This window comes from Trichomycterus rosablanca, chromosome 9 (genome assembly GCF_030014385.1).
Source record: "Trichomycterus rosablanca isolate fTriRos1 chromosome 9, fTriRos1.hap1, whole genome shotgun sequence".
In the NCBI taxonomy this organism is placed as follows: domain Eukaryota; kingdom Metazoa; phylum Chordata; class Actinopteri; order Siluriformes; family Trichomycteridae; genus Trichomycterus; species Trichomycterus rosablanca.
The window spans coordinates 5,786,797-6,075,154 of NC_085996.1; the positions used below are offsets into that span (position 1 = coordinate 5,786,797).

At 41.8% G+C, this 288,358-nt stretch overlaps 11 protein-coding genes, 1 long non-coding RNA gene and 5 other non-coding genes across 18 annotated transcripts; 4 read left to right on the forward strand and 13 right to left on the reverse strand.

Moving 5' to 3' along the window:
- Window positions 1-85,590: 85,590 nt before the first annotated feature.
- bcl11bb (BCL11 transcription factor B b) lies at window positions 85,591-90,238 on the reverse strand. Its single transcript, XM_063001898.1, has 3 exons — window positions 89,929-90,238; window positions 88,251-88,411; window positions 85,591-88,013 (listed from the first exon to the last, which is right to left on the reverse strand). Exons 1-3 carry the CDS (start codon window positions 90,236-90,238, stop codon window positions 85,998-86,000), a joined length of 2,487 nt encoding a protein of 828 aa, XP_062857968.1. The 3' UTR covers window positions 85,591-85,997.
- A 2,188-nt stretch (window positions 90,239-92,426) lies between these two features.
- On the forward strand, window positions 92,427-92,508 carry trnas-gcu (transfer RNA serine (anticodon GCU)). The gene has a single exon. It is a non-coding gene; the product is annotated as a tRNA-Ser (tRNA).
- A 19,929-nt stretch (window positions 92,509-112,437) lies between these two features.
- On the reverse strand, window positions 112,438-124,858 carry LOC134320493 (B-cell lymphoma/leukemia 11B-like). The gene is made up of 2 exons (XM_063001900.1): window positions 124,702-124,858; window positions 112,438-112,829 (listed from the first exon to the last, which is right to left on the reverse strand). The coding sequence occupies exons 1-2, from the start codon at window positions 124,763-124,765 to the stop codon at window positions 112,438-112,440; spliced, it is 456 nt and encodes a 151-aa protein (XP_062857970.1). The 5' UTR covers window positions 124,766-124,858.
- A 3,631-nt stretch (window positions 124,859-128,489) lies between these two features.
- LOC134319769 (uncharacterized) lies at window positions 128,490-133,110 on the reverse strand. Its single transcript, XR_010013570.1, has 3 exons — window positions 133,067-133,110; window positions 130,291-130,574; window positions 128,490-129,325 (listed from the first exon to the last, which is right to left on the reverse strand). It is a non-coding gene; the product is annotated as an uncharacterized LOC134319769 (long non-coding RNA).
- On the reverse strand, window positions 129,222-129,304 carry trnal-cag (transfer RNA leucine (anticodon CAG)). The gene has a single exon. It is a non-coding gene; the product is annotated as a tRNA-Leu (tRNA).
- trnal-cag (transfer RNA leucine (anticodon CAG)) lies at window positions 131,116-131,198 on the reverse strand. The gene has a single exon. It is a non-coding gene; the product is annotated as a tRNA-Leu (tRNA).
- On the reverse strand, window positions 131,575-131,657 carry trnal-cag (transfer RNA leucine (anticodon CAG)). The gene has a single exon. It is a non-coding gene; the product is annotated as a tRNA-Leu (tRNA).
- On the reverse strand, window positions 132,295-132,377 carry trnal-cag (transfer RNA leucine (anticodon CAG)). Its single transcript has one exon. It is a non-coding gene; the product is annotated as a tRNA-Leu (tRNA).
- Window positions 133,111-135,543: 2,433 nt separating the features above from the next.
- On the forward strand, window positions 135,544-160,614 carry reps1 (RALBP1 associated Eps domain containing 1). Of its 2 annotated transcripts, XM_063001738.1 has the most exons (21): window positions 135,544-135,742; window positions 135,894-136,146; window positions 140,487-140,610; window positions 143,254-143,447; window positions 143,526-143,682; window positions 146,548-146,672; window positions 148,391-148,553; window positions 148,649-148,712; window positions 148,854-149,008; window positions 149,104-149,225; window positions 151,273-151,353; window positions 152,552-152,639; window positions 153,576-153,671; window positions 153,774-153,846; window positions 154,290-154,420; window positions 154,510-154,577; window positions 154,951-155,124; window positions 155,739-155,828; window positions 156,892-157,043; window positions 157,140-157,245; window positions 158,771-160,614. In XM_063001738.1, exons 2-21 carry the CDS (start codon window positions 135,994-135,996, stop codon window positions 158,837-158,839), a joined length of 2,385 nt encoding a protein of 794 aa, XP_062857808.1. In that variant the 5' UTR covers window positions 135,544-135,742; window positions 135,894-135,993; the 3' UTR covers window positions 158,840-160,614. The 2 variants fall into 2 exon arrangements, with proteins under 2 accessions (XP_062857808.1, XP_062857809.1); XM_063001739.1 differs by lacking the exon at window positions 151,273-151,353.
- A 1,534-nt stretch (window positions 160,615-162,148) lies between these two features.
- Window positions 162,149-171,016, reverse strand: clu (clusterin). The gene is made up of 9 exons (XM_063001018.1): window positions 170,926-171,016; window positions 166,236-166,358; window positions 165,425-165,573; window positions 165,171-165,341; window positions 164,328-164,682; window positions 163,359-163,499; window positions 162,808-163,034; window positions 162,519-162,694; window positions 162,149-162,403 (listed from the first exon to the last, which is right to left on the reverse strand). The coding sequence occupies exons 2-9, from the start codon at window positions 166,327-166,329 to the stop codon at window positions 162,391-162,393; spliced, it is 1,326 nt and encodes a 441-aa protein (XP_062857088.1). The 5' UTR covers window positions 166,330-166,358; window positions 170,926-171,016; the 3' UTR covers window positions 162,149-162,390.
- A 10,000-nt stretch (window positions 171,017-181,016) lies between these two features.
- Window positions 181,017-196,468, forward strand: scara3 (scavenger receptor class A, member 3). Its single transcript, XM_063001020.1, has 7 exons — window positions 181,017-181,165; window positions 187,693-187,728; window positions 188,197-188,241; window positions 189,814-189,933; window positions 192,763-192,843; window positions 193,773-194,807; window positions 195,637-196,468. The coding sequence occupies exons 1-7, from the start codon at window positions 181,159-181,161 to the stop codon at window positions 196,077-196,079; spliced, it is 1,767 nt and encodes a 588-aa protein (XP_062857090.1). The 5' UTR covers window positions 181,017-181,158; the 3' UTR covers window positions 196,080-196,468.
- A 13,452-nt stretch (window positions 196,469-209,920) lies between these two features.
- LOC134320494 (uncharacterized) lies at window positions 209,921-216,731 on the reverse strand. The gene is made up of 9 exons (XM_063001901.1): window positions 216,515-216,731; window positions 214,588-214,793; window positions 214,370-214,504; window positions 214,178-214,279; window positions 212,817-212,918; window positions 211,900-211,998; window positions 211,635-211,736; window positions 211,310-211,371; window positions 209,921-211,146 (listed from the first exon to the last, which is right to left on the reverse strand). The coding sequence occupies exons 1-8, from the start codon at window positions 216,729-216,731 to the stop codon at window positions 211,330-211,332; spliced, it is 1,005 nt and encodes a 334-aa protein (XP_062857971.1). The 3' UTR covers window positions 209,921-211,146; window positions 211,310-211,329.
- Window positions 216,732-217,638: 907 nt separating this feature from the next.
- ccdc25 (coiled-coil domain containing 25) lies at window positions 217,639-223,423 on the reverse strand. The gene is made up of 10 exons (XM_063001021.1): window positions 223,351-223,423; window positions 223,206-223,249; window positions 221,754-221,801; window positions 221,629-221,668; window positions 221,446-221,497; window positions 221,286-221,361; window positions 220,608-220,711; window positions 219,740-219,942; window positions 219,395-219,440; window positions 217,639-218,142 (listed from the first exon to the last, which is right to left on the reverse strand). The coding sequence occupies exons 2-10, from the start codon at window positions 223,228-223,230 to the stop codon at window positions 218,113-218,115; spliced, it is 624 nt and encodes a 207-aa protein (XP_062857091.1). The 5' UTR covers window positions 223,231-223,249; window positions 223,351-223,423; the 3' UTR covers window positions 217,639-218,112.
- Window positions 223,424-225,449: 2,026 nt separating this feature from the next.
- On the forward strand, window positions 225,450-234,892 carry esco2 (establishment of sister chromatid cohesion N-acetyltransferase 2). The gene is made up of 11 exons (XM_063001022.1): window positions 225,450-225,541; window positions 227,753-227,816; window positions 227,896-228,721; window positions 228,798-228,882; window positions 230,313-230,349; window positions 230,486-230,636; window positions 230,716-230,847; window positions 230,937-231,026; window positions 231,108-231,251; window positions 232,647-232,831; window positions 233,522-234,892. Exons 2-11 carry the CDS (start codon window positions 227,764-227,766, stop codon window positions 233,652-233,654), a joined length of 1,836 nt encoding a protein of 611 aa, XP_062857092.1. The 5' UTR covers window positions 225,450-225,541; window positions 227,753-227,763; the 3' UTR covers window positions 233,655-234,892.
- Window positions 234,893-236,937: 2,045 nt separating this feature from the next.
- Window positions 236,938-241,112, reverse strand: pbk (PDZ binding kinase). Its single transcript, XM_063001023.1, has 8 exons — window positions 241,036-241,112; window positions 240,867-240,944; window positions 239,601-239,694; window positions 239,365-239,504; window positions 239,087-239,256; window positions 238,036-238,165; window positions 237,772-237,951; window positions 236,938-237,334 (listed from the first exon to the last, which is right to left on the reverse strand). Exons 2-8 carry the CDS (start codon window positions 240,937-240,939, stop codon window positions 237,099-237,101), a joined length of 1,023 nt encoding a protein of 340 aa, XP_062857093.1. The 5' UTR covers window positions 240,940-240,944; window positions 241,036-241,112; the 3' UTR covers window positions 236,938-237,098.
- Window positions 241,113-248,083: 6,971 nt separating this feature from the next.
- On the reverse strand, window positions 248,084-250,964 carry slc35d3 (solute carrier family 35 member D3). The gene is made up of 2 exons (XM_063001024.1): window positions 250,526-250,964; window positions 248,084-248,979 (listed from the first exon to the last, which is right to left on the reverse strand). The coding sequence occupies exons 1-2, from the start codon at window positions 250,962-250,964 to the stop codon at window positions 248,174-248,176; spliced, it is 1,245 nt and encodes a 414-aa protein (XP_062857094.1). The 3' UTR covers window positions 248,084-248,173.
- A 3,917-nt stretch (window positions 250,965-254,881) lies between these two features.
- On the reverse strand, window positions 254,882-286,435 carry pex7 (peroxisomal biogenesis factor 7). Its single transcript, XM_063001025.1, has 10 exons — window positions 286,085-286,435; window positions 285,529-285,586; window positions 285,072-285,222; window positions 284,770-284,847; window positions 284,031-284,139; window positions 271,012-271,118; window positions 270,295-270,408; window positions 268,920-268,975; window positions 263,210-263,309; window positions 254,882-255,763 (listed from the first exon to the last, which is right to left on the reverse strand). The coding sequence occupies exons 1-10, from the start codon at window positions 286,188-286,190 to the stop codon at window positions 255,692-255,694; spliced, it is 951 nt and encodes a 316-aa protein (XP_062857095.1). The 5' UTR covers window positions 286,191-286,435; the 3' UTR covers window positions 254,882-255,691.
- Between the last annotated feature and the right edge of the window lie 1,923 nt (window positions 286,436-288,358).

The window sequence follows — 288,358 nt, forward strand, 5'->3', positions numbered from 1 at the left end:
CTCGCTGACGTCCTGATGACAAGTGTTTTTAATATGCACGGGGCAATTTCGCTGCGCTGTCCGTCGAGTTTTGGCACGTTGAAAGGACGTGGGTGAGGAGTCGCTGATATTAAAACACACGTTCTTTATGATTATTGCGCCGTGGAGCAGAATGGATATTGCGAGAAACGTTTCCTCACATACTTGCTTAGTTTTTTCTTTTTTGAAGAACAATGAAGCTGAGAACCTGGGTTGGATCCTTGTTTCTGCTCACTGGCTGGGAGTCTAGCATGTTTTCCTCAATTCTACAATACCTAGAAGCATGCAGAAGGTAGATTGGCTGCTCTGAATGTTCCCTTGAAGTGAGAAAGTGAGAAGCTACACTGGAAATCCTGGAGGTTCAGGTAGATATGAGGAAAGTACTCGCACCCCTAGGTTACATCTAAGATCCTTGTCTCTGCTCATTGGCTGGGAGTTTAGCATGTTTTCCTCAATTCTACATCAGTTTCTTGGGGTACCTGGGTTTATTCTCAATATCTGGAAGCATGCAGAAGGTAGATTGGCTGATCTAAATGTTCCATTGAAATGATAAAGTAAGTAGTTACAGTGACATTGTTGTAGGTTCAGGTAGATATGAGGAAAGTACTCGCACCCCTAGGTTACATCTAAGATCCTAGTCTCAGCTCACTGGCTGGGAGTTTAGCATGTTTTTCTCAATATCTGGAAGCATGCAGAAGGTAGATTGGCTGATCTAATTGTTTCCTCAAAGTGAGAAAGTGAGAAGCTACAATGGAAATCCTGGAGGTTCAAGTAGGTATGAGGAAAGTACTCACACCCCTAGGTTACATCTAAGATCCTTGTCTCTGCTCATTGGCTGGGAGTTTAGCATGTTTTCCTAAATTATACAATACCTGGAACCATGCAGAAGGTAGATTGCCTGCTCTGAATGTTCCTTTGAAGTGAGAAAGTGAGTAGCTACAATGGAAATCCTGGAGGTTCAGGTAGATATGAGGAAAGTACTCGCACCCCTAGGTTACATCTAAGATTCTAGTCTCTGCTCAGTGGCTGGGAGTTTAGCATGTTTTCCTCAATTTCACATCAGTTTCTTGGGGTACTCAATACCTGGAACCATGCAGAAGGTAGATTGGCTGCTCAAAATGTTCCCTTAAAGTTAGAAAGTGAGTAAAGGAAACTGGTGGCTACAATGACATTGTCGTAGGTTCAAGTAGGTATGAGGAAAGTAATCGCCCCCCATTTCTTAAATCAAACTTAACGAAGCACGGTGTGTCATTTTCTCGAACGATCAGAAGGGTGTTTACGTTTCTCTGTAACAGCCTCGCCCTCGTCATCCTCCTCTGTACTTCTCATCAGTCGTCCGTCTCCGATCGTCACATCACTCCTGCTTCACTCCGAGGCCATGTCTTCAGACAATTTACATACCCTCAGAACAAAGGCCTGAAGAATAAGAGCGCCCATCTGAATCCCATTTCGGTGCATCTGACTGAGATGGTGAAGGGGAGGGGGGTACGAGTGGAGGGCCGCGGTCTCCCAGAGGTCTACTGGAAAGCGGAACTGGAAAGATCTTTATTCAGATCGACGTCGGGATTGTTTATCACGGTGACAGAAGCACGCCACGGCTGTGATAAAGTCGACGCTCCATCACGCGCCGCCTGACAACGCGAGGACGCGCAACCCCCGCCAAAAATTATTAATACACGCCAAGTTGATTTGCCACGTTTTGATTTGCTGCGTTCTGCTGCCGCCTGATTGTGACCCGAGAAATCCTGACCGAGGGGAGAGAGATTCTTCACTGAGTGACACGTCTGAACGAAGCTTCTTCTCTTTATTTGAGTCGTGCTTCTGTTTTGATCAGCCGTGTGTGAGATCTGAGTTCTGTCTGACATTAAAGGATGAAGATGTGTTTGGAAAAGCGTGCACTGCTATTCACGTTTAAGCCTCTATTGTTTATGTTTACGGTCCTTTACATGCATTGTGTTAGATATATTTATACACCAATCAGCCATAACATTAAAACCACCTCCTTGTTTCTACACACACTGTCCATTTTATCAGCTCCACTTACCATATAGAAGCACTTTGTAGTTCTACAATTACTGACTGTAGTCCATCTGTTTCTCTGCATGCTTTGTTACCCCCTTTCATGCTGTTCTTCAATGGTCAGGACCCCCACAGGACCACCACAGAGCAGGTATTATTTGGGTGGTGGATCATTCTCAGCACTGCATGGTGGTGGTGTGTTAGTGTGTGTTTTGCTGGTATGAGTGGATCAGACACAGCAGCGCTGCTGGAGTTTTTAAACACCTCACTGTCCCTGCTGGACTGAGAATAGTCCACCAACCAAAAATATCCAGCCAACAGCGCCCCGTGGGCAGCGTCCTGTGACCACTGATGAAGGTCTAGAAGATGACCGACTCAAACAGCAGCAATAGATGAGCGATCGTCTCTGACTTTACATCTACAAGGTGGACCAACTAGGTAGGAGTGTCTAATAGAGTGGACAGTGAGTGGACACAGTATTGAAAAGCGCTGCTGTGTCTGATCCACTCATACCAGCACAACACACACTAACACACCACCACCATGTCAGTGTCACTGCAGTACTGAGAATGATCCACCACCTAAATGATACCTGCTCTGTGGTGGTCCTGTGGGGGTCCTGACCATTGAAGAACAGCATGAAAGGGGGTAACAAAGCATGCAGAGAAACAGATGGACTACAGTCAGTAATTGTAGAACTACAAAGTGCTTCTATATGGTAAGTGGAGCTGATAAAATGGACAGTGAGGGTAGAAACAAGGAGGTGGTTTTAATGTTATGGCTGATCGGTGTATTTACATTTGAAAATAACTCAGTTGGTTGCTCCACATTATCTTTGTCCATCATGTTTGTAGTTTTTTGTGAGAAAAGTCGTGCCGCATTGAATGCTGGGATTGCCTTCAGTGCTGAGGAAGCGTCGGATGCCTGTCTGGCACCTACTGTACAATGTAAACATTGAAGCTCTTGATCACATAACTATTTTATGCATAATTACATGACTAAGCAGTAATATAGGTGTTTCTATTAAAGTGGCCAGTGAGTGTAAAACACACCTGGTTAACTGATGGTAAATATGCAGGTAAACACACACGTGTAAAAGATTTAAGGTATTAAATGATGTCACTTTTCATACAGTCAGGCCTGCAGATCCGGCAAACAGGGCGACCTGGGGGGGGCAGGAGAGGCTATCAGCACAAGCGATCGCGCTCTAAAACCACCGTCTCAACGGCATCACCTCACCCGTCGTAATGGTGCGTAATCAGATTACGCCTGAGACCAGAACGGCACGGAAGTTCTCAAAGCAGCCTGCGCCGAGGAGCACCTGGGTGTCTAACCACACACCCAGCTCCGACGGCCCTGCCGGTGGGTAGATTTCCTCCCTGAGCTCAGATCAGAGGCCTGGTTCAGGCCCGGCTGTGTGACGGCGGGGTGTAACGGGGACACGCTGATCCTGAGTCAGTGACAGGGCTGCGGTTAGACGAGCTCTGCACAGAACTGAGACACCAGGCTGCAGTGAATCCCACACAGGAAGAGCTTCAGTTTATCTACACAGCAGCCTGAGAGCGCAGCCGTACGGCCAACAGAGAGCTGGGGCACACCTGCTATACACACACACTTAAACACACACACACACACTTATACACACACACATGCTTATATACACACACACTTATACACACACACATGCTTATATACACACACACATGCTTATACACACACACAAATACACATGCTTATACACACACACACACATACACACACACATGCTTATATACACACACACATGCTTATATACACACACACTTATACACACACATGCTTATATACACACACACTTATACACACACACATGCTTATATACACACACACTTATACACACACACATGCTTATATACACACACACAAATACACATGCTTATATACACACACACACACACATGCTTATATACACACACACTTATACACACACATGCTTATATACACACACACACAAATACACATGCTTATATACACACACACATGCTTATATACACACACTTATACACACACACATGCTTATACACACACACTTATACACACACACTTATACACACATACATGCTTATACACACACACAAATACACATGCTTATATACACACACATACACACACACATGCTTATATACACACACACTTATACACACACACACATGCTTATATACACACACACACAAATACACATGCTTATATACACACACACATGCTTATATACACACACACATACACACACACATGCTTATATACACACACACTTATACACACACACATGCTTATATACACACACACACAAATACACATGCTTATATACACACACATGCTTATATACACACACACATACACACACACATGCTTATATACACACACACTTATACACACACACATGCTTATATACACACACACAAATACACATGCTTATATACACACACATACACACACACATGCTTATATACACACACACTTATACACACACATGCTTATATACACACACACAAATACACATGCTTATATACACACACACATGCTTATATACACACACACTTATACACACACATGCTTATATACACACACACTTATACACACACATGCTTATATACACACACACTTATACACACACACATGCTTATATACACACACTTATACACACACACATGCTTATACACACACACTTATACACACACACTTATACACACATACATGCTTATACACACACACAAATACACATGCTTATACACACACGCACACACGCTTATATACACACACATGCTTATATACACACACAAATACACACACTTATACACACACGCTTATATATATATATATACACACACACACTTATACACACACACACATGCTTATACACACATGCACACACACGCTTATATACACACACATGCTTATATACACACACAAATACACACACTTATACACACACGCTTATATATATATATATACACACACACACTTATACACACACACACTTATACACACATGCACACACACGCTTATATACACACACATGCTTATACACACACACACACTTAGTATATACTGCATACTGCATAATACACACTCAGTATATACTGCATACTACACACTCAGTATGTACTGCATACTGCATACTACACACTCAGTATGTACTGCATACTACACACTCAGTATGTACTGCATACTGCATACTACACACTCAGTATGTACTGCATACTGCATACTACACACTCAGTATGTACTGCATACTACACACTCAGTATGTACTGCATACTACACACTCAGTATGTACTGCATACTGCATACTACACACTCAGTATGTACTGCATACTACACACTCAGTATGTACTGCATACTGCATACTACACACTCAGTATGTACTGCATACTACACACTCAGTATATACTGCATACTACACACTCAGTATGTACTGCATACTGCATACTACACACTCAGTATGTACTGCATACTACACACTCAGCATATACTGCATACTACACACTCAGTATGTACTGCATACTACACACTCAGTATATACTGCATACTACACACTCAGTATATACTGCATACTGTATACTACACACTTAGTATATACTGCAAACTACACACTCAGTATATGCTGCAAACTACACACTCAGTATCAGTGGCGGCTGCTGGTCTTTCAAAGAGGGGAAGCTCATTGTCGGCTTACATCATAAAATTTGTCAATTTATTTATACATAAATTCTGCCCTCCGTTCCTTTTCAAGAAAATGGCCTGTGATCCTATCGTACCAAGTAGGCGTCTTTTCCAGGGACTTGACCAGTGTCCTGAAACAAATAGTATGAGTGTGTTTTATTTACACAATGAACAATGGAAATGGTCAGGTAATTTCACCAAGCAAATACCAAGAAATGGGTTGCAGCAGTTTGTCTTTCGACTTTTCTCGCAAAATCTGCGATGGGACTGAAGCTCCCAGTGATTAAGTAACATGTAGATCTCAAAATAGCTGTCAATCAAAACGGGATTCAGCCTTTCGACTGATCCTTCAATCATCTTGCAGAAGCTCCGCGTCCAGACCCGCCCACAGCTCTATTCACCCCCAGAGACGCTCAGCGTCCGGTGGCGGGACAAAATTGTGGCATTTATCCAATGACAGGCGAGTTTCGAAGCAATGAAAAAAACCTTTCCATGCTGTCCCATTGAAGTGAATAGAGGCTCATCTTCTACGGGCAAATGCATTGACGCTCCGGGAGTTAACAAAATCGAGTCAGTGGATTTGTGATAAGTAGCTGATTCTGAACGAACTCGTCTTCGAGATGAACGTGTTCTAACGCATTTGTAGTCAATGAAATGTTAACTGTACATATTTGACCATTTAATTTTTGACATTTTAGGGGAAGCTGAGCTTCCCTTGCAGTCTTAGAGAAATCGCCACTGCTCAGTAAATACTGCATACTACACACTTAGTAAATATTGCATACTGCTCTCAGTATATAGGGTTCAAAGTTTCACACATATGTAGCTTATTACTGACTCACATGTTACAGACATTTATAAGGTAAATTACGTCCTATTGCTAGGAAACTTGCTATACAATCCTTAATTTGTTTTGCTAGGGACCAGCTCATGAGAGAAACCCATTACCTTTAGCCAGTCATGCAGACACAAGGTGTGAGATGTTTTTGAAGTGTCAGATTGGCAAAAAAACGTAAACACACTGAAGTAATTACGAGTAAACTAGGATCTTCCCCCTGGCTTAATTTTATGAAATTTCGTCTAGGTTTGGAGGCCATCGTGCCGTCCTTCACTCTGTACGAGATCTTAAGAAGCTCCGCTCACTGTGGCGAAACTTTGAACTTTAAGTCCCTTATTCGGGCCGAGTGGATTCAGATGGTTGGCTGGAGCTCAAAGACGCGGCGAGTTCAGCATCAGACGAGTTAAATCATCCTCATGTGGTGCTGATGCTCCGGAGAGTCGAGCCATTCAGCCACCCTCCAAAAAGGAAAGGGACTGGACCACAAGTCGCCCCGCTGAGTCTGCACTCTTTTTAAAACAAAGTCAGTATTTTTGGACAGTGGGAGGAAACCGGAGCACCCGGAGGAAACCCACACAGACACCACCGCCACCGTGCATCCTCACACCGGACAGTGTGTCAAAATTCATGTACTACATGCGCTACAAATACGGTGGATCATTTCCTGAAAGCTTCATCAGGATGGGGTTCGGGTTTAGTACGTGTAGCTTTAATTCTCCCGAGAAAACTGCTCCCGCTTGTTAGAAGTAGGACCGTTTTTGTTATACTGGGTAGACAAAGAGTGTTTTATGCAGCCATCTGTTTCTGGACTGGCTGGACTGGGTTTCTCAGGCTCTGATTGCTGCCGCTGTGGCCGGGGAGAACTTTTTACAAATGTCTGTGGTTCGGTGTTTAGGAGAGCAGAGGGGAACAACTTTTAATAAACAATCTAATGGCTCCCATACGTTACCTCTCTCACGTCACGCTTTTATTAGCGCTCGCCAGTAGAGGCAGCAGCCGGGCGTTCGGAACGCACGGAGCGAGAGAATCAGCTGATAATTAACTGGCGTCTGAACATTTATAGGAAAATCATTAAGAGTTGATGGCCTTTGTAGTTGGCTCCTGACCTTTGAAGCACATCGCTGTTTGCTTGTTGCTGCATCATAAGTGAATTTCATTTGGGTAGTAAATAACCCTCGTAGCTAGTAAAGAAGAAAGGCGATGACTTTACTCTGATTTTCCACTGACGCTCTGACTGTGAGCCAAAAACATCACACGGTTCCCTCGACGACTTGTACAGTTATCACAATCAGACTCGCTTCTGTGGTTCATAATGCTCCAGAGAGTATATATAAATATACACCCATCAGCCATAACATTAAAACCACCTCCTTGTTTCTTCACTCACTGTCCATTTTATCTGCTCCACTTACAATATAGAAGCACTTTGTAGTTCTACAATTACTGACTGTAGTCCATCTGTTTCTGTACATACCTTTTAAACCTGCTTTCACCCTGTTCTTTAATGGTCAGGACCCCCACAGGACCCCCACAGAGGTCTGGCAGGCACACACGCCCGAGCCAACACGTCTCACAGACGAAATGTATGTTTGGATGAATGGTTCTTTTACAGACTCATCCTGCTCTCATCTGTTTTTAAAAGCCGCCTTCATTTCTGTTATTGAAACCTACCAGCGGTCTGTACGTTGAGCTAAACCCTTTGATGTGTCCATAATTAATTAATCAGTATTAAACGTTTTACTTATAGTCATTTATTTATTTATTTATTTGCAGTGAGAGTTTAATTCTGGTCACTAATTACATACACACTGACACCTAGAAGTAATTTAGAGGATCCAAAGTTTAAAGAACCAGAAAATGCCCACACACTGGAAGAACATCCAAAACCAGATCCATGGAGTGCAGCATCAACACTACTTCCTGTCCAAATGAATATACAAACACAGAATTATACTTGGCACTCTTGATACTAGAAAGATACAAGTCATCCACATTAAAACACATTAAAAAGTAGAGGGGTCAGATTCCTCTACAACCATCCTGTGTTGAGTGTTTATGTAAGTACCTTTCTGTGTGGAGTTTGTATGTTCTCCCCATGTCTGCGTGAGTTTCCTCCGGGAGCTCCGATTTTCTCCCACAGTCCAAAGACGTGCAAGTCAGGTGAACTGGAGATAAACAACAAAATTGTTTATGAGTGTGGTTGACATAACCTTGTGTGAACTGATGAATCTTGTGTGACTACCGTTCCTGTCATGAATGTAACCAAGGTGTAAAACATGATGTTAAAATCCTTATAAACAAACAAAACAAAACACATCACAATATATACTTAATAAAAATTACGGCAATCTGGTCCCACTGTGGTTTACAAGACAACTGTGGTAAAGCCTCCACAAGGGGGCATTTGTGTACAAGTTAATTTCAAATGTATGTGCCTGTTAAAATGAGTTTGTTTAATTATTATTTTTTTCTTGTTCTTCTACTTATTATTATTTTTTGTTTTGTTTGAAAAACCCTGACGTAAAGGACCCTGTATAGACTGTGGCAGCCGGAAGCCAAATTTGCCATAGATACTGTTGAAGCAGGATGGGGGCAGTGTCAAAACTGTTCAGTGTGCCCTAAAGAACATACTGTACACACGGTACAATCATTTTAGCCATTATATTACAAACACTTATTCAGCAAAAAGAATGATTGTTTATGGTTAATGTTAAGGTTAAGAGTACTCACTAATGCCAAAAAGCAGCCCTTGGGAAGTAAGTAGTAGGATTGAAATACAAATAAGGATTGGAATACAAATACAATAACAAATAAGAGCCCAACAGTGGCAACCTGGCAGATGTGGGACTTGAACCAATACCTTTGCTAGTACGGTACCTTAAGCACTGAGATACCACTGCTGGTGGTAGTGTGATGGTGTGGGGTGTGATGCTTTGTAGCGTGCCATTATTTTGGGAATGATGAATTCCACTCTCTCAATGTCTGAGAATAAACAGAAACTCCAGACGAAAGCCAGACGGGTGTGAAATTATAACTGAATACAGGACAGGGTGGCTGGTCATAACAATTACATGCAGTGATCAGTTAGACTTGTTACGAATGACATTATATTAATTGTATTTTGTTTAATATTGTATTTCACCTTCCCTATAGGTGGGCAGGGGGGGCAGGGATGCAACCCCCTCCATCCAAGTGAGCCATACAGACACATTAACAACCTGGCAGTTGGCTCATAGTCCTCACGCCAAGGCAAACTGAAAGCCAGGCCATCCAACCACACGTCATGGACAGAACTCTTATAATCTCCTGGACACTGTTACTGAAAACTCAAAACGACAACATAATGACAGCGGCAAAACGGCACGAGAGCGCAGGGCTTCAGAACCCGCCGAAATATCAGCCGAAATAATGCGCCGCTGGAACAAAACTGGCTCAGATCAGATGTTTGATGCCTGATGATGCCAGCGACTTATTAGCTGCTTTTATTTCAACTATAAGCATAAAGAATACAGGAGATATGTATGATACAGTATATATGATACTATATATGTGACAGAATATATGATACAGTATATATGATACAGTATATATGATACAGTTTTGCTATTTAGATGAAATAGTCTGCCTCATTGCAGACAGAGCAGAAAAGAAAACACGTCTTGATTTCATTTTCATTTACGGCTTTATCCTGGTCAGGGACGCGGCAGGTTCCACCCAGAAACACTGGGTTCAAGGCGGGAATACCCTGGACAGGGTGCCAATCCATCGCAGGGCTTCAGCCATCCTTCAGGCATAGCCAATCATGTCAATCATACACCGCCGTGCCACTTGGGCACCCAAAACTTGTTATTTGTAGATCTGTGTTCACACAGGCAGCAATGGGATGCCACAAAGTTGTTTTGGTATCATGTATTGTAAGGAAGAGGTGGGTCAGTGCTATAAGTTTGCTCACTTTTTGTGTGTGTAACAAAGTAAAGCAATACCCCTGTCTATCTAAACAAAATAAGGAATCTAGAGCACTGCTTGTGCTGGACAGGATCGAAAGATTGTTTTACAGTAACACTAAAGAAATGTAACAAGACACACAAGGAAGACTGAGTCTATTCAAGGAACCTAGTGACCAAACCAGGAGTTAACAAGGAGGTTTAACTGCTGCACATGTGACATTAGAAAGCAGCTGAACACACTCGGAGGAGAGCACTAACTCCTCTGTTTTTAGATAAATGAGCTAGTAGAAGTCCATGTTTGCCTGACCTCACACTCTTTTATGGAAAAGAGGAATACTACATGCTAATTATGCCATCTTCAACATGCAACCACAAATTATTTTAGTTTTGTCCAAACTTGCAGTCACGCAGATATAGGGGAACCCCGGAGGCTTTAACATCACTTATAACAATATTTACTCATGAACAGGGGGGCGGCACGGTGGCTAAGTGTGTAGCACTGTCGCCTCACGACAAGAAGGTCCTGGGTTCGATCCCCAGACGGGGTGGTCCAGGTCCTCTCTGTGTGGAGTTTGCAAGTTCTCCCCGTGTCTGTGTGGGTTTCCTCCGGGTGCTCCAGTTTCCTCCCACAGTCCAAAAATTTGAGACACTGAATTCCCTATAGGTGTGTGTGTGTGTGCCCTGCGATGGACTGGCGCCCCGTCCAGGGTGTTACTGTGTGCCTTGCGCCCATTGAAAAGCTGGGATAGGCTCCAGCACCCCCCAGCGACCCCAATTGGATAAGCGGTTAAGAAAGTGAGTGAGTGATCAAACGCTTCTCAATGTGTCTGTGTGGGTTTCCTTTACTTGTCTGTATTCTCTCACCATTTAAAACATGACAGTAGGTGAATTGGCCTGTAAAAGTGACATGAATGGATAGTTTAGTTTTGCTCCCAGTGTTTCCAGAATAGGCTTTGGACCCACTGCAACCCTAATTAGGATACTAAAGATGAATGAATGAACAACGATTATGTACAGTGGCCCACTAAACGATACAACACATAGATCTTACTGTAGCGCCCCCCCCCCTCCTCAGCACTCGGGTATTGTTTGTGAGTAATTTAAATCACTCACCCATCCACACTTCCTGCTGCTCTCCGAGGGGAGGGTGCAGCTAAAGTGGAAACGGTGGATTAATTAGGGAGACTTCCCTCCAGGGAGGCATTAGCCAGAGCAGCCTCCATCGAATGGGACGCATTAGCCGCCGAGCCCTCTGGCACGCTGCAGCCTGGGCTCGGCTCGGCCCGGGTAATTAATAAGTGACGAAGGCTTATTCGGAGCTCGTGGCCTCAAACGCTCTGCAGCTGTAGCGAGGAGAATTGGAATGAGGCCTCGTTCTGCCACTCCGAGTTAAATGCAGACTGAATTTTCGAAGCTCGCTAGGCTGAGTGCGATTTTCTCTGCTGGTTAATGCATCAATGAGGCGTGGGTGTACGCTGATACTGGAATTAGTGTTAAGTGACTCCTCTGGGGTGCCAAACCTAAACTGTATCTATTACAGAAAGACTCTGGGATGATAATCCCATTAACACCAAAGTAGGGCTCGGTCAGCCACTTCTTCCCATGCTGGAATATCTTCACTAACCAATTCAGCCTGATTAGGGTCGCAGTGGGGCTGGCACCATCTAGAAGTACACCCTGGACATGACACAGATCCATCACCGAGCAATTCAGAGCAGCTAATCCACCCTCTGCATGTTTTGGGAAGGTGGGAGGAAACCAGATTACCTGGAGGAAGCCCAAGCACACACGGTGAGAACATACCAAACTCTTCGCAGGCGGAATTAAACCCCTTACACGTCCAGCTGTGTCACCTTCACACCCATGTTTTTATTTCAGTTCATGTAAAATGTAGTTTTAGTTTGTTTAGTTTGAGTTTTATATATACACCGATCAGCCATAACATTAAAACCACCTCCTTGTTTCTTCACTCACTGTCCATTTTATCAGCTCCACTTACCATATAGAAGCACTTTGTAGTTCTACAATTACTGACTGTAGTCCATCTGTTTCTCTACATGCTTTGTTACCCCCTTTCATGCTGTTCTTCAATGGTCAGGACCCCCACAGAGCAGGTATTATTTAGGTGGTGGATTATTCTCAGCACTGCAGTGACACTGACATGGTGGTGTGTTAGTGTGTGTTGTGTGTTTTTAAATACCATGTCCACTCACTGTTCACTCTATTAGACACTCCTACCTAGTTGGTCCACCTTGTAGATGTAAAGTCAGAGACGATCGCTCATCTATTGCTGCTGTTTGAGTCGGTCATCTTTTAGACCTTCATAAGTGGTCACAGGACGCTGCCCACAGGGCGCTGTTGGCTGGATATTTTTGGTTGGTGGACTATTCTCAGTACAGCAGGGACAATGAGGTGTTTAAAAACTCCAGCACAACACACACTAACACACCACTGCTCTGTGGTGGTCCTGTGGGGGTCCTGACCATTGAAGAACAGGGTGAAAGCAGGTTAAAAAAGCATGCAGAGAAACAGATGGACTACAGTCAGTAATTGTAGAACTACAAAGTGCTTCTATATGGTAAGTGGAGCTGATAAAATGGACAGTGGGTGTATAAATAAGGAGGTGGTTTTAATGTTATGGCTGATCAGTGTACTTAATTAATATAGAATTCATTTTGATTTTGGATTTGTGGCATGTAGCCGGATGCGTCCTGTTTGAGTCCCTAAGGGAAAATAACGTTAAGAAAAGTTTTTCTCTGAATGATGAGTGTTATGAAACAGATCAATAAAAGCTTTTAATAATTCTGAGTGTCTGAACTTCCTCTAAATGTAATTAATTATTCTTAGCTGGTGAGAGTGCAGAGTCGATCAAAAGTTCAGTCCGGGGGTGAGGAGTTCCTCATTCCAACACAGTAACTGTCAGTGAAATCACATGGGATCATATGTTTTTTTTTTAAAAACATACAGGCACAGTAATGGAAGTAGATTTAAACCTTGCCTTGGTAAGCGTCTGTGAATAATTTGGCATGTTCTTCACATCTCCAGGTGACTGGATTTCACCCACCTCCCAACACATGAGGAAGCAGGACCGGCTACTTTTAATTTCCACTCGGTGTGATTGAAGTAAACAGGGGTGTGTGTAATACTCAGCTAAGCACTGGAACCTTTACCAGCTCTATTCCTGCCTCGAATCCTATTATATGGTCAAAAGTATTCGGACACCTGACCATGAGCATGATGGACACCTGATTTTAAAAACAGTGACCTCTATGTGATCTCTCACAAGACTTTGAAGTAGGTCTGTGGGGATTTGTGCCCATTCGGTCAAAAGAGCGATTGTATGTTCATGTTCATTGATCAGTTGATGTTCCGGTTCATTCCAGAGCTGTTCAGTGGGGCTGAGGTCAGAGCTCTGTACTGGACACTGGAATTTCTTTAAACCGAGCTTTTAGGTAAGCAGGTAAGGGTCTTCCCTAAACTGTTGCTGCAAACTTGGAAGCATATAATTTCCTTAATATACTTATTTAACTACACCTGAAAGCAACTGTTGTGTCTGAAACACATGGATTTAAAAATGAGATGCGGTGTCCCAATACTTTTGTCCAGGTACTAATCAGAATGAAGCTGTTTTGTATTAAATAAACGTATTATTTAATCTCAGGACCACAGAGGTCGGCTTTCTTCTAAACAACATCACACTGTGAGAGAATTGTGAGAGAACTGTGGTGGCTCGGTTTCAGAAAGCTGTCAATCATACCAGGGCGTGGCACCGGCGGTACAGTCGGGTTTATTACCGTGGCAAACATTCACACCACTACCTACACTACACTTATTACTTAATAATTCATTCACTTATTGTTGTAGTAACTGCTTCATCCTGATCAGACATAATCCTGGATCATTGTATGGTAACACTCTTTCATTTAAGCCTGCAATTACTCAGAGCAGCCAATCCACCTTCTGAATGTTTTTGGAACTGAAAGAGAAAGCAGAGGACTGAGGACTGGGACTCAGTGAGTGTCAGGACGGATCGAACCCCGGGCTCCAGGAACCATGTGGCAAACCCAGTACTGTGACAGTATACTGTCTAAGCAATTGAAGGATAGGGCCTTGCTCAGGGGACCAACAGTGACAACCTGGCAGTGATGGGGCTTAAACCAGCAACCTTTTGATTACCAGTCCAGTACCTTAACCACTAGGCTAAACATTAGCCATAACATTAAAACCACCTCCTTGTTTCTACACTTTTCCATTTTATCAGCTCCACTTACCATATAGAAGCACTTTGTAGTTCTACAATTACTGACTGTAGTCCATCTGTTTCTCTGCATGATTTTTTAACCTGCTTTCACCCTGTTCTTCAATGGTCAGGACCCCCACAGGACCACCACAGAGCAGGTATTATTTAGGTGGTGGATGATTCTCAGCATTGCAGTGACACTGACATGGTGGTGGTGTGTTAGTGTGTGTTTTTAAATACCGTGTCCACTCACTGTCCACTCTATTAGACACTCCTACCTAGTTGGTCCACCTTGTAGATGTAAAGTCAGAGACGATCGCTCATCTATTGCTGCTGTTTGAGTCGGTCATCTTCTAGACCTTCATCAGTGGTCACAGGACGCTGCCCACGGGGCGCTGTTGGCTGGATATTTTTGGTTGGTGGACTATTCTCAGTCCAGCAGTGACAGTGAGGTGTGTAAAACCTCCAGCAGCGCTGCTGTGTCTGATCCACTCATACCAGCAAAACACACACTAACACACCACCACCATGTCAGTGTCACTGCAGTGCTGAGAATCATCCACCACCTAAATAATACCTACTATGTGGTGGTCCTGTGGGGGTCCTGACCATTGAAGAACAGGGTGAAAGCAGGTTAAAAAAGTATGTAGAGAAACAGATGGACTACAGTCAGTAATTGTAGAACTACTTTTATATGGTAAGTGGAGCTGATAAAATGGACAGTGAGTGTAGAAACAAAATACAGTAAGAATTAAGAACGCTGGGTGATAGAAGCTATAATGGCAGTGACTTTCTCCATTCTCACCCAGTAATATCTCTCTCTCTCTCTCTCTCTCTCTCTCTCTCTCTCTCTCTGCATGCTGGGAGTGGGCGGGGCGAGTGTGAGTTTGCGAGAGCGGTGGTGTGTGTGTGGAAGTGAGTGAGTAATCTACACTACTTTTCTTTTTTTCTTTAAATTCTCACAGTCTTATTTGGGAGTTTATATTCTTTTTTCTTTATATTTCATTTACTGTGCACTGTAATCGGTAATTAGCTGAGCCCAGTCAGGGGGGAGTAATGGCGTCTCGTCGCGTGGCGGGGACGCCGTCTCTCTCCCGATCAAACGGTTTCAGGTGTGTTCCACCTGTTGCCGCCTCAGTGGAAGACGTACTGATCGCGGTGGGTGAGAAAGTGGGCTGTGAGCAGATCCACTCCGCGTCCCGCATGAATAAAGCTGTGGTTGTCTTTTTGAAGGATAAACAGCTGGTCAATGAGCTGATAGTGAGTGGGATTTGGGTGCAGGAGACTTTTGTGCTGGTGTCCCCCCTTTCTACACCCGTGACGAAGGTCACCATCTCTAATGTTCCCCCGTACATGTTCCATGAACCAATAATAAAGGAGCTGAGTCGTTTTGGCAAAATTGTGGGTGAGATCAGAGACATACCACTAAGATGCAAGAAATCAGGACTAAAGCACGTCCTGTCTTTCAGGCGCCAGGTGCTCATGATTCTAAACAGCGCGGACAAAACCCTCGAGGCCTCGTTCCGTGTTTCGGATGGTGAAGGCTCGTACCTGGTCTTCGCCAGTACGGATAGTTTGAGGTGTTTTCAGTGTGGCAATGTAGGGCATAAGCGCTTTGAGTGCCCATTGAATGAACGGAGGACTGTGCAGGAGAACCGGGATTCTACCGCAGCTGAGAATGGTGGCGCCCCGGAGAGGGACGCTGCGGATACCGCTCCTGAGGATTCAGGTGAGGGATCGTCCACAGCTCCAGCTCCGGAGGCGCATTGTGGAGTTGAGGTGAGTGAGCGTTTAAAAACTAGTGTTTCAGACAGAGAGGCTGGTCAGCAGCAAGCTAGCCAGGGTGAAAGTGTGGTAGGTGCCAAGGTGAGCGGTGAGGAGGGTGCTCAGGTGAGCAGTGAAGAGAGTGCACGGGGAGGTGCTCAGGTGAGTGGTGCGGTGAGTGTGCAAGGGGGTGCTAAGGTGAGTGATAAAGAGAGTGCTCAGGAGAGTGGTGAGGGGGGTGCTCAGGTGAGTGGTGAGGAGGGTGTTCATGTAAGTGGTGAGGGGGATGCTCAGGTGAATGGTGAGGAGGGTGCTCATATAAGTGGTGAGGGGGGTGCTCAGGAAGGTCTGAGCACTGTTGGTGCCAATGCTTCAGTGCAGATGTCTGTGAGTATATGTGACGCTCAGTCAGGTCCAGTTGTGTCCCAAGAAGAGGACATGGAGGAGGACAGAATGTCTGTGGTGTCTGATTCTGGAGGTAGTCAATTTGGAAGTGAGATGCTGTACTCTGTAGATCAGATCAACTCTTTTTTGGAAAAGACGAAGGGAAAAACTGTGGATGTGATTGATTTTTTTCCGGATTTAGATACGTTTGTGGCTTCAGCGTTGAAGGTGCAAAGAGATGTTGGGTATGACATTCTTTCCAAACAGAAACGGTTCCGTTTGAAAAAACACATCACTGCCATCCGAAAAGCTAAAAATGTGAGAAGTGGTTTACGGTTTGTTTCTGATCGTGAGGCTGTATAAATACAGAGCACATGGGGAGAAGTTTTATCCTGTCCTCTTTACCTGTTTTCTGCTTTATTGTTCCCTCTCTCTTTTTTTCTGTTTTAATGGGGGTTTTGAGGGTGGGTACTTTAAATGTAAATGGTTTTAGAGATAGGAGTAAACAGGCCCTTTTTTCTGAACTTTTTAATTTTAAGAAATTAAATGTTTGTTTTTTACAAGAGACGCACAGTGATGATAATTCAGTCTCTGAATGGGGTTTATGGTGGAAGGGGCAGGCTTATCTTAGTCATGGGACGAATGTTAGTGCAGGGGTTGCCATTCTTTTCTCTCAGTTCTCTTTAGTAACTGTTTTATCGGTGAATGAAGTTGTAGCAGGGCGTTTACTTGTGATTAGAGCCAAGGTTGATGATCATGTTTTTATTTTTATTAATGTGTATGCCCCTAATAGAGGATCAGAGAGAAGTGAGCTGTTTACTAAGCTAAGGCAGTTTTTACAATCTTTCTCGTCTGAAGATGTTGTTGTCTTAGGAGGTGATTGGAATTGTACCCTTGATTTTGTTAAAGACAGAAATGGAGAGGAGCCACACCCCCAGTCTGCTCGTGTTCTTACTAATATTGTTTCTGATTTTGAACTGATAGATGTGTGGCGAGAGAAACACCCCTCTGTTAGGCAGTATTCTTGGGTTAAAGTGGAGGCTAGGGGAGTGTTTGCAGCACGTCTGGACAGGTTTTATGTTTCAGACTGTGCACGTGATACAATTTCTCGATCTAGTATACAGCCCACTTCTTTTTCTGATCACCACTTATGTACTGTGGATTTTTCTTTTAATTTTCATACACCTAGACCTTGTCTGTGGTATTTTAATAAGTCACTTTTACAAGACAGAAGGTTCTGTGAAGATTTGAAGCTGTTTTGGGCTGAGTGGGTAGGAAAAAAAGGAGATTTTGATAATCTAATGCAGTGGTGGGACGTGGGGAAAGCTCAAATACGAGTTTTCTGCCAAGATTTTACTTCCTACTCTACATCCCGACTAAGAACCACTATGACTGCTTTAGAAAAGGACATTACAAGGATACATAATTCATTGATAAATCAGAATGTTCCTGATTTGCGGACAGAGCTCACCACAAAGTTGCAGGAGCTGAGTGACATTCTGCATGAAAAAGCAAAGGGAGCACTGGTGAGGTCAAGGTTCCTTTCTGTGCAAGACATGGACGCTCCCACTGCTTTCTTTTTCAATCTGGAAAAGCCCTCATCTGTACATAAGACTTTGATTTCAGTGCGTAAAGAGGATGGTATGATTGCCACAGACCCAGTTGAGGTTCGGAAGCTGGCTGTAGAGTTTTATTCAGACCTGTACACTGCAGATGTTCCAGATCTGCAAAGTGCAGATGTCCTGCTTGAGGGCTTACCTCAACTGGATGAACAGTATCAACTGGAAATGGACAATGAATTGACTTTTGAGGAGGTCACTGAGGCCGTATATCAACTCACTCCTGGGAGAGCACCTGGGATAGACGGCTTACCAGTGGACTTCTACAGAAGTTTTTGGGGAGTTATAGGGAGGGACTTTTATGAGGTGTTACTGGAAAGTTCCAGTGCTGGTGTTCTTCCAATAAGCTGTCAGCGTGCTGTTTTGTCACTCATTCCAAAAAAGGGGGATCTTTGCCGACTGACGAACTGGAGACCTGTGTCTTTATTGTGTTCTGATTATAAAATTTTATCTCGTTCAATCGCAAATAGATTGAAAACTGTTTTAGACATGGTGATTAACGAAGATCAGTCCTACTGCATACCAAAGAGATCCATTTATGATAATCTGTTTTTAATTAGAGATTTATTTGATTATGCTAAACTGTCTGGATCAGATTTTGGTTTTTTATCGCTTGATCAAGAAAAAGCTTTTGATCGAGTAGATCATGGCTATCTTTTTTCAACCTTGAAGGCTTTTGGATTTGGAAATGGTTTTATCTCTTGGATCAAGCTGTTATATGCGGGGGCATCTTGTATAATAAAGGCGGGTGGGGGTCTGAGTACTCCTGTATTGGTAGGAAGGGGAATACGTCAAGGCTGCCCTTTGTCTGGACAGTTGTACTCGCTCGCTGTAGAACCTTTTTTGTGTTCACTTAGGAAAAGGTTGTCTGGTTTGCAGATTGGGAACAGCATAGTTAAGATTTCAGCATATGCTGATGACATCACAGTAGTGGTACGTCATAAACAAGACATTTTGGCATTGGAAAATGCATTACAGGTTTATGAACAGGCCACCTCCGCAAAACTAAATTGGGGTAAGACTGAGGCTCTTTGGTGTGGTTCAGAAATAAGGGGTGACTCTTTGCCACAACTTCCAGGTAGTATACAGTGGAGCAGAACTGGTCTGAAGTTTTTAGGAGTATGGTTGGGCACTGATGAAGCAAAAACAAAAAATTGGGAAAGTGTAGTGGAGAAAGTCCGTGCCAGGTTGTCCAAATGGTCTTGGTTGCTACCCCAGTTATCATATAGGGGTAGAGTTCTAGTCGCCAACAACCTTGTTGCGTCTGCTTTATGGCATAAGTTCACTGTCTTGAATCCACCAAGGGGACTTATTGATGATATTCAGAGAGAGCTGGTGAATTTTTTCTGGGATGGACAACATTGGCTGAGAGCTGCAGTTTTGTACCTTCCTGTGCAAGAGGGGGGACAAGGGCTCATGGACATTCGTTCCAGAGTGGCTGCTTTGCGTTTGCAGGCTATACAACGCCTGCTGTACCATGAGCATCACAGTTGGACGGAGGTAGCCTGCGCTCTTTTGAGAACTGCTGGGCGTTTGGGCTTGGATAGACATTTGTTCTCTCTTTCACTGAAGACCATGGATTTAGGGGGCCTGACACCCTTTTACTCGGCTGCTGTGGAGGCTTGGCAACTGTTTTCCTTCTCAAAGGAGTGTGATGTACCATCTGCATGGATTTTTGAAGAGCCACTGTTTTTTAACCCGGTCTTTCCATCTCTGGGCCAGATTTCAGGCTCTGTGAGAGGTCGTCTGATACAGAGTGGAATTACTAAGCTCTGCCACTTAAGGAGAGGTATGGACTGGGTACCGGTAGAACAGTTGGCAGAAAGGGTCGGTTTTAGGTCTGTGCGCCTGGTCGGGCAGGTACTAGACCATTTAAAATCTGATATGTCTGCCTCTGTGTCCGAGTACCTTAGAACGACCCCTGTTGAGCAATGTCGGAGTGATGAGGCCATTTTTCCAGATATAGTGATGGACTTGGGCTGGGAGGATTGGCAGGAGGGACAGGGGACACTGCTGTCTTCCAAAATGCCTACACTGGGTGTCTTTAGCACTCTACAAAAACGGTCACTGTACATGGCTTGTGTTAAAGCTGTGCATTTTCACAACTTGCGAGACTTAAGAGAGACCAAATGGGCAGTGGTTGTTGGGGCTGGTTTTTCACCTAAGGGTAGCTGGCGGTCCCTGTACAAAAGACCCATTCAGAAGAGGGTGGGTGACCTCCAGTGGAGGATTGTGCATGGGATCTTAGCTACCAACAGGCACGTGGCACGGATTGATCCTTCGGCTAGTGACAGCTGTCCTTTTTGTGGGGCCACTGAGTCACTTTTTCATGTCTTTTTACAGTGTTCACGCTTAGACCCCCTTTTGAATTTAATTAAGAACTGGGGAATTGGATTTTTAGGTTTTTTTGACAAAAGTTTTTTTATTTATGGGCCCAAGTACTCTGTTACAAATAGACATAAAGTGGTCCTTTTAAATTTTTTGTATGGTGCCGCAAAATTGGCAATCTGGTGCACAAGGAAGAGCAGGATCAAGGGTTGTGGTGGTACCGATCCAGTTTTGATGGTCAGAGGTTTAGTGAGAAAGCGATTATTGATTGAATTTACATATTATACCATCATGGATAATGTAGATAATTTTTTTGACGTGTGGGGGGGTTGGGGGTATTTTGTGTGAACCTGGTGATTTTGGTGAGTTGGTGATGAATATCTAAATTACTGTCACTGTAATATGACTGCTTTAATCGTTGTTGTATAATTTATTTATTATTAATTTTATTTTTATTTTTTCTCCCTTGTCTCATTGGATTTTCCTTGAGCTGGTTTTAACTGCTGGTGTTATCTGAAAATGTTGATTAAAGGTGTTTTAAAAGTCAAAAAAGTCTCTCTCTCTCTCTCTCTCTCTCTCTCTCTCTCTCTCTCTCTCTCTCTCTCTCTTTCTCTTTCTCTCTCTCTCTCTCTCTCCTGAGCGAGTGCTTGAACATATGTTGAGGGAAAGCCTCCTCTCGTACCCATTTGCTCTTATTTGTGTTTGTGTGGTCAAATTTAATCACTGGAGCATCTGGGCCTGTTTAATAGGAGTAATTGTCCTTTCTGCACGCCTGCGTGTGTGTATGTGTGTGTGTGTGTGTGTGTGTGTGTGTGTGTGTGTATGTGTGTGTGTGTGCGTGCGTGCACGGCGTTGCTTAAACAGCTCGAGGTCACGCTCGGCGCGCATGCACGGACAGTACCGGAGCATGTCTGGGCGTCTATCTGAGCGGCTATTGTAATAGCCAACATCAAACACATTCCTCTGCGGTTTGCTAATTACGCTGCGGCTTAACTTGGCACCGGTGAGAGAGATCCACGCCAAAGTCGATAAATCTGTCCACAAAGGCTCGTCCTAAACGTAATAACAACCCCTGGCACCCGGACCTCCCAGAGGGCCAAACCGGCCTGCTCCAGCCGTTTTCGACAGCCCCCCCCCCCCTCGTCTTGGCTCGGGGCGGAGGCTCTTTAAAGCTGTCAGGTAAGAGCTCAGTCAGGACAAAACACTCCGACCTGGAGCTGCACCCGCACACCAGACCCTCTTCCGAAACGTCGTACGCTGGCCCGGGGCTCATCGGGCCCCCTTTTCATGCGGCCGTCCGCAGGAATGCACAAACACTTCAGCACCAGACGCTCACATGCTAATCACACTCGAGTGTTTGTTTGCCCGGGACGTTTTTTCCCCACGACGCTGAACAATGCTTTTACTTCATTCTTCATGAACACACAGGGTACGGCTGCTTTTAGAGGGGCGTAGCTGGTGATGTGGGTGATGCACAGCACCGGCGTCCTGGGAACCCGGGTACGATCCTCACTCTGTGTCATTGTCTGTAAGGAGGATCGTCCAGGTACTTCAAACACCACGGTGGACTGTGGAAAACGTGATTGGCTTCTTTAAATTGTGTGTGTGTGTGTGTGTGTGTGTGTGTGTGTGAGTGTGTGTGTGAGTGTGTGTGTGTGTTTATTGTCTGAGGTGTATTGGCATCCTGTCCAGGGTGTGTTCCTGTTCTTGCCTTTCAAACAAAAGGTTAAAAACTACAATATGATGGAGCTCATTAATCTGTTTTTATTTATTTTGTCTGACATAAAACCTCCTTAAACATTTACAATTTATAATTAACAAATACAATTTATCAGGCGATATGGTGGCTCGGTGGGTAGCACGGCTGCCTCACAGCAAGGGTTTGAATCCCTGACTGGGCAGTCACGGTCCTTTCTATACATAAAAATGCTTTTAAAAAATTTTATAATGTAAAAAATTATAATGTAAATAAATAAATAAAATAATAAAATGAATAAATATATAAATATAAATGCCTATAAAATATATTAAATAAATATATAAATGTAAATGTTTATAAAATATATTAAATAAATATATAAATGTAAATGCTTATAAAATATATTAAATAAATATATAAATATAAATGCTTATAAAATATATTAAATAAATATATAAATATAAATGCTTATAAAATATATTAAATAAATATATAAATATAAATGCTTATAAAATATATTAAATAAATATGTAAATATAAATGCTTATAAAATATATTAAATAAATATATAAATGTAAATGCTTATAAAATATATTAAATACATATATAAATATAAATGCTTATAAATAATATAGTAAATAAATATAAATGCTTATAAAAATATATGAAATAAATATATAAATATAAATGCTTATAAAATATATTAAATAAATATAAATGTTTATACAAATATATATATGTATATATATATATATATATATAGTAAACATATAAATGCTTATTATTGAAGGGTCCATTCTGTGTGGAGTTCGCATGTTCTTCATTTACATTTTCGGCATTAGCAGACGCTTTTATCCGAGCAACTGTATACAGTATACTGTCTAAGCAATCAATTGTTAAGGGCCTTGTTTAAGGGCCCAACAGTGGCAACCTGGCAGTGATGGAGCTTGAACCAGCGACCTTTTGATTACCAGCCCAGTACCTTAACCGCTAGGCTACAACTGTCCTATGTTCTCACCGTGTCTCTGTGGGTTTCCAAAGTCCAAAGAATTACTAAAATTGTGTCCTGTGATGGACTGGCAACCTGTTTGGGGTGTTTCATGCCTTTCGGCTAATTAATCAAACCCACCGCAACCCTGACCAGGATGAAAATTGTCTATAACACTTTATCTTTATTTTTCTGTATTAAGTCAAACAAAATCAAAACTAACAGAGTAAACGTTCTGTGTTTTTGTTTTGTCTGAACTTGTACATTGTCTTGTCTTTATTTACCGTTTTGTCCTGGTCAGGGTTGTGGCGTGTCCGGTTCTACCAAGAAGCTCTGGACTCCAGGCAGGAACACCCTGGACAGGGTGCCAATCCATCCTCCCTACCTTAGAAATAACCAATCATGTCTGCAAGCAATACTGAGATTCGAACCCTAGGTTGCTGCACCATAATCCCCGAGTGCCGTCGTCTTGTCTTACTTTGTTGTAGCCTAGCGGGTAAAGTGTTGAATTAGTAATCAAAAGGTCAGTGGTTCAAGCCCCACCATTGCCAGGTTGCTAATGTTGGGCCCCTGAGCAAGGCCCTTAACCCTTAACTGCTCAGAATGTGTACTGTCATGGTACTGTAAGTCACTTTGGATGAAGGAATTAATAATCACACTCACGCTGCAGCTGGACGTGATGAAACACGACAGTGTTTATGTAACTGGACGCAGTAATCACGGTTCTCGCAGCACTTTTCCCCTCTGCCCTGTTTAGTCTTTGTGTTTTGGTACTTTATGCATGCAGTGTTTACACGCCGAGCAGCAGCCGTGCAGCTAATCGCAGCCCACGAGCCAGACGAAGCACCTCGGCTCTACCTACCTACACCTCCTCAAACCCCATCTTCTGAACCCTTGAACCCGATGCTACCTTCATCCTTTCATTTTCTATCCCATCAAATCTCTACATCTGTACTAAAGGGGTGCGGATGATATAAACACTAAATATTAACGTCGGGCCCTCGAGAGGAGCCGGACTCTAATTAGGGGTCTCTGGTTACGCTAGCGTGGAGCTGCCCTGCTGGGGGACGGGGCCGCAATACCCCCCTCCCTTCCCCACCAAAGTGCCACGTTTAGCAGGGCCACTGATCACAGTGTGTGTTTGAGATCATTAACGCCAGCCCCTCGACCCGCGACTCCTCCGCTCCGAACGGGTTCCGCCGCTGCCCCCCGGCTGAGAGGCTAATTACAAATTCTGTTTCATGCCAATTACAAAATAAGGCCACGACATCCTGAGCTTCGGGCGCTAACGAAGGACGGCCGCGAGCGTGGAGACCAGTGCTTAGCATTAGCGGCTACTCGGTTTAATAGCTTTTCTAATGGTTCTACAGGACGATCCGGAAATCACCATTTATTATTGTTTGTCATTGTATTATACACCGATCAGCCATAACATTACAACCACCTCCTTGTTTCTACACTCACTGTCCATTTTATCAGCTCCACTTACCATATAGAAGCACTTTGTTGTTCTACAACTACTGACTGTAGTCCATCTGTTTCTCTACATACTTTTTTTTGGTCAGGACCACCACAGGACCACCACAGAGCAGGTATTATTTAGGTGGTGGATCATTCTCAGCACTGCAGTGACACTGACATGGTGGTGGTGTGTTAGTGTGTGTTGTGTTGGTATGAGTGGATCAGACACAGCAGCGCTGCTGGAGTTTTTAAATACCGTGTCCACTCACTGTCCACTCTATTAGACACTCCTACCTAGTCGGTCCACCTTGTAGATGTAAAGTCAGAGACGATCGCTCATCTATTGCTGCTGTTTGAGTCGGTCGTCTTCTAGACCTTCATCAGTGGTCACAGGACGCTGCCCACGGGGTGCTGTTGGCTGGATATTTTTGGTTGGTGGACTATTCTCAGTCCAGCAGTGACAGTGAGGTGTTTAAAAACTCCAGCAGCGCTGCTGTGTCTGATCCACTCATACCAGCACAACACACACTAACACACCACCACCATGTCAGTGTCACTGCAATGCTGAGAGTGATCCACCACCTAAATAATACCTGCTCTGTGGTGGTCCTGTGGTGGTCCTGACCATTGAAGACCAGCATGAAAGGGGGCTAACAAAGCATGTAGAGAAACAGTTGGACAGTCAGTAATTGTAGAACTACAAAGTGCTTCTACTGTATATGATAAGTGGAGCTGATAACATGGACAGTGAGTGTAGAAACAAGGCGGAGGTTTTAATGTTATGGCTGATCGGTGTAAATAAATAATACATACTAATACTATTACACTATTTTTATTCCACCTGGGTTTGAGGTGCTGTGACACCAGCCTGTCTTTCACATTTAAGATCAAGTTTGAAATATTTTGGGACACCCACCTTTCCCACCCCTCCACCAGAGCTAAAGTTTGTGATTACAGGAGCGCGGCCCCGCCCTGTATATCGCCTAAGACGGGCTCCAGGCTCCTTTCATTGCTCCTCAGCTCCTGCTTCGCCAGGTCCTGTGGGATCGCGCTTCATGTCCCGAGCCTTAGATGCTCGTCCCCTGGGTGCCTCGCCCCTCTCCCCTCAAACACACACACACACACACACTTTCTTGTTGTGCATATGCAAAGGAAGCCTCAAACGAGCGGTGCCCCCTGACAGGCTCATCAACGGCGCTGACAGAATAAGGACGAGACGATGATCTGAGGAGGCTTCGGTACTGAGGTGCAGATTCATCACGCCACCTGACGTTCCTCACTTCAGACCTGCGCTCGCGAGGGCGCCCCCTGAGACTCTCGCCTCTTAATCTGGTGTCTCTGTTCCAGTCAAATTTCAATTTCAAACCAGACGTTTTCAGGCAATAAAGATTTTTTTCTTTATAATTAAGTCTGCAGATGCCAGAGCTGAACATACACTATAGTGTAGATAGTGGGGTTATCATTTTATATATGCTCATGTCACTGAGGATATAAGGATATATGAAGTTCTAAAATAGGGTGGCTTGGTGGGTAGCACTGTTGCCTCATAGCAATAAGGTCCTGGGTTTGATTCCCAAATGGTTTGCATGTTCTCCCTGTATTTGTGTGGGTTTTCTCTGGCGCTCCGGTTTCCTCCCACATGCAGTCAGGTTAACTGGAGATACAAAAGTGTGTGTGTGTGTGTGTGTGATCCAAGCAATTGAGGGTTAAGGGCCTTGCTCAAGGGCCCAACAGTGAACCAGCGACCTTTTGATTACTAGTCCAATACCTTAACCACTAGGTTACAACTTCCCGGAACAATTAGACCTCAGCTACAGCTCTCTAACACATGACCTCACACTGTCCCTTATTTATTTATTTATATTGATTTATTATATAGGTGTTACTGTAACATGTCCAATGATTCTGAGGAAGTCTGACCCACTGTGACCCTGACCAGGATAAAGAAGTGGTAGAACATGAAAATTAATCACTATATGGACAAAAGTATTGGGACACCCCTTATAATTACTGAATTCATGTGTTTCAGTCACATCTTTTACATTTTCGGCAAAGCGACTTACAGTACAGTAACAGTATAGTGTCTAAGCAATTGAGGATTAAGGGCCTTCCTCAAGGGCCCAACAGTGGCAACCTGGCAGCAATGGGGCTTGAACCAGCAACCTTTTGACTACTAGTCCAGTACCTTAACCACTAAGCTACAACTGCCCATAAACACATGACCTCACACTGTCCCTTATTTATTTATTTATTGATTTATTATATAGGTGTTACTGCAATATGCCCAGTGATTCTGAGAAAGCCTGACCCACTGTGACCCTGACCAGGATAAAGAAGTGGTAAAACATGAAAATGAATCACTATATGGACTAAACTACGGAAACACCCCTTGTTATTACTGAATTTATGTGTTTCAGTAACAATCGTAGCTAACAGGTGTAATGAATCAATTATATAAAGGAAATTACATGCTTCCAACTTCGCAGCAACAGTTTAGGGAAGGTCCTTTCCTGTTCCAGTATGACTGTGCCCCTGTGCACAAAGCAAAGCTCTATAAAGACATTAAACTGAACCGGAACATCAACCGAGGCTTTATCGACCAGCATCAGTGATTCAAAATGAGAAGCTGAAAGGATCACACAGAGGTCACTCTATTTTAATATCATGTGTTTTTTTAAATGGGATGTCCGACAAGCTCATGGTCGGGTGTCCAAACACTTTTGGCCATATAATGGTCATATAACATCGTCCTGAATGGTTTAGGGACCACCTTTTTAGGTCCTTTTTCTTTTCAAATGACAAACAAGTTCTAAAGTTTCTGTAGACGCCCGTCTGGCTGATAGCACCGCTGATATTCGGACCCCCGAATCCCTGGATCTAAGCGGTCGTGAGCTAGCGCACTTTACCACAGCGCCACCCAGGGTCCCTATGTTTAGTTTAATGATCTAAAATAAATAAACATGACAAATAAGCAAAAATAAAGGAAATCAAAAATGCCTGCTGTTTTTATCACGTCATGGAGCCACTTTTAGTATAAGATGCCGATTTTACGCAGCAATTTTACCCCACAACACAAACGCGGCTCTTTTATTAGGATCCTATTAAACACAACAATCTGGCACGACTTAATAAAGCTCCGCCATGTTGTTCCCGAGCCAGTGCGACACTAACAGAGTTGACACAGGCGTCGCGTCTCCTAATGTCCCCCCGAGGAGAGGTGCGCAGGGGGAAAAAACAGTGGCTCGTCACAGCTGGAGCCGAGTCAGGCATCATTTGCCTTCTCACATGATTAATTTGATTTTAATATCTTAAATTGAGGGCTGATTAATTTTGATCACGTGCTAAAAAACAATACACACTCCATTAATTAAAAGTTTTCGGGGGAAACTCGGCGGCGCGGAGTTGAACCGCAGCAGCCGCGTCACGTGGTTTATCACATGGTGCGCGTGAAAGGGTCTGGTAATCGCCGGCTTCGTTCGAGGCTAATTGTCAATCATTTTTTAGGACTTTTTGAAAGTGAAAAGTTCACCTGGGGCGTCGTGTGAAGTCGATTTCTTTCTCTTGCCAAATACCTGCATAAAAGAGAGCGGCGTGTTTTGTTTCCCTTCAGACGAGAACCCTGTCAGACCCAGAGATAATCCTCTCAGAGCTCAGTGAAACATCTGAGAGGAACTCGCTCTGTGTTTAAGGGTACAGTATGGAGCGCTGAAGCGTGACCCCGAGCTAAATGTGGTTGGAATGCGCTATGGAAAAGGTGTGGGGTCACTGCAGATGTGGGGTCTTGGCCCTCTTTATCAGTACAGTAAAGCAAATCAGGGCTTAGTATGGCACAAAAAAACTCTACATTTAGGCTGGTCGAGTCCTGGCTTTCTACATCAGTCAGACAAAATAAAATCTATTATTCAGGTTCCTTACGATGATCTGGGGCTGATGGACGCCCTTATTACTCATACGTACATTTCTCATACACGTGTACAGTATAATGAAATTCTATTTCCTGCATATTCCGGCCAGCGTGAGGCGACCCGGAGCCAGACACAGCAGTGCTGCTGGAGTTTTTAAATACTGTGTCCACTCACTGTCCACTCTATTAGACACTCCTACCTAGCTGTTCCACCTTGTAGATGTAAAGTCAGAGACGATCGCTCATCTATTGCTGCTGTTTGAGTCGGTCATCTTCTAGACCTTCATCAGTGGTCACAGGGTGCTGCCCACAGGACGCTGTTGTCTGGATATATTTGGTTGGTCCAGCAGTGACAGTGAGGTGTTTAAAAACTCCAGCAGCGCTGCTGTGTCTGATCCACTTATACCAGCACAACACGCACTAACACACCACCACCATGTCAGTGTCACTGCAGTGCTGAGAATGATCCACCACCTAAATAATACCTACTATGTGGGGGTCCTGACCATTGAAGAACAGGGTGAAAGGGGGTAACAAAGCATGTAGAGAAACAGATGGACTACAGTCAGTAATTGTAGAACTACAAAGTGCTTCTATATGGTAAGTGGAGCTGATAAAATGGACAGTGAGTGTAGAAACAAGGAGGTGGTTTTAATGTTATGGCTGATCGGTGTATATATATATACAGTGTATCACAAAAGTGAGTACACCCCTCACATTTCTGCAGATATTTAAGTATATCTTTTCATGGGACAACACTGACAAAATGACACTTTGACACAATGAAAAGTAGTCTGTGTGCAGCTTATATAACAGTGTAAATTTATTCTTCCCTCAAAATAACTCAATATACAGCCATTAATGTCTAAACCACCGGCAACAAAAGTGAGTACACCCCTAAGAGACTACACCCCTAAATGTCCAAATTGAGCACTGCTTGTCATTTTCCCTCCAAAATGTCATGTGATTTGTTAGTGTTACTAGGTCTCAGGTGTGCATAGGGAGCAGGTGTGTTCAATTTAGTAGTACAGCTCTCACACTCTCTCATACTGGTCACTGAAAGTTCCAACATGGCACCTCATGGCAAAGAACTCTCTGAGGATCTTAAAAGACGAATTGTTGCGCTACATGAAGATGGCCAAGGCTACAAGAAGATTGCCAACACCCTGAAACTGAGCTGCAGCACAGTGGCCAAGATCATCCAGCGTTTTAAAAGAGCAGGGTCCACTCAGATCAGACCTCGCGTTGGTCGTCCAAAGAAGCTGAGTGCACGTGCTCAGCGTCACATCCAACTGCTGTCTTTGAAAGATACGCGCAGGAGTGCTGTCAGCATTGCTGCAGAGATTGAAAAGGTGGGGGGTCAGCCTGTCAGTGCTCAGACCATACGCCGCACACTACATCAAATTGGTCTGCATGGCTGTCACCCCAGAAGGAAGCCTCTTCTGAAGTCTCTACACAAGAAAGCCCCCAAACAGTTTGCTGAAGACATGTCAACAAAGGACATGGATTACTGGAACCATGTCCTATGGTCTGATGAGACCAAGATTAATTTGTTTGGTTCAGATGGTCTCAAGCATGTGTGGCAGCAATCAGGTGAGGAGTACAAAGATAAGTGTGTCATGCCTACAGCCAAGCATGGTGGTGGGAATGCCATGGTCTGGGGCTGCATGAGTGCAGCAGGTGTTGGGGAGTTACATTTCATTGAGGGACACATGAACTCCAATATGTACTGTGAAATACTGAAGCAGAGCATGATCCCCTCCCTCCGGAAACTGGGTCGCAGGGCAGTGTTCCAGCCTGATAATGACCCCAAACACACCTCTAAGACGACCACTGCTTTATTGAAGAGGCTGAGGGTAAAGGTGATGGACTGGCCAAGCATGTCTCCAGACCTAAACCCAATAGAACATCTTTGGGGCATCCTCAAGCGGAAGGTGGAGAAGCGCAAAGTCTCGAATATCCGCCAGCTCCGTGATGTCGTCATGGAGGAGTGGAAAAGCATTCCAGTGGCAACCTGTGAAGCTCTGGTAAACTCCATGCCCAGGAGAGTTAAGGCAGTTCTGGGAAATAATGGTGGCCACACAAAATATGGACACTTCAGGAACTTTCACTAAGGGGTGTACTCACTTTTGTTGCCGGTGGTTTAGACATTAATGGCTGTATATTGAGTTATTTTGAGGGAAGAATAAATTTACACTGTTATATAAGCTGCACACAGACTACTTTTCATTGTGTCAAAGTGTCATTTTGTCAGTGTTGTCCCATGAAAAGATATACTTAAATATCTGCAGAAATGTGAGGGGTGTACTCACTTTTGTGATACACTGTATATATATATAATTCATTATTACCAAGAAAGTATTAGTGTGTAGATAATAAACAATATAATACCTGTGATGAATGAACAAAAATGAAATAAAAACATCGGCAGAGACGTTTGTTAGTCCAGCTGCATGTTTAAAACTCATGTTACTTTCCCAGGCAGGGCGGTCCGGGTCCTTTCTGTGTTGAGTTTGCATGTTCTCCCCGTCCCTGTGTGGGTTTCATCCCACAGTACAAAGACGTGTAGGTTAGGAGAATTTGAGCTGCTAAAAATTTCTCCTAGATGTGAATGCGTGTGATGGACTGTCTAGGGTGTTTTTACTGCCTTTTGCCCAGTGAATTGGACCCACTGTGACCCTGACCAAGATAAAATGGTGGTAAAATAGACACTGAATGTATAAAGCTTGCCTGATTGCGGATAGTGTCACTTATGTTTATGTCAGACTGACCGTTTGGCCAAATTCCTTGTCAGCACACAGTAAAAGTTTTGGACATTCTTCCGAATCTTGGCATGAGACCACTGTTCCACGTACAGTTTAACAGGTTCAGCAAAACAAGCCCTAGTTACACGTGCAGTTATAACGATGCCCTCCATGCTTCTCTTTAAGAACGATCAGGTGGACTGGGGGACGTGTGGCACCAATGGCTCAGGAGGGCCTTGAAGACAGATCCGAATCGAACCCCCTGTTGCTTTCCTGTGCGAGCGGCTGCTTCGGCGGGAGGCCTGATGCGCTACTTCATTAATTGGTGAATAGATTGCTTGTTAAATTCTTAATGTGTTGCCAATGTGTGTTTGTCATTATTGGTTTGGCACGGAGCAAACGGCACAGCCGCCGCTTACGAGACCTTGATGGATCTCCGGGAAAAGCAAAATTTTTTTTTGGATTTTTATATTTTCACACCGGCTGCTTTTTTTACAGGTAATAGTAAACGAATAATACCAAGGGTGGTGCACGTGTTCCATTGTTGTGTGAGGATACTGTGACACGGCAAGACGACAGGGTAGAATCGGTGGCGTTTTACCTGTAGGACTGGTGCACTCCAGAATTAATTTCAGGCATAAGCGGGGGGCTTCGGGTTTAATGCATATTCAGTGACTTTGCATGTTTTAAGCTCTATGCAAATATTATTGGATTTCCGAAGGATTTGATGGATTTTCACGCACAAACGTCGGCAAAATAAAAATAGACTGAAAGACCGACGCCTTTTGTGGATTTGCAAGTATGAAAGATTTTAATGAAACCCCTCCCCAAACACACACACACACACACACACACCCCACCAGAGAAGAAAGATTGCATTTCAAACCATCATTAATCGCAGCACAGGCATCACCCAGCAAAAACAGGTTCAGCTCCCACTTATAACCCGTCTATTCTCCCCACGATATTACAAACCAAACTTCTTACAGACTCCAATGTCTGTAAAACAACGCACACTGTCCATTTTATCAGCTCCATTTACCATATAGAAGCACTTTGTAGTTCTACAATTACTGACTGTAGTCCATCTGTTTCTCTACATGCTTTGTTAGCCCCCTTTTCATGCTGTTCTTCAATGGTCAGGACCCCACAGGACCCCCACAGAGCAGGTATTATTTAGGTGGTGGATCATTCTCAGCACTGCAGTGACACTGACATGGTGGTGGTGTGTTAGTGTGTGTTGTGCTGGTATGAGTGGATCAGACACAGCAGCGCTGCTGGAGTTTTTAAATACTGTGTCCACTCACTGTCCACTCTATTAGACACTCCTACCTAGTTGGTCCACCTTGTAGATGTAAAGTCAGAGACGATCGCTCATCTATTGCTGCTGTTTGAGTCGGTCATCTTCCAGACCTTCATCAGTGGTCACAGGACGCTGCCCACGGGGTGCTGTTGTCTGGATATATTTGGTTGGTGGACGATTCTCAGTCCAGCAGGGACAGTGAGGTGTTTAAAAACTGCATCAGCGCTGCTGTGTCTTACTTACCCACATAGTCTGGTCATCCCGCCGTAGCAGAAACGCGTCTGCTGCAGGCACTGCCAATTATGCCCACTAGATGGCGCCCAGCCTATTGGTGGCAACGTCGAGTTTCTCGGCGATGGTGTGCTAGCGAAATATCTCACTGCGCCACCTGGGTGCCACTTACTTCTTACCTACTTACTTATTTACTTACCTATTTCTTACTTCTTCCTTTGTTATTTAATTTTCGTTCTTACTTTCTTACTTCTTTCTGACTTCTTTCTTGCTTACTTATTTCTTTCTTTCGTACCTCTTACTTCTTTCTTTCTTAGTTACTTTTTTCTTCTTTCTTACTTACTTACTTTTTTCTTCCTTCCTCACTTCTTACTTAATTATTTTCTTTCTTTCTTACTTACTTCTTTCTTTCTTACTTCTTTCTTACACACTTCCTTCCTTTCTTACTTCTTACTTACTTGCTTCTTACTCGCTTTTCACTTAATTACTTACTTCATACTTCCTTCTTTTCTTCCTTAGTTACTTTCTTACTTTTACTTACCTCATTACTTCTCACTTATTTCTTACTCACTTTTACTGACTTTAGTTGTTATTTATGAAATTACCTGATTCTGAGGTACATGTACTCCTCACTCATCACAACACCTCGTTCTTTGCTAACGAACCCAACCACGCGTAGAATGTGGGGCTGCTGGGAGCTCGGGCTCCGTGTTCGCGAGTGAGAATAAGAAGCGGTGCTGAGAAATCAAAGCTGGAAAATAAACATGCAGCTTTGTGTTCTGAAAATGCAAACGCTGCTCAGCCACATGTTGTTATTACTGACACTTACGGTGTCGTGGGGGTCGGTCTCGGTTCCACCTGTATCAGAGCTTCACATGTCATTTATTATCGCCATTGTTACTGATAAGTGTGAAGCAGCTTGTAATTAAGCGAGTTTACAGCAACTGTTCACATGAAACTTTTATATAAACTCTGTGCACTCTGTGTTTTACTCACTTGTTACAACATCTTCCGGTCTAGATTCAGTCCTTGGCTGTGGTTTTTGCTAATCTGTGTGGAGTTTGGTATGTTTTCCTCACACCTACCTACAGGAATGAGTCGATTCATGTTATGGTTCAGTGTAGATGCTGGAGGAGGCCAAATGCACCCCTCTAAAATCTAGGCTGGAGGGGGCTTTATCAGTCACACTGGCATATTTCCTGATCTCTCTGGGCATTTGAAAGGAATTGTGGCTTAAAGCTTGGTTAAAAGGAAGTCTTACCAGCTCAAAGAACCGGCAGTAATAAAAATGGCTGTGTTCCAAATCGCACCATGTCCTGAGTGCACTACCAGTATCATAGCCTAAACATGTAACAGTAATCGGCATGGAGGAAATGCATCCTATGGTTTGTTTTGGACCCAAGTGGTGCACTGTTACCAAGGATAAGGAATGGAAGAAGTACAACAGAGCTTTGAAACAACTCTGAGAGAACTGAATCAAATGGAAAATCTATTTCTAAAACAAACTACAGCTTGGCGTGCGGTTTTGCTTGTGTTGTGGATCACACTACTCTGGAAGGCCTGTGTGCATCGCCAGGCTCTGTATCCACGCTGCTTAAATTCAGCTTTCCCTAAACTTTAGAGATCGACTTTAGCCCTGCGAGACTATATATCACCTCTACATGTGCTTTAAATATGGTATAATTTAACATTATCACGGAAAGTGAGATAGATGGATGGGCAGACATATAGATAGATGATAGATAGATAGATAGATAGATAGATAGATAGATAGATAGATAGATAGATAGATAGATAGATAGATAGATAGATAGATAGATAGATAGATAGATAGATAGATAGATGGGCAGGCAGACAGATGTTATCAGACGTTATCAGAGATCACCGTTAGCCCTGCGAGACGACAGATTACCTCTACATGTGCTTTAAATACGATATATTTATACATTAGCACAGGAACTGAGACGCTCACGTATAAATCCCAGCTTTACTAGAACCCTGAACCCCTCTCTTTTTAAAAGTGGTATAATGTGATAAGTAGCCTGGGATAAAATTGAAGGTATTTTGTTATTCTGATATGAACAAGGACAGACATTTGAACTCTGGATTAGATTTATATTTAAAAAAGTTGTATTATTTCTTTGTTCCACGCCTGTATTACCTTGTGCGCTCGTTCAGCTTGTTTAGATGATAAAAAGCCGGGTCTTAACGCAGACCCCTTTTTTTATTTTGAAGTTGGCAGACAGAAAGTCTGACAAAAGAAGAATAAATAAATAAATAATAAAAAAGTAATTGTTTGGCGAGAGTCTTTTTTTATCCTCCTGTATTGTGCTGTCATCCTATCTTTGGATCAAAAGCCCTCGCAGGCTGCGCTTATTTACATTTTTTAAAAATCTGCATTTTTCATATAGATCTGTCTGCCACTGGTTTTAATATCGGCGGCGTTTTCCCACGACACCTTTTGTTTTATTATGCGTTATGAATTTCTTCTTCTCTCCCCTTCATCTCGCCGAATCCCTGTCGCCACGTTGAGGCTTATGAGGCCAAGTGTTTTATCAGGAGGAGGGAGATTTATCATTTCAATCTCATTTCAATAAATAAAATAATCTCTCTTCTCTTAGAAGTGACAGCCGCTAATGCTATTTTGTCCTCATCAGAGTGGGTGTGAGGAAGGCGAGGTGGGGGGGTTGGGGGGGGGGGGGGGGGGGACTGGGGGTCCACTTCACGCCACTTCTCTTCCATCATCGGGGTCATGACAGCCAGATTCGGTCGCTAATACGAGCACGTCGAAGATAAAAGGTGGTAAGATGGTATAAGTGGCATAAAGCACACGACGACGACCTGGTGTCACAAAAGCAAGGCCGTCCGCCCCACGTGAACGGTGCCACTCACTCACTTTCTTAACCGCTTATCCAATCAGGGTTCGGGGGGGTGTTGGAGCCTATCCCAGCTTTTCAATGGGTGCAAGACACACAGAAACACCCTGGACGGGGCGCCAGTTCATTGCAAAGCAGACACACACACACACACACACATTCACCTATAGGGCAATTCAGTGTCAGGATCGAACCCAGGCTTGCTGTGAGGCGACAGTGCTACCCACCGGGGGGGGGTTCATCGCAGGGCACACACACATTTGCACACCCATTCACCTATAGGGCAATTCAGTGTCTCCAATTAACCTGACTGAATGTTTATGGACTGTGGGAGGAAACCGGAGCACCCGGAGGAAACCTACATGCAAACTCTGCACAGAAAGGACACGGAGCAACCCGCCTGGGGATCGAACCCGTGACCTTCTTGCTGTAAGGCGACAGTGCTACCCACCGAGCCACCGTGCCGCCCCGTGAACGGCGTCCTCTATTTTAATTGCTACCCATTTCCCCCCCGATTTGTGCGTTCTGTTCATCTTTCCCCGCCCAGAGCGAACCGAGGGGAATGCAGGAGCGAGCTGACAGCGAAACAATTGCGTTTTAAATTGAAGTCCCAGCAGAGGATGTTCAGTTCCTTAACCTGACATCCGTTCTCGTGCTCCCGCCCCAGACGAGAGAGAGAAAAAAGATGCTTCAGAGGAGAGGAGAAGGGACCGTCCTTCTTTCTTTCTTTCTTTTTGTGAATATGTGTGTTTTTCTGTTTATCATTAGCTGACTGGGTGCTTCATCATCCTGCGAGAAATCCCTATCTGCCGAACATAAGGCGGCGAGACAGCGGGGAATCAATCTTTTGTGCTTGGGCAGATAAACACAGGACGCAATCAGAGGGGAGACGGAGGCATGAAGCCGGGCGCAGGACTCACGCCGCTGGTGATGGATCGCGGAAGTAAAAGTGTCAGGATGGCATTATGCAAATAGGGGAGGCATTCGAGCATCGCCCTGGTGATTATAGGAGATGGGGAGAGCAGCCCGTGGTCCCCCTGGCATCACTCCTGCCCGCCTTTTCCTCTCTCTCTCCCCTCCTTCCTCTACGATTCGTTTTCTCTCTCTCTCTCTTTCTAACCCGCCGCATTGTCGCGTCCTACAGGGAGTCCTGGGGGACCCGCTGCGCCGTGGATTAGCCGCTAATTCAAAGCGAAGGTGTGCAGCCGGGTTTACTCCGTGCAGTAATATGGGATACTGATACGTATACACCAAGGTCAAAGGTGGCGACGACCTTTCTGGAGCTCACAGATGAGGAGAAAAGTGCATGATCACATTTGGTGAATGTATAACCACATAAAAAAGATCAGGCAACTCTGTGGGGAGGAAGCTGTGATTAAATGAAGACTCCTCCACCTGGAGCGATTTAATGCTCAGTGTTAAAGCAGTCGCCTGCACTATTAATGGCAGGTGGGCATGATAGCATAATCCTCACCTCCTGCCAATCTATACAGCACACAGATACAGTACACATGGTTTTATTAAACCTTCCTTCCCTTGTCTGAAAAAAACAGCCTAGTTTACCATGTCCTCTCCTAAAGTCCTGCAAAAGTTAAGAAAGTTAGAAGTTAAGACGAAGGTTCAGTCTTAGAAATTCAACCAGCAAACGGCAGAACATTTTTTAACTGTATTTATTTATTTATTGCCATTTTATTTCTGCATTTTCTCCCCCTTTTCTCCCAATTTTAGCATAGCCAAGTAGTCCTCCGCCACTAGAGACCCTGATGGTGTCCAAGGAGGGTATATACAGTGTATCACAAAAGTGAGTACACCCCTCACATTTCTGCAGATATTTAAGTATATCTTTTCATGGGACAACACTGACAAAATGACACTTTGACACAATGAAAAGTAGTCTGTGTGCAGCTTATATAACAGTGTAAATTTATTCTTCCCTCAAAATAACTCAATATACAGCCATTAATGTCTAAACCACCGGCAACAAAAGTGAGTACACCCCTTAGTGAAAGTTCTTGAAGTGTCAATATTTTGTGTGGCCACCACTATTTCCCAGAACTTCCTTAACTCTCCTGGGCATGGAGTTTACCAGAGCTTCACAGGTTGCCACTGGAATGCTTTTCCACTCCTCCATGACGACATCACGGAGCTGGCAGATATTCGAGACTTTGCGCTCCTCCACCTTCCGCTTGAGGATGCCCCAAAGATGTTCTATTGGGTTTAGGTCTGGAGACATGCTTGGCCAGTCCATCACCTTTACCCTCAGCCTCTTCAATAAAGCAGTGGTCGTCTTAGAGGTGTGTTTGGGGTCATTATCATGCTGTAACACTGCCCTGCGACTCAGTTTCCGGAGGGAGGGGATCATGCTCTGCTTCAGTATTTCACAGTACATATTGGAGTTCATGTGTCCCTCAATGAAATGTAACTCCCCAACACCTGCTGCACTCATGCAGCCCCAGACCATGGCATTCCCACCACCATGCTTGACTGTAGGCATGACACACTTATCTTTGTACTCCTCACCTGATTGCCGCCACACATGCTTGAGACCATCTGAACCAAACAAATTAATCTTGGTCTCATCAGACCATAGGACATGGTTCCAGTAATCCATGTCCTTTGTTGACATGTCTTCAGCAAACTGTTTGCGGGCTTTCTTGTGTAGAGACTTCAGAAGAGGCTTCCTTCTGGGGTGACAGCCATGCAGACCAATTTGATGTAGTGTGCGGCGTATGGTCTGAGCACTGACAGGCTGACCCCCCACCTTTTCAATCTCTGCAGCAATGCTGACAGCACTCCTGCGCCTATCTTTCAAAGACAGCAGTTGGATGTGACGCTGAGCACGTGCACTCAGCTTCTTTGGACGACCAACGCGAGGTCTGTTCTGAGTGGACCCTGCTCTTTTAAAACGCTGGATGATCTTGGCCACTGTGCTGCAGCTCAGTTTCAGGGTGTTGGCAATCTTCTTGTAGCCTTGGCCATCTTCATGTAGCGCAACAATTCGTCTTTTAAGATCCTCAGAGAGTTCTTTGCCATGAGGTGCCATGTTGGACCAGTATGAGAGAGTGTGAGAGCTGTACTACTAAATTGAACACACCTGCTTCCTATGCACACCTGAGACCTAGTAACACTAACAAATCACATGACATTTTGGAGGAAAAATGACATGCAGTGCTCAATTTGGACATTTAGGGGTGTAGTCTCTTAGGGGTGTACTCACTTTTGTTGCCGGTGGTTTAGACATTAATGGCTGTATATTGAGTTATTTTGAGGGAAGAATAAATTTACACTGTTATATAAGCTGCACACAGACTACTTTTCATTGTGTCAAAGTGTCATTTTGTCAGTGTTGTCCCATGAAAAGATATACTTAAATATCTGCAGAAATGTGAGGGGTGTACTCACTTTTGTGATACACTGTATATTGCCCCTGTATGTGCAGTCCACTGATACCTTCTTATTCCCTCATACCTTGGTGGATTAACATGTGAGGCCAGTCTGGCACATGGAGAGTCACTCGCTGATCGCCACGTTCCTCCACTTCTGTACAGGCGCCTCAGGCTACCAACCAGGCTATCGAAGACCCCACCCCCTTTTAGTTCGGTCTTTTCCCATCCAGGAGACTTTAGCGGCCAATTTTGTCTGCTGCAGGCACTAGGTGGCGCCCAGTCGACCAATAGCAGGGCTGAAATTAGAATTCAGGAAGCTTAGAATCGCAGTGCTGATGCCACCCAGGCGGCGACAGTTCATTTCTTAATCGTCCTTACAAATAATTCTATCATGACACGATTTCCATGTGCACTACACGGTGCCCATTGTTTTATTCTGTCCTCTCGTATAATCCTAAATAAATAGAACGGACGGTTGTAGCTTTATACTTTATAATTATTCACTGAACATAAGAACAGCCATAACTCACGCGTGTGCTTAAATATGCTCCTGTATAACCTGCGTCCCCACAGTGGGTGGAACTTGCCATAAAGCCCTCTGTAAATTCATAGCTGGACCACCAATCAGTGGTGGCAGTGGTCGCAGTTGTAGCCTAGTGGTAAAGGTGCTGGACTATTAATCAGAAGGTCGCTGGTTGAAGCCCCACCACTGCCAGGTTGCTGCTGTTGGACCCTTGAGCAAGGCCCTCAACCCTCAATTGCTCAGACTGTATACTGTAAAGGTGTCTACTAAATGCTGAAAATGTAAATGGTGGGATTAGAAACAGAGACCTTCCGATTAACAGTGCAGAAGCTTCATTGCTGACAGAGCTAGAGGAACCTTCATTTCTTCATTATTTTGTTCCAGGAAGCTTCTCCTCCCGCAAAACTGCAAATAATTAATGACCCCAGCCAGCACGAATACCATCATGTGTAATAGTTTGTCCATTAGCGGCGGACAACCTTTGACGGCGGTCTCCCGCCGCGCTGTTTCCCCGAGACGAGGCCAAGCTGCCAATCCCGCCGCGTCTGAGTTTGGCACTCCATAAAGCGCAGACAATACGGCTCTGTTTCGGCAGATTGGATCCATTTGCATGGGACAACTCCTCTGCATATAGATTGATGGGTTTAATCAGCGAATCAGGGAGAGTGCTCGGCCATCAATCACTGTCAGGCTCGTCTTTTTATTTGCGGCCCGTGCTCGCTCTCATCAGCGAGAGCGGCTTCAGATGAAAGGAACCGAACCTGAGATAAAAAATAAACCAGCAGGTCCGTCGGTGTTGGAGATTCAGTGGGGCAGGTAAATGAGACGCAGAGCGCTCGTCCTCACAGACTCACAGACACGGCGGATCACGTCTGTAACACCGACCGTTCGGATTTATCATGGAGTTGCTTTAAGGTCAAAAGTTAAGGTCACAAAAAGTAGCAGGACTATTTTTATAGAGATGTAAAGCTCACTTGACTGTGGACAGTGTCACCCACATGACCGTGAGCTTGTCGGACGTCCCACTTCACAAACACGTGGTATTAAAACAGACTGACCTCTGTGTGACCTTTCCAGAAGGCATCTCACAAGACTTTGAGGTATGTCTGTGGAAATTTGTGCCATTCAGTCATGCTGGAACAGAAACGAGCCTTCCCTAAACTGCTGCTGCAAAGTTAGATCCCAACCTTTTGGCTAATCACGGTATGTATGGAGCCTGAGGAGGCTTTAAGTGACTGCCAGTTGTGCCACTAGCACACCAGCGCTAGGATTCTGAACTCCCCGAGTACTACCGGTTTACTGGGCACCCTGAGCAGGCGCAATTGCATGCTGGTCTGCTGGGTAGGAAAAGACTGGACTAAAAGGGAAGCGGGGTCTTTGATGCTGTGTAAGGACCTTGGTTAGTAGTCCGAGGCACCTGTACAGAAGTGGAGGAGCATGGCATGACTCTCCCTGCGTGAGACTGAGCCACAGAAGTATGGACAAATAAGAAGGGGAGCAGAAGAATAATTGGCTATGACTAAAGGGAGAAAATACATGAATAAAAATAGGAAAAAATGAATGGTAGCACAGCGGGATATTCCGCTAGCACACCAGCGCTGAGATTCTGGACTCCTCAGTGTTGCCACCGCTAGGCTGGTTGCCATCTAGTGGGCATAATTGACAGTGCCTGCAGCAGACACGGTCCTGTTAGGGTGGGATGACCGGACTAAGTGGGTGGGGTCTTAAAACGCTGTGTAAGAACCCTGGCTTCTAATCAGGGTCCTTACACAGCGTTGAAGACCCCGCTTCCCTTTAAGTCCAGTCTTTTCCTACCCAGCAGACCAGCGTGCAATTGTGCCTGCTCGGGGTGCCCAGTAAACCGGTAGTACTCGAGGAGTTCAGAATCCTAGTGCTGGTGTGCTAGTGGCACAACTGGCAGTCACTTAAAGCCTCCTCAGGCTCCATACATACCGTGAGTAGCCAGTAGATTGGGATCTAACTCTGCATCAGCAGTTTCAGCATGACTGAATGGGCACAAATTCTCACAGACATACTTCAAAGTCTTGTAAGAAGCCTTCTGGAAAGGTCACACGGAGGTCGCTCTGTTTTTATACCACATGCTTTTGAAATGGGATCCCCCAGCAGCGGAGGACAGATTGACTACACGCTAAACTGGGAGAAAATGCAGAAATAAATGGACGGTACCTCTGATTGATACTTTCGTTAGTTTTTAGCAAAAGTAAATATCAAAGCTAGCTCGTCTAGTTTCATCTGTTGTTAGAAATCAACTAACAGCAAAACAAACCGAAACTCTTCTGCGTGTCCAACTTTTTCCGAACTGTTGTGTCGCCTCTTAATTGAATTTGCAGCAATTAGCATCGACGAGCAGCAGCGCTACGTGTTCGCGATATTGTTCAACAGGAGGTGGTGTCGCAGGTAAAAGTTTTTGCGCTTGACACCACGTAGAGGTCCAGATCGTCTCACCCGTTCTCTAACACCGCGGCACCGTCTCAATTAACACCTTCCACCTGTATACGTGCTGCCGGGGGAGGGTACGCCTGCACAACAAGACCTCAATCAACACGGTGTCACCCGCAAGTGAGAATGAAAGACGTTCGTCTCGCTCGGCAGCTTCGGGAAAAAAAAGAGGAAACTTTTTTAACACTTTCAGTTTTAATTGGAGACGAGTTTTAATGCGATGTGTTGGCACGGCGCGATATGTAATAAGCGTTTGGATTTTATTTGTCCTCGGAATGCCAGGGTATTGTAATTAGAACTTATGATGTGTATTGTCATTGTCTTATTGCTAATTACACCATGCTAAGCATCTCCATCAGTCTCTTATAATTAAAGGGGTTTCATTTCAGTCTTTCTGCCCCCGCTGATGTAAGAATATCACCAGACACTCGCTGATCTTATCATCTGAAGTGCTCCAGGAACTCAGCCTACATCGTTTTAACCGGTAAAATAATCCACGTAGAAGGACGTGCCTGGGAGCATCTCTTTACCTTCATTAGGCTCCAAACAGCTCCGACCTATAAGGTCAAGGACTCCACAAGACATCTGAAGGAGTCCTGTGCTATCTGGTACCAGGACGTTACCAGCAGGTCCTCTGCATTCTGGTGCCACATCTTCTCTGGGTCGTCCACATGAGCCTGGAGAAAACAGGATTTAGTTGATCGGTCGAATGTCCAGTTCTGATGCCTGTGTGCCGTTGTAGGTGCTTTTGATGGTGGACGGTACTTAACATGGGCACTTTGACCACCCTGAGACAGCGCAGCCCCCATACACAGAAGGGTTTGTGTGTTCTGATGCATTCACTTCATCACCAGGATTAACATGATTGCCGATTGAGCCACAGTAGATCTTCTGCTGTCCTTTTGCATCAATGACTTTGGCCGCCCAGCAACCTGCTATGACCCTGGGACCCCTGTCAGTAGGTTGTGTGCACCCGTGTGCACCCCTTGCTATTTTGGAAAAACCTCGACCAGTCTTACTCTGGTGCCAAGGTTCATATTTGGATGAAATGCTGCAGTCATTCACCAGTGAAAGCAACTTTCAGTTGTGACTAAATACAATCGCAAGCAATTGAGGGTTAAGGGTCTTGCTCAGGGGCCCAACTAGGTGTTGGTGGGGCTTGACCCAGTAACCTTTTGATTACAAGTCCAGTACCTTAAACAATGAGCTACCACCGCCCCTATTCATCATTGTTGCCACTGTAACATGCAACATGCTGTAATATATTTTTTAATATCATTAAAGCATCGAACATGATGTTTAAGGCCTTGATGTACTAAGTTTGCTCATTTTGGTCAAAAACGTCACACAACGAGACCACAACCTATAGCAGTCAGGACTAGGACCAACACGTTTAATGCATTTGCATTAATTCTACTAGAAGAATAGGTGCCATCACCAGAAACTGATAAAGAAAATATCTGGCAACCCACAACCATTCTTTCTTCAAAGGTGACAAAGTAAATTCTTGTCCAAATTTTCTATTTTTATTTAGTCTGACCACAATACACTCTTTTTTAAAGATCTGATGTGTTTAAACACACACACACATTTACTCACTCACTTTCTTAACCGCTTATCCAATTAGGGTCGTGGGGGGGGGGGGGGGGGGGGGGGGTATTTGCTGGAGCCTATCCCAGCTTTTCAATGGGCGCAAGACACACAGTAACACCCTGGACGGGGCGCCAGTCCATCGCAGGGCAGACACACATACATACACACACACCCATTCACCTATAGATCAATTTATTGTTTCCAATTAACCTGGCTGCACTGATGCATCGTGTCGCCCGCACACATTTACATCTAGGGCAATTTTTTGTAGCTCCAGGTACCAGGACTGTATGTTTTTGGACTGTGGGAGGAAAGCGGAGCACCCGGAGTAAAACCCACACAGACACGGGGAGAACATGCAAATGTTCCACCTGGGAATCACACCCAGGACCTTCAAGATGTATGGTGACAGTGCAAATACATAAAAAACACCTCACACACACACTTACATCTAGGACGATTTTTTGTAGCTCCTGGTACCAGGACTCAATGTCTTTGGGCTGTGGGAGGAAACCAGAACACCCGGAGGAAACCCACACAGACACGGGGAGAACATGCAAATGTTCCACCTGAGAATTAAACCCAGGACTTTCTTGCTGTGAGACGACAGTGCAAATACATAAAAAACACCTCACAAACACACACACACACACAGTGCTGGAGGAGCAAGACTTGAACTTGTGTTCTTACGACCCTTATACAGGAATCCAGGTCATTTCTGAGGGTTCACAAACTTTTCTTGCGACTGTGTGTAATTTAAAGGTTGCACTAACAGGAGGAACGAGCGGAAAATTCAGGACGAGGGGAAAAAACACACAACAGAAAAACAAAATGCTTATTACGCTAAAGAAAGGTCATCTGGTGCTCATTAGGAAAGCCACCAAGTCGGCCGGAGCTTGATTAAACGCGAGCTGCTGCAGTAGGTATCAGTGATGGAAGGGGAAAAAAAAAAACACGCCGGCCCCATTTCACGACCACATCTCTCAGAATCCGGACACTGGCGAGCAACTAGTGCGTTTTATGACACTTTTATATTGGGTTTAAATAACTTCCTCCTTGAAGTCGCTTCGGCGAGGGGAACGCGAGTCGGTAATAAAGAAATCCGCAAAACTATTACTGGAGGAAGAAACTTTAATACCGAATATCTCTTAATGACAGCGTTCCAATTAGAGCGGCTGCATTTTTCCCCCTCTAGCCGCGAGTCAAAAAACTAAACAAATAAAAGCTGCCCGTTTTAGAAAGCTTATTAGCCTTCCAGTCCCACAGCAATTAAAGCATTACGGCTTAAGAACTTCTGTCAGCCTCCGACGGAAAACATTGAGGTGGTCCTGACTTTAGTGGTGGTCTGGTGCCGTGTGCACCAGCATGTGCGTGTGTTTTACAGCCGCGCCGTCCAACGCAAACACGTCGGCCGGCTCTAATCGGCCGAGTTTTGCATGTGAACGCGATAATAACGAGAGATTGTGAGTAAATGAGGCGGTCGGAGGCCGAGGATTCATTCCGTAATGCGCTCGTACACGTTCTGACTCATGACGCGCTTCGTTCTCGGAAAACTTCCAGTTGCACAATTTTCCACGACTGAAGTCCAGACTGTTTTTAGTGTCTGTTCTTAACAACGGAGCTAAAATAGACTGAAAGCCTGAACTCTGTTAGTGAATTCATTCAAAAATGAAGATTCAAGAGGCCTTATTGTCAGCTCAGTGATTTACAAGTACATACTGAAGCAAAACAACTTTCCTCAAAGGACAGTGCAGACATAAAGAGTGTGATAACTACAAGGACCAAAAATAATAAAGGGGCTGAGACCAAAAGGAAGGTGTGTTATTGGCCAGTACACAGTCCTGAGTAAATACATAGTGAAGAAAAATAATAAAAACATAAAACATTTTATATCAGTAACAGTGTAGAGTTTGTATAGCAGCTGTTATATTAAAGAATAAAGTGCAAAAATGTAAGTGATAATAAAGTCAGAGTGGTTGTGTGTATTTCTGGAGCTGAGAGTCTGGGGAGCAAGACTGTGTAGGTTGTGTGTGTGTGTGTGTGTGTGTGTATGTGTACATGATTGTGTGAGTGTGTAATTGCACGAGTTTGTTTGTGTGTGTGTGAGTGTGTATGAGTGCATGAGTTTGTGTTTGTATGTGTGTGAATATGTCCATACATGATTTTGTGAGTGTGTATGAGTGTGTATGTATGTGTATGTGTGTGTGCATTCATGATTGTGTGAGTGTGTATAAGTGTATGTGTGTGCATTCATGATTGTGCGTGTGTGTATGTGTGTGTGTGTGTGCATTCATGATTGTGCAAGTGTGTATGAGTGCGTGATTGTGTGTGAGTGTGTGTGTGAGTGTGTGTGTGTGTGTGTGTGTGTGTAATAGTTTAGTGTGTTTTAGCTCCTTGATGTGAACACATTAAGAGTTTCTGTTATTTTGTCCATCTTCTGGACCACGCTGTTTACAGACCAGCTTATTGTCTGGGTATCTTTGTAAAAAAAAAGTGTGTGGGTTCAAATCCCCAGCACTGCTATTAGGATGAGGATTAACGTCCTCTCCGAGGGGGTCAGTGATCCCGGGAAAACCCGGACCAACCGTGACCCTGACCAGGGTGAAGGGTGGTAAAACCTTTGCTCAGGAATCTTAATATTACAGTGACCAGACTGATGAGGAACCACAAGAGGGGGACAGCAGCGCTCCCTCTCTCCTGATCAACCTTAAAAACCTCAAACTCTTTTTCTTCAGTTTTATGTATGATTTTGCAGTGTGCCTGAGGGAATTTGTGCCATACTGGTCAAAAGAGTAGGCATTGATGTTAGATAATGACTGAATTCATCCCAAAAGTATTGGACCTCACTTCTGACACAGTCATGCTGATTCAGATAAGGGCAGATGAGGGATTTCCCCAAACTGTTGGCTCCAAGCTGGAAACATATGAGTTATATAAAGAAATTTAAATACCTTTTAGCCAAACTTGTGGCGGAAACACCTGAACCTGCTCAGTTTGGGCCATAAATTTCAATTATTGTGCCACAATATTTTCAAAAACAAAAAACAAACAGCTACAGAAATACTAAACATTCCAAACCGTCTCTTAGGTATCCCAGACGTCCCCTAATTAAAGCGATTAATACAGATCTGAAGTGCAGCTCGTCGTTCGGTACACGTTTCGACACGTTCGGTGAAGATCACGTCAGATTTGAAATTTCCAGTTTCCCAGCGCGCCACCTCAGCCGCATAAATCAATATCAGTGGATCCGTCTCGCCTTCACCGTAATTACACGATGATACGCTATCAATGGCTGGCAGAGCCGGCGGGAGTGCGGCGCGGTTAATGCCGAAACGTGGTGCGCGTCGCAGTCGGTCTCGGCATGTCGGGTTGGCGGGAGTCCAGGCGCGGGGCAGGTCCCGTCTCGTGTGTAACGCGCCCTTTCAGACGCAGACAAAACTCCGGGTGTCTGGATGCGTCCTGCTCTTTATTTCTTTTGCTGTCCTGACTGACCGAGCCAGTTCCAGAGCCGCCGGTCACGAACTCACGCGTCTTCCAGGTGCTGATCAGACTGGCAGCATAAATCAAACGTTCACCTTGTGAAGGCAGGAGAATGAAGAATTTTGGGGTTTTTTTTGCAATACCTGTGTGAGTGCGAACGAGCTGAGCAGTGATGAGACGCCCTGGTCCGTCGCCGTAATGACGTTCAAACTTGATTTTGTAAGTTTGTGTGTCTACGTATGTGTGTGTGTGAGTGTGTATGATTGTGTGAGTGTGTAAGAGTTTGTATGTGTGAGTGTGTATGTGCATACATGATTGTGTGAGTTTGTATGTGTGTGTGTGTGTGAGTGTGTATGATTGTGTGAGTGTGTAAGAGTTTGTATGTGTGTGTGTATGTGCATACATGATTGAGTGAGTGTGTATGTGTGTGTGTGTTTGTGTGTGAGTTTGTATGATTGTGTGAGTGTGTAAGAGTTTGTGTGTATGTGCATACATGATTGTGTGTGTGTATGTGTGTGTGTGTGTGAGTGTGTATGATTGTGTGAGTGTGTAAGAGTTTGTATGTGTGTGTGTATGTGCATACATGATTGAGTGAGTGTGTATGTGTGTGTGTGTTTGTGTGTGAGTTTGTATGATTGTGTGAGTGTGTAAGAGTTTGTGTGTATGTGCATACATGATTGTGTGTGTGTATGTGTGTGTGTGTATGATTGTGTGAGTGTGTAAGAGTTTGTGTGTGAGTGTGTATGTGCATACATGATTGTGTGAGTTTGTGTGTCTGTGTGTGTGTGTGTGTGCATACATGATTGTGAGTTTGTGTGTCTGTGTGTGTGTGTGTGTGCATACATGATTGTGTGAGTTTGTGTGTCTGTGTGTGTGTGTGTGTGCATACATGATTGTGTGAGTTTGTGTGTCTGTGTGTGTGTGTGTGTGTGTGTGTGCATACATGATTGTGTGAGTTTGTGTGTTTGTGTGTCTGTGTGTGTGTGTGTGTGCATACATGATTTTGTGAGTGTGTGTGTCTGTGTGTGTGCATACATGATTGTGTGAGTTTGTGTGTGTATGAATGTGTGAGTGTGTAAGAGTTTGTGTGTATGTGCATACATGATTGTGTGAGTGTGTGTGTGTGTGTGTGTGTGTGTGTGTGTGTGTGTGCATACATGATTGTGTGAGTGTGTATGTGTGTATGATTGTGTGAGTGTGTAAGAGTTTGTGTGTGTGAGTGTGTATGTGCATACATGATTGTGTGAGTTTGTAGGTGTGTGTGTATGATTGTGTGAGTGTGTAAGAGTGTGTGTATGTGCATACATGATTGTGTGTGTGTATGATTGTGTGAGTGTGTGTGTGTGTATGTGCATACATGATTGTGTGTGTGTGTGTGTATGATTTTGTGAGTGTGTAAGAGTTTGTGTGTGTGTATGTGCATACATGATTGTGTGTGTGTGTGTGTGTGTGTGTGTGTGTATTTGCATGCATGTTAAATCTAAAATATCATACAGGCAAAAGCTCATTAGGGAAATCAGTGTGGGGGGCATCATAACGGTAGACACTTTGCACCATTCGTATCGTAGTTTTTGTGCCACAGGGCTGCCCGCATCAAGGTGCAGGGGTGCAGGGGTGCAACCAGTGGATCCCAAAATGGGAAGGCGGGGGGCAGTACATAATGCAGGTGACTTATAATAAATTCCAGTGGAGCAAAAGATGTGAACACGGGGCAGCTGTAGCCTAGCAGTTAAGGAACTGGACTAGTAATTAAAAGGTTGCTGGTTCAAGCCCCACCACTGCCAGGTTGCCACTATTGGGCCCTTGAGCAAAGCCCCTAACCCTCAATTGCTTAGACAGCATACTGTCACTGTACTGTAAGTCACTTTGGTCAAGTCAAGAGTTCAAGAGAGGCTTCATTGTCACTTCGGCTATAAACGAGTACATACTGAATCGAAACAACGTTCCTCCAGGTCCAGGGTGCAACACAGAACAAAAAGTGCAAGACAGTACAGTACACAGGGCAGACAGACAATAAATACAAAAAGACATTTCTAATCTAAAAATTAATGAAGGGAGACAAGACTAGAGACAAGTGTTGGTCAGTACATGGTACTGAGTAAATGGTACGTGAGGTAGAAAAGCATGTTCTGATATACAGTTAGCAGCGTAGGGTTTTTTATAACAGCAGAGATAAGAGATAAAAGAATACGGTGCAAAAATGCAGAAACTTGTGCAAATTGCAATATAATAAAAGATAAAAGCATCTGCTAAATGCCAAAAATGTAAATGGGATGGGGGGTCTACAAAAAGGAAGGAGGGTGGCACTGCAGAAAAAGTTTGTGAACCACGGCACTGAACTGTTCCTGCATGTGAGTGTGAAACGTCACCGCAACCCTGACCACGATGAATTCTGAAATCATAAAAATGAATAGCCGAATAAAGATGACATTAAATTAGACGTAACCAGGCTTGTTTGATCGAGTGTGTGTGAGTGTGTGTGTGTGTGTGTGTGAGGGATAAATGTCTGATTTCAGTTGTTGATGTCTCTTTTCTACACTTCACACTTTTACTGCAGCCATTATTCATTATTTATTTGGTCGGTGTTGAAAATGCCGTGGAGGAAAGCCACTGTGTGTGTGTGTGTGTGTGTGTGTGTGTGTAGGAGACCGACGAGGTAAGTGTTAACAGGCGTCTTTCTGATAGACTGAACAACGCCAGCTGGCTTTGATAAGCTTTGAGTCTAAACACTAAAGGCCGTTTAAATCAGAGAACGTGAATATAAACGCACCCCAGTCCAAATATCCACCTTAAATTTATAAATTTAATATATTTTCAATTACTTTTACTTATTAGTTTTTTATCGTTGTTTTACACTTTGGTTACATTCATGACAGGAACGGTAGTTACTGCTTACACAAGATTCATCAGTTCAAGTTTAATATCAAACACCAGTCATGGACAATTTTGTATCTCCAGTGTACCTCACTTATTCGTTTACAGGGACAGTCGTAGCTCAGCGGTTAAGGTACTGAACTAGTAATCAGAAGGTTGGCAGTTAAAGCCCCACCACCACCACCAAGTTGTCACTGTTGGGCCCCCCAGCAAGGCCCTAAATCATCGAAAGCTCAAATTGTATTCCGTCATAAGTGTAAGTCGTTTTGGATAAAAGCATCTGCTAAATGCAGAAAACGTAAATGCTCCCGGAAGAAACCCACACAGACACAGGGAGAACATGCACAACTCCACACAGAAAGGACCTGGACCGCCCCACCTGGGAATCGAACCCAGGACCTTCTTGCTGTGAAGCAACCGTGCTACTCATTGAGTCACTGATGATGGTTGTGCTTTAGAGCAGAATTTTACTTAAGGAACTTTAGAATAGAAGATTCACCTCATGAGCTTTAATCAACTGATTAGGAACCAAAAGAACGTAAAACCAGCAACTCAAGCCCATCAAATTTTGTCTAAGAAATTTAACCCAAGCGCAGGAAAAGCGTTACCCACTGTGCCACCATGCCGCCCCATGTGGAGATTACTATTTATTAATGTATTTATTAGGATTTTAACATCATGTTTTACACTGTGGTTACATTCATGACAGGAACGGTAGTTACAGGTTACACAAGATCATCAGTTTAGGTTTTAATGTCAGACACAGTCATGGACAATTTTGTATCCCCAATTCACCTCACTTGGACGTCTTTGTACTGTGGGAGGAAACAGGAGCACCAGGAGGAAACCCACACAGACATGTGAAGAACTTCAGACAGAAAGGACCCGGACCACTCCACCTGAGAATCAAACCCAGGACCTGCTTGCTCTGAGCCACCATGCCACCCTGTGGGGGCAATTACTTTTTCACAATACTGTAGTTTGGGCAGGGTGGCACAGCGACATGGTTCCTGAGGTCCTGAGTTTGAGCCTGGCTCTCTAACATCGTCGGTTAAGTGACGTCTGCCTGGGTTCCTCCCAAAACATGATGGATCGGCGACTCTACAGCCCTGTGATTAACGGGCGTCCTGTCCGGTGTGTGTTCACGCCTTGTGGCCGGTATTTTAGAGTCGCATGTTAAAATCCAGACCAAAATAAAGCGCTCCGTAGTGCCATGTTTTAGACCAGTGGACGTTTACAGAGAGAATAAATGCATCTGGAATTTAATCCACTTTAAGATTCGCTACTATAGAAACAACTGGATGTAAAATCTCAGAAACATGGAGCTTACTAAATTCAGGAGATGGTTCCAATAATAATTAAATGTTATTAGCAGAGAAACATACGTTCATTTACTCTTATGTGCTCAGACCAAAGTTTATAAGCTCATGTTGCTGGGCGGAATAATCTGGACTAAAGATTAATGGGTTAAAGTTCCTGATCCTATGGTCAGCAAGTACTAGAAATGGTTCTGAAACTACCGTCCATTTACTTAAATCAAGGTGTTTTTTTGCTAAGTGACCTACAGTTCAAGTTCAAACCAAAAGGAAACATTGATGACCTTCCAAAGGCTGAAGAAGTACAGTAGATATACTTTATTTGTCATATATACGGATACAGGTGTACAGTACAATGAAATTCTTTCTTCGCATATCCTAGCTTGTTTGGAAGCTGGGGTCAGAGAGCAGGATCAGCCATCGTACGACGCTCCTGGAGCAGACAGGGTTAAGGGCCTTGCTCAAGGACCCAACAGTGGCTGCATAGCAGAACCTGGATTTGAACCGCCAATCTTCCGGTTGATAGCCCAAAGCCCTACCCACTAGGCTACCACTGTCCCCTCGCAGAGTAAAATGACCAGTCATGTCTCATAATTAAGGCCCTACCAATTGCGTCACAGACCGCGAAACGAGCCTTTTCCCGTGTAATACACAATTTGCTGTGAAATTCAAACTTTAAGGTTTTTGTTTAGCAATTGAACTTTTTTTTTTTTATGCATTTTCTTCCCTTTTTCTCCCCCTGACCGAGGAGATCGAAGCTAACCCACATCCCCTCCGACACGTGAGCAGCAAGCCGTATGCATCTTGCCACCCACACATTGATGAGCGTTGTGCCACCTAATGTTGCGTGCGGAGAGACACACCCTAAGAGCACTCCTTCCTCATCTCCGTGTAGGCGCCTCTAATCAGCCAGCAGAGGTCGTAACCGCACCATTCTGACAGAGAGAGACCCACTTCCGGCCTTAGTCCCGCCCATCTGAACAACAGGCCAATCGTTGTTCATATAGCCTCCCAGCCTCGACCGGTAAGGCAGAGCTGGATTCGATACAACGTACTCGAGATCCAGCTCCGGTTGCAGCGTGTGTTTTTACCGCTGCACCACCTGAGCGACCCTCGATTTAACATTTTTTATTCGTGTAGCGTTCAAGTGCCTCACGTTTTCTGGTTAATCTGCACTATGAGGCGTCCCAGCAATCCTACGGCAATTCAGTTAGCAATGTCTAAGATGATGTGTAAAGCAGCTAAAAACACGACTCGGGTAAGTGAGTCTGGAAAACTCGCAACCGATTCTGTGGACGCCGGGGGTTATTTGAGACGGAACGTGAAGCCTCGCACCGTCGCTGGATGTTCCAGGTTTACATTCAGCTATTAAGGTCGCTGTGCTGTGTTTTGTAGCTTCCATTTAAGACCATGAAAGTGTTATGAGGAATGCAGACGGACCCAAGGATGCAGAGTAAAAAACAGGATTTTATTAAATGACAAATAAATAAGAACAAAGAGAAATAACGAAAACAAAAAACAACTCAGGCAAAGTGCCGAGTGACGCCGCTGGACCGCTGGCAAACTGAATGAGAGGGGAGAACACAAAAATAACAAAACACAGGAGGCGAGGCGCGAACCCGGATCGCCTAGTCACGAGGCGTTCGCGCTGCTCGCTGCGCTATTAGAGCGCGGTTTACGGAAATAACGCTTGCGCTTTAGAGGAGGCGTAGCCGACGCAAGCGCTCGGGAAAAACAGTGAGATCCCTAAGGGAAAATAAAACACAAAAAGCAGGCAATAACAATCGGCCGGCGTGTCACCAGCGGTGGTAAGTCCGCTGGGAAGAGCCGGTGTGAGAGTTAAAGAATAAAGGATTCTGCTGAGGTGCAGATTCGAACCGGGAATACGGCGGGAGGCAGCAGAAGCCCAACCCACACAACCAAACCGGATCTGGGGAATCCGCTAGGCAGAACGGCCAAAGAGGAAGAGCTGAGGATGCGGTTGAGGCTAATGATAGCCAAATGCTAACCGCAATTCCCAGCAAGGAACGCTGCGCTGCAAAACAAAGACAGCGCGAGGGCTGTACGAAGTCGCACCACCTTTCCCTACCAGGTAACCAAAATCCTATAATACCTCCGCCTTTCGACGTACACACCCGCCGCTCTACAAAGCGCCCGGGGCTACCCAAAACTGTCCCTGAAAAACGAAGCGACTTGAGCAGTACTGTACCGAAATAAAGAGAAAGGTGCGACGCCGGCAACCAGATGACACCCCCTTAAATAGGGGAATCACAGGTGCCGCGCGTTAGCACCTAATGAGCTGGCCTAGTATTTAAGGCCGAGCTCTTTGTTGTTCTGTAACGCCTGCGACGCTGTGACCTGATGGTACTATCACCAAACGTCGCAGGCACCCTAACAGTACCCCCCCCTCTAGGGACAGCTCCCGAGGTCCCAAGACCCGCGGTTCGGTTTCTCCTGAACTCACGGATCAGTTCGGGGTCCAGGATCTGGCGAGCCGGTACCCACGAACGCTCCTCGGGGCCGTAACCTTCCCAATCCACCAAGTATTGGGTGCTACCCTGCACCCTCCTGCTATCCAGGAGGCGGCGGACCGTGAATGCAGGGGCACCCTGGATGATACGAGGGGCGGGAGGTTGGGGGAGGGGTCTAGCTCCCTCGCACGCAAATGGGCGAAGTTGGGAGACATGAAAGGTTGGGTGTGCCCTCATCCTGGGGGGCAACTCCAACCTGTATGTCACCGGATTTATCCGTCTGACCACCTTAAACGGGCCAATGTACCTGGGTGCCAGCTTGTGAGGGGCACCTTTGACGGGGAGATCCCTCGTCGACAGGAGAACTCGTTGGCCCGGCCGGAACATGAGGGCCGGCTGCCGCTTGCGATCAGCAGTACGCTTCATGGAGCGTTGCGCGGCTAGAAGAGCCTGCCTTGCTTTTCGCCAAGCGGCACGGCAACGACGGATGTGTTGACGCACAGTTGGGACCGCCACCTCTTGTTCCTGCTCGGGAAACAGTGGAGGAGGGTACCCAAACTGTGCCTCAAATGGTGACATTCCTAATGCGGCGTGGTGCAGGGTATTGTGGGCGAATTCAGCCCACAACAGTTTATCCGCCCAAGTGGCTGGATTCCCTGCAGTGAGGCACCGAAGCATCTTGCCCAGATCCTGGATAACCCGTTCCGACTGCCCGTTGGACTCGGGGTGGTACCCCGAGGATAAGCTTGCCGTTGCCCCTAGGAGTTGGCAAAAAGACCGCCAGGTCTGACTGATAAACTGCGGGCCCCGATCCGACACAATGTCGGATGGGACCCCATGTGCTCTCACCACATGTTGCAGTATCGCCTGGGCGGTCGCCATGGCAGACGGTAGCTTGGGCAGAGGAACGAACAGGCAAGATTTAGTGAACCGGTCAACAATCACCAGTACCACCGTGAATCCCCTGGATTTGGGCAAGCCCGTAACAAAATCCAGTGCCAGATGGGACCACGGTCTTGACGGTACTGGTAATGGATGGAGAAGTCCTCTAGGACGCTCTCTAGTGCTCTTATTAGTCGCACAGATAGCACAGGCTCGGACAAAGTCCTTGACCTGTATCTCCATCCCCGGCCACCAAAATCTTCGGCGCAGTAGCTCCAGGGTCTTAGAAACTCCTGGATGAGCCGCAAATGGGGACGCGTGGACCCATTCCAACACCTGATGACGGACTGTAGTGGGCACAAACAGCCGATCAGGTGGACCTCCACCGGGGTCGGGTTCCACAGCTTGGGCGTCCCTAATGACTTTTGATATGCCCCACACCATTGGGGCAGCAATCAGACTCGGGGGGATGATAGGCTCAGGCTCGGTTTTGGGTCCGGTCGACTCCCACTGCCTGGATAAAGCGTCAGGCTTGCCATTCTTCGACCCTGGTCTATAAGACAGGGTGAAGTGGAAGCGACTGAAAAATAGGGACCACCGAGCCTGCCGGGAGTTCATCCTCTTAGCCTGCTGGATAAACGACAGATTTTTATGGTCTGTCCAGATCAGGAAGGGATGCTTCGCCCCCTCAAGCCAATGTCGCCATTCATCAAGCGCTAGCTTGATGGCTAAAAGCTCCTTATCCCCCACCGGGTAGTTACGCTCGGCGGGAGTTAGACGATGTGAAAAGAAAGCGCATGGGTGGAGCTTCTTTTCGGGACCCACTCTCTGGGACAGCACTGCCCCAACCCCGACATCAGAGGCATCTACTTCTACTATGAAGGACTCCTCTGGGTCGGGCAACTGCAAAACCGGAGCAGTGGTAAGGAGAGTCTTAAGCCTGTTAAAGGCTTGCTGGGCCTGCATCGACCATTTGAACGGTCCCTTGCCTGTCAGGGCCGTCAAAGGAGCGGCGACGGTGCTAAAGTTCCGAATGAACCGCCTGAAAAAATTTGCAAAGCCTAAAAATCTTTGCACTTGGCGTACGGAACTAGGAGTTGGCCAGTCCTCCACAGATTTCACTTTAGCCGGATCCATACGTATGGCACCTTGGGAAATGATAAACCCCAAAAATGAAATAGATGGGGCATGAAAAACGGATTTCTCTAGCTTGACGAACAAACGTTGCTCGAACAACAGCTGGAGAACCCGACGGACGTGCCTAACGTGTTCTTCAATGGACCGGCTAAAGATCAGGATATCGTCTAAATATACATAGACGTATCTATCAAGGGCTTCCCGCAAAGCCTCATTGATAAAGCGTTGGAAGACCGCGGGGGCATTCATTAACCCAAAGGGCATCACCCGGTACTCGTAGTGTCCCGTGGGCGTAATGAACGCAGTCTTCCATTCGTCCCCCTGCCTGATCCGGATCAGGTTATACGCACTGCGTAAATCGAGCTTAGAAAAAATGGTAGCTCGCTGAAGTGCTTCAAAAGCTGTGGCCATCAGCGGCAGTGGATACCGATCCTTGATCGTGATGGCGTTCAGACCCCGATAGTCGATACAGGGGCGCAACGATCCGTCCTTCTTCCCAACGAAGAAGAAGCCTGCCCCAGCTGGGGAGGACGACGGACGGATGAACCCCTGATCGATTGCCTCCTTGACATACTCCTCCATGGCTTGCCTTTCGGGAGCCGACAGGGAAAAAAGGCGCCCCCTAGGAGGAGTAGTGCCAGGAAGCAGGTTGATGGCACAGTCAAAGGGTCTGTGGGGGGGCAAGTCCCGCGCCCGGGACTTGCTAAAGACCTCACGTAGGTCATGGTACACAGGGGGTACCTGGGTCAGATCGGGGGCCATCGCTTCAGACGATGGTGGCGCCGGCGACATACTCGCTGGCAGCAAGCATGCGTCATGGCACCTGGTTCCCCAAGCAAAGATTGACCCAGATACCCAATCGATCTGGGGATTGTGCTTTCTGAGCCAGGAGTGTCCCAGGACCACTTGGAGCTGAGGGACCTGGGTCACCAAAAAGGTGATCCGCTCCTCGTGGTTCCCCAGACGCATCGTGAGGGGACGCGTCTGGTAAGTTATGGGACTCCCAGCTACCGCTCGGTCGTCCACAGCGTGGACGGTTATGGGCACCCGTAGCGGTTGAAGCGCAATCCCCATCCTGTGCACCAGGCGGCGGTCGATGAAGCTCTCCACCGCACCCGAATCGACACACACCAGGAGGTCCGTAGAACCCGAGCCCCAGAGCAACACGGCATCCAGGAACAAACCATGTTGAGGGATGGTGGGTCGGCCCACCCTCGACTCCCCGCCTCGAGGGTGGCCTACTCGTTTAACCGAGCCCGGCTTCTCGAGGGGGGGTCGGAAGGTAAGGTGGGCCTTTGGGTCGTCCCTAGCTGCATGGGCTCGGGATCCAGGTCACGGGGCACCGGACGGGACGGTCCTGGGAATCGGGCGCCAAGAGGGTACGACGTCCGCTCCCGGGCCCGCTGTCGGAGCCTGGTGTCGATATTGGTGGCCAGGGCGTAAAAGGCCTTGAGTGAGGTGGGGAGCTCACGAGTAGCCAACTCGTCTTTGACCTTCTCCCCCAGCCCGCGGTGGAAAATGGCATGCAGCGCCCCCTCATCCCAGCCGCACTCTGCCGCAAGGGTACGGAACTCAATCACATATTCCGCTACTGATCGCCCCCCTTGCGACAGCTCTAATAGGCGTGGACCCGCGTCTCTTCCTCCCACTGGGTGAAAAAACGTGTCCCTGAGTGCCTCCCGAAAGGAGGACTCTGAGAAGCACTCCGGGGCATCCTGCTCCCAGAGAGCAGTGGCCCACTCTAAGGCTTTGCCAGTGAGTAATGAGATCACGTAGGCGACCTTCGAGCGCTCTGAGGGAAAGCGGGCGGGCTGCAACTCAAAGATGAGGGAGCACTGGAGGAGGAACCCCCTGCACTTTTTTGCCTCACCCGAGAAACGTTCGGGGGGCGGCAAAGGGGTCTCTGGTCCGGTGGCTGGGGAAGCGGGAGTGGAGGGCGACTGGCGCTCCGAGCTGACCGCCAATGCCGGCAACAGCTGGGCGATCTCGGCTATTCGGTTGGCGAGCTCATTAAGCGCCAGCTCGTGTCTGCCCAAGGTTACCCCCTGGTGACGCAAAACATCAGTCACGGGGGGCGACTCTGCTGGGTCCATTATTGGTCGCACCTTTCTGTTATGAGGAATGCAGACGGACCCAAGGATGCAGAGTAAAAAACAGGATTTTATTAAATGACAAATAAATAAGAACAAAGAGAAATAACGAAAACAAAAAACAACTCAGGCAAAGTGCCGAGTGACGCCGCTGGACCGCTGGCAAACTGAATGAGAGGGGAGAACACAAAAATAACAAAACACAGGAGGCGAGGCGCGAACCCGGATCGCCTAGTCACGAGGCGTTCGCGCTGCTCGCTGCGCTATTAGAGCGCGGTTTACGGAAATAACGCTTGCGCTTTAGAGGAGGCGTAGCCGACGCAAGCGCTCGGGAAAAACAGTGAGATCCCTAAGGGAAAATAAAACACAAAAAGCAGGCAATAACAATCGGCCGGCGTGTCACCAGCGGTGGTAAGTCCGCTGGGAAGAGCCGGTGTGAGAGTTAAAGAATAAAGGATTCTGCTGAGGTGCGGATTCGAACCGGGAATACGGCGGGAGGCAGCAGAAGCCCAACCCACACAACCAAACCGGATCTGGGGAATCCGCTAGGCAGAACGGCCAAAGAGGAAGAGCTGAGGATGCGGTTGAGGCTAATGATAGCCAAATGCTAACCGCAATTCCCAGCAAGGAACGCTGCGCTGCAAAACAAAGACAGCGCGAGGGCTGTACGAAGTCGCACCACCTTTCCCTACCAGGTAACCAAAATCCTATAATACCTCCGCCTTTCGACGTACACACCCGCCGCTCTACAAAGCGCCCGGGGCTACCCAAAACTGTCCCTGAAAAACGAAGCGACTTGAGCAGTACTGTACCGAAATAAAGAGAAAGGTGCGACGCCGGCAACCAGATGACACCCCCTTAAATAGGGGAATCACAGGTGCCGCGCGTTAGCACCTAATGAGCTGGCCTAGTATTTAAGGCCGAGCTCTTTGTTGTTCTGTAACGCCTGCGACGCTGTGACCTGATGGTACTATCACCAAACGTCGCAGGCACCCTAACAGAAAGTCCATGAAATTAAGCACATTTTCTTGTTATTAAGATCTCCCTGCAGGTCAGTCCATAAGGTCTTTCCCAGAAAACTGCAAACATATCGGTCAGTTATCGCAGCTGGAGAGAACTGGACTAACAGAATTATATCAGCCTGGAAAGGCTGGTCAACAACATCTGACACGATCCAGATAACAAGCGGCTTTGAGGATCCGAGCGCGTTTTACCCAGTGATCAGTGTAAAAGTGAATTAGGGAAGTAGAGACGTCTCGTACCGTACTGTACCTCAGAGCGGCCATTAAAGAGCAGCTGCTCTCTTCATGTCTCAACAAGGTCAGTGAGAGACGTTTTACATTCCATCATCACCGACGGGACGAGAGCAGCTCAAGGTCGAGTATTAAAACCGTACACACAGAACAGCACTGTACACACTGTAAACTCACGCCTATAAACTCTGCATGTGTGTGTGTGTGTGTGTGTGTGAGATATAGACAGATGAGCCAAAACATAATGACCACACGTCCACCTACTATGCAGTCAATCAGCTCATGTGGTCAGTCTAAAAACCTACTGATCCCTGTTCATAGACGCATTATTACGTCATCCTACTCTCCCGAGAAGAGGGCGTGTCTAAATTCTTAGATTCCTTAAAATGCTCCTACTGAGGCGCCTTAATTCTGAGTGATAATCTGACTGAATAACGAGGGTGCATCTTGTTTCTACCTGGTCCAGGTGAGTTCCACAACCACCTAGAAACACTAAGTGCGAGGCAGGAATGCACACTGAACTGGCCACCAACCCATCGTTGGGCAACACACACCTGCACGTTGACTCATTTACCAAATAAGGGCAATTTAGTGCAGTCAGTCCACCTTCTGCATGCTGAAGTGAAAAGAAACCACATGAACATGGAGCAGAAGATAGACTGACCGGAAGTAAGGCTCAAACCCAGAACTATGGTGTCCTCAGTTCCCTCCTTTATAGCTGCAAATCTGCTCACCAGAATAAATGTAGACATTATTTATATAAATAAAAACCAACAACACTGTCAGATGTCAGGAACTGGACTCTGGCCTGGTCAGTAAAGCGTGAGTGAGCGGGTTCTCAGAGCTGAAACTATAAATCACAGTAAAACGAGCTTGGACACAGTGATGTAGTGATGTCAGCCATCAGCTTTGACAATGATAACCACTTACAGTAATTACACCAAACCCACAACATCCATCATCACACATCAACAAGCCCGACATGAACCCGGCTCAGGCTGGACGTTCCAAAGCGAGAGCTGAGTTATATTTAGGTTCAGATCCTTACTCAGCGTGTCAGAGACTCCAGTCAGGGCCCCAGACTAAAAACTGATGAGCGTAGATACGTCTGAAAAGATCATCGTCAAATCTATAATTTATTTATTAATTTATAATGTATTCATTTATTTATCTATAAATGATTTATTTATCTATTTCCTTTAGAATAGATCAATAAATAAATAAGGTACAGTGTATCACAAAAGTGAGTACACCCCTCACATTTCTGCAGATATTTAAGTATATCTTTTCATGGGACAACACTGACAAAATGAAAATTTGACACAATGAAAAGTAGTCAGTGTGTGCAGCTTATATAACAGTGTAAATTTATTCTTCCCTCAAAATAACTCAAAATACAGCCATTAATGTCTAAACCACCGGCAACAAAAGTGAGTACACCCCTAAGAGACTACACCCCTAAATGTCCAAATTGAGCACTGCTTGTCATTTTCCCTCCAAAATGTCATGTGATTTGTTAGTGTTACTAGGTCTCAGGTGTGCATAGGGAGCAGGTGTGTTCAATTTAGTAGTACAGCTCTCACACTCTCTCATACTGGTCACTGAAAGTTCCAACATGGCACCTCATGGCAAAGAACTCTCTGAGGATCTTAAAAGACGAATTGTTGCGCTACATGAAGATGGCCAAGGCTACAAGAAGATTGCCAACACCCTGAAACTGAGCTGCAGCACAGTGGCCAAGATCATCCAGCGTTTTAAAAGAGCAGGGTCCACTCAGAACAGACCTCGCGTTGGTCGTCCAAAGAAGCTGAGTGCACTTGCTCAGCGTCACATCCAACTGCTGTCTTTGAAAGATAGGTGCAGGAGTGCTGTCAGCATTGCTGCAGAGATTGAAAAGGTGGGGGGTCAGCCTGTCAGTGCTCAGACCATACGCCGCACACTACATCAAATTGGTCTGCATGGCTGTCACCCCAGAAGGAAGCCTCTTCTGAAGTCTTTACACAAGAAAGCCCGCAAACAGTTTGCTGAAGACATGTCAACAAAGGACATGGATTACTGGAACCATGTCCTATGGTCTGATGAGACCAAGATTAATTTGTTTGGTTCAGATGGTCTCAAGCATGTGTGGTGGCAATCAGGTGAGAAGTACAAAGATAAGTGTGTCATGCCTACAGTCAAGCATGGTGGTGGGAATGCCATGGTCTGGGGCTGCATGAGTGCAGCAGGTGTTAGGGAGTTACATTTCATTGAGGGACACATGAACTCCAATATGTACTGTGAAATACTGAAGCAGAGCATGATCCCCTCCCTCCGGAAACTGGGTCGCAGGGCAGTGTTCCAGCATGATAATGACCCCAAACACACCTCTAAGACGACCATTGCTTTATTGAAGAGGCTGAGGGTAAAGGTGATGGACTGGCCAAGCATGTCTCCAGACCTAAACCCAATAGAACATCTTTGGGGCATCCTCAAGCGGAAGGTGGAGGAGCGCAAAGTCTCGAATATCCGCCAGCTCCGTGATGTCGTCATGGAGGAGTGGAAAAGCATTCCAGTGGCAACCTGTGAAGCTCTGGTAAACTCCATGCCCAGGAGAGTTAAGGCAGTTCTGGGAAATAATGGTGGCCACACAAAATATTGACACTTCAGGAACTTTCACTAAGGGGTGTACTCACTTTTGTTGCCGGTGGTTTAGACATTAATGGCTGTATATTGAGTTATTTTGAGGGAAGAATAAATTTACACTGTTATATAAGCTGCACACAGACTACTTTTCATTGTGTCAAAGTGTCATTTTGTCAGTGTTGTCCCATGAAAAGATATACTTAAATATCTGCAGAAATGTGAGGGGTGTACTCACTTTTGTGATACACTGTAAGTAAGAATCTGTCTGTCTGTCTGTCTGTCTATTTATCTGTCTGTCTCTGTCTGTCTGTCTTTCTGTCTATCTATCTATCTATCTATCTATCTGTCTGTCTGTCTGTCTGTCTGTCTGTCTTTTTGTCTATCTATCTGTCTGTCTATCTATCTATCTGTCTGTCTATCCATCTATCTATCTGTCTGTCTATCCATCTATCTGTCTATCTGTCTATCTATCTGTCTATAACAAGTCCAGCATCACGTTTTCAGAAAATGCAGATTTCCCAATAAGGGAGCTGGCAATCATGTCAGGGAGACACTGTGATAAATAGAAACACCTCCACTCAATGAGGCGCCTCCATGCCCCATCTGCCAGTCAAAACTGGAAGGGCAGAAGGACTTGATTTGATAACTAAGCACTCTTGTTGATCTCAACAGTAACTAGTACATGTAAATGTTTCTGTAATGAATTAGGGAAAACTGTAACCCATGACCTGAGCTGTGAACTCTGTGATTGGTCCTGGAACAGCCGACAATCCAGTCAGGTAAGATTTTCACCGTAATGAAACGTTTCTGCATTTTATATCATTTTTATATTGTTCACAAAATAACAAATAAAAAACATGATTTAATAAGAAAGTGGTCTCTATTAAAGTAGGGCACATAAAGTAAATGTATTACTTGCAGGAGGTAATTAAACGATTCCGCCTCCACCGCTCAGTCCCCCGTTATGCGATTGCGAGCGCTTCCTTTCCGAACAGTTCCTGAAATTATCATTAAAAACACCACGACTCCCCGTGTTTTGTTTCTCTTTATAATTGAACTTTTGATTTCCTCGCTCCTGCCGAAGTCTCGGTGCGTCTCCGGAGAAGCTCAGCTGCTCTACTTACCGGGACGTCTTTCTCGGAGAGATTCCCCACACAGATACTTATTATGCAGACGGTGGAGGAAGCAGCGAGGGAGACGTTCCAACACGCCGCTGCCGACTTCTCTCACTCCCCACGGGGACAGAAAACTCCTGATTTGATGAAACGAGGCCCTGACTAAAGGTTCGGCACTGCGTCTGTTATCATCTGCCATCCTCGATGGTATGTTCTTATGGGACAGAGTGTCTGCCACCTTCAGGATGTTCATTAGGTCAGCAAGGGTAACTCTTTATGGGGTTTTGTAAATAAGTGCAGCCTTGATAATGTGATGTGATGAATTATTAAATTATTTAGATTTAATAATCAGAACCATTTATGTTGTAACACATCTGAAGCATGAGTGCAATCAAACAGACACACGTGGAGCTGGAGTGCCGCAAACAGGTTCTGTCTGTCTACCTATCCGTCTGTCTGTCTGTCTGTCTGTCTGTCTGTCTGTCTGTCTGTCTGTCTATCTATCTATCCTACTGTCCGTCTGTCTGTCTGTCCATCTGTCTGTCTGTCCATCCGTCCGTCTATCTATCTGTCTATCTATCTGTCTATCTATCTGTCCGTCCGTCCGTCCGCCCGTCCGTCCGTCCGTCCGTCCGTCTGTCTGTCTGTCTGTCTGTCTATCTATCTATCTATCTATCTATCTATCTATCTATCTATCTATCTATCCATCTATCTATCTGTCTATCTATCTGTCTATCTATCTGTCTATCTATCTGTTTGTCTGTCGACAATCCATCACAGATACAGATACACACACACTTTTGTGGTAGTTCAAGTTAGTCTGACTGTCTTTGGACTGTGGGAGGAAACCGGAGCACCCAGAGGAAACCCAGACAGACACGGGGAGAACATGCAAACTCCACACAGAAAGGCTTTTCCCTGGCACAATAAATGTAGTATTGTTGTAGAATCCAGGACATACACATGACAAACTTTTGGCTTTAAGGACTCGAGGCGAGGAAGACCAGGAATAATCTGGACTGCATGATCAGCAGCTAGACAGAGAGCATTAGAGACGCACCTTTGACACATCTTATTACCTGGCAGTGATGGAGTCTCACAGAGAACCGTACTGCGTACAGAGAGCCACCCCACCACTAATGCAGGTCCCGATTGCACAGTAGCAATGAGACCCACTGGCCTACCCTTTCCCCTTGTATTTGTTTAGGGCCCGGTCAGGTTCTAATTTCAGAGCTGAAGATCTCAGAGGTGGTGGGTAAGCTCATCAGACCACAGCGACACTCAAACACCTGAGAATTAGATTTCTATGTTGATGGTTCTGCATTCCTGTATCTTTTTCTGACCCATCTGTGCGGCCAACCATCACAAAGTAATGACGGTGTAGTGACATGACATGAGATAAGATGAGATTAATCCACCTCTGGACGTGTAACGTGATTGGTGGGGTTAATGTGTGGCTGTTAACTGTAGTACAAACTAGATAAAAAAATGCATCTATTTATTCAGGGTTTCACTCACACACTCACACACACACACACACACACACACACACACACACACACACCTGCCCATGTGAAAGAAAGTAATCCCACCCCCTCATGCACACACCCCTCCGGCCTTGAACACACCGTCCCTCTGATTACTTAAAGGTACGAGATATAAAAGCAGAAATATGTCCATCCCGCCCCCCGTCCTGAGCAGCGGGAGCAGACTAGGAGAGAGAGTGAGGTCGTTTACCTGTAATTACGGTGAGGCTGGCTCTCCTCGGCGGGCCTGCAGCCAGCTTTGCTCTGCTTTTATGGGGATTCTGGGCTTTTCTTGTGGTCGTGGCGTTGCAATTAAAACCGTCTCCGAGCTTTGGGTGGCAAAGGCGCAGAGGCAGACACGGCTCAGAGGAACGTCTCCCTGTAGGCTATGGGAAAAGCATAGGAAAGGAAAAACACACTTAATTACTCTTGACAGGTATCTATTAAAGTGGATTTTTTTGGTCCAGACCTCGGAGGTCTTCTCGTGATTTAGTGAAAATAAATATACATGTAGCAGTAATGCCCACCGAGACCTACGTGTTATAATTATTTCATAGTCGTGTCAGGGGGTTACCTGGCTGAGCGTTGTAGCTCACCAGGAGTAATCAATTCGCTTTCTTCTCAGGTGTGTCGTAACACGTCAGCGTGGTTTTTTTTCCAGCCCGACTTTGATGTGGAGTCTGGCTCATGGCGCCTGCGACGGCAGACCAAGTAAACTTGGACCCAACTTTCCTCCATTGTAACCAGAGGTGGGGAGATCATCGCACATCCAGCCAAAGACCTTTACAATGGTCGTTTTGTATCCTCTGTCTCCATCTTCATCCGTCTGGAGAAGAACAGACGTTTGGGTTTATTTGACGGGTATTATAACCGAGGACTCCGGTATTCACGGCGGTATTTAATGACTAATGAGGCAGAATCCGGCTGCCATGCTTCTGCCCCGTGTTTGCTTCGTAAAACCTTGTGTAATCAGACACGTTTAAAAGACGTGACTTAAATGTGCTTTACAGTTCTGATGATGAATTTCTTCATTCATCATCTGCTGCAGCAAACCTGAGCAACAGTGTCGCGTAATGAAACGTTTCTAGGTATTTATACCAACCGTCTCATATGAAAAGGTGCATATGCTTAACAACAACAACAATAATAATAATAATAATAATAACAATAACAATAACAATAACAACAATAACAATAACAATAATAATAATAATAATAGTAATAATAATAAAATAGTAATAATAATAACAATAATAACAATAATAATAATAAATAGTAATAATAAAATAGTAATAATAATAATAATAATAATAAATAGTAATAATAATAAAAATAGTAGAATAATATAACAACAATAATAATAATAAAAATAGTAATAACAATAAAAATAATAAAAATAGTAATAATAATAATAAAAATAGTAATAATACAATAACAATAATAACAATAATAGCAATAATAATAATAAAAATAATAAAAATAATGATAATAATAATAGTCATAATAATAATAATAATAACCATGGTTATAAAAAATAATAATAAACATTTAGCGCCTTTTATAAACCCAATGTCACTTCAAAAAACAAAAGCCATTAGCCAGAGCTTTGAAACTGCAGAGAGACGTGGAGGAGCAAACTGCCACACTAAAGGACCTAGCTCTTGTGTTCTGTAAGTGAAGCCAGTGTACTGATGAATGATGGGAGTGATGGGCAGACTTCATGGTGGACAGTAAGACTCTTCCAGAGAAACTGGACTGGTTATGGGATCATTTTAAATCCAGTATTCTTGTCCAGATCTATCTATCTCAGACACTTGTGTATGTGTCTCACAGCACCCCGTCAGGTCAGTTTCAGGTGGAACTGTGTACCTACTTTCAGTGCTTTGTGTAATACAGGATGGTTTCACTCATTATGACTGTGTGCAGGGTGGGGAAAGTCCCGTTATCACTCATGTATAATAGCTTTTACTCCTCGTTACTTTGACCACATTCATTTTTAATGAAACTTTCTCACACGGCAAAACTTTACTTTATGAACTGAAAACGTGGTGAAGATGATCCGTGTATTTTTAAGAAAGGCACGAGTTTCCATGCTGACACTGTAGATATCCTGATAGGACACCTAGTAACATAGTAAGCTTTATAATAAACATAAACATAGTAAGCTTTATAATAAGTGATACCTGGCAACACACTACATACAAGCAAAAGCCAGAGCTGAGATTAAAATCCAGAGGTTTCAAGTCATATTTTTAACAAGTGTATATTAATAAATTCTGCAGTTTTATGAATGTGTGTTTATTAATCCTGCAGTTTTATAAGTGTATATGAATAAATCCTGCAGTTTTATAAGTGTATATTAATAAATTCAGCAGCTCTTTTATTGTGTGAATTTATTGAAACATACTTTTTGCCCAAAGAAATTGTTTATAAATCTTTGAAGTTATAAATCTACATTCATCAAGTTTGATGATGAAATGTACAGAAATGAAAATGAAATGTACAGAATTTGAGCTCCTAATTGCTCATTAGTAATAATAATTGACTACATTTAGTGACTCTTCTGTGCACATTTAAATAGGGTGAGTTTAACTGCACTCATTCAACTGAACCACAAGCGACACATAAAACCAACTCAGGTCAAAACCTTCACTAAGCAACTTCAGGTCTGAAGATCTGCACAGATCATTTTCCTTCAGTGGAACTCCATGGAACAGTGGTTCTTCAGCCAAGTGGAAATGTGCCCAGATGGCAGTGATGTAATCCATGAACCACTAAAAAACAAACTCACCATGAGTTTGAAATGCTGGAACTCTGGTGTCATGAGCGAGCCAAGCAGGCTTTACATCGTCAAGGGTTTGGATTCATGGGGGGAGAACAGGGGGAAACATGCCCCCCCACACACACACACCAGTGTTAACCTCAAGCTTCCAACGTGCAAACTCAAAGTGAAGCTAATGGAGAAAAAAATGAAGAACTACAATCAAAACGTCAAACCTGCACATCATGAAGTGGAGAACGAACCCCCTGCCGTAAAGCAGAACATCAGGAACCCATTTCAGACCAGAACCAGAGGAACAGTGGATGAAACTCCAAAAGGTCATCAAAAAACGATCAGAGAAAAAAATGAAAAGTAAAGGAAATCATTTAGGATGACCAATGATACAGTGAAGACTGTAAAAAAATTAATATTAAATATATGTAAAATAAATAAATAAATAAATAAAATGTAAAAAAAAATATATATTTATTTATATTTATATTATAAATAATAATTCATATTTTATACTATATTAAATAATAGTATTTATAATATCTTAATAAATTAAATTATATATTATAAATATGATAAATATTAATACAGTTCTTGTATAAAATATTTATTTATTTAAATTTATTTTATAAATAATTCTATTATATTCATTGATATTATTTATAATATATTAATACAATTAATCAATATATGTTATATGTTATAAATATTATAAATATTAAAATATTATATTAAATAATTATTTATTTTTATTTATTTTATAAATAATTATATACATATTTAATTTTTATTTATTTATAATAATGTATATTTTATACTATATTAAATAATGATATTATAATAACTAATATTATTTATAATATATTAATACAATTAATTAACATATTATAAATATTGTAGATATTAATACAATTGTTATATTAAATGATTATTTATCTATATTAATTTTATAATTAATTAAATACATTTTATTTTATATTTATTTATAAGTAAATATATAAAAAAAGAAGCAAGGCCAAAATTAAGAGGGATAAAGATCGTTTAAGGGAACTGAATTGTAAACAGAAACTGAACTGTAAATCTTTACACATGCAGCTTTTTTTGGCTGCTCCTGTAGTTAGGGGTCGTCGCAGATGCCCTTCCTGATGTAACCCTCTTATTTCTACCCCTCAACTTCCTCTTCCTTTCCAAACATTAGCCAATACTGTCCATGCAGAACGTGCAGAACCCAACCGGACAATAGCACCACCGAGATTCGAACCCTGAGAACCGCAGATCTCAGCAGTACTGCGCTAGTGTACTTTACCCACAAGTTCAAGGTGTGGAACAAGTTCTAGGTTTTAAATACAACACTAAGGATGAAAAGTGCTGGATTACGTCTTAAAATACAAATTTCTAGATATTTACGTTTCACATTTTCTGTATTTAACAGACGCTTTTAATTTAGTGAATCTCAGGTTCTGTCAGTCATGCAGGATCTACTGAACCAACACCAGCACAGATGTTTCATCCAAAGAACTGTCATGAGTTCAGAAGTTGCACTTTTCAGCCTCCAAACCTCTCGAGAAGAGCGGCGAGCTTCCAGCGCAGCGCCAGCCAAAGTCACGGGGCAGAAACGGTACGAGGGATTAGAGAGCGAAGGACAGGCCCGACTATTCACGCTTGGCACTCACAACACAGCCACCGGTACAAGTGAAATTTTCTTTTCCCCCTTAATGCATTCCGTTTAAGTTTAATTACTCGAATCTCTGCGAGGGCACACGGGAAGAAAGGCTGAGCGTCTCGCGTGGCGCAGATTACCCCACTGGCCTGCCAAGTCGGTGCATAGCTGCATCATAAGATAGAATTCAAATTCAAATGCGGGGCTAAAGAAAGTGCAGCTGTCACCCCTCTGGCCTGCGAAGACCTCGGCGGATCAAAGATGAGCTGTCCTCCGTGTCTGCCTGCACGAAAGAAAAAAAAAACGGAGCGCACTACCTCTGCCAGGGTTTCATCTCGCACCATGCCCCCCCCCTCAGAGTTTCCTAATCCCTCGCTCCTTACCACACACTGACGCCTGAATAAAAGCATTCGATCAAAAAAATAATCAAATAAAACAACAGTAAACGTTCAGAAGTAAATCTGACTCAAATCTTTGTGTTGTACAGAAGACTGTGTGTTTAATTAGATCAAACATAAAATAATTCCAAGTCATTAAATGATTGTAATTCTTCAATCAAGCATTGTTAAACAAGCCAGTTTAATTTTATTTATTTATTCATCTTTTACAGGACAGGTAGTTACTGGTTACACAAGATGCATCAGTTCACAAGTTTAATACCAAACACAGTCATGGATGGTTTTGTATCTCCAGTTCACCTCACTTGTGCGTCTTTGGACTGTGGGAGGAAACCGGAGCTCCCGGAGGAAACCCACACAGACACGAGGAGAACATGCAAACTCCACACAGAAAGGATACCTACCGCTCCACCTAGGAATCAAACCCAGGACCTTCTTGCTGTGAGGCGACTGTGATACCCACCAAACCACCGTGCCGTGTCCTCTTGGTGCACCGGCCCAAAGCTCACATAGTCCATGTGTTTCTACCTGCATTGTCATCCACAGCTTAAAGACACTCAAGCCATTATTCACATCATTGAATGGTAAAACAGGTCACCAGTCCGTCACATGGCAGAGACACAGACACACACATTCTCACATCACACACGAACAGCTGTTAGTGTGAGTGTGTGAATGCGTGTGTGACCTGTCCTACCTGTCGATGATGTGAATGATTAAGGGCAATTATAAACCCTTAGCCATAGCCTAGTGGTTGGGCCCTTGAGTAAGGCCTTTAACCCTCAATTGTATACTGTCACAGTACTGTAAGTTGCTTTGGATAATATGTAAATGAATAAAGGCTCGAGTGAGTTTATTTCAGCCTTGAATGACTAATTTCTATTGTGGAAAACTGGAGATGAGACAATACCATTTTTAACGACACCCAACTTGCTCTCGTCTGCACTACAGGTCTGACAACACACCCGAGTTTGTCTCCACACAGAAGGACGCTGTTTACTTTAAGCTAAACACACCGAAAGGCCCGAGCCGCTAATCCAGGTGTCCCACGGTGCCAGATCTAGGTAGAGCGATGTTAAAACCCACAGAGCCGTTTTCTTCTTCTTCTTCTTCTTCTGCTCGGCTCGGCGCTCCGTTAAGCCTCGACTATCAGTCCAAGAAAGGATCAGAGAGCTCAGGAGGAGCAGACTGGCAAAGCACCGGTTTGTTTGACAAGTTAATCTTATCTAAACTGAGGAAAAAGTGAACTGACGACTGACTCGGTGAGGCAGCGCTCCCACAAACTCATTTCTCACACAGCTGGAACGGACAGGAACCCAGGAGCCAAGAGAATAAAAACACAGTACTGTTTTATTTTTTATACTGTTATTAGGAATACACGACTGTCTAGACGGGTCAGAGTTTTTCTAGATGTTTGTATTTTTAAAAGGCCGGGAACACTACATGTATTTATTTATTTATTAGGATTTTAACGTCATATTTTACACTTTGGTTACATTCATGACAGGACAGATAGTTACTGCTTACACAAGATTACAAGATTCATCAGTTCACAAGTCATGGACAATTTACCTCACTTGGACTGTGGGAGAAAACCGGAGCTCCCGGAGGAAATCCACAAAGACACTGGGAGAACATGCAAACTCCACACACTAAACACACTAAACGAGTTCAGATTTACATTTTCAGCATTTAGCATTTACCCAAAGCGACTTACATTACAGTAAACAGTCTGAGCAATTGAGGGTTAAGGGCCTTGCTCAAGGGCCCAACAGTGGCAAACTGGCAGTGGTGGTGCTTGAATCAGCGACCTTCTGATTACTTGTCCAGTACCTTAACCACTAGGCTACAGCTTGCCGGCAGTGGTGGGGTTTGAACCAGATAAACAAATTATGTGACGTTTAAATAAAATGCAATTAAATCATTGCGTAGCGGTTAAGGTACTGGACTAGTAAGCAGAACATCGCTGGTTCAAGCCCCACCACTGCCAGGTTGCCACTGTTGGGCCCTTGAGCAAGGTCCTTAACCCTGAATTGCTTCAACAGTATGCTGTAAGTCACTTTAGATAAAAGCGTCCTGCTAAATGCAGAAAATGTAATTATTTCTCAATTAAATAAAATGCATTTACATGCATGTACCCTTATGAAAATATACAGGTCAGCCAACAAAGCTAATTAAACACAGCCAGGTTTGATTAACCTGCCCATTAATATATAAAACTCACTGAATATAGTGGGTAGCACTGTCGCCTCACAGCAAGAAGGTCCAGGGTTTGATCCCCAGGCGGGGCGGTCCAGGTCATTTCTGTGTGGAGTTTGCATGTTCTCCCCGTGTCTGTGTGGGTTTCCTCCGGAAGCTTCCAGGTTAATCAGAGACACTAAATTGCCCCATAGGTGAAAATGTGTGTATGTGCATCTGCCCTGCAATGGGTGTTACTGTGTGCCTTGCACCCATTGAAAAGCTGGGATAGGCTCCAGCACCCCCCTAACCCCGCCCCCACCCCCCAACGACCCTAACTGGATAAGTGGTTAAGAAAGTAAGTGAGTAAATATAACCTCACCTTAAAGTTTCAACAGGAACACTGTGCCACAAACAAGAAGATCCAGTTACTGTACACACTACATGCTGTAAAAATGTTCACATATTATCACCAGCTAAACAGCACACAATTTCCTCTGGCTCTTTTGTACACCAGGAACCTACAGGAAGTGCCCCGCCCATAACACACAGCAGCTGGAAATAGTAACAGCTCCCCCTAAGGAACAGGAGAGGAAACACAGAACTAGCACCAAAACACACAATCATAGACCAACATAGGATGTATGACATTTTATTTATTTAATTTATTAAGTGCTGCTTTGTGATGGATTAACACCCTGTCTGGGGTGTATCTGAGCACAGAGGAACCCTGATAACAGTCATTGAGGATGTATAAACGTATAAATGTGTCGCTTAGGGCGTCTCATTCTCATCTTGAAGATCAATGTTGAGTTTTTTCTGCAATCAGGCCGAACATGCACACAGGCTTGATTTGCTATTATAAAGCACATATATTCAGTCTACGCAGGCTAATAACCGTGTATGATAACGTCGCATTTCCAACAGACATAAAGCTAAATTGGCTAACAGTCTCGAACAAACGATATGAGTCGTGTGATCAGATTCGTCTGATCAGTCAAATCCACGAGATTCTAACAGCCGCCGTAATAACGCCGCTATTTTATTATTAATTCCCCGTCCATTTGCTCTGGGCTTAATTTAGTCTCCATCTCCGTGTTTGCAGAACGAATGAGTTAGTGCATCTCGCCCAGGGAAAACACCTCCGAGACCTCTTTATTAATACGACTGCTTCATTCTGCTACGGTTCTCTCAGCGTCCGTCACCATTTACATCTCCTTCCTTCTCCTGAGGGATCAGGACTCGCAGCAGGTACCCAGCTCACCATCTGACGCTACCAGAACGTTCGGTTCAGTTTACGGGAACGTTTATTCACCTTCATTAACCGTTTTATGTTTTATGGAGTCTACGCAGGAACACAGAGCGCAAGGCTGTCCACTTATTTACAAACCTCGTTTCCAGAAATGTTGGGACACTGTGTTTATGTAATAAATACGAGAATCTGTGATTCTGAGGAACTTAGCGGTTAAGGTACTGGACTAGTAATCCAAAGGTTGCTGGTTCAAGCCCCACCACTGCCAGGTTGCCACTGTTGGGCCCCTAAACAAAGGTCCTTAACCCTCAATTGCTTAGACAGTATACTGTCACAGTACTGTAAGTCGCTTTGGATAAAAGCGTCAGCTAAATGCTGAAAATGTAAATGATTCATTAATTCTCCTTGTTTTTAGTTAAATTATGTTAAATAAACATCACTTAATGCCAACAACACACTCAAAAAAGTTGGGACAGATGCAAAATAAGAGTGATTTTACACCGTTTTGACACATTGCACAATAAGAAGGTGAGCTGGTAACAGGTGAGATTATCATGTTTGGCTATAAAGGAGGATCCACCAAAGTGCAGGCAATGATGGGTCCTGTCTCACCAGTTCATACTAAACTTTGGGTACAAAAGTCAATCAGTTAAAAACAACACAATATAAGCAAATAATTTAGGTCTTTCGCCACCTACCATACATAATATTGTAAACAGATTCAGCGTATCAGAAGAAATCTTAGTCTGTGTAGGGCAGTGAGACAGTTGTGGCCTAGTGGTTAAGGTACTGGACTAGTAATCCAAGGGTTGCTGGTTCAAGCCCCACCACTGCCAGGTTGCCACTGTTGGGCCCTTGAGCAAGGCCCTTAACCCTCAATTGCTTAGACAGTATACTGTCACAGTACTGTAAGTCACTTTGGATAAAAGCGTCTGCTGAATGCTGAAAATGTAAATGTAGGGCAAGGCCAAAGACCACGAGAAAAATGGACATCTAATTCCCACTGATACCAGTACTAATGAGCAAAAATTTGTTTTGTTAAAGGAAATCAAACCAGTCAGTGTTACTTCATTACTGAACCACTGGTTGTGATCAAAATCACATCACACCAGGGCTGCTGATTCCTTTTGTCTATTTCTTGTTCTAAAGTGAGGAAGAAATAGTGAGTCAGAATGTCTGAGTGACCATCAGTTACCTCAGCAGTTCTTCATTCTAATCCTGGGAACTTTATAATCGGCATTAAATCATCGTCCAATTATGAGCTTTAGGAGATGAATCAGTGAGAATAACAAACGCTGGGGATATTTCCAGTGTCATTCACATCAAACCAGTATAGTATAGTACCACAGTATAGTATTTTGCCAACAGTATAGTCAGAGGAGCGGTCATTATAGCTGCAAATCGAGGGCCCACTCCATATTAATGCCCACGGATTTGGGACAGGATATCAAACAAGCTCATGGTCAGATATCTACATATAGATCCATATAGATTATGCGTTATTTCTTGTATTTGAAGGCAGATGGTTATTGAGGTCACAACAACTGATTTGATTTACATTAACAGAGCAGTAAAGCAACAATCCAGTCCCTAGTTACTGGATGATCCAGTCCAGAGTTCCTTTATATTCCCTAAATAAAAAGCACCAAACAAAAAGCCGTCCTGATGTTTTTACTGGTTGGCAAGTCAACTGCGTTCACATTTCTTTGGATAAACTAAAACAGGTAGTATACTATATCATTTTAACAGTTCGTTTGAATTCTACTGTATGCATGATGCATAAAGTAATATGTGAACAAGTGACAATAAGCTCGTTGGACATCAAGCTGCAAAATCATGGCATTAGAAGAGAATTTCAAGTGTGTTGTTGTACGAGAAGACCTGGCAACGTTTTCATTCATCCCAAAGGTGTTCAGTGCTCGAGTTTAGGGCTCTGTGCAGTCTAATGAAGAACCTTCACACCAAACTAGTCAAATCACGTCCTTATAGACCTCGCCTTTGTGTCAGAAAATGACAAAAAAGTCTTCTCCAAACCTTTGCAAAGTTGGAAGCATTTGACTTATTCAATTTGATTGATTTTTTAATACCTACAGCAATGGATGTCACTAAAACCATTAAAAATCAACAATTAGTAGGGGTGTCCACATACTTTTGCAACATACATATAGTGCAACTGAATGAATGCATAAGTTATTTAAATATATCGCTCTTATTTAAAATAAGTGCTGTTTGAAGGAATGGTTAAAGACTTTCTCAAGGACTGCTGATGTTCAGAAGTTGCCCACATCGGTTCATAGTTTTCAATCGTTCATTCATTCATTTATTGTCTGATTAAAGAAAAAGAAGAACATTGTGACATTGACATTCTGTGCATGTTTTATACTATTTATCTTCAGCATATAGACGTTGTATGGCGCACTTATGTGGCGGGCGAGCACCTCGATGCGCACTTGAACCCCCTGAATGAGCCGAGGACCTTCTGTAAATCTTCGCCGCACTTTTTCTCTTCAGATTTAATTGATTTCAGTCGTCAGCTGCACTTAAGCGCTGAGACGCCGCCGTAAGCAATACACATTATGTAAATTAATTAGCTTGTGAAGGGCGAACACCTTTTCAGCAGTCATCCTTTATGGGGCGGCATGTATGGCGAGAATGGGGCCACTTCAGCGGTTCATTGGAAGGCCGCCGCCCGTGTCAGAGACGCCGCTGACATCGCTTTTGATACGTACGAACGTCCTAGAGATTGAACGAGAAGCCACTAAACAGCTCAGAAGAATGCAGAAGGGTCGTACGTTATTTGTTTCATCGAAAATCATTTCAGCACAGGATGAAGAGCGGGACATAGAAATGCAAGAATGGAGGAGGTTTTTGTTTTTTTGTTTTTTGTTTTTCTTAGTCGACGCTCGTCAAAAAAGGGCCATGAGGGGAGAAATAAACAGATTGAAGAAGCAATTGACATTTCCCTAAAGCGTGCAAGGGCTTATTTGCATCAGTTCTCCGGCTCATGTTTTATTTATCCCTGATCACGACCGATCGTGAGGGAAATGAATCAATAGCTGCGACGTCGGGTAGCGAGATTTCGCTTTGGGGGTGCGTTTCTTGCCGGCGCACCTTTCCACCCCTCGCTGCGGTGACGGATCTCTCCATGGCAGCCATGCTTGGAAGGGCTCCATATGGCCGGGATCAAAGGTGTAGTTCAGTGCACGGTTCTGCTTGGTTGCCAGCCACCGCCATTAATTAGAAAACAGGATCAGAGGCGGTATTAAAATCCAATTAAGCTGGTATGAACAGATTGCCAAGTGATGTTCACTAATGTATTACTGAGCACCATGCAAATTTCGGCGTGTGCATTTGTGTGTGTGTGTGTATTTGTACAGTATGTGTGTGTCGTCTCTTCCACCCCCCCCCCCCCGTGCTTCTCTGTTGAAAATCATTCAGTCTACCCGAGCGATCACGTTTGGCTGACGCGGTGTTACCTGGGGGGGCAGCGAGGCCCTAAACAGCGCAGCCAGTTCCTGCCAAGCGGCGCACAGTGGTGGGTTTGTGTAAACTCCAGTTGCCGTGTGCAGCAGAGGAGCTTAATTCACGATGATGGGATCATTCAAACAACCTGAGCCGAGCGATCGCGTTAAATCAGCCTAATGACGCCCGTTCGCTTGGACGCAGGACATCTGAACTGGAGGAGGATAAGTGGCTCCAGCTGGTGGTCCGCGAGCAAACGCCGCAGCCGCACATGAAGGCTTCACGGGAGGAGAAAATATCGAGCTACATAATAGCGGGCTAATGAGTGTCAGGAAAGAGACCTCGAGTGTCAGGAAATTGCCCCGGTCCACAAGGCATGGCAACAAGCACCAGTGATTTAACCCATTTTAAGCAATGCAGGGAAGGACGGTTTTCATATTCAGATTATTTAAAAGGGGGTCAATGACGCTGCTGAAAAGGATTTGGAAATCGGCGTCTGAAATTCTTTAAATATATAATGTATGCCTCTGTGTGTGTGTGTGTGTGTGTGTGTGTGTGTGTGTGTGTGTGTGTTTCACTGACGCTCATCTAGCCTAAATGTTTGAACAAACCGAATCATGTCTCAGAATCAAAATGTGCATTTTATTTTCGTAACAGCGACAGACAGCAATAGCCCAAAAAAAAGCATGTAGACCACACACCAAGTGAAGTCAGAAGTTTACATACACTCATACACCACGTTTATGTCACTGCAGATTTGGAATAAATCTGATGGATTGAAAATATCCACACAGCACATCTAATCTAATCTCTGTATATTATTACATACTGCGGGCTCATCTGCTCTTTTTTATCTCGATCAGGGTCTGATGGGCATTAAGAAGCTTTTGGCACAACTCAGGTTCTCAGACCGATCTCTGACCATACTACCTGCCAAATATAATAGTGAGTAACCATATTTGGAGAGTTTAGTACCAAACAAAAATCAGATTTGAGGTCAGGACTGTGAGAAGCCTTATTTAGTCTTTTTATAACCAGTTTTGGTGTGTGATTAGAGTCATTCTTTCTCATTTTTCCATCCACTTTTTGCAATGCATCAATTTTACTGGCAGCTAAACAACCCTACAACTGTAAAACTACCACCACCATGCTTTACAGCAGGTACAGAAAAGAAGGAAGGAAGAAAGGAAGGAATCTGTGACTATAATGGAATGCACAGTCAGCTCCAGAATTATTGGCACTCTTATTACACAGGTTTAGGGTAGTAAAAAAATTAGCAAGGCCCTTAACCCTCAAATGTGTTGAGTTTGGCATGTTCTTTCTGTCTCTTCACACCTAACAGTTTAAACCACGTCTAAATGCACCTTGTTTTGTACACAGAGTTTAAAGCATCTTGTTTATTTGATTGATTTTATACACCTGTTTATAATAGGTGTCGCTGAAACACGACATCAATAAGGAGTGTCCTTATACATTTGGTCACACGGGGTCTGTCTTAAAACCTGGTGATCTCTCTCCACAGACGCATTTTAGATCATCCTACACTCCTGAGAAGAGGGCGTGTCTAAATTCTTTTATTCATTAAAATGCTCCTACTGAGGCGCCTTAATTCTGAGTGACGATCTGACTGAATGACGAGGGAGCGTCCGACGCCTCCTCAGCGCTGAAGGCAATCCCAACATTCAGTGCAGCACGACTTTTCTCACAAAAATAACAAACATGGTGGACGAATATAATTCAGAGCAACCAACAGAGTTCTCTTCAAATGTAGTTAAACTCTCATTGATGTTTAATGTGTATAAAGGTGTAACTATACAAGTGTCGTTTATTTGTAAATTCAGGCTCACACTGAGAGAGACGTTAACTGGCGCACTAGCGGGTTGTGCCTCCTCAGCCTGTGGTGACTTAAAGAAGTGCATCTAAATAATCTGCCTTATGAGTTTGATGTCTTATTAGAATCCTCTCTACTGAGGCAGCAAGGCAGCTCACTAGGTTTTTCAACTGAGCCATCACCCGGTAACTGGACAGTAGTGGACACTCCCGTACGTACGGTCGAGTATTTACCGCTGTTTGGACGCCGCAGTCTCTGTCATCAGCTCCGAGCAGACGAGCGGGGCGAGTCCGGGAGTACCTGACTGCATGTGCGCAGTGTAAGACGGTTGATGATGCGCTCTGTAATTAAGTCAGTCTGTACTTGATGAAAGCTAATTCGAATGGCGGGGCCCCGCCGTCTCACAGCCAGTTTACTTTTACGACATAATTACGCTGGAAATCAAACGAGAAGATTTAATATTTCTTCGGGACGAGAGCGGCGTCCAATATCAACAATTATTCTCCCTCCCCCCGAGGTAACGTCACAGACGACCAAAAATCAGGTCTGACTTCAGGAATGCCAGATTGCCACTGTCGGGCCCTTGAGGAAGGCCCTTAATCTTTAAATGCTTAGACTGTATTTGTAAGCAGTACAGTGTAGCAGCTGTAGCCTAGTGGCTAAGGTACTGGTTCAATAATCAGAGGGTCGCCGGTTCAGGCCCACCACTGGCAGATTGCCACTGCCGGGCCCTTGAGGAAGGCCCTTAATCTTTAAATGCTTACACTGCATATGTAAGCAATGCAGTGTAGCAGCTGTAGCTAGTGGTTAAGGTATTGGTTCAATAATCAGAGGGTTGTTGGTTCAGGCCCACCACTGCCAGGTTGCCACTGTCTGGCCCTTGAGGAAGGCCCTTAATCCTTAAATGCTTACTCTGTAAGGTACTGTAAGGTTAAGGTACTGGGTCAGTGGTCAGAGGGTTGCCAGTTCAGGCCCACCACTGGCAGATTGCAAGGCCCTTGACTGTCAATGGCTTAGAATGTAGACTGTAACTGTATAAGTCACTTTGAATTAAAGCGTCTACTAAATGCCCGTAAATGTATTTATGATGGATAAAACCGTCTGCTGAATGCAGAATAAGCTTTTCTTGAGGTGTCCACATACTTTTGGCCATATTGTGTTTTTTAGTGATCAGTGAGGATCCGTGCAGATCGTTCCGTCGTCGTTTCCTTTGATCATTTAGGATAAATCTCCTTTTCTTTGAACATACCTCACGCACCACCACAAACGTCTTTGTTCCTCTGGTCAGATCCCCTTGAAGAAAATCTCCCCAGCTGCTGAGTGACCGCGGAGCAACCACACGCCCCTCTGTCTCCTGCTCGTCCCTTTTTTTTCCCCTTTCTAAGACTCCAGTCAGAGCTCTCGGCGTTCCCAGGCCGACCCATATGGGGCGGATTTGCTCTGGTCGCCGGCTCCTCCGCCTCGAGGGCAGAGCCGCTCGCTGGATGCCGAGGATGGAGATTGCTAACCGGATCTAGAAGCGGAGACCCGGCGGGATTTGGCCAGTTCGATCCTATTTTAAAAAATCAAGGAATCTGTGGGCGATTTGTGTGGTCAGGACGGAGACCGCCGCCCCTGCTAACACCCTGTTCCCCAGGGCTGTGGCTTTACCCAGAGCAATCATTTCCTAAAGTCTCCTTGTGTGTGACCAATTCATGGACTGCTAGTTTCGGGTCCGCAAATGATGGCCCAGCGGTGCCGGCCACACAGCACAAGTTCTACCCGAGTTTAAATGTGACTTTAAATCACATGTCAGACGCGAGCTGTGACACTATCTTGTGTGGAGAGGCGGTCAGAACGGGTCGGCGATGCGTCTGTGTGGCCGGGCTGCGTAATTAAAACTGGAAAATAGCGAGACCTCAAGGGGAAGCCGGTGCCGCTAGAGAGACTTCGGGAATCTGCCGTCTTTTAATCTTTTGTCTTGCTGGGAACGGGTTGTTTAAGGCCTGAAGATGCGTCCCAGATGTCCAGGGTCAGTCTAACCACATCCATGCCTCGCTCTCTGAGCAGACAGTCACGTCAATGTTGGAGACCAGGAGGCGCTGGAAGACGTGGAAACTACGCGATGATTGTTTGTTGGTGGAATGGAAAGGTCTAGGTTACCATGGAGGTTGTTTTGAGTTCGCAGGACTCATCGTGAGAGACAGGCAGCACGTTAATAAGCTATGGAGGGTCCGTGAGTAGTTTCCCTCCCTTAGAAGCAACATTGTTGGGGCTACAAAAGCCCACCTGGCTAACAAAAGGGACGACGTGATGAGGTAGCATCGACGGGGTCAAGACAGGTCAGACAGGTCATTGTGTTTTGGGCATCTCGTAGTGCCGGGGGTTCGAGGGGGGAGGCAGGTGCAAAATAGAGGAAGGACTCCCGAATTAGTGAACTCTTTGGGTCAAAGGTCAGGCGCTAAGCAGCTCTGTCTGGAAGCTCAATACGCTTCTGTGTTCTAAATGAAAAGTGAATGAGATTTATTTGGGCCTTTATAAAAAAACCTCCTTTAACAGCCATTTAAACCTGAATCCTGAGTGCCACATAATACCTGCACCACATGCACCACACGGAACTCGGTTAAAATGAAGCATTCAACGTTCCACGCTGTTCCAGTCTTAAAAGAAAAGCTTTTTATTTATTATTGGGAAATAAAGTAAAATTATAGTGTTTTCATTTGATTATTATTATTACTTTTATTATTATTACTGTTGTAGTTTATTATTTTGTTATTATTAAAAGCATTATTTATTATTATTACTGTTGTTGTTATTTTGTTATTATTATTATAAGCATTATTTATTATTATTGTTATTATTACTGTTATTTTATTATTATTGTTATTATATAACCAATATTTATTATTGTTGTTGTTATTAATATTTTAATTATTGTTATTATTGTTGCTATTATTTAATTATTATTGTAAGCATTATTTATTATTATCGTAATAATTTTTAATATTTTAATTATTGTTATCATTGTTGTTTTATTATTTATTATTATTATTAGCTACTATAATATAATAATTGTTATTATCATACATTATCAATAATTATTATTATAGGCATTATTTATTGTTATTATATTATAATAATTGTTAATATTATCATTATTATTATTCTTTATTGTATCTCATTAAAAAAACACAAATTTTACATTTAAAAATAGGAAGTCAAATTAAAAAAGGTTTAAAGGACGTAAGACGGTTTAGCTTTTAAGCAATATGTCATTTTAAATATTGTGAATTGTTTATGTCTCTACACCAATGACAAGCGGGAAATTTTAAATTTAATGGTAGAGGACTGTAAACAAACAAGCTGCTCTGGGAGTTGAGAGGCTGTGTTTACATTTTTATGAGCTCTGGTGGGATAAAATCTAGAGATGGAATGAAATTTGCTTACAAGTGATTTAGTTTTTTGTTTTTAAGTCTTTTTTTTGGTGGTGGTGTGTGTTTGGGGGGGGGGGGGGGGGGGGGGGGGGGCATATATCATTATCAGTTCTAATTCTGACCTAAACTAAGCAAATCTAAACCAGAGCTAATAAAAAATATGACCAATTTTAAGAGCAGTGCTGATTATAAGCAGTTCTTTACACAGTGATCAGCCACCAGAGCTTCAGTAAGGTTAACTGTTACTTTAAGGACCACAAAAGCATTACCAAAAAGAAAAGGGACACTAAAATAGAAGCAGTGTACATATTCATTAGATTGTGTAAGGTTTATATTCACCGAGCAGAAAGCAGAGAAAAGTCTGATAAATTTTCAATCATTTTTATTTCCTTTTTTTACATCCCTGCCAGGATGGATTTACCAAAATTCTCGACAGATATAGAGACAAAAACATTTGGATAGACTCACAACTTTATCATGGACTGCAAAATATAAAGATTTTTTTTGCATCATTTCATAAAATGCCACTGGTATACAAACACGCTGTATTTAACAGTGAACGAAACATATACGAATATATCCACTGAAATTTATGGAAAGAAAATGAAATCAAATAAAATAACCCTGCACCAAAAACAGAAATAAAACAAACAAACATAAACCCTGCTATAGCATTCATTCCAACAAAACAAACGGTAGAAAAACGAAAGATCAGTTCTTTCTCATTTGAAACACATTTACACAGGAATTCGTGATCCTTGTACTTCAACACTGTAAACATTATTTAAAGACAAGAGTCTCAGTTTCTCTCCTTTATTTTCTCCAGTTTCTTCGATCAGTGGTGATCGTTTAGCTCCGAGCATCAGAAACGAGACGTCCTGGTCATCTCAACAACTGTGCAGTCTTATTCTGGAACGCAGCACAAGCACCGTACTACAAGTATCATACGCAATAAACGTCGACCACCAGACTTAATCGTCTCTGAATCGTTTTCATTTGACGAACGGGCTGCACTTGCTCCTCTGTGTTTGTAGAAAAATCCACAGTTGCATCAGAGATTCAGATTTAAAGTCTATATGTGTAAGTCAGACTGAATTGTAGTAGAACAGCTGCTTTGTCTCAGGGTATCAGAACGGGCATTTTGTTCAGAACGGGCATTTCTTTTCTCATACTCTTGTAAAACTGCCCTAATTTTACTTATGATCCTTAAAGCATGAGTACAGTCACACAGAGAACAGAGCGCGGTGAGCCGGGATTGACGTGTCGATCAGAAAAAATAGAAATTCATACAGCATGTTTCACCTGATTTAAACTTGTAAATCTCTACTTTTACTCAAACAATCAAACCAGCATCACAGCGGCTGATTGTGGAGTTTATTTAAAACCCTAATGATAAAACAATTACCAAAATCGGGTACAATAAGCAGCAGGGATGTGTAAGATGTTCTTAAAAGTAAAACGTAACTAGTCTGATTGTAATATTGAACAGTCTTGATCGACCTGTTGGGTAAAAGGCAACAGGCATAAAAATGTGGTAAACTGAAGATGAATGATCTGGGGGGGTTTTTTTCCGACTGCTCCCGTATTCTAGTGTGAATACTTGGGACAGTTGTCACGCCGGATACCCTTCCTGTATCCGGGCCTGGAACAGGCACTAACAAGTGCACCTCAAATAGATAGGCTGTTTCGATTACCCTCGTCCTCCTACATTAGTAAATCACGTACATGCAGGCTCACAGCACCGCTCAGATCTCAGCAGTAGTGGGCGAGCGTCACCTAAGTGCCGTGATTATTGATCTGATAATACGTTTTACAAAGAGTCTAAATAGACTCGGTTAAAAAAGATAATATAAAAAATAAAACAATAAGATTGCTGATTTGAGGTCAAAATTCTGCAGGAATTCAAATGCTGAAAATACTAAACGAGCAGCAGTAATGCCAATGCTAGGTGAAAAGGAAATGGCAAATTCTGATGATTATACAGTATTTAAGAATTAACTGTGGTTTTGTTCAACATTGTGAATCCTACATGTTTTTAAGAACTATTTTATTTAATCAGACTTTAATAAGCAGAAGGATTTGTGCTGGTATGTTCTCAAATAAAAATAAACAGCATAATGAAAATCCTAAAATTGGCTGGACTAATTTAATGATAATTTGTTTATAATACTGTTCGGTCCTGACTGAGATTTTGGCTCATTTTGTTTGAACACTCTTGTATGATCCTGTATGTTCACATTACATTTCTTTATTTAAATCAGCTGTATATTATTTAATTGACACTGTTTTGCAGGCCCTTTTGAATAAAACACCTCGTACAGTACATCTTTCTTATCTTGGTCAGTTATAATCTGAATGATCGTCGAGAATCAAGGGACAAATGAAGGATGTGGGATCGTGTTCACTCAGACAACATCGTCCTGGTCCAAAACCAAACAAAAAAAGTCTAGATTACAGACAGAAGATAAGTAGCACTGTAGAAAATGCTAAAGAAAATCTCAAGTCAAAAATCCTGAAATGAGCAGCAGGCGTTCATGATGAGACACCTTATGATAGGAGTGAATAAGAACGTACTGGGGCTGCAGGAGCCTCCTGAATTTGAGACGACACCCCCGCGCTATTTTAAGTGCTCGTTGCTGATTGTAAGTGTAACGTAGGTAGGAATTAGGGTTCGAGAAAACGCTGACAAAAAATGTTAAAGATACTAAAATAAGCAGCAATACTTGCTTTCTAATAAAGTCAAATATAAAATGTGATGTGATTAGAAACACGTTACAACCCCATCAATTTGGGATATTAGCAAAATAGTACCAACACATGACAATTTAAGTGCTGACTGATGAAAGGATTTAGATTAAGATCTAAAAGAGATACATAAAAATAAAAAGCCGGGACACATGACGTCCTTCCTTAAGCATTTAAGTGCCCTACAGGATAAATATACCAGTATAGCAGATTTGACCATGGTGGTGCGTGGTGGTAAATCGAGTACAGCCCAGCGTTATGGGTCCCGGGGACCTGGGTATGAACCTTCCCTCAATTTTCTGTAAAAAGTCTGTGTGAGCTTTATTTGAGTACCATTGCAGCGAGTGAATGTGTGAGTATGGGTTGATCTGCAGTCCCCAGGGTGTTTCCAGGTGGTGCTGGATCTACTGCGACCCTGATCAGAATGATTTAGCAAGTGATAAAAACTGATCGACGTAATACTGGATGGTTTTAGCTGAGGTGATGCTGGAATAGTTTGTAATACTACAAATCCTGTGTGTTAATACCATGATTTATTTTAATTAGCCTCAAATGAGTAGGTGGGTATGTCCCACTACACCCTAAAGCCACGCCCATTATCATGTGTGTAAGGAAAATATAAATTGCATGGTAGCTGTGAAAACTAGATATAGAAGTTCATTTGTGATAATGCAAACACTCGGATTCCAGGCTTTAGAGGAAAACATCAAATCAACAATATAAAAAGATATTAAATGAGTGTATTGTGGTCGGGAAAACATATTTTGTTGTTTGTTGTTCACGCTTGACAGCTGAAATCATAAAAAGTAATAAAAAGCAAATATTCGCTTTGATGGTGGTCGAAAGGAAATCATTAAAATACAGTCAAACTGTCCGCCAGCTGCCTGAGACGTCCCTGCTATTCCGTACATCTAGAATTTGTTTAATATTTATTGTCAACTTGACATTCAGTGCTTTATGTTTAATAAATCACCCACGTCTGGTGGGACTGCAAACAGCAGTAGTACTCAAGAAAAAAACCCTCTGATTTTTAGAAGTTAGCTACTTCTTAAGAATTTAGCAGGACATGATATATATCGATATATATTTTCTTCCTTTCAGGAAATCGCTTAAGGTAAAGGTAGTAAAAATGCCCAAATCTCAGTATGTGTCATATCTTAACTTAATCTAACAAAGAACCCTGCACATGGCAAAATGAAACCTGCACGTGCCGTGTATCATCAAGACGTGATCCAATAAATACAGAAATTATTGCACGGTAGAAAAGGCTCCATGAACTCATAATGGACAAGATTCGTGTCGGGTGCGGCGTATGCCGGCAGGGCGTTTTTTTCAGATCCATCCACAAACATGAACTGTTCGTATTTCTCAGGTGGCGCTAGCTTTAAAAACACACAAAACTGAAACGAAACAACAAACGAACGAATCATCCCCCAAAGTCTATCGTCCGAAATATTTATCCAAAAGATTATCCGTCTGAACCCAGAGAGTCTCAGGCTCGGTCGGTCTGCTCCAGTTTGACATCGTTGCTCATCAAATGTTCTCCGTGCCACTTCTTCATGTGTTTCTCCAGCGTGCTGTAAACACTAAAGGGCATGTGGCAGATGTCGCAGCGGTACACATCTTTGCCGAACTGGCCGTGGGTCTTCATGTGGCGCGTGAGCTTGCTGCTTTGGGCGCAGGCGTAGCTGCACAGGTCGCATTTGTACGGCCTCTCGCCCGTGTGGCTGCGCCGATGCACCGTCAGGTTGCTGCAGTTCTTGAACACCTTGCCGCAGTACTCGCACGTGTCGCTCCGGCGGCTCTCCTTGGAGCCGGGCGGCCTGCCGGGACCGGGGCCTCGGAGCTGGAGGTGTGGCGTGCTGCTGCCGCTCCGTCCCGACAGCGGACCGCCCTCTAGAAGCTCTCCGGGGGGTGTGGAGAAGCGCAAGCTGCCGGTCTCGGAGGACGAATGCTCGGAGGAGGTGGCGAACGGAGACTGTCGGGAGTCGCCAAAGCCCAGGAAGGGCTCCCTGATGAAGTGGCGGGAGGCGGCGTAGCCAGCCAGGAGCTGAGAGTACACATTTTCAGAAGATATAAGAGGCAAGGGTGGAAGCTCCAGATCCTTCTCAATTTTGATTCTCTTGGCGGAGGAGCTGGAGAGTCTCTGGTTGATGATGGATGGCGGTTTATGCTGGAACAAGCTTGGCATGGAGTCCTCAGGTCCGCACCCCCGGCCATTTACCATGGGTCGACCTTCTACATCCATTATCCTGGCGGACGAGTCTGTCTCCTCCCTTGGCTTGGTGCCCTGAGGCAGTCTCAGGTGATTGTCAACGTTATTGTATTGGCTTTCTCTGTCATTGGAGATGGGCTTTTCATTCGCTGAGGGCCGCAACTCGTTCTCTCTGTTCCTGCTCAGCTCTAAGTCCATGCTGAAATTGGACCCAGGTCTGCTGCTGCCGTTCTGTTGCTCTTCCATTTCCTCCTCCTCTTCGTCCTCTTCCTCCTCCTCTTCTTCGTCCTCCTCGTTCTCCAGACTTTCCCTGCCCTCTCCACTCTTCAGCTCATCTCCTGTCAGATCACGGCCACCCCTCTCGGGCGAGCTGCCCACCGAGCCCGACTTGTGCATGTGGGTCTTCATGTGCCGCTTGAGCTTGCTGGCCTGAGAGCACGCGTGATCGCACAGGTGACACTTATAGGGCCTCTCTCCGGTGTGACTGCGCCGGTGCACTATCAGGTTGCTCTGGAACTTGAAGGTCTTGCCGCAGAACTCGCAGGACTTGACCTTGCCTGTTTGACTCAAGGTCGGTGAAGAGCTGGGTCTGGGGGCAGCCGGCAGGGGCTGGGCCGGGGCTCCTAGGAACGGTCCGGGCTTGGCACCGGGTTGAAACAGGGTGGGACTGAGGAGCCTGTGCACAGGGGGTACACGATTGGGAGAGAGAGGAGGTGTGGGTCCTCCGTTATTGTTGTTGCTGGCCAGGTCACGGAGGCGGCGCGAGAAGTCCATGGAGGGTGGCTCCATGGGTATCGGTCCTAAACGCATCACCCGCTCGAAGGCACTGGGATGCTGGGTAAGAATACCCATCTCTTCTGGGCCTAGACGCTCTAGGGGGTGACGAGGTGGCGGAGGTGGGCTTACAAACGGCGGGGTTTGTGGCAGACGGGTTTCCATGTATCCGCCAGGCTGAGGTTCTCGCAGGAAAGGCGCAGCCATGCGGAGCAAGTGGAACGGGTTGGTGTTGTCCCCTAGAAAACTTGCGAGAGGTGAGCGAGGGAGGGCATCTACTCCCAACGGAGGGGGTAACGCCATACGCGGAGTGAGGAAGCAGCCGGAAGGGTGGTTGTCCAGGTAGATTCGGATGCCGTGGATGTTCTGCGCATGCTGAAGAAGGAACCAGGCGCTGTTGAAGGTCTGCTTGCATGTTGTGCAGATGTAGCTGGATGGCTCGTCTTTGCCTAAGAGACACAAAAGATACACGGTGTGAATAGAAGCGTAAATATTAGCGCTTAATTCCACGACGCGCTCCTAGGAGAGGCTCCGCTGGCACGCTTTAATAAATTTCGTGTCATTGCCACATCTGTTTGTTTGCGGCGGTGGCTTAGGGTGTAATCAAAGGGAAGAGTCGTCTATGATGAGGTTCATGGATCATTTCACTTTAAAAATTAAACATCCGACACGTGAGCGGCATCTCGGCGCGCTCCGGTGACAGCCATTTTATGAGCTAAAATTAAAATTGCATCGCTGTAAGTGGCGGAGCCGAACCATCTGATACTCCGCCAGGTTATCGGTGGCCTCGCGGCGCCTGCTGTTTGCTAAAGCCTCGGCGGACGGGATGTACGTGTTTACGACTGGGTGAGGATCAACTGCTGCAGGGTGGAAGGTTGGTTGTGTGTGTTTCCCTGAGACTTCCCGAGGGCTGCAGCCTTACGCAGATGGAAGGTACCGCCCGAAGGCCTCAACGCATTATGCTAATGCTAATGCCAGACAGGCTTTAATATACAGCTCCATTCACATGCACACACACACAAACACACACACACACACATACACACACTTGCTATTTGCATATGGGGATAAGTATGTAGCAAAGAAATAGGAAGCCAGAACAGGGGGGTGGTCATCAATTTTACCCCAGACTCATAAAACTGCATTACAACCATTAGCATAATCATTCACACAGACACTATATAGTGTATAGTGGATTAAATAGCATATTGCTATTATATTACACGCATTGGAAGAGCAATATAGCCAAATAAACTGGTAAAAATGTGTCGATTTTTCATCTTAATATTTTTTCCCTTTGAATTATTTGTGCCACAATCTATCAAATCCTTCAGCTAATTCGGAGTTGGACCAACTGGTCAAATAACAGAAGGAACAAAGAGGTTTGTCTTGGTCTAATATCACATCACAGGACCATCAGTGCTGTAAACATTAGCAAATTATAAACAGTAAAGGAAAACAGCACTTTTTGGTATCTACATGCTTCCCAGCTGACAAATATGAGCAAATAAACATGTAATTATTAGCATTAACGTTACACAAGTGCTGAATATTTAACATGAAAAATATTGTCATTGGTTGGGAAGGTCTCTCACTGGCACCAATCATTTTAAATGATATTTATAACGATCATGTTCCTCTGTAAACATATCGATGATGTAAATCCCAACAATGTTGAATTCTCTAAATCTGGAAATGATGGTCTTACTGGAAATGTCTCCACTGGGATCTGTAGGTGATGGCAAAAACGAAACTGGCAAAAAAGCGTTCGCTACGCCTGCCAGCATGAACAAAACAACGGCAATAAAACACTCACTTAATTTACATTTTATTCATACAGACCTGATGTAATGTATTATTATAGCTCTATTTATGCATTCATCTTCAGCAACTGCTTCAGGGACGGAGTGTTGGGTTTTTGCATTCCTATATTAAATATTCTATTTATTTTATAGGTATTATTTCTAGTTTGATATTAGAATATTAGTCTATTGTTTTATTTTAGAGTAACAACATGGTCACTACACCAGTCCTAATATAAATCTTATACTCTGCTTAATGAGTGATAATTCTGTCTTGCTTGACATCAACTCATTAACTGAATGTGGTATTAAATAGTGGATCCAGTCATTTTAATAATTATATATATTTCTTAATGTTTCACGTTTCCTCTCCTTGTCTGGAAAGTCAAACTGGCTGTACATCAAGTATTAAAATGTTTATTTATTGTTTATTTATTTTCCTGATGTTTTCTTGGTGTTAATGTTTAGACTGTTATAATCCTGATTCGTTTATTCATTCTCATTTCCTTGTTCCGTATCCAACATCATATCATAAACCATTTCAGGTTTTATTTTTATTACGACGAGGTTTGGATTCGGTTTGAGACGTTCCTCAGGAGGCTCATCTAATACTTGCTCTGTTTAATCTGGACCATAAAAGGGGAGGGCGGGGGGGTTCCTCTGAAGGAGATCTGATATTGTCTCTCCGGCCGACGAAAGCTGGAGGGTTCCTCCGGGGTCATAACGAGAGGCTCGTGCGACACGCGCTGTATCCTGCTGGCTCTGATTTGCCGGGGAGGCGAGCGGGAGCGTGCCGACCCCGTGTCCGTGTTTGGTTTGGCCGGCCTTCACAGACACGTCTGACAGGAAGGAGGACGGATGATTAAGAGAGGCCAGGGGAGGAGGGGGAGGAATGGGTACTAAAATATAGACGGCCGGCTCCCTTCCCGGCTCAGCGTGCATGGAAGTGAGCCCAGTGCTGAAGCGTGGATCAGGAGTGGACTCAATTAATGTTCCAACAACGCCTCACACGTTCCTCATATGGGTGGCAAAAGGGAATTTTCTAAATAGAGTGGGAGATGGGAGATGGCAGTGAGACAGACAGAGGAAGGAAAAAAAAAGGAGATGGGTGAGGGGGTGTGAAAGGCTCTTTTTTTATGAGGATGCGCCCCTGCTCCGCGTAAATTTGCGCATGAGCTCAGGCAATTTGCATCTTATCACTTCTTACAGAAAGAGCCATATGTTGGCAGAGGAGCGTGTCGGCTAACAGACAGCCGGGCCTAATGACGACCAAAGACAAATTTCATCAACTTTCAAAACAAGCGTGAGAGGGGCACCCATCGTGAAGAAGTTAAAATATGCTAATGACCCATCAGAGAGCCGTCTCTTGCCATGCCAGCTTGTGTGCAGGGATGCTGTGAAATTACCCATCAGCCACCTCAGGATCACAAATCTCCATCTGATCATGGCCCATTGGGTCGCGCCGTGTGGCACCAGGCAGGGCCGTGCCACACCACTCTGCTCCCTGCCGCACGACCCGCTCTGATCCAGCCAATAAAAGTCTTCATTAAGAAATCATTGCCACTTGCTCTGTGATTCAATTTGCAGCAATTACCGCTGGAAAAAAAACGCTCGCCATGGGCCATGGAGGTCAACTAGCAGTTAGCGGAGTGAGTACGCTGCGAGAGCCTAATGGCCGTACCCACAGCCTCACACTTCCATAAATATTAGCGGGATTACAGGCTAAATCAGGCCGCGGTTGCACCGAGTTTTAGTGCTTGCTGGGCTTGTGGCACTAATAGAAGAGGAGGGGTTCGCTGCCCATCACATTGTATCTGTGTGTGTGTGATTAATGAGGCGTGTGTGTGAATGTGTGTATTAGATCTGGTCCGGCGTTTAAAGTTCCCCACCCTCCAGGGTTCGGTGTTATCAGCCAATTAATCGTCCTTAGAGAGAGTTGGTTCAGATTTAGCTCTCATTTAACCTCCAACTTCAACAAAAGTCAACAAAGCAGCCAAGGTCCATCGTGTCTGTTATTTAACAGCATATCTGGAATAATAAAGGTCAAATAAAAACACCTGAGGTACAGTTTAAACGCCTGAATTTTTAATTCTAGGTTTTATTTATAAATACAAGAGTCAATGAGTTATCATCAATTTTTAAAAATAGTGCCTCAGAATTTTCCTCTTTCACACTGCTCCTGTGTTTAGGGGTCACAACAGTGGATTTGGTCCACATACCAGACTTGGCACAGTTTTTAGAACAGAGCCAAGTGGATTAAGGGCCAACAGTGGATGCATGGCAAAGCCTGGATTTGACCCAACAATCTTCTGATCCAAAGCTCTACTCATTGACTACCACTGTCCTGTCAGAAGTGGGATTCGAACCCACGCCTCCAGGAGAGACTGCGACCTGAACTTAGACCGCTCGGCCAGCCTGACACCTATGCTTGTCATTGGCTAGGCTGTTTCGACCTTCCGAGCTCAGACATTAGCCACTCATGTCCGACCAGCCAACAGCACCACTGAGATTCAAACCCTATATTTACAGACACACGTGTGCAGTACAATAGAGTTTATTATCCGTATATCCCAGCTTGTTTAGAAGCTGGAGTCAGAGCTCAGGGTCAGTCAGCCCAAAAGGCGAGCGTATTAAGGGCCTTGTTCAAGGGCCCAACAGTGTCTGCATTTGAATTTGAATCAACGATCTTCAGATCCTAAGCTCTACCTACAAGGCTACCACTGTCTCAAAACATGAGTTCTGTCAGAACCCACGCCTCCAGGGGAGACTGCGACCTGAACGCAGCACCTTAGACCGCTCGGCCATCCTGACGTGTGTCAGTCTACTCTAGGCTGTTTCATCCACCACCACTCAGACATTAGCCAAATTATATCCATGCAGATGCCCGTCCAGCCAACAGCACCACTGAGATTCAAACCCTATATTTAGATCCAAGGTTCAAATCTGTAGTACTTGTGTTCTTAATGTTCTCTAAACGGTATCTAATGTTGCTTATGTTACCCTGTGTTGTTGATTTATGTTAATGTAAAACAGATTATTGGCAACACTGTTTATATAAAAAGTTTAGCCAGTAAAGCGTTTGAGACCAATCTAGCCACCTAAAGTGCCTCCTACCAGCAACTTACAAGCAGACGAGGTGGCCGAGTGGTTAAGGCGATGGACTGCTAATCCATTGTGCTCTGCACGCGTGGGTTCGAATCCCATCCTCGTCGATATGAACTTTTTTTGACTGCTCTCTTAAACGAACTCAGTCTGCTTTGAAAATGTTTGCTGCTTATTTACCAGTAATAGTAGTAAACAATTTCCACCTGTTTTCATACCACCAACTAGAATAATTTACTGTGGCAAATAATTTGCCTGGCCGGGCGTACACAGAAACACAACTGGCTATGTTTTTTTTTGGGGGGGTGTCAGAGTAAAGGCTGGTATGGGTGCCTGTGTGAGTGGGGACAGTTGTGGCCTAGTGGTTAAGGTACTGAACTAGTAATCCAAAGGTTGCTGGTTCAAGCCACACCACTACCAGCTTGCCACCGTTGGGCCCTTGAGCAAGGCTTAGACAGTATTCTGTCACTGTATGTCGCTTTGGATAAAAGCGTCTGCTAAATGCTAAAAATGTACATGGTCGGATTAGCTTAGCGTGACTTCCATATGTGCGGGCACACAACACTAGCAGGCCGCAAATTAGACACGTGTCGGTGGGCGTGGTGATCCGGCTCTCTTGATCAAATTGGGGGTTGTACAAGCGACAGCAGATTTACAATCAGGAAATGAAAATGAGTCGACTGGGGAATCAAGAGGGAAAATATAAGAACCAAAAATTTTATTCTGCGATAATAAAAAAGAAGAGATAGCGAATGGCATCTTTCAGATGGCACACGGCTTGAACTTGTTTGTATATGTTAGCACGACTTGCGCCTAGCACCGCTCCCCAAACCTGTCACATTCCGAGCTACGGCTGAGGATTTGCATAAAGAACAAAGGACGAGGTGATAACACGCAGTGTGACACCCCCACCGCCCCCCCGCGCCGTCCACGCCCCCTCTGAGCACCTGTCACAGACTGTGTGACACCTGGCACGGTGCCCGCATTAGCATGGTTGTGATCTGCGGCTCCCGGGCACCCACAGGGGCCTCACCCCGCATGGCTGATGTCTTGTTTGAGATGACGGTGGCTAATCAAGGGGCCGTACTGCAATGTGAATCACACACACACACACACACACACACACGCATGATGCTGTTGTGAACAACTACTGTCGCCACCAAGCACAACAGGACCTCATGGATGCTTGTGGGTACGATAAAGACGCTACAGTGGGGATTTAACTCAGTAAGTCAGGCAGTTGAAACAGGTTTCTCTCTTTTAGTGGTATTTTTTAAATTGGTTTATATTGTTCACATTATGTTTTGATTTAAGTAGATTTTGTAAGAATTGTGAATGAAAGATGAACAACATGGACAACAGTTGCTAACAGGTGTATTAAATCAATGATATAAAATAAATCATTTGCCTCCAACTTTGTAGCAACAGTTTAGGGAAGGCCCTTTCCTGTTCCAGCATGACTGTGCCCCTGTGCACAAAGCAAGACATGAGAAAGCATCTCAAGTGGTTTGCACAGACTCTAAAAATGTGCTCCGTCAACATCCAACAAGTCACAGACGAAACATTCTGTCCAGTCTGTCTCTCTGGAGTTTGTAATGTAGTGTGGGTCACTTTCGGGTACTACCCTATGTCCTAACATAACATGCCTTTCGGTAGACTGGCTACATTAAATTGCTCTTAGTCATGAGTGTGTATGAATGAGTAAGTATGACTGGTCACCAGACCGGCCTGCATTGGCTTGGCACCCGGTCCAGGGTGTAGTCCCAGCAAGCAGTAATTCTCAGAACATGTTTAGGATCACCCACAGCTTTAAGTGGGATTCTGCTAACTTTGATAATATTGTGTGTCATTTTCTCTGACACTGACATTATCTCCCTGTCCAGGCTTAGGATCAGCCAGGACCCTGATCAGGATTCAGCTATCTTTACTAGTATTGCCAGCTGTACACAAATTCTCCTAAACTCAGGCATCTGCACTTCTTGCCCACCTTATGGCCAGTGTTACCAGGACAGGATCAGGATCATGTGCTTATTATAAATAAGCAAGCGAATGAATAAATGTGTAAAATCAGCAGCTTCATTATCTTTACCGGTCGTAACATGACCGTACCTTTAAACCCAACTACTACTAAAGACTGCCGCAAATGCCTCTCTGACCCCCTTCGCTCATGAATCCTTGGCGAGATGTTTGCTGCCCAGCAGGTGGTACGTGTGTGCCAGTTCGGTAAGCCTCCATAAACGTGGCTACATCTCCATCACCCAGCACAGGCCAGGATCCACAGGCAGCTAGCAAATTTGAAACACACACTGTGCCTGAGTGGTGCGCCATGATCAGATACACGCGGGGAGAGAAAACGGTGCTCGGTGCCAGAGGCAGAAACAGACAGTGAAAAATAACCGAAATGACGTGTCAATAAGAGCTATGACCTGGCAAGAGGAGGAGAAGAGAGAGAGAGAGAGAGAGAGCGCGCTAAGCCTTTCGCACCGAGCCTGAATCATGGTTCGGGCACGAGCCCCAGTATGTGTCGCTATGCTAAGACCTGGCTGGCAAGAGCCGCCAACCATGAGCCCATGGTGAGGGGCTTCAGGGGTTTGATGGATGACACTTGAGCTTGCAGCTGAAAACAGACGCAGACCGCCAAGCGAAAAGCAGGGGGGAAAAAGCGACGGGAACGAGATCAAAGGTAACGTGAGCCGGGCGCTACACGCCGCCTCAATCTTCCCTGGATGGGCACCATCCACCATCCCACCCACGCATCCACACACGCTCCATGAGAATGAGAAACTCCACACACATCAGAGCGACAGTAGGTAGCTCCTGCTGTCGGCTATGAGCCCTAAAAAATGTATCCCACCTGTGGGAGGCGTATTGATCTTTTCAATTTTGCAGCCGATTTCATAACAACCATATGTGCCTGTATGTATACTGGAACGTGTGTGTGTGTGTGTGTGCACTTGGGCATGTGTGTGAAATAGTCCCGTATGTGAAATAATTGCCCAGCCATTTTTTGGGATAACGTGCACCATAATGGTCCCCAGCTGAGCGCAGGCATCTAGACCCATTTAAAGGCCACTGTAAAACTCGGCAGACCTTCAGAGTGCCTTCCAAAACAATCAGGCCGCTATAATCAGTGTGTGTGTGTGTGTGTGTGTGTGTGTGCGCGCACTATAAAAACTTCTTCTCAGATGCCGCATGGCGGGAGCCGCCACACATGCCAGCCACCTTACTGCCATGCCTGTTGGCACTTAGCCCCGTCGCTGCCTACGTTACAGATCTGACTGTGTGTGAAAGTGTGTGGGAAACTCGATCGCTTGGGTTTGAGCTTAGACAGAAAGAACCGTGTCTGTGAGTCCCAGACCGAAAATATCTGGACACCTGACCATGAGCTTGTTGGACATCTCATATTAAAAACAAATGCTATCTGTTCAGCCAGAACAACAAACCACTCATCTGAGAAGGCTATTAAGTATGTCTGTGAGAATTTGTGCCCATTCAGCTAAAAGTGTATTTGTATGGCTAGACTAAGAAAGCCTCAGTTAATGTTCCAGTTCATTCTGTACACCCAGTTCATTAAAACACGTCTTCATGGACCTGACTTTATGCATAAGCTCACAACAGGAGCAGGAATAAGAATTCCCCTTTCTGCTGCTACAAGGTTGTAATTATAATCGATTTGATATGATTAATTTATACGCCGGGTAAGGGTGGGTGGGGCTGGAACTCCACACTGCTGTTTATTGGTACTGGAGTTAGAAAGTGTGAACTGAGGGAAACAAAGCATGTCTGTATTCTGTATTCTAACAACAATGATAATGATTGAAGCTTGATACAGAACGTTACACATATTGTTAGATCTTCTTTGTTGTTGTTTTTTTTATTTTAACGTCATGTTTTACACTGTGGTTACATTCATGACAGGAACGGTAGTTATTCATTACACAAAGTTCATCGGTTCACAAGATTATATTGAACACAGTCATGGACAATTTAGTGTCTCCAATGCACCTCACTAGCACGTCTTTGGACTGTGGGAGGAAACCGGAGCACCCGGAGGAAACCCACGCCCCACCTGGGAATCAAACCCAGGACCTTCTTGCTGTGAGGTGACCGTGCTACCCACTTAGCCACCGTACCGCCCCATTATTAGATCAAACATCCCAGACATATTTATAGAAAGATAGAACAATAGTTAGAACATACATGTGACCATTAAATATATATATATATATATATATAAATATAAATAGATAGACAGATACATATAGATATATACATATATAGATGCATATCTAAATAAATCATAAATATCATAAGTAAATAAAAAATTGATTCTATACATTTACGTTTACGTTTTAGTATCCTAATAGCAATAACATAATTATACATATTTTTATATTTAAATTAGAAGTACATTTGCATTTTTTAAATTCTTTCTCTTATTGTTTTTAATATTTTATTTTAATATAAACTACCTCAGGTATATTTTTGCACTATATAGATGTGTTTGCGATTTTTGCGAACTGCTGCTGAAACACTGCACTTTCCCTTTGGGGATCAATAAAGTAATTAATCAATTATTTAATCAATTAAATTAATCAATTCTATTCAAGTGGCTGAAAGCAAACATATAGTTTAAGAAAAGAAGAAAAGAGAAAAAGAAAACGTAAAGTATTTTAACAATATACTAACAATATTGTGAAACTGACTTGTTCAACTGGCTGCAATAACGCAACGAGCAAGGATTCAATAAATCACAGTGAACTCATTCATGCCAGTCAGGTTTGAACAGAAACGGCCACGTCAGCGACCCAAATCCCCCCTCAGATCCAGCATGTACCATTCTCCTGGCTCCAGCCGTGGGCGAAATAAACAAGAGAAGATTCGTTTTTCCCTTGGCTGTTATCAAGCCGATGCATTTCAAGCCCTGGCTCGGTTCCCTGCATAGCTTATGCTAAAGGAGGCCCTTTCATCTAGCCAGTGCCTGTAGCGCCAGGGCCGCGGCTAACTAAGCGAGCGCATCGGGACAAGCCTTTACTGGCATGAACAAAATCAGATAAGGCCTTATTTCATTTCACAGGGGCTCCCGGAGAGACAAAGAGGGTTACTTATGGTACTGCGGTGTCCATGACTTTCAGGTCTTTGAGTTAAACCTGCACTGAATTGAAGTGGCACCGGGTCTTATTAGCGTCATACAGCAAAAGCTTTTCATCGTTATTCAAAAAAAAAGATCACAGGCTGCATTTCAGTACATGTAGCAGTACATGAGAGTGGAGCTCACTGAGACTTGGCCTTGGGCAAAGCTAGACCGGTTTTAGTTTACCGTACGATGTCACAAGAGGTGAAGCCAGGTAAAACTGTCAGCGATCAACTGTTGAGCCATGAGAGAGTTCAGCCTACATGTCGGAGATGTCTGGCTTTTGTTTGCTTAAAGCGAAATTGGTATCCACAGCAAAGCAGCCACGGTCAGTGTACGGCATTTATCACATCAAAACAGTTGAGGATTAGCGCCAGCGAAGGGAGACGTCCGAGTCTGCAGTTTGTGAGAAAGAAAAAAGGGAATAAAGTCGCTTGTAAAATTCGTATGAGATTGTCTGAGTTTAAAAGTTTGTTTTTACTGTGCCACCCAAAACGTGGTGGTGAGCACAGCCACTGTGACTGAGCCCAAAGCTTCTGGTTAATAAGGCTTTAGTGCAGAATTAAGCTCAAGCGATGAAATCTCACGATGACTGAGACTCTGTCATGTCTGCAGAGTGGAACTGTTTGTGTTAACCAGCGTCAGATCTTATTCACTTTAAGTGTAACCCTGTGTGTGTGTGTGTGCGTGCGTGTGTGATGATAGATGATGGCCAGGCGTGAAGGTTGCACAACCGGTTTGAGTGTGCCCTGAACCTCCAGGGTCCGTGAGAGACAGAGGTAAAAGGGTGGAGTGTTTTTCCGCTGTGTTTGTCTCTGTCTCTTTGAATGTGTCTGTCCCGTCGAACACCTAATCCCTTACTTTGGCAGATTAGGGGGGTGGGAGCCTAAATATGTATTTTTTACAGCTACGCCCGGCTTGTTTGGGGGTGAAGGGCCGGAGATTTTAAAAATATGGCCATAACACCATAATTCTATTTACCAGAATCTGTCCCAACATGAAGGACCAGCTGAATTAGCACATATTTGAGAGAAGGCGAGTCATTTTGAAATCAAGCCGAGACCTAACGACGACTTGGCTACTGCCCGGCACCCGGGTCCCGAGGAACTGGGCTCAAAAGTCACCTCCTGTCATTAATTATGAGGAGTTTGGCATGTTTTTATCGTGCCCTGGTATCCATTCACCTCCCGAAACAAGTAAAAGGTGGACTGGCTTATCTAATTCAACACATCAACATGTGACAGGGTGTGAGGAATGCCCTGCAGAGGATTGGCACCCTGCCCGAGGTGTACTGTGGTCAGACCTGACCCGACACTACCCTGATCATATTAGGTCGTTAAGCTAGTTACAAAAGGTTTTAAAACCTGTTAGGGCCGTTGCGTTGACAGCTTTTCAGAAGTCTGATACGTTAACAAGTAACGAGCTACAAGCAAGTTTGTGAGTCAGGATGGCCGAGCGGTCTAAGGTGCTGCGTTCAGGTCGCAGTCTCCCCTGGAGACGTGGGTTTGAATCCTGCTTCTGACAGAGTTCTTATGATCTAGTGATTTAGAAAAGATTTCCTCAACACATGTCCAGTGTATTGATTTAGTAACAATGAGCTGTACGTCTGTTTATGAAATGTTTTACTGCAATTTACTTTAATCTAGATATTATATTATGATATTAGCTCATTTGCACAGGAAGCCCACATTATATACGTTAAGTTTACAGGATATGCATTGTGCAAGGACCTTGTCACTATACCAAGGACATGGGATGTCACCTATAGGTCATATAGAATGGGTGAATTTTTTAAGGAAAAAGTATCATACAGGGCAGATGGAATGCCTTTATTTGTCATATATACAGATACACATGTAGAGTACAATGAAATGTTCTTTATGCGTATTCCAACATCTTTGGAAGCTGGCATCCCAAGGGCCCAACAGTGGCTGCATAGCAAAGCCAAGACTTAAACCCACAACCTTCCGATTGCCAGCCCAAAGCTCTACGCACTAGGCTACCACTGTCCCTGAGCAACGTTAAAATCAAAAATCTCATGGCGGCGTAAAATAAGTAACCAATTGAGGTTGAGAAGAAGAAAAATAATCCATAAAAGAAAACCATAGGAGATCAGTCACACTCCAGAAGCCGACATGGTCTCATCTGGGTGTCAGAGTTGTGGTTAGCGCCGAGAGACGCGGTGAGAACGAGCTGTTTCTGACAGATCCGATGAAGCGAACGCTCGCTGCACATCGGCTCCAAAACTACAACCAGAGCAATGATGTTTTTCATCACGATCATAAAAACTAAGTCTCTGTTTTCCAAACTGGTGCCATAGCTGGACAGCTTCTCACAAATCGTGAAAGAACATCAGGCAAAGAGGAGAGAGAGAGAGAGAGAGAGAGAGAGAGAGAGAGAGAGAGAGAGAGAGCGAGGACTAAAAAGCGAGAGGGACGAAAAGGAAAACATCTGGCGAACACCGTCAGCACATGCTGAAATTTAGCGGCAGCACTTGCAGCCTAAATTAGTGGCGAGTTTTATTCCCTGCTGTGGTAGGAAAAATATCAAATCGGTTGCCATATGACTACCATAAAGCGGTATGTGGAGCGTTTGATGCCTTCATGTGGGAGATTTTAACTCCTTGCAGGGCCACAAGTGGAGAGCACATGGAGTGTTGCTCTTCTCTGCCGAGCTTTAACCGATCCAGCACGGAGCAGAATTGAAACCAATCGGCCCTCTGCCGGGTGGTCTGGTCCGGCCCTGAGAGACATGACTTGAATCCCATAAGTCTCTGGGGCCAAGCAGGCAATGCCTGAAGAATCTGGAGCTCACTGGTTTGTGCCGTATATTGCAAAATTGGTTCCAGTTTAGTCAATAATAAATCACAACGAATTTGTCATTATTTTACTTCAGAATCACAGTTTATCTACTCGATTTATTTATAAACACTAGGCTAACTTTGTTGGACTTGCAAACAAACTAAACTTGCTAAAAGAGCTGTTGGGGCTTGTTAGTAGAGGATTAGCTACAGTTAAATAGCATCAAAATATCATTGTATCAAATCTCAGTTCTGCCGGCTAGGCTGAGTGGCCACATGAACAATGATTGGCCTGTTGTTCAGATATGGGTGGGATAAAGCCGGATGGGGTCTCTCTCTCATAACTACCTCCGCTGGCTGATTGATAGCACAGAGATGAGAAAAGAGTGCTCTCAGGGTGTGTCTCTCTGTACACAGTGCTGAGTTGCACTGCACTCGCTTCTTTTTGTTCAGTCAGTTCTGTAGTTCTGTAGCAGTCAGTTCTGTACATCTGTAACAGTCAGTTCTGTAGCAGTCAGTTCTGCAGCACTCAGTTCTGTAGTTCTGTAGCAGTCAGTTCTGTAGTAGTCAGTTCTGTAGCAGTCAGTTCTGTAGTAGTCAGTTCCGCAGCAGTCAGTTCTGTAGGTCTGTAGCAGTCAGTTCTGTAGCAGTCAGTTCTGTAGTAGTCAGTTCTGTAGTAGTCAGTTCCGCAGCAGTCAGTTCTGTAGGTCTGTAGCAGTCAGTTCTGTAGTTCTGTAGCAGTCAGTTCTGTAGTTCTGTAGCAGTCAGTTCTGTAGTTCTGTAGCAGTCAGTTCTGTAGTAGTCAGTTCTGTAGTTCTGTAGCAGTCAGTTCTGTAGTTCTGTAGCAGTCAGTTCTGTAGTAGTCAGTTCTGTAGTTCTGTAGCAGTCAGTTCTGTAGTTCTGTAGCAGTCAGTTCTGTAGTAGTCAGTTCTGTAGTAGTCAGTTCCGCAGCAGTCAGTTCTGTAGGTCTGCAGCAGTCAGTTCTGTAGGTCTGTAGCAGTCAGTTCTGTAGTTCTGTAGCAGTCAGTTCTGTAGTTCTGTAGCAGTCAGTTCTGTAGTAGTCAGTTCTGTAGGTCTGTAGCAGTCAGTTCTGTAGTTCTGTAGCAGTCAGTTCTGTAGCAGTCAGTTCTGTAGTTCTGTAGCAGTCAGTTCTGTAGTAGTCAGTTCTGCAGTAGTCAGTTCCGCAGCAGTCAGTTCTGTAGTTCTGTAGCAGTCAGTTCTGTAGTTATGTAACAGTCAGTTCTGTAGTTCTGTAGCAGTCAGTTCTGTAGCAATCAGTTCTGTAGCAGTCAGTTCTGTAGTTCTGCAGCAGTCAGTTCTGTAGTTCTGTAGCAGTCAGTTCTGTAGCAATCAGTTCTGTAGCAGTCAGTTCTGTAGGTCTGTAGCAGTCAGTTCTGTAGTTCTGTAGCAGTCAGTTCTGTAGTTCTGTAGCAGTCAGTTCTGTAGTTCTGCAGCAGTCAGTTCTGTAGGTCTGCAGCAGTCAGTTCTGTAGGTCTGTAGCAGTCAGTTCTGTAGGTCTGTAGCAGTCAGTTCTGTAGCAGTCAGTTCTGTAGGTCTGTAGCAGTCAGTTCTGTAGGTCTGTAGCAGTCAGTTCTGTAGTTATGTAGCAGTCAGTTCTGTAGTTCTGTAGCAATCAGTTCTGTAGCAGTCAGTTCTGTAGTTCTGCAGCAGTCAGTTCTGTAGGTCTGCAGCAGTCAGTTCTGTAGGTCTGTAGCAGTCAGTTCTGTAGGTCTGTAGCAGTCAGTTCTGTAGTTATGTAGCAGTCAGTTATGTAGCAGTCAGTTCTGTAGCAGTCAGTTGTGTAGCAGTCAGTTCTGTAGTTCTGTAGCAGTCAGTTCTGTAGGTCTGTAGCAGTCAGTTCTGTAGTTATGTAGCAGTCAGTTCTGTAGCAGTCAGTTCTGTAGTTATGTAGCAGTCAGTTCTGTAGTTCTGTAGCAGTCAGTTCTGTAGCAATCAGTTCTGTAGCAATCAGTTCTGTAGCAGTCAGTTCTGTAGTTCTGTAGCAGTCAGTTCTGTAGCAATCAGTTCTGTAGCAGTCAGTTGTGTAGCAGTCAGTTCTGTAGTTCTGTAGCAGTCAGTTCTGTAGGTCTGTAGCAGTCAGTTCTGTAGTTATGTAGCAGTCAGTTCTGTAGCAGTCAGTTCTGTAGTTCTGTAGCAGTCAGTTCTGTAGCAATCAGTTCTGTAGCAGTCAGTTGTGTATCAGTCAGTTCTGTAGTTCTGTAGCAGTCAGTTCTGTAGTTCTGTAGCAGTCAGTTCTGTAGCAATCAGTTCTGTAGCAGTCAGTTCTGTAGTTCTGTAGCAGTCAGTTCTGTAGTTATGTAGCAGTCAGTTCTGTAGCAGTCAGTTCTGTAGCAATCAGTTCTGTAGCAGTCAGTTGTGTATCAGTCAGTTCTGTAGTTCTGTAGCAGTCAGTTCTGTAGTTCTGTAGCAGTCAGTTCTGTAGCAGTCAGTTCTGTAGTTCTGTAGCAGTCAGTTCTGTAGCAGTCAGTTCTGTAGTTATGTAGCAGTCAGTTCTGTAGCAGTCAGTTCTGTAGCAATCAGTTCTGTAGCAGTCAGTTCTGTAGCAGTCAGTTCTGTAGTTCTGTAGCAGTCAGTTCTGTAGTTCTGTAGCAGTCAGTTCTGTAGCAGTCAGTTCTGTAGCAATCAGTTCTGTAGCAGTCAGTTGTGTATCAGTCAGTTCTGTAGTTCTGTATCAGTCAGTTCTGTAGTTCTGTAGCAGTCAGTTCTGTAGGTCTGTAGCAGTCAGTTGTGTAGTTATGTAGCAGTCAGTTCTGTAGCAGTCAGTTCTGTAGTTCTGTAGCAGTCAGTTCTGTAGCAATCAGTTGTGTAGTTATGTAGCAGTCAGTTCTGTAGTTCTGTAGCAGTCAGTTCTGTAGTTATGTAGCAGTCAGTTCTGTAGTTATGTAGCAGTCAGTTCTGTAGCAGTCAGTTCTGTAGTTCTGTAGCAGTCAGTTCTGTAGCAGTCAGTTGTGTAGTTATGTAGCAGTCAGTTGTGTAGTTATGTAGCAGTCAGTTGTGTAGTTCTGTAGCAGTCAGTTCTGTAGCAATCATTTCTGTAGCAGTCAGTTGTGTAGTTATGTAGCAGTCAGTTGTGTAGTTATGTAGCAGTCAGTTCTGTAGTTCTGTAGCAGTCAGTTCTGTAGTTATGTAGCAGTCAGTTCTGTAGCAGTCAGTTCTGTAGCAATCAGTTCTGTAGCAGTCAGTTGTGTATCAGTCAGTTCTGTAGTTCTGTAGCAGTCAGTTCTGTAGTTCTGTAGCAGTCAGTTCTGTAGCAGTCAGTTCTGTAGTTCTGTAGCAGTCAGTTCTGTAGCAGTCAGTTCTGTAGTTATGTAGCAGTCAGTTCTGTAGCAGTCAGTTCTGTAGCAATCAGTTCTGTAGCAGTCAGTTCTGTAGCAGTCAGTTCTGTAGTTCTGTAGCAGTCAGTTCTGTAGTTCTGTAGCAGTCAGTTCTGTAGCAGTCAGTTCTGTAGCAATCAGTTCTGTAGCAGTCAGTTGTGTATCAGTCAGTTCTGTAGTTCTGTATCAGTCAGTTCTGTAGTTCTGTAGCAGTCAGTTCTGTAGGTCTGTAGCAGTCAGTTGTGTAGTTATGTAGCAGTCAGTTCTGTAGCAGTCAGTTCTGTAGTTCTGTAGCAGTCAGTTCTGTAGCAATCAGTTGTGTAGTTATGTAGCAGTCAGTTCTGTAGTTCTGTAGCAGTCAGTTCTGTAGTTATGTAGCAGTCAGTTCTGTAGTTATGTAGCAGTCAGTTCTGTAGCAGTCAGTTCTGTAGTTCTGTAGCAGTCAGTTCTGTAGCAGTCAGTTGTGTAGTTATGTAGCAGTCAGTTGTGTAGTTATGTAGCAGTCAGTTGTGTAGTTCTGTAGCAGTCAGTTCTGTAGCAATCATTTCTGTAGCAGTCAGTTGTGTAGTTATGTAGCAGTCAGTTGTGTAGTTATGTAGCAGTCAGTTCTGTAGTTCTGTAGCAGTCAGTTCTGTAGTTCTGTAGCAGTCAGTTCTGTAGCAGTCAGTTGTGTAGCAGTCAGTTCTGTAGTTCTGTAGCAGTCAGTTCTGTAGCAATCAGTTCTGTAGCAGTCAGTTGTGTAGTTCTGTAGCAGTCAGTTGTGTAGTTCTGTAGCAGTCAGTTCTGTAGTTCTGTAGCAGTCAGTTCTGTAGCAGTCAGTTGTGTAGCAGTCAGTTCTGTAGTTCTGTAGCAGTCAGTTCTGTAGTTCTGTAGCAGTCAGTTCTGTAGCAATCAGTTCTGTAGCAGTCAGTTCTGTAGTTCTGTAGCAGTCAGTTCTGTAGGTCTGTAGCAGTCAGTTCTGTAGTTCTGTAGCAGTCAGTTCTGTAGCAATCAGTTCTGTAGCAGTCAGTTCTGTAGTTCTGTAGCAGTCAGTTCTGTAGTTCTGTAGCAGTCAGTTCTGTAGTTCTGTAGCAGTCAGTTCTGTAGCAATCAGTTCTGTAGCAGTCAGTTCTGTAGTTCTGTAGCAGTCAGTTCTGTAGTTCTGTAGCAGTCAGTTCTGTAGTTCTGTAGCAGTCAGTTCTGTAGCAATCAGTTCTGTAGTTCTGTAGCAGTCAGTTCTGTAGCAGTCAGTTCTGTAGTTCTGTAGCAGTCAGTTCTGTAGCAATCAGTTCTGTAGCAGTCAGTTGTGTAGCAGTCAGTTCTGTAGTTCTGTAGCAGTCAGTTCTGTAGGTCTGTAGCAGTCAGTTCTGTAGTTATGTAGCAGTCAGTTCTGTAGCAGTCAGTTCTGTAGGTCTGTAGCAGTCAGTTCTGTAGGTCTGTAGCAGTCAGTTCTGTAGTTATGTAGCAGTCAGTTCTGTAGTTCTGTAGCAATCAGTTCTGTAGCAGTCAGTTCTGTAGTTCTGCAGCAGTCAGTTCTGTAGGTCTGCAGCAGTCAGTTCTGTAGGTCTGTAGCAGTCAGTTCTGTAGGTCTGTAGCAGTCAGTTCTGTAGTTATGTAGCAGTCAGTTATGTAGCAGTCAGTTCTGTAGCAGTCAGTTGTGTAGCAGTCAGTTCTGTAGTTCTGTAGCAGTCAGTTCTGTAGGTCTGTAGCAGTCAGTTCTGTAGTTATGTAGCAGTCAGTTCTGTAGCAGTCAGTTCTGTAGTTATGTAGCAGTCAGTTCTGTAGTTCTGTAGCAGTCAGTTCTGTAGCAATCAGTTCTGTAGCAATCAGTTCTGTAGCAGTCAGTTCTGTAGTTCTGTAGCAGTCAGTTCTGTAGCAATCAGTTCTGTAGCAGTCAGTTGTGTAGCAGTCAGTTCTGTAGTTCTGTAGCAGTCAGTTCTGTAGGTCTGTAGCAGTCAGTTCTGTAGTTATGTAGCAGTCAGTTCTGTAGCAGTCAGTTCTGTAGTTCTGTAGCAGTCAGTTCTGTAGCAATCAGTTCTGTAGCAGTCAGTTGTGTATCAGTCAGTTCTGTAGTTCTGTAGCAGTCAGTTCTGTAGTTCTGTAGCAGTCAGTTCTGTAGCAATCAGTTCTGTAGCAGTCAGTTCTGTAGTTCTGTAGCAGTCAGTTCTGTAGTTATGTAGCAGTCAGTTCTGTAGCAGTCAGTTCTGTAGCAATCAGTTCTGTAGCAGTCAGTTGTGTATCAGTCAGTTCTGTAGTTCTGTAGCAGTCAGTTCTGTAGTTCTGTAGCAGTCAGTTCTGTAGCAGTCAGTTCTGTAGTTCTGTAGCAGTCAGTTCTGTAGCAGTCAGTTCTGTAGTTATGTAGCAGTCAGTTCTGTAGCAGTCAGTTCTGTAGCAATCAGTTCTGTAGCAGTCAGTTCTGTAGCAGTCAGTTCTGTAGTTCTGTAGCAGTCAGTTCTGTAGTTCTGTAGCAGTCAGTTCTGTAGCAGTCAGTTCTGTAGCAATCAGTTCTGTAGCAGTCAGTTGTGTATCAGTCAGTTCTGTAGTTCTGTATCAGTCAGTTCTGTAGTTCTGTAGCAGTCAGTTCTGTAGGTCTGTAGCAGTCAGTTGTGTAGTTATGTAGCAGTCAGTTCTGTAGCAGTCAGTTCTGTAGTTCTGTAGCAGTCAGTTCTGTAGCAATCAGTTGTGTAGTTATGTAGCAGTCAGTTCTGTAGTTCTGTAGCAGTCAGTTCTGTAGTTATGTAGCAGTCAGTTCTGTAGTTATGTAGCAGTCAGTTCTGTAGCAGTCAGTTCTGTAGTTCTGTAGCAGTCAGTTGTGTAGTTATGTAGCAGTCAGTTGTGTAGTTATGTAGCAGTCAGTTGTGTAGTTCTGTAGCAGTCAGTTCTGTAGCAATCATTTCTGTAGCAGTCAGTTGTGTAGTTATGTAGCAGTCAGTTGTGTAGTTATGTAGCAGTCAGTTCTGTAGTTCTGTAGCAGTCAGTTCTGTAGTTATGTAGCAGTCAGTTCTGTAGCAGTCAGTTCTGTAGCAATCAGTTCTGTAGCAGTCAGTTCTGTAGTTCTGTAGCAGTCAGTTCTGTAGTTCTGTAGCAGTCAGTTCTGTAGTTCTGTAGCAGTCAGTTCTGTAGCAGTCAGTTCTGTAGTTCTGTAGCAGTCAGTTCTGTAGTTCTGTAGCAGTCAGTTCTGTAGCAATCAGTTCTGTAGCAGTCAGTTCTGTAGTTCTGTAGCAGTCAGTTCTGTAGTTCTGTAGCAGTCAGTTCTGTAGTTCTGTAGCAGTCAGTTCTGTAGCAATCAGTTCTGTAGCAATCAGTTCTGTAGTTCTGTAGCAGTCAGTTCTGTAGGTCTGTAGCAGTCAGTTCTGTAGCAGTCAGTTCTGTAGGTCTGTAGCAGTCAGTTCTGTAGTTCTGTAGCAGTCAGTTCTGTAGCAATCAGTTCTGTAGCAGTCAGTTCTGTAGTTCTGTAGCAGTCAGTTCTGTAGTTCTGTAGCAGTCAGTTCTGTAGTTCTGTAGCAGTCAGTTCTGTAGCAGTCAGTTCTGTAGGTCTGTAGCAGTCAGTTCTGTAGTTCTGTAGCAGTCAGTTCTGTAGCAATCAGTTCTGTAGCAGTCAGTTCTGTAGTTCTGTAGCAGTCAGTTCTGTAGTTCTGTAGCAGTCAGTTCTGTAGTTCTGTAGCAGTCAGTTCTGTAGCAATCAGTTCTGTAGCAATCAGTTCTGTAGTTCTGTAGCAGTCAGTTCTGTAGGTCTGTAGCAGTCAGTTCTGTAGTTATGTAGCAGTCAGGTCTGTAGCAGTCAGGTCTGTAGCAGTCAGTTCTGCAGCAGTCAGTTCTGTAGGTCTGTAGCAGTTGGTTCTGTAGGTCTGTAGCAGTCAGACATGGTTGACACACACAGTTGACTCATCCTGTGTGCTGCGGATGACACTGTATTAGAAAATGACTTTCATATCCGCTAACAATCTCTCGCCGCTAACTCTCTCTAGCATACACACCTACCAGTACCCCCTTCATCACCCACACACACACACACACACACACACACACACACACACTAACTGCCACTGTAACCTCTAATCACAACCCCGAAGGCTGGACATCAAATGCGGCGGAGTTGAAACCAGATGATCAGAGGTAATTAACGCAGTTTCATATGCAAATTTAATTAATGCAGAACTACAAAGTCATTATGCAAATGGAGTTTTCCTTGAGCCTCAGCGCAAATATTAATCGCACAGACGAATGGGGGATCGGTCTCGCCATCTTTCGAAAATCTCTCCCTCTCACGCTGTCTTCCAGAGACACACGAACGCACACCCTTACACACACCTACGCACTCGCACATACACACAAACACACACACACACACACCTGGTTCCGCAGGGACGGCGTCTAAATGCTAGCGGAGTTCTTTTAAACTTGAAATGTTTTCTGTGTTGGCACGGCACCAGGCTCTCTCGCTATCAGAGCAGGCAGCTGAGAGACTGGCGGAGATGATTTGGCACTGAAGCGAGACAATGAGACCGTTAGAGCGCGACCATATGAATATGCATGACACTGATTACTTTCCATGATTAAAGACTACTCTAATATTTAAATGAGAGCACGCTCGGTGATTAGACCGACACTGGAAAGGGCCGGCGAGCGAGGACGTGCGCTTGCTCCGGTGAATTCACCGCGCGGCCTTCGATAAATGTCTAGGTGATTCTGCAAATGAGAAGATAATTGATGGGATTTGTTTTATTTTCTTCTCAGGAGCTAAAAAAAAAGTAGAGGTATTACAGAACATGAGAACCAGACAGTAATCAAGCTCTGGAGTTTACAGTTCAGAGCCCGACACTCGGATCTTCTAAACATCTCCATCCTCACCACTGTATGCACCAGTGAAACAAAAGAACTCCTCTTGATCAGGTTTTGGGCCTCGCAGGCAAACGTTTAGACAAACCTCAAAGGTCTGAGGAACCAAACGTACCCCCTGATAATTACGTTCACATCTGGAAGCTGTGCTGCGCACCACGGCAAAGCTGCTGCACTGATTCAAGCAAAATCTGTAACTTTAATGTTAAACATCTTGTGTAGGTTCAGTGTAAACGTACGAATCGCTGCAGCGTACTGAAGATCTGGGTGTTGTACACATTCATGCAGCTCTGCTAAATTCTGTTACTGAGGTGGAATTCAGTCGAAACAGCTACTGTAAAATATATTAATACAATTCATTTATTTCTTTATTTGTTTCTGGAACGGGTCTGGACTCATTAAAACTTAAACATTTATTTATGTTACTTATTTATTTGTGGCATTTAGCAGAAGCATTTATACGAGGAAACAGTGGCGCGGTGGGTCTCTGTCGCCTCTCTGCAATAAGGGCCTGTGTTGTATCATCTGACTGGGTGGCCGGGGTCCTTTCTGTCTGGACTTTGCATGTTCTCCCTGTGTCTGGGAGCTCTAGTTTCCCTCCACAGGTCCAAAGACATGCAGGTTTGCCAATTAAAGCTAATAAATTGCTCTAAATGTGTGTGTATGTGCCCTGTGATTGACTGCCGACCTGTCCGGGGTGTTTACTGCCTTTCACTCAATGAATCGGACCCACCACGACCCTGACCAGGGTTAAAGCGGTTGTAACAATGATATTTCTGCTGTAGTGTAATTCACTCTCTCTCTCTCTCTTACACACACACACACACACATATACACTCACTCATACTCGCTCACACACTCCAGTCCATTGTACAGCATCACACTCTCTCATGCATTTGCATACTAACATTCAGGGGAATTTAGAGTAGCCATTCCACCTACTGGCATGTTGAAAAGGTGAAATGAAGCTGGAGTGGACTGATGAAAACATGCTAAACTCATCACCGAGAGTCACCAGAAATGAGGAATGACCCCTGAACTCCAGAGCTGTGCAGCACCCACACTGCTGAAACCTTTTTGCACCTGAACTGTTAGTTGGTAGAGATAAAGAGTTCCTAACAAAGCAAAATTCCCAGTTGAAAGATTTGTTGGATGTGTGCGGTGCGATTAATGATGTGTACTCATCAAACTCTCCCCTCAGCGATCAGTACACGCTCCTCCTGACCCACAGCACACACACAGTTTCATAATCTTCTCATTATTTAACACAGCTACATTTGTTAAGCGGAGCTTTCATGTCAGGGGAATCTTCAGTTCGGCCCTGCAGCTCCCTCGCTCCTGCACGTCTGCAGATAACCTTCATTTCTCTGCCGCCTCTGATTAGCGTTAGCGGTGAGGAATGAATGACGAGCTGTTTGCTCGAGTTTAGCAGGGAGCAGAAACTTCAGCAGTTGTTGAACTTGTAATACGAGATCGGCGGTGCAGCGTTTGGTACGGTGTGTGTTGGTGTTGGTCGGTTGGTTATGATGCAGGACTGAGCTGCTGGGCTCTCTAACACCGCGCTAAACGATAAAGCTCTTCCATAAACACACACGTCTCAGATCGGCTGTACGTTAATGAGCTATTGTAACCTTTTCTCTTAATATAATGCAGCCGCTGAGACGTGTACAGTGAGGTTCGGGGGGGGGGGGGGGGGGTAGAGGGGGTCGTGGGTTTTTTTTAAAGAAAATTGGTTTCAGCTGGCAAAGTGCTGAAGGCTGTGGTGAGATGCTTCACTCACACTCAGAGCGGGCGAGGGTGTTTAGGTGGAGACTCGCAGCTCGTTACATCAACACAGCATCAGCAGACAAATCCAATTCTGTTCATTTAATATGGTGGCAAACTGTCAATTAAAAAGTGCATTAAAAACGCCAAGATTTTTGGAACAATAATGAATTAAATTAAATTATTGTGTTCAAGGTAATAACAGCATTAAAGAAACAATTCTGTCTTAAAGAACTCAGTTAATAACTAGAACCTGTGTTACAAAACTATATCAACTGTGTAAATAACTAGAACCTGTGTTACAGAACTATATTGAGTGTGCTAATAACTAGAACCCGTGTAGTAGAACTGTGTTAAAACTAGAAAATGTATTACAAAACTATATTACCTGTGTTAATAACTAGAACCTGAGTCAAAACTATATTACCTGTGTTAATAACTAGAACCTGTGTTACAGAACTACATTAACCATGTTAGTTACTAGAACCTGTTACAGAACTATATTAACTGTGTTAATAACTAGAACCTGTGTTACAAAACTATATTAACTGTGTTAATAACTAGAACCTGTGTTACAAAACTATATTAACTGTGTTAATAATTACAACCTGTGTTACAGAACTATATTGAGTGTGCTAATAACTAGAACCTGTTTTACAAAACTATATCAACTGTGTAAATAACTAGAACCTGTGTTACAGAACTATATTGAGTGTGCTAATAACTAGAACCCGTGTTGTAGAACTGTGTTAAAACTAGAAAATATTTTACAAAACTATATTACCTGTGTTAATAACTAGAACCTGAGTCAAAACTATATTACCTGTGTTAATAACTAGAACCTGTGTTACAGAACTACATTAACCATGTTAGTTACTAGAACCTGTTACAGAACTATATTAACTGTGTTAATAACTAGAACCTGTGTTACAAAACTATTTTAACTGTGTTAATAACTAGAACCTGTGTTACAAAACTATATTAACTGTGTTAATAATTACAACCTGTGTTACAGAACTATATTGAGTGTGCTAATAACTAGAACCTGTTTTACAAAACTATATCAACTGTGTAAATAACTAGAACCTGTGTTACAGAACTATATTGAGTGTGCTAATAACTAGAACCCGTGTTGTAGAACTGTGTTAAAACTAGAAAATATTTTACAAAACTATATTAACTGTGTTAATAACTACAACCTGTGTTACAGAACTATATTGAGTGTGCTAATAACTAGAACCTGTGTTACAAAACTATATCAACTGTGTAAATAACTACAACCTGTGTTACAGAACTATATTGAGTGTGCTAATAACTAGAACCTGTGTTACAGAACTATATTAACCATGTTAGATACTAGAACCTGTTACAGAACTATATTAACTGTGTTAATAACTAGAACCTGTGTTACAAAACTATATTGAGTGTGCTAATAACTAGAACCTGTGTTACAGAACTATATTAACTGTGTTAATAACTAGAACCTGTGTTACAAAACTATATCAACTGTGTAAATAACTAGAACCTGTGTTACAGAACTATATTGAGTGTGCTAATAACTAGAACCCGTGTAGTAGAACTGTGTTAAAACTAGAAAATGTATTACAAAACTATATTACCTGTGTTAATAACTAGAACCTGTGTCAAAACTATATTACCTGTGTTAATAGCTAGAACCTGTGTTACAGAACTATATTAACTGTGTAAAGAACTGATTGGCGCTCTGTCCAGGGTGTTCCTGCTTTGCACACAGTGTTTTCTGGATAAACCAGACCTGCCTGGACCTTGATCAGAGACTTCTTATAGTTGATTTTAACTTAGAAAGGTCTTGTTACCTGTGTTTATGATACAGGTCAGGTTTAATGATTAGTTTCTAATTTCTGAATTGAAATAAATTAAAAACTAATTTTATACTGTTCGTTAATATTTGTTAATAACCTTCATGTCTGTGTGTATTCGTTCTAGTATTTGTGCAGTCCTAACAAACAACACAATAAATCCTTGAAACTATTAAATTAATATGATAACGCCCATAATATCCAGGCTCCGCCCCTCTGAAGGGCCCTTCCTCCACTCGCATGTGCCTGACTGTACTGTTTCTATACCAACTGCTTTACTGACCAACGTCTGTGCTCATGTATGGTTCAGAAAGGCTGCAGTCCTAGAACAAGACACACTAAACCATGCGTTAAAATCCCTCCCCCACCTCCTTACCTGTCAGTACACTCTCCTGCTTGGGGCAGATTCCTCTGGCAGGCGTTAGACGCTTCTCCTCCTCCTCACCTGGTGTGACCTGAATGCCGATCTCTACAGGGCGCGCCCTCCTGGCGATTTCTACCCTCGGCCTGTTGGGTGACGTCGATGCGCCGCTGCCGCTCCCTCTGGGTTTCTCGTGGCATGGTCCGGCACCGCGGCACAGCCTTCGTTTGTGCTCGATAAAGGCCAAGATTTCACTGAGTGGGAAGTTTGTCTGGCACTGTCCACAGGTCAGCAGGTCTCGCTCTCCAGCCCCGGCCACTGGGCTGAGAGGACACGCCTGCACGGAACGAGGCTCCGCCCTCATGTCATGGCTGTCCTCGGCTGAAAGGGAAAAAGTGTTTGTAATTAATGTCAGTTTATTAAGTGATATTAATAAAATGTATAAAGGGCGCTCGGGTGGCAAAGCAGTAAAATACGCTAGCTCAGTACTGCTGAGATATGTGGATCCGAGGTTCAAATCTGAGCTGTGCTATCAGCCGGTCGGGTGTCTGCACAGACATGATCGGCTGAAGTCCAGCGGGGATGGTCAAAACAGCCTAGCCATTGGGAGACGCACTTGTCATTGAGCTCTAAGTGTTGGTCCCAAGGCCAGATAAAATAAGAGCGTTGCATTGGGAAGGACATCCAGTGTAAAAACTGTGGTGACCCCTAAATATAAGAGCTGTAAAAAAACTAAAGGACAAATAAAAGTCATTTAAACAGAAGGGACTCCATATAAGGATTTATCCATATAGGTCAAGTAAAGCTAAATGGTGATTCCGATTGTGTACATTTGATGTTTCACCAAAATGCACCTTGAATATTTTAGACGAGCATAACTGATCTGGTAAAGCACCCTTATCAATCTCCTTTAAAACCTAAAATCTACATGATAACACAATGGTTTCCATTTCGGGGCTTAAAGTGGCCACAAAACACATATACACCATATACCCGCTTAATATGATGCACAAGCCATGCAATAACAGTTTCTGTTTTACAGTCCTGCCTTGTTTACACGCCGATATCAGCCACCACAACACCTGTGAACTACAAACTGAGATCAGACAAGGTGTTAGTGCATCAGTCGGTGTGGTGCAGAAGCATCCTGCACTGGTGTCTTTGTTTCCGGTCTACTTCTTTGCACTGGACCGGATGCTGGAGACGTGCACTTGCACTGTACAGGTAGACGAGACGAGCGCTGCGCTGCGCTCAAACCGCAAACGGGGCACCAGAGCCACAGGGCCGCCTCGCAGGTGCACCTCGGGAAAAAGCTTGGTTAAGGATACTCGACAAACAAACGCCTTCCGTGTGAACCGTTTGCAACGTGCAAACCAGAATATGCAGACTATGGCTGCAGGCGTTTTTATTAGCACATCTACTGGATAGCATTTTATTTCATCAGCTATAATGTTGTATAGTAATATATTCAGTATAATTTCCACTAAAAGAGATGACAAACATCAAGCACTAATACAGTCGCAACAGAAAATACATGTTGTGCATATACTGTTTCATGTCCTGTAATGTAATACCAATCACTCTATAAGAGGGGTGCGCCTTATCCAGACATCAGTTCACTCAAACACACCTTAACAGCATGTTTTAATGAGTTGGGAGAAAATTAGAGTAGCCTAGAAACCTAGCTGGACATGGGGAGAACTTGAAAACCTCCTCATGGGTGGGAATTGAACCCAGTTTTTCAGGACCACCGCTGGTGTGTGACACCCACTCTACCAGCTACATTCAACTGAGCTTTAAACTGGCTGAAATGTTCATGCTTTGTCCATGTGCACAAAACTTCAATCCAGCTTTAAAATGATGCTTTTAGAGGCTTGTGTTGACGTGAAACTCACTTGACTGTGGACAGCGTCACTCATTTCCAGCAGCTTTTATTCATGGCAGACATACTGTATATGCTCTATATTTTGGTGGTTTCTGGATTACATCTGACAATCTGAAAGAATTTTCTCGTTGCATATGATGACAGTTTAGGGTGTTACTTTCCGGACTTTAGTAAGAGATCACTGTCATATGTACTATGTAATGGGTGCAGTCAAACTAGCCCTATTTATATGGACACAGAGATGTCACCAGCTGTGGTCTACTGTACACAGAAGGCCTTTATCTGTCATATACACTACAATAAGAGTGCAGGGTCAGTCATTGCATGGCACCCATATAGCTGAGAAGGTTGAATGGCCGCACAGAGTCGAGATTTAAAACCACAACCTTCTGTTTAACACTTCTGGCTCCCACTGTCCCAGGGAATTAAATGCTGTGCCAAAAAGCTAAATGTCATTATTTCTATACCACCAAATTAAAAATCACATGAATCACTGGGGCTAACACTGAGCCTAAGATGGACATAAACCTTCATCTGTTATCATACATGTAAAAATATTATATTTTAAAACATACTTTATTTTATTTTTATCATTATTAGTTCTTTACTAACAAAGATGTTTAACAAAGAATTATACTTGAAACGCTGGGGTGGTGCCATCAAGATGTTTTAAGTAATTTGATTAAGGATCTCTGAGTCTTTGTGTCAATTTTAGCTGTACCTTAAACTTCTCAGGTGAAAGCTACATACTTTCGTATACCTTTCTGATTGTATAGGTGTGTGCCTTGCTGTGCTATGTGATAAACAGCTTAAACGCTAACGTCAAATAATCCAAAGCCGTGTCACTACCACACACCTGGCCATCTGTACCCGACTCTCAGCGTGAGATGAAAGAAGCATCAGCCTGTTTGTTCTCACACGGTTGAGTAAGATCGCCGGAGGAGGAACATAAATGTCATGGAGTTGGCAAGGCTCCCAACGCCACAGGAATGGCGGACAGGAGCTTGTTCAGCAGCGCCCGCGCCCCCGAGAAAAAGACTTTACCAAGAAAAAGGGGGGAAAAAAAGAAAACACCCAACACTGCCATGAGGCAGGGTGCAGAAATGCAGAAAATACTTACGTGTACGTGTATGAAATGGTTGACAGACACAGACAGACTGAGAGACATAAAGAAAATTTTATCAATTACAAGCCATCAGAGAGCAGCACCTCCTAAAATCTAAATGCATAGAAGTAATAATAACAACAACTATTTATAACTGATTTTTATTGTGCACATTAAAGCAAATTGAATAACTTTGTGCATTTTATTTCTATTTTATTTATTTTACAGTGGAGTGCTGTAAAACTGCTATTACTTAAACTATTACTAATAATTATTTAATTCTAACAAAATGCATCTAGTCCTGGTGCAATTTACATCTGCAGATACAGATTTGTAAACCAAAAAGTGTTTCATACATTAAATATTTATATTTAAATATTTTTGAATGTAAATATAAGGGATGTGTATTGAGTGATGGATGATAAATACAGTTATGGCATTTAGCAGACTCTTTTATCCAAAGCAACGTACATTACTGTGACAATATACAGCCTAAGCAATTGAGGGTTAAGGGCCTTGCTCAAGGGTCCAACAGTGGCAAACTGGCAGTGGTGAGGCTTGAACTGGCAACCTTCTAATTACTGGACCAGTATCTTAACCACTAGGCTACAACTGCCCTAAATAAGCGCAAAGGGCATTAAAGACACTGTACGCAGTAAAAGCCTCCGATCTTAAAGCTTGAGTTCATCTGACAGAGTGTTAGACAGATAATTATATCATTTCTATCAGAGTTTATTTTTTAATTTAGATTTAAAACCTTATACACACATCCTCACCATTCCCTAAATATAATAATATATTAATAAGAGTTCAAATGCTGGTGTTCAAGAAGTAAAATCACTGCATGAGCAGAACTAACAAAATGCCAGTAATCACAACGCAATGTAAAATTAAAGAGGTGCCACTTAAATAAAAGGGCATCAATGGGCTTGAATGCAATAAAAATTCAGGTGTGACTGGCGTTCACAGCATCGAAAAAAGTCTGTAATAGGGGTGAATAAATAAATAAAAACGCTCTAATGATCGACAGCAAGCTCGGCAGCTGCTTGTAGAGAAAAGCATCCGTACACATTTGCTGCAAACACGTCCAAGCTGCTTCTCAGATTTTCATCAGGCCACCTCGCAGGCGCCACATTACAGGAGCCGAGCATATTTCCAATCAGGTGCTGCACAAGCTCGGGATATATTTACTGTACACGCCAAAATCAGTGTCAGTTCTGCTCAGCGCTGAACCACGTAGGCCTGCATACCAAATCAAGCTCACGCTACGCACATCAATGAGTTCAGACCCGACTCGCAGTTCATTCAGTCTAAAAATGCACCATCACAACTGGATTCGATAATGTCCGATCTGCAGCGTAACGTAATACCTCCCCGAAACCTGTTCACACTCCAGTTAATCCGCATCCCGGGGGGAAACCGGATCCGGCCATAAACTGAATTAATTTTATCCATCTACAGATAAGAGGTTTTAGTGAACGTGGGTAAGGAACGATACTCGTGGGATGACGGGTGGCTACACGAGGAATGTGCAGGCCATAAATACACTTATCACACATTATCCCTGAAGGCTGTAATCAGAGGGCAGGACAAATTCCAAAAGTATATACACACACAAATGTGCACAATCAGGCAAGAAAAAAGGGGATCTCAGTGCTTCTGTAGAGTCCTAAAGACTTAAAACACTCCCATCAGCTCAAAATGTTCACATGCAAACCTAAAGAGTCTGTTTTCTCATGAAATGCACTCTTATTAGATCTGCAGGTACAACATGGAGATATACTAAACCTTAACCTGTATGCGTCATACAGCTATGATGCACCATGCAGCTGATTATGCGGCGGGTCCATGACAAACGTGATTATAAACCAATCCATCAGTACTGCTCTATGTATGTTCACATAACCCTGTTATAGATCTGTCCTTCACTTCCAAGAATTGACAATTAATCACACAGGACATACTGATTATTAAAATTAGGCATCAGGCCTAGAGGCGATGCTCCTCAAGCAGGACTTGTTAAACACACAGGATGTAGAAGCTGGAGATAAACGGTCACTTTTACACAATGTACAGTAGAAACGTGGCATGTGTGCATCCACCGAGCCTGACACAAGCCCATTACAAAACAGCTTGCACTACATTCACCAAAAGGTGAACCACAGGATTATGATGGACACCCCCCTCCTACACACAAATGTTCCCAGGGTTTCATGCATTGAATCATTACATGCAATATTTTCACGTACACTTCTAGCCCAAGGATGTTGGTAATCCGGTTCTGTTAGCTTAATTTACCACCTGGTTCCACTCGTCATTTTATGGTTCCAATTTTGCAGCAACAGTTTAGGGAAGGCCCTTTCCTGTTCCAGCATGACTAAAAGCAGCTCTATAAAGACGTGAAGAAAATCTCGGTTTAAAGAGACTCCAGAGTCCTGATCTCAGCCCCACTCTGGAATGAACCGGAATATCAACCAAGGCTTCCTGACACAACAGTGAGCACAAATTCCTACAGACATACTTCAAAGTCTTGTGAGAAGCCTTCTCAGAAGAGTGGCTGTTGTTCTAGCTGAAAGAATCACACAGAGGTCTGTCCATAGGGTGTTAGTGCCCAGTGTTTTCAGGTAGCGCCGGACCCACCGTGCCGCTAATAAGGATGAAACAGTTTATTGAAGATGTAGATTATTATATTTTATTCATTCACTGATTTATTTCTACTAACTGTTTCATCCTGGTCATTACCTGGAAACATTGTGCATAAGGCAGAAATCTACCCTGGTTAGGGTGCCAATCCACCACAGGGCAACACACCACACAAACTGATTCCGGTGCTATGTGCCACCCAATCACCAGCTGTGCCACCATATTTAGTACTGGAATATGTAACAATGTTTACTGCATGGAAGTGGAAATAGTTTAAAATGAAATAAGGTGTATACATATGAAATGAACTATCTACCTGTATAACCTGTCTGACCACGTGCAGTGAAAAGATTGTACTACTCTAAGAAATTGAGCACTATAAGAATAGTGACTTTTGTGTTCTTGGTTTCACTGATGTTGTTTTCGTCACAAAAACGGTTCGACACGTCTTCACTAACACTAAAGACGACATCCGAAGAAGTGTGGGTGCACATGCACCTAAAATACATTTAAATAAGAATTAAATCATAAACATATTTAAATCATTCACATTTCTTTTCAGGATGTATATGATAACCAAGGTTTTCCTAAAACCAGTATGTTGTGTCACACATTGTCTGTATAAGTTCCTGCTGTCGCCTTTAAACAGAATAAAAAAAACCCACGCTTTTCAACATTATTTCACCTAAAACTACAGAAAAAGGGTAAAGTGCCGGAAATTGGTGGCCAGGTTTTTTTTTTTTTTTTTAGTTTATTTGCATATTACAAACCAAAATCAGTCTTGCTACTGAGCAATAGTTGACTACACGTGTAACTGCACAAGCTTATAATGTTCGACGATATCTATCTATCTATATGGTCTGATCATTTCATAGCTATTAAAACTAACCTCATGTTTATTTGTATCCTCTAACGTTTTTGGACGTATGTATTTAAAATACTGCCTTTCCTTCAAATGCATTTGTAACATCCGTCCATATTTTGGATTTTTTGTTTTGCTGTAGAATTTAAAACGTCCTGGATTTTCTTATTTATTAATTGAAAAAGCAAAAACAAAAGAGGTAAAATGTGAATCCAAAAATTAGACAAGAACCCTTTTACATTTTCTACAGTCAACAGTCTTTCAACAGTCTAAACAAATTGTGAATGTCATGTACAATAAGACACAGTTGTCAGGCAAGTAGAATTTTTTGGGTTAATAGGTAATTTATGGCCTGTTATAATACTGTCATGGATTTTTACAGAGGTCGGCAAAAATGTATGGACACTTAAACAAAAGAAGAACCTGTATAAAAGTCAGTCGTAGTACCAACATCAAGGGATGAATATAAATCACCTTTGAACATACGACACATTGCAACTTATGTAAAAGTCCATATGTACGTATGTGCGTGTGCAGACCCACGTCTTACACTGGCCTATACTCTGTGTTTATTTTCAGACATGAAGTATGCAGATCTTCCAGTTCCCACACCTTTTGTTTTAACCTAACATGACCTAGGGGTCTGATCACGCTAGGCTAACGTTAACTTTGTACCTGACAACTGCCTCAACCGACAGGACAGGTCCTGTTCTGGGAGCGTTAACTTATCCAAATGAGGCCTGTCTGGTTTTCCCCATGTTTGACCTTTTATATGCTTCAAGTCTGTTTTATGCAATCGGTTTAAATTCTCTCACACCACACACACACACTTCCTTGGACACACACATACACAAACAAACTGCTTTTATATGAGTCATTTACACTTGCACTTGTACTGTAAAAGTAAACATGCACCTACATGTACACACATACACAGATTGTTAGCATGTTCTCATGTGCATGCATGTTAAAACATTGTCTGCATAGTTGTACAAATATATACCAGTTTATAGTCTTATATAATTATATAACATGAATTTCATGCTAAATTATTGATTAATTGAACATATTGCAAGCATCATGCCACAGAACATAAACTGTGCACAAAAATTGCAGCTAAACAGCAGTTTTATTTCCTGTAGAGGATGTGTGAACTTATTTTTACTTCAGACAATTCAGACAATATTCAAAATTCACTTTTACCATCATTTTAATTGTTATATAAAAATTATATGATCCTATTTAATAAAGATTCTGCTGGAATGCAGCTGGAATTAAATGTAGGCCTCATAAATCAGTCTATAATGACTTCATGATACGTGCACAAATCAAACAAAATTAAAATCATCAGTGTGACAAAAATGTTCATTTAAACTGCGAAAATGAGAAATGCATTAATATTCAAATAAATAAGGACGAAGAAGGGCAGACATTTAGGTGTCTCTAATAAGACTAAGGAACTAACTAACATGCTCATATCCTAATACTCATCACATCACATCATTTTTTAGCTTTTCAAAAGGACGCAGATTAAATTAACATTAGTAATTTGACTAATTACTGTAAATTTGCTACTCAAATGTAGCAGGAACTGAACAGCTTAAAGGCGCGACACTCGCTTGGCTGCTACATTTGATTAAAAAAACGTAAAAATGTTCAGGGAATGAAGAGAACTTTAAGGAAGTTTAAATCTTAAGTAAAATTGAAAAGCACTAATTGATGTAACTATTAAATATTATTGATGCTATTTTGAAATTATGAAGATACTGTAAAGTGATTATAGATGAGAAAAGGTCAAGAAAATTCTGTAAAAGCCACAGTATATACGAATAAACACAGTATTTCAAGTCCTTACAGTTAATTATACTGTTTATTATTACATTATTACTAGTTATTATATACTATCTGGATTGAACTATTCAGTCTGGATAAACTGGTTATAAATTCATGAAAAAATATTAAAACAATAAAGAAATTACGTTTAATATGATGTACCTAGGTTATTAAAAAGAAACTAGACCCATATGCGTCATGTTCCGTTTGCTAATTTGGACTATAACTGGTATGAAGCTCACTGTACTTCACACTGGAGCAGATTAAAGCTTCTTTATCAAACATTTGTGTGTCAAGCATTGAGACACGAGCATTTCTGAACTGTGTAGAGAGAATTAGAGAGCTTGTGCTGCTGCGAGTCAGACTACACATAACACTGGAGTTAAAGTAGATGTTTGGGTTTTTATATAATCAATTTATATAATCTATAATTTAATATGACCCAACGTTTACTGACTCGCAACTTGCTGCTATAAGATTATCTGTACGGTGGAGGACAAACGATGCAAGCTAACGTTTCAAACTGCAATAGCGTTATTTTACCACAGAGGTCTCCAAACACACAAACGTTACATCCTGCCAATTAGAACTTTAGGATTGGGCGATTAATAAAGACAAACGTTCTTCAGAGGCTGTCAATATACGTTTGAGAGGTGAAGTTTGGGTAATTTGGGTAAGATTTATGTATAATAAACACGGATGTGTGTGTATGTGTGTGTCAGACTGTGTTCGTGAAATAAATGTGTGCTCGTGCGCCATCATTAAAATTTTGCTAACTTTTGTACTGTTTTTTAAGAGCGGTTTGTGTGCGACTAGTCTGTAATCTGTACTTCCTCTTTCCTGCTTTATCACCCCGTAAAACTTTAGTATAGATTTCTTAAAAACACACGTTCATCTACACATTCACGCACCAAGCACACACATACACACTTATATTCACATTTAGATACACATTTTCACACATACACACTCACACACAGATCTTACAGACACATCCGTTAGGTAACACACACACACACATCTACAATTCCCACTTTATATATATATATAATAGAACCCATGTTGTTTTTATTTTGGGGTGTTTATTAATTGTATCACCTCAGCTTGTTATACAGTACAATTAGTAAAAATTATTACTAGTCAATAGTATAACTAGTAATCAGTAACTAATAACAGTAAACACACTGATTTTCATGGTGATATTTTGGTTAGCTTCACCTTTGCCCCATGTAGCTCATATTGCACATAATAAAAATAAAAGCATCCCTTAATCGTGTAATTCACAAAAACAATCTGCAGTTTGTGCTTCACACACTTGCATATACACAAACTTAGACATATCAAAGTCCCACACTCCTAAAAACATTGAACGTATTTCTATTTTCTTTATGATATCTTTACATTTTGTTTCAGATTTGACTGTAAATCTGTTTGGACAGGATGTTACAATGTAAACATAAACTGTTGACTCATAAACAGTATATCTGATACCAGCTATTGATTTAAGATAAGTGGTTTATTCATTTAGACAAGCACTGTACATTAATGTGGGAGTTTACAGGACGCTTTTCTGCACATATTTCTGCTTATGAAGTTAAATATCACTTATTATTTCAGATTATTAATAGTGTACGGCCATATTCAAAGCTTGTGGTTCCTGCTTGTAGGTTCAGAGAAGTTAGCTTCGACTGAGGAAGCCTTCGATAAGGCCGCTTATCCAGCTACTTACTTTAGCCTGTTTCTCTTTTATCTGCTTTACCAGACAGTAATAACTCATAAAATGTCTTCATTTAGTTACACAGTGTATTGTGTTAAATAGTTAAATTATTAGTCTTACTTATTTACAACTGATTTTTCTTAGGGCAAGATAAATGCCATGATAATCTATAGTACAACCAGGTAAAACTAATGTTAAATAGTAAGAGTATATAATTTCATTTATATTTGCATAAGCAACATAATTTGATCTGGCATTAACAGAACACATTCAGATTCACTCCTCTTTATTGGTCCAGTTATCATCTATAATAATTATTATTATTGATCGATACGCTTACATGCTCAAGGCAGGCAGCGTGCTTAAACAATCATCAGTTTAAAGAGGCAAAATACAGTTAAAATACCAAAATGAAGAAATAATTCTGCCAAAATTATCCTACCAAGTACAAAAATGTAAACAGAATGAATGCTTTATACTAACAGCTACTAAAAAAGCATTATAAAAGCACAAGGTAACATGAAATATAACACAGGTTATTTATAATCATTAAAATATACGCCCCCACTCTTGGTCAAACAGAGCATTTCAAGTTCATGTTTACTTTACGAGTACATAAATAAGTAGTTTTACATTTTTTATTTTATCTAAGTCAGTTCACACATTCACAGCTTCATTTTAATTTGCTCATCAGTTCAGGGATGTGGAGTTTAATATAAAATACCAGGTTTGTCAATAATCCAAACGAAGTGTGTGGCTGACAGCTACTGATCAGTTTCCAGGTACAAGAAAACACAAAGATGAATAATAATCACCACAAACAGTAAATCTTAGTTAATCACGAGTAGGTTGGGTAGGAAACTTTTGCATCATTGCTAAAGAAAAATGCGGGGGTTTAATTGTCCTGGTCAAACAGACAGAGCACGATGATTAGTAGCTTTACTAGAATTATTATTTCATTATAATGCAAATACAACAAGTTTCTGGTTTAAAAACATTTAAATTTCTAAACATAATTTATATTATAAATGAAATAATTTGATCACTTAATTATCTAGACATGCTGTTAGTCTGATTAATTATATTAGAGTTTAAAACCTAATTCATTTTATATTAATTTAAAAAACTACCTCTAAATTGTATTATTATATGGAATAAAAAGAAAACAAACATGCATTTATATACTTAGACCTAAAGATTAAGTGGAAGGCAAACAGTTTTAGGTACTCCTTATATATTAAGTTTTAAAAATGTAACAATGTAAAGATCATTTGCTTGTTTAAATGGGGTTTTGCTTTAGGAACCATTCAATAATGAAAGTTTACTCATTTCCGTCTGCAGTAAATATAAAAGATGCAAAATAAAAGTCGTTTAAAAATCTTAATAATACAGGTTAGAAAATGTGAATATTCCCTGAACTGTAAGGTCAGCTTTTAATTATTCTGTAAAAGAACATTATTCATTGTTTTATTAAATGTTCTTTTTCTTAAATACGTATTTAAAAAATATAGCAAAAGAAAAAAATGTATAATGTTTAAATAAACAATTTCTTTATTCTTTCTCAATGTTTTAAAGAATTAAACACATGAATTTACAGAGTTACAAAAATGGTATGTATTTTCTTAACACTACTATTATTCTTAGCATCCAGTAAAACTAAAATAAATAAATAAACTGTTCCTTGCACTTTTTGTTTTATTACTATTATAATATAATATAACACACCTTGTGTGTGTGGTTGTACACTGATGCCAGAAACGCTTCAGTACCAGGAACACATTCGGAGCCAGAAAGATAATGAATCTTTTGATGTTTATTAATCAGAACTGGTTCTGTTTTGCACAAAACTGTCCTCCACACGGAGATCTGCACGTTTCTTTTGGTTGGTTATTAGACGGAACGTTTCAGGACTGTCTGAGCTCTGTCTGGGACCTGTGTGTTTTTGGGAGTGACACGCACGTGGTCCTTATGGATGCTGACCACCCACACGCGCCAGCACGCGCACAATCTGCACAAACTCCAAACCGCTTTTACATGATTCCGAAATGATGTGCAGGGGAATTACTACCGGCAGGCACGTGTGTGTGTGTGTGTGTGTGTGTGTGTGTGTGCGCGTGGAAGGTGAGCTCGCGCCGCTGCTGTTGAGAATTGCGCGTGTGCGGTGTAGTATGTGCGCACCTGCGTGTCCGTGTGTGCGGGGATACTCACGCTGCACGCTCTCTCGCTGGCTGACGGACAGGTGCTGCGGGTTGCCCTGTTTGCGGCGGGACATCGCCCGGCATCTCACGCGCACAGCCCGGGGGAGAAAAGTCCTCGAGACGCGCGTCTGTTCTTCCTCCTGCGCAAAACTTTTCTCTCCTCCGTGTGTCCGGTCGCTTTATATTTTCGCACAACGAGGAACCCAAACGCGTCCTGAATGGAGCTGACTCTTCGTGGACCTGATCACACACAGTTTCTCTTTTAACACCCAGTCCAGGCTGCACACAAAGCATGCACCTTTCTCTAGAACTCGCCTTTTGGCTTCAAACGACTGTCCGGTGTGTGTTGTCCTAAATGCGTGTCTCGTGCACATCCAGAACGATCCCGCACTGACATGTAATACCGGCGAGCTCGCGCTCCATCCTGCCAAGCGTCTGCGCGCGCGAAAACTGACCGAAAGACTCAGTGCGCTCGAGACACAGCCGCCTCTCAACAAAAAAAAAAAACACCGGGACCGAGCCAGTAATTACGTCCTTACGTCGGGGGAGGGAGGACCCACCCTGTTGTGCGTGTGTGTAAAGTGTGTGTGTGTGTGTGTGTGTGTGCGCACATGTGTGTGTGTGTGTGTGTGGGCAGGGGTTACTCCAGACTGAAAGAATAGAGGCTGGAATTCAAGTTCAAGTACGGACGTGAGATTCTGCTCAAGAGCGCAGCGGCGCGAGCGAGCGCTACAGGGGCGACAGCGCGAGACAAAAGAGTAACCGGAGCACGAGCGCGCTGATGATGATGTGATTTAAAACTCAAACACTAAAACAAAGCAAAACTGATGGTTTTTATATAGAACAAAACAGAACTTTACTTGTGCATGTTGTTTCATTTACCTGCAGGACTTTAATGCATAAAAAATATGTACAAAATTAAAATAAATGGACACGTTTTTTTTACAACGACTTTAATTAATAAAGCAATTCTCTGCTGATTCTAGTGCACGGGTTTGTTTGTTAAATGCAACAAATTATAAAAGCGAATTATCAAATGCTGCACATTATACATTTCATTTTTATTAACTATGTTAAATGTGCATATGAAATAGAAATTGTGCATTGGAATAAAAATGTTATATTTATTACCTACCAGCATTGTACTGTAATACTTACTTCATATTTCTCACGCACCTTGAGCTTTGCTTAATTAATAATTTTTTTTAAGAGTCTTTTACTTACTTAATTTTTTTTCTAATGTACCTTGAGCTTTTACTAATTGTTTCTGATGTACCTTGAGCTATTGTGATATGATGAGGTTGTGTCTCTAAATTATTTTGTTTTTGTTTTTTTAGCATCCTGGTCTGAATCAGCATGGTTCTAATGCCAGGCAGAAATACACATGTGAAAATGAAATCTTTACAGAGCAGACGAAACTAGTTATTATGGATAAACTGTTATCAGTTATAAGTAATATTACTGATATAAATGTATGAAAACAAATATAATAATCAATAATTAACCATTTATCTATCTGTCTGTCTGTCTGTCTGTCTGTCTATCTATCTATCTATCTATCTATCTATCTATCTATCTATCTATCTATCTATCTATCTATCTATCTATCTATCTATCTATCTATCTATCTATCTATCTATCTATCTATCTATCTATCTATCTATCTATCTATCTAAAATACTTGGTTGTGTTCACATGTTTTCCGTGCCTGTAAATGAACTCAAATAAAATTCCAAATTCTAATTGCAAAATACGACCACTTAATATTATCATAGTATTTACAAAAAAAAAATGAATGAATGGATTAAATCAAACATGTCCATGAGTTGTCTTTTTTCACAAAGTGGGCAATAATTTAAAACGCATGTATCACTGAATATGTAATTTAGTATCACAGTAACAGTATATCACAATAAAGCATTTTCAAACCAGACAGTTACACTCATTTAGAGCTCAGATCTGTTTACAGGGTTGGAGTTAAAAAAAAAAAAAAAAAAAAAGAGAAGGTACTGATACTGAGTTTTCTCACAAATGTTTTGGATTCCCACGCAAAAAAAATATATAAATAAATACAATTTCTTGCAATATGCAATATCATTACCTTCTTCATTTTTATACCATGGCCCCTTTGCATCTTCCTTATTTGTCTTTTAAAACATCAAATAAATTCAGTAACAGGATCTCAATTACTGTTTTACTGTATTTAAAAAGATACAAAACAAATCTATTTACATGGCACGTTTATTTAGAACCTCTAACTAAACTGTTTGAGTCCTGAATGAATAAAATCTTTCTCCTCTGCTGCTTCCTCGTCTCTCACATGAACATTTTATTCATCAGCTCTGCCAAGTCCATGTAAAACAAGCAGCACTGTTACAGTTTACAGCTCAGATCTCACGCTCTATCTATCCACCTATAAAAAGATGTGGATCATAAAGGATCCAGCTTTGTCTTCAGGATTTTTATTGATTTAAAAATAATTCTTACCCAGTTAAACTTAGAATTATGACACATTCTTCTGAGATGCATTTCATGACAGAACTCAGAATTGCATGACGTTGTGAAGAAGACGAGGTGTGAGGTGTCAGGTTTACGCTTTCAGCACAACACTGGCTTTCTCTACATGGTGTGTGTGTGTGTGTGTGTGTGTGTGTTAAAAAGCTAATCACATGCCAAATAGAAATCATCCCAGCTTTTGAAAATCAGCTAAATTTGATTCTCTTTTTGAACCAATAAAAATCAGACACATTTTTAATAAAGTTACTAAAATTATTTAATACACATTTTCCTCCAAAATCAAATCATGTTGTGCAGTGTGACCATCTAACCGCACGTATGCACAAACAACAACAACAAGTTTATTATTAATAATAATAATGATAGTATTACAAATAATACTAATTTAGTTAAAGATAAAGACCTTTAAGGTCACTGAAGTCTAATTAGATAATGCTATGTTGCACATTTTTGGTTTTGTAAAATTAGGATAAGAGGTACTGAATTATTCAGAAGACCCTAAAATGACACTTCTGGTTAAGTGACAGTTTTACAGTTTCTGTTAAACTCTGTCCACACTTATATAAGACACACAAACTGCCATAAATAAACTATTTAAATTGATTTTTTTAATGTAGTGTTTTCATACTTAAATTCTTTAAAACCACATGCTGTTGCATGATATGACAGTTTGAGTAATAAAAATGTAAAAGAAAAAGAAAAGCTTTTAAATTTGATGTGATGTGGCACAACTGATAATCTTTTGTTTAAAAAAAAAAAAAAGTAGAGACTGTACTGTATGAAAACTGTTCTTTGTGGTGCAGCAAATATAAGTCATGGTTAGGTTGTGTCTCTAAATCATTTTGTTTTTGTTTTTTAGCATCCTGGTCTGAATCAGCATGGTTCTAATGCCAGCCAGAAATACACATGTGAAAATGAAATCTTTACAGACCAGACGAAACTAGTTATTATGGATAAACTGTTATCAGTTATAAGTAATATTACTGATATAAATGTATTAATACAAGTATAATAATCAATATTTAGGAATCATACTCTTTGTCACATGTGTTTTCACTCATAAGCCCACCTACCACCTACAAAGAACTTGCAGAAGGTGAACTGTCTATTCCAAATAACACATTGGTATGAGGCATTGATTGATTGGTGGACTGATCAGGTTGTGCTCCTGTCTGGTGCCCAGAGTTTCATGGCTGTGTCCAGACTGGACATGTTAATAAAAATAAATGAGTGTGTGCAGTACAAAAAAAACACATTAAACAGCGTTTATTACGACCAAGAATTTAATGTAAACGTATAACTATTATACTTAAATCTATTTCATTTTTACTACAAATAAGGTCTGATTAAATTATGCTAGCCCACTACCATTGGGATACAGGGTTCAAATCCACAGAAGTGCTATCAGCCAGTTGGGCATCTACATACAGACATAAAGAGTGGGGGGTTGCCAAGCCCTCACAATAAATTGGCATCCTGTAAGAGTTACTGCATTGCAACCAAATATTCTGGGGAAACCGGACTACCGCAACCCTGACCAGGATAAAGCATGAAAATAAACAATAGGTTTGTAAGGTTGTAATTTATTTTTTATTTGATTTTTTACCCAGTTTATTACAACAGTTTTAAGACACTCAAAGTGTTTTACAGAACTCTTTCAGCACTTTTTTCATTACATTTTAAGTTTAATAATAGTTCGCAAGTTTAACACTTGTGGAATGAAATTGCTTAACATATTTGCATACGGTTGTATACAATCTGCTACTATACACGTTCATAAAACGTAAAAAAGCCTATTAAAGGTATGTAATATTTTCTAATTCCAGCCTTTAGTTCATATTAGAGTGAATGTATGGGGCGCTGCGCCCTCTGCTGGATCTGTTTATCATTACACCACGTGTTACACAACACATTTCTCCTCTATTAACAATTTAAAAATGTGCTGCACTGGAACTCCTCCAGAGCTCAAAGATCTAAACATACAAGCTCAGTCTAGACAAAAAAATTTGGCTCTGTCAGAAGTGGGATTCGAACCCACGCCTCCAGGGGAGACTGCGACCTGAACGCAGCGCCTTAGACCGCTCGGCCATCCTGACTGCTTCACAACCCACAGTGCACTGCAGTGTTAAAGACACAGGAACCAAAACCATATCAGACATTTACATTTCCGACATTTAGCAGACGCTCTTCTCCAGAGCGACTTACAGAAGAGCTTCCATACTAAACATTTCATTACTCTAGATTAAGTAAACAACAGTCCAAGAACACAAATCTGCTAAAACCTGTTAGAACCAGAAGTTAAAAGGTTTTTAGTTTTTTTTCTTAAGTCAGCTTAAGTGTTTAGTAAAGAGGTGATGAAGGTTTTTAATCGTTTTTTAAAGACAGCGAGAGACTCAGATGTTCGGACAGACAGAGGAAGCTCGTTCCACCACTTGGGTGCCGGTGGTACGGAGAAGAGCCTTGATGCTTGTCTTCCTCGAGTCCTGGGTGGAGGATCAAGTCAAGTAGTCGACTAGTGGCTCGGAGGTTGCGTGGTACAGAGCGGGGTTTGATTAGACCACGAAGGTAGCTTGGGGCTGCTCCATTTTTGGCTTTGTAGGCGAGCATCAGTGTTTTAAACTGAATGCGTGCAGCTACAGGAAGCCAGTGAAGAGAACGCAGCAGTGGGGTGATGTGGTGGTGTTTGGGCTGGTTAAAAACCAGACGGGCAGCTGCATTTTGAATGAGCTGCAAGGGTTTAATAGTGGACATTGGAGCACCTGCCAGGAGGGAGTTGCAGTAGTCCAACCGAGAGATTGGTTGGTGTCCAAACTTTACTTGTTTGGTTTTGCACCAAGGCTGTAATGCTAATGTAGCTAACAATTAACAGAAGCTTACAGCATGTTTACTACCAGTAGAATCATTTAGATGATAGTAGAGCTTTTTATTAATAAATAAACACAAATACTGAAAAAAAGCTTAACATATTGTCTTTTGATTTGTTGACTTAAATAATACTAGTAATAATAATAATACAATATTAACCTAATCGATCATTATTATGTATTGCATGGTAAACAGAAATGCCAACATGCTAGCCCACCATTGCTGAGATCCTCAGCTCTCGAGTTTGAATCTCAGCTTCTCTATAGGCCAGCCTGGTGCCTACACGGACGTGATTGGCTGATATCTGCTGGAGGGGCGTGCCCAAGGTATTTATTATTGCTGCTGCAACTGCGGCCTCTGCTGGTTGGTCAATGGTGCCTGAACAAAGACAGAATTCTGCATACATGCTATGGATCCTTTTGTGCACCGGCCACTAGCAGGTGAAGAGATGTGGTCGGCTACTGCACACATATGTTAGGTCTGGCCCTCAGTGATAGGGGTCTAAAGTGTTGAGAACATACAACTGGGCAATTAAATATGATTAGAATGGGAATAATGATAATAATAATAGTGATTAGGTGTACAGATATCCCCTTCTTATCGGAGAGTTCACACGACTCAGTATTTTTAGGAGAGAAATCTATAGATGATTATAGATGATTTTTACTTAGAAAAACAAAGATAAAAAAAAAATAATGACAGTGATCAGCGATTGATTTGCATCGAGTGTTATATAGGCAGATGTGAATGTTATTTTTTCCTTCTGTTTCTTTAAATAAATTGTTACATATTAATCCATTTAAGTTCACAGTGTTGTTCGTTTGCTAATTTTTAAATGAAAGATTCAGTTTATTTCAGGCTTTAGTTCATATTAGAGTGAATGTGTGGGGCGCTGCGCCCTCTGCTGGATCTGTTTATCATTACACCACGTGTTACACAACACTACGTTTCTCCTTCATCAAAAATGTGCTGCACTGGAACTCCTCCAGAGCTCAAAAATCTAAACACACAAACCCAGTCTAGACAAAAAAAACTTGAGCTCTGTCAGAAGTGGGATTCGAACCCACGCCTCCAGGGGAGACTGCGACCTGAACGCAGCGCCTTAGACCGCTCGGCCATCCTGACTGCTGCGGCACCCAGAGTGCACTGCAGCTTTAAAGGCACATTTAATATCCACACAAACAAAAGAAAACATTAGAAAACGCAGATCAATCGCTCGCCCCACGACAGCAAAAGACACAAGTGCTTATTTTTCTAAAGCTCCTGTTATTTAAAATTCTCCCAGAGAAAAATTAAGTGTCTGATTTAATGTTTAAGTTAATGGTAGTTTGTATGTTTGCATTTTTGTTTGCGCTGCGCCCTCTGCTGGATCTGTGTATCATTACACCACGTGTTAAACACCTCGTTTCTTCTCTATTAACCATTTAAACTGCCCTGCATTGGAACTCCGACAGAGTTTAAAACTCTAAACACTCAAGCCCAGTGAAAAACACATGAGCTCTGTCAGAAGTGGGATTCGAACCCACGCCTCCAGGGGAGACTGCGACCTGAACGCAGCGCCTTAGACCGCTCGGCCATCCTGACAGCAGTTCCCATAATGCCCCGCTTTGTTGTGGTAAAGGAAAACCCAAGTCCTCAAATTAACAGACCTTACACGGAATACGAGTTTACTAATACCAACTTAATTTTAAGCTTTCAAGGCAGGAATATCCTGGACACAAAGGTAAACTGTGACTCTTAAACCTTGGCAATCTGACCCCTCTCTTCCTAGCCTAAAAAAAAGCCAACCTAGTTTACTGTGTCCTCTCCTAAAGTCCTGCAAAAGTTCAGAAACAAAAAAGAAGTCTTAAATGGTTCAGCACTAGAAATGCAACCAGCAAACAGCACAAAGAGGTTTATCACCTAAAAAAAAATAACAAAAAACAAACAAGTGTATTTTTCATAAGCTTCTGTTTTCTTAACTTCCCCCAGGGAGAAATACTGTGTCTTATTTTAAGTTTATGGTCTTTTTTTGTTTGTTTGACGTTAAAGATAATATAATCTTCAGTTTATTATTCACTGCAATTTCCCTCTGGGATCAATAAAGTATTCTGATTCTGATTCCTGTCTTCAGTTCACAGTGGATTAAATGTATGGAGCGCAGCGCCCTCTGCTGGACCTGTTTATCATTACACCACGTGTAACACACAACAGCACGCTCAACCTAGACAAAAACAAGCTCTGTCAGAAGTGGGATTCGAACCCACGCCTCCAGGGGAGACTGCGACCTGAACGCAGCGCCTTAGACCGCTCGGCCATCCTGACTGTTACAGTGCGATCATTTCCCACAATGCTTCGCTGATTATAGATTTTAAGCTTGTATTACTCTCTAGTGCACATACTCCCAATAATGCAAACCCTTCTAAAACCCAACATATGAACCCTGCAATCAGGGTCTTTGGACTGTGGGAGGAAACCGGAACGCCCGGAGGAAACCCACGCAGACACAAAACCCACACATATTCATAATAAACCCATATATAACGACAGTGCATGCATAGCCAAGCAACCATGTAAATGACCGGTAACTCTGCATGTCCTTTTTGCCAAATAAACCTTACACAATGTCAGCAGCAGCCAAAATAAAATCAGCTGGCAGGGCGGCCTATAAGATTTTAAATAACTCACCCGTTGATTTACTATTGCTTAGCTTGAATATTATTTTTGGAATGTCTGAGGCCCTCTCTGACTGGACAGGGTGTCAATTCATTGCAGAACTTGTTTATTTACATTTATACTGGAGCACGATGCAAAATCTCCACATCAGTCCTCACAGACCCACATATGTAGAGTTTATCACTCAGTCCTCACAAAATCGCACAGAACAGCTTCAGGTTGGTATATTAATGCGTAAACGTTCCATATTTCATTATTTACATTATATAAAGCATTTTAAAACGTTTTCCTGTTGTGATAGTGAACTTTAGTGCGATATTTTTTTGCTATTTACTCACCCGAGATACAGACAAAAATCAGCCTAACCGTCGCCTTCACTAACGGTCAAAATTTGAATTGGTCTCTCGCGCTCATTAAGAGGCCAAAAGTTCTAGATGAGCGCGCGCAGTAGTACCTGATTTTACAGTGAACCGGTGTTACGCTGAATTCTGTAAGCGATAAATTATGTGACTCTAGATGGCGCTGTTTCATGGTGTTAATCAACAACCTTTATTAGCACGACTGTGTGCAACAGCAACACTGCCAACGCATCATTAAACATCGAACCCATGGCCTTTGTGCTAAGTACCCACCGTGCCAACTAACAAACAAACAAAATACAGTAATATAGATGGAAATCAATAACAAATAGACATAACAAATACAGAATATTATTGAATGATAAATATTAGATGCAGTGGAGCTACCTGTTGCATTTACATTTTCAGCAGATGCTTTTATCCAAAGCGACTTACATAATGAGCGGAACACGATGAGCAATTGAGGGTTAAGGGCCTTGCTCAGGGACCCAACAGTGGCAACTTGGTGGTGGCTGGGCTTGAACCAGCAACCTTCTGTTTATTAGTCCAGTACCTTAACCACTGAGCTATCACTGGCCCACTGAGCTACCACTATTACATCTCTCAGGCAGTAACTATATTTATAAATTTTACACCATGTGCTGCTGTGAGTGCTTCCTTGGATGAAATCTAGAATATGAGTTTAATATGAGTTTTTAAATTTTGATGTAATAATTCCACAGGTGTAAGTTTGTGCATCTCTGAATCAACTTTACCTGTCATGTATTGGGCACATAGTTTTTTTCAGTTGTTTCCAAAATCTCGTGGAAATCCTATCCAGGCTATTCTAGGCTAACATAGCCATACAAATATTGCTTTGGTGTTCTGTCCAGGATGCTCTGACCATAAAGAAGTGTGTACCATGAAAAAGGAAGCGTAACAAATTAGTAGGCACGTGTGTGATGCGAGGTCTTACCAGGGGTTCCTAACATTCTGTAACGTTCCTGCTATGTCTTCAACTAATGGGATCACTGACAGATTCCAACATTACACAAAACTAGTGAGCAGAATATATGTATTTTTACATCTGTATGCTGTGGGGCACTTTGAGAATATCGGATTATGGGGGGGGGGTCTCCCCTCAAATGTATTTTGTGAGTATGGCCTGGTACAAACTGGTGCATATGGTGTGATCTGGATGAAGCAGTTAATCCAAATAAAGGAGTGAATACATGGGTCTGTGTTAAACTTCAGCTGTGTCTGAGTATGGCCTGGTCCAAACTGGTGCTTATGGATTGTGGATGAAGCAGGTCATTCAAATAAAGGAGTGAATAAATGGGTAAGTCTGTGTCAAATTTCAAGTGCGACTGTCCAGTGTGTATTCGCGACCCTGACCAGGATATTGACTGTACATTAGTGGTGGGCGGATGGATCCAAATATCGATATTATCGATACCAACGTTGGTACTGGTATCGAATCGATCCTAGTGTGCTGGGATCGATACTTTAGTTTTACTTTTTCCCCACTACATTCAGCACGTTTCTCCCATTTCGTCAGAAAGTAAAGACCATGTGTGTGCAGACTCGCTCCTCTCACATCTTACATGCACACCTCGCTCCTCCCTCCTGCTCTGCTGTGTTTTGTTGTGGTACCGTCACGTTGTTATAATCCTAACAGACATCGATTGGTACATTGGTAGGCATTGGAAGATTGTACGTTTTTGAATACTTTGCTTTGCAGATACAGAAATAGGGGCGATTTTATGGAAATAATAGTGTAAACTCTACGTACGTAAAGTACAGACGCACCTTACGCACTTTGACTTTTAGTGAGGCTCTTATTCTGCGTTTTGGTGAATGAGAGCTCTTTTCTTTTGACTTTGTGCTTAAAAATGTAAACAGAATAGCATCGATTTTTTATTTTAAATTAACAAGGACACGTGTATTCGGTCACTATTAAACATTTACAAATGGTGGTGATACGTAAAATGTATGTATTATGTAATAATAATAATAATAATAATACATTTTATTTATATAGCGCTTTTCAAGATACTCAAAGACGCTTTACATAAGACAAATAATCAAAACAAATACGTACATACACCATACAAATCATAGTACAAAATCAAAATAGTACATCAACATCAAGAATAATTAAGATAAAAACAAAGAGAGCAGCATAAGACAGTTCATTAAAAATTAGCTAAATTATGAGAGAGAACAAGATGTATTACAATAATACACTTAAAGGTCGTGAAAATTCATTCAGATTTAGCAATTTGATGACGCATCTACCTCAATTATTAAAAAGTATCAGTATTGGATCGATATCGGCGATAATGGCCCTGTATTTACTTGGTATCGGATCGAAACCAAATTTTGCAGTATCGCACACCACTACTGTACATCCGGGTCTTGGCATCAGTGGCCTGACCGTTGGGCTGCGTGCTGACGTCACGCTCGGGGCAGGAATGGCGGCTGTGTGTGTGTGTGTTGAGAGTGAGTGAGAGGGAGGAGAGTCCGGAGAAGCTCAAAACTTTACTTCAGACATTTCACACGTTTAACTACAAACTTTCCGCATTATTTACACCCGGTGGGTTGTTGTGTCTGTAAAAACGGGTCGATTAGAGCGGCGTGTTGGGGAGAAGTGCGGATAATAGCGCGCTAAGCTGAGTAAGTTTACCTAGCGACGTTGGGTTAGCATTAGAGCTAACACACACTGCAGTATCAGCAACACTTCTCACCTCCTTTATTCTGTTATCAGTGTGTAAGAAACACAATACTGCAAGAATAAAGTATCTAAAGAAGATCGTTTTGATTCTAGGGAAGCCGTGGGTCGAGCCGAGCTGAGCTGGTTGACACTGGCAGTCTGGATTAGCTTGGCTAGCCGAGGTTAGCACTCTAGCCAACAGTGTGTATGCAGAATGGAGAGTTTAACACTGACTGATGTCGAGCAGAAATATTACTCGGATCTATTCGCCTACTGTGATGTGGATAACACGAAGAAAGTGGCATCCAACAACAAAGTCCTGGAGCTCTTCCGAGCAGCCCAGCTCCACAACGACGTGGTGATCCAGGTAATACCAGTCACAACATTACAGTCAGCACATGAACACACATCAGTTCTGTGTTTCTATACACTCTGTTTATCTATATGTTTGGTAAACTGCTCTAGATCTGAGTGTCTCTGCATCTGGCTGCTTGCTGCTGTCAAAAAAGACACATGCAGTCAGTTTGGATGATAATAAAACAGATTGAAAACAGATGAACAAAATGAAAACAGATTTACCATTCTGTTAGTGAATACTGGTTAACAGTCTGTGTGCTGTCGGGTCTGTTAAATATGTTATATGTTACATGTCATGCATGTGTAATTATCTGTACTATTATGTGGACTATTGAGTGTATCACCAAAGCAAATTCCTCGTATGTGTAACATACCTGGCGAAATAAAGTGATTCTGATTCTGAATAAACCTGCTGACAGGACTTGGGTCTAATCTGTTACATGTATACACACTTACTCATTACTCATTTAACACCATAACACCAGTCTTAATTATTAGTGCTGTGAGATTCACAGGGTGTTGAAAACATTCCTGTAAGATCGCTGCAGGTTTCTCAACTGCACATTCACATTTGATTGTTCCATCAGATGCTGGATTAGAGTATTAGATCTGGGCTGATCTCACCGTCTTGCTCATGAAACCTATTTAAGATGACTTGAGCCATGTGAGACAGTGCATGGTCATGCTTGATGGGCGGCATGGTGGCTCAGTGGGTAGCACTGTCACCTCGATCCCCAGGTGGTGCGGTCCAGGTCCTTTCTGTGTGGAGTTTGCATGTTCTCCCTGTGTCTGCGTGGGTTTTCTCCTGGAGCTCCGGTTTCCTCCCACAGTCCAAACACATGCAGTCAGGTTACAGAATTGTCCATGACTGTGTTTGACATTAAACTTGTCAGCTGATGAATCGTGGCTACAGAGTAACTACCGTTTCTGTCATTAATGTAACCAAAAGTGTTAAACATGACGTTAAAATCCTAATTAATAAATACATGAATTCTCACAGGTGAATCTCTTGTTCGATCAGCTTCCAAAAAATGCTGAATTAGAGAATTAGATCTTGTGACTGAGAGGACAGAAATGTGCTGAACTCATCGTCTTGCTTATGAAACCTATTTAAGATGACTCGAGCCATGTGACCCGGTGTATGGTCATGCTTAAAGTGACCATTACGATAATAAGGACTCCTTTTGGCTGCTCCCATTAGGGAGTGCCACAGTGGCACTTTTTTGTCCACATATTTTGATTTGGTGCAGTTTTAAAGTCAGATGCCCTTCCTGACACAATCCTCCAGCTTATCTGGGCTTGGGACTGATGCTGAGGGTGCACTGATGTGTCCTTCTAATGGCTAGGTTCGTGTAAGTGTATTTGTGAGCCCGGTCTGGGATTCGAACACTCAGACCAGAAGTGTCTCTTACCATTATGCCACGCAAACTCACTCTTTTGAAATGTGTCAGGTTTGGACCCTACCGTCACCTCTAAAATGATTAAACCAGGCAACGTTTGTCCAATTAAGCATTTAAAATCCAGTAAGCATGTGTATACTGTAAACCTATATCCATGTTTGTGGCTGAGAGAAATAAGAATGAGATATTATCTTCTTTTGTTGTGGCCCGTCAGTCTTAAGGGTTTGACTTGTGTGTTTCGAGATGCTTTTAAGAGTGAGTGTTACTGGGTGGGTTCCTGTAGACTTCCTGTCAGCTTGAACCTGTTTTGCTATTCTCCTCTGACCTCTTTCATGACCAAGGAGTTTCTACCCCCAGAACCACAGTTGTTTCATTTTGTGTAAACGTTTAAAACGGGTGTTTGTGAAAATCCCTGACTCACATTTTCTGACGACAGCAACGTCAAGGTCAGAGTCACTCGTGTTACATTCTGTATTCTGATATGACGTTCTTGATCCATGTCTGTACGAAACCTTAATAACTAAACATTCTTAACTGTTAAAGCGTTTGTTTGGAACGACTGAAATGTTAATGTGCTTTGTTTTTTAGGAGAGCTTTAGATTATATGCATTACGGCGCTGTGACATGACTAAACATTTACTTTTGCTTTGGTATTTGGTGCCTTATTTTCATTATTATTTCATTATGATACTTATATGCATGCTCTAAATTATGGCTAGCATCAATAAAGCACTGCTTTTATGACCCAGTGTCCCTATAAATCTCTTTGATATCGTGCAGATAGTCTTGACATCTCTTAACAGAACCCGACCATAACAGAACATATGTTTGTGACATTGCAGTTGTCAAAGGTGGCTGCTTAATGATGCTCAACACTAGATTTATAGCACCCGATCTGGATTTTTTTGCCCCCTTTTCATCCAGTCTATTCATTCCCAACTTACAATTGTAACTTCGCTGCCACTTACTCTTTCTTCGTTCTGGCCAAGAAGCACGTCAGAGCATCCCGCATTCAGTCTCTGTCTTATGTAGTGAGAGCCACATTAACCTCAGACCAGTCGCAGGGGTCCCATATCGCACCGGCAACAGGGACAGACCCCGTCTCTCTCTCTCTCTCTCGCTCTCAAATATGGCCAATTGTGTTTGCCCAGCCAGAATGGCCTCTCTGCTTTAACTTTGAACATTCTGAGGTGTGTTAGCACGTCAGACCGCTGCACCACCCAAGCGCCCAGCATACAATATGTATTAGGTCTGATACCCAAACAGGATCAGTTTCTGCTCCGATAGTGATTCAAGGTACTGGATCAGTGTAGCATTTACTTAACCCTGACAAACCATGGTCAAGTTTATTATTATTTTTATTAATATTATTATATAGATAGATAGATTGATCGGTAGATACTTTATTGATCCTCAAGGAAATGATTTTTTTTATTATCATAAATATATAAACATGTCATTTTGCTTTATTCATACATTTAAATAATAAAAATTTAGTCTCCTGTCTTAACGGATATTGATTCATGCAGATTCAATCCTTTGTGTTGTTAACTCTTTAGCTTATTGTAAATTTGTGAAGAATTATATGAGTGTTTGCTTTTTGCTTATGCAGCATCCGCTCCTCAAGGTGCCGTTAATGTCGCATTATTTTCCTGACTCCCTTAAAATGCAGTGATTTTTATACCCTGATCATTTCAGCATCAAAGATCTACTTTGCTAAATTAGTTGTGTACACACCCATGTGCAGAGGAAGTGTTTCTCTTTCACTGACTTTTACAACAGTTGTAGTTTAGATCCTAAAAAAAACATACAGTCAAATCTGACTTCTTTTTTATTTAGATTGCTTTAGATTGTTTGGCTCATGCTACAGAATGACTGGGCTGATTTCGAGACCCGTTGGCTTACCTCGGCAATAGCAAAAAAAAGTGTACACATCCCAGGCTGGATTTAAATAATTATTATTTTAGATAATTCTGTGTTTGGGGTGTGTATAATTCAATTTAACCCGTCTAGCCAAAGTCCAGTTTCATTATTTATAGGGATGTAATGATACACTCTACCCACGATGCCATACGATTCACGATACTGAGTTCACGATACGATTTTTTTTACCGATTTTTTTAAAACAAAATAAAATTAAAGACAAATTACGACAAAGTTTACTTTTATTATTTTTATTAAAAAAATAAAATAAAATCTTTTATTTATCTAAATAATAAATTATTTCTGAGGTAGGTGCAAACTATGCAAAACAATGCTGCACATTTCCCTTTTTGTGTAAAAAAGACTGAAATGAAATTTTAAAACAAATCCCACATTATATAAATAAATGAATAATACAAATAAAGAAAGTATCCTCACATAAATAAATCTGGCTGACGTCAACCAGGCGAGGTGAAGAGCGCCAGCGCCCTCTGCTGTTTAAAGTGAACCGATGTGCACCGATTTCTAACTGCCTTGTGGTGCATCGTTACATCCCTAATTATTTATGATTGAGCATCCTATAGTGTGTATAAAACACACAGCCCTACTGCCCCACTATGGACAACACTCCTTTTATTTATCTCAGCTTTCTTCATTGAACTCTTGATAACCCAGTTAACGTGTAAAAACGTGCAGAATATTAAGCTCAGTAAACAGTGTCTGGCTGTGGCAGCCGGTTTTTCCTCTAAAGTCACGTTTGTTCATGGAAAATTGTAAGATTTTAGGTCCGGAGTGTTGATCATGGCTCTGGTCATTGTGTGGCATAACCTTGTGTGTTGTGTAGCTCTGTGTAAACCTTGCAGTGTGGGTTTTTGGGGTTATGGGATGGAAGAGGTATGTGCACTTGATGACTTTTTGATAATCCCATAAAGAAATCAGTGAAATATGTCTGTATTTGTCTCTTGCACCAGACATTACTCGTAATACATATTTTTAATGCGTTCTCATCTTTGTTTTACCGTTTCAGATAACCGAACTGTGTGGTGCGACACGTCTCGGCCATTTCGGTCGAAGCCAGTTCTACATTGCATTGAAGCTTATCGCAATAGCCCAGTCTGGACTGCCTCTTCGTGTAGAAAGCCTCAACAGTGGTGAGCAAATACAGCCTTCTCTCCCTTTTCTTCCAGTCTAGCAGTTTAGTCATTTCCAATTCCTTGGTACAATTCCCTCTGAGGCTTGAACCACCCCCTTGCTGATATACGTAAAGTCGCCAGCTATGTTTAGAAGATATACTTTATTTGTCATATATATAGGGTGTCCCAAAATTCACGCAAGATTTGAATTTGGCGCCATTTGTGCGATAAGGATCATGCGATTTAACGCCGTTGGACTTTTTTCTTTGGGGTTTTTGGAAGTCTAAGGTTTATGCCATCAAGCCCACGACCACCCACGCCTTGAAGGAGGAAATTGAGCGCTGTATCAACGAAATTCAGCCACATTTATGCAAAACGGTCATGGAAAATTTCAACAAAAGAGTGCGTATGTGCCAGCAAAGCCGTGGAGGCCATTTACCCGATATGCTATTCCATACGTAACCCTATACTGTATACTTTATGAATCAATTAAAAATGTAAAATTTTTAATTAAAAACCTGTGTTCGCTATCAAAATTACTTCTTGCGTGAATTTTGGGACACCCTTATTCTTTCTTCGCATATCCCAGCTTGTTTGGAAACTGGGGTCAGAGCACAGGGTCAGCCATCGTCCGGCGCCCCTGGAGCAGACTGGGACTTAGGGACCTTGCTCAAGGGCCCAACAGTGACTGCATAGCAGAGCCTGGATTTGAACCGCCAATCTTCCGGTTGATAGCCCAAAGCTCTACCCACTAGGCTGCCACTGTCCCCAGCCATTGGTGAATTTTCAGACACAGTTCGGGGTGTTACGCTGTGCCTTAGCCCTATGTGTACCTCAAATACTTGTGCTGGAGCCTTTTATATTAGAGACCACCTAGCAACCATCGACTTTTACTTGCATAGCTTTACATCTGCTGGTCTGGTAAACAATAATGAGTGTTTCCTGTGAAAATAAAAAAGTTAAGATGTTTTTCCACACCACGCTGTAAATGCTGTATTAGATTTCAGAAAGCTTCTGCTCTAATGGGTGAGGAATGAGGAATAATGCACTCAGCGATTGAAACAAGCAGGAAATAAAGACCTTATGGGTCCATAGATACAGAAAAGAAAATGAGTCAACAGGAAATTGCGAGAGGAGACCCTGAAGCAGATACACAGTTACAAGAAACAGTGTATCCTCTGCTGTCTTCAAAACAAGAGTATCAGCACCAGGGTTCTCGCACGGTTCTAACGTTGTGTAGGATAACACTTGATATTCTCATTTGCTCACTAGTCACTAAACTCTGACTGTTGTCTGTTGAATGTTAAAGGGCTTCAAATGTTGTGTGAAATAATAATTTCTTTTTATCAATGCTTTATTGGTACTTCCCCCTTTTTTTAAACTCAATCTATTTGTGGCCGATTGGAGCTGATCTCTCTCTTGTCATTGCTGCCGCCCCAACCTCGACCAAGTAACCCGAGGCTATCACACGCCCCCTCCGAATATTACTGGTTAGTGATGTAACGATACACTCTACCCACGATGCGATATGATTCACGATTCTGGGTTCATGATACGATTTTTCCCAGTTTTTAAACAAAATGAAATTGAAGACAAATTATGTCAAAGTTTCCTTTTATTATTTCTCTTAAAAAATAAAATAAAATCTTTTATTTATCTAAATAATAAATGTCCTTTTATTTCTGAGGTAGGTACAAACTATGCAAAACGATGCTGCACATTTCCCTTTTGTGTACAAAAAAAACTGAAATGAAATTTTAAAGCAAATCCCACATTAAATAAATAAATAATATGAATAAAGAAAGTATCCTCACATAAATAAATTTGGCTGGAAAGTTTCGAACCTGGCAACTCTGTAGTGACGTCAACCAGGCGAGGTGAATAGCGCAAAATGTGGCAAATGTGCACCGATTTTTAACTGCCTTGTGGTGCATCGTTACATCCCTACTACTGGTTATAAGTGTCTCTGTACTGCTGAAATTACTCTGTCGTTGTTTTAGTACAACAAGCCAAGCTACACTGCATGGGTCGCTTTTACCACGTCATATCAAACAGTTTGTCTCATTGGAGGCGCTTTGAAAATGTCAGTGGCAAACTGGGTCAAAATGCAATCAGGTGAACTTTAAAAGAAGGAAGTGCAGCGTCAAGCTAAACAAGGAAACGACGGCAAAGCAGCGAAAAAGCAGTTTGACTTGACACGCCCACAGATGACGTCCCGGTTGGTGCTGAAAATCCTATTATTCTTTAGTGCCAGTCTGGATTGTCTTTAAACCGGTTCAAAATCAAGTTTGCGAAACAGAATGGAGTTCGTTCCGTGTCTGTGGAAAGGGGCTAACAGAGCGCAGTATTGTGTGCGGAGAGCCACGCGCTGCCAGATCCGTGATCAGCTACTCCCTATGCAGGCGCAATAACCGGTCAGCAGAGGCCGCCATTTACCAGTTAGGAACCCCGTTTCATCCACTGTCCCTCCCCCTACAGACACATAGCCAATCGTGTGTCTGTGTAGGCGCCCAGCCGAGCTGAGATAAGAGGGCTCTCAGTGCCAGTCACAAGCTCAGATAAAAAAATAGGATTGTTGTGTTAGGAATAAAACCTGCCTAAAATACAGGAACAGCAGAAAGAAAAATGTGAATAACCTAAAAGGGATGTTTGGTTTTGCAGTGAAAGATTTGCCTCTTCCTCGATTTGTGGTGGTAAAGAACGAACAGGAAGCCAGGCATGCAAGCGTGTACCCGGACTCAGAGAACCAGGGTCCGTACTCCAGCCTGATCCCCAGACCCCCCGGCCGAGTCCAGTCTAAAAAGGTTTCTACACACGAGGTGATTCAGCCCTGTGTGCCCCCGGTGGATCCCCAGGTGAGTGTAACGGGGTGATTGTAATACGTAAAAATGCAAAAGAACGTCGGCGTTAACGCCGGGTATCTCTGCTCGCAGCCGGACACGACGTCTCCGGTAGTGTCCCCTCACCAGTCTCCGCCCACCTCGCCTCACGCGTGGAGAAAGCACAAGCGCCAGGCCAGTGGCGGCACCGTGGATCGACAGGCTGCTGGGGCGGGAGCCGCGTGGCCGCCGTTTAGAGAAGCACAACCAGGTAAGCTCTGATTACCACAAACACACAGGGAATAATCATGGCTGTAAAGAACCGGTTAACCAACACAGATAACTTAAGCATCAGATTGTTCGGCACCACTTGGACACTCATCAACCACCGGTAGCTTCAGTTATTAGATTTTTTGTGCAGTAGTTCTATTGTTTTATGATTAAAATGATATAAATGATGAAAGGTCGTGTTAGAAACTGTACACAGGGCTGCTGTAGACAGAGCTGGCGCTGCACACTGAGGGTGGGTCGGGTTGTGTTATACTCATTATACAGATTGTAGTTTTACTCTTATTTGGAATCAAGTGTCAGCTGTTAAGAGTTAAAACATCATTTTAAATCGTCAGCATTAATAAAACATTTATGACTTATGTTTACATTTGCAGCATTTATCAGACTCTTTTAATGAAAATGAAAATATAAAATTGACAAATATAAAGACAAGATATACTTATTTTTACCATTAAATGACACATGTTAAATATGGTGTAAGTAAATAAATAAATAAATATCAGACCCTTTTATCTAAAGCGACGTACAATTGTCACTGAATACAATATAAGAAATTTAGTGGCAGCTTGGCAGTGGTGGGGCTTGAACCAGCAACCTTCTCATTATTAGCCTAATGCCTTAGCTTCCGAGCTACCACCGCCTGTTCTTTGTTGTTTATTGGTTAACCAGTTTGTTACTGACATCCCTACATATACGCTATAATTAATTAATGCACAATTCAAATTGAATCACAACATAAGATGATTTTTACACTTTATTATAATTACTGTTTACAGTCAAAATAATACAATTGTGTAAATATAAATCACACAGGAAACAGCTTGCCATAGCATCTGAGTGTGAGAGACTTTTATTAGACTATTTAAAGCTTGTGGCTTTGGTACATTTTGCCCCTTAAACCTTTTAACTTTGTGGTTAATGTCTGAGCTTTCTTTAATTATTGCTGCGTATTTACTAGCTGTCAAACTGCTCTAATTGACAGCTAAGAACACGCCTTCTGAGCAGCATTTAAAGCTTTTAGGTTTCCTGATGTTCATTATTAGCTGCTCTCAGCCACAGTTCTGAAGAAATATTTATTAATAATTCAGAAAAGACGCAAAAACCACAATAAAAATGCGACTGACGCTGACTGATTGCTGTTTTGCACAAATCCAGAGAATCGGGAATGTTGTAGACACATCTGAAACCAGCGAGTACAAACCAGCACCTTAATTTTTGCTCATTAGATGGACAGAAAAAGCAGAAGCTGGGTCTCCTGTTTGCCCAGCAGCCTCTGAGCACATGATGATATGAAGCTCAATAATGAATCACTCCAGAGATGCACTTTCACTGCTCCACGGTCTAACCCACTGTCCATCACTCAGGCTAATGCTTGCCATTACATATGCTGATTTGTTCAGGATTGTTTGTGCCTGGTCAGCCTCGAAACCTAATTCACGAAGCTCACGGTTACTCGTTTTTGTGCTGACGTTGCTTCCACAGGCTGGAACTTGAAAGTGAGTGTTGCAACCCAGGAAGATTATATTTAAGATCGACATGATTCACCACTCACTAGTCTTGTTCTGTGAGTCTCTATAGCCAAGAACTTCACAGTTGAGTTGTTGTAACCACTTCACGTCAAATCATCTGTCATTACTGTAGATTCGGGCAGTTCTGTGACCAGTGTTACATCAAGCTTTTCACTGGTGTTGCTAAACAAAACTGTTATTTATCACAATGTATAAAACATGAACTTTATTAACCAGGAATGGAACAGTTTCATGTGATGTCAGAGCTTTTAACATGAACTAAATCAGCAATGCAATCTTTGATTGTGTCCATATCAAGCAGGATAAAAATTTTAATATACTTATGGTCTTGCCACCCTGAGAAGGCCTCATCTGGTCGGATCTCCGAGGCAAAGCAGGGTCAGGCTCGGTGAGTACTTGGATGGGAGACTGCCTGAGCTCCTGTGGTTACCATACTGGAGTATTCGAGTCCTTTCTGTGAGGAGTTTGCATGTTCTCCCTTTGTCTGTGTCGGTTTCCTCCGGGAGCTCCGGTTCCTCCCACAGTCCAAACTACCTGTCCTGTCATGAATGTAACCACAGTGTGTAAAACAAGATGTCAAAATCCTAAAAAACATACTGGACTAGGGATGAGGGGGCGGCACGGTGGCTAAGTGGGTAGCACTGTCACCTCACAGGAAGAAGGTCCTGGGTTCGATCCCCAGGTGGGGCGGTCCGGGTCCTTTCTGTGTGGAGTTTGCATGTTGTTCAGTGTCTGCGTGGGTTTCCTCCGGGGCTCCGGTTTCCTCCCACAGTCCAAAAACATGCAGCCAGGCTAATTGGAGACACTGAATTGTCCTATAGGTACCAAGCCACTAGGATGCATAAACCAGTGCCGGTCCCAAGCCCAGATAAATAGGGAGAGCAGCTGAGGAAATAGACTGGACTAGGGATGAGAAGGTTATTGGTTCAAACCTTGTCACCACCAATTTGCCACTGTTGGATTCCTGATTGGGCATTTAACCCTCAACTGCTTGCATCATATTTAGTCACAATTGTAAGTTGCTTTGGTCAGAGACCACTAGGTCAGACACTGTCCTCCTTTTGATATTAAAAATATCCAAACATGACTGTCCCCTTGATTGTAGCCCAGTTAAAAAGAACTTGAGGTTCTTAAAGGTCTAGGAGACCTGATTAGCTGGTGGGGTTATAATGGTCAGCACATTGGTGCAGTAAAATATATTTAAATCCACTGGGATCAGCTAACGTAACATTAAGACCGAAGATTAAACATGTGTAAAGCTTTAATAATTTTTGTCTCTCTTTCTTTTACCCTTTCCAAACACTTTTAACTGAAAGGTCCAGTACCAGGTGATGGGATGTGGTCTGCCCACTCTCCTCCTCCGGTTCAGGAGAACTGGGTCAGTTTTACTGACACTCCTCCGTCCAGCACTCTTCCAGCAATGCATCCTTCCTCGGCTCAGGTATCGCAGCGCTCGCTCCGCTTCTCTCCAGTTCTCTTCTTACTACTGTACTAACTGCTCTCATGAACGGGTCAAACCTGATTCAGTATTTGTCGAGCCCGCATGCAGTAGTTCTAACTGCAGCAAACAAAGCAGCTATAAATGCAAGCTGAGTAAATGTTTACATATAAAACAGAGAGATTTTCAGTTTAAAAGGAATGCTTTGTTTTAGTATACATTAGTAAACACTGGACTCTGTATATTGTATATTTTTACTGTCATTTTTGTTTTTCCTCTTTTAAAATGATTTTACACTTAATATCTCAGTTATTTTTAATTGTACAGTTTTAATTAAAGTAACACTTTTGTGTACACAGTAACAAGCGGTGCAGCAAAAAACTACTAAACAGTCAAGAGTCGTAGTGTAAAATGCAGTTAATATGATTTACAGATGAACATTTACCAGTTGAGAATATATCAGCTCTACATTATTTTCTTGTGTATCAGAAACCCTGGTTACTTTATCTCTCAATCTAGTCTTTTCCAATTCCTGATTGTGAATCCTCTGCTGCTTGCACAACCCCCGATCTGATCAAGAAATCTGACTCGTGTCCAATCTACGGCCTCTTCTTATCACTCACTAGGCTCAAAATATAAAGACAAGATAAAATAACCAGACAGAAACGTAATGCCTATTTTTGCAATTAAATGACACATATGTGTTAAACATGGTGTTAATACCCAAATAAAATAACTATCACTCATCAGCGTTGGATTCCCACACAGACCCGTATTGCACACAAAGAGCCTCACTAAGCTCTAAATGTGCCTCCCCTCGCCTTTTAAATAAGTGCTTGTAGCTTCTAGACACTTCTAGACAACCCACCACCCACATATGTGTTAAACATAGTGTTAAAACCCAAATAAATCACTCACCAGCATTGGATTCCCACACAGACCCATATTGCACCTGTATTATCACCCGCCGGCCCAAAATATGATAAAATAAACAGACCGAGACCTATTTAATAATAAATAATACCTATTTTGCCTTGGAATGACACATATGTATTAAACACAGCATTAAAACCCAAATTAATAAAATAAAATATCACTTGCCAGTGCTGGATTCCCACACAGACCTGTATTACACATGGACCATCACTAAGCTCTAAATGTGCCTCTTCCAGTCTTTTATAATAGGTGGTTGTTGCTTCTAGACACTTTTAGAAAGTGTGAAATCAGCCAAACACCAGTAACGATAAAACACATGCTTATAGAACACCCCAAATACACCAAGGAAAGACAACGAGTACACATGCCTGGAACCATGAAAGGATTTCTTACACAAGACAATACAAGAACAGTCTTAACCTGCCTCACAGCCATAAAAATGAAAATATTAAAAATATATCAAATTATAAAGACAAGATGAAATAAGCAGACAGAAACATAATGGCTATCTTGCCATAAAATGACACATTCGAGTTAAACATGGCATTAAAATCCAAATAAATAAATTAAAAAAAACTAGACACTCCTGTTTATTAGTAATGACACAGGACATAATTTTCATAAACTGTTACAATGAATTGTCAGTACCACTAATTCTGCACCTACAATACACCTGCCAGCAATGGGTGAATCTTAAAGACTCAATCATTAGTCTGTGTCCACGTTTTTTGGTTCCTATAGTGGATGTTTTCTGATCCCAGTGATTCTGCTCTCTCTCACTGCAGGAGAGTACGACGGTACGAACGGCTGCCTCCGCCGCAACCACGAACGAGATCCAAAGACAGGCCAGCGGCTACGACGATCCCTGGAAAATCACAGACGAGCAAAGACAGTATTACATAAACCAGTTCAAAACTATCCAACCAGATCTTACTGGTTTTATTCCTGGTAAGTAAATCCAGAATCCAGCTCCTGATATATACAGAGGTGATTTTGAACACTGTACGTTTATTATTTGACAAACGGACGTCTTTGTCTCTCAGGTTCTGCTGCAAAGGAGTTTTTTACTAAGTCAAAGCTGCCTATTCTTGAACTGTCTCACATTTGGTGAGTAGCTTTACATTTTTTGTCCCCTGCTGTTTATTTAGCCTGTTGATAAATGATAATATTTGGGATCAAGGTGAAGCTACTAAATACATCCACTGTACTGATACTGTCCCATCATCGGTGGTAATCCTTTGCCTACAGGGAACTCTCAGATTTCGATAAAGACGGCGCGCTGACCCTGGACGAGTTCTGCGCCGCGTTCCATCTCGTAGTGGCCAGAAAGAACGGCTACGACCTTCCCGAGAAGCTGCCCGAGAGCCTCATGCCGAAGCTCATTGATCTGGATGACTCGGCAGGTACAAAGCAGAGACCGCCTGAGGAACCGTGCAGTGTTTAGAAAACTAAAACGACTCTCTGTAAATCGGTACATTATTATAACTCTGTGTTTCAGGAGGTCCTGAGCCTGCTCCTGAGGTGGGCTTCTCTGGTTCCCCTGTGGAGGTGGCGCCCAGTAAATCCCCCTCTATGCCCTCCCTGAATCAGACCTGGCCTGAACTCAACCAGACAAGCGAGGTTTGGGCTGCTCCGTCTCGTCCTGCTCACGTGGCAGATTTATTAGGGGAAATTCAGCAGCTGGTCATGCACTTCAGCACCTACAGTTAGGGGATTTTAGTTAGAAAACCAGCTAACATCATCGGTTTAGCCTAAATTATTCTAATTTTTACTCCAAATGTCGTTGATAAGACAGGACATGTTTGGTGATTTATCATTTAAAGCTTTTTTCAAGTTAAAAAGGCTGTTGCTATCGGTTTTAAGTAAATTGCATGCTTACATCACACACGGTATTCGGACCCTGTGACTTTTTTGCTTTTGGATTTAATTTTGATTAATTTTTGGGTAAAATTACAACTTTTACTCATCAGTTTGCACCTAATCACCAACAATGATGAAGTAAAAACGTGTTTTAAAAATGAATTAAAAATTGAAATGAAAGAATAATTTGCAATGATACTTTTCTAGCTTTGCTCATGTGGATTTGCCCACGCATTCTTCATGGCAGATCTCCTCAGCCTCTGTTAGACTGGATGGCGAATGGTTGTGAACTGCCATCTCTAGGACTTCCCGCCAGTGTTTAATGGGGTTTAAGTTTTGACTTTGGCTCGACCACTCAAAATCAATCCAGTGTTGTTTTTGCCGTATGTTAGTTATCATTGTCACTGAAACGTGAACTGTATCTGGAGGGGGTTTACTTTAAAGGCTAGGGTGGCTCGGTGGGTAGCACTGCCACCTCACAGCAAGAAGGTCCAATGTTTGATCCCCACATTTCTGTGTGGAGTTTGCATGTTCTCCCTGTGTCTGTGGTTTCCTCTACAGTCCAAAGACGTGCAAGTGAGGTGAACCGGAGATACAAAATTGTCCACGACTGTGTTTGGCATTGAACTTGTGAACTGATGAATCTAGTAACCAGTCCTGTCATGAATGTAAGCAAAGTGTGTAAAACATGACATTACAATCCTAATAAATAAATAAAATACATCTTTAAGGACTCTTACTGCAGGTTCAAACACAAATACAACAGTACTGTTATATTGGCATATCACTCTTCTGTAGTTTTAATTACATGCATACCGGATCCAGTGTACCAAATCCCACCAGTGGACATCAAACCTACAATAAACTCGTATATCAAAGACAAATGGCAAAATGACTGGAACACACACCAGAATAATAAATTGTACGAAGCTAATCCCACTATTGGGGAAAAAATGAAGACCTACCTCGAAAACCGCTGGGACCAGACAGTATACACAAGATGCTGTATTGAACAAACTAGATTAACACACATGTACCTGATAAAAGGTGAAACTGTCCCATATTGCGATGACAAATACAGATTACAATAAAACATTTAATGCTGGAATGTATCATCTATAACCATGAAAGACAACAGATCTTACCAGCAAAAACCATAAAGGAATTATTTACCAAGACAAAAGCAACAACACTCCTAAAATTCCTGTCATTAACAAAACTGAAGCAACACATATAAATGAACATACATAGACAACAGACGTAACTTCTCTAAGTCAAATGAAATAAGTAAATAAAAGACAGATCACAACCTTGAACATGGCCCAAAGGGCAGACATGGCGTTAAACACTAAACTGTAGTTTTAATTGCATGTTTAGTTCCAGTGTAAAACTTGATGCACCAAACATTTCTTGCCTAACCAACTTCATTTTGTGGAAAATTTAGGCAAATTAATATAAAACACTGGTTTGAAAACTGGTTCTTGAAATGCGACTAGTTTCTAAATGTTAAAGGACAGTTTACTTCTTGTTTGCTTATTTATTAGAAAGTATTTCAGTTTTTTTAAATTACTGCTGAACTGGTTAGTGAAACTGTAAGATTAGAATTTGTGTGTGTGTGTGATTATTTAGTTTCATGGTGATGAGGGTGTTGTTTTGGTGTGGTGCACATCTTATATTCCCTGCCGAGTGATGTGTTGGGAAGGTGGAAGCTGTAGTTATACTGCAGGCTCACTGGTGCTGTTGTGTTGAGCTGGATGTGAATCCAGTCTGTGCACCGTGCTGACATGTCTCTGCTCTGTCTCTCCAGCAGTGGGAGACTTTTAGCGAACGCTCCTCAAGCTCACAAACTCTGACCCAATTTGATTCTAACATTGCACCAGCTGACCCTGTAAGTCAATCACTTAGTGCTCTTTCATGATTAATGATTTTTCATTAACCCTGGAGTTTCTGTCTGAATGATGCATGTTTTTCATTGCAAATTCATCAGCGACGCTGGCCATGATGTAATTTTTTGTTTTGTTTTGCTTGCTTAGCTTTTCAATTATTTTCTTGCTCGCTTTTTGTGCACGCAACTCGGTCTAGGTGGTGAATACTGCAGTCATGTTAAAAAGTTTTGCAAATGCACAAAACAAGGGAAAAAAGTTAACATAAAAAAAAAACATTTTTATTTGCATAATGATAAAGCTCGGCGGTAAATAGTTATTACTTAGTCATTACTTGACAGTTAATTGAAAGGCTTAAAGGATGTTATGTGCAAGCCCACCACCGCTGATCTCTTAAGTTCGAGCCTGGTCGAGCACCTGAGGGTCGAATGTGTTCCTTTGCTGCTTCATTTGCTTCTTTTGCTGGCTGTTTGAGGCTCCTTGACTCACGGCTAATAATAAACGCTTTATCCTGGTCAAGGTCCAACCAGAAACACTGGGCACAGGAGAGAAATACCCTGGACATGGCGCCAATCTATTGCAGACATTCGTACACTCCCCCTTTAGACATGGTGCCAATCTATCGAAGAACAAATGCTCTCCAGTAACTTGAGCTACCACTGCCCTCCAGTAGTCTTATCTCAGAGCTACCATTGCCCTCCAGTAGCTTCATCTTAGAGCTATCACTGCCCTCCAGTAGTCTTATCTCAGAGCTACCATTGCCCTCCAGTAGCTTCATCTTAGAGCTGCCTCTGCCCTCCAGTAGCTTCATCTCTGAGCTACATGTGATGCATTGTCCAGGGTATTCCTGACAAAATTCTTCTGCACTTTTTGCTTGGTAGTGCAGATCTGGCACCCATGAGAGACCCTGTTGCTGAACCAGTTGCATTTTTTTGTTATTTCATTATATGTTTGATTTCTCAGTGCTAGTTGGGACACCATTTTAAATGGATAAATGTCAGGCTGATGAAACAGCCAGTGTACAATGTACAAACCCCCTTTTCTTACTGCCCAGCTTTATCTAATGCATGTCTCGTCAGTTAGGATTTTATTATTCATGTATTCATTTCATTTTTTATATTCAGGTGTAAGAATCTTGACACTGCATGAGGAGTAAAATAAGTTTCTTATGCTATTGGGATATTAAACGTGGTTATTTTACAGGATACGGCAATAGTGCATCCTGTACCCATCCGTATGACGCCTAGCAAGATACATATGCAGGAAATGGAGCTGAAGAGAACAGGGAGCGGTAAATATCATTTTTTTCACTGTCAATCATTAAAATGACTTTAATATCACATAACTGCTAGAGATTAAACTGTTATAACTAAGTTACCTTGATGGAAATTTTAAATTATGTAGATTATTTCGTTTTATTTTATTATGTTTTTACTTTGACAATCTTTTAACTATCAATGACAAAATAAAAATCTAGTTTATTTATAGAATTTTCATATTAAATATTTATAATAAGTAACCAAAGTTTATGAAGGGAGTCTTAAGGGACGGTTTACATAATAAGCCACAGATAAAATAATATTTATTACAATTAGGGATGCAAATTTCTATTAACTGGTAACCAGCGACAATTCAGTCTTTCCTGAAGTATGTTACATTTACATTTTTGGCATTTAGTAGACGCTTTTTATCCAAAGCGCCTTAGAGTACTGTGACATTATATTGTCTGCTTAAGGGCCCAACAGTGGCAACTTGGCAGAGGTGGGTCTTGAACCATCAACCTATTGATAACTAGTCCAGTATCCTAACCACTAGGCTACAACTGCCTGTTAGAATGTAAACAAGAATGCCCCTCTTTTTGAAATGACTTGGAGTTGGTGGAATTAAAAAGCAAAACAAGCCGCTCAGGTGGTGCAGAGGTAAAAACACACGCTGGAACACCAGAGCTGGGATCTCGAATACATCGTATCGAATCTGGGGGGATGGCAAGCACTGCAATGTGCCCAGTGTCCCCCAAGTCAACCCTGACTCTGTCAAGCTCAGCACTAAAGAATCTCTAAGGTTAACAATGAAACAAAAATAGGGAACAGAAACCTATAGTGAGAGAAGATAAAAGTACATTTAAAGTGTAGCAATAAAAAGCAATAATTAGAGAGGTTTTCATTTAAGTACATCAGAAATGCTCTCGATCTGTAAATGTACCTCTGTAATCACTCTGCTTTCACAGACCACACACATCCCACAAGTCCTTTAATCACTAAACCACCTGAACTCTCTGAGGAGAAAAAGCTAGCAGCCATTAAATTTCCTGGCACCACCGTAGGTAAGTTCATGTACACAACTCTGAGTGTTTCTCTGAGTAAAATCAGGAGCCCTTCTGTCAATATTTGGCATTTAAACCCGTGCAAATTCATTTCTGTTACAGGTGATGGTTATAGCAGCTCGGATTCCTTCACATCTGATCAGGAACCCATTTCAAGTGCAGTAACTAGACAAAGGTAAAGCTCTGTCTGTGGCTTCATGGCTGGTCTGTATTAAAGGATTAATGAGAAAATGAGTGTTTAATCACACAGCTGGCGGTGTAGCTGCCTAACACTATAGTGCATTGTTCTAAAAATCAAACACAATATTCAAGGGCATCTATACTGTACATACAGGGTCTGTCTGAAAACATAGTGAACCTAGTGATTTTATAGAGGAGCTTGGGTGAAACAGCAGTCTTTTACACCATTGAGATCCACACTCAAATCTCAGCTGTGCTACCGCCCGGCCTAGCATCTACTTAGACATGTTTGGCTATATCTGAAGGGGAAGGCTGGGATGAATTGGTGCTATTTAATTAACATTTTTTAGATACCACACCCACTTTCCCAGGCCTGTGTGGTATTAATGGTAATAGTGACCCTGGTGCTCATTTTGAACTCCGCTGTGTTTGTTGCAGGTCTCACTCCGGGACGTCTCCTGAAGGACTGAAAACGGTGGCGCCACCCCCTCCGCCTCCTCGCCCTCACGCGTCCCACTCGCGCTCCTCATCGCTAGATATGAACAGAAATTTTGCCGCCGTCACTGGAGGTACGCAGCACAGTTATATATAACGGAGGAGGTGCAGCATGAATATGTTCATAAGAAATAATGCTGAAAGTCTCTTTAAATGCTTGCAGGAGCTCAGCAGCAGGCAGGAGTGGTGGCGTTTCCCCCCGCTGTGCCACCCCGGCCACTGGCCACACAGGTACGCAACCCACACGACACTGGCGTTTTATTTAAGTGTGCCCATGATGTATTAGTTAGACTATTTCCAGTAACTCTACTCTTAACCTCTAATAAATGCTAACATCATCATTAAATCGTGGTTGTTCAGGTATGTTTAGATTTGGGATGTTATTAAATGAGTAATTGCAAATATAATGATATAAAGCCAGACACCAAGACTGAAGCTCTACTAAGGTTCACAAATACTAGTGTGAGGTAGCTTTACTTCTGTTATAGTATGATAATACCTATGTGTTCCCTGTTCACTTAGCAATAAAACCTTTTAAGCAGTTTTTATATAAATCTATCTGTGAATTCATATGTTAACCCCCCCCCCCCCCCCGTGTCTTCAGACGTCTGTACCGCATGGACACCGCTCGGTGGATGGAGATGTTCTTCCAGCGCATTCCAGCACTTCTCCCCAGCAGATGCCCGAGCAGCCGAACTTCGCCGATTTCAGTCAGTTCCAGGCGTTTGCTGTGGAGAAGCCTGCGGATGAGGGCGACAAACAGCAGGACAGCGTGCAGGTAAGGAATACTAAACACAACCAAGATCAGAGCTTCAGGCATATCAATACTACAAGCAACATTTTCACAGAGGTTGGGACATGCAATTCAAATAAGAATATGTGATTTGTTCACGCTCTTAAAGCTTTGTTCACACACGGTTAACACACACAGATCTTGTAAGGGGGAAGCTTCTCCACTGTGTGATGCCTGCTTATACTGATTTCAATTAAACATATAGTAGCTGTATTTTTATACGCTTACAGCAGCGACAATCTACGCATCTAAATACCAACACTCGACAAGGACTATAAACTGCAATATGAGAATATAAGAATTACCTGCTTAACCAGTCGTGAATATAAACAGTCTAAATAAATAAATAAAGATTTGCTAAAAGTACAAAGAAAAGAGTAATTTATTGTGTTTTACACATAAACACATGTAGAAATTGATGCCTGTAACACACTCCAAAAAAGTTGGGACAGAAGCATGTTAACCCCTGTGTTGTATTACTTCTTATATTAATGACATTTTTTAAATGTGTAAAAATGGATACAATTGGAAAATGTTTAAACAACACCGAACACAAATCAGTGCCTTTAGCCAATCAGTTCTTCTTTCGTTCTGCACAGGTGGAGAAAAGTACAGATGCTGCTGCAGCCATGAGATCAGTGAAGACTGAAGCACAGACAGAAGAGAGACCCGCAGCCACTGTGAACTCTGTATGTTTATTTCCACACCTCTATACAGGCAGATGTTAATGAGCGTCGAATCAGTTGTACAATTTCCATTTGTTAAATTATTTAATTCTTTGTGTGTTTATTAAATGAAAGTATTGTACTTGCAACAGTTTAGAGAAGTGAGACTGTGCTTCTGTGCGCAAAGCAAGCTCTATACATGCACAGTCCTGTACTGGTTGTAACCCAAAAAATATGGGTCGCAGAGAAAAATAATAATAAATAAACGAGTTTTAACCGGCACATACACCGACCAGGCATAACATTATGACCGCTGACAGGTGAAGTGAATAACACTGATTATCTCTTCATCACGGCACCTGTTAGTGGGGGGGATATATTAGGCAGCAAGTGAACATTTTATCCTCAGAGTTGATGTTAGAAGCAGAAAAAATGGACGAGCGTGAGGATCTGAGCGAGTTTGACAAGAACTAAATTGTGATGGCTAGACGACTGGGTCAGAGCATCTCCAAAACTGCAGCTCTTGTGGGGTGTGTCCCGGTCTGCAGTGGTCAGTATCTATCAAAAGTGGTTCAAGGAAGGAACAGTGGTAAACCGGCGACTGGGTCATGGGCGGCCAAGGGTCATTGATGCACGTGTGTGGTCCGATCCAACAGACGAGCTACTGTAGCTCAAAGTGCTGAAGAAGTTCATGCTGGTTCTGATAGAAAGGTGTCAGAATACACAGGGCAGCGCAGTTTCAGGGCTGTTTTGGCAGCAAAGGATGGACCAACACAGTATTAGGAAAGTGGTCAATGTTATGCCTGATTGGTGTAAACACGAAATGAACTTGTACATGAACGCTCCTCTGTGGAGGGTTTATGTTTCGTTATGTAAACCACAGTGGGACCAGATTGCCACATTTTTTATTCATTAAGTTTATTTTGTTTTGATGCATCGTTTGTGGCAGTAAAAATGGACAAAATGTGGGTGGTTTGAAAAACGCTGCAGTACTGTGTGCTCTTGAATCATGCTGTAAACCAGTTAGACTCTATACAGTGTATGTATTTTTGATATTACAATGCTTGACCTTTTTGTTTTCCCACAGGTTAAAGGATCCTCTGGCCCTCTGGCCCCGCCCCCCAAACCGGTCAGACGAAGGCTGAAGTCAGAGGATGAGCTCAGACCTGAGGTGGACGATCACCCTCAGAAGTCCAACGTCATCGCCACTGTCCTCGCAACCCAGCCGTCTATAACACGGTACACGCACGAGCGGTTTCCGCCGAACGGGTCACACAGACCTGGAATACTGATGATGGTCGGTGCTTATCTGTGTATTTTTTCAATCGATTGTAGGTCTGTAGGGAAAGACAAGAAGGCCATTCAAGCTTCCATTAGAAGAAACAAAGAGACGAACACTGTACTGGCCAGACTCAACAATGAATTACAGCAGCAGTTAAAGGTTTGTATCTCGATTTTCTGGCTGATTTAAATGTGATTTCTGATGAGTAATTTGATATTTAATCCTTGTACTATGTTAAAACAATTACATCCATAATTCCGTCAGCCACGTCTGCACCGGTTTCTTGGCTTAATAATGTCACATGGGGACACTGCACCAGAGATGTTTACACACGGAGTTCTAGCCTGTAACTGACACGGAAGTGCTATTCAGGAGTGGGAACTGTTTACATACTCCAAAATGTCCAGTCTAAGGACCAGGCTGGTTGGATCTAGGCTTGTGCTTTTAAAAGTAACTGCTGCACCTGAGAAACAATACGAAATGATGTGTTTATTATTTATTTTGTTCCTAATAACGGAACACTGTGAGAACTACGTGAGTATGCTGGTACAAAAAACTATAGGTGAAGGAGGATTCTAAAACATGTGGAGTTATAAAAATCGATTAAAAAACTGGACTTGCTTTAACTGGATTGTTTTTCCCCACTTACTCCTGTGTTTAGGCATTGGCATCATCAAGGATCATTCTGGACAGCATACCTGATTTTGCACAGTATTTACGCCATCCTGCAGCAACAAACTGGGTCAAAGTTCAGATTAGATAGATAGATAGATAGATAGATAGATAGATAGATAGATAGATAGATAGATAGATAGATAGATAGATAGATAGATAGATAGACAGACAGACAGACAGACAGACAGACAGACATATTGATAGATAGATAGACAGACAGACAGACAGACAGACAGATAGATAGATAGACAGACAGGCATACAGATAGATTGACAGATTGACAGATAGATAGATAGATAGATAGATAGATAGATAGATAGATAGATAGATAGATAGATAGATAGATAGATAGATAGATAGATAGACAGACAGACAGGCATACAGATAGACAGACAGGCAGATAGATAGATAGATAGATAGATAGATAGATAGATAGATAGATAGATAGATAGACAGATAGACAGATAGATAGATAGATAGATAGATAGATAGATAGATAGATAGATAGATAGATACTTAATCCCAAAGCCTCGGTAGCTTGTTACATACATCAAAAGTAATAGTACACACTATAAAGATTCACAGTATATATACGTATTTTCACAGTACATATGTATATACTGAGCATCAAAGTGGTGTATATGTACGAGGGATCTTCAAAACGTTTCCACATTTTTATATTTTGGTTGGAAGTGATGAGGGTGGGATGGAATTTGTTTTTGAATATCTGAATAAATAGAGTTTAAAAAGTGTGTGAACTATTTGAAGAACTCTTGGCTCGCACCATTTAACTCCATAGGAAACGATGGCACAGCAGCCCAAAGCGGTTTTGCTGCTTTTACTGTGAAAGTCAATTTAAGTTTGACCTGACTGACTTTATTTTTTTAGGATGACTTTAAAGATCATGTTTTTATTTTTTCCTGAGTCTAAAATGCCATTTATTTGTCAGTTTCATTTTCAGTGATTGTGCCATGGATGACCATGTCATTTTGCCGTGTTTCTTTTGCAGGACCTGCTAGAGGAGAGAATCTCGTTGGAAGTTCAACTGGAGCAGCTGAGACCATTTTCTCATTTGTAATCACATGAAGGAAACGTGAAGAGCGATGGAAACGGTCCACTGGATCCTCCGAGAGGACTCTCCATGTCGGCCCTTTCTAGCCTCTTCCTGCGGGTGCGCGAAGAAGGAACTCGCTGCTTCTTCCACGCCACTCTCACACACCCGTCCCACCCCACACGAGGGGTGTCCCGAGAGCCGGGGGTGGGAACGTGTAACATTTTGGCACTTTGAGGAAACAAGAGTCTGAGCGATGTCAGTCCTCTACTTTATGCAGGAGAGGGTCAACACCGCTCCAGCAGGTGTGGCCTGGTTATCGTGTGCACAGAGGGGAGGACTGTGCCAGGCACTCGTTCATATCTCTTCTAACCTCCCTAACATGGCATTGGAGGAATTATATAAATATATATATATGTGCTTGTGTGTGTGTGTGTGAGCAATGGTTACAAATATATGGCATCATGCAGGGTCCAGTCCTTCAGGTCCAGTCCTGGTCCTCATCTGCCTTCAGAGCTTTCCAGATCCAACACAGGTGTGTTAGGTCAGGTAAATAAGTGTGGCAAGGACTGGCATTGAGATACACTGGCATCATGCACCGAAGAGCGCTCTGTTTTCTTTTTTTTAACATCTGTGGTATAATAACGAGTTTCTCCACCCTGTACAGTCATTGACCGAGAATTTACCTGTAGATCTTTTATTTTCACCCCCGCCCCCCTCCTTAATATAACTGAAATGATGTTTATATGAAGCACAACCTGGCACATACTGATTATGCCAAATAACAAGGTTCCCTTGATGAACGTGGGCAGAGCTTTAAATAAGATTCGATCAGCCGCTCACAGACTTGACCAGGATGGTACAAAATCACCTACTTGATGATAGATCTGACAGAATGAGTTACCGTAACTGTAATTCTGGTGTTAGTATTCTTCACCCAACACTGTAATACACCATCAATAAGCATCAATAAACGTGACTCCCATATTTACTTGCTAGAAGCAGTACCAACGGTTTCAATTATGCAATAAAATCCTTAGCCTAATATTAGGCTGCATGTACATGATGCACGGCAAAACACAATTGCGCCGCTGTCCTCGTTTCCTACGGCGTGAGGTCGTATTTTATGCAAAGCAGCGAATAATACAACGTCAGTGGTGATATTAATCCATCGGGCTCATGATTGGCTGATCCGATTGGTCGTCATCCAAGAAAATCATGATGTGACACGACCAGCTTCCAGATCATGTGAGCTGAAATGTTCCGACTGCACTTTGCTTTCTGTCTTCGTTCCTGTTGCTTCTGTTACCCTGTAAGATGTCGATCCGCTCCTGATGTGATGCAAACGACTCCTAAAGTCGAACCACTTGATTTCCACCTGGTTTTATTTTAACTGCTTTGTTATTCGTTGTCTGTCTTAATGTCAAGTGTTTGATTTTTGTTTTCCAGTCTCTATTTCTCTGTATTTCTCTTCCACGTCACATTCACAGCTCTCGCTCCTGTCGTTCAGAATTCACGTTAACGTGCGTTAACCCTCCCCGAGTCGAATCGAGGCGAGCCGTATATTTCTCCTGCTGTTCAGGTCGATGTACTGTATAAGGGTTCTGTTGTATATTGTATGATACACCTTTTGATCTCGTATGTAAATTTGCATTAATTGCTGACTAATAGCAGATACTCTATTTAATTGCTTATATTATGGCTGTGGGATCATAGACGTTTAACTGCATGGACGTATCTCTGCAGAATGAACTAGCAGCTGTGTGATTTTTACACAAAATAAAAACGGCACAATATTTTAAGTCGCTGTTCATGTGGTGTCAGTTCTATCAATGCACAGATTTTGATGCTGTTTGAGTTACACTGATCAGCCATAACATTAAAACCATCTCCTAGTTTCTACACTCCACTTACCATATAGAAGCACTTTGTAGTTCTACAATTCTTGACTGTAGTCCATCTGTTTCTCTACATGCCTTTTTAGCCTGCTTTCACCCTGTTCATCAATGGTCAGGACCCCCACAGAGCAGGTATTATTTAGGTGGTGGATCATTCTCAGCACTGCAGTGACACTGATATGGTGGTGGTGTGTTAGTGTGTGTTGTGCTGGTATGAGTGGATCAGACACAGCAGCACTGCTGGAGTTTTTAAATACCGTGTCCACTCACTGTCCACTCTATTAGACACGCCAACCTAGTTGGTCCACCTTGTAGATGTGAAGTCAGAGACGATCGCTCATCTACTGCTGCTGTTTGAGTCGGTCATCTTCTAGACCTTCATCAGTGGTGACAGGGTGCTGCCCACGGGACGCTGTTGTCTGGATATTGTTGGTTGGTGGACGATTCTCAGTCCAGTATTGACAGTGAGGTGTTTAAAAACTCCAGCAGCGCTGCTGTGTCTGATCCACTCATACCAGCACAACACACACTAACACACCACCACCATGTCAGTGTCACTGCAGTGCTGAGAATGATCCACCACCCAAATAATACCTGCTCTGTGGTGGTCCTGTGAGAGTCCTGACCATTGAAGAACAGGGTGAAAGGGGGTAACAAAGTATGTAGAGAAACAGATGGACAACAGTCAGTAATTGTAGAACTACAAAGTGCTTCTATATGGTAAGTGGAGCTGATAAAATTGACAGTGAGTGTAGAAACAAGGAGGTGGTTTTAATGTTATGGCTGATCGGTGCATGTCTGGACAGTAAACTGCATTTTACCATGAAGCAGCCCATGGACGTGTCTCCTTTCTCATTTTCTGCTTTTTTCACCTCTGTATACAGTGCATCCTGCATCAGATTTTGCAGACTCTATATGTGTGGGTTGGTGCAGCTGTGTTATAGATTCTTTTCCCCCTTTATCTTCCAGTTTTGTCATATCCAATCCCCAATTGTAAATCCACTACCTTATGCACAACACCAGATGTGGGATCACCACATGTTCCCTTCAACACACGTCCAATCTGCTGGCACTTCTTATCACCTGCCAGCGTTGGGTTCCCACACATAGCCCGCACACCCTCCATTCTGGGCAGACACAAGGACCATTCCCAGGGAGATCGACCTTCCCTCCTTCAAACACAGCCGGTTGTGTTTGTGTGGACGCCTGGCCAGGTCTTGTGCTCTGCTGAGATTCAGTTTATGCATCTATTTATAGTAATAGCTTTGTGTTTACTTGCACTGTAGTTAAATTGTTATTTTATTCCAACCTGGGACTGACACTTAGAGTGCACTGGCCAGTACACCTTCCAATGACTAGGCTGTTCAGCCATCCTTGAAACCTGTGCACCCTTCACATAGGGACTTCTTATATAAATAAATAAGTCATCATAAGTCTGTCTCATTCATAGGTTTTATTATCATTTCTCAGTGTGCAGCTTTTCAAAGGTAATTGGAAGCACTTTTTCCACACAGAAAGGTCAGGATATCATTGACTACTGTAGTTTTGGATCATACAGCAGGAATAAGCAGGACAGAGGACATCACACTAAACTCTACAACAGCTGTCTGTATGCAGTGAGATGCTAATGCAGAACGTTTTCCATCGGCTTCGGTCGTTTCTTCCAGGTCTCCTTCACGTCTACTTCACAACTCTGCAAAAAAACAAAAAAAACAGTATTTTCTAATAAATACAACAAAGTCGTTCATGTTTAGAGCAACAAAAATCTCCAGGGAAGAATCTTCTGGACCCATTTTACGGATACCTACACAGAGTTCTGCTTGTAACGATCCAAAGCCTCCTGTGCTACCACCTCAGAGAACTTGGGATCAGTCCAAGGAATGTCCCCTCGGATGGTGAAGTTCATTTCTGGCTCGTCGAACAGTTTAACTGACACTTTGGTGTCACTTGGCTTCTCCGAGTCCTCGTTATCCTTGCAGATGACCTTAATGACACACAGAACGGTGTTAAATTTACCTCCATACGTCGAGCAGCGTGGTGGCTATGTTGAGTGTCAATATACTGTATGGGCATGTTGGCATCGACTAATAGACTTACTGTCTTGAAATTGAAGATGCCGTCTTTACTGGTGGTGTGGTTGGCCAGTGAAGACACCCAGCCGAACTGCTTGCTCAGAGTCTCCAGCAGTTTGGAGGTGTTAAACATTTCCTCATCAAAGTGCCTGAGCAGACTGTCGTAATTCTTTGTGTATTTTTCAGCCAGAGCCAGAGCCTCCTCCAGCTGCTCCTTCAGCGGCCCCTCCAGAGGCTTCCTTCCAGAACAATCTGCAGAAAAGTACCGAATCATCATTAGAAAGTGCAATCATTTCACAAGTAAGGAAGAATCAGAAGGGTGGGGGGGTCACCAGCATGCCATATGCATCTTATCACCTACACTTTGACGAGTGCAGTGCAGCTCAGCGTTGTGTACGGAGAGACACACCCTGACAGCACTCTTTTCTCATCTCTGTGCAGGCGCCATCAATCAGCCAGCAGAGGTCGTAATTGCACCATGAGAGATAGACCCCATCCGGCTTAGTCCCGCCAATCTGAACAACAGGCCAATCGTCGTTCCGGAAACTCTGTTTATTAAATGCTAGACAGACTCACCGATGTGCTGAATCTCCTTGCATTTTTCACATTCCTCTCGCAGCTTAACGCAGCCGGCCGAGTTGCGCCGGATTTCCCTGCAGGTCATTTTATCATTTCCGAACGGTTTGGTTATGATGACGTCTTCATTCGTGTCGCCATCTGTCCACAAGGGGCAAGTGGTCAGGTCAGCAACTCATCCTTTACACAAGCATCATAACACCAATTCAATCGATTGAATATCTAAAGTTCCTCACTTTGTACATTAATTTATTCACTATTCACTATACAGCTGAAGAGCCAGAAGTAAATGTTTAATAGTTCTAAACAATGGCACTCAGGTGGTGCAGCTGTTAATCACCCTAGCTTGCTACAGCTGAGATCCGGCGTTCGAATCTCAGTGGTGCTATCACCCAGTTGGTAGGTAAGGCAGGATGGCCCAACAGCCTAGCCATTATAAGGTGCACTTGCCAGAGCACTTTCAGTGCCAGTCCCAAGGAGGGTTGCGTCAGGAATGGGATCCGGTGTAAAAAACGTGCCAAATCAGGTATGTGGACTAGAATTAACCTCCATGGCATCTGTTAAATACAGAAGCAGCCAGAAGGAAGAATTCTTTTATGTAATTATAAAAATAAGCAGTCTGGTGGTGTAGCTGGTGCAGACCATGGGTCACAGCAACATGGATTACATGGGTGACTCTGGTTGGATTGTTGCCTTTGATGACCCAAGTGTTTTGTTTTTGAATGGGTTTCTTAGAGGTGCTCCATCTTTTTTCCTTAAATCTTGCAAAAGTTGTATAGCTTGCTCTAAACTGCTGCTAGACGTAAGTGAGTAAACGTGTGTGTGTGTGTGTTACGTCCTACAACGGATTGGCACCCTGTCTAGGCTGTGTGTCTAGGGGTCTGCTCTGCCACTATAAACATGCACCATATCCAGGGTTAACCCTAACCCTTACCCTATCCATCTACATTAAAGCTTTGGTTAATTCACCTTCAGATGGAAAGTCCACATCTCCATTTATGAAGGACCCAAAGACACCCTGAGTCATCTGCATCATGGGCCGGAACATGTTGTGGAACTGTGGCTCCTGGAAGACGGACCTCTGGAGGCGGGAGATCCTGTGGAAGGGGTTGAAGAAAAAGGGCTGGTGCAGGGAGCGCATGTAGCTGAACACCTTCATGCTGTCCTCGAACATGCTGTCCACCCCATCGGCCACGTCGACGTAGCGCCTCTCCAGGTCCTGAAACTGCTGCCTCTGCTGCTCGTCTTCTCTCTCCAGAGTCTCCATGTTCTGACCGTTGATCCAGATGGAAAAGGGCGAGGAGCGGTTCAGAAACTCCTCCAGCTGAAGAACAACAACAAAATGTGAATTACTTCTATTTATTTATAGATTTTGTTGACAAAATTATCCTGGTCAGGGTTGCCACTGGGCACAAGGCAGGAAAACACCTCGGCCATGGTGCCAACCCATCATGGGGCTTCAGCCACCCACCAGACATAGCCAGTCATGTCTATATAGAATCTCGGCTACCCTACCCAGTCGTAGCAGATTGCCACCACCCCCGATTGAATAGGACCTTTCAGGGGTGAGATCTCATAGATTACAGTATTACGTGTGCCAAACCACACCCTGCGATCAGCCTCAAGCCCCTTCTCCATTCAGGCGCCTCAACTGGTCGGCAGTAACCAGAAACCCTGATAGGGTCGTCCTGTCTTGTGCCCAACACTTCTGTGTCTGCTGCGCACCTGTAGTAATGGCAGCAGCATGTTCCTGAATAAAATCTAAACACTTGACCATACAAAAAGATCAAACCTGTAGCTTTTTGGTCTCACCTGTCGGCCCACCAGACCGGAGCCACTGTTGCAGGTGCGTGAGTAATATTTAACACACGTGTTCTTCAGACACGGCTTACACTCCTCCCACAAGGCCTTCATGGTCTCGTTACAGACGCTCTGCTCCTCGTTCAGCTTCTCCTCCATCTCCTGGGCCTCCTTCAGAGCATCCTAATGCACAAGGGGACACCTCAAGGTTGAGCACTTTAACGTAAAAAGGTTAAACGTATTACTCAGCGAGGAGTTTATCTTGCCTCTTTCTGCTCCTTGGTTTTCTCCAGGGTGGAGAGATACTTCTTGTGGTCTTCCTCTGACCTGTCCATCACGGTCTTCATCTCTCTCACGCCGTTTATGGCATTCTGGATCTCAGTATCCACGTACTTCTCTCCAGCCTGGGAGATCTCTACAGATAGAGAGCTGTCATTAAAACATCATGTCTGCTACTCCAAACAAGTGTTTCAAAGTACTTTAACACTTAGTCTGATTATTAGCCACAGCTATTAAAGCTCTTACTTTGGACGCATTATGAGAAGAACTGATTTATCTGAAAGGACAATTATGGCCAATTATGGCTTATAGTTTAAGGTAAAAGAGGAAGAGGATGGCCAGCAACAAGAATTAATGAGCCATTACAAACCCTGAATAGAATGTTCTGGAGAAACATTATTCATATGGTCACCAGGAGTCAGAATGGACTTGGACGTTAATAAAATTATGCTTACATGTGTGGAAAAACTGGCAGTTGAATGGGTCGTATTAAAAACCTCCTTATTTTCTGACCAGCTAGAGCTTTCAAATTTGTAGTAGAAGTAAAGCAAATCATTGGAATGACAACAGCTAAGCAATAAAGCAGCAGGACACAAGCCCTTGGTACAAAACTGCCAAGTTTTGAGGAGTCTGGATTTACACAAGCCTAAGATCATCCTGTGCAGTGCCAAGAACGGGGTGAAACAGTATAAAGCAAACTGCCACTGGATCGATGAGTCTGGATTTGGTGGATTTCCATCAAGCTCATGGTCAGGTGTCCACAAACTTTTGACCATATTGTGTGTGTGTTAGACTCACGTTTGAGATCCTGCTCGGAGGGTGGAAGCAGACACTCAGCAGAAATGTAGAGGAGGGAAAGGCCCAGCAAAGACCAGCACACCCTCATCTTCATCGAGTCCGGCTCTTACAAGAACGTAAACGCTACAGAAACGAGAAACAAAGTCGAATGAACTTATAGAAATGTTAAACATGACGATCATTCCTGGTTTTGTGGTCCCTCTCGCATCCTTGAACCAGTCTAACACCTTTAGATCCCGTAATTCTTAAGCTAGCTGATAATATAGCATATGCAGATTCTAATTCGTTCACAATTGGCTACTGATGGTGATTTTGAATATATTTTCAGTGCATATATGCATTCAGACTTTCAAGTTTGGAAGTCTGGATCAGAATGCAGCAATTTTATTTTATTTTTTGCTTTTTCTGCTGCTCCTGTATTCAGAGATCACGTAACATTCTGGTCTGCATCCTTGATTTCCCTTCCTTATGAAGCCCTCATTATCTTACCCGGGCTTGGAACCAGCACTGAGAGCACACTGACAAGTGCACCTACCCCCGGCTAGGCTGTTCGGCCACTCCCCTAATTTATTCTTTCCAGGGTCACGGTGGGTGTGGTTTCCTAAAATCACAGCAGACAGGATGCCAATCACAGACATAACCGATCGTGTCAATGTAGACGCCCAACCGGCTGATAGCACTACAGAGATTTGAACCTAGGATCTCAGGCAGAGGGGACTTACATATATTGCTTTAGGAATGCTGCAAATAAAAATACCTAAATGTTCTGCTATGCAAATTAGTAGCTCAGCGATTAGGGTAATAAACAAGTGGAGCAACTTGTTTGACTGCTTTTCTTCATGTCTTTATAGACCAGCACAGTCATGCTGGAACAGGAATAGGCCTTCCCTAGACTGTTGCTGTTAATGGATGGATGGATGGATACAAGACACCTAATTCTGGCACCCAAATCAGGAATCTGGCATGTTGCAACAAAAATGTCCAGAACTTATAATGTCCAGGTATTCTTCGAAGACTGGATTAAAAATAAAGAACTCCTCCAGGCCACCCAAGAAGGACGGGTTCCTGCTGAGTCTGGTTCCTCTCAAGGTTTCTTCCTGTAATTTTTAAGGGAGTTTTTCCTTGCCACTGTCGCCCTCGGCTTGCTCAGCAGGGGTAAAGTTGATGTGAGACAATGTTCATAGTAAGAAGCGTTATATACATTTGTCTGACTTAACTTGACTGATACACATAACTTGTGTATAATCTACCTCACCATTATTTACTCAGTACCATGTACTAACCAACACTTGTCTCTAGTCTCGTCTTCCTTTACTTATTTTAAGCATTCTCGTATTACTGTACTGTTGTCTACCTGCACTGCACTGTACTGTCTTGCATTTTGTTCTATGTTGCACCTTGGACCTGGAGGAACGTTGTTTCGTTTTAATATGTACTTGTATATAGCTGAAATGACGATAAACCTCTCTTGACTCTTGACCTTTGACCTTTATCCAAAGGGACTTACAGTAGTGTGACAGTATACAATCTGAGCAATTGAGGGTTAAGGGCCTTGCTCAAGGGCCCAACAGCAGCAAACTGCCGGTGGTGGGGCTTGAACTTTTGATTACTAGTCCAGTACCTTAACCACTAGGCTACAGCTGCCTACATACATACATTTAATAATTAGAAGGGGTGTCCCAATACTTTTGTCCATATCTCTTCAGTGCAGGGGAGAGAGTCTCAGTCCAGGGCAGGTAGAGGACATCATTATGTAATGTTACACCATGTGGTTATTTTCACACACTGCAATTGTGCAAGTCATCGTCTCACAGACGCTTCTGTCTCTGCAACAGCAGGCGCCACAAAGAGACCAAGCAGAGGTGATGATGCTCATTCAGACGTCTAACGCCCTTAAAGCTGCTATGAACGTTACCAGATATTAGAACTAATAACTAAGCACAAGTAAGAATGTAATAACCAGTGCTAATTACACTGGTAAACAAAAAATTTACCATAATATTTGTCCTATGTACAGATACACATGTACAGTATAAATAAATTATTTTCCTGCATATTCCAGCTTGTTTGGAAGCTGGGGTCAGAGCATAAGGGCCCAATAACCTGGGATTCAAACCCACAACCTTCCAGTTGGTAACCCACAGCTCGACCCACTAGGCAAACACTACAAAGGAGCAATTAAGAAGCAGGGTCACTGTTTTCCTCTATTCATTTACCTTTAGCCACTGCTTCGTTGTGATTGGGTCGCACTGGGTCTGGTGCCACCTTAAAGAACAAACCCTGGACAAGCCAACCATCACAAAGCACCACTCACTCACCTATTCACACATTGCTCACACAAGCTGGGACAGATATGAGCAGCCGACCTGTCTTCTAAAAGTTCTTGGGTATGGTGCTTCAAGGAAACCTGTAGATGCTGGAGAACATAACAAACTCCTCACAGATAGTGACTGGAGGCGAGGTTTAAACCAGCTATTCATCAGAAACTAACTGGTTCAAGCCCCACCACTCCCAACCACCCCCATGTGGGCACTGTTGGCCCTTGAGCAAGGCCCTTAACTTTCAATTGCTTGGATTGTACATGGTCATAACTATAAGTCACTTCTGGATAAAGCATTTTCAAAATGTGCAGTGGTAGCTTAGTGGTTAAGGTACTGGACTAGTCATCATAAGGTCGCTGAATCAAGTCCCACCACCACCAAGCTGCCAATGTTGGGCCCCTTAGCAAGGCCCTCATCCCTCAATTCCTTACAATATATCACCACCACCCTGGTATGTTTGGATACTGTAAAAATCTTTAATCTGTAAAAAAAGTGACCATTTGTACTTCTGTGATTAGAAGGATGTCCTGTCCTGAGAGTCGGTACCAATGGGTGCGATGCCCGTGTCCACAGTGGCTTCAGCATCTGTGCCACAACTCACAGTCGGGATTAATAAAAGGTTCAGTGAGAGGAGGATTAGTCCTGCATTCAGTTCTCTCACAGCGCTGTTATGTTTTGAGAATACTTCATGCTGCGTCAGTGCATCGAGAGCGGTTGCCAGGTCCGTGCAGGGAGCCGGTTATATAACCCGCACGGTTTAATGCAGAACAAATACAGAAATGTGGACACTATGAGCTGCTGACTACAGAACCATCACAATCGGACAAAACTGATCTCAGACATCTGATACCAGAGAAGGACGATTTAAATGCCACTGGACCCATTACTAAACCATGGTCATTATTCTACCTGACCTTGAGGCATAACAGTCTGCCCTCACTACTCTAGGAAGACTTTCCACAGCCACTGATACTGGATGAGACTTGGCTCACAATCAGTGTTCCATTTCATCCCAAAGTTGCTCAGTGGGTTGAGGTCAGGACCATGTCTTTATTGGCACAGTCATGCTGGAACAGTAAAAAGGCCTTACCCAAACTGTTGCCTCAAATATAGAAGTAAATATTTGATTTTATACACATAAACTCAGTGTTTAGGATTAGTGATTATAATTGACTATAGCTGCTGACCTCTCTGTGCCCCTATAAACAGGGCTAGTTTGACTGCACTCATGAGACCACAAACCTCACAGTGGGAAAGTGTAGGAAGCTCTGTACAGATCTCAGTAAGCAAATCATACATTTTCGCTCTTTGGGTCCCAAAATCATCTTTACAAACCAATGTAAGTACAAAGGTGCTGAATCACAGGTTTCACTGTCCACAGTCAAGCAAGTGTTACATTGCCGTGGGCCTAAAGGCTATTATACAAGATTGTGTTGCATGTTGTGCACTATTACCCTTCCAACATAGCAGAAATATTCTGAAAACCCTACTTCTACATCTTGCAAACTGTACAGTTGTCACTTAACTGTGACCAAAAAATGTCCAGGGGCTCGAGTAATTCGCCTCTATTTCTCCCAAATGACTTTTGTTTTATTTTCATGCTTTATCACTGCTTTATCATGGTCAGGGTCACTGTGGGCGCAATACAGTAATACACCACAGGCAGGACACCAATCCATGAGCGTTAGCCAATGATCTGTATGCAGACTGTATGCAGGGATTTGAACCCTGGATTCCAGCAGTGGGCTAGTATAGCTTACTGCTGTAAATATACATTATATTAGTAAATATTCAAACGAACATAAACATTATTGATGCAGAACACTAGTTTAAGCACAGTACCCGTAAATCCACTATTATACTGCATCAGGGTTTTAGCTGGATTCTGTGGACAACGTGCGTTTTTAGGGTAATTTGTAGAACTTTAACAGGACTGCAGATGGATTTAAATAATAAAAAAAATTATAATAATAATAATAAATACAAGCAAACCCCAGTCTGTGTGTGTTGGCTGGAGGAACCATACTGGACAACACAATGCAATTGCAACTAGACATTATTTCATTTAGAAGAATATGTTATCATCGTAAAATTTAAAGTGGGTCACATCAATGGACCCACACAAGTGACCCACTTAAAATTTAGAAGATAAAATGTGAGCTTGTTAGTTGTTACTGCTACTTGAATGCAAATATTATAGGACGTGCAAATGTTGTTTAGTTGAAACCCTGCAAACTTCATAGATTAAATGTTATTTTCACTGTTCTGACATGAGTCTCATCTGTTCATGTGCAAAGCCAGTTATTTACTATGCTGTGTTGTAATACTATTCGTGTGTGTGTGTGTGTGTAAGATTAATGCGCACTTACCGTTGTGTGTGTTGGTGCTGCAGGATCTGCGCTCCTCTGTTTGCGCGCGCACCGTTATTTATACCGCGAGGTGGAGACGCGTTCCGAACCCTGTCGTCCTGACCAGCTCCCCTCCTCTCAGTGATGTTGGACTTTTCCAGAAATTGTGTCATGCGCGGTAGGCAGAGCTCTCCATCCGAGCTGCCCGAGAGACTGGGTTGCCATAATGGACAGATTTCCTTCTTATGCACTATTTGGACAAAAGTAAGTGGACTTGAATCCGTTTGTTGTGTTTATATTCCCTGGGTAGGAAAGACGCACCATGCAAAGTCCATACAATAATGACCTGCACCACTTGACCTGGAATTTAAACCCTGTATTTTATTGCTGTGAGGTGACAGTGCTACCCACCGAGCCACCATATAAGTTATTATGCAATAAGTTATGCAAAATTAATGATATGCTTAATCATCTGTATAAATAATCGACCATAAGTACTTGGCGCATGGAACAATCTTTATGCCAGGGTCATTAAAGAAAAACAAAACTGTCATATTTATATTACATTTCAGCATTGAGCAGATGCTTTTATCCTAAGCAACTTACAGTTATTTATTTATTAGGATTTAATCGTCATGTTGTACACACTTTGGTTACGTTCATGACAGGACAAGATTCATCAGTTCACAAGTTTAATGCCAAACACAGTCAGGGACAATTTAGTATCTCCAGTTCACCTCACTTGCACGTCTTTGGACTGTTGGAGGAAACCGGAGCTCCCGAAGGAAACCCACACAGACACAGGGAGACAGGGGCGTAACTACCGGGGGGGGTCACGACATGAACTCAACCCCCCACCGCACTGCCCCCCCCCCCAATTGGCTGCACTTGCCAGGTCATTATTATTATATTACTATATTTTCATTAAGTAAAATTAAAATGACTAAAACAGTGCATTAAAAATACCAGATCTTTTGGAATTTTTGACCAACTGCCTTTAGGTTTTACTGTTTTATTTAAATGTAAATGTTGTTATAATGTGCTGTAAAAGATGATGTAAATATTCAAATATTGCTGTAAAATATACTGTAAATATACAGATGAACATGGATGCACATTATTGATGCAAAACACCAGTTTTAGCACAGTGCCAGTAGCTTCTGCCTGTTGACAGAGTGAATTGTGCTGTTCACAAATATTTTAACATGTTGCACTGGGGTTGTTTATGTTCCATGAGATGTAAGCAGAGCTCTGACCCTAAAAGTACCAAGCAGAAAAAAGCTTTTTATTGGTTATTCAGATTCAGGACTACTAGAGGATGCTGCAGGGAGACAACTAAGGTTTAGGAACAATGGTGGGATTTGAACCAGTGGCCTTCTGACCACTTTTTAGTACTGTATATTGCACTTTATGAAAACAAGCTTATGTTTTCTGCAATCTGTGCTATATTCAGTGCACAATTTATATAATTCAGCATCTTAGAATTGTTTTTCTTCATTATGTGCAATACTGCAAATAAAATCTTCCATGTTCATGAGGTATTAACTTAATTTCACTAAATAAAATCAACAGACAGAATTTAAGCAGGAAGTCCAACTTTAAGACTGCACGACTGATGGTAAACAAGCCAGGAGTGGAAACAGTTTTCAATCTGGCAACCCTGGTTAGAGTCCTGAACCGGGGATTTACGGGACAGAACGTTCAGGCGTTTACTGGAAAGACCCAAATCTGTCATTTATCATGGTGTCCACATTATAAAGTTCTGAATCATCTGAGAGATCCATCAGCTGACCTGTTTGCACACGTTTAGATTCTAAAAACACACATGAACATGATCAGCATTAGTGACTGATCCAGCATCCAGTGAAAGTGTGCAGTCAGGGATTGTGTCAAGTGTAAAACTGTAATAATGAGCAGTTTATGAAATACAGAAGAGAATAAATCAGTGATTCTGGCTTCATGTGCTGCAGTGTTAGTCAGCTCTGTGAGGGTTTTTATTTTTCCAGCATGTTACAGTTATGCAACCTGAGTGAAAAACACCATTAAAACTTAGTAGTGTCTAGTAAATAATAAATATTATACAGGTGCTGTTATGTTATGCAAGAATAAAGCCATGATGGTCATTATTAAGTCCAAACTTTGTACTGTTTATTAGAAAAAAATGTACAAATGTATAAAAATGACAATTAAAATGTGTGAAAACTGTTTTTCATCCAGTGAAGGAAAAACTGGTGTTTAAACACTTAAAAGTGGGAATAAAGATCTGGCACCGCCTTAATTCACATGCTGGTGTGTGTGTATCAGTCCGTATCAGCAAACCATCACATATTACATTCTAAATTAACATTATTTAGACTAACATCAATGTTTCTTGTCTTGCACTAGACTTGGACTAGACTAGATTGGGAACAAGTAAGTGTCACATACAGCGCTTTTCCACCAAAAGAACCATGGTTCTTGAACCGGTTCTGTTTGGGTTTTTTTTAACCTTGCTGTTTTGTAGAGAACCGACCCGCACTTCCACCAGTTTTTGGGAACCAAGTCTGCGTCATCAATGGCGGGCGTTACACAATGAAAGTAAAGAGCAGTAACATGATGATGGAGTGTGTAGATTATCTGTGGGGATTTGTGCTGTTGTTACAGACAGTTTTTATACAAAAAGCATCGATCAGCCATCGGTGATAAGGAGACGTAGACGTGTTTGCCGCTGTTGTTGTTTTCTTTCGTTCACTGACGTAAGAAGCATTTTGTGCTTCGCTCTCACCGCGACTCAGCAATAAAACATCACTAAAGTTCCATGACACGAACATCCATCAAATCCAGTCTAAAATACAATACATGTATCTGTGTTTAGCTGTATTTACTTCATGTGTGGTGTTTATACAGCTCGGGGTTTGCGCTGAAAAACCAAGTATACTGTGGTGCCAGATTAGATTGCTAGTTTGCTGTCTCGGTGGAAACACGCGGAAATGGTTCAAAATCCATTCCGCGTCGGTGGAAAAAGGGTAATAGTGCCCCCTTGGTAATGCAAGCAAAGAATTACAAATAATTTACATCTTTTACCATCTACCGTACAGAATATTGTGAAAAGATTCAATGAATTTTCCAGGGGATCATAAAAACACAGTCATTTAAGCAAGACAATGCCAGGTCTCATTCTATATGTCTGCTGGACTATTTAAATGCTTGTCTGTAACCGAATGCTTCTGATAACAAAGAATTACAAATAATTTATGCCTTTTACCATCTACCATACAGAATTTTGTGAAAAGATTCAATGAATTTTCTACTGGACTATTTGGATGCTTCTCTGTAACCAAATGCTTCTATAACGGGTGACCAGGCTATTGCAGGAGCGTTTTAAAACATAATGTAGTGCACAATAAGCCAGATAGATTCTACAGTAATAATTAAAACACAGTTACATGTAACTGAGAAAATGTAGAGCGTTAGATTATTTTAATGGTGCGTCTGATGATAATACACATAGTTCATGAACACAAAGTGGTAACATGTCTCTCATGACTAGAGTTTGAGAGGTAAACACTGGTTTACCTTAATACCAATAATAACATGTTGGACACTTCTCTGTGGTTAATAGATTGTAGGTGTTGGTTGGTGGTGGTTGGGTGGTGCATGCCAGTATGTGTCACGTCTCAGTCTCGGATGAGGTTGTTTTTCAGAAGTCGACGGCATGACTTTTGGAGGAGAACACAGCTGCAGATTGTTCTGTATTACTCAGACTGACTCACAGCTGATTACTTGCCGCTGTTGAAATCGAGCCGAGCTGATACGTTCGCTTTTGTGTCGGCAGAAAAATCTTATCAACATACGCTGGGCTGTGAAGAACAGAGAGGCATTGCACTCACAAAGTCCCTACAGCTATGGACTTTGAAATAATTATAGTGACAGTGGTAAAACACCCCCCATCCCCAACTTATTTACACTATATGGTCTAAAGTATATAGACACTTGGCCATGAGCTTGTCAGGCATCCTATTTCAAAAACAAAATTTCTAAGTGATCTTTTTATCTTGAACAACAGCCACTCTTCTGAGAAGGCTTCTTACAAGACTTTTAAGTGTGTCTGTGGGAATTTGTGCCCATTCAGCATGGCTGGGCACTGATGTTGGTCAAGAAAGCCTCAGTTGATGTTCCGATTCATTCCAAAGCTGTTCAGTGAGGCTGAGGTAAGAGCTCTGTGCAGGACACTGGAGTTTCTTTAAACTGAAATGCTCTTCATGTCTTTATAGAGCTTGGTTCGTCCACAGTCATGCTGGAACAGGAATGGACCTTCCCTAAACTGTTGCTGCAAAGTTGGAAGCATGTAATTTTCTTTATTTAATTGATTTATTACACCTGTTAGCAATTACCCTTGCTGAAACACATGGAAAACACATCAAAAATTAGAAGGGGTGTCCCTAATATTTTGTACATACAGTGTACACTTTGGCCACTAGTGAAAAATCGATCTTTAAATTGATTAGAATCAGAGCTTTTAAATACTGTGGACAGTTTACAGTCATTTTAGAAATCACTGTCTGGTTCAGTAAGCTCTTCATATCACCCAGTAGGAATCTGACCATCTCATTCACAGTAATGAGGGTTAATGCTTATGGCCCTGCATACTAAACAGAATTAAAATCACGTGTAATGACATTCGAATTAACAGAGAGAGGGTTTCTCTTGACACTTCTATGTTTAGAATTAGAAATGTGTTGAGTTTTAATGAGCTTGGTTTGAATTGCAGTGGTGCTGGATGCTTCAGATCGGTACTGATCTGTTCTCTGGTTCTCCTCTGGATGGCAGTGGTTCATCTACGGTGGCCGAGAAGTGCAAAACAAATTTACATTTCAGAAAACAAAATTACAAAAAAACAAAAACAAATTTACAACAAAAGCAAAAACAAATTTACAAGTGCTCGGGTACCCAGTGTTTGTAAATTTGTTTTGGCATATGTAAAAGTGTTTCAGCACTTGTAAATTTATTTTCGGCATATGTAATTTTGTTTTCTAAAATGTATATTTGTTTTGCACTTCCCGGCCGCACATATTTGACGGAAAAGGCAGGGACAATAAACCGGAAGTGCGTGTTGCTTACCTGCTGTCAATCAAACTGTTTCTCAGCGATAAAGTGAACGGAGTTTGTGATGGTGACGATAAACAAGGTTTTGTCTAGTTTGTGGAAATCATTTTATCCAGTTGACCCGCTATTGTTTTTCTTGTGGAAAGTTTTGTGCAGATGTTTAGACGTGGCGTGTGCATCTCTATCTACCGTCCGCTCTTCTAAACATCTAAGGAATTCCCACAAGAACAACAAAAGCGAAATAATGAAAATAATTAACACAAAATGGACAAAACATTGTTTATTAGGGACGGAACATTTGATACCGAGGCTTTAAAACTTGTTTCACTTTTGTAACACTGGACTCAGTGTATCGGAGCTTATATTAAAGCAGCATGTGCGGGACTGATGAAGCTTTGTGCTGTGTTTTATCTCACTCACTATATAAGAGACAATCAAACCAGGGTTACCCACCGTCCTGTAACATCACAATCCTTCTTTATCTGGAGACTAAACGCCGCGTTCAGTACTGAACTGATACAGGACGCTTTGTTCCGTATTTTTATCAATGGGAGACGGTGTGGTGTATGAAACAGAAGGAAACTGCTGCTTAATTCATTATATTAAATAGTGTTCACTTTTATTCTTAGTAACGTGACATAACCTGTTTAATAAACCGCTGTATGTGTAGCACAGTGGGCGGAGTGCGTTGTTTTGCCTAAAATATGGTTCTGACTTATTATTATAAAGAATGAAAATAATAAATGTTAAACACCATAAATAAAACCTTTGTTCTCATGACTGTGTAAGGTCCCCCCCTGCTGCTATAACCAGCACACACACACCGTTACTAAGAATAAAAGTGAACACTACTTAATATAATTCCCTCAGTCTCCCACTGATAAAAATACAAAGCGTCCTGTATCAGTTCAGTACTGAACGCGGTGTTTAGTCTCCAGATAAAGCAGGATTCTGTATGTTACAGGACGGTTGGTAACCCTGGTTTGATTGTCTCTTATATAGTGAGTGAGATAAAACACAGCACAAAGCTTCATCAGTCCCGCACATGCTGCTTTAATATAAGCTCCGATACACTGAGTCCAGTGTTACAAAAGTGAAACAAGTTTTAAAGCCTCGGTATCAAATGTTCCGTCCCTAATAAACAATGTTTTGTCCATTTTGTGTTAATTATTTTCATTATTTCGCTTTTGTTGTTCTTGTGGGAATTCCTTAGATGTTTAGAAGAGCGGACGGTAGATAGAGATGCACACGCCACGTCTAAACATCTGCACAAAACTTTCCACAAGAAAAACAATAGCGGGTCAACTGGATAAAATGATTTCCACAAACTAGACAAAACCTTGTTTATCGTCACCATCACAAACTCCGTTCACTTTATCGCTGAGAAACAGTTTGATTGACAGCAGGTAAGCAACACGCACTTCCGGTTTATTGTCCCTGCCTTTTCCGTCAAATATGTGCGGCCGGGAAGTGCAAAACAAATATACATTTTAGAAAACAAAATTACATATGCCGAAAATAAATTTACAAGTGCTGAAACACTTTTACATATGCCAAAACAAATTTACAAACACTGGGTACCCGAGCACTTGTAAATTTGTTTTTGCTTTTGTTGTAAATTTGTTTTTGTTTTTTTGTAATTTTGTTTTCTGAAATGTAAATTTGTTTTGCACTTCTCGGCCACCGTATTCATCTGCTACAGTTCAATCTGGATTTCTTACTGTTAGAGACTGTAACAGGGCTGAACTGTTTCTGTTTTCATTAAATAAATAATAAAACATAAATATAATAATAAAAAAGCACTAATAAAAGAGGTGGCACGCAGTGCAGTAGGTTGTGTGGATGTTACAGCTTCAGGAACCCTGGGTTTGAGCGATGCACACAGTCTGTAAAGGTTTGTCATATTATTTTTGTCTGTTTCCTGTTTACTTTTGGTTCACCTGTTTCCCACCTTCCAGATACTGTACTTATATACAGGTGAACTCACTCACTTAGTGTCTGTCTGGGTCTATTCATTCATTCATTTTCTTATTCACTTATCCAATCAAGGTCGCGGAGCTGGAGCCTATCCCAGCTTTTCAATGGGCGCAAGGCACAGTAACAGCCTGGATGGGACGCCAGTCCATTGCAGGGCAGACACACACACTCACTTATAGGGCAATTTAGTATCTCCAATTCTCCTGGGATTGAACCCAGGATGTTCTTGCTGTGAGGTGACAGTGCTACCCACTAAGCCACCGTGCCGCCCGGTCACAAGGCAAACACACACACACACACACACACACACACACACACACACACACACACACACACACACACAGACACACAGACACACAGACACAGACACACACACACACACACACACACACACACACACACACACACACACACACATCAGCAGATCAACATCGATAAAAGCTGCAATATGTTGTTGGAATAGCTTGGACAAGCTTCTGAGAGCGAACTGTTTCCTGATTTAATCCAGAGGAATTCTGTTCGCTCTCTCACACATCAGTTTGTAAAACTGATGCCGTTTGATTCCTTGTAGGTTTTGAATTGGTGAGTATGCACATATTTATAAAATAATTCATTTATATACTATGGGAAGAAACCGGAGCTCCCAGGTAACCACACAGACACGGGGAGAACATGCAAACTCGACACAGAAAGGACCCGGACCGTCCCACATGGGGATCGAACCCAGGACCTTCTTGCTGTGAGGCGACAGTGCAACCCACTTAGCCACCGTGCCGCCCCAGATAAGCCAGAGTAATCAGGATTATGTTCAATGCCCATATGTGGTACAGTCATCCAAAACTGGAGGCCAACTGTGAGCCTGCGGTTCTAGTGAAGACTATAAAGTATTAACTGGCTCACTGTTTAATAGACAAAACAGGCATGCAAGCTTCAAAACACCTTTAGTTTAATCTAAGAATGAATTATTTTATAAATATGTGCATACTCACCAATTCAAAACCTACAAGGAATCAAACGGCATCAGTTTTACAAACTGATGTGTGAGAGAGCGAACAGAATTCCTCTGGATTAAATCAGGAAACAGTTCGCTCTCAGAAGCTTGTCCAAGCTATTCCAACAACATATTGCAGCTTTTATCGATGTTGATCTGCTGCCATCGCTCTGAAGGTCCGTTTTAGACTTCCAGTTATTTGTGTGACTCAGTAAAACTCGTACCTCATTCCAGTCGTGTCCTGTCACACATGCCTTGCTGTTTTTGTGCTCTAATGGCCAAAATGAAAGTACATACCCCGAATCCCTGGTAGAAATGAAAAGAACATGATATTTAATGCCTAGATGCAGCACAAAAGAAAGAAAACACATGCAGCACACATATACAGGTGTGTGTTGTAGTGTGGTGGTGCAACATGTGTCCTGAGGATGAAGGTTTGAACTTCGCCTTCTGCCAGTAAGGAAATTTGTTCATCGAGTTCATTATGTTTTTATTTTTTATTCTATTTAGGCATTTTTCTGTTTTTCTCCCATTTAGTCATATCCAATTCCCCAGTTATTTCACCTCTACTGCTGCAGACGCTTTTCCTGGGCCCACCTGATACATCTGCCAACCGCTTCTTTTCACCTGCTCCAAGCATATTCAGACAGGAATCAGTATTGAGAACAAAGAGTCAAGCACTGATTTCTATTATTCACCATCTCTGTGCAGGCGTAACTGACCAGTCAGCAGAGGGCACAATTTCAGCAGCACTAAGGAATCTTGGAAAACGAAAGCATTGAGATCTTAGCAGTGGTGGTGCCTGGAATGGAGGAATTACCTCAGTGAGAATTTGACTAGTGACTAGCAGCTTGATTTAAATGTTATTGCATCACAATCATGTTACCAAGAGCGCTGCAGCACATAGCTTGATTAGTCTCAGACTGATTTACATTTTAGGGTTGATACCCAACATGCAATCAAAGATACCCAAGCTGCAAATAAAATATGACTAAATAAAAACTAGGTTTATTTTACCCAGATTAGCTAAAATAATCAACCAAAGTACCCATTTAGAATGAATTCAGGCTGATCTTATTGATTCAGACCACACTGGATCAATAATGTACCATGCATAGCTAATAAAACCCTTACTGGAACCGTTCTGGTTTAGAAAACACTCACAAATATGATTTCCCATCAGCGGTAAGAACTAATTGGTAATAACTCGCAGATGGAGATCAGACATGTTGACTGCAGTAGTAAACAAGTTCCCATGGTTTAGTGGGTTGCTAAAAATACCTCATTCAGTAACGGCCTTAAACTTCTGTCAGAAGTGTTTTGTCAGAGGTATTTTTCTTTCTGTCAGAAGTTTGTGCAAGCAAAGACGGTAAGTATAAATCAAAACAGCTGGTTGTTTGCAAGCTGTAGCCTAGTGGTTAGGGTACTGGACTAGTAATCAATGAGACGCTTGTTATTCTTTTTATTTGTTTACATTTACATTTAGCAGACACTTTATCCAAATTTACACTTACAATTGTGACCAAATACAGTCCAAGCAATTTAGGGTGTAGTGCCTTGCTCAAGGGCCCAACAGTGGAACATGGCAGTGGTGATGATTAAACCAGTGACTCCCTGAAGTGCTGAACTACCACTGCCATATTAGTTGACCCAGTGGGCTGCTGTTATGACAGCTATTTGTTTTTATTACACTCCCCCTCCCCCCAGTTTCCTCCGGGTGCTCTGGTTTCCTCCCACAGTCCAAAGACATGCAAGTGAGGTGAATTGGACACACTAAGTTGTCCATGACTATGTTTGATATAACCTTGTGAACTGATGAATCTTGTGTGATGAGTAACTGCAGTCATGAATGTCATGAATGTAACTGAAATGTAAAACATGATAAAAAATTCTAATATACATTTGTAAGTAATTGGGCTTTGTACTCTCTCTCTCTCTCTCGCCCTCCTTTTTCCTCCCTTTCCCCTCGGAGAAACATGCACTCTGTCTCTCTGTTTTGCACATTGCACATGGTTACAAGCTTCCTCTGGTTGTAGAGGAGTATGTTACAGAGCGGCTGCATCTCACTGAGCTCCGACCACAGATTACTGGACATTTTCACCAGGATTTTAATCTGAGCGGGTAAAGGACTTGTGATGAGTGATTAATCTATCAAGACAAACTGGTTCTTATCTAATCTGAAGCATCACTGCTTAGCAAATATGAAAGGTAAGAAATAAAATAATTGCTATAGTGTTTGACTTAATTTCTTTACTATACACTACTGAAGTTGGCATGTTGTAAGTGCATTTGTAACGTTTATTTACATTGGGTTGTGTTGCAGTACTATTCAAAGACACAATTCAAGTCGAAAAGACACAAATTAGAAACTTCAACCATATCAGTCTATCAATACTGAGAGACAGAAGGAATATCACAGTAACATAGGGGCAATCTAGAGTAGCCAATGTACCTACGGCATGTTTTTTGGAGGGGGGCACCTAGGAACCCAAAGAAAAACCCATGTGGACAATGTTTACAAACAATGACTGGGAGCAAGGATCACACCAAGGTCCTCAGAACCCTGGAACTGTGCGTCACCCACATTTCCTGCTGCAGCTCTTTGTTTGTTTGTTTATTAGGATTTTAAGGTCATGTTTTACACTTTGGTTACATTCATGACAGTAAACGGTAGTTACTCATTACACCAGTTCATCAGTTCACAAGTTTATATCGAACACAGTCATGGACAATTTTTTATCTGCAATTTTGTATCTCCAATTCATGTCTTTGGACTGTGGGAGGAAACCGGAGCACCCGGAGGAAACTCCACACAGAATATATACATTATATATAATATATATTATTATATACTGTATATATATAATATATATATTATTATATATATATATACAGAATATATATATATATATATATATATACAGTATATATATATATACAATTATATATACAATTTATGTGTATATATACAGTATATATATATATATATATATATATATATATATATATATATATATATATATACAGTATATACAATTTTTAATCAGATGTATTCACCTTTATTGTTCAGTGTACCAGTTCTTAATGTCTCTTGTATATATATAAAACATTTTTTACATAAAGGTATGGTAATAAAACTGAACAGCGACACTGAGCCTTGTGTTGACACCGGCAGTGGTATAATGCACCAGTACTACCAAGAACCCAAAGTATGGTGACAGGATGCAGAGCAACCAGGGCTACACTATATATCCAAAAGTATTCAGACACCTGACCATGAGCTTGTTGGGCATCCCATTTCAAAAACAAACTGTATTAAAATATGTGATCTTGTTAGCTTTAACAACAGCCACAGGGAATTCGTACCCATTCAGTCAAAATACAAAAACAATTTGTATAACTGGGTGCTTCTGTTGGTCAAGAAAGCCTGAACTGATGTTCCAGTTCATTCCAAAGCTGTTGAGGTCAGGGCTCTGTGCAGGACACTGGAGTTTTTAGCTTTTCATATTTCTGCTTTGTGCACAGGTGTACAGTCATGCTGGAACAGGGTCTTCCCAAAACTGTTGGTCTGAGTAAAGCAAGCATAGTCTTATTGACTTAGTGAGGTGACTTATTGACTTACTAGTAATGAAGGCGTGGTCTCTGTACATCTGTATCTTTTAGCCCCAAGGTTGAAGACGTGACCTCTGTGCCCGTCAGTCCTTTTGCACATGTGAGTTCCAGTAAAGGAGGCATGTACTCTGTACTCATTAGTCACAGTTGGTGCATGTTTTTGTGCATACCATTTAGTTCTGGTGCAAGAGTTCAAAACACGTTCCAGCTACAGTTTAAACCACAGAACACAACAGTGAATATTTTCTCTAATTTCTTTGTGTTTGATGAATCTGCAATAATAAATTCCTCACATTTCACTGCTTTTAACAGAACCACACATTCCTCATAAAGCACATCTGGAAGAGTTTACTTGTTGACCGAGCGAGGTTCGAGATCCACTCGTCTTGTTTAGGTGCAGCAGAGCATCATTGTTCATCTCTGGGATGTGTGTAATAAACGTCTGACCCCATCGAATGTACATGCAGAAGCAAAACTGCTCTAAAATGACAATATGATACCAGTAGGAGGCTCAGGACGTTTTCCACATTCTGAACATTGAAAAATAATTTACAGAAGACTTTTGATGCTCCACATATTTTTTCTCTCTTTTGGGCTGTTTCTGAGTTTATATAACCAGCATGCAACTGCTTTTAGACTCTGGGACCATTAGAAACGAGGCACATGTACTAAATTATTGCCAAAACAATATATCTACCCTTTAATTTATAAAAAAGCTTAAAAACAGTGAATTAGTTTGGAGCTCAGGATCATAAAGCTCTTAAATGCTCCGAATTGCTTAATATACAGTATATACATATTAGAAGTGTGCAAGATATCGATTACAATTGCTAGACTGCACTGTGTTGGATTGCGGATATTGACTATGGTCATTAAAAATACGGTGGCATGGTGGCTCGGTGGGTAGCACTGTCGCCTCACAGCAAGAAGGTCATGGGTTTGATCCCCAGGCGGGGCAGTCCGAGTCCTTTCTATGCAGAGTTTGCATGTTCTCCCCGTGTCTGTGTGGGTTTCCTCCGGGAGCTCCGGTTTCCTCCCACAGTACAAGAACATGTACAAGAACACTGAATTGCCCTATAGGTGAATGGGTGTGTGTGTGTATGTGTGTCTGCCCTGCGATAGACTGGCGCCCCATCCAGGGTGTTACTGTGTGCCTTGCGCCCATTGAAAAGCTGGGATAGGCTCCAGCACTCCTGTGACCCTAATTAATAGCCAAATAGACTAATAGTTAAAATATTAGGATTATCCCCCCAAAATGGTGCATGGCACTGCCTGTTCCTTAACAGTTATGCATGTGATAGTCAGGGATCTATGAAATGTTGGGCTGATGGTAGTCAGTCGTTCTGGCTGGCATATTGTGCCTCACAGACAAAAACACAGTAGTTAATCTCTGATCACGCGTTAACATTGAAAATCTGTCCAAGTCTCATTTTAAGAGTCTGATCAATCCCTCAATGCCTAGCCCCTGGCCATTTCCCCTAATTATTTCACCTTCAGTGTCTCTCGGAAACACTGGGCACATGAGCATAAGTTCACTCCAAAATCCGCAATTAGATTGTTTGGGAATGGGGGAAAACTGGTGTACACAGAGAAAACCAATATGAACATAGAGAACTTGCCAAAGTCTTAATGTCAGTGAGAGTAGTTAGGGTTCGAACGCAGGTCCCAGGATGCCAGGGCTGTGCAGAACCCATACAACCTGCTGTCCATCAAAATACCCTCTTCATACAGGCATGCCTCATAGTTGCTGAATCTTTCATCACTCTGTTCCTGATTTCAGTAAGAACCTGTAATTAAAAACAAACAGCGACGTCTTTATTCAGGATCTGTTTAATACCTGAACAGCAGGTTTCTCATCTCATATGGATGTAGTTAGTCACTCAACCCTGTTCAGAGTTGAGCTTGAGGCCGCATGTAACATCACCACAATATCTAATATTTTTACAGTGGGATTTATACAGAGCGCAGCTCTTGTTTTTACTGAAAATAGGCAGTGCACTGTAAAACATCTGGACAAGTAGAGAAATGTTTCCTTACCTTTACTTATAAAAATGTGCTTATAGTTAAAGATTTCAACCTCAGCATAGCAGCTTTTGTGGGTTTTTTCTATTTTATTTCTGCATTAGTCTGCATTATTTTATTTCTGCATTAGTCTGCATTATTTTATTTCTGCATTAGTCTGCATTATTTTATTTCTGCATGTAGTCAATTTGTCTTCCGCTGCTGGAGGATCCCTGATTGCAGTCTAGGTGGGTATATTGCTGCTCACGCCTCCTCACGCCTCCAGAACCGTGTCTTCTGCAGGCACTGCCAATTATGCCCGCTAGATGGCTCCCAGCCGACTGGTGGGAACGCCGAGTTTCAAACTGAGGAGTTCAGAATCACTTCAGGTCACTTCTTGGTGTTAATGTGAATAGGGGATGAATAGGGGGTGAATAGGCAAAGACATCAACATGATACGGGGCTTCACATGTTCTCCCTGTGTTGAGGAGTGTTCTCTGTGTATCATGTTTCCTTTCACCTCCAAAAAATGGAAGAATATGGATTGTCTTCCTGTCCAGAGTGTTTTCATGCCTTGTGCCCAGAATTTGCACCCTTGGTAGTAAACATATTCCATGTGGCTTTCACTATTAAGGAGTAATTTTGTGTGTTTTGATGTTACGTAATCCATAAGACTCAAACATCAAACATCTACAAGTGTTGTTTGCCTTCAGCAAACCTTCAAACGTTCTTCAATGCCTCTTCTGTCTGAAACATTCTGCAACCTTCAGGAGTTTTGAAACTTGGCAGTTCCTCAAAAGTCATCATCCCGTCTTGTTTTTGGAGGGGGTGGCTGCCATCCAGAGCAAAGGATCTCCTCCTTTTTCCCTCGGTGTTGTTGGCAGTGCTAATGGAAGTGGTTGGGTGTGTTGTGTTCCAGCGCACCTGTGAAGCCGTGTCTGGGTGGGAAATAGTGCAGAGAGAGGACATTCCTGCACAGTTCTGGACATTTTTCTGCACTTCCAGCACTTTAGTCAGACCAAGCGGGAAAGGTGATGCCCTTCAGCCACCCTGCACATAAACAACAAGGTGAAAAATGAGCCAGAATGGTATAAAATATGTGCTGGATTTTATAGTTATGAGAAGGGCTTGTAAAATAGTTCTTTCTTAAACTTAAAACCAGAAACAGCTGTTTCCCTGGACACGGGGAGAAAATAATGTGGACAGAGGGCTTTCTTAAAGATTTCTACTTCGTTTCCTCAACTCCTCAACTTTGACAGACCGAGCACACAAGGGTGGAAAATGAACCAGCTGAACATAAAATATCATCTAAAGTAACTAGTAAACACTTAGTAATTGTGTCTGCTTTTAAAATAGAAGCGTTAGACTTAATAGATGTTGTTCCACAACGTTTGAGTTCACTGATCTGATTCTGACACTAAACACTTATTAGCACATTTTGTTTCCAGCAGTTCTGTGACTGTTTAACAGATTCAAGTGTTTACTGCAGAACCAGACGTCTACCACAGAACAGTTTATTATCTGCAGATTTTTAATTTCCGACTTCAACAGATTTTACAGATTAACCCACAGATTATTATTTACATCCACTCGGTACCTCATTACACTGGTGACGTCTAATTTAATTATTAAAGCAGTGGACATGCAACACACTCTCTATAACCTTAAGATATAAGATTCAGTCATAGATAAAACATTACTATAATGCTTGTTATCATACATAAAACAGCCAAAAGTGTGTAGACACCTGATCATGAGCTAGTTGGACATCCTATTCTATACTATGGGCATCAATATGGAGTTTGCAGTTATAACAGCTTCAGCTCTAGGAAGGCTTTTCACAAGATTTTGGAGTGTGTCTGCTGATTTTTTCTGCTGAGGTTGGGTGAGAAGGTTTGCAACTCAAAATTCATCCCAAAGTTTTTGTTTTTATGAGATTGGGGTCAAGACTGAGTTCCTCAGTACCGAACTTGGTGAAGTTTTTGGCCATATGTTTTATCCAGCCAATGACAGATTCTCTATTGGAATTCAGTTTTTGATTCCCTGTTTTTCCTCTGAATCCCAAAAACTTGTGCCTGCTCCTCAGTCATACAGCAGGAGTCACTTTTGTGGAGGTGTATCTGTCCCTTTGTCCCTCAGACATGGCAAATTGTGTCTGGTGAGCATTAAAGCAATAAACATTATGTTAAAAATGTAACTGTCTTGTTTTAAATTTAGGTCTACAGTTTACATCATAATATCATAGTCATATTGCAACTTCCTCCATCTCTGCAGACCTCCACCCTGCCCAAGGAGAGCTATAGATCATCAAGCACACAGTCGCTGAATGCTACTTTCCAGCTGCCAGAGACGGGGTCACACAGAAAGCAGTCTGCCATACGTAGAAGAATCCTCGTTCCCTCCCTTAGACACAACCATTTGTGTCTGTGTACGCCAGCACCCGGCTGGTTAGTAGCCAAAATACTGTCCAATATCCATTTGGCCAAATATTACTGTACAGTTAATAATTGTAAACCTACAGTTATTAATTGTAAATCTACAGTTATTAATTGTAAACCTTTAAAGGTTCTCTAGATGGTAAGTAAATCTATAAATGACACATGCGTGTATTATTCAGCTCAAACAAGCTCCACAGTACCAACATCTGTCGGCCCAGCTTACTCCAAGCTGCCAAATCCTGATGTTGATTCTGTTCTGATTTACGACGTGTTTGTTACCGAGGGATCCATCTTCTCACTTCAGTGGTTTATGCTTTTCTCACTTCACTGTTTACTTTTCCTCCTTTACAAAAAATGTAGGACCTTATTACACCACACGGCCTCATGCCCAGCTCCGATTCCATGCCATTGTACCTCTGCACGGTGCGTTACGTTCCAGCTATGACTTCATTCCTACAACGGATCTCATGTGAGATGTTTTCGGTTGTGGAGGGTTGAAGTAATAGGCGAAGGGAAGTGGTTGGGGGGGCTGGGTGCCTAATATGCATTTCGATGTTGTACTTAATGATTTATGGGAACAGTAATGAAGTGTAAGTGTGTTCCTTCCACATAAGGGTTTAAGTATCACACGGTTAGTTGTGATTTGTGAACCACCTGATCCAAATCCCTCTCTCTCTCTTACAGAAAGCTTTAGTGGCTACGAGAATCAACTCTTCAAAGGTACAAAGTTTGCTTTTGTTGTTTACAATGATTCAGAAAGTATTCAGACCCCTTGAGACCTCAGGGCTTCCTCCTTTCCAGAATCATCTAGGTCCCTATGTGTTTCCACAATTTGATCCCACATATGAACACAATCCCTTGGACTTTATGGCTTGTTTTTTTATCCTGTAGTGCTGAGTAAATTAAGGGGACTTATAGACCCGGGTGTGGCCTTTCCAAATTATGTCCAGTCCAATAAAACTTCAACAGCTGGACTCCAGTTGGGTTCTAGACACATCTCTAGGGTTACATTTTAGGTTTACAAGTGTTGAGAGATGGGTAAAATGGCATTATATCCATTCAATCATTAAATCAACAATAGAACAATGATGAGAAAAGTCACGGGTTCTGTTTTCTTTCTGAATCCGCCGTGGTTCTCCCGCAGACATGATTTGTTTATGTTTTGATGTTTTCGATGTGTGTTCTCAGAGGAGGATCCAAATGGAGAGGAGGAGGAAATGCCTCCCTTTGGAAGTGAGTCAAATTCATTCCTCACATCACATCATTAGTGTCCGTACAAAGAATCATTGACATATCCACAGCTGACAGGATAAGAGAAACAATATGTACGCTGTGTGAACCAAACACAACATGTGTGTAATAGCTGTCGTGGGATCTTAATGAATTCTGCAGGACATCATTGTCTTTAATGATTTTAGTTCTTTTTGCAACCAAATATGTTCGTTTTGGTACAGATTTGATTTGGTCACATATTATTAATAGAGTTGAGTTCTGGACATGGGAATGGCAGTCCAATAGCTTCATTTTGGCCTTATTTAGCCCCAGTTGTGATGTGCATTTGGTTAATCATCCAGCTGAAATACCCAAGAGCGTCCAAGATTTAAGAATTTTTTGCACTAAACCTGTTTTGTTGCCAGCAAAGCCCTCAGAGCAAAACACTACCATCACCATGGTTGACAGTAGGTGCAGTGTTGTTGGGTGGGCTGCAGGCTAGCACAAGCACAACATTTTTGTCTGTTGGTTTTCTGGCTCGTCCTGTGGTACTGCCACAGGAGCCGCTCAGGTGGTGCAGCGGTAAGAACACACACTGGAACCAGAGCTGGGATCTTGAATACATCGTATCAAATCTCAGCTCTGCCTGCCAGCTAAGGCTGAGCGGCCACATGAACAACGATTGGCCTGTTCTTCAGATATGGGTGGGATTAAGCCGGATAGGGACTCTCTCTCATAACTGGTGCAATTACAACCGCTGCTGGCTGATTGATGGCGCCTGCACAGAGATGAGAAAAGAGTGCTCTCAGGGTGTGTCCCTCCGTACACAGTGTGCTGTGGTCTAACATACGAGCCCAACATAACTGAGCACTCAAGCTCTTGAGTTTGAATCTCAGTAATGTTATCGACCTGGCCGGGCTGACAGGCACAACTGGCCAAATCTGATGGAGGTTTGGTTGATGGGGTTCCTTGTTGTCACTGCAAATGTGACCTCAAAAAGCCGGAATGAGAGGTAGATGATTTATGGAGGGTAGAAAAGTAAACTAAAACTAAAATAACTAAAACATTTAGTCACCAATATCCAATAACCAAGACGACTGGAAAAGGGAGCCACTTACTTTAATTCTATAGATCTGTATTTTCCTTCATTCAGATGTTGACAAATCTGTGTATTCATGCTGTGATTCAAATTAAACTAGCAGATGTGTATGAGTATTATTATTATTATTGTATTATTATTATATTAGAACTGAATTGGTTTAAGGTAAGTATGTAGGCATACCAAGCTTTCAGGTAAGGCAGGCTCCTGTTTCTCAGCAGTCGCATTAGCCTTGAAGCTGCAGTGCAAAACTGAAAAGACGAACACTGAGAAGTTGTAAACATCAGATTTTTTAACCATGCCATTATTTAAAAGCTTGTCTCTCTATGGAAGGGTGAGTTCTGTGCTTGGAGGCTCCATTAAATCACAGTTGGTTTTAGTGGTTTCTTTTACAACAGTCTCACAAATCCTATAAAAACAGCTTTAGGGTTGATTTGTCGAAACAAAGCATGTCGGTGGGGAATCATGTGCTGAGGACGTGTTTATATCTACAGGACGAACTCGTGCAGGTTGTGTAAAGTGCCAGCATGCTCACTCTCTCCAGCTGGCCGTCCGACTCCTCTACGGTTTCTTTGCTTTCATAGTAATCGCTCTGGCAGTCCTGGCGACTCTGGGTGAGTTTATGTAACTTGACTATATAAACTTAACATGATTTAAAGTATTTGAGTATAAAAGCGCTTATACATGTGTGTCAACATTGATGTCATAGTGTTTTTCATAAGTTTAAGGTGGGATTTGTAAGAGCATGTAGGGCAAAAATATACATGCAGCAAGTTGGGGAGTACAACATTCTATAACGTCTTTTAATTCTGTGACATGGTCTCCTAATTTCTTGTTGATTGCCCCCATCAGCCTGAACCATAATCTATACATTAGGATTATTATTATTAAATTCCACAAATCATTGTCACAACCATTTAAGGCACTTCAGGTCCTCAGATTATCTGCACAAACAATTGTCCATAAGTAAACAGTATATGGAACAGTGGTCTCTTGCAAAGGTGGAAAGACATTTTGCAATGTTTAACAAATGTTTGTAGGATGTTTAACCGAAGTTGAACAAATAAATAATAAATAAAGTTGCCAAAGTAACGGAAACAGGGGCAGAACAGGGGTAGGGCACAACTGAGATCTTACTTTCACAATATGACAGGCTGCTCTGGCCATCTGACACAATCCAGTTCTCAGAAGAAAGAAAAACAGGGAACCCCAAACACAAGCCGGGGACTGTGAAACATGAGCGGGAAGCCCACATTATCACACCCAGCGTGGTTTCGCTATGTTGAGAGGCTCCAGAAATGGGACATCATGTCGCCTCTGGGCCAGTTTGCTCTCCCAGCGCAGTTCTGTTATGTGACCCAAAAAAAAAGAGATACAATTGTGCTGGCATCCCATGAGCCAGTCTGGTATAAAGGTTTTAGAGAAAAGGTAGGTTGCCAGATAAATGAGCTGGCAACTCCGTGAGAGAGAAACCATGATGTATAGAAACACTTCCACATGGAGCAAATTAGTGCTCATGAAGCATAAATGACTTTACGTCAATGTTCGGGATCTCTGTGCAACTTTGAAGATCACAACTCCAACTATTCCACATTACATGTGGATTAATCAAAAACTTGAATGCTTTTCAGACTTTTGCACACAATTAGATGTTCCAGCAGGACAAAGACCCAAAACATGTGTCGAATCTGGTTTCAGAACAGCAAAATTCCTCACCTCAACCCTGAACTGTACTAAGAAGTTAAGTCTTTGCTGGAAGACCAGCTCTACAGTGGTGTAAAATCTACAATTACCTCCATGAAATAATATTCTTAAACCACTTATTCTTAATGCATTTGGCTCAGAATCAGACCAGCATTTAGAAGAAACACCCCCACCATTTCAAGTCCCATATCCTTCTGCAGGGACGTAGGAGTGATATATAATTACCAGTGATTGTCCGAAGGGGCCCGTCCTACCTACGGATGTGCCTCCCAGATATTTCTCAGTTTTTAACATAATCACAGGCTTGCAGGCAAATAAATCAGAGCTTGCAGGCTCACAGATAATACCGCAGGACCACAACCAGATTACAATGCCCACCCAACTCTGTGGTGAACCAGATTTATACCGACAGCATTAAGGACCGTTCCATCAGCACAGCCACAGTGTGGTCTGGCAAACGAAAAACAAAAAAAAGACACTGTAAAATTCCAGCAATATGATTTGCTGGCAGCGCACAACAATAATAATAATAAAAGCTTGTGGGAGCTAAAATGTCTCTATACACATCTGTTTCAAATTCCCTGTTTCCCAAAATGGGTGTAGAAAAACAAGCTTTCAAATAAGGCATTTGATTTAATTAAATCTGTCGTGGAGGAAGATTAAAAACTAATAAACTGTGATCTGTGTTAAGAACATTGTGCACCAGGGGGAATATTTACCAAATTCAATCATCATTAAATAGAGATTCTGTCACTGTAGCTCATGTCTTTTAATGAAAACTAACATTTGATATGTTTAAATGTACACTGATCAGCCATAACATTAAAACCACCTCCTTGTTTCTACACTCACTGTCCATATTATCAGCTCCACTTACCATATAGAAGTACTTTGTAGTTCTACAATTACTGACTGTAGTCCATCTGTTTCTCTACATATTTTTTTAGCCTGCTTTCACCCTGTTCTTCAATGGTCAGGACTCTCACAGGACCACCACAGAGCAGGTATTATTTAGGTGGTGGATGATTCTCAGCACTGCAGTGACACTGACATGGTGGTGTGTTAGTGTGTGTTGTGCTGGTATGAGAGGATAAGACACAGCAGTGCTGCTGGAGTTTTTTAACACCGTGTCCACTCACTGTCCACTCTATTAGAAACTCCTACGTAGTTGGTCCATCTTGTAGATGTAAAGTCAGAGACGATCGCTCATCTATTGCTGCTGTTTGAGTCGGTCATCTTCTAGACCTTCATCAGTGGTCACAGGACGCTGCCCACGGGGCGCTGTTGGCTGGATGTTTTTGGTTGGTGGACTATTCTCAGTCCAGCAGTGACAGTGAGGTGTTTAAAAACTTCATCAGTGCTGCTGTGTCTGATCCACTCATACCAGCACAACACACACTAACACACCACCACCATGTCAGTGTCACTGCAGTGCTGAGAATGATCCACCACCTAAATAATACCTGCTCTGTGGTGGTCCTGACCATTGAAGAACAGCATGAAAGGGGGATAACAAAGCATGCAGAGAAACAGATGGATTACAGTCAGTAATTGTAGAGCTACAAAGTGCTTCTATATGGTAAGTGGAGCTGATAAAATGGACAATGAGTGTAGAAACAAGGAGGTGGTTTTAATGTTATGGCTGATCGGTGTAGTTTCATTTGATCAGGATCTCTTTTTTAAGTATTTTGTTTCTTTTAGTAATTAAATCTGTAATTAATTAGATCTCTTTTCACCAGTTTATAGGAAAGTGGACAACTTATCTGAACAGAAACTGTCTTACGATGGAAAGATTGCCAAAGTCCAGGAAAGTATAGAAGGTAAAACTGCTTGCAATACACAGTGGTGTGAAAAATGACCTGCCTACCTTCTGATTATCTTTGTTATTGCACATTCGTCACGCTGAATTATGTCGGATTATTTAACAAAACATGAAAGTAATAACACAACCTTCTCACTGTCAAAAAAGCAATTTCAACTTTGCTTTATCCCATTTAGCAGACGCCTTTATCCAAAGCGACTTACATTACAGTACAGTCTGAGCAGTTGAGGGTTAAGGGCCTTGCTCGAGGGCCCAACAGCAGAAACCTGGCAGTGGTGGGGCATGAACCAGTGACCTTTGAATACTAGGCCAGTACCTTAACCACTAGGCTTGCCCAAAATTTAACCAAATTTAACTGGTAAGCCAGTTTCGCTAATGTAATTGATTTCAGCCACTGCTGTAAAATATACACCGATCAGGCATAACATTATGACCACCCATACGCAACAAACTGTGATGCACTGTGTGTTCTGACATCTTACTATCCAAACCAGCATTAACTTCTTCAGCAATCTGAGCTACAGTAGCTCGTCTGTTGGATCGGACCACATGGGCCAGCCTTCGCTCCCCACGTGCATCAGTGACCCTTGGCCGCCCATGACCCTGTCGCCGGTTTAACGCTGTTCCTTCCTTGGACCGCTTTTGATAGATACTGACCACTGCAGACCGGGACACACCCCACAAGAGCTGCAGTTTTGGAGAAGCTCTGACCCAGTCGTCTAGCCATCACAATTTGGCCCTCGTCAAACTCACTCAAATCTATCTACACTAATATATCCCACCCACTAACAGGATATTTAGGACCCCTGCCTACACTGGCTAGAACACAGCCTGTTTTTCTTGAGATTTAAACTTATTTACATTTTGGTTTTGCTGTTTTTTGCTGATCCTGTAACCATTTAAACCAACAAAAGATTTTTTTTGCAGATCTCAGCGCTGTGAACAACTGTACCGAGTGCTACAACTTCCACGAAGAGGTCGCCAAGCTCAAGAAGGACTTTGAAGACATTCAGAAGTTGGTTCTGGGTCAAAAGCAGCTACTGGACCAGACCTCAACATCTCAGGGCACTTTAACTCAATCCAGCAACAGGATGATGAGAGACGTCCAGGCTTACGGGATGACCATGCAATTCATAAACCAGTCACTTACACATTTCCTAAATCAGGTAAACGGTTGGCAGGCTGTGGTGACTGAAACTGATCAGGGTATGAAGACCATGGTCGAAGATCACTATGATTTGAAGGCTACAGTACAGCAAGTCAACACAACTGTAGCGCTCAGTGCCTTGTGGATTGATGCTCTGCAGAAAAAGGCTGAAGAAGATGCGCTGGTGTTGCAGAAAATGACAACCGACTGGCAGAATTACAGCAGGACGCTAAACTCGCTCAAGTCCAACTCCAGTGCCACTGTCCAAACCATGAGGAGCATCCAAAGTGGCATCTCCGCCACAAATCAACGGATCAGCCAGAGCTCAGATATGGCACAAGAACTCACCTTACAAGTCACAAACCTTCAGATGCAGCTTGACAATGTTTCGTCATCCATAGACGAGCACGAGGAGAACATGCACGACCACCAGTACCATGCCAAGTACTACGAAAACAGGACTAGCGAACGGTTCGTGACGCTGGACACCAGAGTGAATTCCATGGAGCTGGAGATGGAAAATATCGCTTCCAGCATTAATGCGACGGTCAACCATGTGGAGAGCATGCACAAGTACATCAATATGGAGTCCACGTCCTGCCGTACGAAGCTGAGCAGTCACAGTCGAGACCTGCTTAACCTTAACAGCTCTGCTTTGCTTCTGCTGAACCTCGCCGATTCCTTGAGGGCGCAGTACATGCTTCTCAACGTACGTCTGGAGATGGACGTGAGGAACCTGTCTATGCTGATGGAGGAAATGAAGCTCGTGGATACCAAGCACTCACAGCTGATCCAGAACTTCACCATTTTGAAAGGTATTTCCTTAACAGCAGTGTGCACTAGGAGTTCCAAACCTTTAGAGATGCCAATCACCTTACTGAGCTGGCTTATTACTCGTTTGTCTATGGCTAAGTAAAGGTTTTACCACAAGTCATCACAGTCACTTGTTATTGTACTGGACTAGTAATCAAACGGTTGCCTGTTCAAGCCCCACCTCTGTCAGATTGCCACTGTTGGGCCCTTGAGCAAGGCCCTTAATCCTCAGTTGTTTAGATTATATACTGTCACAACTCTAAGCCGCATGCCGAAAATGTAAAGCATTTAAATTATTGTCTAAATATTTAAGGCCACAACCACCTTGGAAGACTTGGAGTCCTAATCTTAATACACTGTAATATTAGGGTGGTAGGGTAACAAACCTTATTTAAAAATCTTGGGACTGTAGGCAAACTGCGAACAAAAAGTAGAAGCATTGATTCATTTTGATTGAAATTGTAGTTTTGATATAATTTGAAATATTTTATTATGGGTCGATCTGTTTCCACCACTTCCTTCAGCAACAGGAAGCACAGATTGATGTATTGTAGTCCTAAATAAACTACATTCCCCACTGGCTACTGTGCTCATCAGTGCTCATTTTCGTGACCTGTACTCAGCGCTATATCAGTGTGATCTTGGATCCACACAGTGTCTCCAAGAGTCCACACAGAGTCTTTGTCTCACATTGATGCAGGCTGTAAGGTAGACGACAGGTTTGTAGTGATCATTTCTACACTATAACCAACAATTTGCAAACCTTGTTGCTATATTTTATGGAATAGTGCTGTGTAGTGATTTAATAGACTGACCTCTGTTGTCTTGTAGGTGCTCCTGGTCCACCAGGTCCAAGGGGAAACAGAGGCGAACCTGGATTTACAGGACCTAAAGGGCCTATGGGATTCAAGGGAGATAGAGGACTTACTGGTGTTCCTGGGCCTATGGGGCCGAAGGGTTTTATGGGACCTAAAGGAGTTCAAGGGTTACCTGGCTTCCCTGGTATGAAGGGAAACCTGGGACCTAAAGGAGATAAAGGATCCTTGGGAACAACAGGACCTCGAGGTGAGAAAGGACAGAAGGGTGACATGGGAGTTGCCGGCAAGGATGGGATACAAGGTCCGAGAGGACAAACAGGAATCAAGGGTCAGGTAGGACTTCCTGGTCCACATGGAATCCCTGGACCTAAAGGAGATCCTGGTCCTATCGGGCCACGTGGACCTCCGGGACCTCCGAGTCCGCCCGGAACTACAGGGGACCTCACTTTTGATTAAGAGGAAGTTTGCATTTTTGATTGTGGACTTTAAATCCTGCAGTCTTGCTGCAGTATGTGAAGTTTCAGCCCACTCAGACTGTAACACATGCTGGAAAAATGGAACAATGGCTGATACTTTACCAAACAAAGACCTTTGACTTATTCATGTACCTTGAATTTTAAACTCCACCATCTTTTATACTGTATACTCCTACGTTAGTCCACCCGCTAGTGCTCTCCATTCCATTACAGTTACCAGTTTAGGATAATAAGCGTTAATTATGTTCCTTCTCTCAGATACATAAACAAATCCACAGATTTTTTTATTTGCTGTTACATCATACAACAGCTGAACAAGCCCTGAGGAGAGCGCTTGAGGGGAAAGTGTTGGCTAATGAGCTGTTTTTGTCCGGGAAACAAATTCAATCCTTTCTAACCACATTGAAGCGCATATTAGTACTTCTTATAGAAAAAAAACGTGGTACTTTATGTGACCTATGCTGCAAAACATTTATGCTACATGTCTTTATAACTAATTAGGTATTCTGGGATTGTGCTCAGGATGACAGAATGGTGGGTCTTAATAGGAGGAGGAGGAGATAGGAGATATACTTTATTTGTCATATATTAATATACACATATACAGTACAATGAAATTCTTTCTTCGCATATCCCAGCTTGTTTGGAAGTTGGGGTCAGAGCACAGGGTCAGCCATCGTATGGCGCCCCTGGAGCAGACTGGGACTTAGGGACCTTGCTCAAGGACCCAACAGTGGCTGCATAGCAGAGCCTGGATTTGAACCGCCAATCTTCCGGATGATAGCCCAAAGCTCTACCCACTAGGCTACCACTGTCCCCAATAGAGATATACCATGTAATTTCACAATGAAAAAGTTAAGGCAAAGCAAAATACATTTGAAGCACTTTTATTTTATCATTTAATCAAGCCATTAGTTCAGATTTGGGTCTATTTTGTATATAAGCCATGGTCTATTTGGAGCAGGTACTCCAAACAAGTAAACTAAAGTGTAATTGTGAAATTTTATTTATCATTCGTGTATAGCACGTGTCAAACTCAAGGCCTGTGGGACAAATCAGGCCCCCCACGTCCTTTTATGTGGCCCGCGAGAGCTTAAAAGACGTATGATTGTCTTAAAATACACTGTAAAATCGTACATAAACTGCATCTCCCACAATGCATGCCGATTTTGTGACCCGCAAAGTAAGATCACAGTGCTTCCACATCAGCGTTTAACTGAGGCGTTTTTTTCCAACAAGTGATGTTGAGAAATGCACCGATCAGCCATAACATTAAAACCACCTCCTTGTTTCTACACTCATTGTCCATTTTATCAGCTCCACTTACCATATAGAAGCACTTTGTAGTTCTACAATTACTGACTGTAGTCCATCTGTTTCTCTGCATGCTTTGTTAGCTCCCTTTCATGCTGTTCTTCAATGATCAGGACTCTCACAGGACCCCCACAAAGCAGGTATTATTTAGGTGGTGGATCATTCTCAGCACTGCAGTGACACTGACATGGTGGTGGTGTGTTAGTGTGTGTTGTGCTGGTATGAGTGGATCAGACACAGCAGCGCTGATTAAGTTTTTAAACACCTCACTGTCACTGCTGGACTGAGAATAGTCCACCAACCAAAAACATCCAGCCAACAGCGCCCCGTGGGCAGCGTCCCGTGATGAAGGTCTAGAAGATGACCGACTCAAACAGCAGCAATAGATGAGCGATCGTCTCTGACTTTACATCTACAAGGTGGACCAACTAGGTAGGAGTGTCTAATAGAGTGGACAGTGAGTGGACACGGTGCCCTCGGTGAAAATGAGTTTGACACCCCTGGTATATAGTGACGGACCAGACCATAATAAAAATCAAGAAAGGTGCAGGTTCATGGATTTATGTACCTGACTTTACATGCAACAATTACAACATATCAACCATTTGTTTACTACTTTTGTATTACGTTTATATTCCTGAGTTAAAGAAGCCTACATGTCTGTATTTTGTTTTATTCTCTTTGCATAGCAATAAATACTGTATTTTGTTATAAGAATTTCAGTTTATATTTTCATTGCATGAGTTTATAGTTAATTGCATATAATATTCAGCCTTATACAATAATGTTTTTAGAGCTTTGATTCGGTAACAATTAAGGATCAGTTCATGTGGTAAAGTGTGTAAAGCAAAGTAAAATAAACAGGGAGACACTGACATTGATGGAAAGCACCAGTGTGACTGGTTCCAACAAAAATAGCTCCTCCATGTGGAAAAGCATCTGCAGATAAATGTCGGCCAGGTCTAAAAGCAATTGTCCTCAGTGTACAGATCTTTATGCATGGATTTTAACACAGTCAACAACACTGTTTGGCAAAAAGTATGTGGACACCCCTCATAGTTATTCATTTTAACTGTCATGTTTCACCACTGCTTGATCCTGGTCAGTGGCACCCCAGACAGGACAGCAATCCATCGAGGAGCCTCGACCATCCTTCTCCCCTCAGACATAGCCAATCATTTCTGTATGTAGACGCCCAACCAGAGATGTTCACAAGTCACAAAATACGAGTCTGAGTCGAGTCACGAGTCTTTAGGCTAAAGTCCGAATCAAGTCATGAGTCAATATAATAAACATAAAACATATATTGCAAGTGATGTTTATATTGCAATATAAACAAATAATCTGTAAGTTCAGATAAAAAACAACAACAGATTAGCGACTGTATTTTGCCGTCTTACTTCGTGCCTTTACTTTCCTCGGTACCAGTTAAAAGCTTAAATTGACGTTTTGTTTTCATTGCAAATTACGGCACAGCGGCCAAAATCCAAAACACAGCAAAAAATCCATAATACTGCTTACCTTAGCTTATGTTCTTCCAGCTGCTATTAAATTTATAAGCGTGTGTCCCATTAGGAATAGAATCCGTTATTTTGTAAATGTGCTTATAATTAAAAACCTCCAAACTTTTCCCGGTTGTGAAGTAAAACACGAACTCGTTAGAAAGTCAATCAAGCATTTCATTTACAATCATCTGTGTGACGCTGCAAACTAAATACATGCAAATAACAGCATTTCTTACTAAACATTACAATCAGAAGCTCTGATTGGTTCAGAAAGCGGTTCTAACAATCATAAGCGCCAATTCTGTAGGAGCGTTCCATTCACATTATCTGTTACTGTGAAGTGCACTACGTAGGGCTTCATCACTTCGCCGGAAGCTGGCTGGAACATTTACCCATTGCGTGCGTTGCGGGTTAAGACGGTCGGAGCGTTATTATTATTAGAGAGCAGAAAATAACACGATCAGAATGATGTCGGATCATATTTATACATATATAATTGTTACACGTAACTAATGTTGCTGACTTTTGCTCTCCACAAGTCATTTTTTGCGAGTCACGAGTCGAGTCCGAATCATTTGAAACGAGTCTGAGTCGAGTCTGAAGTCGCTGTGTGTGCAACTTACGTGCGACTCGGACTCGAGTCCCCATCTCTGTGCCCAACCAGCCGATAGCACCACTGGGGATTTGAACCCAGGTTTAAACTGTGAGATCACTGGTCTTTTAGCTCAGAAGAAACAACAAACTGTTTTTCTCTTCAAGTCTTGTTTGTGTCCTGGAGAACTTTACGATTCACTGAGACCACTTCTCTAACTTTATTTTTCTGGGTTGAGTAGACAAGGTTTTTAAGCAGTAATGTGTTGACAGAGGAAACAGTGAGCAGATTGTTTCAGCCGGTTATGAGCTCATGCCCGGTGCTTTTCTGCTGCCCTCAGTGTCAACATGCAAAACAAAATACTGCAGAACGTAATGAAGGTCCAGTACATGGTGGATTATGTCAGTGCCTGAGCTCACGGCTTCCCGCCAATTACCTTTAACTGGTTCCTGATGCTTTCTCTAGCCGAGTGTAAAGCCAGGGAGGCGCTGACGTAAATCTTTCATGTAGATTAGAACCAAAAGTCCTGTGCATGCTTTATGTGGCTTAGCTGTTTCCATGAATCTGTCGTTCCTCTGAGTGCAGTAATATTAAAAAAAGTATATTAGGTGATATTAAAGCTGATCCTAATTTATCAAATCATATAGTTGGACTTTATTATTATTTTTTTAATGTTAGATCTATACATTTATATGGAAAATATAGAAATGATAATGAAGGTTAAATATTTTACTGTATGTAATGTATGTATTTTTACTGTATGTGTGTTTTCTCCCATTTTCTCCTGATTTAGCGTAGTCAATCTGTCTTCCGCTGCTGCTGATTGCAGTCGAGTTGGGTATATTGCTGCTCACGCCTCCTCCAACCCACGCAGCCCTTTGCTGTACCCTTTTTTACCTATGCATCTGCACAGGCACCTCTCTATCTGCCAATCAGGGTCCTTACACAGCGTTTGAAGACCCCACCCACATAGTCCGGTCATCCCGCCCTAGCAGAACCGTGTCTGCTGCAGTACCGCCAATTATGTCTGCTAGATGGCGCCCAGCCGACCGGTGGCAACATCGAGTTTCGAACCGAGGAGTTCAGAATCTCGGCGCTGGTGTGCTAGCGGAATATTCCGCTGCGCCACCTGGGTGCAATTATGATTTATAAGAATGATTTATTTCCTGTGATGGACTGGTGACCTGTCCAGTGTGTTTCCTGTTTTTTACTCAATTGATCAGCTCCACTGTGACCCTGACCAGGATAAAGCGGTGGTAAAACAGACTGAATGAATGAATGAAAAGAAGTAATTTTTAGTATACCTAAAATTGTATTCAAAATTTGCATTCTGTAATAGTTTTGTGTATTATTCCATGACTCTTATAAAATATGGAGCATCTAGGATGTGAAAAACATCTGGCAGAAGCATTTCAGATCTGTAAACATCATTATTATAAATCCACTGCGTCCTGTACGCATGTTCTGCTAATCTTCACCTGCTGTTTCTTGTCATAGATGACATGGTGCAGGAAATTTCCAACTCCTTCGATTTTAAACAAGAAAACTGAGAACAGCAGCAGGGCATGGCGTCGTCCCTCCGTTCAGAACAGAACGCCTGCTGAATTAAACAGCACCAGACCATAAACTAGTCACTGCATCTTGTTCTTATTCTTCTTTAGGTGAACTGTATCTAATGTTAGCATTTACATTGTCTCATGTGCAGATTAGGACGTGTTTCCCTGATCTGACTTCTCAGGTATGTGCTAGAATAGAGAAAATAGAAGAAAATGTGCTAATACAAGCTGAACTCATAAACATCAGTCATCAGTCTGTAGAGCCAATTCTACTAAACCTTCTTCTTGTATTTGTTTCTTTCTCACACACAGCCAGTGTTGCTTGCTTGGCTGTGCTCAACAGCACCCATATTCCAGATGAAAACCTCACACGAACTATACGGATGCATTCCAGCTCCGGTTGGTTTTCTTTGCCATATTAAGCAGTCACTGACCCCTCTCATTGAGTTTCAACTGTGGGTCCACAATCACATGACAGGTAAGGCAGAGATTTGACTAAAGTCTAAAGCAATAAAACCTAAAGACACTTGGTGGGAAAACATAAATAAATACATTACAGAGCATGATGGGTAAAGGGTGGAATCTTAAAACAAATTCTTTTCTTAGGTTAACGTGAAGTATTTATCTTAGAAGGGCATCTAACCTACCCAGTGTCCATCTAGCAAGCCAAAATGTCCAGTTAGCCAGTTATATAAGGGGAACGTACTGTACAAGTCTGGCTGTTGTAATGGCAGAGAAATATTGTGTGATGCCAGAGCTTTAGAAAAAATGCTCAGATCAGCTGTGCTCTCGGCTGGTCGGGTGTCTAAACAGACATGAGTTGTTATGTCTAAGGGGGAAGTGGACAAACAGCCAAGCCAAAAAGAGGTGCACTGGTCAGTGCGCTCTTAGTGCTGGCCCCGATAAAAAAAGAAGGGGTGCGTCAGGAAGGGAATTGGCGTAAAAACTGTGCTAAATCAGGTATCATGACCCCTAATACAGGAGCAGCCAAAAGACTAAATAATAATATTATTACTAATAAGTCACATAAAAACTAGAAAACGAGTCGCTCAGGTGGTGCAGTGGCAAAACACACACTAGAACACCAGAGCTGGGATCTCAGATACATCGTATCGAATCTCAGCTCTGCCTGCCAGCTGAGCTAAGCAGCCACATGAACAACGATTGGCCTGTTGTTCAGATAGGGGTGGGATATTAAGCCAGTTAGGACCTCCTCATAACTAATGCAATTACGACCTCTGCTGGCTGATTGATGGCACCTGCACAGAGACGGGAAAAGAGTGCCATCAGGGTGTGTCCCTCCATACACAGTGCTGATCCGCATTGCACTCGTCAAAGTGTAGGTGATAAGATGCATACGGCTGCTGCCCACGTGTCGGAGGGGGCGTGGGTTAGCTTTGTTCTCCTCAATCAGAGCGGGGATCGGCATTGGTGGAGAGGAAGCATGACGCAATCGGGCAATTGGACGTGCTAAAAGGGAGAAAATGCACAAACAAAAATAGAAAACACTAGAATACAAACAAAACTGTAGAATATTCATAACCCAAATCATCCCCCGGAGGGAGAGCAGTTGATCAATGTGTTTTCTTGTTCGTTTTGACAGCACACAGAAATTATGACTCAGTATTCCATTAGTGCCACATCAGGCCCTGAGAAGTGAAAGTCACAACACAGCTGTTTAAATAGACAGAAGCAGAGAGAAGTCTGAGAGATCGTCCTCGTGCTTTCTGCTACGATGATCTTTTTTTCATTTAGTGGAAACTTATTGCATCCCACTGACTCTTCCCACGGTGGCACCGCTCTCACCTTTATTGGAACAGTTTTATTTCACGTTTTACTGCATCACTCTGAAGTTAAACACACACCACACAGATGTTCTTAATGATACAGTCTGCACAACATGGTGCAGCACAGCTGGTCTGAAAAGGTTCTGTCGTTTCTACTCTGATGATCTACAGCACCTCTGTGATCTCTGTAAAGTCTCTGCAAGGGTAAAAGAGGTCACAACCATATGTCTAAAACAGTCATGGCCACACATACACAGATTTTACCTACATTTAGATTAATTATCGAACAGTCTGTCTTTAACTTATCACAGGCTTTATGTCACCAAGTTCATCTGTGTTGAATTCATCCCTCTTTTCCATTATATAGCTACAGCTATACAGCTACTTTTTCTGCTCACTCCTCTCTGAAGGGGTCTTGGGTGTGTGGCTGGAAGTAAAGCAGATTTAATTTCATCCACATACATCTGTTGACCTTCTCCAGCGCAGCAGCAGCAGCATCTGGACTCTGTTAGCTCAGGTATCCAGTCATGTCCTGCTCCTTTCTCCAGTTTCTGACAGACAACCACATGATTTACTCAGCAGAAAACTGACGGAGCCTGGTCTCCATTTTTAGACCTACACTTTTATTCTTTTTATAATTGCACTGGGAGGACAATGCTGGTGGGTTTCTGCTATTATAAACGCCTCTGCTGTCTCCTCTCAGTCTCTTGTGCCGCTGTTAGTGGGTTTATGGGAACTGAGCTCAGCAATGCCATCGTTTCCCACTTCTATGTTGTTTGTGTTGCCATTAAGTTGATTATGTGTATGATTTCAGAGATGGTGCAAACTGTACTTGTATTTATTTTAAGCCACAACAACAAGTTGTAAGTTTTTATGACAAACGTTCACATTGTTGTTTGTTTTAGGTGTTTTAGTGGCATCACCACAATCAGGGAGACCCAAGTACAAGTCTCACCAGTGCTACCAGCCTGGTCAGGCACACAACAGACACAATTTACTGTGTCTGAGGAAATTATTGTTACTTTCTGGTTAAAATATTAAGATTTGGTTGAGGTAACCATTTAATCAATACCTCGTTAAGTGTCCTAATAAATAAAGTTAGTTTGACTGTGCCTATTACAAAGTATACAAATTAATAGGTGGTCAATATGCTGAGAGACAATTCAGCTGTCGCGCAATTTCCTGTTCTTAAATAATTATATAATCAACAATGTTCCAAAAAACATTTCTCAATGTAAGAATTCAAATAATGAAGTCTTTCACCATCTACTGCTCATAATATTGTAAAAAGATCCATAGAAGATCCTTGAGAGATCTCAGTCCATCTAGGACAGTGACAAACCACTGTTAAATGTCTGTGACCTTTGAGCCATCAGACAACAATGCATGAGAAACCATGATGCTACTGTGATAAATATGGCCACATGCATTCAGGAGTACTTCAGAAAACTGTTTTCACTTAACACAGTCCTGTGCTGCATCAGGAAATGCAATTGAAACTCAATAATCATATCTCTGAGCATGAGCTCATCTCAGGAAAATGGACATCAGGTTCTCTGTGCCAACAATGAAAAGGACCATCCAGACTGGTATTAATAAAAGGTGCAAAAGCCAACATATGTCATTGCACTGGGGTGCATCAGTGCTCATGGCCTGGGTGACTTTGGTAAATTTGGGTAAATTGGGATTTTAGAGATACACATGCTGTCATTAATGTGACGGATCCCAATAAGACCATGATTATTTTAGCAAAACGATGCCAGACTTCATTCTGTTTCATTGTACTGCAATACATGGTAAAACATATTTCAACACTAGTCTCTCGGTCTACACTCGTTTGTTCTGCACGGGGAGTAAAGAACAGTGCACAGTACGGCTCCAGAGACCGGAATGAATCATGCTGAACAAAACATTGCATGGTTCTTTAGAAATTTGATGGTTTGTGCCAAAGGGATTTCTGCTGTCAGCTGGACGGCTAAAGAATCTCACTAGGACTCTGTTGAGTGGTAATTAAAGCTGTCAGAGGTCTCTGAGGTTAATCAGTGGGGTAAAGTATTTCGATGGTAAATGAAGCATGAAATGAAGTGTGAAGTATGTGGTGACTGATTCAATCAAAGTTAAGTTAATATGTTTACCATACTCAAGTGAATGCTAAATAATCGCTTAATGAGAATCATGTTTAATATTAATAATAATTATCACCAGCACACCAGCACTGAGTCCACTAGCCAAGCAATCCCATGTGTGCACCATCTCTGCTTGCATCACAGCAGTTCTTTTCTAACACTCTCCTAACCCTGCTCTATTTTATAGCCATATATGCTTTTGTTGGCTGCTTTAACCTTGCCCAATGAGCCATCCATGGTGAAAAGGAATGTCCATTTTTAGTGCAGTATTCTGTGTGTGGTCTTCATAAAGTGTTTAGGTCTGAACACGTTATAGCCAACTCTGAGGTTAAGCTATAGCTGACTGGATGGGGGCAGACACAACTGTGGTGATCTTGCTTGTGTTTTTTCCAAACAAGAGGATCATGTATCATTGAGGTGTAATATAATAAGGTTGGCATTCATGATCCCACCCTAAAAACACTGTGCAAAAATGGTCTTCATGGTCTACATTGTGCATACATGCATTGTGCATGTAGTTATGTAAATGTATAGACACACTAGGTTAAAGGGCAGGTACCACCCCTTGTAGTTTTGGTAGTTTAGCCTAGGGTAGCAATTAGCTTTTGTAAGTGGTTAGAGCCTAAACATACAGCATAGTGTTGTTTGTTTTATTATTTTCTTTTATTTGGTACTGCCCATGTTCTTTCTCCCAGGTCTGTCCACCAACATTATCACTTGCTTGTGCCAAAAAGAAAAAAAAAACACTTCTAACAAAGTGGATCCTAAAGATGTATCTAATATTTTCCAAAAACAGTGGGTCAGAAATCTTTTCCTGCTTGCTAATGTGGCACAATCAGTTATTGGGTTTGGGGTGGGAATACTTTTTCATGAGTTGCATAGGTGTTGCATAAGTTTTATCCCCTTAAATATGTAAAATAATAATTTAAAAGAACTGTTTTTATGCAAGATGTCCTCATCTAACATAACATTAGTCTGGAGATCTGAAACGTACACCGATCAGCCATAACATTAAAACCACCGCCTTGTTTCTACACTCACTGTCCATTTTATCAGCTCCACTTACCATATAGAAGCACTTTGTAGATCTACAATTACTGACTGTAGTCCATCTGTTTCTCTGTTTGTTAGCCCCCTTTCATGCTGTTCTTCAATGGTCAGGACTCTCCCAGGACCACCACAGAGCAGGTATTATTTAGGTGGTGGATCATTCTCAGCACTGCAGTGACACTGACATGGTGGTGGTGTGTTAGTGTGTGTTGTGCTGGTATGAATGGATAAGACACAGCAGCGCTGCTGGAGTTTTTAAACACCTCACTGTGTCTGCTGGACTGAGAATAGTCCAGGAACCAAAAATATATCAGCGTATATATATGGGCAGCGTCCTGTAACCACTGATGAAGGTCTAGAAGATGACCGACTCAAACAGCAGCAATAGATGAGCGATCGTCTCTGACTTTACATCTACAAGGTGGACCAACTAGGTAGGAGTGTCTAATAGAGTGGACAGTGAGTGGACAGTGAGTGGACACGGTATTTAAAAACTCCAGCAGCGCTGCTCTGTCTGATCCACTTATACCAGCACAACACACACTAACACACCACCACCATGTCAGTGTCACTGCAGTGCTGAGAATGATCCACCACCTAAATAATACCTGCTCTGTGGTGGTCCTGAACATTGAAGAACAGCATGAAAGGGGGCTAACAAAGCATGCAGAGAAACAGATGGACTACAGCCAGTAATTGTAGAACTACAAAGTGCTTCTATATGGTAAGTGGAGCTGATAAAATGGACAGTGAGTGTAGAAACAAGGAGGTGGTTTTAATGTTATGGCTGATCAGTGTATAATATGTAATAATTGAGAAACCAGGATGGGGCAAAAACTTTCACTGCACTGTATTAAAATATTAGTCTACTGAATTTCGATCATTATTAATTATTATGACTTTAAGATGATACTTCGCCCATAAATGCACACATTGCATGTTTATTTAATGCAGTGCAGCTTCATACAGGAGTTCATCTTAGAGCTCAATCTTAGATTTGTTGGCAAGGTTTGAACTCGGGTTCTGAGTAGTGTTTTCAACTGTAATATTAAATGAATATTCGAAACAAATAAACACACGTATTCTTGTTCATTTCTGAGACATTTTATTATTAATTATTGTCCCATACAATATATAATACAATGAAATGCTGACACCTAGTGGATTGGAGAGAACAGCATTAGGAACTGCTAATTTTCTGCCATTTTCTGCTTATTTAATCACATATTAATCACACATTGTAGGTTTTTACAGTCACACAACGTGCAGGTGTGTTTAATATACTTGATCACTTCCTGCTTCAGTCATTTAGTTCACATTCTTATTTTCTTTTAGCTGCTACCATATTTAGGTCTCCACAGCAGATCTGGTCCATGTATCAGACCTGGTACATACTTGTTTTCAGTTTGTGATGTTGGGCTAAATTAAATATATTACCAAAAATGCAGTTATATAATCAAACAATAAAACCACACTCATTTCTAACCAAATATCAAGCTTGCTGTATTGCATGGAACATAAGTGGTATGTCTTCTGTGATCACACGGCCTTCTAGCTACAAATAACTTAATTCTGTTAACTGGTAATTGCTGAAGATGGATTTTTTAAATGATATATATCCCAGATCCATTGCACAGTCCACTGATCAACAGACCACTTACATTGAAAGGAGGCCTCTTGAAAGAATACAGGATCCAGGAAATACATCCCCAGCATACCTAAAACATGACACCATTTGGTTTTAGAAAAATGTCATTTACAGTTATAACACCTTTATATTTTCTCTGGTCATTAATACTCACAGGAAGTGTGGATGCATTTTTCTTTATGTAATGTACTGCCTTGCTGAATGCTTCGTTGTTTTTTGGACATTTCAGCAATCCTTGGTCTTCACAGAACAGGACGTCCACCATCATCAGATTTTCCCTGTCATATCTGCTACTGTTCGGGACCATGGTATCAGGGTCGAAGGTGTTGTGCAGCACCATCATTAAGGTGGGTTTGTTGTCTAGAGCTTCAAAACAGGACAGATGAATTAATTGCAGGAAAGTCAACCATTTTATTATAATGCAAACTGCAACTACAAAACATGGTAAATTAATGTGAATGAATTACCGCTGCCTTACATTTTGTCCCAAAACGTTTACACAAGCTGGAGGTTTCTTTAAATTATTAATATAAATGTAGACGAGGTAACGCAATACTGGAAAAAGCCTAATACCCCAAACGCTAGTTAAAGAATAGAAACAAAATGATTTATATGATGTAGATGAATTTCACTTTTAGCTGTCAGCATTTACCTCCAGTCCAGCACCACAATTAAAACATTTAATTGAACTATTCAGTTCCCTAAACTATTTTTATATTGTTATATTCCGTTGGTCATCTTCATATACAGCCATTCTTGCATTTCAGGCCTGCAACACATTCCAAAAATATGGGTACGGTAAAGCATTTACCACTTTGCAATGCTGCCATTCTGTCTCACAAGAATTAAAAAATGTTTTGGCACTGAATAAATCAAGCGCGGTGTTCATTTCAGGTGTTAATTTGTCATGTTCTTCCTGCAAACTTGTCTACAGGTGGGTAGCAGTACAGGGATGTCAATGTGTCTACTGGGGACAGGTCAGGACTGCAGACAGGCCAATACCCTCTTCTTCTGCAGCCATGCCTTAGTAATGTGTGCAGGATGTAGTTTTGCTTTATCGTGGATGCTGCTTTTGTATGATATCATGATTAAAATCACCTGTTGACGCCACCAGTTTGTAATCACATCATTATTTACATTTGTTACCTCTTTACTAGCCCTAAATTGTCCCAGTCGCAACTACTGTTGGAATGTGTTGCAGTCCTGAAACACATTGATGTAAATTAACTAATCAAATAAAGTTGACCAGAAAAATACTTCATACTGTCTGCAATGAAATAAAAGTCAAAGTAAATGTAGGAGACTTTTGGTTTCGTTTACACTGATGGTTTAAATATACATTTACTAATCTGGAGCTTTTTATTACCATGAACTTGTCCACATTCTGGTCAGATTGGCATGGTGAGATAATTACTCACTCACTTTCTTAACCGCTAATCCAGTTAGGGTCACGGGGTGGGGGTGCTGGAGCCTATCCCAACTTTTCAATGGGCACACAGTAACACCCTGGACGGGGCGCCAGTCCATCGCAGGGCAGACACACACACATACACACACCCATTCACCTATAGGGCAATTCCATGGCTCCAATTAACCTGACTGCATGTTTTTGGACTGTGGGAGGAAACCGGAGCTCCCAGAGGAAACCCACGCAGACACAGGGAGAACATGTAAATGAAATGAATAAACCAGGAATTAACATGGACATACACACAAGAATATACGCATGGATGGATGGACTTCAGTATCCAGTCAGTAAATGAGACTTATTGTAAACAGCAGAAAGAATTTAGGGCTCAGTGCGTGTTTTTACTGATATTTCTCACCTGACAGGCGACCGAAAGCTGCTTCAATATCAGTTCCAGCCCGAGAAACGATCGGACACAAAATCACTTTGACATTACACAGCTCCTCATGATCCACAAGAGTAATTTCTCTACATGTACACAAAGCTCGGATTATTCCATCACGGACCCCACAGATAAACCTGTTAGACCGATGTTCAACAAAAATCTTGCTACTGGAGACCCCCATTTCATACAATACAATGTACCTAATTAAACCCCCTGAAAATAACAAAAATAAATCCTCTAATAAACAAACCTTGACATTCTCTTGTGTTAGAAGCGCACAGAATAACAGTCCGAAAATGAAAGTGAAAGTAAAGATCTGCTCAGTATATTCATGACAAAGTAACAGTCTTTTTGTTTGGGTTTTTTTTTTTTTTTACAATTATTAACACATTATTCAGAAAACCTTAATCATAATGTTTATTTGCACAAAAGTAAAACAAAAGTACAAAAAGAAAAAATCTAATGTTTAAACAACTCAATTGTAGTTTGTACACATACATGTATAAACACATTTAAAATCTGTTGCCTGTAGCACATTAAAGTTGGGACAGAGCCAAGTTTACCATGGTGTAACACCCCGTGGCAAGAACAACCAAACTAAAGTAAACACTGAGTGAAACTAAATGATTCCTTTTAGCTGCTCCTGTTAGAAGTTTCAACAATGTATTAATCATTCATCTGCATATGTGATTTGTCACAGTTTATGTTCAACAGACATCTTTCCTGATACAGCTTTCCTATATATCTGGGCTTGGGACTGGCACTGAGGGTGCACTGTTATGATGCCCCCCACCCCAGATGGCTAGGTTCACGCTATGCCGTGCACCTTCTGTATTTGTGAGCCCAGCCCAGGATTCAGCCCCTGAAACTTAGGCACAACACAACACAAGCTCAATGATTGAACACAATATACAGTTATTAAAAATTATCATTTCATTAAAGAAAAACGTTTATAGAACCAACGAATCCTGTGTGAGAAGTAATTGTTCCTCTACATTTACATTTTCAGCATTTAGCAGACGCTTTTATCCAAAGCGACATACAGAACTGTGACAGTATATTGCCTAAGCAATTAAAGGTTAAGGGCATTGCCCAAGGGCCCAACAGTGGCAACCTGGCAGTGGTGGGGCTTGAACCGGCAATCTTTCGATTACTAGTCCAGTAACTTGACCACTAGGCTACAACTGCCTTTACTCTAGTTACTCAACCAACCATTAACCAAATAAATTAATAATTGGATTTAATTAGACTTGGTACACCCAGGCTTGATTACTGCCGACCCTGTAAAGTGTAACCATCACTTAGAGATTAGGCAGACATTGTTATTCGTTGAGAAAATGCAGTGTCAGAAAACTTGCTAACAATGCTTAGCAAAAGGAACAGCTTATTTTTAGTAAAAATAAAACACTGTAATAACCATTGAGCATTTTTAAAATAATGTTCTCTGGATTGATAAACCAAAAGTGAACCTTTCTGTCATACATGAGTCCTGTTACATCTGGTGTAAAGCATACAGCACACTGGACAATTACATAGCATCCTTTAGTTTAGAGTTCACACAGACAAGCCGTAGACGCTTGTTTAAGTTTGGGTTGTGAATCTTGTTCTTGAGGCTCCTGTAACATAACAAACTTAATTAGTCCAACATATATTCATGTGTAGAAATAGTTATTAAAAATGTATTACAATGGTTTTATTACTTTAAATAGTTTGTGTTTTGGTGTATCATTCAGATACACATGCTTTTAGTCAAATTAACAACAAATGATATATACATACACTATTGTGTAGAATAACAACTATAACACTGTGTTTCTGGACCTTTTCAGACGTTTGTGGACCTGCAACATATGGAAAACATTACTTGGCTTTAAATAAATTCATTAATGTCTTGTAAATTCATTACATAGATAATCCAAACAATTTTGGGTTAAAGGAAACAGTGGCAACCTGTCAGTGATGGCACTTGGACCCTATAACTAGTCCAGTACCTTAACCACAGAGATACCACTGTGTAATTAAATATTGGTATAATCAGAATTATAAACTAGCCATCATTTGTATTTATATAATTTGGCTACACTGTTTTCAGTCATGTACATACCGCATAATTCAGTGTAATGGTCATGCACGCAGTCCAGAATGGCCAATACTTCTTAAAGTAGTTCATGATTTTCCTGGGCTCTGATACCTCTCTGCAGGGTTCCTGCAACATAAAATGATTGCATTGATTTAAATAAACTTTAATATTTACTCTGAATACTCTAAATAATTCCTGAAATCGATTAAATTCCTTGTTAAGACTAACATGACATACATCTTTCTCAGTATGCTTCAGTAATAATCACCCACTGTTTACACATACATACTTCAGCCCTCAGATCAATGGCCATGCATGCAGCCCAAAGATCCAAATGTCTCTTGATGGAGTTCAGGATTCTCTTGGTCAGTGAAGCTTTGTTAAATACCTGCGACATATGAGGTAATTCTTTGGTTTAAAACAAACTGGCACAAATTAACACAAATATACTCAGAGGTGGAAAGAGTACTAAAATATTGTACTCAAGTAAAAGTACTATTACTTTAATGATTTTTTACTTAAGTACAAGTAAAATTACTAGTTTAAAAATCTACTCAAGTAAAAAGTAACTCTCTTCTTTCTCTTCTGTGTAATGCAAACAGGACAAGTGGATATAAATCTCACAATAGTTGTTTTTAATTAAAATACTGTATAATAGAAAAAAAACATGTTGATACAACATTTAAAACATTTAGGGATGTGTAATTTTAGTACAGACCATCCCATAAAACTATAACCACTATAAAGTTGGCATTAATTGTGGATTCTATAGACCAGCCTTCTTTTCATCACCAACAAATACCAAACAACAGTCATACTGCAGATCTCATAACTCAAGTCAAGGTTACAAGTGTTGTGACTTTCACTAAATGACCCAAAGAAAACCTTCAAGACGTAAGACAAAACTTTGCCATTCTTTGAACTATCTATTTAAATACCATTTGTTTTTGAAACTGGATGTCCAATAAGCTCATTGTCAGGTGTCAAAAGTAAGGAAACATCCATATAAAATGAAAACAATCTGGCAGATATTACTAACACGACAGCCATTTTTGATTCAATGGGGAAAGTAGGCGTATCCAGGGTATTCCAGCCTTCTGCTTATAGTTCACTGGTGAAACTGTGTCTGTCGCAACCCTGACCAGGATAAAGCTGATGAAAATGAAATGAACAAATAAAATGAACCAGATATTCATGCATACATACCGCAGCATGTACAGTAACAGCCGTGCACGCAGTCCACAGAGGCCAATAGTTCCTACAGCGGTCTGTGATGTTCTTGGGCTGTGAATGTTGTTTACAGGCTTCCTGCAACATAAAACAGCAATCTTAATCTACATGAACAAAAATAAGCAATTTTAAAAATCATTTTAAAATATTAAAATAAAAAATAAAAAATACAACTAGAGAGATATTGAAAATAATGTATTTTTCAATACAATGTAGGACAAATTAAAAAGAATGTCTTGTAAAATGTATTAAACAATTATAAGTATGAATTAATAAACTTAGGAAGGTGTCTTATTAAAACATATATATTTCACTCATCTTTCCTTGGCCACCCACTAAACACAGAACTCTTTAGCTAGATGTTGTAATAGCAAGATCAGCTTGTTCATTTACATGTTCAATGTTTCTTTGAATATTATTAGTAATAAGGTCAGACTGACATATTGTTGAAAAGCTTTGTATCATAGCTTACCAGAACTTCATTATGAAAAAAATAAATCATATTAATTATTTGTTTTTATTTATCAACAGCTACACACCAATTCTCGAGGCCCACCAGCAGGTACACTTCGGGATCAGAAGTATGTGGACACCTAACCATGAGCTTGATAGACATTCCATCTTAAAACCATGTGCATTAGTATTGAGTTGAACCTTCTTTGGCTTTGACCACAGTATCTTTAAAATGGCTTAAAAATGTATCTGTTATACACCGATCAGCCATAACATTAAAACCACCTCCTTGTTTCTATACTCACTGTACATTTTATCAGCTCCACTTACCATATAGAAATACTTTGTAGTTCTACAATTACTGACTGTAGTCCATCTGTTTCTCTACATACTTTTTTAACCGCTTTCACCCTGTTCTTCAATGATCAGGACCCCCACAGAGCAGGTATCATTTAGGTGGTGGATCATTCTCAGCACTGCAGTGACACTGACATGGTGGTGGTGTGTTAGTGTGTGTTGTGCTGGTATGAGTGGATCAGACACAGCAGCACTGCTGGAGTTCTTAAACACCTCACTGTCACTGCTGGACTGAGAATAGTCCACTAACCAAGAATATCCAGCTGAGAATGATCTACCACCTAAATAATACCTGCACTGTGGTGGTCCTGTAGGAGTCCTGACCATTGAAAAACAGAGTAAAAGCAGGTTAAAAAGCATGCAGAGAAACAGATGGACTACAGTCAGTAATTGTAATAAGTGCTTCTATATGGTAAGTGGAGCTGATAAAATTGACAGTGAGTGTAGAAAAAAGGAGGTGGTTTTAATGTTATGGCTGATCGGTGTAGATGCTTCTGGAATGAAAACCACAATGTATGCATACATACTTCCATGTACAGAGTACCAGCCATGGATGCGATCCAAAGGAACCAGTGCTTTCTAAAGGAATACATTAATGTTTTGGACCATGGCTCTTTTTTGTTGGATACCTACAACACATAATACGACACTTCAGTTTAAAACAAAATACATGTGTAATAATTAAGTAAATAAATGTTATAATAAAAAGTATGTTTTACCTGCTTGTTAACGTTAACAGCTTTGATTATTATGAGAAGTATCTTAATCAGGCTCCACGCATATGCTCCAGTTTTAGGCAAATCAGATGAAATGTTTTCCAAAATACTGACCAGTAAAACTTTTTTATCAGGTTTCTGCAACATATTAATGATTAGAGTAAAAGATCATTTCATATTAGCAAATCATATAAACACATTCTCTGCTCAGGGTTACTTACTAAAGATTGGTGACCGTGTTGTTTGAGGAAATTGGCTGTTTTGTTGTACGATTCATTATTCTTTGGTCCCTTCAGCAGTCCCTCATCCTCATGGAACAGGACATCTACCATCATCAGATTGTGCTTGTCATATCTGCTGCTACACGGTACAGTGGAATCAGGATCGAAGGTGTGGTGCAGCACTATCACTACGGTGGGCTTATCAGCTAGAAGGTGGAAATAGGGGTGAATAATTTATTACACTCAATTTCATCCTGTATATGTAATTCCTGTTATACTCCAGTATTTTACACAGCATGTCAAATTGTTAATAATGGCTTTTATATAAGTTTACTCGTCAAAATAAAACTAATGAAGGTGGTAGTCGTATATGCTAGCACAGAGCTCGAGCTACCAAGTTCGAGTCTCAGCGGTGCTAGCGGTCTGGCTAAGCACTCAACAAACACAGTTGGCCGTGTCTGAGGAAGGGAAATTAAGAAAAGGGTTTCTCCTCTTTCAGGCTGCAAGCAACTCTATGGGACACATATGGCATGTGTAACAAATGGGTACAGTAGACAATAGGTTATAGAGAACTTATGCAAGTACTTTTATTCAACAAAGAAATGTTATTATTATTATTATTCTATGTATGCATTTTTACTTTTTCTCTCAATCTAGTCATACCCAAGTACCCATTTGTATCTCTCCTCAACTGCTGCAGTCCCCTACCCTAACTAAAGAGGGTCGTATCTAACACACGCCCTTTCTGACACATCACTAGTTTACACAGAGATCAGTATCATCTGATGCTTCTGTCCCAACTTTTTTTTTGCAAGCATTGCTTGTAAAATACAATTGTTGGTCAGTGGAAACATTGGAAAATTTTTCTTGTACTTGTACTGTATGGATAGACCTAAAGAAGGTAGTTTATTGACACTTGCTATCCAATCTGATGGAGCTTGAAGAATGGGACATGAAGAATGGGACAAACCGCTCCAATCCAGGGGAACAAAGATTTTTGAAAAATATCCAATAAGATGTGTGGCTTTAATTGTTGCCAATACTTGCAAATTAGAGATTTTCGTTTCTGATTTTTATACCTTTTAAAAAACTTGCCACTCAGGTGGCGCAGTGGTAAAACACGCTAACACACCAGAGCTGGGATTTCGAATATATCGTATCGAATCTTAGCTCTGCCATCCGGCTGGGCTGGGCGGCTATAACGTTTGGCTGTTGTTCATCCAGGGTAGGGAGCCGGATGGGGACCTCATATCTGATGTAACTACGACCTCTGCTGGCTGATTGATGGCGTCTGCACAGAGTAAAGGAATAATGCTGATCAGAGTGTGGCTCTCCGTGCACAAGGCTGATCGCATATGGACTCGACTCGTGCAGGTGTGAAGATGCAGTCGGGTACTGCTCATGTGTCGGAGGGGGCGTGTGTCAGTTCACTGTTCTCAATCGGGCGGGGGTCGGCACCAGTACAGAGGAAGCGTAACGCAATTGGGTAAAAATTGGACGCGCTGAAAAAATCGGGAGAAAAAGGAAGAAAATGCATTAAAAAAAACTTTTAAACCACAACAAATTGTTTTAAAGTCAAGATGTCTGGATACTATCTGAATCCTCTGTAGGTATAATGTACACATATATTACATACACAAGCATTATATGTGCATGAATTAATGAAATAAGACTGACAAAAATAAATATATTACAAAAATAAATTTTACTACAAATCCATGCATAACCCAATCTAACCTAACCAGCAACAAAACATGTTTGTTGTTCTTTTTGGAGAGATGAGGGTAAAGTACAAGTACACCATTTTGGCTCACCCTGCTGCTGCTGTTACACCTCGTAAAGTGTACAGGACAACCACACTTGGTTTGAAATGCTGAACATGCTTTGACATTTGCAGGATCTTGACCACGTTGTTGTTGTTACTCACCTGACAGGCCACAGAGAGCCGCTTCAATATCAGTTCCAGCCCGAGAAACGATCGGACACAGAAGCACTTTGACTTCACACAGCTCCTCGTTACTGACTTCATCCAGAACCAGCAGTGCAGATAAACGACGGATGATTTCATTGCGCACATTTACTATCTTTAGGTGATTCTCGATATAAACCCTGGTTGTTACTAAATACTTACTATTTATCACCATTCTGTTGTGATTAGAAGAAGAATTGCTTGATTTATCACATTTAGATTCAATATAAATAACAAGTTTCTGCCAATAACACAATAATGTGCTGTTACCTTCCGTTCACCAAAGTGAAAGTGAAACTAAACACCTGACTGGTTATTTCAATGATGATACAATTCAAACCGTCATACACAAAGCAGTCATTGTACCAGATAGTCGATTAACCTATGTGCAGAACATTTGGACACATATTGACACCTTTTTTAACAGCCTGAAAATGCTTTTGCAGCTTACTAGGAGTCCTCTTTAATCTAGTTTTAAGAATTGTTGTAATTATTTATTTATTTGGATTTTAACGTCACGTTTTACACACTTTGGTTACATTCATGACAGGACAGGTAGTTTAATGTCAAACACAGTCATGGTTAATTTTGTATCTCCAATTTACCTCACTTGCACGTCTATGTAATGTGGGAGGAAACCGGAGCTCCTGATGGAAACCCACACAGACCCAGGGAAAGCAAGCAAACTCCACATAGAAATGACCTGGACCGCTCCACCAGGGAATCGAACCCAGGACCTTCTTCCTGTGAGGCGACAGTGCTACCCACTGAGCCACCATAGCACCTGACTGATGTTGTGTCAGCGAAAAAATAGTATAAAACACCAGATCCACACACTTGTTGCTCAATGTGAAGAAGCTTGGCGTGAGAATGAATTACAAGGTGTGTAATTATTAATTCTTTGCAAACTTGTTCAAAGGCATTGGCCCTTTTCTTCTGATGTCACAAAATACACGCTTTAATAGATCAACTGGATGAAAAAATACTACACTATATCTGACATGTGACCATAAACATGATGTATAAACAAAGAAACCAAATGTAAAATAATCAGAGATATTTGATGGGAGTTTGCAGAGTGGTGAAGTTTATAAATTCAACGTTTATTTATTTGCATCTCTTAAACAAACAGGAAATGAGCCGAGTTTAGATTTAGATAGATGCAATCATACACTTCTGGCCACACTTAAATGCACAGCAATTCATTCGCAGATCTTAATCTGAAGTAATAAAACCAGTGCATGCGATTTAATCTAATCTAATCAAAGCTGAAACCCTTAAACAGCCCACATTTCAAATGCAGCATAGAAAAATGATCAAACATCCAGTAAAGGTTATTTTATGACCAGTCCAAGCACACCTCCTCTCTGCAGTCAAGCTTTATCCTGAAAGTCTTTAAATTTCCATTAAGTCAGATTTTTCAGCCGGAATGCTTTAATGGCACGTGTACTCGTTCAGATGCACTGCATGCAGGGTTTGTTATTTCTCCGAGCATGTGCACTGTGAATCTGAGCAAAACTGTGAAAGATGTCGGTTCTTCTCAACAGGAAAGTTTATTACATGAAATCGTCTGAATCGTTGCCGTCCTGTAAACAGATTACAAAAATATGAAATGCACATTAATGAATGCGAGATCTAAATGGTGAATTTATAGGAATAGCTTTGGAATTGTTTAGTCTTACAGATGGGTACAGAGTTATTTATTTATTTATTTATTAGGATTTTAACATCATGTTTTACACACTTTGGTTACATTCATGACAGGACATGGTCCATCAGTTCACAAGTTTAATATCAAACACAGTCATGGTCAATTTTCTATCTCCAGTTCATCTCACTTGCATGATTTTGGACTGTGGGAGGAAACCGGAGCTCCTGGAGGAAACCCACACAGACACGAGGAGAACATGCAAACTCCACACAGAAAGAACCCGGACCGCTCCACCTAGGAAATTAACTGAGGACCTTCTTGCTGTGAGGCGACAGTGCCGCCCAGATGCACAAATGTGTGCCGTCTGCAACTGTTCTTTTTTCTGTGACTGAATAATTGAATCTTTGTTTATGTGATTAGCAACAGACTTCAGTCAAGCTTTTAGATACTCATAAAAAAAATAGCTTCTTTAATTCACTGCAGCCTCGACATCAACGGCAAAGTAAAGCTTGCTTAACTGTGGACAGTGACACCTGTGTTCCATCAGCTTCTAATTCACAGCAGAAAATTCACAGCAAAAGTTCTTATATCTGACCTTTAGGACTAATTTCTCCTCAGCATAAAGTGACAGTTTGTTTTTTTGCATCTTGGTAAAGAGACCACTGTTCCAGATGATCTTGTAAACTAAAGTTGCTTAAAAGTGGCTTTAAGTGACACTCCTGACAGGCCAGTTTTAATGGGAAACACTGGACCTAAGGCAGAAACATCCTGGATGGGTCGCCAATCCATTGCAGGGCTTCGGCCATTACCCCTACCCTCAGACACAGACAATCATGCCTGAGTAGACACCTGATTGACTGATAGCACAGCCGAGTTTCAAACCTAGATCTCAGGGGTGGTAGGTAAGAGTAATAGACCACTTTGTCACCCGAGCACCTCATTAATTTATAAGAATATTCATTAACAATATGTGGAATTTGACTTTATAACCCAAAATTGTGATTCACCATGTCAAATTCCTGTTACTAAGATATACAATATAATAACTTCAATGGTTGGGAGGAAGCCAGGAATCATGCAAGTATAAAAAGATCCTTAAACTAGTCTTACATACATCTGTATTAATAGATTTTAATAGATCTGTTGTTATATAAATTGTGGAGAAAAAAACAACAACAATGCAGTACCTCATTTGTGGTCATGTTATCGCTCTTCATGAGTGACGTGTAATTCCTATGATAGAAATATATTTTAGCTGCTCAGTAATGTAATACAATACAAATTAAATAACAAACAATCAAGAAAACAGTGACTGGACGTCAATATAATTTGGGAATACACAAGTATTTCTAGCTGCTGTAACATTCTTTTAATTCTGACAATGACTGACTAAGACTACAATGACTACTTGATTATCTTGGTAATATAAACAGTCGAGAACTAATTTGATTACTGATTGGTTGGTTTGTTACACATCACAGTAAACTGTACACGTGTATTTAAGGTGTGATTAAGGAGCCTGTTTAAGATACCTTAAATCCTCCTGCTCTTTTTTGCTCTTTGTTTCTTCCTTTTCCTTTTTCTTGATCTCTTGAATCTGAGCCTTTTTCTCGTTCCGTTCCTCTCTGTCTCGTGATTCTTTCTCGGCTGCAAGATCAGGGTATTGCTCCTCTTTTGTCTTTTCCAACCGATTGACGATTTCATTGATTTTCTTTTCTACAGCAACAGTTTTCACCTAATGACAACATATAATTTATTGTGAGCTACTCTTACTTAATCAATTAAATACTAATTACTTCATTAATTACTCTTACTTAATCAACTAATTACTAATAACTTAATTAATTACTCTTACTTAATCAATTAATTACTCTTACTTAATCAATTAAATACTAATTACTTAATTAATTACTCTTACTTAATCAATTAATTACTAATAACCAGGCGGGACGGTCCAGGTCCTTTCTGTGTGGAGTTTGCATGTTCTCCCCGTGTCTGCGTGGGTTTCCTCCGGAAGATCCGGTTTCCTCCCCCAGTCCAAAAACATGCAGTCAGGTTAATTGGAGACAGTGAATTGCCCTATAAGTGAATGGGTGTGTGATGGACTGGCGTCTCGTCCAGGGTGTTACTGTGTGCCTTGCGCCCACTGAAAAGCTGGGATAGGCTCCAGCACCCTCCCACAACACTCATTGGATAAGCAGATAAGAAAATGAATGAATGAATGAAGGTTGCCAGGTTAGTTATAAAGTAAATTACAGTCATACTGTGTCTTACACTACATCAGCAAGTCTGTTTATCTCTACTTTAGAACTGACTGGGGTTTGTGGTGGGTGTTTGGGTATCTTAAAAAGTCTTGTCAAGTAAAAAATTTTATATAATTTTACATAACGTTTCTAATACCTCTTTTTGGCGGTAAAAGCCAATCTGGCCCACGTCCATGTCCCCGGTTTTCTTCAGGTTGCTCCATGGTGTGTAAACGACATTTATGTTGTTCATTTTGCACCCTGAAAGTGCCAAAGCAATAAAAACAACAATCAACATGCAATATGTTTCAAAGTAGCTGTTTTAAACTTGGTTCCTGACAAAGTTTAAAACCTGTTACCAACCTGTTGCCAACTACAAACATTCTCTGTCAACCCAACTATAAACAGACTATGATAAAAAAGCCATGGCGTAACATGGAGAGAGGTCAAGTGGTTTACTTTTTAATGGAGTAGCACAACATTATGCAACACACAGGAATATACATCCATTTTAAGACAGTGTTAAAGGAAACAGTTAGGGAGTACCATATTTACAAATATAAAGGTTATAAACATAAAGGATATAATGATAAATGGTTCTGAATTCAACAAGACAGATTCAACATCCTCCTACTACTAGTTTGGATTTTTATCACCTTTTATCAAGTTAAACATACGTGTTTTACATCAAATCAAATAAGTGAGGTCAAAGCAAGCAAATAAAATTCTTTGCAAATGTTTATTTGAAAGGTAGAAAGGCTTAAACACACAAGTGATGCATATATTTCATTAATGGAGGTCAAGAGATACCAGAAAGTCAGTGTGTAAATATTACCTTGAATGCTGTTGTTCTTTACTAGCTGTGCACAGTCGATCAGGACCTCTTTAGGTATTTCATCTATCGTCTTTCCCTGAAGCATGTCAGACACAAGGCTTATTTAGTTTCTTCTGAGAAGTAATGTAAAAGTAAATGCAATAAATGCTTAGACACTTACTTTGGGCATTCTAAGGTAGACGTGGGCAGAGGAGAGTTTATCCACATGAAACCTAAAAATAAAACAAGATTTGTGAGACTCAAAACCTTCGGAAAATGTTGTGATCATACACTTTTGCATTGGTTACATATGTACACAGACTCCATTATTATGTAGCATGTTCACACAGCATGGTTTTCTTACCAAATATCCTCAGGCCAGCCATATTTTATAAGATCCTCATCTGTTGAGAACAGAAACGACATTTATTAGGAGCTGCTTTTTAAGGAAACTAGTAAAAGAATGAAAGCAATGCAGTGAGCTCTTACTTTCATGTTTGTCTTTACCCATGTAGATGGTATAGGCTGGAGTAACAACTGCAAAAGAAACAAAACATGTTACACTTAAATTTTTACATTTAGCAGAGGCTTTTATCTAACGTGACTTACAACTGAGACACTGTGTACAATGAAAGCTCAGAGGCCTGACAGTAGAAGCTTGGCTATGGTTGGGCCTAAACCTGTGACCTTCTGATCAATAGCCCAATACCTTATCTCTTAAACATGAAACACGTATAAAGGGAATAGCATTTCCTGCTTTTTAGAGCTGGTAGATTCTCATGTAGAACCACATGTGGATGATTTTTAAGCACAGTGTATACACTGTATATCCAAGTATGTGGCCACCCAGACATGAGCATGTTGGACATCCAGTTCCAAAACCATGGAGTGTATTCTTGACCTTTTCTGAGATATATCAGCCTCCACTACCTGTAAAGGCTTTCAACCAGATTTTGGAGTATGTCTGTAGGATTTTGAGACCATTTTTGAGCTCTAACGCACTCATGTTGATATTAAAATACACTGTGTCTGAAATAAACATTCCAATTTATGGGTTCTTCAGCAGGGTTGAGGTCAGAGCACGTTGCAGGCCACTAAACTTCCTTTAGCCCCAAACTTATATCTTAAACCGTATTTAGATGGACCTTGTTTTGTGTACAATCATGCTGGAATGAGCTTTTCTCACACTTTGGCTAAAACCTGAACTAAATAATTAATACGTTTGGTTATGCAGTGTGTATAATTTTCTAGCACAGCAGTACTGATGACGATATAGATGTGCTGATAAAGACATTGAGCCGATACCAATGTCCTATAAATACTATAAATGTTGAAGAATTATGATTTCTTTAAGGTCCATGTGGACAGTCAGTGTCATGTGTGTACAATCAGACATATTTTCCTGTCGAGTTAAAGTCAAATCCTTACACACACTTGTAAGGATCACTAGTGAGCATGTCATGGTAGACATTAGATTTAAATTGTTTTAGTTTATTAGTGACTTAATGACTGAAGCACAATTATTTGTCAACAATACTCTTTTGTAAGTTAAAAGTAGGTTTTCTGAAAATTTAAAATATGTATCTGGAGCATACTGTTCATTTGGTATAGTAAAAGTGGTTCCAGGTGTCATCGCACCCACTGCGACCCTGACTAGAATGAATCTGTTGACGCAAATGAAGGAATGAATCTTACATCTATTTCATGATGTACCATGTTGTCTTTCCCACCCATATTCAGAGATATCCCGCCTCCCAGATCACGATTGGCTAAGCACCAACTGGACAGCTTTGGTAGCCAATCAGAGCGAGAAAGATGAACTGCAAGTAGCCAATCAATGCTTGTTTTGGACCAAAACGGGTGTGAATATAACGCCTCAGTTATGATCTATGTAGTGTTGGTTCTTCTGTTTAAATATAAACATGATAACGCTTTACTTACCGGCGCTTGTGAAGTAGAAAACCATGTTTCTCTGTAGTCAGAAGCTTCACCAATATAAAGATCAGATTTAAGAAAAGACAAAAATGAAAATAAACAGTATATTTACGCTCCCAACATTATTGAGTTGTGGTGCTACAGCACTTACTGATAAACGAAAGGAAGTAAACCAAACACCAGCATGATGAATGAAGAGTCCCCACCAACACACCATTACATCTTACTACATTTGTTTTTTAATGCATTTAAAAATACATAACATTTATGACATTTTATCTCACCCTATTAAATGAAGTTTCTTTATATGAACACATATCCAGTGTTAAAATACAAAACTAGCAGAAAGTGCAAACCCCAGAAACAGGTTTACATTTGTGGCACTTAGGAGACGCTTTTATCCAAAGCAACTTACACAAATGACAGAAAACAACTTGGCTGTGGTGGGGCTTGAACCGGCAACCTTCTGATTACTAGTCCAGTACCGCTGAGCTACCACTGCCCTACTGCTAAACTATTATTTTATTTTATTTACTCAGTCATCTCAGTAATAGTAATTAGTAATAGTGTTAGTAGTGGTACTAATAGTGGCAGTAGTATTACTATTACTAAGTAGTTATCATGGTGGTAGTAGTAATAGTGGTTGTAGTAGTGGTGTTGGTGGGGTGGTAGTGGTGTTGGTGGCAGTAGTTCTGTTAGTGGAAGTAGTACTCGTGGTAGTAATACTGATAATATTAGTAGCAGTGCAAGTAGTAGTAGTTGCAGAAGTAGTAGTATTAATAGTTGTATTGATAATAGTGGTATCAGTAGTAGTAGTAGTTGTTGTTGTTGTTGTTTTAGTGGCAATAGCAGTAGTATAAGACAGTTGTAGCCTAGCAGTTGAGGTACTGAAATAGTAATCAGCAGATTGCTGGTTCAAGCCCCACCACAGCCAGCTTGTTGCTTAAGCAAGGCTTCTAACCCTCAGTTGCTCAGAAGGTATACTGTCACACAACTGTCAAAGTTGCTTTGGATAAAGGCATCTGCTAAATGCTGAAAATGTAAATGTAGTTGTATTGATAATAGCGGTATCAGAAGTAGTGGGTGTAGTAATAATTTCTATTGCAATAATTATTATTATTATTAGTAGTAGTAGTAGTAGTTGCAGTGGTAGTGGTATAAGTGTTAGTATTAGTAGTAGTAATAATAGTAGTAGCGGTATTAATAGTATTAGTTGTTGTAATGCAATAGCAGTGATATTAGTAGTAGTATAATAGTAGTAGTAGTAGTAGTAGTAGTAGTAGTAGTTGCAGTATTAGTGGTATTAGTGTTAGTATTAGTAGTAGTATTAGTAGTAGTGGTTGCAGTGGTAGTGGTATTAGTGTTAGTAGTAGTAATAGTAGTAGTAGTAGTAGTAGTAGTTGCAGTGGTAGTGGTATTAGTGTTAGTATTAGTAGTAGTAGTAGTAGTGGTTGCAGTGGTAGTGGTATTAGTGTTAGTATTAGTAGTAATAGTAGTAGTAGTAGTAGTGGTGGTTGCAGTGGTAGTGGTATTAGTGTTAGTATTAGTAGTAATAGTAGTAGTAGTAGTAGTGGTGGTTGCAGTGGTAGTGGTATTAGTGTTAGTATTAGTAGTATTAATAGTAGTAGTAGTAGTAGTAGTAGTGGTTGCAGTGGTAGTAGTATTAGTGTTAGTATTAGTAGTAGTGATAATAGTAGTAGCGGTATTAATAGTATTAGTTGTTGTTGTAATGCAATAGCAGTGATATTAGTAGTAGTAATAGTAGTAGTTGCAGTGATAGATTTTCCTTTATTATTCCCGAAGGAAATTAAGGCCTCAGTAGCAAGTTACATAAATCAAAATAGTACACACTACAAAGATTCACATTATACAAATATTATACCTTATACAGTATACAAACAAGTATCTGTATCTGTAAATGTAAGTATCTGTATAATCACATACAACCAACATAAAACAACAACCTGAGGGTACATATGGAGGTGTAATTTTGGATAGCGTTATTAGTAATAGTAGTCGTGTTATTAGTAATATTAGTAGTAGTAACTGCAGTGGTATTAGTATTATTAGTATTAGTAGTAGTAACTGCAGTGGTATTAGTATTATTAGTAGTGCTGTTGGTGCATGAATAAATAAAAAATTGAAGCTTTTATTTTGAAATCTCCCTCTTGACCGAGCGGAAGCGCTCTCGTGCCCAGGCGCTCGCGCTAAAGCGTAGTTTGGCGCGCGGTTTAAAAGTGTTGCGAGGGAAGCGCGCGGGTGAGAGTGTCTCAGACTGAGAGGAGCTTCATCATAACTGTTATTATACTGAATAACTCAGAGTTACAGCCGTTATAATCACTGTAAGTCTTTATTTTATTACTGTATAACAGAGTTGTGAGTGTTGGGACTGTATTTATTAACAGTGTTTAGTTTAGGGCGGTGTTGTTATTTGGCGCTCAGGGCTAGTTCACTGTAATGCTGATGCTAATTATGTGATAAACAACAGTGTGTAGAGTTCAGTCAGTAACATCAGTCCTGTATGTAGAATATCATCATTTAAACTCTTATTTCTAATGTTATTTATCTTGTTAGGTTATCAGACAGTTTTGGTTATGTAACCTCAACACTTGGCGCAAAACAAAACCGCGGTTAAATAAAATTATACTGGATATCAATGTTATAAAATCAAAACTAGCAACTAGAGGCACAAATTTAATCTTCATTTCTATTTAATTCTATTATTTAAACCACTTTCTGCAGCTGAGGTTGGAATAAATCGTGAGTAACATGTACAGTATGTCATTGTGGCCACTGTGGTGATTAATGTATATCAATGTAATATCAAATAGACTCATAATTTAAGAGTTTTGCTGTATGGTCCATTTGTGTCAACCTGGCAGACCCAGAACTTGTGGTTAAAGTGCTGGACTAGTAATCAGAAGGTTGCTGGTTCAAGCCCCACTACTGCCAGGTTGCTGCTGTTGGACTCTTGAGCAAGGCCCTTAACCCTCAGCTGCTCAGACTGTATCCTGTAAAGGTGTCTGATAAATGCCAGAAATGTAAATGTACCCATAACCTTCTGATTGACGTCCAGAAAACTGGACTCGACTGCACTGTCGCCTCGCAGCAAGAAGGTCCTGGGTTCGATCCCCAGGTGGGGCGGTCCGGGTCCTTTCCGTGTGGAGTTTGCATGTTCTCCCCATGTCTATGTGGGTTTCCTCCCACAGTCCAAAGACGTGCAAGTGAGGTGAATTGGAGATAGAAAATTGTCCATGACTGTGTTCGATATATAACCTTGTGAACTGATGAATCTTGTGTAATGAGTAACTACCGTTCCTGTCATGAATGTAACCAAAGTGTAAAACATGACGTTAAAATCCTAATAAACAAACAAAGAAAGAAAATATAACGATGTTAACATAATTTATTAATTATTATCGGACAGTGGTAGCCTAATGCTTAGGGCTTTGGACTTTCAACTGAAAGGTTGAGAGTTCATATCCTGGCTCTGACATGCAGCCACTGTTGGGCCCTTGCGCAAGGCCCTTAACCCTCTCTGCTCCAGGGGCGCTGGACAATGACAGACCCTGCGCGCTGTCCCAAGCTTCCAAACAAGCTGAGATATGCGAAGAAAGAATTTTATTGTACTGTACACCTGTTTATGCATATATGACAAATAAAGGCCTTCTATACTATAATGTAGGTTATAAAGGTACTGGACTAGTAAACTGGAAGTCAGTGGTTGAAGCCGCACCACTGCCAGGTGGCCACTGTTGGGCCCTTAAACAAAAACCTTAACCCTCAAATTCTTGGATTGTATACTGTCAAAATTGTTCACTTAAATCTGTAAATGTAAGTGACGTTTCTGTGTCCATATAAATAGGACTAGTTTAACTGAGCCCTTAAAGTTTGGGAAGAAAATCCAAACTGTCATCTATACTACGATAGAATTTGTTGTCTGTAATCTGTCTGGTCAAAAAACAAACAAATAAAGCGAGTGAACATGGGCGACATTGTCCACAGTCAAGCCAGCTTCAGCTTTTTTAGTCCATATGATCAGCAAGATTATACCACATTAACAGGATTTTTTTTTTTTGTGTGTACAGCACTGCAATGACACTGTAATGACATTGAAATGGTAAACACATGGTAGTTTGTGTTGTTCTGTTGTGAAAGTAGCAGGTGCAGCAGTGTTGTTGGGATGTTTAAATAAATCAGTGTCAAAACTGGTAGGTGAATAGGGCTCCAATTAAAATGAAATGCAAAAGTGTCCGCTCATAAAGGACTAGAGGAAGATCAGAACAGATCAGGGATTGTGCGTGCAGCTGTGGGTTTACAGTCGGGAATTGGAAATGACTAAATTGAGAGATAAAGGGAAAAAATTCAGTTCAGAAAGGATGACTTGCATGGGATTGTTTTTTACTTTTATTTTTCGATCTGGACTAAATATTCACTAAATATACCACATCCAGATGTCGGTCACGTCTCCAAGTACTCTTCAGTATTCTTGGTATTAAGTACCAGGCTGTGTAAACCATTTTGTTTTTTCTTCTTTCTTTTTTTTGCTCAAGGTGTCATAAAAATGTCAAACTGTACGTCAAAGAAAAGGAAACATTGCTCTCCAGAATCTGAGAGGTACGTGAAGTTAAGCTCTATCGTGTTTTACAGCATGTTTGTGTTTGTCCTCCCATTCACACTGTAAAATCTGCTGCAGTAACCCAGCCAAGAAGAAAGACCTGAGGAGAACATCCTCTCGTCAGAAGGAAAACAGCTCGCCTCAACTAAGTTCTCCCGAAAGGACGCGTGCCAGATCGCGTTTGCCCCTGACACCCAAAAAGACGCTGAGGGCATCGACGCTGGAGTCGCCGCCCAAGAAAGCCTCTCCTTTAAAATCGACCCTGGGCGCCGGGTCCTTCTACAGCAAACAGAAACCACTTTATCTCACACCGGTCGAGAGAAAGCTGCTGAAAGAGACCAGGTCTCCGCCGTCGAACCCGGAGAAAGATCAGCCCAGCGTTCCCGCGCCTGCAGGGAAACCCGCCAAAGCAAAAAGGCCGAAGATAAAAGAAAAAGCCGGGGGCCAGAAGTCGAACCTAAAGAGCTACTTCACGAATATGCCAAACTGGAGCACGAGAGAAGATTCATCTGTAAAGCCTGTCGAGATGAAGAAGCAAGCTCCCGTCACGTTCGGCAGTTTGAAGCCCAAAAACAAGCCCAGAATTGTTGTAGGTGCTGCTTTCTTCAGCACCGGTAAAAAACCCGTGTCCATGTTCAAACCACACGCCTCAAAAACGAAGCCCAAACAGTCTGGCAGCGGCTTGCAGAAACCCACCTCAGAAAACCCGCCGGCTCAGAAGGACGTGGTTCCGGTGCCGAGAGAGAAATCTCCCATACGCAGGGCGGTTTTTATTAACAAGACGGAACGCAAACTGCCAGAGCAGGCTTCCTTAAACGCTCGGCCCTTAAACACAGATTCCTGCGACGTCGGCACAGGGGTTCTGCGGAGATCCCGGTCACCGGTTAAATCCGATACCAACCAGGTAGAGTTGAAGTTTGGTAGATATTCATTACTTTTACTTTTCAAAGCCAGGTTTCAAATGTAAGTGTGTTTTTCAGGACTTTGCTGCCGAGCCTGGTACTGACGCAGCGCTGGACATCAGTGAAATCAGCACTTTAAACCCTGACGACTGTTCAGATAATGGTCAGTTAAACGTTTTTACCTGTTTGGGAACGGATTAGTTAATTAGTCTAGGCATGCTTAGTGTCTCACCCACTCACTTTCTTAACCGATTATATCGATGTAAAGAGAGACTAACAATTAAACACATACTGATAGACTGCAAAACACTAAACTCAGGTTTTTTAATGAAAACGAGACACGAAATGTGCTTAAATCTGCAGCACCAGGGAAAATAATTAATTTTTTAACATATTTAAATCTAAAACATCTTTTATAATTCGTTTTAAATGACACAAAGTGAAGAAGCAACTTGAGTACCGCCGTATAAATGACCCCAGCGTGTTGGTACGGCGCTAAAACTAATCAATCAATCAATCAATCTTAACCGATTATCCAATCAGGGTCACAGTAAGGCACACAGTAACACCCTAGATGGGGTGCCAGTCCATCGCAGGGCACACACGCACACGCACACTCGCCTATAAGGCAATTCAGTGTCTCCGATTAACCTGACTGCATGTTTTTGGACTGTGGGAGGAAACCGGACCTCACAGAGGAAACCCACATGCAAACTCCGCACAGATCGAACCCAGGACCTTCTTGCTGTGAGGCGACTGTGCCGCCCCGCTAGTGTCTCAGCGTTTGCTTATGTAGTTTATCACTGAAGGCTGGCCCAATCCTAGTGTTGCTATCTGCCGGCCGAACGTCTACACAGACACGATCGGCTGTGTCTTCGGGTGAGGGGTGGGATTGCACGGATTGGCACCCTGTCCAGCGTGTTTCTGCTTCGCGTCCAGTGTTTAGTGGTGTTTGGGACCCAATCATGAGTTTGAAGTGTCGATTTTGTACTCCTAATATTTGTGATTCAGTCAGCTTGAGGTCTGACGGTGTCATTTACCACATTGCAAGGCTGAGACAGTACTGATCAGGCTTTACTGGACAAGTATACACACACATACAAATGACAAACGAGTGTGAAAGAGCAGCGTGTGGAATGTTTACGAGTACAAGTGTCCCAAGGATCAACAGTGCATAATGGAGTGTGGGAACAAAGCTTCTCTGTAGCCTGGCTGTTCTGGTCTTCATGTGGCAAAAATGATGTATTTATGTATACATAAAAGCCTCACAGCAAGAAGGTCTTGGGTTCGATCCCCAGGTGGAGCGGTCCGGGTCCTTTCTGTGTGGAGTTTGCATGTTCTCCCCGTGTGTGTGTGTGTATGGGTTTCCCCCGGGAGCTCCGGTTTCCTCCCACAGTCCAAAGTGAGATGAATTTGAGATACAAAATTGTCCATGACTGTGTTTGATATTAAACTTAAACTGGTGAATCTTGTGTAATGAGTAACTACAATTTCTGTCATAAATGTACCCAAAGTGTGTAAAACATGACGTTAAAATCCTAATAAATAATTAATGTGAACATAAAATGATGTATTTATTCATGTTTTTCCCAGAAACATCAGCTGTGTACCCCATCTTTGGCTCCAAAAGGTAAACTTAAAATTACGTTCTTTGTGTACTAAAAGCGGTTTCACTTTTAAAAACCTACTAATAAATGCTCACAGTTTTTAATATATCATAATATTTTAAGTATACATGTTAATTTGGGCACATGTCTGGCTCCTAGGGGGTCTGAGAGAAAGCGATGCCTATCTTCTCCCCTGAACTGCAGCGCTCCGTCTGCCCTGAATGGCACGCCCGGTCTCTTGGCCAAGGAGAGGAGCGCCCGGAGAAAGAAGGAGCTGAAGAAGCAGAGTGATGAGGATCAGCTCATCATCGTAAGTCAAATAATTTTGATTAGACCGAACTGAAGCTCCCTGATGATTATGTAAGCTCACACACTGTTTTGCTGTTCAGGATGCCGGACAGAAGCAGTTCGGTGCCACCACATGTGGGTCCTGTGGCATGTTATACAGTGCAGACAGTCCAGAGGACAACTTCCAGCACACCCAGTTCCACCAGCGCTTCCTCGATACCATCAAGTTTGTGGTGAGGGATCGTGACGGCCACTTTTTTTCTAATCTGAGTGAGTTATGCCTTTTATTCTGTTTTTATTTCACCCTCGTGTCTCTACACAGGGCTGGAAGAAGGAGAGGGTCGTAGCAGAATTCTGGGACGGCAAAATCATCCTGGTCCTTCCTGATGATCCTAAATACGCAACTAAGAAGGTACGATCAGTAACCTAAAGTCCTACTGATGTGAAGCTTGGTTGGTTAGATATCCGTACGAAGTTATTTTGCTGGTTTTAGGCAGAGGACGTACGGCGCGTTGCGGATTCCGAACTCGGCTTCCAGCAGATCAGCCTCAGCAGCCCCGGTTCTGCTAAAACGTACCTGTTCATCGACAGTGATAAAATGGTGGTGGGCTGCCTGGTTGCTGAGCCAGTAAGACAGGTAAGATTTATTAAGTGTTATAGGATCTGTGGTTAAGGCATTGGACTAGTAATCAGAAGGTTGCTGGTTTGAGCACTGCCACTGTTGGGCTTCTGAGCATGTCTTGTTAACCCTCAGTTTCTTGCATGTTATTAAACATAACTGGGATAAAAGAGCAGTTGTAGCCTAGTGGTTAAGGTTCTGGACTAGTAATGAAAAGGTCGCTGGTTCAAGCCTCACGACTGCCAGGTTGCCACTGTTGGGCCCTTGAGCAAGGCCCTTAACCCTCAACTGCTTAGAAAATATACTGTCATAGTTAGTGATCGACCGATTAATCGGGCCGATTTTTGGCATTTTTTTAGATAATCGGCATCGGCCGATATATGTGCGCACAAGGCCGATATTTAAACATTGCCTCCGTCAGCTCAGTGACTGTATACAGTCGTCGGTCTGGCTGTTGTTAGAGCGCCCCGTGTGTCCATTTTGCCACTCTCCAGGCAGACATCAGTGAATGCACAAGAACAAGGATTGTAATCCTCCAGCCTGGAGGTTTAAGCATGTTTGTTCATTCTTAAAAACAAAAAGATACTGCTATCTGCTTGTGTATGTTAAGTGCACTGAAACCTTTGAAATAATTTGTATTTTATTTAAAGTTTTTATTTTTTTTATTTTATTTTTTGAACGGCCTAAAGAGCAAACAAGAATATACAGTGATAAATAAATGTTTATTTAAGATCATTAATTCTGTTTTGTTGTATTATTATTATTATTATTGTATTTTTTAGTTGTAAAAAAATGGTATTATCGGCTTTATATATCGGCCATCGGCCACTTCTTTCGTCTAAATATCGGTATAACCCATATCGGTCGATCACTAGTCATAGTATTGTAAGTCTGTTTGGATGAAAGCGTCTGCTAAATGCTGAAAATATAAATAGAATATAAATATGAAAGTGTCTGCTAAATGTTGTCATTTTTGTGTAGTTTGAACAGTTGTTGAAGCCCTGTGATGTATTTTCCCCCCCTGTCCAGGGTATGTCTGCCTCTTGCCCCATGTTTCCAAATGAAACCGGACCCACAGTCCCTGACAAGGATAAAACGCTTAATGGAAATAAATGTGTCTTATAGAACAGGGTTTTCCAAGATGACTGGGTCGCAGAGAAAAATAATAATAATTGAAATAAACGACTCTTAACAGCACCGAAACAGGAATTGAACTCGTACACGATCGCCCCCCTTGTAGAGGCTTTATTACATTTTGTAAGCCACAGTGGAACCAGATTGTACAGAGCAAAACAGAGAAAGTGAGATGCATTGTTTATGTTGCCTGGGTCATGTAAAAATTATAGAACACTGTTCGTTGTCACTGTGTTGGTTTCTCTGGGTCATTAAGTGTGGTGCTTGTTCAAATTTCAGGCGTTTAGAGTCCTGGAGCAGCCTGAGAAGCAGAAGGACATGACCAGGGACGATTTCATGGAGCGTCACAGAGCCTGGTGCTGCTCCACTGTTCCCGAGAGAGCCATCTGTGGGGTTAGTCGTATCTGGGTGTTTAGCCTAATGAGGAGGAAGGGCATCGGCACACGTCTGCTGGACACGGTCAGGTACGGACTCGCTGTTTTTCATAAAGCTATAGACTTGATCTTTATGTTAAACAAGCTCATGGTCAGGTGTACAAATACCTTTGGCCATATAGGGTCAGTCTGAAAACCTAGTCAGCTTCATTGCTGCCTCAGTAGAGAGGATTCTAATTAGACATCGAACTCATAAGGCAGATTATTTAGACGCACTACTTAGAGACTAGACAGACATTACCAAGCTAGCACAGTTAGTCTCAGGCCATTCAAACCAATGGGCTGAGGTGGCACAACCTGCTAGCACGCCAGCTAACGTCTCCCTCTGTGTACCAAAAACGTCCTGACGAGCCCCAATTTACAAATAAACGACACTTGTATAGTTACACCTTTATACAAATTAAAGATCAATGATAATTTGCAGTATTTACATTAAAAAGACATTTACAAGAGTCGTGCCGCACTGAATGCTGGGATTGCCTTCAGCGCTGAGGAAGCGTCGGACGCTCCCTCGTCATTCAGTCAGATCGTCGCTCAGAATTAAGGCGCCTCAGTAGGTGCACTTTAAGGAATCTAAGAATTTAGACACGCCCTCTTCTCGGGAGTGTCGGATGATGTGAAATGCGCCTGTGTAGAGAGATCACCAGGCTTTACGACAGACCCATGTTTTGTATAACTGAACGTTTGACTTTATATCATTTTCATCGTGTCTTGATCCAGGAGTTCCTTCATGTATGGAAGCCCCCTGACCAAAGAGGAGATCGCCTTCTCCGATCCCACTCCTGACGGCAAGCTGTTCGCAACCAAATACTGCGGGACGCCCACGTTTTTGGTCTACAACTTCATCAGCTAAAAGAAAACGCTCTTAGATGCGGATTGTTTATTATTATGTTCTGTGTTTATACTTTTTGAAGCATGTTGTGAGATGTTCAGTACTGAGGGCTGCTTTCATGTTCAGGCTGAAGAAACGTTTCTCTTGTGAATAAAAGTTGGCTGCGAGTTCACTTGTTATTTTAATGTGCCAAGAAAATCTTTAAATATATTTAGGTTGTAATTATTCAGTGATTTAAATATTTCAGGCAAAAAAATACAACATTAGTTTTTTTCTGTATACCCTTAGTGTAGCTGATTAACCTTACAGTGGCGGGACTAGTCCAAATTTGCTAATGGTCAAGTTTCAAAAGTAGTTGAATCATTCAAAATATTTTATTTTATTTTGTTTAAGCATTTTCACGCTTTTTCTTCTGCTCTTTAGCGCGTCCAATTTTTACCCAATTGCGTCATGCTTCCTCTCTACTGGTGCCGACCCCCGTCCTGATTGAGGCGAGAACTGACACACGCCCCCTCCGACACATGTGCAGTACCCGACTGCATCTTTTCACCTGCACGAGGCGAGTTAATATGCAGATCAGCCTTGTGCAAGGAGAGCCACACCCTGATCAACACATTATTCCTCGACTCCATGCCATCAATCAGCCAGCAGAGGTGGTAATTGCATCAGTTATGAGGTCCATATCCGGCTCCATTTTTGTATGAACGACAGTCAAGCCGGATGGCAGAGCTGAGATTCGATACGATGTATTAAAAATCCCGGCTCTGTTGTGCTAGCGTGTTTTACCGCTGCGCCACCTGAGAATCATTTAAAATAAATACAAAAATCTAAGCTTTTTCCCCCATCTCCTATCTGATCTGATACCTGTGTGAAATGATGCCAAAATATGTACCAAGAAACAAAGTTATGATGGGTTTTTTTGTGTGATTCAGTAGCTTTTTTCTGTGTATTTTAGTCACACGTTGAGTTGACGTGAGATTACAGCTTATTACAGTTTATTCAAGATGCAGAACTAATAATTACATATATTTGCAGTATTGTGCAATCGTTTCAGTTGGTTTTGCATTTAATGCCGTGTTCGATACTTTAAGCTTGCTTGCAGTTCTGAGATGTACAGATTAAACACTCGCTGTTTGGAGAATTATACGTCTGACCTGCTGTGTTTACATGCAGTCATTTTCTTGTAAATATTTTAAATAAATGTTGCTGCTAAGTGTGAGATGCTGGTTTTTCCTCGTATGTAACAACAAATTGTTAAACACTGTGTTTGTCTGGTTATTTTCCCTTTTCGGCTGATAAAATAGACTTTGTCATTGTAGTTATACAATCAAACTTTAGTAGCTCTCTGTGAGACCAGGTCACTCGGTACAACACAAAATAAGCTAAAATTATATAAAATATAGAGTATTTACATGGTGATGTTGATATATAAACAGGGTTAGAATAGTGCACAACAGAACAGTGTTACTGATATCACAGTAGAGAAAACATTATTTATTGTATTCTTTATTTATGGGATCCGGGTGGCACTGTCGCCTCACAGCAATAAGGTCCTGGGTTCGGTCCCCAGGTGGGGCGGTCCGGGTCCTTTCTTTGTGGAATTTGTATGTTCTCCCTGTGTCTGAAGGGGTTTCCTCCCACAATCCAAAGACGTGCAAATGAGGTGAATTGGAGACACTAAATTGTCCAAGACTGTGTTCGATATAACCTTGTGAACTGACGAGTCTTGTGTAACGAATAAATATCGTTTCTGTTGTGGATGTAACCAAAGGGTGTAAAAACTTGACATTAAAATCCAAATAAACTATTTATGGGATCCTGTTTTTATGGGATCATTCTGGTCTGCGTACCTTTCCAATGGCTAGGCTAATTCCATCACCCCCTCTCAGACATAGCCAATAATATCTGTAGATGCTGTGATTTGAACCTCAGATCTCTGCATTAACTGGCTAGTGTGTAATAATGCTATGTCCACCGTCTATTCATGTCCGCATTAAGCAGGGTTTGTGTTTCACAGCAGAGACAGCATGGTCCTTTTGAGATAAGGGCTGTTGCCTCAGATAGAGACATGCTTTAAGGTGGTTTGCACCTTTAATTAAGCTTTGTGGGACTAGCTTCATGTTGCTATTATGGTAGCACTTTGCCCTAATGGTCTCACAGCTATGTGTACTTTTAAAGATGCTTTTGGATTGTTAAATTTTAGGCAAAATCCAATTATCTGAGTTAAATATAAGTGGGTCATTTCTGGCATTGGGTGCCTTTTGACCTTAAAACTGTTTGAAAATGAAAGATTTATTTGTTTTTCATGTTTTATTATAAAAAGGACGTGTTATACTTATCCAAACTAATACTGGTCAAGCTAAATTACACATGAACCTCATATACACTGACGTCCAGCCTGTTACATATTAGGTCGTAACAGGGTGGACCATAACAGGGTTGACATTCTGACATAAAATCAGCCATTAGCTAGCGAGTGAGCAAAACCATGCTAGCATAAAAGTGAATTCAGACAAAGAATTCTCTGCTTTTTAGTGTGATTATTTTTATGTTTTTGTTGCTTTTTCTCATATATCCCATAACAGGGTGGACATGTTATGGTTAACCATGTAAGACTTTTAGGATAAAATGTGGAAAAAACAACATTAAAATGAGGAGTTTAATAAGCCGCTCATCTTCCACAGTTGTTTTCCCTCCAAAAAGATCATGTGAGCTCCAGGAAATGATGTCAGTATGTAAAACAGCTCTTCATTTTAAGAGACAGTAGTAAGAAATAACGGTGGACGGCAACTTCACTAAATCAGAATGTACAGCACTGGGGATCATGGGAAAACCTCTGGTATCTAAGAGATAAAAACAGTATGTATACAGTCATTTTATTGGGGGGGTAGAAAACTTTGTGTTTAGTATTTGAAAGTGTTAAAATTATTTCAGTAAGATGTTTAGAAATTGTATTGTTTAAAATGTACTTCATAAATACAATGATCAGTACTGGGGACACAAAAGGCACCGAATTGTAGGAATGACCCAATTACATTTTTGTTTGATTTTAGTCATTGGGTTGAATCCCAGTCTGGACTCAAATACAGAAGGTTTTACATGAATCTAGCTGTGGAGGGTTTGGTTTATTAAAGGCATCCAGCATAAAATCTGCCTATTTAAATGAGGACGAATCATTTTTGTGGCCTTTTAGATGTGAGCAGCTGAAGGAAATCTTATTAGTGAAATAGTTTTACCAGCAGCAGATTTATTACCACATTTTCACTGCACTGATAAAACCACAGAAGATCAGAAATGAGTCAGGTTCGATTGTTTAACGTTTAATAACTGTTATTAAAAGACAGTAAACAGAACAGTGAAACACAGAATTCACTCCACACTGATTAAGGAAGGACAGGAAATGTGACAATACAACACTGAAATACACAGACTGCAGTAAGAGGAGACTATAAACTCTAGTCGACGTTAATCTATCACGATAACATCGTTGTGTTTATGATCCAGCCGGCTGTTGGACTCCAGAGCTTGTACGATATGTGCGGCTGAAGGTCTTTTGCTGAAATCCTCCTCAGTGCAGAGACAGAACAGCTCCACCATCTGCTGGTAGGAACTTCCGAGAGTGGCTGCGTCCAGCGGGGGTCGAGTTCCCAGCCTCTCGTAATACGCGTCTTCATCAAAGTCGTCCTCGTCGAAAGAGTCATCTGGGAGAAAATTGAGAGAGTTAGACTGATAAATAAAGGTTAAGCCTGCATTTTAGTTATTGATGTGTAGCAATGAGGCATCACCTACTTAAAATATCTGTAAATTAATGCATCTTCTTATTGGATGCTCATCAGGCAAACCTTTATAAATATGGGACATTTTAGTTTCTATGGATAATGGAGTTGGGGGCTGAATACATCTCAAAGGACTGTATCTGTCCACAGTGAAACAGCTCTGGCTGGAGGTCAAGTTTGAAGTAATCCATTTTTTTAAATCATTAAGGCACGTTTCTGATTACAGATCAGCTTATTTTGCTGTAACTGCTGACAAAAAGACTTAAATTAATCTAAAATACCTTAATTTAAGACTACTTTTATTTTAAAATACCGAATAAATAAACTGACAAAGTACACGAACTTTATAGAAGTGTTAATACCATCATCATCGTCACCCTCAGTGTCCAGCAGCTCCAAGTGTGGCACAGATAGAGTCATCATCTCCCACAGCGTGAGTCCATACGCAAAGATATCGGCTTTATCGGTAACGATGCCGTCCTCCAGAGCCTCTTTGGGTTTCCACGGCTCTGTGCCAATGTATGAGGCCTTCGGATTGCTCACTGCAATAAACGGAGCTACAGTTTATAAACAGGTTTCGATTCTTTTTTTTACAAAATAAATAAAACCAGACACACTTAACCTACCCTGCATATTCTCATCCAGCCTAAGAGACACACCGACGTCACAGATTTTGATCATATCGAATTCACCTTTAATGACGACGTTGCAAGATTTCATATCTCCATGTAGGAGCTTTTTCTCATTGTGCAGATACTGAGGAGCAAAAGAGCAGAAATGTTTCAAATATAACAAATATAACACTGTGCAATCCATTTTTTTGTCTTTTTAATAAAGAAAAATGACAAATTTTACAACGGAGGTGAAAGTAAAAAGATATATGGCTGCTTGTCTGCAACCAGTACTTGGGCATTGCACATCACAGGAACATAGATCAATTAGGCATAACATTATGACTACCTTCCTAATATTGTGCTGGTCCCCCTTTTGCTGCCCCATACGCAACAAACTGTGATGCTCTGTGTTTTCTGACACCTTTCTATCAGAACCAGCATGAACTTCTTCAGCAATTTGAGCTACTGTTGGATCGGACCACACGGGCATCAGTGAGCCTTGGCCGCCATGACCCTGTCGCCGGTTTACCACTGTTCCTTCCTTGGACCACTTTTGACAGATACTGACCACTGCAGACCGGGAACACCCCACAAGAGCTGCAGTTTTGGAGATGCTCTGACCCAGTCGTCTAGCCATCACAATTTGGTCCTCGTCAAACTCGCTCAGATCCTCACGCTCGCCCATTTTTCCTGCTTTTAACATCAACTCTGAGGATAAAATGTTCACTTGCTGCCTAATATATCCCCCCCCCACTAACAGGTGCCGTGATGAAGAGATAATCAGTGTTATTCACTTCACCTGTCAGTGCTCATAATGTTATGCCTAGTCGGTGTAAAGTGAGCAAATATAGTGACACATTTTGACAAATTGATAAATCTGCACTCTAAACTCCGTCCCTAAATATAAAGCCAAAATAACTCAAGTGGTTTATAAAAAAGTAAACGTACTTGCATGGCTGGTCAACACTGTATAGAACATGTTTAAACTGAACTCTAGATTAACTGCTCGACAGAAAACTGTAACACAGCGGGAAAAGGAACCAGATAAATGATGATGTTGTACCTGTAGGCCACGGGCTACATGAAGGGCCACTTTTTCAATAGTAGCAACTGGGAACGCCTGCAATCCCTCCTCTCTCCTCTTCTCTATCAGGTCGTTGAGAGACTGCTCTCCTCCGTACTCCATAGCCAAACATTTAGAGCCATCTTTTGCTGTCGTGAATGCTCTGAAGCCTGTTGTTTAGACGTCACAGTTTAGATCATTACAATTGTAATTACTTAATCTGTTATTTCAAAGTTTACTCATGATTTAAAATCGTTGACATTTAAAGAACTAATTACCAACAATGTTGGGGTGCTGCAGTTCCTTTAAAATCTTCGCCTCATCACACAGTCGCTTCTGGTAGACGTTCTTCTGTGTCTTTGCGCACTTGCTGTTGATCTTTTTTATGGCCCACGGTGAGTGAGTTTGCTTTCCGTTCCTTAAAAGCATTTTTAATAGAGTTTATGTAACACATCTAAACAAGATCTAAACAGAATTCAGTGCAGTTACAGATTCTAACCAATCATCATCTTGCCTGTTCATGAGATAGACATTAACACCGGTGCCACAGCCGAGCTTCTTCATGAACGGAGAGGCCGGGATAGTTACTGGCGTCCCACACATGCTACCTGAGAAGATCAATAAACATCGAAAAGAAATTACATTTAAAAATAACAGGTTTTTTACATTTAGGAATCTGTCTGAAAATGTGTGGGCATGTCTGTGGGCAGTCTTCCTGGGATTTCCCACATCATTGGGACATTTTCCTCACTGAAATTAATGAGTGAATCTTAGTATACAGCTGTATGCAGCAGAAATTAGGTTAACGAATATTCTGTTAATGTATTAACAGCATTAGAAAAACAAAAAAAAATTCATAATTGACCTACAAAATATACAGTATAACTTCAATATTGCTCATTATTTACTGATGTTGCCCACATTAAGTATTTAAATCAGCCTTCAATAACTTTTCCTATGGAAAAAATAAAGTGTGCTGTCTTATTCTAAAAATCCTAAGATAGTAATATACAGAGTGGTCAGGTCGGGGCTGAATCTCAAACTGCATTCAACCAGACACTGACACGATTAGTGGTGTATTACATTTACATTTTCAGCATTTAGCAGACACATTTATCCAAAGTGACTTAGAATTGAGACGGTATACATTGCAAGCAATTGAGGGTTAAGGGCCTTGCTCAAGGGTCCAACAGTGGCAACCTGGCAGATGTGGGGCTTGAACAAGTGGCCTTCCAATGACCAGTCCTGTACTTTAACCTCTGAGGTACCACTGCTCTAGATTACACGGATTTAATGAATTATTTATTATGGTTGATGTACGGCAATTAATCTTGTTTCTATAAACAAGAATTAAGTATAATTCCAAGAACAACTGTATTTTGCAGTAAGAGAGCTTCAGTTTGGACTTACAGTACTGTATACAATCTAAGCAATTGATGGTTAAGAGCCTTGCTCAAGGGTCCAACAGCAGCAATCTGGCAGTGGTGGGGCTTGACCCAGCAACCTTCTGATTGCTAGTTAAACATTGTAGATTACCTTTAAGATGCCTAAATGATCTGTTGTGTTTCAAAACTCTGATGTTTGCTTAAAATTGAGAGATTATTTATAACACTGTATTGTGCAAATACTTCTACTTGCTTGTAGTTTGACTGGAAAGGATTAAAAACAGTTCAGACGTACAATTTCACTTAGGAAACAAGTTAAACACAATCAAGTTGTACCAATATGCCATAAATAACACAGTTAAAAGGTTTACACCTTAATAAAATTGAAACTGTACCTGGACTCTTGAGCTCGGCTGGTTTGCAGGGGGTTTTAAAGGCGTCCGGTAACTTTGTGCTGCTCGAATCCATTTCAGCTGTAAAATCAATATAAATAACATGTAAATGTTACATTAAGAAAACAATATAATGTATTTTAAAGCATTTCTGAAAGATTTAATTCCCTACATTGTGTTAAACGGGGTCTTAAACAGTCGACTAGCAAACAAACACCAGCGAGCAGACTCGAGTGTTTTTAAAAAATGCGCCGGTCTTTCAAAAACACAACCGTTCTCTCATAGTTACACCCGTATTCAGGGGAAGGCACCGCCTTCTCTGCGATGATTGGCTAATACGATGCTGCATTCTGCACTGATTGGCTAAGAGTAGCAACCGCCACGGCTCTGCGGAAAAGACTTTCGCAAAACAGGTAGGGAAATAAAAATGATCCACATGTATGTGTGTCTGTGGAAACCACACAGGAACAATTTATAAGTTTTCGAAAAGAATCCATAATAAAACGTAACAAGTGTTGTATACACAAGTATCTAAGGGTACTAAATCAGGCTGTATGGCTGGGGTGAGAAACAATTATTTTTCAGGTGCAGCCCTATTAATTTAACCCTTTAATTTCCTTCGGGATCAATAAAGTGTCTGTCTGTCTATCTATCTATCTATCTATCTATCTATCTATCTATCTATCTATCTATCTATCTATCTATCTATCTATCTATCTATCTATCTATCTATCTAATCATCTATCTAATCTATCTCTATCTAATCTATCTATCTAATCTAATCTAATTTATCTAATCTATCTATCTATCTATCTATCAGGTTCCTGTTTCAGTCTCATCTTGGTTCAGATAAATGTTTTTCAGAATAATAAATAAGTATCTGAACATTTACCTATATATCCAGCTAATATCTAAATAACTATGCTGAATTAGTCACTTGGGTGTTAATAAATGACCTAAATAAGAAACATCAGTAACCTTTAATATGTAAATGACAGTACTTACAGTAGAAAATCAGAAAGACCTGAAGGTCCTAATAAGTAAAGAGTGAAAACATGGGAAAGCTCAATATCAAGAAGACAAAAGTCATGACAGCAGGAAAGACCACCAACTTTACTACTGATTGAAATGTCACAGTGATGGCCTACTAGGATCAGTTATTAAGGATAAATTCTATTTTGTAAGGAATGTAACAATGGCCACTAGATGGAGGCTTATCACATTTTTTTTGTGCAGTAAGTGGACACGTGTTCCATGTACTACTTCTCTAGTTCATTTTTAACAATTGCATTTTGGCAAGTGTCTTTTCAGATGTAATCTTAGTTTGTGAATAAACAAAGGCTGCAAAGCTTAAACTAAAAAAATTTTCCTGGCTTTTAAAAACACATGCGCAATTAAGAAACAAAGAAATGACCAAAGTTCCCTTATAATCTGGATCACCTTACCTAATTCATGATTCTACAGCTTGATTCAAAGCTAATTAGTCAGGTTCAGTCATGTCAGCAGTTTTTCCATGAGCAGTGCAATGTAGCCCAGTATCCAGCATTAAAAATATACCTCATTTATAATTTAACTTCATATAATCAATCACCTATAAAAAAAAGATCTTTAAAATAATTAATGTTAAATACATTTTGAATGATGAACTATGACTAATATGATTCAATTTAGAGTGTAAGTACTGTATGCATGTGTGTGATTACTTTTTACATTAAAACTTTCATTAAAAAGCTCTATTTTTATTCTTTATGTCGACTTAATTCATTTACTGGCACATGAAACATTGCACAGTTAGATGGAAAAATGAAGTCTACTACATATCAGCAAATTATGGAAGCAAATGTGACACAGTCACTTCAGGATAATTATTTAAAACATAATTTCAAATCCACTATCAAGTACTTCGAGTAACAAGCTTAATCTTAAAAATGGCCCTTAGAGTCTCCTAACTTGAACATCATTGGGAATTTGCGATTAGATCCTAAACAGAATATTTTAGAACTAAAATCCATCTACAAAAACTTCTAGCTTGGTACAAAAAGCTTTTTTATTTTATTTTAAGCTTTTGTTTTATATTTTACAGCAGAGGTTTCATTTTTTTTAAACTTTAAAATCATTTGCTTATGTAAGTTGGCCAAACTTTTGCTTATAACTGCACATTTACTGTGTACATATATGTACATATGCCTTCCTTTTGGTCACAGTCAAGGTGGGATTGGAAGCTGCTTGGAAACACTTGACACAGGACAGGAACACACCCTGGACAGGATACCAATCCATTACAGCTCACTACATACTTACTCATTCACACCCAGGGACAATTAAAAGAAGCCAGCCCAGGCTCAAACTCAGTTCTTCAAGACCCTTTAGCTAAGTTTAATCAATGTTCCTTTTTACGTTTATATCTTAAAGCAAAATATGTAATTTCACAAATGTAGCTAACAAAAATGTGCATTTTGATATGAATCAGAAATGGGACCAAAGGCAAAGTAATGCTGCATGATGATCAGCCGTGAGCCACGAGAAACACTGGTGATCTGGAAAGCGTGTACTTTCGCCAAAAGCAGGAGGAACAATAGAAACATATTATGATGCTGTTAGCAAACTCAGTGTTTTTTGTTGCTCCTCTATGGCCTTTTCATTTCATTACTTTTTTTATGCATTTAGCTGGAAGGGCATTATCATATTTGTTCCTGTTAAATGACCCTTTCACTGTGTGCCTTGAGCTAGAACAATTATGATCATATGGTGTTCTTAACCTGCTCTCAAGCTGAGTATTGGAACAAAAACTCGTGGTGTGTGCTTTCGTTTAGAGAGTGAAACTAAAAATGAAAGCTGGAAAAGATGCAAGCTGTAGTGAGGCTTATACTGATAATATACATCCCAGTATTCAGATATGCGCAAACTGAGTAAATGGTAGTTAGCTGATGGCAAGACAACCCACCACCGGTAAATCTGGTCCTCCACAGTGTTCAACTCATGAGCTGCAAATATTTTCTGAAATTTTATTGTCCAGGTAAAATCCATATTTAGCACTTTGGCCAATCTGTGGCCTTTAGCTGAAGGTTTTATTCAGAAGATATGCTTAGGGGACCCACAGTGGCAGCTTTGCAACGGTGGGGTGGAAACCAGCAACCTTATGATTACTAGTTCAGTACCTAAGTACTGAGTAGTTTTGATCACCCACATCAAACAAAAAACCTTTTAAAGTTTTAGTATTGTAGAAAGTTTTCTCCAGAGATAAACATCCACTATTACCACCCTACAGAGTTATATATAAAGCTCCAATCTCCTCACGGCAGGAGCTACTTCATACTGACAGTTTAACGTCTTATGTTTGGCCCTCCAGTTACTAACATATTAAATCACAGACACTTTTATCCTGAGACCTAAAACTGATCCAGAACCAAATATAGAACTCATCAACTAAGAATCAAACACGAAGTTTTTACAATTAAACAAATACGATTTTCATTTACGCTAAATGTGTTAAATAAGCTGATATATTATGTTTTTATTTGTAATAAAATATTGTTAACTCTTTGGATTCCCAAGCCGTCCATGATGGATAATATTTTTTACATAACATTCATTCATTCTCGGCATTTAGCAGACGCCTTTATTCAAAGGGACTTACAGTACAGAGACAGTATACAGTCAAAGCAATTTAGGTTTAAGGGCCTTGCTCAAGGGCCCAACAGTGGCAACCTGGCAGTGGTGAGGCTTGAACTAGTGACCTTTCGATTACTAGTCCAGTACCTTAACCACTAGGCTACAACTGCCCTATTAAACAGAGTTATATGATAGTTTAAACGCACTTGTTCCAGTTCCATGTTTTGCTGATTGTCAAAACAGAAATAGTGAACACGTTTTCTACAGGGAACAGATTTCTGCACATTTAATGCCTGAGTACTTTCAGTTTGCTGAATTGACATAATTAAATAAAAATATAAACACTCATTGTTTCCAGATGGAACCGGAACCACGGCCAGGATAAATCGGTTGTTAAAAATGAAATGACATGAAATTTGAACTATTGAGCTCCTGCTGCACACTGTTATGCATCTACAGCCCTGAAACATTTTTTTTGCCCTGAACTTGTGATCAGTCTGTGATCAGAGAACTATTTCTTAATCACTTTGGGGTGGATTTCGGCAACAATGAACTGATGACCAGTCATGTGACTGGTAGTTTGTTTCCATCCACTGTGCTTTAGATACAAGAAGTGAAGAAAATCTGGAAAGCTTTTACACTCAGAGAGACTCTCCTTTAATCATACAGACATCTCTTTACACAGAACATGTGCAGTTGCATTAGAGTTAGTTTTACCATATTACAAAAGATCACAGAGCTCACGACTACAGTCGTGTGTCGGCTCGAACCCCATCAGCTGTATGAACCTCGAACATCGAGTTAATACATGCTCTAATGATGTTGACTTCAACATAAAACATAACTAAATATCCTCTTGCCCCTGGGCTGATCTGTAGAAGGTAATCCAGATAGTTTTCCAGATTGTTTTTCTGTTCAGTGACCCTTATCAAATCATCAGCTGGCAATTCAGAGCCATTTATCACTGCCAGCTGGTGGGGGTTTTAGATAAAAGCCATATCTTTAAAGATGTCATGAACATCTCAGGTCTGTTAGATGTACGTTTCTGTAACACATGCAACAAACACTTCCAGTTCAAATAGGATCCACACCAGGACAGACACTGCGTGCAAAAAAATCTGATTTAATTCCACATTCATTTAAATCACTCTTTAAAATGCTCACTTTTATTCTTTTTCATTAAGAAATATTTTGGCCCACACAATTTTCATTTAACCCCAAATGTAGTCGATCATTTTCACTTCATTGACACAATGACAAAGCTGGTGGAGAGGGTGCTGCAGAGCCATGGATGCTAAGAACCTGGGTTCACTCTGTCTGAGGGAGTTTCCTCCATGTAATCCAGTTTTCTTCCAGCTCCCAAAAATATAACGAAGGTGGATTGGTTGCTCTAAATTGACCCTTGGTGTATGTGAGTGTGTAAGCATGGCTTGGTCTGTAATCGATTGCCTCCCTACCCTGTTTAGGGGTGTATGTGTGAGACCCATCACATCATTAACATGAATAAAGCCATTATTTAAAATACAAACATGCTTATTGGAACCCATTCTTAAACACAGTTCAATCACTAATCATCCATGACTGCTCTATCTTTATCAAGGTTACTATAAAGCCAAAAAAGAGCAGGTGTTGATCTTAGGTCATCACTTACGACTTCACTCAGTCACATTAAGGCAATTATGAGTACCCAGAGAGATACAAACAAAATAGACCTTCACAGACACTAAACAAAGATCAGGACCTAGCAAACTAGAGATCAGAAACAGTCAGAAATACAGGTCTACTCTTTATGTCCATACAACATGGCTTTTGATTTAATAGAGAGTTTAATTTTTTCCCAATTTATTGTTTGTTATTTCCTAATATCTAATAGATGCATTTGGGATTAGCAAGGAAGTTTGGAGTCAGGGGGAAATTGTGCACTCTTATTATTTTATAATCTCTCAAGTGTCTATCTATCTAAAAAAATTATACATTTTCCTAATTTCCTTTTAATTGAATAAAGTGTCCGCAGTATACATTTACTGTTTTGCCCCTAGGGAGACATTTAGTTCATTTTTACATACATTGTATCAGAAACAGTCACATACAACATACAAATACAAATATACAAATATGCATTTAACAAATGCTTATATCTGAAGTGACACACTAATAAGACTTGTGTCACAATGTGGCTTTAACTGATGAGCAACCACTGCTCTTAAAAGTGTACAATAGGAAACTATTTTATAATCTGTGTAAATCCTTTTTTTGCACAGCTAGGAAGGTCTATATTGTAAAAACTGATTTTGTAAAACTGCAAATTGTATTTACATTGTATTTAAATGATTATCCTATTAACTCACAGTGTAAGATTGTGTTTACAGAGACAAAGTCCTAACAAACCCTGAACCCTATTTATTTTTACATTTATTATGCAGACTATCCTTCCAAAATGGGAAATTAAAAATGTAATAGCAGACCAGAGATTGGTATTACACTGGTCTAAATAAGAAAATAAAGCATGAATATCAATGCAATAATTTATGATAATATTAAAGAGACAGAAATGAAATGGAATTTAATCCATAATTATAATTACTCTATTTCTATTAAGTGTTAATGCTATATGACAGTAAGGCTGAGTGTAGGACCATGTACCATTAATTGGCTCTTTGTGGCTCACTTGTGGTCAATGGCCAAGTGGTTAAGAAACCTTGTGTAAACCACATAAATCAGTCTGTGTATCATGACTGCACTTGAATTTAAAAGCATAATTTGTAGCCTAGTGGTTAAGGTACTGGACTAGTAATCGAAAGTTCACTGGTTCAGGTCCCACCACTGCCAGGTTGCCACTGTTGGGCCCTTGAGCAACTCTCAATTGCTTAGACATTATACTTTCACAGTACTGTACATCACTTTGGATAAAAGCTGCTAAATGGCAAAAATGTAAATAGTAAACAGTAAACATTTCTTGAATTTTTGGTCCAGGTTTCAAGCATTGGGTGCAAGTTATTCACCACAGTACACAATCTTTAGTGCCATCTTAAGCTTCACAATTACTTAATTGAATGAACCAATTACATTCAACACACTTTCAGTTTTATTAGAGGTGAACCAGTGCAAACAAGGCTAAATAAACTCTAGTCTGGTCTAGTCTAGTCAACGTCATCAAGTGTTGGCTTTTAATAAAATGTTTTAAAATGTTTGGAAAGTAAATAACTTGCAAAAGCTAAAAGACTGATGTATACTAGGTAGTGTCCAAATAGAAATGACACAGTAGGTCGTGCACTAGTTTGACATGCTATTGGTGCTATTCTTTTTTTCATCAAAGTCATTAAATAAATGAAATGATAAAACTACATTAGTTCCAGTGCAAAACAAAAGAAGCAATAACTGCATAACAAACACGTCTTAACTACATTTGGGGTTAGCAAAAATTGGGGACTTATTTTCTTTAGTTGCATAAGTATTTCTTTAATTTGGATCAACATTGCAATATGGAGAAGTCATCAGTCATTATGAAACTCCCACTCTTAAAAACAGCCCATATATTATTTTAGCTAATATACAAACAAACCACAAGTCTTCATTTAAAAAATACTAACTTTTTTTAAATCCAGGTTTACAGGAGTGAGTAAAAAGCAAACATTCCATTTGTTCACAGTCAGTCTGTGAGAGTGCTTTAACCTGGCATGCAGCTCGCTGAACCGTCATCAAGGACTTTGCACCTCCATGTTGTCCAGTAACGTGCCTTTCTTAAGAAATTTTAAGGTGCGCACTGATCTCAACACGCCACCAAAGTTATTCGTAGTCTGATTTTCATTTTCACTTTCTGTTACAGATTTTTGTAACTCTATCGACTCTGTGACTCTGTTGTCAGAAACGGGACCCAGGCCGCTGTCTTCCATCGTGCCTGACAGGTTTTCATTCGGGAAATTCTCGACATCTCCGTCGGTTTTGGATGTAGGATCCACGTACGGTTCTCCCGGTGGCTCCTGATCTTTCACGGCCTCATCCATGTCCTGATAGGCAAGCTTCTTCTTGGCCTCGAAGAACTTCACTATGCAGTAGGTGATAGAGCCGACAGTGTTGACCACCACGCCAGCTATGAACAGTGTGGTGGGCTCAACATCGCTGAAGGCCAGCATGCCTACTGTAATAGTGGCTATGCTCTTCACAACACCCACAAAGCTGGTGGTCACGGCAGAGTTGATGTAGGTGCAGTGCAGCGTGGTGAAGTTCATGGCACAACCGATTACAACACAGACACAGAAGATGCCGGTGATGAACGGGTTCTTCCAGCCGTCGTACGTCCACATGTTGATGGCGTCCATGCTCACTAAGGAGCAGACGAGCAGCACAGGTGAGGCTACCAGAGCAATGATGTACTGAGCGGTCAGTGGGCCGTGCTCACTGTCCACACTGGTCTTCTGGATGAGCACCAGGTACGATGCGTGGATGATGACGGCTAAAATGCCTGTCACATATCCAAATGGGTCGCCATGGAGGTCTCCTGCACCTATACACATCAGTCAGACAGAAGAAATGTGAACAAATAAACCCATTATTAATATTATTGACCCATTATTGACTTATAAATAACATAATCAATCTGATATACAGAGGTGCTAGTTTATTATTTACACCTTTGTTGTATAGTGGAATGGTTGTGGTGGTGATGCTGGGGTTTAATTAACTGCTTTTGTCTTTTTTGGTCTTTGTACTTATGAAAATAAAAGTATGCATTAATAGGTATTAACAATAATATGTCTAGAAAACCAAAATCAACATCATCTGTCTCTAGTAAAAATATTTTTAGACACCACAAATGAACAACAGTAATTTGTTGCAAAGCAACTGTTGGCCAGCAGAGCTTTAAGATGTCTCTGGTAAATAAAGTGATCCTTTGTGGTATTCTGACTTAATTTAGACTCATTCCACTCGGCACTCTGTCTTCAGTTCCCCAAAAAACACAATGGTCCCATTGATTAACTTGCAATTTCAAAATGTCATCTTTTCATCTTCAAATGGCACTCTAATCAAAGGATTGGCCAGTCCATGCACACACCTTTTTAACCCTTTGATGCACAAGCTAAGCAAACCTCTTCTAATGCACAACATGGGTCAAAAATGACCCATATTCATCCATTCAAGAATATTTTCATATGCACATTTGTCAGTTATTCATGTATTTGCTAGCAAATTTAGGTGGAACCCTAATGAGAAATGTATTACGTAATAGTTTGATTTAGTTAGTTAGTCAGCGTCAGAATTATTGGCACCCTTGGCATAGCTGGAAAAAAGGTCACTCTACATGGCATATATTTGTGGTCAAGTTGGGGCACAATGCAGTATCGCACCCCAGATATATAGGACGCTAATTAATCACAGACTTTTAATCCCCCCCACTCCACCCCCTTCCAAACATACACAGCCAATAACGTCTGTACGTAGATGCCGATAGCACCACTGGGAGTTTAAACCCTGGATCCCAGCCGTACTGGGCTACAGTAATATTTACCTGAGCACATTAGAATGAATAATTCTAGTTTTCTTGCTCAGGGGCCCAACTGTGGCAACCTGGCTGTGGTGGAACTTGAACCAGCAACCTTTCACTTACTAGTCCTGTACTGTATAAAGACAACTGTCCCCATGAGAGCAAAAAAGTTTTAAATCTGAGCTGTAATAAACCCGCACAAGTGCAATTTGTCTTCATTATAGTTTGATTTAGTTCTTGTATTACCTAATAGCTGATTGTTTGGCCTTGGAAATAGTCCACTGGTTCATGTACCTTTAATAGGTGCAGTTGAACTAGACCTGATTATATGGGCACAGAGAAATGACCAACTTTTGGTGATCATCTCTAATAAGGAATTATCCACAAATTATTAAATATCAAATGTAGATTAAATAATGAATCTATATTGCTGTTTGTATTTTTGACTCGACATACAGTATTTTGCATAAGAAGTGCAATTCAGTCTGCTATGACATGCAGTGTCTTACAAATGTGTGCAAACTTGAGTTAAATGTGCATATAGCGAGTATATGTGTGCGTAAATTACCGGCCAGTGCGGCTCCTCCGGTGGTGATGAGAACAGCCACGATCACCCCGGGAGACGGAGCTCCATCCCGCAGCACGCACACTCCGACCGCGAGAGTAACGAGGGGCAGACAGCGTTTAAACACCACGTACATGGGCAGGCTGAGCCCACGCAGTGACCACAGGGTGAGCGTGGACTGCAGCGTGGAGAGCGCGCACACTCCCGCGAACACGCGCACCAGCCGCCAGCTGGGCGCCGGGATGTTCACCACTCCTGTCCGGCGCAGAATCTCCAGCGTGATGGCCGCCGTGATGCTGGTCAGGAACTGGATCAGGGTCAGGTAGGAGAAGTGGTAGGTGCTGATGAGGAACTTCAGCAGGATGTTTAGGGAGCCGGAGAACACGCCGTGCGCCACGGCCACCGAGATGCCCAGCAGTCTTCCCTTACAAACTTCCATCATGAGGTTTTAGTGGTTGGAGAAGTTGGAGAAGCTTCCACCTGGATGCTGCGCAAAATTCAGCCTATGCTGGAAATGATGATAAAAAACCAGTTCGCCACTAAAACCTCGCAGGTAAAGTTTGTCCAAAACCAATCATCAAATCCAGGTGAGGTGCACAAACGCGGGCGCATCCCAGAGTCCCGACCAGTCACGAACAGTGGGGATTTCCCTGCAGTCCTGTTACCTCATCTTACAGTGTTCCTTTCTGTAAGGGTACAGATTAAGTGTGTGTGTGTGCGCTCTCTACCCAGTGTGTAAAGTGTGTGTGTGTGTGTGTGTGTGTGTGTGCTGAACTGAACGCACTACGCACTGCGCCTTCTGCAGCACCATTTAGACTAAACAGACTGATGGATTCTTTTTGGGTAGGGAGTTGGTTCTCTTCTTTTTATTACCCAACTCTCTTGTCTCTTGTCTCTAGTTGCCCACAAGGGCGTCTCTAGCAATTTTAGACTCCCTGAAAATGTCATGCTTAATGCCTGTTGCTTTAACACAACCAGTTACACCAATATTTTTCTATTAACAGAGTTACTTTAATCTGGCTCACTTTTCTTTAGCGAGCAACACATCTGATCAGATATGATTGATAATTAGATATGATTGAAGGTGTTGATAATTACCTGTACGCATTAAAACATTAAAATAATAAATCATAATCATAAATCATATTAAAAATAAATCAACACACTTTAAATTGTTCTTTCTTTCACACAAATATGTTGCAGATCATCCAACTACTTTTATTATTAGTCTACAGTAAATCACCAGTTAACCAAATTCAGTTGACTTCAATTCAAGGGCGGCACGATCCCCAGGTGGGGCGGTCCGGGTCCTTTCTGTGTGGAGTTTGCATGTTCTCCCCGTGTCCACGTGGGATTCCTCCGGGTGCTCCGGTTTCCTCCCACAGACATGCTAGTGAGGTAAATTGGAGATACAAGGTTGGCCATGACTGTGATTGATATAACATTGTGAACTGATGAACCTTGTGTAATGAGTAACTACCGTTCCTGTAATGAATGTAACCAAAGTGTAAAACATGACGTTAAAATCCAAACAAACAAACAAACTTCAATTCAATGTGACTAGCCACACCCAGGCATGATCGGTGCCAGACCTGTTGAATCTAAACATCATCAAACAGAACCTGTCTGGCCATGTGAAGCAGGCTAAAAGGTCTCAAAAAGCAGCTCATGACGACACTTTCTAAAGATATGTCAATACAAATGACAAACCATTAAAATCTAGAAGTCAGGAAAAGGTTACATAGTCATTGCTACAGTTCTGGGACTCCAGCGAACCACAATGAGAGCCATAATTCATTATCTATTTAAAAATGTAGAAAACTTGGAACATTGGTGTACCGTCCCAGGACTTCGTCGGAACTACAGAAGGAAACTAATAGTGCAAATCACTTATATTTCAGTTTTCCACATAAGTATGTCAAAGAAAGAAATGTGGATGCAGTTTTGGTAAATGATGCCACAAAACTGAATAGATTTATATTTTGTTTTTATTTGTAATTTATGCTTAAAATTAATGTAAATGATAACATTTTCTTTAGTGTTAATTTGCTCTTCATTCTCATCCATGGCAGAGCAAGGCTCACTTCAGTGTTAAATCATTTAATCTATAGTGTTCAACAGGCTTTTCAACAAGTGGGATCGAAACGCCTCTGAGTGAAGATTAATGAAGACAAATAGCATTTATATCCATTTAAAATTAAATCCACATAAATTGTGCAATTTACCACTTTTCATACCTGAATAATTTCTGAATCAACTAAATACTCACGTCTTGGTCAGAACCCAAACGTCGCTTTAAAAGAGCTCCAAAAATGCAGAGTGCAAAGAAATGTGAACCTGTTCACCTCACTTACACGTCTTTGTACTGTGGGAGGAAACCCACACAGACATGAGGAGAACATACAAACTCCACACAGAAAGGACCCGAACCACCCCACCTGTGGATTGAACCCAGGACCTTCTTACTGTGAGGTGACAGTGCTACCCACCAAGCCACCATGCCGCCCCACCTTTGTAAATAAATAATACTTTGTCATAAAGGGGCGATTAAAGAGGTCTAAAGCCACTGTAATTAATATAACTACAGTAATTTAATAATATTACAATTATTAAATACACTGGACAGTAAGCTGTAAACTTTATGCAAGTCATCAATGAAAGCCATCGTCTCTAAAATGGAAGTTAATGTGGTTCAAATAAAATGATTTACTTTAATCTTGTTTTTAGTAGCTGAATAAAATAAAATAAATAATCTGAATAAAATGTGCAAATCAATATTTATTATATTTTATTACATGAATTAACTAAATGTATTGAAAAACTGCAAAGTAATTGCATAGCGTAAACTATTCCCGGGTACTGCAAGGGTGTTGCCAGATGGTTGCTAGGGTTTTACTGTGTGGTTGCTATGATGCTTTATAGCTTAATGCTCAGACAGAGCGTTCATGGGAATTGTTGCAGTGTTGTCAGATGGTTGCTAGGGTCAAATGGGTTGCTAAGGTACCCAAGGTTGTTGCTTTCGCCTTCCAAGTGATTACTAGGGTGTTGTTGGGTGGTTGCACCAATGTTCAACTCATTTAGAGGTTGATAGGAGGTTGCTAGGTGGTTGCTATAGTATACCAGGTGATTGTTAGGGTGTTGTTAGGTAGGTGCTATAGTATTTAGGTAATTGCCAGAGGGTACAATGTTACCGGTATGATATCACAGGTGGCTGCTAGGGTGTTACTGGTCGGTGAGGTGTTATGGTATCTAAGGTGATAGTCAGGGTGTTGCTAGTGTATTTAATGCAATCGCCTGGGTGTTTTCTGGAGGAAAAGGGTCAAGAAAGGGCAATCCTCAAAATACCAGCATAGAGAGTTATTATAGGGTTTAGATTTCCCTTTACTGGAAAATTTCATTTATTTAATTTCACTTTCATCGACCGGCTTTATCCTGGTCGGGGTCATGGCTGGTCCAGTTCCACCAGAAAACAAAACAACCCATGGGTGCAACGCAGGAATACCCTGGACAGGGCGCCAATCAATCGCAGGGCTTTGGCCACCAACCAGCACCGCCCTCCTGAACAGCCAATCACATGTGTAGAAGTCTGGCTGGTAGACGCATGGCTGAGATCAGGGTTTGCATAATAGACTGACGTGCCACCTGAGCGCATCTTTACTGAACAGACAAAAGCAAACAAATCATCAAAAACAGCATTTGTACAGACTGGAGTGGTCAGTCAGCACTTCAGAGAACATGCCAATGTTCTACTGCTCCAGAGTTCAGCAGTTAACACTTCTTATTGAACGTCGTGATTTTAGGCTTATGAGCTTCTGGAAGAGTTTTCAGACACAGTCTGGAACTCTGTAGTGAGCACTGAAACTGATGATGGACTTCATAAGGTCCACAGTTTGCTCTTTCGGTCTGAAGTTGAGCGGTTGTTGCTCCTGGATGCAGTTGAACTTCCCAATAAACAAGAAATAAATGAAGCAGGTCTGGACAGGCTGAAACATGACTTCTTGTTAAGGTGGCTGTATATGATAGCGTCTTGTTTAAACTCACTAGGGGTCACTGGAGATTCGGAATGACCCGTTGTCCCGCCAACGTGCATCCGTAGAGATTATCTGGATGTACGTTTGATGTTTTGCACCCTATGGCAAAGTGAAAAACTACAAAAAGAGGCCATTTGGCAAATGTACATGCATTTGCTCTCTCTTATTTACATGCCATGTAGGTTGCAAATCCGTAAGCAGGAGGGCGTGTAGCTTTATTTTATTATTCAAGCTGATTTGCATTCTGCAACAATCGTGCTGCAAGAAAAAGTTATTTTTCCTCGGCAAGACTGTGAGAGAACAAACAAAAAGATTTCAGGATCAGGAATTAAAGAGATGAGTTTATTTCTTTATTCACACAATCAGCACTTTCAAAATGGGACTGAATTTTATTAGCATAAAGGCACTCGGTGATTCGTTTTACAAACAGGAACAAAAACAAACACCAACAACCTGGTGCACTCTTATATGGTCAAAAGGGGCAGCACGGTGGTTTGGTGGGTAGCACTGGGTTTGGTGGGTAGCACTGTCGCCTCACTGCCTCACACCCTTCTGCTCCGGTTTCCTCCCACAGTCCAAAAAACATGCAGTGAGGTTAACTGGAGACACTAAATTGCCCTATAGGTGAATGAGTGTGTTTGTGTGTCTGCCCTGCGATGGACTGGCGCCCCGTACCAGGTGTAACTGTGTGCCTTGCGTCCATTGAAAAGCTGGGATAAGCCACTAAAATGCTTAGTAAAGAGATGACGAAGGTCTTTAATCGTCTGTTGACAGCGAGAGATTCCAGATGGGAAGCCCGTTCCACCTCCTGGGTGCTGGTACAGAGAAGAGCCATGATGCCTGTCTTCCTCGAGTTCTGATTGGTGGATCAAGACGAACTGGACTTGTGGTTTGACGGGTACGTGGTACAGAACAGGGTTCGAACAAGAACAAGTTCTATAATGTAGGTTGTGGCTTGTTCGTTTCTGGGTCTGTTGAATAGAACGCTTGGTATCTCCACCAACATGAACATAAACTGTCAGTCTAGACGTTCAGCCCATTCAGTCTGGACACGTTCGGTTTCTGATGTTCATTTATTTTGGAAAGCCGCTGCAAAGGAAGCTGAAACCTCCACTACTCCTCATTCCTCTTATAAGGGTCAGGGCTGCACGGCATCCAGACAGGCAGGGGTGTAGATTTTTACTGTCTCATCCCAGGAACAGTCCACTACCTGTAAAAAACAGTGGGAAATATTAAAAGGATTAAAAATGAATGAAACACAAAACTGTTTAATAGGCAGTGACTGAACAGTGACTGCTAGCCATGCCTAATCTTCTTAACCTTAAAATCGTTGCCAGACCTTAAAAATGCTCTTTTTTGAAATGAGATGTTCAACATGGTCAGGTGTTCAGCATTATGTATAAAGTCCTAAACTTCATGTTCTATAAAGCTTTATTAATGACCATCACTTACAGAGGAACCGATCATTGTGTACATGCACTGACCACAGAGCTGGAACTGAATAAACAGAAGAGCTTGTTGTTTCTAAGAACTGGTTTGGACATTTTTAGCTTGAAGCACATTGAGAAGTGAATTACTCTCTTCTAATCAGCTTCCACATGGACTGAGCTAATAAACCTTTTTTTAATCCTTCTTTTAGTCACAATGAATATTGGTAGTGGTTATCTTCTAGTCTGATAATTATATACAGTGTATCACAAAAGTGAGTACACCCCTCACATTTCTGCAAATATTTCATTATATCTATTCATGGGACAACACTATAGACATGAAACTTGGATATAACTTAGAGTAGTCAGTGTACAGCTTGTATAGCAGTGTAGATTTACTGTCTTCTGAAAATAACTCAACACACAGCCATTAATGTCTAAATAGCTGGCAACATAAGTGAGTACACCCCACAGTGAACATGTCCAAATTGTGCCCAAATGTGTCGTTGTCCCTCCCTGGTGTCATGTGTCAAGGTCCCAGGTGTAAATGGGGAGCAGGGCTGTTAAATTTGGTGTTTTGGGTACAATTCTCTCATACTGGCCACTGGATATTCAACATGGCACCTCATGGCAAAGAACTCTCTGAGGATGTGAGAAATAGAATTGTTGCTCTCCACAAAGATGGCCTGGGCTATAAGAAGATTGCTAACACCCTGAAACTGAGCTACAGCATGGTGGCCAAGGTCATACAGCGGTTTTCCAGGACAGGTTCCACTCGGAACAGGCTTCGCCAGGGTCGACCAAAGAAGTTGAGTCCACGTGTTCGGCGTCATATCCAGAGGTTGGCTTTAAAAAATAGACACATGAGTGCTGCCAGCATTGCTGCAGAGGTTGAAGACGTGGGAGGTCAGCCTGTCAGTGCTCAGACCATACACCGCACACTGCATCAACTTCGGTCTGCATGGTCGTCATCCCAGAAGGAAGCTGACGCACAAGAAAGCCAGCAAACAGTTTGCTGAAAACAAGTAGTCCAAGAACATGGATTACTGGAATGCCCTGTGGTCTGACGAGACCAAGATAAACTTGTTTGGCTCAGATGGTGTCCAGCATGTGTGGCGGCGCCCTGGTGAGAAGTACCAAGACAACTGTATCTTGCCTACAGTCAAGCATGGTGGTGGTAGCATCATGGTCTTGGGCTGCATGAGTGTTGCTGGCACTGGGGAGCTGCAGTTCATTGAGGGAAACATGAATTCCAACATGTACTGTGACATTCTGAAACAGAGCATGATCCCCTCCCTTCGAAAACTGGGCCTCATGGCAGTTTTCCAACAGGATAACGACCCCAAACACAACCTCCAAGATGACAACTGCCTTGCTGAGGAAGCTGAAGGTAAAGGTGATGGACTAAACCCAATTGAGCACCTGTGGCGCATCCTCAAGTGGAAGGTGGAGGAGTTCAAGGTGTCTAACATCCACCAGCTCCGTGATGTCATCATGGAGGAGTGGAAGAGGATTCCAGTAGCAACCAGTGCAGCTCTGGTGAATTCCATGCCCAGGAGGGTTAAGGCAGTGCTGGATAATAATGGTGGTCACACAAAATATTGACACTTTGGGCACAATTTGGACATGTTCACTGTGGGGTGTACTCACTTATGTTGCCAGCCATTTAGACATTAATGGCTGTGTGTTGAGTTATTTTCAGAAGACAGTAAATCTACACTGCTATACAAGCTGTACACTGACTACTCTAAGTTATATCCAAGTTTCATGTCTATAGTGTTGTCCCATGAAAAGATATAATAAAATATTTGCAGAAATGTGAGGGGTGTACTCACTTTTGTGATACACTGTATATATATATATATAAACCAAATTGTAGTGTCAGATACTAAACTTACACTTGGCTCAAGGCTGCAGCCATTAATAGGTCATTAGGTTGGACCAACTCTACTGAAATATACCAAAATACCAAAATATTCTAAACACACGAGATTAACTTAAGTTTTATTTATTTGCAATACTTTTTTACACTTTTACTACTATGGCTAATAGTTTAATGGCACAGATAAGGCATTAATGAAGTATAACCATAAACATACAAACAGGAATCTATGTGCTGTCACTCGTTTCGGTACATGAACCTCTTTTATTGCCTTTTTATGTTTTATAATGGACCTTCAAACTTCGCAACGAATTCTTTTTGTTTTAATATATATTTTGTTTATGCGTTTTCTCCCCTTTTTCTCCTTTTTAGCGCATCCAATTGCCCGATTGCGTCACACTTCCTCTCCACCAGTGCCGATCCCTGCTCTGATTGAGGAGAACGAAGCTAACCCACGCCCCCTCCGACACGTGGGCAGCAGCCGTATGCATCTTATCACCTACACTTTGACGAGTGCGGTGCAGCTCAGCGTTGTGTATGGAGAGACACCCTGAGAGCACTCTTTTTTATCTCTGTGCAGGCGCCATCAATCAGCCAGCAGAGGTCGTAATTGCACCAGTCATGGGAGAGAGAGTCTCCATCTGGCCAATCGTTGTTCATGTGGCCGCTCAGCCTCAGCCGGCAGGCATATCTGAGATTCGATACTATGTATTAGAGATCCCAGCTCTGGTTCCAGCGTGTGTTTTTACCGCTGCACCACCTGAGCGGCCTTCACAACGAATTCTTGACAGTTCAGTCGTTCTCACTGCTTTTCTTTAGGATTGGTTGGATTGCTGATCTTTTTGGACCCATGATTACACTTGTTTTCATTAAAAAAACAATAAAATACAACATTTTTGTACAAATGATGCTTATTTACACATAAGTAAATGCGCATGGGTGAAAACTGGTGCAAAGCTGCGAGAGGATTCTGTAACTGTGGTTCGTTAGGTATTTTGTTTGATTGTGGAAATGCAGGCCGAAATCCTTAACCAGGTATAAATAACCGCAGCCATGTTTCTGGAACTGGTTGCCAGATTTGTATGCATCCCACTGAATTAAGTTTCCTACGATACTTAAAACATCAAACGTATAGTGCACAGTTTCTTTAATAAACAGGAGTTATACTAAACAGCCCCTGTTTTGTCCCGTGTCCAATTCCACTCGTCTACAAAAGTTCTAAGTAAAAACAGGACAAACAACAGGAGCGTGCCAAATGAGCCACATTCAAATAGAATGGGATTAAATTTAGATGCTGTTAGTCAGATTTGTGTAGTAAAGAAATGAGCTGAGACAGATCAAATATGATTCGATCGTGTCCGACTGCTGCTGTTCTTCTCTCTCCGTCTGAGGAGGAAGGAAAGCTCATTATACCAAAGTAGAAAAAGAGAAGCGCTGCCAAAGAGCCGAACTCTAACTCATCCATTGAGGAGAAAAACGACTTCCATTAATTACTTTACCACAGAAGAAAGACTCGACGCCAGAGAGGTCAGTGCCGCAGTGAGGTGGGCGGGACACAGACGCAGGGGAACAAGGGAGACACATTAAAGGTAATGAGTCGAGTCAGTGGGTGTAACACCAGGGTGCAACTAAACGAATAGTACAGTTTTAGATTCAGTTCAAGATGCCACACACTCAGGGCTCGGTTGGTATCAAGGCTTTTGCCTCCAGCTGCAATAACGGCACGTTCAATTTTATGTATCTAGTCCCACCAATGCCAAGCTGACACTGAGCAAGGCTCCTCAGCCACAATTACTTGCATTGTATTAGGTCAAAAACACTAAGCGAAAAGCTGGCATACATCCTGTACAGAGTGGCATATAATTTGGCCACTAGTAGCTCTGCAGTGTGGCTCAGCAGTAAAGGTCTTTGGTTCAAGCCCAACATCTGCTGGATTGCCACTGTTGGGCCCCTGAGGAAGGCTCCTCACCCTCAATTGCTTGCAATGTATTAGGTCACAATTGTAAGCGCAAGTGTAAACAGGTGGGTGTGGAGTCTATCCCAAAAACAGTAAGACTGATATACATCCTATACAGGGTGCTATTCAATTTGAGCACTAGTAGCTCATCGGTTAAAAGACTGGACTAATAAACAGAAGGTCTCTGGTTCAAGCCCCACATCCACAGAACTTCCACTGTTGGGCCCCTGAGCAAGTTCTTTAAATCAGAAGTGCTTGGATTGTATTAATATTATATTTTATTATATATTATAGTGTAAACAGGTGGGTATGGAGCTTATTCCAAAAACACTAAGCGGAAGGCTGGCATACATTCTTAACAGGGTGCCATTAGATTTGGGCACTAGTAGCTCAGCGGTTATAGAACAGGACTAATAAACAGAAGGTCTCTGGTTCAAGCCCCACATCTGCCGGATTACCACTGTCTGGCCCCTGAGCAGGTTCCTGAACCCACAGGTGCCTGGATTGTATTGATATTAAATTTTATTACATATTATAGTGTAAGTAGGTGGGTATGGAGTCTATCCCAAATACACTGAGCGATAAACTGGCATATATCCTGTACAGAGTGCCATTCGACTTGGGCACTAGTAGCTCAGCAGTTATAAGACTGGACTAGTAAACAAAAAGTCTCCACAAGTGCTTGGGCTGAATTCAGTCACGACTGTAAGTCGATTGGGATTAAAGCGTCTGCTAAATCAGGGTTTTTCAAACCCTGGGTAGGGGTCACGAGGCAAAAAATTGGTCTTAGAGGAAAATAATATTAATTAAATCAACATATTTTAACATGCACAAACACGAAATAAACTTGTATGTGAAAGGCCCCCTTGTAGAGGCTTTACATTACATCTTGTAAACCACAGTGGGACCAGATTGCCACCAGCATATTTTGTGAACTGTACATTTTTAAAGATTTGTCAAATTTATACCAATATACATTCATGCAGTTCACAGTGGAACCCCGACCTACTAACTCCCTTTTCCGTGGCTTTTTTTTGGTCATCCGTCTGTATGTGTATTAAAATTGTATTGCACTTTAATTTCCACTTTAATTTCCACTCGTGAACACAATGGCTCAGTGTTTCTGCGAACATCATACTGCTCTCTGTAATCACGGCTCAGGTTAGTTGTGAAGCCTTTGAATTCTGGACCTACAAAGACAGCGAATAATGTTACTGTCGGTTCCACTGGTGGAGAGAGAGAAATGAGTGTGTCATGTTGAGTGCATGGAAGAAAAAAATCAAAGCAGAACAGGAACAGCGCAGTGCGTCTTCTGTATAATATAATACACGGACAACAATATTGGGACACCCCTTATAATATCTGAATTCATGTGTTTCAGCCACAGCAGTTGCTATGAGGTGTAAAAAAAAAAATCTATTTTTGCAGCAACAGTTTAGGGAAGGCCCTTTTCTGTTCTTGCATGACTACCTCTGTGTACAAAGCGAGATCTATAAAGACATGAAGAGAAGCTCAGTTTAAAGAAACTCCAGTGACCTGCACAGAGTCCTGACCTCAGCACACTAAACTGCTCTGGAATGAACTGGAACATCAACTGACCAACATCAGTGCCCAGCCATTAATTTCTCTTTTGACTCAATGGCCCAAATTCCCACAGACATACTCTCACGTCTTGTGAGAAGCCTTCTCAGAAGAGCGACTGTTGTTCAAGCTGAAAAGGCTGTCCAGCAAGCCAACAAGGTCATGATCAGGTGTCCAAATACTTTTGGCCATATAGTGTATAAAGTTCAGTAGTCACCACAATGCACGTGGTTCTGATTCTTCTCGGATTTGTCCAGGGTGTGTTCACCTAGTTGCCAAGCGCACTTCGGCCTCATCACGAGACCCTCAGTGTGTGTGTGTGTGTGTGTGTGTGTGTGTGTGTGTGTGTGTGTAAGCAGCTTGTTACAGGAACAATCAGAACGGCACATGTATAATCACTGATTATACCAGTTATTAGTACGTATGCAGACTCGGTTGGCGTGATGGAAACTATGATGAATGTGTCAGGACTTAATTGCTGTTTGCTTTCGATAAACAAAGTTTGTCCACAACGGAATTGACATTTGAATGTATAAAGTTAATAAAAAATCTCAATGGATCGGACTTGTTTGTCCAGCACATCCCACAGATGCTCGATTGGATTGAGATCTGGGGAATTTGGAGGCCAAGTCAACACCTCAAACACGTTGTTGTGCTCCTCAAACCGTTCCTGAAGCATTTTTGCTTTGTGGCAGGGCGCATCATCCTGCTGAAAGAGGCCACAGCCATCAGGGAATACCGTTTCCATGACAGGGTGTACATGGTCTGCAACAATGCTTAGGTAGGTGCTACGTCTCAAAGTAACATCCACATGGATGGCAGGACCCGAGGTTTCCCAGCAGAACGTTGCCTAAAGCATCACAAGGCCTCCGCCGGCTCGCCTTCTTCCCATAGTGCATCCTGGTGCCGTGTGTTCCCCAGTTCCCATTGTTGGCACTTTCGACGGTGGACAGGGGTCAGCATGGGCCTGTTGCCGGTTTACCACTGTTCCTGATAGATACTGACCACTGCAGACCGGGACACACCCCACAAGAGCTGCAGTTTTGGAGATGCGTCTAGCCGTCACAAATTGGCCCTCGTCAAACTCGCTCAGATCCTCACGCTCACCCATTTTTCCTGCTTCTAACATCAACTTTGAGGATAAAATGTTCACTTGCTGCGTAATATACCCCCCCACTAACAGGTGCCGTGATGAAGAGATAATCAGTGTTATTCATTCACCTGTCAGTGCTCATAATGTTATGCCTGGTCGGTGTACAATCAAGCTGGTAAGTAAAAACTTAATTAAATAAAGTTTCATGAAAACTGCCAAATAATAGATTCTTCTTTTATGGCATTGTACAAAATGTCCCAACCTTTAATGGGTTTGTAGTCCAAATATTCACCTGGAGAAAACAGTATGTGTGGAAAGCCATAAAGATGGTATAAATGTAAATTTAATATTTATTTTACTTTTATTACCATACTTCAGAACACCATAAATGCATCAAAAATTCATTAATAATGATTACTGAAAGGACAGGATTAGTCTGAGGGGCAGTTTTTTCTTTTACATAAGACTTTATAAAGCATCAAACTGTGTCCCAAACATTGTGACTTGGGCTCAGGTGGCAGTTTTATAAATATAATGAGCTTTGTAAATGTTTGTAATGTAAACCTGATTTATAATTTTTAAAACCATTTATGTAGTGCAAACAGGCTGAGTACATCATGATGTGTAGCTTCTGTCACATACTGGTGTGTGATCTACGACTCGTGCTTTATTTTACTGCACCGTCACATGGAGTTTTTTTATTGTACATTTACCTGGTTGGGGACGTGCAGGTTGAAATCCAGGCCGCACACGAACTCGGAGTGGTGTTCCATGGTGTCGAGCAGCGGCTGGCTCCTGGAGAAATCCCAGAACCTGCAGACGCGGAGGCAATCACGTTAATTGAGTGGCCGTTTTTCTTTCTCTCTGACGGGCTGAGTGGCTGACGCAGCCCTGGCTCATCGTGCCCGGCCTCATCCGTACGGCAAATACGATTAAAAGGGCTCTTTAAAACGTTAGGTGAGCATTAATAGGTGCGGCGGCTGTAGAATTCAATTTAACTTATTACTTGTGCACTGATGCTGCGGTGGTCCATGAAGGATGAATATTTATGAAAAGCTGCTGGTATGAATTACAGAAAGTAATAAATCCAGGATGAGGGTTTATTACACAATACTGCACTTACTAACCATATTGGTTAGATAAACAGTAAAAATGATGTGTGATCAGCCACAACATTAAAACCACCTCTTTGTTTCTACACTCACTGTCCATTTTATCAGCTCTACTTACCATATAGAAGCACTTTGTAGTTCTACAATTACTGACTGTAGTCCATCTGTTTCTCAACATGCTTCGTTAGCCCCCTTTCACCCTGTTCTTCAATGGTCAGGACCTCCACAGGACCACCACAGAGCAGGTATTATTTAGGTGGTGGATCATTCTCAGCACTGCAGTGACACTGACATGGTGGTGGTGTGTTAGTGTGTGTTGTGCTGGTATGAATAGATAAGACACAGCAGCGCTGATGGAATTTTAAACACCTCACTGTCCCTGCTGGACTAAGAATAGTCCACCAACCACAAATATATCCAGCCAACAGCGCCCCGTGGGCAGCGTCCTGTGACCACTGATGAAGATCTAGTAGATGAGCGACTCAAACAGCAGCAATAGATGAGCGATCGTCTCTGACTTTACATCTACAAGGTGGATTAACTAGGTAGGGGTGTCTAATAGAGTGGACAGTGAGTGGACATGGTATTTAAAAACTCCAGCAGCGCTGCTGTGTCTGATCCATACATACCAGCACAACACACACTAACACACCACCACCATGTCAGTGTCACTGCAGTGCTGAGAATGATCCACCACCTAAATAATACCTGCTCTGTGGGGGTCCTGTGGGGGTCCTGACCATTGAAGAACAGGGTGAAAGGGGGGTAACAAAGCATGTAGAGAAACAGATGGACTACAGTCAGTAATTGCAGAACTACAAAGTGCTTCTATATGGTTAGTGGAGCTGATAAAATATACAGTGAGTGTAGAAACAAGGAGGTGGTTTTAATGTTATGGCTGATCGGTGTATATATAATAATAACAATAAGAAATAAAAACACGGGGCCAAAGGAGACGTCGAATACAGGACAACGATCTTTTTGGCTGCAACCATACAATCCTCTTTAATATAAATGGATTGATATTGATTTGGTAATATGAAAGAACCCTTACAAACACGAGTCACATGACTGGAAAAATGGGAAAGCCTTACTGGTATACAATACGGCTGAGAACACAGAAGAACTAATATCCGGTCCTAATTAACCAGTCAATAATGCGAGGCAATACAGAATTCAGCCAGTCCTATATAAACAGGTCAGTTTGTGTTACTGAGCCGGTCAGTTACTGGTACTTCGGGCGGTTATTGTGACAGGAATAGATTGTGTTATCTCTGGTAAATATGAAGAGCTCCTGCCCTTAAAAGAGGCCAGATCGGAAAGCGGGTGAGCAAACAGTGCGGTATGGGCGACAGCAGGTGCCTCTCACGCTTTTGTGCACGTCATCCTTCACAAATAAACCCGGCCAGGTCAAACAAACTCTCTGTACAGTAAGAAACAAAAGACTTTTATACGTAAATATAAATATTAATGCATGGATTTATCATTATTGGCTGAACGAGGTCAGTAAAACCTGGCAAAGATTTTTTTTCCGTAATTAGTATTCTGCAGCACGAGGAAGAGAACAGTGACGTGAGTTTGTCTATTGGTAACATCGGCTTCAATTCAAATGTTTCCCAAATTCATTTCACACATCCGCATCCATTCATCGTCTGTTTTACCACCACTTTATCCCGGTCAGGGACGTGGGGGGTCTGATTTATTGGGCGAAAGGTAGAAAAACCACTAGAAAAGTCACCAGTCCATCACGGACACACACACAGTTACACTTAAGGCAATTTATTAGTTTTAATTTAGTAGCCCGACTGCCTGTCTTTGGACTGAAGCACCAGGAGGAAACCCATGTGGACACAAGGAAGCACCCCGGCTGTCCGGCCGGAGAATAGAACCCAGACCCTTCTTGCTGTGAGGCAACTGCGCCACAGGTCATCTCACATCCACATCCATCGTAAGAAAATACCACAAATAATGCATTACATTCATTTAGATTTATCCTGGTAGACCTTAAACGTGACTGTTGAGGACCATCTTAGAACTAGGAGAGATTTCTCAAGCAAAAGAAGCTAATAAAAAAATCTGAAATATGCATATCTGAATACAGAAAACATTTGCAAACTATGATAATTGTTAAGACACATTGTGCACATGCCACATAACTATTTTTTTAAAACAATTTTTAAGCAACTGTGAGCTGACAGAATGTTTGAATCCACTCGTAAGACGCATGTACACCATTAAAATCTTGGTACTCTCAAGGTACATTTAAGTTTGATGAGATTTGCTTGGTCACAGTTATACATACATCAACTTGATTTGGTGCTGTCCATCCAAAAAACCAAGGGTGACAGTATAGAATCCAAGCAATTTTGGGTTAAAGGCCTTGCTCAAGGGCCCAACAGTGGCAACCTGGCAGTGGTGAGGCTTGAACTGGCAACCCTTCTGATTACTGGACCAGTACCTTAACCACTAGGCTACAGCTGAGTTCCTCATCGTTATACCAAATGTATATAATGTCAATTGGTTTCATTACTGGTAGTACAAGGCATGACAAGGCATCCAAGTTAATTTGCAGGCTGTATAGTTTGGCCATGTGCATGTTTACTGAATACACATTATTGAAACGACAGACGTGGCTCTGAGGTTACGGTACCACTATAGGGTCCTGAGCAAGGCCCTAACCCTCAATTGCTTGCAGGGGCGGCACGGTGGCTAAGTGGGTAGCCCTGTCGCCTCACAGCAAGTAGGTCCTGGGTTCGATCCCCAGGTGGGGTGGTCCGGGTCCTTTCTGTGTGGAGTTTGCATGTTCTCCCCGTGTCCGTGTGGGTTTCCTGCGGGTGCTCCGGTTTCCTTCCACAGTCCAAAGACATGCAAGTGAGGTGAACTGGAGACACTAAATTGTCCAAAACTATCGTTTCTGTCATGAATGTAACCAAAGAGTTCTGGAAATGGTGGGGCTTGAACAGACAACCTTCTGATAACCAACAGTCTACCGCTGCCCTAATTCAGTCCCAATTGTCTCTTAAGTGTAAACATTAATGAAACGATCATACCCGTCCAGCCGGTTTGGTCAGTGAGGAACAGGCGCACTCACCTGCTGCACGACCCCTACAGCAACAATTACTGCACAATGACCGAATTATGTTCCTTTAAAAGGCCTGTCAGGGCAACAGATGAGTCTGCAACGACCAGGCTGCCCAGAGTTTACCGAGCCATCCAGCCGGGTTTCCAGACACCGGTTAATCTTACGCTCAGACTCACTTACACAGTGGGTAAAGACTTTCCATTTCAAATGCTTCTGAATGAACCTTCGTCGAGGGAAAATCGGTAAGTGTTTGCTTCAGGTCTGCGATGTGGCCTCGTTAAGGCTCGGACAATAAAGACGAAGAATCGCTGAATGATTATTCAACTGAACCTTTTAACCTTTAATGTGAAGTGATTTAACTAAAGAAGCATTTTGAATACAGTTTATTTTCTGTACTTTACATACCAACTAGTACTATTTACTTCTGGGGTAGCACCAAATGACTGTCTGGAAAACGGTTACTGTCTATTTACACTGGGACTGAACTGGGGCCAGAGCAGTTTAAAAAATGAGGTACAAATCAAATCAGGCACTATCCGATAATCATCCAGAGAATCCCTCAGATGTGAATGAATTCAAACATTTGGGGTGATTTTGCTCATGCACTATTGTCCAGATTATATTCTATGTATATATATTTTTTTCTATTTTATTTATGCTTTTTTTCTCTCATTTTCTCCCAATTTAGTGTAGTTAATCTGTCTTACGCTGCTGGTGGATCCCTGATTGCAGTCGAGGTGGGTATACTGCTGCTCACGCCTCCTCCAACCCGCGCGCAGCCCTCAGCGGAACCCTTTTTCACTCAAACATTCTGCACAGGCACCTCTCTATCTGCCAATCAGGGTCCTTACACAGCATTTGAAGACCCCACCCACATAGTCCGGTGATCCTGCTGCAGGCACTGCCAATTATGCCCGCTAGATGGCGCCCAGCCGACCTGTGGCAATGCCGAGTTTTAAACCGAGGAGTTCAGGATCTCGGCGCTGGTGTGCTAGCGGAATAACCCGCTGCGCCACCTGGGCGCCCAATATTCTATATTTTATCAATCTATATATTATTATTATCTGTATATTACTACTATTATACTCATATATCTGATATATTTTTTATATTTAGTACATTCGCTACACAATACCTATGTTATTGGTATTTGTATTAGTTCTTTTTTGGCTTGTTCATCTACAGGAAACCAATAATTTCCCTCTGGATAAATAAAGTATCTATCTATCTATCTATCTATCTATCTATCTATCTATCTATCTATCTATCTAATAATAATAATGCTTTAATAATAATAATCAAGTAATTTTATGCATTATATTTCTTTTCTATTGCATTAAATTTGTCTTGTTTGTTTTTATTCTTGCACTTTAAAGCTGCATTGTAAGCACATAAAATGTTCTATATAAATATAAATGCTAAACAAATCTAAAGCATTACAAGCAACACTTCAAAAATAACAGACCATAAACAAGATTATTTATCTTAATTCAAAAGCAGTGAACTGGGCTAGTGATGCCCAACTACTACAGGGCAGGTCACAGAAGTGATTTGTGATCACACCCGAGGTCTGGGAAGCTAAAATGCGGTGGTGCGCTGTGGTCGAGGGGTCAGTAACGCCTCCCTGAGCCTTTAAGGTGCTTCATTTCACACCAGTGCGTTCTGAACCCAGCGGTGCTCTTAAACACAACTGATGGTCCTCGACAAAAGCACATAAAGCAGTCTAGAAAATGTCAGTTGTGTTTCACGGCTCGACTGAAAAATAAACAGCTCGTCTATCTTGTCAGTGCAGGACCTCCTGCTTTACCACACTCGGTGATATGCAGGCGCTCGGTATAACATACCGTCGCTGATTCATCGTCTTATCAAGCAAACGTCAAAAAACAGAATTAAATAACTCTGGATGATTCGAAATGTGAACGGACGTGAGGAAATGGTCTGAGAAAGCAGCGCACACTGTACACCTGATGGATCGGATCTTGTTTGCATATGAAAATGTCTTTTCTATTTTTTTTAAACGGGTGCATTCACGATCTTTTTAATTCATTGTGGGTGGATAAAGTGCTTTTTGTTTGAGTAGAAAGAAAAGAACGCCTGTGAATCAAAAGCTGTGCAGGAAAGACAAAACGGAGCAAATATAAAGTAGAACCTGCAGCACAAAGCATGATATATTTAGATAGAGCATCTAAACTGTTAGGAATAATAGATGCTGTTTAATATGTGTCTTACCTGACTGTAAAATCATAGGAGCATGAAGCCAGCAGCGTCTTGTAAAACGGGGAGAACTATAAAAGACGAGAGAAGAAATTCATTTCATGGCTGTCAGGAAGAATGACTGTTTATGGACCACATCCATTTTTTTCCCCCTCGGCTGCTCCAGTGTTTGGTCTGCATACCTGATTTGGCAACTGATGCCCTTTCTAATGCTTCCATCCTCGTTTTATTCGGGCTTGGGACCGGCACTGGAAGCGCACTGACAAGTGCATCTCCTGATGACTAGTTAGGCTGTTTGGTTGCCCCCAAACTCCATACAGGACACAGATAATCTTGACTGGCTGATAGCTCTCAGTGTTAGTGGGCTAGTGAGATTTACCGCTGCACCACCCTGAATATTATTATTATTATTATTATTATTTATTAGGATTTTAATGTTACACACTTTGGTTACATTCATGACATAAATGGTAGTCACTCACCACACAAGACTCATCAGTTTTAATGTCAAACACAGTCATGGACAATTTTGTATCTCCAATTTACTTGCACGACTTTGGACTGTGGGAGGAAACCAGAACTCCCGGAGCAAACCCACGCAGACACGGGGAGAACATGCAAACTCCACATAGAAAGGACCCGGATCGCCCCACCTGGGGATCAAACCCAGGACTTTCTTGCTGTTAAGCGACAGTGCTACTCACCGAGCCACGGTGCCACCCACCAACCTGAATATGGACAATCGAGTCCACTTGCTAGATGTACGGAGGCGACAAGGTAAAATGTGTATCTGTGCAATCGGCGACTATTATCTGTGATCTGGCAGGAACATTTATTTCACTAAAGCTGTAGCTCATCATAAAACTTGTGCCTGAACTCCCTACTAACTGTGTTGTGCTTGATGCACAAAGGTAAACATCTGTGAAATGGTACAAGTGGTTAACCATTTATACACACACACACACACACACACACACACACACACACACACACACACACACACACACCCCTAGTAATTATTGAATTCATGTGTTGCCACAACAGTTGCTAAGACGTTTAAGAAATCATTTAAATAAAGAAAATGATAAGCTTCCGGCTTTGAAGCAACAATTTAGGGAAGGTCCCTTCCTGCTCCTATTACTGTGCCCCTGTGCACTAGGACAAGAAAAGCTCAGTTTAAAGAAACTCCAGTGTCCTGCACAGAGCCCTGACCTTAGCCCCACTCAACAGCTCTGGAATGAGCTGGAACATCCATACAAACGTTCTTTTGAACTAAATGGGCACAAATTCCCACAGACATACTTCACAAAGATCACACAGAGGTCACTCTGTTTTAAAACCATTTGATTTTGAATTGGGATGTCCGCATAACACGACTGGTTGAACCTACCTTCACCCGGCGGACGGCGTAGGTGTGGCCCAGCATGTGAGCCACAGGCTGCCGGACGCTCCGCAGATCCCACACACACAAGCTGCAGTCGACAGCTCCAGTCACCAGCACGTTCTGAAACACGTCCGGGGAAAAGAAGTGAGACGGACACCGACAATAAGTCAGTCAAACACAATCTCATTCTATTGGAACCAGGGCTCGACAGGCTGAGTAATTCACTCACATTAGTGCTTTAAAAAGACCAGAGAAAATAAGAAGAACAAACACTATCACCCACGCAGACGAGCAAAGTTTAAATCTAGTTTTAATCCTGTACTCAAGTTTTTTACCTCGAAAAATCATGCACTAGGTGGATTGGCTGTCAAACACAGTCATGGACAATTTTGTATCTCCAATACATCTCACTTGCTCGTCTTTGAACTGTGGGAGGAAACCGGAGCTCCCGGAGGAAACCCACACAGACAAGGGGAGAACATGCAAACGCCACACAGAAAGGACCCGGACCGTTTCACCTGGGAATCGAACCCAGGACCTTCTTGCTGTGAGGCGACAGTGCTACCCACCCAAGTCACCCAAGTGTGACTGAATGAATGACAGAGTCAATCTCTGTTTCACTTTTGTGACTTAAACATTAATTGATAATTAGAACCTGTATTCTGTTGAATGAATCAAATTTGCAATTAATAAAATGAAGAAAAATGTCATAAATTAAGTTACCTGGTCATATTTGGACCAATCACAGCTGAGGATCTCACCCTTGTGTGCTGGGATAGCCAATCGACATGATCCTGCTTTCACATCCCAAACACGCAGTGTCCCATCACCTGAAACACAACCATTAATCCAAATGTTATTCTTTTTCAAGTTTTTATTACCTTGTAATTTTACCATTTTATAGATATTCAAATACGGTCAAAGTCTTACTTTTAAATACACTGTCATGTCATACATGTGCATTGAGATTTTAATGATTTCAGCAACAGTTTTTTTCTGTGACTGGAAAACTGAAACACACTTGTTCATAAACTTTTATAGTTTTGAGGTTTTTTATGAGTTGACTGCAAACGTTGGTAAGAAAACTCGGCCATCACCTTATGCTAATAAAAACATTTATTTATGATCACATGTTGACAATGAACCACCAAAGAAAAAACAGGTTAGTTTAGGTAGTTTTAAAGCAAAGACTTTATATGTGTGGCAGCCTTTAAAGAGCTTAAGAGGATCTACCATGAAGAATGGTATAAACTGCCCAAATCCAGGTTTTAAGATGTAATTGCTTTAGGGATGTAACGATGCACCACAAGACAGTTAAAAATCGATTTACATGTGTAACGATTCAAATCGGTTTACATGTATAATGAATCGATATTCACTTTAAACAGCAGAGGGTGCTGGCGCTATTCACCTCGCCTGGTTGCCAGATTCGGAATTTTCCAGACAAATGTGAGGATACTTTCTTTATTTGTATTATTCATTTATTTATTTAATGTGGGATTTATTTCATTTCAGTTTTTTTTATACAAAAAGGAAAAATGTGCAGCATTGTTTTGCATAGTTTGTACCTACCTCAGAAATAAAAGGGCGTTCATTATTTAGATAAATGAAAGATAAGCACAAATACAGTATTTTATTTTTTTAAAGAGAAATAATAAAAGGAAACTTTGTCATAATTTGCCTTCAATTTCATTTTGTTTAAAAACCAGGGAAAAATCGTATCGTGAACTCAGTATCGTGAATCGCATCGCATGGGTAGAGTGTATCGTTACATCCCTAAATTGTCCCTAAAGTTGTTTATACAAAGTACTGAATACAGGGTCTGAATGCTTTTGTAAGTACAAGATCAGTTTTTGCTTTTTATTGAGTTTATTAAAAAACTTTCAAGGCATGATTTTACTTTCGTACTTTTCGTCGTTATGAACGATTAATTATAGAACGAAAATAGCGATATTGATTCAAAATCAAATCCACAACACTATAAAGTGAGTGAAAATACAATGAATACAATATGAATACAAGGCACTCATTTGGTTGTTGTCCATTTTACCACCACTATATCCTGGTCAGGGTCTTGGTGAGTCCAATTCAGTGGGCAGAAGGCCGGAAACACTGCAAAGAGGTTGTCAGTCTATCACAGGGCAAACACACACATACCTAGGATGATTTTAGTATCACCAGTTGACCTGACTGCATGTCTTTGGACTGTGGAAGAAAACCCATACAGACACGGGGAGAACATGCAAACTCCACACAGAAAGGACCCGGACCGCTCCACCTAGGAATCAAATCCAGGACCTTATTGCTCTGAGGCGACAGCTCTGCCGAAATCACCATGTGTATGTTTAAAAAAACAACTACAACTCTGTAAATGTGTCCAAATAATTTACTCACAGCATAACAAACAGTTGCAGACATTATAAAATAAATAAATAAATAAATAAATAAATAAATAAATGTGTACGTAACGTTCTGACTCTGAGATTTCAGTACAGATTTTAGTACATCTGATACTTCAATTAGAGGTTTTTTGTTCTTTCAGCATTTAAATACAGTACAGTGTAAAATCAGCAGAAGGACGTCCTGCCAGCTTTGCTTGCAGTTTTAAGCTGCTGTAGCAGCGCGCACACACACACACACACACACTTATATGCCAACCATCCCCAAATCGTACAGTGGAACGATTTCAGTCCTATCTGTAGAATCATGTGATCCATGACATTCATTTCAAGGGCGCTTGATCAAGAATGGATGTGGAGCAGCCTGCCAAGACGATGCGTCATTGATTCAGAATGTACCAGCCAGGACCATCTACGCTGAATTTAAACAAGGGACTTCCTCCTCCCTCTCTCTGTCGGGAAGATGCTCATCGACCTTCTCACTACTCGCTCTTTCTCAAAAAAAAGAAGGGATTTCCTCCTGCGGATCTGTCAATCAGAAGTGAATTTATCGTGCTTTACTCAGCAGTAAGAATCTTGAATTGGCCATAAATCGTCTGGCACGTGGATCCGTGCAGACCTGCAACATCAGCAGCATTAAAACATCGGGCCAGAAGAAAACCCACATCATTCTAGTGGCATCGATTGGCTTAGTGAACAGACCCTCCAGTTAAAAACTTCATGCTGCATAAATAAATCGCTGAAGCACTTTATGTAATTATGTGAACGGTACAGAACAGCCGAGTAACGATTCTCCATATTTATGATGTAGCTGCACAGATTCAATACGGCGTGAATCAGGAGGTGATGGATCTGAGTGTGTTTGTATTAGGAGGTCAGTGCCCATCAGTGCCAGTGCAGTAAGCTTCTGCTCCTCTTGCCGACAGCGATGAAGGCATAGCCTTTGTGAATGTTAGGCTATTACTCAGTCTACACCTTCTTCTATGGGATTATAACTAACAGGCACGGTGAGGCCTCGGCATCCATCAGTCCAAATGAAGTAAAGCCAATGTTGCTCCAGATGCCAGGAAAAGAAGTATAGCCATTAGAGGGATGGCCTGTGCCCCTCAGCCAAGAGATTCAGTGCCAGTTTCTTTCATTCTTCTATTTTGATCAGGAAAACAAAGTGGCCTTTAAAATGTCTTAATCATTGCAATATGATACACAATTTTGATAAAAAGTATGTGTACCTCCCCTCTAATTATTAAACGCTTCAGCAGGTGTATTTTTTATTCGGCTGCTCCTGTATTTATCATTTTGGTCCACATACCCAATATGGCACAGTTTCTATGCCGGATGCCCTCCCCGATGCAACCCTCCTTATGTTGATCCGGGCTTGGGACCGGCACTGAAGTGCACCGGCAATGGAGAGACCTCCCCCACCTCCAGGCATAGCCAATCATCTGTATACAGACACCCGACTGGCCGTCACTACTGAGATCTCAGTTTGTTTGTTTGTTTATTAGGATTTTAACATGTTTTACACTTTGGTTACATTCATGACAGGAACGGTAGTTTCTCATTACACAAGATTCATTAGTTCACAAGTTTATATCGAACATAGTCATGGTCAATTAAGTATCTCCAGTTCACCTCACTTGCACGTCTTTTGACTGTGGGAGGAAACCGGAGCACCCGGAGTAAACCCACGCAGACATGGGGAGAACATGCAAACTCCACACAGAAAGGACCCGGACCGCCCTGGGGATCGAACCCAGGACCTTCTTGCTGTGAGGCGACAGTGCTACCCACTTAGCCACGGTGCCGCCCGCTGAGATCTCAGTCATAAGGAGCTGGCGTATTTTACTGCTCTGCCGCCTGAGTGCCCAGCAAGAGGTGAATAAAATCAGTTACATAAAAGAAATTATACGCTTCAAATATGAGCAAAAAGTTTCAGGTCCATAAAGACACAGTTTAATGAGTTTGTGTGTGAAAGAACTTCAGTGATCTGTGCAGTGCCCTAGTCTCAACCCCATTAAAAACCTTTGGAAGAAACTGGAACGTTCATTTTTGTCTTTAAATGAACGGGCACACGCTGCCACCGTCACACTCCAAAATCTTGTCAAATACCTTATTCAAAAAGTGGTGACTGTTCTGGCCCCAAAGCAGGAGCAAGCAGGAATATTGATTTATTTTATTTAGTTTAATAGGATTTTGACATGTTTTACGCACTTTGTGTCCATTCTTGACAGGACAAGATTCATCAGTTCAAGTTTTTAACGCTCTATATAGCCATCGCCAGTTCACCTCACTTGCACGTCTTTGGACTGTGGGAGGAAACCGGAGCTCCCGGAGGAAACCCAGACAGACACGGGAGAACATGCAACACCAGCTGGGAATCAAACCGACATGTATTTTTTTATTTGGCTGCTCCTGTATTTATCATTTTGGTCCGCATACCCCATATGGCACAGTTTCTATGCCGGATGCCCTCCCTGATGCAACCCTCCTAATGTTGATCCGGGCTTGGGACCGGATCAACATAAACCCACACAGACACGGGAGAACATGCAAGTCCACCTGGGAATCAAACCCTGGACCTTCGTGCTGTGAGGTAACAGTGCTACCCCCACTGAGCCACCATGCCTCCCCTCCAAATAGCAATCTGGTTTCCACATCCACCATGCCTTCATACCTACCAGTCACCAATCTACACAGAAACAACTCTGTGGTTGTATAGTTAAGTTTAAAACCACCAGAATATTTAGCTTATTGATGCGCCAGTAACTCACTGCTTGGATAAATGACCCCACTTCATTTAACTACTTCTCAGAAGCTTTTAGGGGATTGGTCAATCAGTGAGCCGCAGTGCTGAACTCTAGCCAAATAAACGCTTGACCAAACCTACATGTACAAATAGGGAAGCTTCATTTTTACATCTTGTCTATTCTTTAATGTAATAAGGTCTTTGTGTTCTTGCTGACTTTGCGAGGTTCTTTCCATATTGTTTCAGAGCACCAAAATTGAACATAAATCAGATCTTATACGCAGGCTGGGTGGCCCCTCAGTGCCGCATAATTAAACCCTTGATTTGCAACTTACGCTGGGCAGTGCCGACGTTAATTAAAGCTAAATGGATTTCATCATTTCCCACTGCGATCGCTGGCACACGAAGCATTTGCCTTGTGAGCTTTTATGTCATGGCTGCCAAAAGAGGCTGCAGCAGGTCGTATCTCATCGAAAAAGCAGCATCCATAACGAGCTTTACTCACGCTGGCCTGATGTTGTTCCTGTTCGCAACCCTTTAAAGTAAATGACTTGGTTCATATCTGGCTTCTGTACCTGAGATTATTGCGCTGGTACGAAGCTTACACGGACCGCATAAACAAAACATGCTTCCACTAAACTCAGTCACCTTAGTGTATCAGAAATAGGCTTACCATTTAATTCAACTTCTACTTTTGTTGATATTCTCATTTTGTCTGAAATAGAGGTCTGTACTACGCAACACACCATTAACTCTGCCTCTAGTGGCATAATATACAGATATTGACATCTTTTGTGCAATACTTAGTGGTTTGTAACATATAGATGTATTGAAATTATGAAATCTTGACTAAGAATGGTCATATAAATAATTATAAAAACTATGCGATTCAATGATTGAGCACTCCTAAAATACTATGTGAAAACGTAATTCCCCCTTAGCTACTAAATCACCATACAGTTAACCAAATTCAGTTAACATTGGGTTCAATTTTATTAGCCACACCCAGGTATGATTACTGCCAGACCGGCCGAATCACACAGAACCCGTCTGGCCATGTGAAGCAGACTAGAAAATCTCAAAAAGAGGCACATGATACCAAACAGATGCGACACAAATTCACTAAAATCTACCAGTCTGAACAAAGCCACTGCTAAGACTCTGGGACTCCAGCGAATCACAGTGAGAGCCATTTTCCACAATTGAAAAGAAATGGAGCAAAATAATTGGAGTGTCTGGCCTACCAGAATTTTTCCAAGAACGCATCATCCAGGAGGTCACAAAAGAACCCAGACAAAAGACAAACATCTAAGGAGCTGCAGGAATCATTTAAGTTAAGGCCAGATGTACGCGATTGGGTGCTTTTCAAACAAAACTTTATTAGTATTATTACCAGTCTGAAAGGGTTTGCCAATCCACTGCTAAGACTCTGGGACTCCAGCGAATCACAGTGAGAGCCGTTATCCACAAATGGAAAAAAAACCCCCAAAATTTCACCAAGAATGCATCAGAAAGAGATTCCGACTTATCCAGAGGTCATAAGAACCCAGATGAACATCTAATTAACTGCAAGCCTCACTTGCCACAGTTAAGGTTAATGCACACGATTCCACAATAATAAAGACACTGGGCTAAAATAGTGTCCATGGAAAAGCTGCAAGGTGCAAACCACTACTGACCAAAAAGAACACAAAGGATCGTCTCATGTTTGCCAAAAAGGAAGTTCAGCCGTCAGTTTGTGACCTAAAGCTCAAACTGCTTGTTGTGTCATTAGCTGTCACATAAAACACGACTGACTCTCGTGCTAAATTGCTTTTAAATCAATTTACTTTGGTAATTAATAAAATATATACGTATCTATGGTCCACTGCTGTTTACATTGTCAGAATTCTACAAAGTGCACCATGAAGTAATATGCTCAGAATGTAAACACCTAGTCTTAGTCCCAAGTCTTTTAATAACAGAAAATACAGCTCGCTAATGAAGACACGGGAAGCTTCGGGAATAAAGCGATGTTAACAAAATGACAAATGCGACGCTCTTTATTGAGTGTTTGCTTTTCTCTCTTTTCTCTCTCTTCTTCTGCATTGATTAACTCGGCTGAATGGTCAATCAGAAAACCTTATCTCACAGTCAGCCTCGAACACATCACCAAAACTACGAGTAAAAGCAAACAGTCAGCTTAATTAGTTCTTCATTAAGATCCTTTCTTTGTTCTTTTTAAAGAAAGTTTCAGCCATACTGGGTGTATAAGGCTCGTCCATCATTAAGTAAAAGGCTGAAAGTAATTTCATGGTAGTGCATAAGGTAAGTGGCTCATACTGGGGAACTTAAGTGGTTTGGAGTAGTTCAATAAATTAAGAATTCAGTTTAATACACACTGCATTACTGCATCATGGTTAAGGACGTGTAACATACTGTTAAGACTACCTGCAATACTTGTTTACAAATTAATAAATGGTTTAGGACCTAAAATATCCAGCTCTATATAAAATGAAAAGACAAGCATGAGGTTATGCTGTTTCTTCTGTTCTAACATTGTTCCCCTAAGTCTAAAGAGGACCAACCTGATTTCCAAATCCGAATTTAACTGAAAACCTCTAAAATGTGATTAAAGGGAATTTGGATGATATCTAATTCACAGGCTGTAAAAATTGTGTCACGGATCGTGATAGGCCATTTCACGCGTAATATGCAATTCACTGTGAAATTCAAACTTTAATGTTTATGTTGAACAATTTAACATTCTTATTTGTGTAGCGTTCAAGCGCCTCACGTTTACTGGTTAATCTGCGCTATGAGGCGTCCCAGCAGTCCTACGGCAATTCAGTTAGCAATCGCTTAGTCAAAATGCCCAAGATGTTGAAGTCTACAGCAGCTAAAAACAAGACCGGGGTAACTAAGTTTGGAACACTCACAACCAAGTCTGTGGACGTTGGGGGGAGGGCGGGTGTTTAGGGTGAAAACACGGACGAGAATTTTCATCTTTGAGACAGAACGCGAAGGTATTGGAAGTTGAAAACACCTTCTTTGTTATTTTGACCAATTATAATTTTTTTCTGCAAATAAATGTACTGAACGACAATATTTTTATTTGGAATTTGGCAGAAAAGCCCTAAACTCAACCTTATTATACACTTTGGGCTGAACTGAAATGTAAAATGTGATCCAAATGCTTTTTTTTTTGTCTAAATTGGCACATTTCCAGAATAAATGACTTGAATACACTATTTCATTTCCTGTAGATTTGGAACGGGATGTTCAACATGCTCATGTACAGGTGTTCACATATTTTGGCTGTATAGCGTATAACCAAATATATCACATTAGCACAGACCTGGGTGACGCAGTGGTCATTTACGTTGGGGTCCAAGCTCAGCTTTGCTATCGGCCAGCCCTGGTGTCTACACAGACCTGACTGGATATGTCTTGGGAAGGATTGGGGGCATTAATGTGATGAATTGACACCCTGTTCAGGGTATTCCTGCTTTGCAGCCAGTATTTATTGATGGAATCGGACCTGCCACAAGCCTGACCAGGATAAAGAGGTTGATAAACATGAAATCAACATTAATTTATCACCTACACCTAATTAAACCGTGTGTTGACTGTAAGATTCAGAACTAAATAAGATATTAGGAGAGAAATTATGCTTGTTTCTTGTTATTTGCTTCAGTATAGCTGAACATGCTCCTCTGAACACCAGCAGTGAAACATAAAGTCATCAGTTTGGTTATAAAATATCCTAAATACAATCACATTCTGGAGATGAATATTGATCGAGAGAACAGAACGAAGCTTCTGTTTTACTGACCCCAGTGTTTGTGTGGTAGTTTATGCAGCGGCTTCGTAACCTCTGCGTCTCCGCTGAGGCAGCGTTTCACTAACTCTTTTCCACATGATCGGATTCAGCGTGGTTTCAGCGTCGCCGAGCTCGTATTGATTTTCAGACACTTCTTATTACACACATGGTTACGCCTCCAGTGCTACTGTTTAATAGACGGGGTTAGGGGCTTTTCATCAGTGCAGTAGTGTGTTAGCACGGCTCATTTCCCACAGGATGATCAGAAGAGGCCGATAAGATGCTTCACATGTACTAATGTGGCTGCAATAAGGTACATAAAGCTTTACATAAATATGTGCGCAATAATACAAGCTGTTAATACTACAAACAGCACTGCAGGTGAGAAACTCCAACAATCTGATAACTTATTCAGTTTTAATACATTAAATGATTTTATTACACTGTGAAGGAAAAGCACCAGAAAACTGAAAAGGAACTAGTAAAACTATCAGATAAAGATGATAAAAAAATATTAATTTATAAATAAATAAATGATAACTATAATAAATCCTATCCGGAGTGTGTAGATCATAGATTAAAGAGCCAAATCATTTTAATATCATTTAATTTATGTATGTTCCTTCATGGGCGGCACGAAGGCTCGGTGGGTAGCACTGTCGCCTCACAGCAAGGAGGTCCTGGGTTCGATCCCCAGGCGGGGCGGTCCGGGTCCTTTCTGTGTGGAGTTTGCATGTTCTCCCTGTGTCTGCGTGGGTTTCCTCCCACAGTCCAAAAACATGCAGTCAGGTTAATTGGTGACACTGAATTGCCCTATACGTGAATGTGTGTGTATGTATATGCCCTGCGATGGACTGGCGTCCCGTCCAGGGTGTTACTGTGTGCCTGGCGCCCATTGAAAAAGCTGGGATAGGCTCCAGCACCCCCCGCGACCCTAAGCGGATAAGAAAATATTTTTTTGTATTTATTCACTTTTTCTATTCTAGCATTACTTTCCTGTATCTTTTATGTACTTTTCCCTTTACACACCCTTCACCATTTACTGTAACCGGGCCCCCCTGCTACAAAGAGTGGCAGAGAACACAAGTTGCAGAATCATGCCCACCTGCCCCAGAGGGCCGGCAGGGGGCTTTAAGGCACAGATAACTTATTGTCTCTGCGCCTCATTCAGCATTTATTTGCTGAGATGGGGTCCCTTTATTTAATCCTCGCCACAGAGTTGCTACATTCTCTGTTGGCTACCTGCTCTTCTCTTTGTGAAACCATGATGCTGGGTTGGGTCCGGTCTGATTCTGTGCCAGCACGATTGTCAGCACTCTTGTACAGCCATCACCACCAAACCACACTGGACAGATAAGCTGCCTCCAGGGTGGCACGATGGCCCTCTTATGAGTGGACCCCAAGCATGGATCATTGCTAGGCGCAAGTTTCTTCTGGTAGTTTGTTTTTAGTTCCTATTAGTTATTTTGCCCACCTCTAATTTTGTCATTTCACTTTTTGATTTACAGTGCTGTTGTACCTTGTTTAAGCATCCTGCATATTGGGTTCATTCTTTAAAACTTGCAGATACGAGGCAACACGTGATGCCTTAATTAAACACATTAGTATTAACTTTTTTTTAATTTAGAAATTTACCATTTTCACATTTTCCTTCTGAATTTTTCCCTTTATAGTGGGTGCCGTGTAGAATGGTGGGAGGAGTGGAACTTCATCTTACATTCTATAATCATACTTTAGCCTCTTTATCTATAAATAAAGTAAGTTGTTGGTTTGAATATTAAGTTAGAAACGTTGCACTGCTGGTATAACTGGGTTCTAACCTGCGGATGTGCTGAAAGGCTTCACCACTAGGAGCCTGTACGGAGTGTAGAGAGAACTGTGCTTTATTTGGAACACAGCTGCTGGGTAAACACAGCGAGTTAGTGCAGCACGGGAGCTGCAGACGTTCAGCATGTGATGATAAAATCTGAACAGAGCAGCTGAGAGACCAACAGCTCTGTGATAGGATGGCAGAACACACACACACACACACACACACGCTTGTATATATTCAACTGAAGTCAGAAGTTTACAGACACTTGAATGGCGTGACAGTGGATGGATACTCAACAACATTGTATCTACAACCACAAACTGAAACCTTAAACCTTTCAATACAACAATGACCAGACGCATCCATTAAAAAAAACCTTTGACTTCAGGACTCTGGAGTCTCCAAATATCCTGGAGTGGCCCAGCAAAAACTCAATGACCACCTGTGACAGGTAGAGAGCTGGTCTGCATACCTCCTTATTTTAATCCGGGATTAAGACTGGCACTGAGAACATATAGACAAGTGCACCTCAGAATGACTAGCCAAGCCATTCGGCTGTTCAAGGGGTCTAAATACTTACTGGTTATATTTTATACAGAGTAGTGTTAAGTTAATTAATGTTGTAGGATAAGAAAGCCTTTTATTATCCCATGGGAAAATTTGACACATTACAGCAGCTTTAATAGGTCCACACGTCCTCTTTTTCCCGGACATGTCCTCTTTTTTGGACCTGAAAAACTGCGTCCGGCTGGAATTTCTAAATAACCTAAAATATCTGGGATTCGGCTTTTGTCTGTGTGTGCTATTCTTTGCATGTTTTTGCACTGATTTCACCGTTCTCTTTAAAACAGCCCTCCCACCCAAGTGCAAATGAAAATTCACAGACGAACTACAGAAAAAATCCGCGTTTTCGGTCGGGATTCTGGGGGAGCAGAATGCACGACCTGCAAAGCTGAGCGTCAAATAAAGGTGCCAGTTCGGCAAAACACAAAAATTCATTTGTCGAAGAAAAGCTGTTTATTTATTAAAGTTCTATAACATAGTTGCCTACTGCATACACATCGCCATGGTGCCACCGATTACATGAAATTACTTTGCCAATCCTGCCAAGTGACCTCTTATTTTAAAAAAAACAAAAAAACAAAATATGGTCACCCTATCACCCTATTATATAGAGATATAACACGTTTATGCATATATGCATATAAATAATAGGAATGTAAAGATATATAAAAATATATGTGTGGTATTTTGGGGGAAGTTGTAGCCTAGTGGTTAAGATACTGGACTAGTAATCAAAAGGTCACTGGTTCAAGCTTCACCACTGCCAGGTTGTCACTGTTGGGCAAGGCCCTAACCCTCAATTGCTTAGACAGTATACTGTCACAATATTGTAAGTCGCTTTGAATAAAAGCGTCTGCTTCTCTTTTTTTTTTTCTTTTATCCTTGGCCTTTTATCCCGTTCGGTTGCGGGGTCGATTTTTGAATAAAAGCGTCTGCTAAATGCTGAAAACGTAAATGTAAATTTTGTGTGTATTTTTGTATTGCAGTTTGATAAATGTATATAAATTATTTTAGAGACTAAAACTATGCGCATTTTAGTCAGACTGATAGAGTAAAATGAATCTGAACGGCCTGCCTACATTCACATTTTCGGCATTTAGCAGATGCCTTGGTCTACAGTGATTTACAGTACTGTGAGAGTATACAGTCTGAGCAATTAAGCATTAAGGGCCTTGCTCGAGGGCCCAACAGTGGCAACCTGGCCGTGGTGGAGCTTAACCTTCACCTGACACCTCACACAAGTCTCTCCAAACCTCTGTCGGACTCATATGTCTCTCTTAGATGATAACACTGATGTGTCCTTCATGCTGAATAAAATCCACCACTATTTTATTTTAAAACTTCAGTGCACGTGTAAAACGTGGTGTTTGTGTAAGACCTCATTCATTCACACTCACACTAAGACTTGTGCAGGATTTGCTGGATGCATTATGCTTAACTGTCACCAGATCTAAAAAGCAGCCAAGAATTCTAACACCTCACTATTTTCACTGTAAGTGAGGCTAATAGATCAGAAGATGAACACTGACCTCAGGCGGTACCTTCCAGTACTGCATTTATTAGGATTTTAAAGTCATGTTTTACACACTTCAGTTACAGTACATTCATGACAGGAACGGTAATTACTGCTTACACAAGATTCATCAGTTCGAGTTTAATATCGAACACAGTCATGGACAATTTGTGTCTCCAATTCATCTCACTCGCACGTCTTTGGACTGTGGGAGGAAACCGGAGCTCCCGGAGGAAACCCACACGGACACGGGGAGAACATGCAAACTCCACACAGAAAGGAACCCAGGACCTTCTTGCTGTGGGCCACCGTGTTGCCCTCGAATCATTTAAAACTTTATAATCCATCAGCTTCATCCTAGTCAGCATCCTCATCCTCTAGTCTTAAATATTAGTATCTAATGAGCAGGTGGCACATCGAGTTAGAAAACAGCTTAACTGATAAGCTTAGGGCTGAAAAATGAATTATTCATCATCAAATTCCATGTCATATTTTCCTATCGACATATTTAATTTATGACTTTGCCCCCAAGAAAAGCCTTCATTGTGATGCGTAATCAATCGCTTGCTTTCTTATATAAAATCATTAAGATAGACTATATTTAAGGTGGTGCATTAATGTGGCCTGTACAACCGATCGATGTGTGTATTGATTTTTACGCTCAACCCAGTGACTACAATCTATATGCTGATAAGGCGTACTGTCTAGAAATAACCTATATAAAGAAATGTCAGTGCATATACAGTATGTACTCTACTCTAACGACCCTTATTAGTTTTCACTCCTTTTACTGTGCCCTTATCTGTCCTGGAACTGTATTTACATTAATGTGTAAATCCACGATGCAAATTACAGTGGTCGATACACCCAGCGACCCTCTCAGAGTTGAGCCCTACTGACCGTACCTGAGGCTGAGGCGAAGCAGGATGGGATGTGAGGAGACCAGATAGTGCTGTACACGACTCCTTCATGACCCTGCAGTGTGCTCACTGACCGACAGCGCTCTGGATCCCACTGTGAAGGAAAAAACACTTACTTATTCACTCTTACTCATGATTTACAATTTAGAGTAGATTAGAACTAATCCATTACAGATTAATATATATATAATTAATATATAATGTACATAGAAGGGGGGGGGGGGCAATACAGAGGCTCTCTGGATGTTTACTCTATGCCAAACAAAAAAACTTTGGTTTTAAATTATTTATTTATTAGGATTTTAACGTCATGTTTTACACTTTTGGTTACATTCATGACAGGAACGGTAGTTACTCATTACACAAGATTCATCAGTTCACAAGTTCATATCAAACACACTCATGGACAATTTTGTATCTCCAATTCACCTCTTTGGACTGTTGGAGGAAACCGGGGCTCCTGGAGGAAACCCCCCACAGACACAGGGAGAACATGCAAACTCCACACAGAAAGAACCCAGAACATTTCACCTGGGATTCGAACCCAGGACCCTCTTGCTGTGAGGCGACATTTCTACGATAATAGTTTAATATGTAGTAATAATTTTTAGGGCCCTGTATACCTACATATCTCTATGTGTGTATGATAAGGATTAATAATTGGGATTAAAAATGATCTTTTACTTTAAATAAACTGATTTGTAGAGTTTGTGCTGTTGCTCACCACTTTGGATGTGTGATCCCAAGATCCAGACACCACGAGGTTCTCCCCCCGTGTCTGGCTCCAATCCACTGCATACACCTAAACACACAGATTAACCATTTAACTCTAACATTCCTCAGTAACCTCTGATAACTGACCAACCGAACCACTCCATAAAACACCACTGTAGTATATTACGCTCAGATTCTTCTAAGTGATTAATAGTGAAATAAACATGAAATGTTTTGAGTTCTATTTACTATTCTACACGACTGACAATAAATAAAACTTTGGTTGCTGTTGGTGTACAAGTAGTGTTTTACCTCTTGTGTGTGCTCTTTCAGCACTTGAATCGGACCTTGTGCATTGGCTGTGTCCCAAATCTGCAGTGACCCATCGCCAGCTCCAGTCAGAAGCACATGCTCGTTGTTCTCGCTCCAAGTCACATCGAAGATACCATCATTCCAGTCGAAGCTGCCCACAAAAAATAAACACAAAAAATGAGTACAGTACTGAGCACCACAGTATGCAAAACTTTAATACATTAATAACTTTGCAGGCATCAATACTAAATATTAATATGAATATTGTTTATTCTGCTCAAAGTTGCTGCAGGTGCGACTTCAGTCAAATAAAAAACCCTTCTCAATCGTGACAGACACATTTTTCCAATATGCACATACTGCTGTATTACCAAATGACATATTTGACCTTTTACTATTTCTTAATAAAGTTATACTGAGTAAATAATAAATAAATATAGAAAACTAAAAGCATTACCTTCTTACGAGCAAAATATCTGTTTCCCTCTGCTCCAACACCAGCAGAGTTCCACTTCCTGTAACACACAGTAATGTCCAGTATCAACATTGATATCTTGAGGTTGCATTTAACTGGAAACCGGAGTTCCCGGAGGAAAGCCACGCAGACACAGGGAGAAAATGCAAACTCCACACAGAAGGGTCCCGGACCTGGGAATCGAACCCAGGACCTTCTTGCTGTGAGGTGACAGTGCTACCCACCGAACCGAACCAAAACCCAGATAACAAAACTAAAGTAGCCTTATTTTGGACACACTTTGAGAGAAACCATTTCAGTGAAAAGAGAATTGTGCTTAGAGTTGAAGGTAAAAGAGGAGGAGGACAGCCAACTACAAGATGAATGGATACAATAAGAGGAAAAATCGACTTGACAGCACTTTAAGCACCAGCAGCCCAGCCAGTTTAATAAAGCAGAAAAGTGTGGCCATGTTTCTGTGAAGTTTATTGATTGTATTTAGAACAATATACATTATCACAGGTTTCTGTTATTTTGTCCACGTCCTGTCAGTGATCACCTGCTATTCCGTAGTACTGAGCTGTAGCACAGGCCAGTCTGTTCGGGTAGAACGGAGAGATTTCCACCGCATAACCATGTCGAGCTGCACACCTGAAGCACTTCATCCCCCCTCACTATCGTTTATCTAAATGATTACAAACAAAGAAGCTGCTCCGCCGTTCAGTTCTACTAGTGCACACATGCTAACCTGTACATGCTAACTGTCACTAACACTTCCAGCCACAGCTAGCTGACAACACAATTAGATTTAAATAACAAACGCGATTTTGGTGAAGCTACAGGAATTATCCATACATCTGTAGTTTACAATGTTTACATTTTCAAAATAAAATCGTCCGGTTAAACTTATTTTGTAAGAATTAAACGGTTAAAGTGCATACAAGTGCTTTCTATGTTTTAGTACGTTGAAAATGGTTATAATCTAAATACCTCCTTTTACCCTTTATAAGTGCACTAGCAAGTGTACAATAGTGTACAGACTTCTGTGCCCTACATAGTAACCTAGGTGTTTGAACAGAAGCAGATTGGGATTTGGCCCTGAAAGCGTAACGGCTATTGGTGCTCTGACATGCTGGTATTATGAAGCTCATTCATTGGCTGAAGTGTGCTGTGTGTTCGATTCTAAAGTTTATTTACTTTATTTATTTACATTATTCCTTTAAATACAGTTATAGCCAAGCTTTATTTTTCATTTTTATCAGTGCATAACTTAATAGGCCTTATTTTAAATGCAATACATCAGTGTTTGATTTACAGTGATTTTATACATGACAAATTTTATACATAAAATGTGTTTTTCCAAACTCTTTAATAAAATACTAATAATAATTATTATTAAATTTTTGTATATTTAAAACAATATAATAGTATAACACTAACAACAGAAGTTATTATAATACATTAGACGTTGTTCATTATTATTATTATTGTTGTTGTTATTGTTATTATTATTATTATTATTATTATTATTGTTATTGTTATATTTAACAAGACAACTATTCCAAACATAAACCAAACAAATAAACATACAAATAAAAAATAAAAAAGCTTTTTGGGGATCTCTTTTCAGGTGGTTAGCATAAAGTCATTACAGCGAGTTACCACTGGGTGAAGCCCTTGCTCTTACAATGTACTTTACAGCTATATGATGACGGTAATACTACTACTACTACTACTACTACTACTACTACTACTACTACTACTACTACTACTACTAATAATAATGTTTGCATGATTTAGTGCAAAACAGTCCATACTTTCAGGCCTGACTGTTACATTTTACTTACTGCTGTGTTGACCTTTCTTGGGGCCGACCATCAGCTATTAGACATGCAAAACGTTTGTAATATTAATAATAATAATAATAATAATAATAATAATAATAATAATAATAATAATAATAAAATTACATTTAAATAATAAACAAATAAATATGTACTTTTAAAGAACAAACAGTATATGATTTCTTAGTAAATTCACTGTATAACATTAAATTACAATTCAATTATATACTGGACATAATATTTATTATTAATATTATTTATTATTATTTATTATTATTTATTTATTTATAATATTTATTTATTAGGATTTTAACGTCATGTTTAACACACTTCGATTCCATTCATGACAGCTACTGCTACTGCTTACACAAGATTCATCAGTTCACAAGTTTAATGTCAAACACAGTCATGGACAATTTTTGTCTCCAGTTCACCTCACTTGGAAGTCTTTCTACTGTGTGAGGAAACCGGAGCTCCCGGAGGAAACCCACACAGACGCGGGGAGAACATGCAAACTCCACACAGAAAGGACCTGGACTGCCACCTGGGGATCAAACCCAGGACCTTCTTGATGTGAGGCGAGAGTTGACAATTTAAGAAATACAAACATTAAAACTGTTCATGATATGAAAACAAAATGATAAAGTGTTCAATTCTATTCTGCCAGGTTTAGTTTTTACTTACTACTTACAAGCTACTTGATTTACAAGGTGATGGCACTATGACCTTGTTACGAAATATGTTTAAATTAATAGTTTTTACTACTTGTAGTAACACTGTTGTGCAAGACTGCAACAGTTTTTTCCTATAAATTGCTTTTGCTAGTTAGCAGCATCCAACACTGATGTGTTGGATGCTGCCTACATTTTACAATTTAAAGTTGCCTACATGCCATATTTTGTTTTCCTAACTGAAACTATAATGGTTTAAGCAAAACTGCAATCCCAGAACACTTTTTCACAGCGGTGTAGATATCTGTATGATGTAAG

Bases quoted from the DNA above. Each gene is read 5' to 3' on its own strand.
- scara3 (XM_063001020.1), top strand. The intron at 188,242-189,813 runs GTGAGTCAAATT...TTATATCTACAG, and splicing joins GGAAATGCCTCCCTTTGGAA to GACGAACTCGTGCAGGTTGT. The intron at 192,844-193,772 runs GTAAAACTGCTT...TTTTTTTTGCAG, and splicing joins AGTCCAGGAAAGTATAGAAG to ATCTCAGCGCTGTGAACAAC.
- ccdc25 (XM_063001021.1), bottom strand. From the start codon at position 223,230: ATGGTTTTCTACTTCACAAGCGCCG. The intron at 219,943-220,607 runs GTATTAGAAACG...TGTTGTCATTAG, and splicing joins GCTTTTACCGCCAAAAAGAG to GTGAAAACTGTTGCTGTAGA. The intron at 219,441-219,739 runs GTATCTTAAACA...TTTCTATCATAG, and splicing joins AAAGAGCAGGAGGATTTAAG to GAATTACACGTCACTCATGA.
- esco2 (XM_063001022.1), top strand. From the start codon at position 227,764: ATGTCAAACTGTACGTCAAAGAAAAGGAAACATTGCTCTCCAGAATCT. The intron at 228,722-228,797 runs GTAGAGTTGAAG...TGTGTTTTTCAG, and splicing joins TTAAATCCGATACCAACCAG to GACTTTGCTGCCGAGCCTGG. The intron at 231,252-232,646 runs GTAAGATTTATT...TTCAAATTTCAG, and splicing joins TTGCTGAGCCAGTAAGACAG to GCGTTTAGAGTCCTGGAGCA.
- LOC134320493 (XM_063001900.1), bottom strand. From the start codon at position 124,765: ATGTCCCGCCGCAAACAGGGCAACCCGCAGCACCTGTCCGTCAGCCAG. The intron at 112,830-124,701 runs GTGAGTATCCCC...TTTCCCTTTCAG, and splicing joins CCAGCGAGAGAGCGTGCAGC to CCGAGGACAGCCATGACATG.
- clu (XM_063001018.1), bottom strand. From the start codon at position 166,329: ATGAAGATGAGGGTGTGCTGGTCTTTGCTGGGCCTTTCCCTCCTCTAC. The intron at 163,035-163,358 runs GTGAGTCTGTCT...ACTTTTCTGCAG, and splicing joins CAAGGAGATTCAGCACATCG to ATTGTTCTGGAAGGAAGCCT. The intron at 162,695-162,807 runs GTAAGTCTATTA...TGTGTCATTAAG, and splicing joins GCATCTTCAATTTCAAGACA to GTCATCTGCAAGGATAACGA.
- pex7 (XM_063001025.1), bottom strand. From the start codon at position 286,190: ATGAAGTGCTTCAGGTGTGCAGCTCGACATGGTTATGCGGTGGAAATC. The intron at 284,140-284,769 runs GTGAGCAACAGC...TTTCCTTCACAG, and splicing joins GGGATCACACATCCAAAGTG to TGGGATCCAGAGCGCTGTCG. The intron at 268,976-270,294 runs GTAGGTTCAACC...CGTCTTTTATAG, and splicing joins ACGCCGTCCGCCGGGTGAAG to TTCTCCCCGTTTTACAAGAC.
- reps1 (XM_063001738.1), top strand. From the start codon at position 135,994: ATGGAGAGTTTAACACTGACTGATGTCGAGCAGAAATATTACTCGGAT. The intron at 143,683-146,547 runs GTAAGCTCTGAT...TTTAACTGAAAG, and splicing joins GTTTAGAGAAGCACAACCAG to GTCCAGTACCAGGTGATGGG. The intron at 154,421-154,509 runs GTACGCAGCACA...AAATGCTTGCAG, and splicing joins TTTTGCCGCCGTCACTGGAG to GAGCTCAGCAGCAGGCAGGA.
- LOC134320494 (XM_063001901.1), bottom strand. From the start codon at position 216,731: ATGGTGATAAATAGTAAGTATTTAGTAACAACCAGGGTTTATATCGAG. The intron at 214,794-216,514 runs GTGAGTAACAAC...TCCACCTTCTAG, and splicing joins GGCTCTCTGTGGCCTGTCAG to CTGATAAGCCCACCGTAGTG. The intron at 214,505-214,587 runs GTAAGTAACCCT...AATATGTTGCAG, and splicing joins AACACGGTCACCAATCTTTA to AAACCTGATAAAAAAGTTTT.
- bcl11bb (XM_063001898.1), bottom strand. From the start codon at position 90,238: ATGCACGCTGAGCCGGGAAGGGAGCCGGCCGTCTATATTTTAGTACCC. The intron at 88,412-89,928 runs GTCCAGATTAAA...CATCTGCGTAAG, and splicing joins CCCCGCCCTCCCCTTTTATG to GCTGCAGCCCTCGGGAAGTC. The intron at 88,014-88,250 runs GTTCGGCTCCGC...AGCCTCTCCTAG, and splicing joins ACCTGGCGGAGTATCAGATG to GAGCGCGTCGTGGAATTAAG.
- slc35d3 (XM_063001024.1), bottom strand. From the start codon at position 250,964: ATGATGGAAGTTTGTAAGGGAAGACTGCTGGGCATCTCGGTGGCCGTG. The intron at 248,980-250,525 runs GTAATTTACGCA...TGATGTGTATAG, and splicing joins CGGAGGAGCCGCACTGGCCG to GTGCAGGAGACCTCCATGGC.
- pbk (XM_063001023.1), bottom strand. From the start codon at position 240,939: ATGGATTCGAGCAGCACAAAGTTACCGGACGCCTTTAAAACCCCCTGC. The intron at 238,166-239,086 runs GTACAACATCAT...TTTGCTCCTCAG, and splicing joins ATGTAGCCCGTGGCCTACAG to TATCTGCACAATGAGAAAAA. The intron at 237,952-238,035 runs GTAGGTTAAGTG...CGTTTATTGCAG, and splicing joins GCTGGATGAGAATATGCAGG to TGAGCAATCCGAAGGCCTCA.